This window comes from Hemitrygon akajei, chromosome 10, assembly GCF_048418815.1.
Source record: "Hemitrygon akajei chromosome 10, sHemAka1.3, whole genome shotgun sequence".
In the NCBI taxonomy this organism is placed as follows: domain Eukaryota; kingdom Metazoa; phylum Chordata; class Chondrichthyes; order Myliobatiformes; family Dasyatidae; genus Hemitrygon; species Hemitrygon akajei.
In genome coordinates, this window is record NC_133133.1 from 39179516 (window position 1) to 39467873 (window position 288358).

The 288358-nt window shown below is 41.3% G+C and overlaps 2 protein-coding genes and 1 pseudogene across 5 annotated transcripts; 1 reads left to right on the top strand and 2 right to left on the bottom strand.

Moving 5' to 3' along the window:
* The first annotated feature begins 12186 nt into the window (after nt 1-12186).
* fdx1b (ferredoxin 1b) lies at nt 12187-36006 on the top strand. The gene is made up of 4 exons (XM_073057640.1): nt 12187-12399; nt 25820-25941; nt 33261-33390; nt 35585-36006. Exons 1-4 carry the CDS (start codon nt 12236-12238, stop codon nt 35685-35687), a joined length of 519 nt encoding a protein of 172 aa, XP_072913741.1. The 5' UTR covers nt 12187-12235; the 3' UTR covers nt 35688-36006.
* An 18983-nt stretch (nt 36007-54989) lies between these two features.
* arhgap20b (Rho GTPase activating protein 20b) lies at nt 54990-159729 on the bottom strand. 4 transcript variants are annotated; one of them, XM_073058059.1, is made up of 15 exons: nt 159017-159729; nt 108216-108301; nt 99299-99469; nt 97032-97181; nt 96895-96936; nt 94276-94360; nt 91655-91732; nt 84976-85042; nt 82697-82885; nt 76428-76606; nt 75786-75947; nt 74156-74265; nt 67002-67191; nt 64150-64267; nt 54990-59961 (listed from the first exon to the last, which is right to left on the bottom strand). In XM_073058059.1, the coding sequence occupies exons 1-15, from the start codon at nt 159098-159100 to the stop codon at nt 58232-58234; spliced, it is 3441 nt and encodes a 1146-aa protein (XP_072914160.1). In that variant the 5' UTR covers nt 159101-159729; the 3' UTR covers nt 54990-58231. The 4 variants fall into 4 exon arrangements, with proteins under 4 accessions (XP_072914160.1, XP_072914162.1, XP_072914163.1 ...); XM_073058061.1 differs by having other exon boundaries at nt 158984-159729; XM_073058062.1 differs by lacking the exon at nt 108216-108301.
* A 9050-nt stretch (nt 159730-168779) lies between these two features.
* On the bottom strand, nt 168780-169353 carry LOC140734062 (transcription initiation factor IIA subunit 2 pseudogene; annotated as a pseudogene).
* Nucleotides 169354-288358: the final 119005 nt, after the last annotated feature.

Sequence of the window (288358 nt, forward strand, 5' to 3'; positions counted from 1 at the left end):
GTATAATTCCTTTAGTGCAGTAAATGGTGAGTAGGGAACACAATTTACACTCTTCCTCTGCCTTCCCTCTCCTGTGTTTAAGATGGTCACTGCCTTTAACAACGTACAGTCATTTCAGGTAGCCAGTGGGATCTTTCTACAGCAAAGTTCATGCATGCCTCGAGTAATTTGGCCTTGTGGCGAAGTCAAGTTAATTTGAAACTGGATAAGTAGGAAGGCAGTTTATAACTTCCTAAAATATATCATGTAATCAGTGATGCCTACAGAATGTCCATTTTGCTGTTAAGCAACCGCACTTCATTCTTCCTGCTGCCTGGGTAATCAATGGGGTCATGTTAGGCTCCAGCATGCATTTTCCTCCCTATCAACTTGTAGTTTGGCACAGTTCCCTTCACAGAAGTGTATCAAAAATCTTTTTGAAAGATAGACCTAAATAGCATCAAAGAATTACAAGTTATATGCTTCACTTAAACTAGTTCAATTGAATGGCTTGGCTTGTAGAATCCTTTACACTGGGTGCCTAGAATGAAACTAAGCTGACGTGCCCTCTTAAATTATCTTTTGAGTGTGATCTGGACTCATGGTATTTGAAGAAGTTTCAGCTGTATTTGTCTCATAGTAGAATGGAGCAGAATCGCCCATGACATGCATGCCAGGGTATTGTTTTAAAAGGGTATCTGACATGAACGGAATTAAATATTTTATGAAGAATGTTGCAAAACCTCTTGCATATTTCTCGACTGGCTTCCTAGACTAATTTTGCAGAATTGCTGCTTCCACAGTGAAGGTTCTACCACAGTGGTAAATCATCATTTGAGCTCATTTTCCCCGTTTAATTGTTTACTGGGACGAAGTCCCAGATGATAGGTGCTTTCTGCAGCAGATTCCGTGGATCAGACAGTGACTTGCAGTGCACAAAGGACTGTTGTGGTGGTGGTTTGGCAAGTGCTGGCAATCTTGAGCAATGCACAAAGTGCTGGAGGGACTCACCTGGTCAGGCAGCACTCATGGCGGGAACTAAACAGAAGCCCTTCGTCCAATCCTGATGCAAAAACAAAAGTGCACTTGTTCCATTGTTGTATATTAGGTAATTACTTGGCAGACAAATATCCAGTCATACATTGGCTATTTTTCATCGAATCATTCCCGTTTTTCTGTAGCACTTTAAATTTGATATTCTTAAGTGTGAGTTAAAATTGGGTTGCTACTGCTGCCTTGTGGTAGAAGGTGAAATTGTAGATCAGTTTTCACTGGTGCTGAATAAATGTGATGGCTACTTTAATCATTTTGAAGCTGAATTATCTGTTGGGAATACAATGGTTAAAACAACTATAAATTCTAACATGTAATGTTTGAAATATTTAACAGCCAGTGAACTTTCAGAAGCAGTTATCATTCTTTGTCCTGGAATGAAGCATTAGTTTTCTTGGTGTTAAACCTTCCTTCAGTGCTATCATGTTTACAATTTAGGCTAAATATTTATCTTTAAGTTTGGACAGGCATCTATAAGATAAATATATTCAATTTTTGCCTAGTGCTACTGCTGTTCAGTAGGCTTTTTTCTCTTGCTTGCAACCATCAAAATCCCGCTCTCTCACTCTCGCTCCCATCAGTTTCCTCTCAGTCACAAAGGCTGTCAAGCTCGAGGACAGCATTTCCTGGATGTGCAGGATTACTGCCTGGAATGGGCACTAGCTGCCTTGCCTTAATACATAGCAGGGTCCTAATGCTTACTATATGACCTCTATCAAAATAGAGCACCAACTCAGGATGTTGGGCTGTAGTGGTTCAGCAGTAGGCTACTCAGTGCTCTTTGGATAATCACTGGAGACCATAGCAAATGAATAGGCACACTGTTTTCTACACATTCTCTTGAAGGTTCCCATCCTGGGATCCACAAACCCTTCAGTTAATGGTATATGGGTCTATGGCATTTAAAAAAAAATTGGAAACCCCTGCTTTGGGAGGAAGAGGAGTGAAACCATCCAGCTCTGGCATTCCTGTTGAACCCTTTACTTCTAAATACTCTGTCTATCAACCAACGTAACATCCTAATTCAAAGCAACACGCACAATATTGTGAAGGGACTCTGCAGGTCAGGCAGCATTTATGGAAATAAATAGATCAGCAATGTTTTGAAAAGGAAGGAGGAAGACACCAGGGTAAAAAGGTGGGGAGAAGGGAAGGATGCTTGTTAAAGGTGATGGTTGAAGCCAAGTGTGTGGGAAAGGTTAAAGGGCTGGAGAAGAAGGGATCTGATAGGAGAGTGGACTGTAGGAGAAGGGGATCTGGGGGAAGTGATGAGAGCTGGAAGTGTGGAATAGATGATGGGAAGGGGAGGGAATTTTTTTTACTGGAAGGAGAAATTGATATGCCATGGAGGCTACCCAGATGGAATATAAGGTGTTGCTCCTCCACCCTTGGCGTGGCCTCACCTTGGCACAAGAGGAAGCCAAGGACTGGCATGTTGGAATGGGAATTGGAATTATAACATTTAGCCATCAGGAAGTTCCAATTTTGGCAGATGGAGCAGAGGCACTTGACGAAGCTTTCCCCCAGTTTATGGCAGGTTTCACCATTGTAGAGGAGATTGTGTGGGAAGCACAGGATGCAACAGGTGACCCCAGCAGGTGAAGAGTTTCCACACCTGGAAATACTGTTTGGGGCCTTAAATGGAGATAAGGGAGGAGGTGAATGGGCAGGTGTAGCACTAGAGCCGCTGGCAGGGATGTGCCAGGAGGGAGATTAGTGGGGAGGGACTAATAGACAAGGGAATTGTAAAGGGAGTGATCCTTGCAGAAAACAGTGGGGGTGGGGGGAGAGGAAGATACGTTTAGGGTTATGATCTCTTTGGAGATGGCGGAGGTTGTGGAGGATGATGTGTTGGGTGCAGTGGCTCATGGGATGGTAGATGATAACATTATTCGAAACTTTACAACAACCTCTGTGGGTTGAATTGGAGCTTGGATATGGATAAAATCTGGAAAATCCATATTAGGCAAAACATTTATATAATGGAATTTTATGTCCTCAAGATGATCCAGTGAAAAGGCACATGCATATTGATAAAGTCTGCTAGATCCAACTTCTTCGTCTTCATGTTTAATGAAGTATCAAGTGTAAGAGGTGACTTATGACAAGCCGTAACTGGATAATTGGGGCAAAAGGAGCCTCAACCAATTACTGGCCATGTTTTTGGTGTCTATTGTATGAGGAGTAGCGTACTTTTACACAAGCATCTTCTCGTATCTGAGATCTTTTGTGCATGTGTTTGGTGAGTTGATTGACAATAGGGGTGACAAAAAGCACCATTACTGGTATCAGATGGGCATTGGAATTAGGAAGGAGAAAATGAGTTGCTAGTTTACCATTGTCCCCTAGTGGTAAGGCTGTGTTTTGATGTGAGGATGAGGTGAGCTGAGTTCTGGGATTGGCTGGGATGCTACACCATGAGAAGAGCCTTGAGGACAGCAGACGAGTCTGGGAGGGTTGCCGCATCTCAGTGCCCTAACTAATCTGCGCCTTCAGGAAAGTACAGAAAAAGAAAAACAAAAGTAATGCACATAGTTACTGTGGTGGACAGAATGGTCTCTCTCAACTGTTTCCTTTTGCTTCTTACACAATATATCACATTAATCCACTCTTATGAATAATGTTTGAAAAAAAAGTTTCTTTTAAATTCAATTTTAAATTGGTTACTCCCAAAACAGGAAATGATACAATGAAGCTTCCCCTAGGCATAGTTCTATGTTACAAAAACAAAGTGGCATCTTTATTAAGTTTGATATCTCAAGGGGACTGCTTGAAAATTTTCCACACAATTATCTTGGATTTTTAAAAAAATTAACTCAAGAATCTCAAAAGAACATTGATCTAGGTATAGAGACACAAATCTCAAACATAGTGAGAGGTTTTGTTTTAATAAAGTCGTAAAATATCAACAGGTTTATTTCTAGTTAAATAAAACAGGAAGCAGAGAATTCACGTTAAACTCTTATAGTATCTTAGTTGGGCCACACCATCTACTTCAACAGTTCAAGCTTAAAATGAACATTATCATATTACAGAAAATTTTATTATTGAGGGTATATCATCAAGAAAGACTGAACAGGCAGAGACATTCCCCCGGGGAAATAAAAATTGGAGTTGAGATAGAAATCCAGTTTGTCAGGGCTGACTTTGAAACTAATTGCACTTCAATTGTCTGAAACCATTGTTCATAAATATTATTTGGTTGCTAATAAAAGCCAGTAGGAATTCAGCAAAAAGAATCACGCATACGTGCAGCTTGAATGGATGCTATTTAATCCATGAGCCACTTCTAACTCCATGCAAGGGAATTCAGTGAATCCCACTTCCCTGACCTCTGCCCATAAACCAAATATTTTTATCTTTCAAGTTTTGTCTGGCACGTTCTTGCAGCCCACCATCAAATTACCCTCTCTTCAACACATCAAGAAATTATTTGGGTAGGTGACGAACAACTTGCTCAGAGAGGTTTTAAGAAAGGTCTTAACAGAACTGCATAGATATCAAAATGGTTATAAAAGATGATGAAAGATTTTGCAGATCCATTTCTTTTAAGTAGTGAAAATTGTTCTAACTATACTTTTTTCTTGAAAGTCTCTATGAGCTCATGCTAAATATTTCAAAGGGAAATCTTGGACTTGCTACCAGATACCTATCACCTTCCTGCCACTTGCCAGCTGTACCATCCTCCGTTCTGCATTCAGCATGTCACATTCATCACTCATATCAATTTTCATCCATATGTTTTTGATAGTGGTACATTTTAGAAAGCTTCTCCTGCTAGGCACAAACTCAGCAAAACCGGTCCTGCGGACTTCAGTAGTTTGGTACACTGACCGTAGAGTCAGTGTAGACTGTATTGAATATCATAATTTCTAAACCTTTAATTCAAGTTCCCTCCAGGTAACTGGGGAATCATTTAATTGAGGCACCACAGTAGTGCAGCATCTAGCATGACGGTATTACAGCTGGTGGTATCAGAATTCAGAATTCCTCTTCTGCATGTGGGTTTCATCTGGGGGCTCCAGTTTCCTCCCACAGTCCAAAGATGAACCAACTAGCAGGCAAATTGGTCATTGTAAATTGCCGTGTGATCCAGCTAGGGATAAATTGGTGGGTCGCTGGGTGGTGTGGCTCATTGGGCCGGTAGGGCCTGTTCTGCACTGTACCTCTGAATAAAAAAAAAAATAAAAATGTGGGGAGCCTGATGTCCACATTTTGGTTTCTGTGGTGTATCACCATCTTGTGGGGAGCAGGAATGGGTTGCCGAGCATTAGTCACATTACAGCAATCAGAATACTGACTTCATTATCCAAATAAATATGCATGAAAATGCTTGTATCATTAAATTCTATAAAACTAGAGGTTAGATTTTCCAGTGATAAAATTGAAAAGAATATTTATAACATCAGTTTTCTGGGCTCCAAAATGGCTGACAAGGCTAATGTGTAATTCACAGTCTCTGCCACAGGAGGGACAGAAGTTGCTTGATGGGATAGGTAGATGAACAGGAAGTGGAAAACTCTGTAGGCTATTTATACTGGGCCTTAATGTTCTCCCAATGATCCTCAAAAGTACATCGCTTCTCCAGTATGAGTGGATATGGTCCAGGGAATATTGGGAGTCAGTGGGCAAGTTCCATTTTTTCATGAAAGCCCAAAGAACCTGGTTGAGTTGTTCCTTCAGTTTACCTGTCAATAGGAGCACCTGTTAGGGAATCTTGTTTTAGAACATAGCACAATACAACAGAGCAACAGGCCAATCATAATCTCATCTGCCTGCTCATGGTCTATAGTCCCTCCAGTCCTTGCCAATTCACTTGCCTGTCTAAATGCAGTTTAAACAGAGCTGTCACATCTGCTTCAAGCACTTCCTCTGGCAGTGTTATTTCCAGGCCTCTAACACACTGCCTGTAAAAAAAACTACCTCATAAATCTCCTTTATACTCTCAGTAAAGAGGAAGAGTTTTATGGAGTCCTGCCTCAATGACTACTGTCCCGTTGCACTTACATCCATCATCATGAAGTGTTTCGAGAGGCTCGTCATGAGGCATATCATGACCCTGCTCCCCCCTCACTGGACCCCCTGCAGTTTGCGTACCGTCCCAACTGTTCAACAGACGACACCATTGCCATCACCCTCCACCTGGCCCTAACCCACCTGGACAAAAAAGACACATACGTTCGGATGCTGTTCATAGACTTCAGTTCAGCATTCAACACAATCATCCCTCAGAAACTGATTGGAAAGCTGAGCCTACTGGGCTTGAACACCTCCCTCTGCAACTGGATACTAGCCTTCCTGACTGGGAAATCTCAGTCAGTCCGGATCGGGAGCAGCATCTCCAACACCATCACATTGAGCACAGGGGCTCCCCAGGGCTGTGTGCTCAGTCCACTGCTGTTCACTCTGCTGACCCATGACTGTGCTGCAACACACAGCTCAAACCATATCATCAAGTTCATGGATGACACGACTGTGGTGGGTCTCATCAGCAAGAACGACGAGTCAGCTTACAGAGAGGAGGTGCAGCGGTTAATAGATTGGTGCAGAGCCAACAACCTGTTTCTTAACGTGAACAAAACAAAAGAGATGGTTGTTGACTTCAGGAGGGCACGGAGCGACCACTCTCCACTGAGCATTGATGGCTCCTCAGTAGAGATCGTTAAGAGCACCAAGTTTCTTGGTGTTCACTTGGCGGAGAATCTCACCTGATCCCTCAGCACCAGCTCCATAGCAAAGAAAGTTCAGCAGCGTCTCTACTTCCTGCGGAGGCTGAGGAAAGTCCATTTCCCATCTCCCATCCTCATCACATTCTACAGGGGTTGTATTGAGAGCATCCTGAGCAGCTGCATCACTGCCTGGTTTGGAAATTGCACCATCTCGGATCGCAAGACCCTGAAGCGGATAGTGAGGTCAGCTGAGAAGATCATTGGGGTCTCTCTTCCCGCCATCATGGACATATACACTACACGCAGCATCCGCAAAGGAAACAGCATTATGAAGGACCCCATGCACCCCTCATACAATCTCTTCTCCCTCCTGCCGTCTCGGAAAAGGCTCCGACGCATTCGGGCTCTCACGACCAGACTATGTAACAGTTTCTTCCCCCAAGCTATCAGACTCCTCAATACCCAGAGCCTGGACTGACACCTTACTACCCTAATGTCCTGTTTATTAATTATTGTAATGCCTGCACTGTTTTTGTGCACTTTACTCAGTCCTGTGTAGGTCTGTAGTTTTAGTGTAGCTTTCTCTGTGTTGTTTTTTTTATGTAGTTCAATCTAGTTTTCGTGCTGTGTCATATAAAACCATGGTCCTGAAAAAACATTGTCTCATTTTTACAATGTACTGTACCAGCAGTTATGGTCAAAATGACAATAAAAGTGACCTGACTTGACTTGACATAAATTGATGATGATTGTATCTCATCAGTGCTCTGAGGTGCTTGCTGAAGGTGATGTACCGAAATGCATAAGAGGGCAAAGATCCCTGCTGCTCAGAGACCGTAAGATTTCTGTAGGGCTAAGGAATCTTCTTCAGGCAAAAAAAGGCACCGTGAAGCTACATTCCCTCTAAGCTGTGCACCTGAGCGCACGCACACACATTTTTCAACCAGCGCACAAAGGAAATTAACGTGTACACAAAAGGCTAGTTACCAGTTAATGAAACCACAGGCATATCTGTCAACAAGCTGTCAATTGGATGAAAGTTCTATTAGTCTAGGTAGTGTTTACAAAGAATGGGTAAATGCCAAAGACCGGGGAGAGAAAAAATAATTGAGTGACTTAAATACGTATGTTATTTTGTTGTTATTCTGTGCAGTTTTATGTCAAATATTTTGTAAACCTACATAAACTGTGCCATGTGTGCATTCAGTGCACACATACAGGAAAAAAAATTGCACAACATAAGATTTTTGCGCACACTGACTACTAAATATTAGAGGGAACATTGCTGTGAAGGCAGGGCTGTGTCCTAAGCCCCCTCCTTTACTCTCTGTACACTGTGACTGTGTCACCGCCCACAGCTCCAATCTGTTAATTAAATTTGCAGATGATGCTACATTGATTGGCCTTACCTCAATAATAACGAGGCAGCCTACAGAGAAGAAGCCTAAAGAGATCGTTTCATATTTCCATTTTTCTCCTTTCTTGAAGACAGTTGTGTTAAAGCATCTATGAGATGGGCTCTTCCAGACGTGCTAAATGAGGTTGTGAATTTGTGACTACTTTCCTCTCCAACTAATTCTGCAGGGATACCGTCTACTAACGATTTTTATTTCAACAGGCATGTGGCCTGTTGAGCTTCTTATCTGTCAGGGGTAGTGGTGGGACTGAACCAGATAGTGTGTCTACAGATGAAATCAAGAACGATCATTTCGAGGGCAGAGTCACGCCTGACTGCTGCTCTCCATCTTGATTTGTTCACCTAGCCTATCAGCATTGCTTGGCACTTAAGCAGCGTTCGGATAGGTTTGCCTTTGGGAGCTTGGGACACAGATGCCTTGTCAGCACCAAAGAATATGCACATGTATTGATTATCAGCAACGTGCTGCAGCTGCTAGGCTGTTCCCACCCACTATTCCTTATTTAGTTCATAGGCCTTCTGTTGGACTTGGGTGCCTGTACAGCTAATTCTTTAGCCTTGAGTCACGATGGAGTTTCCAATTTAAGAATGCCTTGAGTTTGAGTTTATTCAGCTCCTGGGTCACCAGCTTAGCCTTGTCAAACCAGTTTTGATGGGGTTTTTTTTGGCAGAGAAGCCAAGTGACTCCTCATAGGTGCTAATTACGCTGGACTTAAGGGTAGCCCAGGCAATGAGGGCACTCTGCGCCTCTGGGTGGGTGGAGTACTGCCACTGTTATGTAGTGGCCAGTTTGATGGAGATTATCGTGTGGAGTAGGTGATGCTCAGCAGGTGTCACAGCATGGGAGATATGTGGACATCCTACTAATCTTTCACACCAGTGATGACAAAATTTAACTGGTTCCAATGCCTGGATTGACAGTACTGCCATAAACTGCTGCACTTGAATTCTTGGTGGTGCAGGGTGTTGATCATGACAAGTCCATGTTCCAAGCTTTCTGTACACTATCCTAAACACAGATTGCCACAGGATCACATTATTTCTGGCCCTAACTTTAACTGTTGTCATGGTTACTTGAAATGACCAGGAGACACAGACAATTCTTCGAGAAGTTTAAACCTTTGTTTGCAAACAAAGGCTGAGGCAATCAATGAACTTGTCACCGAAAGCCCCCCGAGCTCCGGTGTACAGCATTCTTTATAGTAATTTCTTATCTCAGTTACATTTCGGTTTCATCAGCATACCCAATCAATTTTTAATTGCATATCATCTATATATTAACTAATCAAACGCTCTTGCCTAGCTCTCGGTGCACCACCAGTATTTCTTTCCAGTTCACATCTTGGGCCTCATTCCTGGCCACGGTTGTTTCTCAGTCAGCCTCCCTTAACCTCCCTCACATTACAGTTCCTGTTCATACCATCCTGTCTGCCACCGTTATCTCTTCATAAGCCATTCTATTGTATAATATATGGGGTACATTTCAGCTAATTAGTGCTGCTAAGGATAAACAGATATTCTTTAACTGCCATAGTATGTAGCTAAGAGAATACAAGGTATCTAGTAAAACAATACATAGTAAAATGTGTCTAGTAAAATAATACATAGTAATATTCAGCACATAGGAGTGATTACATAGTGATTACATAATATAGTAAATAGCTAGTACATAGTGATTATATTTCAGATATATATAGTGATTGTGTCAGGCATATTTCTCAATACTGTGTGGATCAACTTTGAGATGTTGACCAGGGATTCTGGTTCAACGTCAAGGAAGTCCTTGATCAAAGTCTTAGCCACTGTGATTAGATTGCATGTGCTGATGACTGTGGGGTGCTGCTGCCCTCCATCTCAGAGGCCTTCATTTATCTCAGAGATTGTTCTGCTAGCTAATTCATTAGGTCATTAAGGTAACATTTCTTTTATGGCTTGTCCCACTTGGTGGCGCAATAATTATCAGTGTTAAGGGCTATTCTTCTTCTTCTTCTTCTTTTATGGCTTGCTTTTCCAGAAGGAATACATACCAGCTGGTTCTTTTATCTGGCCACCCACTTTCCAGTGTGTTTCATTCTCGGTAATAATATCAATATCAAGATGTCCTATTCTGGGCTTGGACAGTGGAGCAGTGTTCTGGTTTGTTTCTATTGGCACTGTCTTGAGAGACTCCTTCTTTATATTAGACCATAAGACCATGAGATATAGGAACAGAAGTAGGCCATGTAGCCCATTCAGTCTGTTCTGCCATTCAATCATGGGCTGATCCAATTCTTCCAGTCATCCCCACTCCCCTGCCTTCTCCCCATTCCCTTTGATGTCCTGGCTATTTAAGAACCTATCTATCTCTGTCTCTGAAAAACTGTGTTTTTCCTTTCAACATTGAATAGATGTTGCACACCAATTACATAAACTTAGCAAAGTGGGTTTTTAAATCCAGTGGCAAGGAGGTTCAAGGTGACAGGGGACAAGGCAGTATTGCATGGATATTGACACACACACAAAGGTGACGTGTGCTTAGCCTATCCAAACAGACAGACAGGCAGACATACTTTATTGATCCGGAGGGAAATTGGGTTTCGTTACAGCCGCATCAACCAAGAAGGCAGGAAGAAACACAAGTAGGTATTGTATCTGCTGTTTTTATACAACTTTTCTTGCCACTTGGTGACTTCGCAAGCATGTGATTTTTTTTTCCAGCTACCTTTTCACACAGATGGTCTAAAAGTTTCTGGCAACATAAATCTCAAACATCCAAAAATGCTGTGAAAGCTAACTCACTAAAGTACACAAATCTCCCAATTATTGATAGATCAGCTAATTGATGTGCTTAACAATAGTATCAGTCTGGTCTGCAAGCTTCCTTGAACTAAATATCTCTGCCAGTTGTTACATCCTGTATATTTCCTGGTCTGTATTTCCTCTTTAAACTGTGCTGCAGTTCTCTGGGACACCTGCAATTACCCTTAAAACTGCCGGCACCTACTGAGGACTGCTTTAAAACAAGTCCACTCCCTCTCTTTATCTCCCATTCTGCATCAAAGGGTTAGAATGAACTTGTAGTAGGTTCAAAGTTCAATATAGCATTGTGGGCTGAAGAGCCTATCCTCTATTGTACTGTTCCATGTTCTATGTTCAGTGGTGGAGGGAGGGGAAACTCAGGGTTGAAAATCAAAGGAGACTGCTTTAAAATGTCCACCAGTCTGACACAGAGACAGAAAACATTTGAAATACAGAGTCAGGCAAAAGGAACATGAAAAGAGAAAAGGCAGAGAAGCTATTTAAGTAGATCTCTTAAAAGGTATTAATCAGGACTGCTCAATGGAAATATTGAGCAAATTTTTCTCATTTCAGTTATTGGTATTTAATGCGTCTTAGAATTTTCCCTACTAAATCCAAATGAAACTTTCTTTCATTTCTAAACAAATCTTCCTTTAAGCCTTGAGATTTTCTTTGTAGCCCATTTAGCAAGATGGGCTGGCACTGGCCCGAGGCCTTGCTTGGCCGTAAACTTGACCCTGAACATTACTTTTGTTATGATGTTGGCTTGACAGAGTGTTAAGTTCTGCTTCACTACCAAAGCTGTGGTTTACCTCTGGAGGCAATGGCAATAAAAATAGTATCCATGGTAACCACTTGTACAATAACTTCATGACTTTTGCACACACATTTTATTCAGTACAAATCTGAACTGAGGAATTGAAAACAAATCAGCCACAAATGTGAAAGGAAAAGGTATATAAATGTTTTAGATACAGATCCCTATTCAGACCACAGACTTTTCAACATGAACGTCTCGGAGCACTACTTGGAGCATTAAGATATATTTTGTTTTCTTTTCAAACTGATCAAGTGCACATGTCCAGCTCTTCAGATTTACAGCGCGCAATTTTTTTTCGTTTAACTGTTTCTGGTGGCAACGCAGAACGACAGTGATAAAAAGAACAAATAAAACTACTACAATTGCAAAACTACCTATAACCTTGAGACAAGTCTGATAGGCCTGCCCCCTTTTTCTTATTTGTCATATAAGCCCACTTGCACTCAAAACAAATCATGAGGGAAAGGATCCATAGCCATCCACTCCCCAGCAGCAAACTTTCCAACACTTGTCAGTACGATGAGCCACAGTGTTTTTGGACTACAATTCCTGCGTGGATTGCTTCGTGGGAGAGCACTATTTCACAGCAAGACACGAGTGGTTAAGCGCCGTGAAGTATTGCAGCCTGCTGTGAGCCAACAGAAAAGACCTGTCAGCTTATCTGCTGTATTCTGGAAACACAGGTGAGGCATCGTTCCAACTGTTCCTTCAGAAAGAATAAACAATATCTAAGATGGTAACATGAAACTGAATTTTATAATTTTAAGATACTCTTCAGTTTTCTCCACACTTTAAAGAGGTTGTAATCTTTCTTTATACTTTTAGTTTTCTACCTAATCCCTCATTTCCCTCAAATTCTAAAACCAATCTTTGCTTAAAGCATGCTTGATGATTCAGCATCCCCAGCACCAAATAAAGATTTCCAAAGATTCATGACTATTAGTGCAGAGATACCTCTTAAATTTAGTCTCAGTCCCAAAGCGGTGCCCTCCAGTCCTAGAGATTTACATCATTCATTTTGACAACCCCTCAAAATCTCCACTTTGCTTTCTTCCCTACATTCTTCTAAATTCCAGAGGATCTTTACAGCCTTTTCTTCCCAGGAATAAATCTGCTGCTGGGGTTTCAATAAAACGCTGTACAATTTTAACAAGACTTTGTAACTGTTGTGCTCCTGATGCACCATCAATAACTCTCGGAGACGTGAGGTAAGAGATAGGCTTTTATTAGCTGCAAGAAACCACCACACAACATCCTGGAGACTGAGGGAGGAGCAGTGCCTCCAATCGCCTTTATACCGGGGTCCATGGGAGGAGCCACGGTCAGTGGGAGGGGCCACAGGAGCAGTCAGCAGGGTGGGCGTGTCTAGACAGGTATATGTAGTTCACCACATTCACCCCCCCCCCTTTGTTTTAAAAGAGAGTCCCCATGGGGCGAAGTTTCTTACAAGTATATTTACAGGTTAAGTCTGTCAGGCGGTCGAGTCTGTCGCTGCGATCTACGTAGCACCGGTGGTGATTGCACAGGTGCCGGTGGTGATTGCACCGGTGACGGTGGTTGTGCTGGTTCCGGCCTGACTTGAGGTGTCAGCCCAATAGGCGTCAGTAATCCCTCATGCGTGCGCGAGGCACCCGGTATGGGAGTGTCGTGAGGGGTCTGTGTAGGGCTTGGTGTGCGCGGTGTCAGGTGGGTATACACCTCGGTGGGTACAGGGTTCATAGTCACCGTGAAGTGTTCGGGGTAGTGGTCTGCTGCTCCTGCGGGCGCCAGGTCGCGGACGGAGACCGTGTCCTCCCGCCCATCAGGTAAGACCACGTAGGCATACTGGGGGTTCGCATGTAGTAGGTGAACCCTCTCGACCAGCGGGGAGTATTTATTGCTCCTCGCATGTTTCCGGAGCAGCACTGGCCCTGGGGACGTCAGCCAAGCTGGTAGGGTGGTCCCAGTGACAGACTTTCTGGGAAAAGAGAATAGGCGCTCGTGAGAGGTGGCATTGGTGGACGTACATAACAGGGAGCAGATGGAGTGGAGTGCCTCGGGGAGGACCTCCTGCCATCGAGAGACCGGCAACCCCTTTGACTTAAGGGCTAAAAGTGTGGCCTTCCACACTGTGGCATTCTCCCTCTCCACCTGTCCATTTCCCCGGAGATTATAGCTCGTGGTCCTACTAGTAGCAATGCCCCTAGCCAGCAGGTACTGGCGCAGCTCGTCACTCACAAAGGAGGACCCTCTATCACTGTGGATATCCGAACAGAGTGAAGAGCTGGCGCAGGGCTTTTATGATGGACGTGGCAGTGGTATCGGGGCAGGGGATGGCAAAGGGGAACCGCGAGTACTCGTCGATTATGTTGAGAAAGTAGACATTGCGGTCGGTGGAGGGAAGGGGGCCCTTAAAGTCAACACTCAGTCGCTCAGAGGGGCGGGTGGCCTTGATAAGTTGTGCCTTTTCAGGACCGTAGAAGTGCGGTTTGCACTCAGCGCAGACTTGGTAGTCCCTAGTCATCGTCCTGATGTCGTCAAGGGAGTAAGGCAGGTTTCGGGCTTTCACAAAATGGTAAAATCGGGTGACCCCCGGTGGCAAAGATCTGCATGGAGGGCGTATAGTTGGTCGAGCTGCGCGCTGGCACACGCTCCCCAGGATAGGGCATCAGGGGGCTCATTGAGCCTTCCAGGCCGGTACAGGATGTCATAGTTGTAGGTGGAGAGTTCTATTCTCCACCGCAAAATTTTATCATTTTTGACTTTGCCCTGCTGTTGGTTGCTGAACATGAACGCAACAGAGCGCTGGTCGGTCAGCAAGGTGAACCGTTTGCCGGCGAGATAGTGCCTCCAGTGCCTAGTAGCTTCCACTATGGCCTGGGCTTCTTTCTCCACCGCAGAGTGCCGAATTTCAGAGGCTTGAAGGGTACGAGAAAAGAATGCTACTGGCCTTCCTGCCTGATTGAAGGTAGCAGACAGCGCGAATTCAGAGGCGTCACTCTCTATTTGGAAGGGAATGGTCTCATCCACTGCATGCATCGTTGCTTTGGCAATGTCCCCTTTAATGCGGCTGAAGGCCGTGCGGGCCTCGGCAGAGAGGGGAAATGTGGTGGACTTGACCAGGGGGCGGGCCTTGTCTGCGTAATGGGGGACCCATTGGGCGTAATAGGAAAAGAAGCCCAGGCACCGTCTGAGGGTGGTGGGAAGAGGGAGTTCAAACAGGGGGCGCATACGGTCGGGATCAGGGCCAATGACCCCGTTCTCCACGACATACCCAAGGATAGCGAGTCAGGTGGTTCCGAACACACACTTGTCCCTGTTATAGGTAAGGTTCAGAGCTTTGGCCACTTGGAAAAATCGTTGGAGATTGGTGTCGTGCCCGCAGATGGTGATGTTATCCAGATATGGAAACGTGGCCTTCAGTTGGCACTGGCCCACCATCCGGTCCATGTCCCTCTGGAAGACAGAGACACCATTCGTGACACCGAAGGGGACACGCAGGAAGTGATAGAGCCTGCCGCCCGCCTCGAAGGCGGTTTAGGGGCGGTCCTCTGGGCGGATGGGGAGCTGGTGATAAGCGGATTTCAGATCTATTGTCGAGTACACCTTGTACTGAGCTATCTGATTGACCATATCCGCGATGCGGGGTAGGGGGTACGCGTCAAGCTGCGTGAACCTATTGATGGTCTGGCTATAGTCCACGACCATCTTATTTTTCTGCCCTGTCCGAACAATGACCACCTGGGCCCTCCAAGTTCTTGTGCTTGGCTCAATGATCCCCTCCCTGAGCAGCCGCTGCACCTCTGACTGAATGAAGGCCCTGTCCCCCGCGCTGTACCTCCTGCTTTTAGTTGCCACAGGTTTACAGTCGGGGGTCAGGTTGACGAACAGTGGTGGGGGAGGGATCTTGAGGGTGGAGAGGCTGCAAGTGGTGTCAGTAGCGCAGCTGTCGGCATGGTGCTGGGTGGGATGTGCGGGTCGGTGTGTGTGTGTGGTCAGTAGCGGGGTATATGACGAAGTCCCACAAAACTGAGGATTCCTGACAGTGAGTGGTGGGAGGGGCCCATCATATGCCATAGTCACACTTTTTAGGTGGCTCTGGAAGTCCAGCCCCAATAGCACAGGCGCACACAGTTGAGGCATGACCAGTAGCGCAAAGTCCCGATATTCTGTGCCCTGCACCACCAATGTCACTATACAAACCCCCGGATGTCTGTGGAATGCGACCCAGAAGCCATGGTGACCCTCTGGCTTACCGGCTGTGTCACGAGTCCGCAGCGTTGCACCGTGTCCAGGTGAATAAAACTCTCAATGCTGCCCATGTCAAACAGACAGCTAGTCCTGTGCCCCTCCACCAGGATGTCCATCATTGACCTCGCAAGCTGGTGTGGAGCGCTTTGGTTGAGGGTTATAGAGGCCAGAGTTGAATCACCGTCTTGGTGGCCAGTAAGCACCCATGGGTTGGAGGCGGGGTGCCAACAAAGATGGCCGCCCCATGCCTCGCACAAGGCGGGCAGGCAAGATGGCGGCGACCAAGATGGCGGCCCCAATGCCTCGCACGCAGCACTGCTCGACCCCACTCGTGGTTTAGACTTACAGACCTTGGTGAAATGGCCCTTCTTCCCGCAGCTGGAGCAGGTTGCTTCTCGGGCTGGGCAGCGTTTTCGGGGGTGCTTTTCGAGTCCGCAGAAGTAACACTGCGCGGACTTGCAACTGGCAGCAGCTGTGGTCGATTGGCCGGGTGGCGGGGTCTGCGGCGTCCACGGGGCCGGCGGGAGATCACGCGGCTGGACAGCATCAGCGTTGTGCAGAGCAGCCTCCAGCATGTCGGCCAGTTCGATCGCCGAGTGTAAGGTAAGATCGGCGTTTTCCAGCAGCCGCTGGTGCACGTACACTGACCTGATCCCCGTAACGAAGGCGTCTCGTACCAGGAGCTCCGCATGTTGTTCCGCCATCAGTCCCCTGCAATCGCAGGCCCGCACGAGTGTCTGTAGGGCCCAGACAAACTCAGTGCTCGTCTCTCCGGCCCACTGCCGCCGCGTCGCTAAGCAATGTCTTGCGAAGACGGTGTTCAGCGGCCGCAGGTACTGTCTTTTGAGGGCGTCCAGTGCCCCTTGGTAGGTTGGCAGGTCCCTGATAAGGGAGTATACCTTTGGACTGACTTTGGAAAGGAGGATTTTGTGCATGATAGCAGGCTCAGTCACGGGAATCTCTTCCAGGTATGATTGGAAGCATGCAAGCCAGAGTTCAAAGGCAATAGCTGCTTCTGGGGCTTGAGGATCAATGTCCAATTTTTCCGGATGTAAAATACTTTCCATGTTTTAAACTTCCAGCTAATAAAATTGATGCACCATCAATAACTCTCTGAGACGTGAGGCGAGAGATAGGCTTTTATTTGCTGGAAGAAAGCACTGTCAGCAGCAAGAGACCATCACACAATATCCTGGAGACTGAGGGAGGAGCAGTGCCTCCAATCGCCTTTATACAGGGGTCTGTGGGAGGAGCCACAGGAGCAGTCAGCGGGGGGGCGTGTCCAGACAGGTATATGTGGTTCACCACAGCTCCATCTTCTTTTCAATAAAAACACGTTAATAGAATCATAGAACCATAGAACATTACAGCACAGAAACAGGCCTTTTGGCCCTCCTTGGCTGTGCCAAACTATTTTTCTGCCTAGTCCCACTGACCTGCACCTGGACCATATCCCCCCATACACCTCTCATCCATGTACCTGTCCCAAGTTTTTCTTAAATGTTAAAAGTGAACTCACATTCACCACTTCATCTGGCAGCTCATGCCACACTCCCACCACTCTCTGTGTGAAGAAGCCCCCTCTAAAGTTCCCATTAAACTTTTCCCCCTTCACCCTTAACCCATGTCCTCTGTTTTTTTTCTCCCCTAGCCTCAGTGGAAAAAGCCTGCTTGCATTCACTCTATCTATACCCATCATAATTTTATATACCTCTATCAAATCTCCCCTCATTCTTCTATGCTCCAGGGAATAAAGTCCTAACCTATTCAACCTTTCTCTGTTACTCAGTTTCTCAAGTCCCGGCAACATCCTTGTAAACGTTCTCTGCACTCTTTCAACCTTATTAATATCCTTCCTGTAATTCGGTGACCAAAACTGCACACAATACTCCAAATTCGGCCTCACCAATGCCTCACCATAACATTCCAACTCTTATCCTCAATACTTTGATTTATAAAGGCCAATGTACCGAAAGCTCTCTTTATGACCCTATCTACCTGTGACACCACTTTTAGGGAATTATGTATCTACTTGTATATTCCCAGATCCCTCTGTTCTACTGCACTCCTCAGTGCCCTACCATTTACCTTGTATGTTCTACCTTGGTTTGTCCTCCCAAAGCGCAATACCTCACACTTGTCTGTATTAAACTCCATCTGCCATTTTTCAGCCCATTTTACCAGCTGGTCCAAATCCCTCTGCAAGCTTTGAAAACCTTCCTCTACACCTCCAATCTTTGTATCATCAGCAAATTTGCTGATCGAATTTACCACATTATCATCCAGATCATTGATATGGATGACAAATAACAATGGACCCAGCACTGATCCCTGTGGCACACCACTAGTCACAGGCCTCCACTCAGAGAAACAATCCTCCACTACCACTCTCTGACTTCTCCCATTGAGCCAATGTCTAACCCAATTTACTACCTCTCCATGTATACCTAGCGACTGAATCTTCCTAACTAACCTCCCATGCGGGACCTTGTCAAAGGCCTTACTGAAGTCCATGTAGACAACATCCACTGCCTTCCCTTCATCCACTTTCCTGGTAACATCCTCGAAAAACTCTAATAGATTTGTTAAACATGACCTACCATGCACAAAGCCATGTTGACTCTCCCTAATAAGTCCCTGTCTATCCAAATACTTGTAGATCCTATCTCTTAGTACTCCTTCCAATAATTTACCTACTACTGACATCAAACTTACTGGCCTATAATTTCCCGGATTACTTTCAGAGCCTTTTTCAAACAACGGAACATGAGCTATCCTATAATGTTTCAAATAAACTCTTCTCAGGCTTCCAGCTGGGTACATGTCTCGATTATAACCAATGTTTTGAAGCCAAGACCTATCATCTTGAAGGTGGCAGAGTTTGTCATCAAAACGTTGGTTATAACTGATACCCATACCCGGCTGGAAGCCCAAAAAGAGTTTACACATCATATGCATCAGGGAAGCATGAGAACCATTTTTACCTTAATGCTTACCGCTAAGTGATTTTTATAAATTTTGTGTAACTTTTTGTGACTCGCACACAAGGAATTTTACATTTCTCTGACCACAACGTTTGCAGTTGATTTTTAAAATATTGTCACATAACCTTACAAGGAAACAGGCCCTTTGGCCCATCAGGTCCTTAGAGATCATGTAGCAGTGATTTACATCAAACCTCCACTCATCCCATTTTATGTTTCCTGTACTCTTATCAACTCCTCCCAGAGTCTGCCCCTCCCTCACACACAAGGATCACTTTACCAACGTGCATGACTGGGATGTGACAGGAAACCGGTGCACCTGGGGGAACACAGAGAGAATGAGCAAACAGAGGATCTAAGAGGTCAAAATTGAACCTTGGTTGCTGGCAAATGAGGCATCAGCCCTACTAGCTTCTCCACAGTGCCTCGCCTGTCTCACTGTGCTGCCCAGTGCATTCTGCTATTCTTTCTTACAAAATAACTAATCTCACATTGGCCTACATTATTTTCCACCTACCGCTATCTACTCACGCCTTTAGCCCCTGCAGCTTCTTTGAGGTGTCCTTACAACTTACCTTCAACAAATAGGCAAGAGGCAACGTGTAAGAAGAGCTACCTTTTGGTCAGGGCCACATGCGAGATTCCAAAAAGCAGAGCTTCGAGCCAGTTTTCTCTGAGTTGGACAATCCACATCAGGGGTGCACTGAAAAAGCTAGAGAAAGGGCCAGTAAGAATAATTTAAGTGCCAGTGGAGTGGCCATTCTTTTAGAGTGTGCCAGTCTTTAGAGTGGCTTTGGCTTACAACATCAGGCTTGGGTGAGATTAAGTATCTTGTAAGTTACTCTCTTTCTGTTCTAATTTGTTCTTCCCCATCTACAGGGCATAGTAGTGTTGTGAGAATGGCTCCAGGGGCAGTGTTTTGCACTCTGTGTGGGATGTGACCTCTACTCTCCCAGATAAGCACATCAGCATCAGATGCACTGAGCTGCAACTCCTGAGAAAATGTGTTAAGGAACTGGAGATCCATGACCTTTGACTTGTATGGGATAACAAGGAGGTGCTAGACAGGAGCTACTGGGAGGTAGCTACCCCTAGGTTGCAGGAGACAGGTAACCGTGTGACTGTCAGGAGGAGGGGAAACGCACAGCCAATGCAGAGTACACTTGTGGCCATTCCCTCAATAATAATTGTAAAACTTTAGATACTATTGAGGGGGACGACCTAGTTGGGGGGCGGAGGGAGACACAATGACCAGGTCGTATGGCTCTGAGTCTGGTGCTGTGGCTCAGAAGAGCAGAGAGGTGAAGAGGAATGCAGTGTTGATAGGTGATTCCTTAGTCAGAGGAACAGAGACAAGGTTCTGTGAGCATGATAGAGACTCCCGGATGGTGTGTTGCCTCCCTGGTGCCAGGATCAGGGATGTCTTGGATCAGGTTCCTCGCATTCTCAAGGGCAAGGGTGAGGAGCCAGGTCTTGGTACATATTGGCACCAATGACATAGGTGGCAAGGTGAGGAGGTCCTCAAGAGAGATTTTAGGGTAGAAAGCTGAGAAACAGGACCTCCAGGGTAGCAATCTCTGGATTGCTGCCTGTGCCACATGCCAGTGAGGGTAAGAATAGTATGATTTAGTAGATGAATGTGTGGCTGAGGAACTGCTACAGGGGTCAGGGGTTCAGATCTATGGATCATTGGGATCTCTTCCAGGTTACACCTGAACCTGAGGTTCTCGCGGGCAGGCTGGCTAGAGCTGTTTGACTGGGCTTAAACTAATTTGGCAGGGGGATGGGAACCAGGGTGTTAGTTCTGAAGATGAGGTAGTTGGTTTACAAACAAAGGCAATCTGTAGTGAGACTCCTAGCAAGGAGAGGCTAATGATAGGGCAAAATTGCAGTCAACATAATGAGTTAAGAAGTAAAAAGGCAGCCAAAATCTAAAAGGGTGAATACAGGACTGAAGGTGTTATATTTGAATGTGCGAAGTATAAGAATAAGGTTGATGAACTTGCAGCACAGTTACAGATTAGCATGTATGATGTTGCAGGCAGCACTGAATCATGGCTGAAAGAAGATTATACCTGGGGTCTTTATGTCCAAAGATACACATTGTATTGAAAGGACAGGAAGGAATGCAGAAGGGATGGTGAGGCTCTGTTGGTAAAAAATGAGTTTAAATCACTAGAAAGAGATGACGTAGGGTCTGTAGGTGTTGAATCATTGTTGTTAGAGCTAAGGAACGACAAGGGTAAAAAGACCCTGATGGGACTTACAGTATATATAGATCCCTGAACAGTAGTAAGAATCTGGTCTATAAGTTACAATGGAAGATAGAAAATACATGTCAAAAGGGCAATGTTACAAGAGTCATGGAGGATTTTAATTGGTTAAAAGAATAAGGATGCAAGGAAGTTATTTCTAATAAATGTGATGTCGTCCATTCTAGACAATCTAATAAGGATGGAAACACAAATCTAACATTAGTGCTTTGGGGATTATTGAGAAACTTGGGACATTGGTACAGTAGTCCAAGGATTATTTGACTAAGTACATGGATAGAAAGCATTTAGAGGGATGTGGACCAAACATGGGCAAATAAGCAACACACACAAAATGCTGGTGGAACACAGCAGGCCAGGCAGCGTCTATAGGAAGAAGCACTGTTGACATTTTGGGCCGAAACCCTTTGTCAAAAAATGGGACTAGCTTAGGTGTATACCCAGATTGGCATGGACAAGATAGACTGAAGGGTCTATTTCTGCGCTATATTACTCTAACTGTTTGACAAGTTGTCAGAATTTTATTACCCAATAATATTTTAAAATTGAAATTATGAATTTCTTCTGCTGTTAATGGTATCTAAGTTATTTAGTTTGAAGTCACCATGGCAAAAACCATTCATTCAGTGCAGCCTGTGTTAGAACTACTAAAGCAATTGAATCAATCTCTAGACCCCTGATTTTGGACATTTCTTAGGTTTAGAGGTTACACTATTTCCAACTACAAACAATACTATGAGTTTTTTAAAGTCCTCATATATTACAAAATGGTATTTATTTTTGATTTCTCAGTCAAAGCATGGCATCGTCCATGCAGGTGACTCAAGAAATAGTCTAAATCGTTCTCTCAAGTTTTACTTGCCAGCTTGGATTTTATGGGTCCATACATGAACAACTTGGGTACTGAGGTGTCTCATACGTCCAATAACATTATTTCAACATGGAGAAATCAGAATCATTAAAAGATTAAAGTTACTACACAACTTATTATTAATTATCTTTATTATTGAAATTTATTTATTGAACCTTGCATTTTTCTCCAAACTGTTTTTCTCAAAGTGTGGATGGTTTATATTTGCAAGACATAATGACCTCACATCTTTCATTGACGGTCTTGCTTTCATACACATTTGACAAAATAATTACAGGTAACCTTGCTGATAAAGAACATTTTGCATTGAAGGCTATGAGTCATGGTTTTGCCATCAAGCTGATCAGGGTACAAACTGATAAATAGCCAAAAGTTGTCCTTATTCCGATGGCTGAATTGAATGTGGTTGAATGGGAACACAACAGCAACCTTTTGCTCAATGTCAACAAGATTTAAAAGCTGAATATTGACTGCAGGAAGGTGAACATGTGCAAGTATGTCTTGGGGGAATCAGTAGTGGAGGGAGTCATTAAAGTTCTGGGTGCTAACATATCAGATGATTTGTCAGAACCCAGCATTTTGGTGCATTCATAAGGAAAGTGTGACAGTGTTTTTACTCTCTGAAGAAATTAAGGAAGTTTGGCTTGTAATCAAACACTCCGGCAATTCAAATGAAGAGGAATGTAAGAACTTGCAGGGAGTTTTGCAGTCAGCATAATACATTGTTGGCGCATTCCCTCGCACCATTGGTAGTGTCTACAGGAAGTGCTGTCCCAAGATGGGCAACACCTATCGTCAAAAATCTCCTCCATCTAGGCCTTTGCCATTTTTCACAGCTGCCATCAGGCAGGAGGTTCAGAAGCCGGAAGTCCCACCTCACTTGGTTCAAGACAGCTACTGCCCTTCAAGCATTCAGCCTTAGAGCCAACTGGCAAAACCCTAATCGCGGCAGCTTGGTGACACTATGACCGTTTTGATCACTTTGCACTACAATAGACTACAATAGACTTCGTTTATTTTCTGTTCGATTTGTGTCCTTTCTTGTAAAAGTTGTGTATAATTTATACTTAATCTATGTTTTTCTTGTGAATGCTGCTATACGATGCTATGTGCCTGTGATGCTGTTGCAGTTAAGTTTTTCATGCCATTTGTGTAGACATGTACTTGTAGATATGACAATAAACTTTTCTTTGACTTTGATAATACTTACCCTTATTGTTAGTCTTCCTCTTGCAAATCTACCTGCCCTTGTTTCCTGATGATGTATAGTGGCTGATGCAGACATTTCCATGTAATCTCCAGATGACTATACTTACTGGTATACGAACACTTCTACATTACTTCCACTTCTATTATTCTGTGTCAGATGGCTGGACTGAATTCAAGAAAATCTATAGCTCTTAGGCAACAAAAACAACAGCGTACTCAACCAGTCTCGCTACCACCACCATGTATCTATCCTGGAATGTCTCCACCGCCATCTTGTTCCACATGGCTTCTCCTATTGGATTCCTTCCTCTCCAGCCCTTCACCTTTCTGATCCACCTAGTTTCACCTATCACCTTCTAGCTGTCCTCCTTCCCCTCCCTCCACCATTTTATTCTGGTGTCTTCCCTCTTCCTTCCCAGTCCTGAAAAAGGGTCTCGGCTCAAAATGTCGATTGTTTGTTCATTTCCATAGACGCTGCCTGACCTGCTGAGTTCCTCCAGCAAATTGTATGAATTGCTCTGGATTTCCAGCACCTGCAAAATCTATTGTGTTTATGGTTTGCTGATCCACTATGAAGTCTCTTCAAAGGATGCCTACCATGAGGAAGTTTAAATCTTCTATTTGCTGGGAGTTCGGTGAGACCTTCTCTCACTGCTCCCTGTCTGTGATCTCCAGTGCCCTCCGACTCTTCGACCATGTACTCAGCCAGACTCGCCACACACAACCACACATCCTTTCTGGGAATTTTTCTTTGCCACCATTTTGTTCCACATGGCTTCTCCTATCAGATTCCTTCCTCTCCAGCCCTTTAACTTTCCAACCAAACTGACTTCACCTAACACCTTCTAGCTATCCTCCATTCCCTCCCCCCACCTTTTTACTCTGACATCTTCCTCCTTACTTTCCAGGCCTGAAGAAGGATCTCGCCCTGAAATGTTGACTGTCTATTCATTTCCCTTGATGCTGCCTGACCTGAGACCCTCCAGCATTTTGTGTGTGCGTAAATTCATTTGCATCACCCTATGTATGACACAAATAAGTTGTAGAATGAACTTTTATTCCAGAAAATGCAGAGTCATTTTGAAATGGAGCAGCTTAGGATAGAAAATTAGCATTGACAAATCCGAGAAAATACATTTGATGCTTAAGGTAGAAGTGGGAATGGGTGATCATTGACCCACAGTAAAAGATTTCATTTCAATTTAGAGCAGCCAAAGTGGATCTATTTTTTTATGCTATATTCCAAATTTGGATAGTTATCCTGAAACTACAGTTAATCTTGAGTGGGACATGACTTCTAGACACTTGCAAATTTGTTAGCAGTAAATCTGATTGGCAAAGAAGCCAAAGCCATAATTTTGTGAATTTATATATCATTTTATTTCACGATACTGTGCGGTAACAGGCCCTTTTGGTCCAATGAGCCCGTGTCACCCAATTACTCACGTGTCACCAATTAACATACTAAGCCATGCGTCTTTGGAAAGTGGGAGGAAACGGAGCACTAGGAGGAAACCCACCCAATCACGGGGAGAATGTACAAACTCCTTACAGGTTTACTGCCGCGGCAGAAGTGAACCTGTGTCACTGGCGCTCTAATGGTATTACGCTACCGTGAAGCCAAAGGAGATTATGTGAGAGAGCTTGATGTAATTAAGGACATTAAGGTTTTCTATTTAATCTCTGAACTCAGAAAAACAAATACTTGCATTCATGTAATATCTTTCACAACTTAAGGTCATTCCAAAGCGGACAGTCATTAACATAGATTCTGAAATGCATCAGCTCATTGAACTCCTACAGCAGTTTAGTTTGGTGAAAGGAGCTGAGGGTTCATTAGTAGACAGAGCATTCAAAACAAAACATTGGAGCTAACCCTCTTCTACGAAGTAGTTAGAAGAAGCAGTGTACGGACCTGAAATGGGACATGGTGAGATCTAGTTGCAGTCAACCTTTTTTTCCTTGACCCTCTTTTCAGCCCATATGAAAATAATTGCTGATGAGACATTTAAGAAGTAACCTATCTGAGTGTAGTGTTGGCAATCTCTCTTTAGGCTGTTAATCTGTGGCCTCTTTTTGATCACCAATGAACCCAGTCTTATCCTCTGCAGCCATAAATACCTTTCACCCTAAAACTGTAAGTGTCTTGACATAACCACATTTTAATTTCTTCTCTCATTGAGTGCAAATGTTCTGACTGGATCCTGTATGATTTAAGAGGCATTGCAGCATTCTCAGAACCTTGACTGCTTAAGGTTTGAAACCCACATGTAAACCACATCAGACTACACTGACGTTAAAGGAAATGAATATATAGAGATGTTCATCAGCATCTTATACTCTCATGAGCTTCATTCCAACAACAAATTTCTCCATTATGTGGGAAGACTAGGACTAGAGGAGAGAACAGCTTCTTTTATATTCCACATGGTATCACATTCCCTACACTTAGAACGTTTAAGTTATTGATGAGTACAACATTTAGTTTTGACTCAACCAGAGATTGATTGCCTTTCCTGTTGTAATGTTCCAACAGGTCAGATGATGAAATCACAGTCCACTTTATCTATGAGAATAAACAGAAATCAACTGCAGTAGGAAAGGAGAATGAAATGCTGCTTGAGGTGGGAAAGAATAACTTAAATATCGATGGATTTGGTGAGTGTCCAAAATGCAGAATGGCGATCGTGTAAAGATCCCATTCCCATTCTGATATGTCTATCCATGGCCTCCTCTACTGTCAAAATGAATCCAAACTCAGGTTGGAGGAACAACACCTTATATACCGGCTGGGTAGCCTCCAACTTGATGGCATGAACATTGACTTCTCTAACTTCTGTTAATGCCTCTCCTCTACTTCTTACCCCATCCCTGACATATTTAGTTGTTTGCCTGTTCTCCATCTCCCTCTGGTGCTCCCTCCCCCTTTCTTTCTCCCTAGGCCTCCCGTCCCATGATCCTTTCCCTTCTCCAGCTCTGTATCACTTTCGCCAATCACCTTCCCAGCTCTTAGCTTCATCCCACCCCCTCCGGTCTTCTCCTATCATTTCGCATTTCCCCCTCCCCCCACTACTTTCAAATCTCTTACTATCTTTCCTTTCAGTTAGTCCTGACGAAGGGTCTCGGCCCGAAACGTCGACAGCGCTTCTCACTATAGATGCTGCCTGGCCTGCTGTGTTCCACCAGCATTTTGTGTGTGTTGCTCATGTAAAGTACTTGTTTTCATATCTCATGCAATCATTGAATTAAATTTAATGTTTATTTAGCTTTCAAAACAGTACTTCATGCCATTTTCTCTTCTTATATTTTGGTATTAGTATGTTAAATGCAGCCTTTCAGAGCTGGGAAACATACTGGGGTATATGCTGCAACCAAAGAGTGTAAACCTAGGAATCAGTCAGCAATGTTTAGAGTAGATATACTGCTTTAAATTGCATCTGTTTCAATGCACACAGTTTAACATCTAATATGGATGAACTAAGGGTGTAGATTGCCTCCGGGGATTGGGCAATTGTGTTAGGGACTGGGATAGCAGCCAGGATGAGGAGTACAAATTAGAACAGCAGACAGAAAAGGCACATAAGAAAGGCAATGTTAAGGTGGTTATGGAGGGAATTTAGTACACCAATGGACTTGGAAAATCAGGTTAGCAATGGATCCCAGGAGAAGGAATTTGTAGAATGCCTAATAGAAGATTTTTAGAGCAGTTTGCTGATGAGCCCTCCAGGGAAAAAGCTATTCTCAATTTGGTGTTGTGCAATGAACCAGATTTGATTAGGGATTTTAAGGTAAAATAGAGGTCTCTAGAAGGAAGTGATTATAATTTAATAGAATTCACCCTGCAGTTTGAGAAGGAGAAGCTAAATTTGGGTGTATTGGTATACTGCTGAATAAAAGGAACTACAGAGGAGCTGGCGAAAGTCTATTGGAAAGGAACCAGAAGACAATAAGACATCGGAGCAGAATGAGGTCATTTGACCTATCAAGTCTATTCCATCATAGCTAATTTATTATCCCTCTCAACCCCATTCTCCTACCTACCCCTAGTAACCTTTGACACCCTGACTATCAATCTCCATTTTAAATATACCCAATGACCTGGCCTCCACAGCTGTCTGTGGCAATGAATTCCCAGATTCCCCATCCTCTGGCTAAAGATATTTCTTTTAATCTCTGTTCTAAAAGAGTGTTCTTCTATTCCGCAGCTATGGCCTCTGATCATAGACGCTCCCACTATAGGAAAAAAAAATCCCCTCCATGCCCATTCTATCTTGTAAACTTCCTCTGGACCCTCTCCAATGCCAGTACATCCTTTCTTAGATAAGGGGGTCAAAACTGTTCTCAATACTCCAAGTGTGGTCTGACCAATGTCTTATAAAGCCTCAGTATTGCTTGCTTGCTTTTATATTCTAGTCCTCTCAGAATGAATGCTAACATTGCATTAACCTTCCTTACCACCAACTTAACCTGCAAGTTAACCTTTAGGGACTCCTGTAAGAAGGACTCCCAAGTCGATTTGCACCTCTGGTTTCTGAAACACACTCCCACCCCCACCCCTTCAGTTTTGGAAATAGTTTACAGCTTTATTGTTTCTACCAATGTGTGTGACCATACATTTCCCTATGCTATATTCCATCTGACACTTCTTTGCCCACTATCCTAATCTGTCTATGTCATTCTACAGACACTCTGCTTCCTCAACACTTCCTGTCCCTCCACCTATCTTCATATCTGTATTCTTGGTAACTAAACAATCAATTGCATCATCCAAATCATTGGCAAATAATGTGAAAAGGAGTGGTGCCAACAGCATTCCCCGCAGTACACCGCTAGTCTCTGGCAGCTAAACTGAAAAGGCCTTTTTATTCTCACTCTTTGCCTCCTGCCCGTCAGTCAATCTTCTATCCGTGCTAGTACCTATTCTGTAATGCTCTTCCCTGCAATGGGGAAAAAAATAAATGGTAGACAAGCTGAATAAGTACCGTAGTTTGGATCAACCTTCACTGTGGAAGGCACCAGCGGCATGCCGGAAACTTGAGAGCTTCAGTTAGCAGAAGTAAGTGTTGTAGCTATTACTAGGAGAAGGTGCTTGGGAAGATAAAGGATCTGAATGTGAATAAGGCAGCTGGACCAGATAGAATACACACAGGGTTCTGAAAGTGGTAGCTGAGAGAGATTGTGGAGGCACTAGCAATGATCATTCAAGAATTACTAGAGTCAGGAATGGTTCCAGAGGACTGGAAAATTGCAAATGTCACTCCACTGTTGAATTGGTATTGACTTTGGTTTATTATCAACATATGTAACAAGATGCAGTGAAAAGCTCGCCTTGCATACTGCTTATAGAGATCACAGTGCACTGAGCTCGAATAAGGTAAAACAATAGCAATGCAGAATAAAGTGTAACAACTATCAAAAGAGTTCAGCGCAGGTAAACATTAAAGTGCAAGGCCATAACGAGGTAGATTGTGAGGACAAAAGTCCATCTTGTCATACAAGGAGTCCACTCAAGGGTCTGATAACCGTGGGATAGAGGCATGTCCATGAGCCTGTGGTACGTGCTTTCTTCTGCTCAATAGGAAAGGGGAGAGGGGAGAATGTCCGGGGTGGGTGGGTCTTTGATTACGTTGGCTGCTTTACTGAGGCAGTGGGAAGTGTAGACAGAGTCCTTGGATGGAAGGCAGGTTCATGTGAAGTGCTGAGCTGTGTCCACAACTCTGCAGTTTTTTTCTGGTCATGTGTAAAGCACTTACCATGCAAAGGCCATGGAAGAAAGGGAAAGGCGAGGAGCACCAGAGAGAGGCAGGTAAGGAGGTAAGGTGAGAGAGGGAAATGGGAATGGTGAATGGTGAAGGGGGAAGGGGTCATTACTGGAAGTTCGAGAACTCAAAGTTTTTTACCTTCAGGTTGGAGGCTACCCAGACAGAATATGAAGTTTTGCTCCTCCAGCTGAGTGTGGCCTCATTGCGGCAATAGGGGACATCATGGACTGACATGTCAAAATAGAAATGGGAATGGGAAGCCGAATTAAAATGGGTGGCCACTGGGAGATCCCACTTTTTCTGGCAGACAGAATGAAGGTGCTCAGTGAAGCAGTCTCCCAATCTACGTCAGGTCTCACTGATATACAGGAGGCCACACTGGGAGCAACAGATACAGAAGATGATCCTAAGTGTCACCTCACGTGGAAAGACTGTTTGGGGCCCTGAATGGTAGTGTGGGAGGAGATATAGGGACAGGTGTAGCACTTGTTCTGCTTGTAAGGATAAGTGCCGGGAGAGAGATCAGTGGGGAGGATCAAATGGACAAGGAAGTCATGTAGGAAGTGATCCCTGCAGAATGCGGAAAGTGGGGGTGGGGTACGGGTGTGCTTGGTGATGGGATCCCATTGGAGACGACAAGAAGAAACCATCTTCATAATAAGAAGGGTATGGTCTCCTTTGTAAGGCAATATTATAGACCCTCCAGTGGTCATCAGGACTTTGAGGACCAGATATGTTGAGAAATCGTGTGTAGTTGTGAGACTGGTAGGATAGTGCTAGTGAAGATTTCATTTTTCCCACCTCTATTGACTGGACCACATACAGTGTAAAGGGCCTGGATGGAGTGAAATATGCACAGTGCATCCTAGACAGCTTGGTCATGTAATATATAGAGGAACCTACTTGGAAAGGAGTGATACTGAACCTTTTAGGGAATGAGGGCTAAGTAACTGAAATGGCCATTGGGGAGCCCTTTGGGTCCAGGGACCACCATTCTATTAGTTTTTAAATAGTTATGGAGAAAGCTAGAACAGGCCCATTGATTAAAGCCCTGAACTGGATCAGGGCCAACTTTGAGGGCATTTGGCAGGATCTGGATTGGGTTGAATGGGTGACTGTATTTAAAGGCAAAGTAACACTTGGAAAGTGTGATGCTTTATAAGGGTCATTTTCACGAGTCCAGGGCAGAATGTCCCTGTTTAGTGGAAGGTAGATGTTTTAAACTCCAGGAACTCTGACTAATTAGAGATATTAAGATTCTGATAAGGAAAAAGAATGAAGTGTACAAGGCATTTAGGCAACTGGGTGAAAATTAAGACCAGGCTGAAAAGGGAAATCAGAAGAGCAAAAAGAGGGTATGAAATCGATTTAGTAGACAAGGCTAAAGATAGTCGGAAAAGGCTGTTTAACTATGTTATCAATAAAAGGGTATCTAGGGAGAGACTAAATTCTTTTAAAGTCCTTCAAGGCTGTCAGTGTGTGGAGTTCCAAGAGACGGCTAAGATTTTTATTGTCTATTACTCTTCAGTGTTTACTAAGGAGAACATCATGGATGCCTAAGCGATGGGTAATAAGTAGTGACATCTTGGGTATTCGCACCCTTGAAGTAGATTGTGGCAAAATTCATAGGGTCTGCCAAAATGCATCTCAAAATCTTATGGGAGGCCAAGGAAGAATCACAGAAGCTCTTTTAGGGATATTTCCTTCATTTTTAGCTGCTAGCGAAGTTCTAGTAGATTGGAGGGTGACTAATGGTGTTACGTTGTTCAAGACGGTAGCAAGGACGGACCATTGAACTACTGGCAGATGAACATGATTTCAGTTATAGCAAAGTTACTGGACAGAATTCTGAGGGACAGGATTTACCAACACTTAGTCAAGGCCTGATCACGAATAGTCAGTATGGTTTTGTGTGTGGGAAGTCATATCTGATGAATCTTTTAAAGCTTTTTGAAGAGGTAACTAAGGTGATAACTGAAGGTAGAGCAGAGGATGGTATTTATATGGACGTTTGTAAGGCCCTTAACAATGTCCCACATGGCAGGCTGACCTGGAAGGTTAAGTCACGTGGGAGTCAAGTAAGCCAGCAAAATGGATTCAGAATTAACTCAATGATAGGCAGCAGAAGGTGATGGCTGAAGGTCGATCTTCTGACTGGAGGCCTGTAATCAGTGGAGTGTCTCAGTCAGAGCTGGGACCTATGTTATTTATGTAAATGATTTGGATATGAATGACACAATTAGCAAGTTTGCTGATGATACGAAATTAGGGGCCTTGTTGATAGCAGACTACAGTAAATAGCAAAGAAATTTTGATCAGTTAGGGAGATGGGCTGAGGAAAGGCAAATGGATTTCAACTTAGATAAGTGTGAGGTGGTACATTTTGGACAGTCAGACCAGCGTAGGATTTATACAATGAATGTCAAATCACTCAAGAGTGTTGTGGAAAATAGGGACTGGGAGTGCAAGTGCACAGCTTGCTGAAAGCAGCTAATCCAGTAGGTGGGGTGGTGAAGAAGGTGTTTAACATGCTGACCTTCATCCGATAGGGCATTAAATTTAGAAAAAGGGATGTTATTTTGTAGTTAAACAAGTTGCTGGAGAGGCCGTACTTTGAGTATTGTGTACAGTTTTGACAATACTGCTGAAGGAATGACATTGTCTAGCTGGAGGAATTGCAGAAGAGAGCTATGATGATGTTCCCTGGACTAGAGGGCCTGGGTTGTAGGGAGAGGTTAACCATGACGGGGTGCCACAGTAACATAGCAGTTAGCATGATGCAATGACAGCTCAGGGCGTCAGAGTTTGGAGTTTAATCCCAGCGTCCCCTCTAAGGGGTCTCTGCGCCTTCCGCATGGAATGCGTGGCTTTCCCTGGGTGCTCCAGTCTTCTCCCACATTCCAAAGACATACCGGGTGCATTAATCAGACATTGCAAATTGTCCCACAATTAGGTTAGGGTTAATTCGGGGTTCTCAGAGGTTGCTAGGCATGGTGCGGCTCAAAGGACTGGAAGTGCCTATTCTGCACTGTATCTCTCAATAAAGAAAGAAAGAAGCTGGATCTTTATTCCCTGCATCATGGCAAAGTGAGAGTTGACCTCAGAGAAGTTTATTAAACCATAAGGGGAATCCATTAGCTGGAAGGTCATAGTCTTTTGGGAGCCCAAAGCTAGAGGGGACAAATAAAAGGAGCGAGGTTTAAGAGAGATCTGAGATGTAACTTCTTTACACAGAGAGTAGTGAAGACCTGGAAGGAGCTGCCAAAGGAAATGGTCAAGGCATGTAAAATTCTAACATTTTAAGACACATTTAGGGGTAGGGGTACATGAAAGGTAGGGGCTTGGAGGTTTTGGGCTGAACATGAACAACTGGTACTAGGAAGGAGGATGTGGTGCTCGGTTTGGTCCAGTTGGGCCAGCTGGGCCACTTCCATGCTGTACTGATCTATAACTCTGTCACCTTGCTTAGTGAAAAATCATCATGGTGAGGACTGGATGTGACTGCCAGCAAGCATTTTAGCATAATGCAGGCCATTCCTGCCTCTGAAGGATTTTGCCAATCACCCTGATCATTCTTTGTGCGACCTGCTCCACTTTCCACAAAGCAGAGCTGTATAATCCAACTTTAGTGAATCTATAGCAATAACAAACTGCCGGACGAACACAGCAGATCGTTCCGCAATGGACGGTCAACATTTCGGGGCGAGCCCCTTCATCTGGACTGGAAGAGTAGTGGGGAGACAGCTGGTAAAGCGGGGGGAGAGGAAGGGATGAGGCAAGAGCTGGCAAGTGATTGGTGGATCCAGCTGAGGAGGGATGAATGGCATATGGATGAGGGAAGGGTAGAAGTAGTTACAGAAGCTGAGAGGTCGTAGGTGGAGGCAATGAAAGGTAGCAGATCGTCTGAGTTCCGCTTGCAGTTTGTATTTTGCTCCGGCTTCCAGCATGTGCAGATTTTTGTGTCTACATTTGTGAAATCTATAGTTAGGCTTAATGGTTTGGCAACCTTTCTGGTACCTGTGGCAACTAGTAAAGTGATAAATCAAATAAGATTGAAAGAACAGGTCCACATAAGAAACAGAGTAATAAAACTGGCTTCATAGCAGCTTATAGACAGCATTCAGTGGTATTTCACTTTATGAATGAACGAAGTCCACTTCTGTTGGAGGACTACCTGGAATACAGAAAGCGAGTTACCATGTGTTATTATCACAGGTGTATGTGGAGGAGTGCTGGCATGTGCAACATGCCACTTAATCTTGGACAAGGATACTTATGAGGCTTTGGATAAGATTACTGATGAAGAATTGGACATGATGGATTTAAGCTTTGAACCGACAAGCACGTAAGAGATATTTTTGCAACCAAAGTATATTCTGTATTATGACTATATTATTGACTGTGACTCTGTTATTTTAAATAGTTCTTTTTCAAGCATGATCACAGAGAACATGGATTAACAGATTACTCAGGCATGGGGAAATTTTAGCCAAATCTGATGCTGTCCTCAATACAATATTTGGAAAACAATTTGATAGCAAGATAATGTTTGATGAGAAAGGTTATTTAGTCCCTTAATTCAGAAAAAGGTGCCCAATTGCATTACTTGATTTGCTTCTAAAATGATTCAACAAGAATTTTTATTCAATCAAGAAAATTGACAAGGATATTACATAGAAGCATGGAAACCCTACATCACAGTACAGGCCCTTCAGCCCACAAAGCTGTGCCGAACTTGTCCTTACCTAGGGTTACCCATAGCCCTCTATTTTTCTAAGCTCTATGTACCTATCCAGGAGTCTCTTAAAAGACCCTATCATTTCTGCCTCCACTACCACCGCCAGCAGCCCATTCCACGCACTCACCACTCTGCATAAAAAACTTATCCCTGACATTTCCGCTGTTCCTGCTTCCAAGCACCTTAAAACTATGTCCTCTCATGCTAGCCATTTCAGCCCTAGGAAAGCCTCTGACTATCCACACGAGCAATGCCTCTCATTATCTTGTATGTAGCGTAGGACTCTGTTAGTCTCAATAGACCATGGATTTGCGCCTTGGAAAGTTTGTATGGAAGACCAGCAGTTGCCCATGCTGCAAGTCTCCCCCCTCCACGCCACCGATGTTGTCCAAGGGAAGGGCATTAGGACCCATACAACTTGGCACCGGTGTCATCACAGAGCAATGTGTGGTTAAGTGCCTTGCTCAAGGACACACACACAGCCTCAGCCCAGGCTCAAACTAGCGACCTTCAGATCACTAGACGAACGCCTTAACCACATGGCCACGTACCAACACCTTTATCCTGTACACCTCTATCAGGTCACCTCTCATCCTCCATCGCTCCAAGGAGAAAAGGTCGAGTTCACTCAACCCATTCTCATAAGGCATGCTCCCCAATCCAGGCAACATCCTTGTAGATCTCCTTTGCACCCTTTCTATGGTTTTGACATCCTTCCTGTAGCGAGGCAACCAGAATTGAACACAGTACTCCAAGTGAGTTCCAACCAGGGTCCTATATAGCTGCAACATTACCATGTTGTTAGGACATGAGGTCGTGAGTTATTGGGAAAGGTTGAATAGGTTTGGACTTTATTCCCCAGAATGTAGAATGAAGGGAGATTCATGAGGGGTAAATATGAGAGGGCTATTTCCACTGACATTGGGTGAGACTAGAACTAGTGTTGATAGATTAATGGTGAAAGGTGAAATATTTAACGGAACCAGAGGGGGAACTACTTCACTCAGAAGTTGGTGCAAGTGTGGAATGAGGGTAAGATGTAGATTCTATTGAAATATTCAAGAGAAGGTTGGAAAAGTCCATGAAGGTGAGGGGCATGGACAGCTATGGTCTACGTGCAGGTCAATGGGACTAGGCAGTATAACAGTTCAGCACAGGCTAGATGGGCTGAAGGGTTCTCTATGAATCTATGACTATTTCTGTGCTGTAGTGCTCCATGAATTGATCATTCTTTTCAAACAATATAAACATTTGGAATTGACAGGGGGAAAATTTATTCTCAGAGTAAGTAGATGATCTTTGGAATTCTCTACCAGCAGAGGGCCATAGAGTCTCAGCTATTCACAATGTTCAAGGCAATAATAATATATTGGGTACTAAAGGAATCAAGTGAAAGGGGAATAATGTGCGAAGATTCAAGATTGTTTAATATCATTTCCAGAGCACAAGTGTAATAGAGAATGAATTAAATGTTACTCTGGTTCTGGTGCAGCACAAAAAAACACAATAATGATAAAAGTAAAACAATAAATATAAATACATAAGACATCTTATATACATAGATTGATTGTATATCTGTAAAGTGACACTAGGCACAAGAGTGTCTGTATGTTGGTAAAATGGAAGTAGTATAACATATAGGTTAAACTCTTAAAGTGTAGAGTCGAGGGACTGAATTGCCAATCTATGCCTTAAATTTCTTAACAGATGATAAAAAAATAACTGAACAGTGAATTCTTGGCCTCAAAGAGGTATAACAACTAAAATAACGTTCTCATAGCAGAATAATCTTCATTTCCAGGTCCCGAATGGGTTGTCAGATTTGTCTGAAGAAGTCTATGGATGGCATTACTGTGAAAGTACCAAGCTGTGTATCTGCTGTCCATGCAAAAGGGCAGTCATAAAAAGGAGCTGTCACAGTCTTGTTACAACTCTTGGCAGCAAGTTTCAATTCCATCCTTCACAAGGTTTATGTGCCAAATATCCACCCATCAAGCCATTTAGTTCAAGTTAGATCCAGATAAAGCTGCTGTATCCCAGCTATCATCCAAGGGGAAATTCTTTACAGCCGTATTATCATTATTTCAGAGTTTTATTTTGGAAAGGAACCAATACTAAGATTCAACCTTGGACTCTTGTTTTTCACTGGTAGTTAATACAGGAAGGTACCTACTCAACCTGGTGTTAAATACACACATGAAAAGTTATGTAAAGACATATTTGTTTGGGGTTTGTGTAAATTAACTTGGTAGAATGATCAGAGAGCACATATTGATTTGCACATGATTAGTTTCTCTTTCAGTTGCATGGATTGTATGCCTCCATCCCCAACAATCGCCTCCTGTGGAACGTCCCTCAGTGATTATGCTGCATCCTTGGCAAACAGATTTCTAACTAGATAATGATTTAAGTGCAGTTAGCATAGGCTGAGATGATCAAAATTAATCTCACAGCTAGTTTCAAAGGAAGCACTTGTTAGACCGAAATAGCCTTGGGCCTGAGGCAGAAGGTGAACGTTTAGTATTGAAACTACTGTATCATAATGTGACTTAAAGAGATATTGTTGCTTATTAACTCACAGCATCACAGGTCCAAATGATTCAACAGTCGCAGTGACTGTAAGTTCTAAACTTGAGCGGCGTTATGCTTGTAACTTATCAATGGCCTGATGGGTCAAGAGCCGAATTCCAGTTCCAATCCACACTTTTCAGAATCAGAATCAGATTTAAAATTACTGGCGTATGTCGTGAAATTTGATGTCTTTGCAGCAGCAGTACATTGCAATACATAATAAGTCAAAAAACTGTGAATTACAGTGTATATATATATATACACACACATACACATAGTTAAATTAACTAAGCAATGAAAACATAAAAATTTTAAAAAAGTAGTGAGGTAATGCTCATGGATTCAATATCCATTCAGAAATTGGATGGCAGAGGGGAAGGAGTGGTTCCTGAATATCTGAGGGTGTGCCCTCAGGCTCCTGTACCTACTTCCTGATGGTAGCAATGAGAACAAGGCATGTCCTGGGTTATGGGGATCCTTAATCATGAAATCCACCTTTCCAGGGCATCACTCCTTGAAGGCACCCTGGATACTACGGAGGCCAGAGCCCACGTCAGAGCTGACTAAGTTTACAACTCTCTACAGCTCACTTTGATCCTTCACAACTCCCTGCAGCTTATCTTGAACCTAAAACATTTAATAAAGTTTGGTAATATTTTTAACAGCTTCCATTCTGAATTGTATTCCAGATTCCAAATTTAAACATAAACTTAATGTAAGAGTTCTGCTCAAGCAAAGGCACAAATATTTCGGGTCATGCAGACATACAACATGGAAAAAGCCCCTCAGCTCAACTGGTCCATGCTGACTAAGATGACCTATTCAAGCTAGTGCCATTTGCCAGCATTCATTCCATAACCTTCTAAACCTTTCTAACCCATGTATATGTCTAACTGCCTTTTAAATGTTATTATTGTATCTGCCTCAACCACTTTCTCCGGCATCTGTTTCCATCTGATTCCAACCTCTATGCAAATAAAGTTGCCCCTCGAGTTCCTCTTAAATCTTCCCCCTCTCACATTAAACCAATGCCCACAGGTTCTCTGTACCCCAACTGGGAGAAAAGACTAAATGTGCAATCTATGATGTTATACTCCTCTGTAAAATTACCTCTCAGCTTCCTACATTTGAAGAAATAGAGTCCCTCAAATCCTGACAGCATCCTTGTAAATCTATCCTGTACTCTTTCCAGTTTAATAACATCTTCACTATAGCAGGATAACCAAATAAAGCACTACTCAAAGTGCGGCCTCACCACCATCCTGTACAATACCACCATGGCTTCCCAACATTTATAGTCAATGGCCTGCCCTTCTGTCAGCCAGCATGTCAATAGCCTTCTTTATTACAATGTCTGTCTGTGACTCCACTTTCAGGGAACCATGTACTTCAACTCCAAGGTCCTCTGTTCTACTACCCTCCCCAGGGCCCTGCAGTTTATTGTGCAAGTCTACCTGGATTTGACTTTCCAAAATGCAACATTATCTGAATAAAACTCCATTAGCCATTCCTTAACTCAGCTGATGAAGGTCTCTCTGTAATTTTTGATCACCATCTTCAGCATCCACTATATCACCCATTTTAGTGTCATCTGCAAGCTTACTAACCATGCCTTGTGCATTCTTAAATAAATCATTCATCTAAATGACAAATAACAAAGGGCCCAGCACTAGTCACAGACCTCCAGTCTGAGAAATAACCTTCCAACATCCTTCCCCTTTCCTTACCAGTCTAGGTAAAGGATCTAAGCCTTAAATGTCAACCATTTATTCCCCTCCATAGATGCTGCCTGGCCTGCAGAGTTCCTCCAGCATTTTGTATGTGTTGCTCAAGATCTCCAGCCTCTGCGGAACCTCTTGCGTGTATCCAATTAGCCAGCTTTCTCTGGATCTCATGTGATCTAATCTTCCAGAGACTATCATGTGGAACCTTGTTCTGAAGTCCATACGAATCCCACATCTACTACCCTGCCCTCATCAACCCTTTTGGTCATATCATCAAAAAACTCAGTAAGTTTGTAAGACATGATCTCCTGTGCACAAAGCCATGCTAATAAATCCTAATCAACCACTGCTTTTCCAGATATGCATATTGTACCCTTTAGAATTCTCTCCAGTAAATTACCCCACCACAAATGTTAGACTTACTGGTCTATAGTTCCAAGGTTTTTCTTTACTGCCTTTCTTTAATAAATACATAACATTCACTACATTCTTGGAGGGATATGGTCTAGGTGCAGGTCAGTGGGACTAGGTAGAAAGATGGTTCGACACAGCCAACGTTTCTGTGCTGTAATGTTCTATGGTTCTATGTTTCTACCCTCCAATCTACTGGCACCTCATCCATGGCTAAAATTGATGCAAATATCTCTCCAAACTATCCAATCCCTTATCACTAAGTCCTTTCTGCCTCCACTCTCTTCCACTGAGCCTCAAAGCAAGTCCTGTTGAAACAGACCTAGTTACTACTGAACAGTCTGAACACCAACACACTTGTTTACAAGGGAATGGTTGCAGGGGAATCTTGCACTACCTTCCTACTCCCTTTTTCTCTCCAAATGGTCACCCAACCACTTACTGCTGATACCTTAGGTGTGTGACTACCTGGCTAAAACTACAATCTACGAGACTCTCGGCATATCGTATGTCCCTGAGGGTGTCCAGCTCCAACTCCATTTCCTTCATGTGGTCGGTCAGGAGCTGCAGCTGCATACACTTCCTATAGGTGAAGTCTTCACAGAATGTTCCCACACTGGACGTCTCCCTGACTTCACACATCATAAAGGAGGGACGCCACTGCCTTATCTGCCATCGGAGTGCTCTAAGCAATGTTCAAGGAACCTTACCTGCACCTCTCACTGATCTTGATAAGTTGCTATGGCAGCTGAATAAGTGAAATCACACACAAAATGCTGGAGGAACTCAGCAGGTCAGGCAGTATCTACAGAGGGGAATAAACAGTCATCATTTGAGGCTGAGACCCTTCTTCAGCACAGGTCTTGGATCAAAACAGTGACCATTTATGCACCTGTATCAATGCTGTTTGACTTGCCGAGTTCATCCAGTGTTTTATGGGTGTTGCTTAAGATTTCCATCATCTGCAGGATCTTTTGTGTTTATGGAGAAGTAAGCATCTGTGTACGGCAGTAACTCTGTTTGCTGAGCCAAGTTTAAAGTCAAGGCTTATACTTCAACAAAAAATATAACAGCATGATAAGCATCTGGATCATTCAGACTCCTTAAAAGAATTATTGCAAAGGATAACTTGTTCAAGATACTCTTCTCATCTGTGTTGGAGCTGCCATTGCTTGAGTTTATCATTACTTGTCCCACTTATATCAGGAGGAGAGGAAATTGCATTGAAGTAACCATGCATTCTACTCTCCCTCTTGTTTCATTATCATCAAGAGTGATGGTGCTTTTGTGCTAGTTGTTCACATCCCAGGATTTCTGGGTTTGTAGAGTGTGGCATTAATTGTCAGGTGGAGCTTTATTGTCATTGCTGAGGACAACGAGACTGCATTGCTACTTCATTCAGTGCAAAGCCTCACACTGGCAGTTCAATTACTAAAAACACAATGACTAAATTTAACATAACTTGTATTGAGAGAAACTCATTGCTACCTCTCACAAAATCAGATAAATAGTGACCTGTGTGGATCAGGCATTTGGGGTGCTTATGGTTTAGATAGTATGGTATTGAAAACCAGTTCAGTATACTAAGGTATTTTTTCCAGAATATAGTTAAACTCAGCATGCCTAGGGGCTATATCTAGTCAATGCCATTTATTCTTGTGACCAGGTTTTGCTAAGTCTTGTTTGTTTATTAGCTCCTTGTCAGAATTGGCAGATTTAGATCAAGTCAAGTCAAGTCAACTTTTATTGTCATTTCGACCATAACTGCTGGTACAGTGCATAGTAAAAATGAGACAACGTTTTTCAGGACCATGGTGTTACATGACACAGTACAAAAAACTAGACTGAACTACGTAATAAAAAAAACAACACAGAGAAAGCTACACTAGACTACAGACCTACACTGGACTGCATAAAGTGCACAAAAACAGTGCAGGCATTACAATAAATAATGAGGAGTCTGATAGCCTGGGGGAAGAAACTGTTACGTAGACTGGTCGTGAGAGCCCGAATGCTTCGGAGCCTTTTCCCAGACGGCAGGAGGGAGGAGAGATTGTATGAGGGGTGCATGGGGTCCTTCATAATGCTGTTTCCTTTGCGGATGCAGCGTGTAGTGTAAATGTCCGTGATGGCGGGAAGAGAGACCCCGATGATCTTCTCAGCTGACCTCACTACCTGCTGCAGGGTCTTGCAATCCAAGATGGTGCAATTTCCGAACCAGGCAGAGATGCAGCTGCTCAGGATGCTCTCAATACAACCCCTTTAGAATATGATGAGGATGGGGGGTGGGTGGGAGATGGACTTTCCTCAGCCTCCGCAGAAAGTAGAGATGCTGCTGGGCTTTTTTTGCTATGGAGCTGGTGTTGAGGGATCAGGTGAGATTCTCTGTCCTGTGAACACCAAGAAATTTGGTGCTGTTTACAATCTCTACCGAGGAGCCGTCGATGTTCAGTGGGGAGTGGTTGCTCCGTGCCCTCCTGAAGTCAACAACCATCTCTTTTGTTTTGTTCACATTCAGAGACAGGTTGTTGGCTCTGCACCAGTCCGTTAGCCGCTGCACCTCCTCTCTGTAAGCTGACTCGTCGTTCTTGTTGATGAGACCCACCACAGTCATGTCATTGGCGAACTTGATGATGTGGTTCAAGCTGTGTGTTGCAGCACAGTCGTGGGTCAGCAGAGTGAACAGCAGTGGACTGAGCACACAGCCCTGGGGGGTCCCCGTGCTCAGTGTGATGGTGTTGGAGATGCTGCTCCCAATCCGAACAGATGCTCTCTGTTCAACTCCTAAGAATGAGTTCTTCGCCCTTTACTAGTGGCACCGACCTTCACTCTGTGCACATTGGGTTGAGTAATTGTGACAGGGTCCTGAATTACCCCTATGAACTGTGTTTTTGAAAAGAGAGAGGGAGTTGTTGTTCAACACCGGACACCTGGTTATTAAGAGAGAGAGAGAGAGGCAAAGACTGCTTGGAGATGGTGTTATGGTTTCTCTGCAAGCTTGTTTTGAATATACAAGGACACTGCCTGCTTGTGAGTTCTTACAGAGCAACGAGCAGCTCATGGGTCACCATGGTGACCGAGGGCAGTGTTATTTGATGGACGGCTGATGTTCAGCATGCTGAGATAAATAGTGGGTCAGCTGATGGACCTACAGACACATGGTTTTGGACACTGAATGAGCTTTGTTGTGCCCACAGAAAAGGTGGGTTTTGGAGGATCGATCAAGAGAATCGATCAGTGGCTCTCACAGTGTGAAAAGTGTGTGACCGATGGGGAGTTAGTCATGTGTCCAACCCTCGCCTGGGTTAATAATTCCATCACAGAAGAACGGTCCCCTTTGTTATGGTCACAGTCGGTTTCGAGGACAAAGGATTTCGGAGGACAGCGGGACGATCGACGGCGTCAGCTTTCCTGAAGACTCAAAACTCTCCCTCTCTCTCTCTCCATCACTACTTGAGTCAATACCACAAACTGAACTGAACTTCACTCATCATCGTAAGACTGTATCCATTTACCCCTAGGCTTGAAGAAGCTTGGTTTTCCTATTTCCGCACTATATATAAAATCATTGCCATCCTGCTTGATATATCTGCATTTATATTACTGTATTGCATAGTTACTAATAAATAGCATTAGTTTATAGCAATACCAGACTCCACAGTGTTTTCTATTTCTGCTAGTTCTTTAACTCGCCACGGGGTACGTGACATAATAGAAGAAATTCAAGTTGATTCATTGCTAGCAACCTTCACAATAATGAAAATCAGAAATAATAAAGACCATATTAAATTTGAAAGTTAAAGACAAATGGTCTGTCTGTTTAAAAAACAGAAACAGCCCAAAGCAAATTGTCAGTTTACACACTTTGTTTCTTTCATGGACATTTCTATGCTCCTACATTAATAAAGCTGAAATATTACTTATTAAAGCTGAAATATTACTTACTAAAGGACTGAGGTCCTTTAACATCTGCCGGACGATGCTGAGGATGTTCTACGAGGCTGTGGTGGCCAGTGCTGTCATGTTTGCTGTTGTGTGCTGGGGCAGCAGGCTGAGGGTAGCAGACACCAACAGAATCAACAAACTCATTCGTAAGGCCAGTGATGTTGCGGGGGTGGAACTGGACTCTCTGACGGTGGTGTCTGAAAAGAGGATGCTGTGCAAGTTGCATGCCATCTTGGACAATGACTCCCATCCACTCCATCATGTACTGGTTAGGCACAGGAGTACATTCAGCCAGAGACTCATTCCACTGAGATGTAACACTGAGCATCATAGGAAGTCATTCCTACCTGTGGCCATCAAACTTTACAACTCCTCCCTCAGAGTGTCAGACACCCTGAGCCAATAGGCTGGTCCTGTACTTCTTTCCATTTGGCATGATTAACTTATTATTATTTAATTATTTATGGTTTTATATTGCTATATTTCTACACTATTCTTGGTTGGTGCAGCTGTAACGAAACCCAATTTCCCTCGGGATCAATAAAGTATATCTGTCTGTCTTTCTGTTATTGTTTCAGCTCACAGTCAAAGAATATAAATATGCATATCATCAATAAATAAAACATGATTTGGAGATCACTTACTTATGAGAAATACGTCATTTAGTTAAAAACGAACATAAAAATTTTGAAGAATACAGACAAGCCGTTTAGTAAAAACACATACTGCTTATTCCCTAACAGATCCGGAAATGTACACAATTATTCTCAAACTTTTCTAAAAATTTTAGGTTCAATGTAAATTTATTATCAAAGTACGTATATGTCATCATTTACTACACCCATATTAATTTTCTTTCAGATATTCACAGCAGAACAAAGAAATAAAATAGAATCGATGAAAGGCTACGTACAAACTAAGACTAACATGCAACCAAAGTGCAAAAGAAAACAAACTACACAAATACAAAAAAATAATAATAAGAAATTAATTCAGGTAGTAGAACTATTTTCAAAAGATATGAACATGAACTTTGGACTGGATAAATGTAGAACATTAAGCAGGAAGGAAGGTGCAATAGAGCTAATAGAACACAGAACAGAGCAGATAAAATACAACCGATGAATGAATATGAAGCATAAAAGGATCTGCGATATCAACAAGGAAAGAAAATAGATCACAGTGTGATAAAGGAAAAACTTTTGACAGAATTTACTTCAAGGCTTAAGAAAATCTGCCAAACAGAGCTCAACAATGAAAATATAACAAAGAAGCTAAACACTTTTGCTATACCTATATTAATGTATTCTTGGTCTGAAACCGATCTGGAAAATTTATAAAGAAAAATAAGAACTGAAATGACAAATTTCAGAAAACATTATGTACATTCCAAGGCACTTAGATTAAGACTACCTAGGACAGAAGGGGAAAGAGGAATAACACACATTAAAAATCTATACAACAGTCAGATAAAACTTCGAAGGATATACCGTAGATTCCGGATTTTAAGCCGCTACTTTTTTCCCACATTTTGAACAGCTTTGAACTTTGCGGCCAATAATCCGAAGCGGCTAATGCAAGGTTTTTTTCATGCCGCCTCGTAAACATTTTGCCTCGTAACAGTAGACCAATAAAATTGATGAGTAGTTCACAGAGGTCCAATGAAATTGTACGATAAATCAAGCGCACTTTCACAATTAAATTATTGTAAATCAGTCATTTGTACTCACCCTCATCAACATGGAAAACACTCGAAGCATTGTGCTACCTACCCTACTTAGTTTAAACTATATTTGTTTTCTGTACTACATCGCGGGATGCTATGACGTCACACCCGGTTTCGCGGCGTCTTGTGGGAAAATGCCGTTTGCGATGAAACGGAAAGGAGGGGGGAGCGGATTACGCGAGCGGCTTTGGATCCGAGCGAAATCTGCTTTTAAATGCCGTTTGCGATGAAACGGAAAGGAGTGGGGAGCGGATTACGCGAGCGGCTTTGGATCCGAGCGAACTCTGCTTTTAAATGCCGTTTGCGATGAAACGGAAAGGAGGGGGGGAGCGGATTACGCGAGCGGCTTTGGATCTGAGCGAACTCTGCTTTTAAGTTAAAGGTATCAATAACTTTTCCTGGTAGGCTGCAGTATATATATTTTTTACCAGTCGTTAGGAGATATTGGAATGTTGTTCAGTAAAGAAGTATACGCAACGTATATTTAAAAGTAGCCGCGTACGGGCACGGTTCGAAAAAAAGCATTTGCAATATGTATTTGTTTTTGTTACCATATGGATTTAATTAAAAGTTAAAAAAATCCTCACGTGTAATATCTTTCTGTGTAAATATCTCATATTACAACGTGGGACACCTGCGGCCGAAAATCCGGTGCGGCCTAAAATCCGGTGCGGCCTTTACATTTAAAAAAATGATTTTATTTCTAAAATTAGTGCCAGCGGCTTAAAATCAGGTGCGCTCTGTAGTCCGGAATCTACGGTACTTTCATCAACAAAGAGGGGAATCAACACTCCACACGAGCATATGCAATTCTGATACAAAGTATACTCCACTAAACTTAAATGAGAGTACGACCCAGAAAAATGAAGATATCATTATTGAAGAAAAAATTAACCAATGAAAGAGCATGACACTCCATGGAAGACATCCGCACAATCTGAGCAGACTAGATGTCGACAAGGAAGCAATTGAATGTCTGGCTCAGAGTGGGAGACCCTTTCCCAGAAACAGAAGGGCTCCTTGTGGCAAGACAGGACCAAAAGGTTAACATAAAATATTATCAAAAATACACAATAGAAACTCATGATAAATGTAGGAAATTAATCCAATATATTATATGATCCTGTAGCAGTTCAACACAATCTGATTACTTACTCAATCAAGTGGCAGAAGTCATTCATCAAAATATTGCTTTAAAATACAAACTCATAAGTGAAATCACACCTATAAATACAAGCTATAGGTACTATAGCCTATAGTACAATAGGCTTTATTTATAATACTATAAATACAAGCCTGATCTCATTTTAGAGTCAAAATATGACAAATTATATTATGACCAATCAGGTATTATAGATAGGACAATCCATAATAACCATAGATATAATAATACAGGATAAACCAGCAAGAACTTAATTAATATATATAGCCATTCCAAACAAACATAATTTACAGAAACCAATAAGTGAAAAACACCAGAAATATGCTGAATTAAAAGAGGAAATTGAAAGACTTTGGAACATGAACAGGGTAAAATAATCTCTTCGTGAGCTTCCAGCCAGATACAGGTATCGATCATAACCAACAATTCAATGACAAACTCTGCCATCTTCTTCAGACATCATCCCTGAAGAAGATGGCAGAGGTTGTCATCCAGATGTTAGTTATAATCGATACCTGTACCCGCCTGGAAGCCTGAGAAGTTTATCCATCATATATGCTGGGAAAGCACTAAATCCTTTTTCACCACAAGAATAGTCTGAAAGTTCCTAGCAAATGACAAGTAAGTATACTTGGCTATGTCCATACCCCAGGCTTTTACCAGCCGAAGCTGAGAGAAAATAAAAAATAATAAATAAACAAGTAAATAAATAAAACTAAGAACCTGAGTTGTAGAGTCTTTGAAAGTGATACCAAAGTTATGGAATCAGTTCAGTTTTGAGGCAAGTGAAGTTTTCCACACTGGTTCAGGAGTCTGATGGTTGAAGGGTAGTATCTGTTCCTGAACCTGGTAGTGAGATCCAAGGCTCCTGTACCTCCATTCCGATGGCAGCAGTGAGAAGAGAGCATGGCCTGGATGGTGGGGTCCTTAATAATGGATGCTGCTTTCCTGTGGCAGTACTCCTTGTAGGTGTGAATGGTAGTGATGGATTTTCCTGTGATCGACTGTGCTGTATCCATTACTTTTTGTAGGCTTTTCCATTCTCGGTCATTGGTGTTTCCATACCAGGCTGTGATGCAACCACTGTGCACCTATAGAAGTTTATCAAAGTTTTAGGTGATGTGCTGAATCTGTGCAAACTTCTAAGAAAATAGAGGCACTGCTGTGCCTTCCTTGAAATGTCACTCATGTTCTGGTCTCAGGACAAATCCTCTGAAATAATACCTCCAAGGAATTATAAGTTACTGAACCACACCACCTCCAATACCCCAAAGAAGACTTATTCATGGACCTCCAACTCCATGTGACCAGCTTTATCAAGGTTCCTTATTTCACAAGTAATACTATTCAGTTTGCAAACTCCTGGCTCCCCTCTCTTTCTTTTCAGCTCTTGCTTCTTCATGGTAGGTTCAAATGACTGGAAATGCAAGTTTAAAAATCACGAAGAACAACTTGAAAAGTTGAATGTTTTCAATTACCTCAAAATCTTGAAAGTTCCAATTAAGTCACTCTGATACCTTGGAATGGTCTGCACAGTGAAGACCAAAAGCCTCCATTTATTTATAAGGCCATTTAATGAAAGGCAATGCAGGGAACATTACATACTTCTTCTTGGATAAATGAGCTAAATTGCATCAGATGATAATTTCTTCTAAAATGTACTTACTCTAAAGGAAATACAGTCTCAACCACACATAATAGAAACTTAAAAACATAGAAAACCTACAGCACAATAGAAGACCTTCGACCCACAAAGCCGTGCTGAACATTTCCTTGCCTTAGAAATTACCTAGAGTTACCCATAGCCCTCTATTTTTCTGAGCTCCATGTACCTGTCTATGAGTCTCTTAAACAACTCTATTGTATCCGCCTCCACCACTGTTGCCGGCAGCCCATTCCATGTACTCACCACTCTCTGCGTAAAAAACTTATCGCTGACATCTCCTCTGTACCTAATTCCAAGCAACTTAAAACTGTGCCCTCTCATGCTAGCCATTTCAGCCCTGGGAACAAGCCTCTGACTACCCACATGATCAACGCCTCTCATCATCTTATACACCTCTATCAGGCCACCTCTCATCCTCCGTCGCTCTAAGGAAAAAAGACCGAGTTCATTCGACCTATTCTCATAAGGCATGCTCCCCAATCCAGGCAACATCCTTGTAAATCTCCTCTGCACCTTTTGCATGGCTTCCACATCCTTCCTGTAGTGAGGCAACCAGAACTGAGCACAGTACTCCAAGTGAGGTCTGGCCAGGGTCTTATATAAATGCAACATTACCTCTCGGCTCCTAAACTCAATCCCACGATTGATGGAGGCCAATACACCATACGCCTTCTTATCCACAGAGTCAACCTGCGTAGCAGCTTTGAGCGCCCTATGGACTCTGACCCCAAGATCCCCCTGATCCTCCACAGTGCCAAGAGTCTTACCATTAATACTATATTCTGCCATCAAATTTGACCTACCAAAATGAATCACTTCACACTTGTCTGGGTTGAACTCCATCTGCGACTTCTCAGCCCAGTTTTGCATCCTATCAATGTCCCGCTGTAATCTCTGACAGCGCTCCACACTATCCACAACACCCCCAACCTTTGTATCATCAGCAAATTTACTAACCCATCCCTCCATTCCCTCATCGAGGTCATTTATAAATATCACAAAGAGTAGGGTCCAAGAACAGATCCCTGAGGCACACCACTAGTCACCAGCCCCCATGCAGAATATGACCCATCTACAATGCACCATAGACTTCTTAGACTTTGGATTAAAGGAAATTGCCAATGAAATTTATTGTTTAAAGACTAGAAAGCCAAGAATAATTCTGAATTACCCTTTCCCATACCTGGATTAGTATTGACGTAAAATATAATGTGAGAGGCAGTGGAGGAACAGAGAGATCTGCCAGAGGGAGGTGTATATGCACACAGCAATTTGAAGTCAGCAGGACAAGTTAAGGAGGGTTTCATGTAAACTTTGTTTTTATAAATCTTTATAATCGCTGGATGAATCTCAGCTGCGCAAGAACATTTAATGTTATGCTTGGAAAAGAATGTCAAGGCCTTAGAGAGAGCACAGAGGGAGTTTACTCAATGGTCATCAGAGATAAGGAATTACAATAATTTTGGGCAATTACCGAGGCTGGGATTAGTCATTTCATAAAAGGAAGAATGGGGAAGGAAAGGAAGGACAGATGTAAAAGTGGTAGTGGAGAACTAACAGGGCACATTGGAAGAAACTGTATCCTTTGACAGTGGGCAACTAGAAAAAGAGCCAGTGTAGAAATGAGGAGGAATTTCTAAATGCATTTCCTGATAGTGTGGAGGAAGGATTCAATTTTATTTTTCAAAAGGGAATCTGATGAATACTTGCAAGATAAAAACTTGGTTATTGAAGAGTGAAGAATAGAGACCATTTAGCCAAATAACAAGCCTATATATAATGAAACCAATTAATCTCCTTCTAAGCTGTATCACTCAATGGCTTTCTGTAGCCAGAATAAGAGGAATATTATTGTATAACTGAATTAAAATATGTTTCTGTTTAGAAATACAACTAGGATTTTCCCAAGAACTTGTATATATAAGAATTGACATGGATTTCAAACAGAATTAATTATCATTCATTTGTTATTATTATTTGGATCTTGTTGTACAGAAAAAAAACCTAGTAATTTGGCTTGGAAGAACATCATTGCTTTTGAAAAAGTTATTCATTCTATGACTCCTGACATGTCTGAACGTTAAAGATACTTATCATTCTAGCACACATGAACTTTGACTTTAAACTTGGACTAGCAGACAAAGCAGCTACATCACAGCTTCAGTGTCCCAGGTTCAATCCTGATCACTGCTGCTTTCTTTGTGGAGTTTGCACACTCTACCTTTGGCAAAGAGATCTTCCCCCAGGTGGGAGAGAATAGGCGTCAGGAAGTAAGTGGAGGAATGGAATTGATGGAGTTGGTCTCAAATCTGGTAGAGACTTGAGAGACTAAGTGGCCTCTGATATCATAAGGAAATAAGAAAATTCTAACACAGTACATGACTACCAGCTTTATACTATATAAACTGTTTCAAATGAAGAGGTACTGTAAGTAGTACAATTTTAAAAAAGTGAAAATACAATTCAACTGATGTCAGAAAACAAAATGCTTAATTCATCTGAATGGCTGAACCTGAAGCAATAATCTATTTTCCTTTCTCAGATGCTAATAGACCCACTCTGCATCTCAAGCATGCTCTGTTATTATTACACTTTGTACTTGAGGAATGTTTAAGGACAAGATGTGCACAAACAAGTAACAGTTCGTTCCCAGCTTCGGAGCGCAATCCTCTCTGAAGTTGTACCATCTATGGAAGAAGTTAGGGCGCAAAGTATGGCTTGTTAAATATCATGACTGTTCACAGCTGCAGATGTTTAAAATAGTAGCACCAGAGCTGACTTTCGGTTCACAGCTCTTTGATAGGAACCAGAGTGGTTATCTCTAACGCAAAGAGAAGGTGTTGCAACAAATAAAGTATAACTAAAGGTGACAAAGGGTTTCAGGGAAGATGAATGGGGAGGGTTGGTGTGAGGTGGAGTGGAATGTGTACTTGGTAATTTTAATCTAAATTGTATATGGGAAAGGAGTGTGTTTGTATTTTACCTGAAATTACTTCGGGCTCCACTGACCCATCTCAGTTCCATCAAGTGATAGGTTAAAGTTACCTTCTTTGGTTTCTCATATGACAGTGACCTTTAAATGAACAGAATAGAACTGTCCATCATAAAGGCCATAGCCAAAATATTTGATTAACTAAAGAGCTCATCACTTCAGCAAATGGCCAAAATTTGCTTATATTATTATGTCACTATTCTACTACTGCTATCCACTCACAACTCCAACTCTATATGCTTTATCACAAATCATTATCCTTTCAGTTAAAGTTTGTGTGCGTTTAATACCTCAGTAATATTTGAGTAATCTTGTAAATCTATTGTTTGATTAAGCATTTTTTTGTGTTTATATAATTTATTCTGGCTACAGTATATGTAAAAATACATGAATTGCATACGTCATGACATTACCACATTGTACGTGCGTGTCTCGCTTTAAGTAAAAACAAACATACACCAGTTATCTCCTGGCTCCCTAGTTTTCTTTTCAATTAGTTTTAATGTTACAAAACATAACGATGGCAAGGAGGAAATTTTAATAAACCCAAGATGACAATCTGCCTGTTGAAGCACTGCAAGATGTTCAAGTTTTTTTTAAAAAGTGCAGCGAGAAATGGTTGAGTAAAAAAAAACAGGGCAACACATACATTTTAGAAAAGGAGTCGCACATAGTCAACTTCTTAAACAAGGCAGAAAACAGACAAATTTACAGGACTATAAACAATAGTGACACTAATCATAAATTTCAAAAAGCAGAAATGGCTGGCTATATTGGGAATTTTGATGTGTTTGATTACACAACAAATAACTGGATTTTGTATACTGAATGGATTGAGCAGTATTTTAAAGCAAATGGAATAGCCAATGAGAAACAAGTGCTAGTTTTGCTGAGTGCATTGGATTTAAAGGCATTAGAAATGCAATTGCTTAAAATGCTTAGAAATTTAACTGCTCCAACCAAACCAGCTAAAATGAACTTTGCTGATACCATTAAAGTAATGCAGGAACATTTACAACAAAACCATTGTTGACTGCAGAATGCTTTCGATTTCATAAGCAGAATCAAAAGGAAGGAAAGTCCGTTTCAGTGGAAGTGGACAAATTGAAGAGATTGTCTGAGCATTGTTGCTTCAATGATGGGCTTAACGATGTACTGAGTGATCATTTAGTTTGTGCAATCTGACAAGAAATCATTCAAAAATAGCTCCTAACTGAAGCACAGTTTACATTTAGAAGAGCAGTTGAAATTGCTGTATCCATGGAAACAGCAGACAGAGATGCAATTGAGTTGCAGTCAGGACTGAAATGTGCGTGAACAAAATTGCAATGTCTAAGCGAAAACTGGCCTGGCTGAACAAATTGCATTACCATTGTGGCAGGGGTTCACGTACACCAGACCAATGCAGGTTTCAAAGTGAAACTTGCAAAAAATGCCACAAAGTAGGGCACATTGAAAGAGCATGTCAGGCAGGTCCAAAATATGGAACATGGAACATGGAAGAGATAAAGATGAAAGTCAAGCTGCTGTTTCAAAAAGAGCACAGATCTGCACGTTGTTGATGGAAAATCTGATATCGATGAGAGTGAGACAGGATTGAAACTTATGATGTGAAAATTAATAATCAATAAGCAAAGTGGACAGTAGTGAACAGCAAATAAATTAAAGTGGAATTTGCCACCAGCTCAGCTGTTTCAGTAATTCCACAAGATTATTTTAAATGGCATTTCAAAGATAATGAACTGAACCTTGCAGATATCCAACTGGGAACTTATATTGGAGAAAAGGTAATTCCTGTGGGAATGACATTTGGAACAATGAAACAGAAGAATCAATAAGCCACATTGAACTTGTACGTGGTAAAAACAGGAGGGTCAGCATTGTGGGGGCATGAGTAGCTGAGACAACTGCAATTTGATTGCAGACTCATCCACTATTTACATGCCACATACTGGATGATGCCAAACTGTCTCCAAGCTGAAGTGTAAACCATGAACCGTGGCCTAACAGCAGGTAAACAGGAGTTGGTTTCAACTTCTGTGCCTCTGGTTGGAAAGCGTAGCAGACTAAGGAAGGAACATGTTGCTCAGAGGAAGTGTTAAAATGAGGAAAGCCGTGGTCTGACTATAACAGTTTTTATCGGGAACATATCTAAGAAAGCTTCTAAGATGGTAATCAGGCAGTTACTTGCAAAATGTGATTTGGTTTTAATTTGGAAGAGAGTTCAAAGAGCTTCAGGAAAGTTGCAAGCATTTGGCATTTGTAGGTATAAAGAACCAGAATCTACTCTGTGTGCATTAAGGTTATTGCATGAACTTTTAAGTGGGAGACAAAAAGCTACTTGTAAAAGTAGATGCAAAGACCAATGCCCAGCTGGATGAATGGAAGATCAAAAAGAAAGGAGTCAATGGAGACACAAAAACAGAGGATTCATCAGATGAGGCTGAGGATGCAGAAATCAAGAGAAAATATCTTGAGGTGCGAAGGTGAACAGCCAGAGGTCGTGCTACAAAGTGGTACCAACGACATAGGTAGGAAAAGGGAGGAGGTCCTGAAAACAGACTACAAAGAGTTAGGAAGTTGAGAAACAGGACCTCAAAGGTGGTAATCTTGGAATTACTGCCTGTGCCACGTGGTAGTGAGTATAAGAATAGAATGAGGTGGAGGATAAGTGCATGGCTGAGTGATTGGAGCAGGGGGCAGGGATTCAGATTTCTGGATCATTGGGACCTCTTTTAGGACAGGTGTGACCTGTACAAAAAGGACGGATTGCACTTGAATCTGAGGGGGACCAACATCCTGGCAGGGACGTTTGCTAAGGATATTGGGGAGAGTTTAAACTAGAATTGCTGGGGAGGGTGAGAACTGAACTGAAGAGATGAAGGGGTGTTTGCTCACAAATAGAGAAAGCTTGGAGACAGTGTAAGAGGGAGAGTTTTGTGGATCCAGAACTGGCTTGCACACTCTTGTAAAGAGTGTTTGTAGACGGGTCATATTCTGCATGGAGGCTGATGACCAGTGGTGTGCCTCAAGGATCTGTTCTGGGACACGCACTCTTTACGATTTTTATAAACGACCTGGATGAGGAAGTGGAGGGATGGGTTAGTAAGTTTGCTGATGACACAAAGGTTGGAGGTGTTGTAGATAGTGTGGAGGACTGTCAGAGGTTACAGCGGAATATCAACAGGATGCAAAACTGGGCTGAGAAGTCGCAGATGGAGTTCAACCCAGATAAGTGTGAGGTGGTTCATTTTGATAGGTTAAATATGATGGTAGAATATAGTATTAATGGTAAGACTCTTGATAGTGTGGAGGATCAGAGGGATTTTGGCGTCCGAGTCCATAGGACACTCAAAGCTGCTGCACAGGTTGACTGTGTGGCTAAAAAGCATATGGTGCATTGGCCTTCATCAACCATGGGATTGAGTTCAAGAGCCGAGAGGTAATGTTACAGCTATATAGGACCCTGATCAGACCCATTTGGAGTACTGTGCTCAATTCTGGTCACCTCACTACAGGAAGGATGTGGAAACTGTAGAAAGAGTACAGAGGAGATTTACAAGGATGTTGCCTGGATTGGGGAGCATGCCTTATGAGACTAGATTGACAGAAGATGAGAGGTGACCTGATAGAGGTGTATAAGATGGTGAGCGGCATTGATCATGTGGATAGTCAGAGGCTTTTCCCCAGGGCTGAAATGGCTAACACGAGAGGACACAGTTTTAAGGTGCTTGGAATTAGGTACAGAGGAGATGTCAGGGATAAGTATTTTTATGCAGAGAGTGGTGAGTGCGTGGAATGGGCTGCCAGCGACGGTGGTGGAGGAGGATACGATAGGGTCTTTTAACAGATTCCTGGACAGGTAAATGGAGCTCAGAAAAATAGAGGGTTATGGGTAACTCTAGATAATTTCTAAAGTAAGTACATGTTTGGCACAGCTTTGTGGTCTGAAGGGCCTGTATTGTGCTGTAGGTTTTCTATGTTTCTTAAGAGACCAAATCATAAAGGGACCAAGAAAAAAATTAATAAGAGAATACTCCAGTGAACTAACAGAACCTTCCCAAGTTCAAGATACACATCATATAAAGAAAAAAACAGATAAAGAGAGGAGGATAACGCAAGTTCTGTGGAAATGGAAGAGGATGAACGAGACCTAATTTCTCAGGAAATTAGCAAATTCAGAGATACTCACAAGAAACTAGAAGTAAAAAGGAAGGTGAGAAAAGGTAAGATCCGAGTAGAAAAGGAGAATAAAGATGGCCAGAACTTCTTTCTGCAGTCTCAGAGTCAACTCCTACAAACACGACCAAGGAGGCTCCAGGATCTGAGGTTGTTCTCACAGCCACAAGTTTCACCTGCCGAGTGGAGTGATTCCCCTTGTCAGGAAAGGCACTATCCCATAAGAGTAAGAAATCCCTCATAGTGATTAAATCTTCAGGCCCGAATGGGACAATTTAAAATTTACTGTGTTGAGGATGTCTGTATAGTAGTTGTATTATATCAGATCCAATGTATACATATGAGATACATTCTATATTGAGTTGGAGTTCATAGTAACATAGAAAACCTACAGCACAATGCAGGCCCTTTGGCCCACAAAGTTGTGCTGAACATGTCCCTACCTTAGAAGTTACTAGGCTTACCTATAGCCCTCTATTTTTCTAAGTCTCTTAAAAGACTCTATCGTATCCACCTCCACCACCATTGCTGCAAGCCCATTCCACGCACTCACCACTCTCTGAGTAAAAAACTTACCCCTGACATCTCCTCTGTACCTACTCCCCAGCACCTTAAATCTGTGTCTTCTTGTGGCAACCATTTCAGCCTTGGGAAAAAGCCTCTGACTATCCACACGATCAATGCCTCTCATCATCTAATAGCTAAGCAGGGAGGAGTTCTGTGAATTTAATACTTCAGTACTATTTGAGCAATCTTGCAAATGTATTGTTTGATTCAGCATTCTTCATTGCTTATTTAATTCATTATGGTTATATGCAAAAATACACAAATTGCTTATGTCTTGACACTACCACGTTATATGTGTGCACCTCGCTTACAGTAAAAACAAACACACACAAGTTATGTCCTGCTCCCTTGTTTTCCTTTACATTGGTTTTTATGTTTTGCTGTTACAAAACATAATCAAAGATTTCACTATACCATAAGTCTAAATTTAAGGACAGCTTCAAAAAAACACTACGGTGTCTGATTTGTTTAGAGAAATTAAGACAAGTCAAAACCTATGATCCAATTTTATTATTGACAATTTTTCCCTTCATGTTAAGAATGTTGTCAATAGATTACAGCTCTATGTAACCAGATATGTATAACAGAAATTAAGTGGGAAGCCATTCAATATCATTCAGAAACTTATCTGCCAACATCTTTCTCCATTTCCATTGTTTGGAATTTCAGGCTGTTTATTGTAGCAGACAGCAAGAGCACTCACCTGAAGCAGCTGGATCCTTCTAGTTGGAATCCAATCATACATTGATCCAGGATTGCAATTTTAACTGCTAGGTTGGAACAATAGCAGTAACTTCCTCATCAGCATGAGGAGAATGCAACACAAAAATAATTATCGTGATGTGAAGTCATTACATAAACATGTCTGACACTTCTTTTCTGTTCCAGTACAGTTTACAATGAAGGTTGATACCAGATGCTTTGAGTTTTCTGATTAGAATGAAAGCTGCAGACAATTAGTGTTTAGAATACATTTGGACTGGCTCATGTATAGAGATTTAGTGAGATATGGGTCAAATGCAGGCCATAGGACTAGCCCAGTAGGCACCTTGATAGGCATAGAAGAGCTGGCCAAGAGGCCTGTTTCCATGCCATTTAATTCGATGACTTTATTGGCAAGTTGGATAGCATAGGTGAAAAATACTTCTTTACTTAATTCCAGAATGAAAAGAAAATTATCATTTTTCTCTTCAAGCATTGTTCCAATTATTCTGACATCCACTGCACCTAGGTGACCATACAAACTCTCACCAGAAACTCAAATCTCTCAATATATTTAGCTATCACTTTTTTCTGCCAATAATTTCTGAAGTGTTTAATCCAAATGAATGTAGAACCCATTCACTATTATCCAGGTTACTGCACCTCTCAAAGTCTTGAGCTGCGCTAAGCATTGCTGTATTATACTTTTCAATCCCGTCCCTCTCCACCCCACTTGCCCCAACTCCTTGCATACCGGCCCCATAGTTTTCTGTCATCTTATTGTGAAGGTTCAAATTATTACTGGGATTAGGTTCCGTTGAGCAACGATATATTGTGGGTAGTCATTCTTTATCTGCAGGTTGAGACAATTAATTCTTGCTCACTATTAAGTGTTATCTTCAATTAACATCCAGACAAATATGTGCTCCTACAATTAGCACACAATAATGTGAGTCTGTTTATTTTTCCTCTCCTTTGCCCACTCTGACTGAGTTCAGCTTGTATTATTCTACTGAGAGTTTGACCTTGTCTCCTTTAACTATAGTCAGGTTACAATGACACATAGAATTAACTAATTTTAATAAAGCTTTATATAATTATAAAAAAAACTTTAGTGTTCATTAGTTATAATAAATATGGTGATCTAAAATATTCCTCAAAATGTGTAACATTCAAGGTAGTTAATAGCTCAAATTAAAATAAATGCAATAGTTTAACATTTGCTTCAGCTCTATACACTATACAATCAGTATTGTTCATGCAGGAACAAAGGGACAGCATTTTGTTTTCAAAACAAAAATTATCAACACCTTATATGACATTGAGAAATGGGTACCATTGTTAACAAGAAACCCAAGTGGAAAACATGTAAAAGGAATGTACCAAAGTTTTGGGTTTGAGCGCCATATTCTCTCAGTCTCACTGCGTGATCTGTATAAAGTCGGGCAAGAAACCAGAGAGGTGAGCAAATAAATATCCAATCTAATGGCATTCTCTGTTGTGTTTTCCAGGACAACCAACGAGAATCATTAAACAGGCTTGTTTTTGCACTTGCCTGATAATTATGTGCACACACTGGATAAACAAACCTTTAACACCTGCACATCTTAATCTCATGAGAAGCCAATTATAATAGTCTCCCCCTTCCTCCTCTCGATTGAGATTATCTGTAACAGACAGTAAATGGCATATCCTGGTGATAGAGATTATGACTATATTTATCAAACCCAGCAATCCGGTGAAGGCGATTGGTGGAATGGTCAACCAAACATTCCAATAATCAAGAAAACCTATACATGTAGAATTTGTTTCCCCTTTAAATAGTGCAGATTTCCTCCCTACAGGCAGATATCTGTTGGGTGACAGGCTGGCACAGCACATAAACCTGCTACCTCACAGATCCAGCTGGTAGCATTCAGTTCTGATATCTGGTGCTGTAGAATTTGCACCTTCTCTCTGTGACTGTGTGGCTTACTCCAGGTTCTTCTGCTTCCTCGGCATTCCCTAAGATGTGGAGGTTAGTGAAGTAGCTGGCCACTGTAAATTGTTTTCAATGTGTAGGTGAGCGGGGGAAATTAAGGGGAAGTTAATGGAATGTGGGGGGACTAAACTCTATTGTGGTAAATGGATGCTTGTAGGTCAGCATGTGGACTTGATGGGCAGATCTGTCTGTTTCTGAGCTGTGTGACTCTATGACCTCAATCATCAATATGCGCAGCACCTGATTTATAGGTCCCAATGTGCTTAGGGCTATAACTGGACTTCAGTCACATGCCTGAAACCTCATGGTAATCTTTCCAATTAGCCTGTTCAGTTAGTGCAATACTCTTGGTAACACAAAGGCAAATTGATTGCTCAATCACAAAGTTTGGATCAGATATCATGGAGGAAAGCCATCAACATCAGCTTGACATCGAAGAAAAAAATTCCAAAAAAAAACAGGATGTGCTTAAGCCAGAGGGAAACAAAAATGAGGAAGTGGTTGTGAGAAACATTGTCATGATATAAATACAGAAAAGGATTCTTTCAATATTAGCAATATAAAAGTAAAAATTGGCCCTCTATCTAGTACTCCAAAAGGCTTTAAGCAATTAGCTTTTCCATTAAAATAATGGATGGAGAATATCCTACAACCATGTAGGAGATTGCTAATGACTGAAACAAAATCCTCTAGGCCACGTTAATGCTGACGGTGCTTAATATACACAAGTACCACCCATGTCGTCTTTTATGTAGGAACTGGTATATCAGTAACAAAATATGAAGAGCTGACCAGGTATAATGAAAACATCTGATAGAATTTTTAGACATAAGATTCATCTGTGTAAACAATATTTTCAAAGTCTTCTAAATATGTCTTGGTGCACTGGCTCCTTTGCCATTCTTGCCTGCTTCTAACTACCTCACTCGCAACTGTTGTAGCGTCTCTGAAGCAGAGTTTAGCCTCATTATGAAAGAAGTAGTCCTTGACAGTACTTTTTACCGAGGGAGGCACTACAATGTGAAGAGTATGTCTTTTGTTACTTGTGCTATTGCTGCATTGCTGAGCACGGTGAGAACGGCTCGAACAGTCCTTGTCGCTCTGCGAGTCTCTGGAAGGACTTCTGGGTAAAAAGTCCTCGGGTGTAATATTCTGCTCAGAGGCTTTGGACCTTTCAACGGTTTGTCTTCGGCCCACTGACTGAAGAACTAAAGGTGAATTCTGTCCATAAAACACAGATTGTGGGATGTGGAGCTTAATAGTCTGTGACGAACATCTTAGAGTCTCTTTTCTAGGTGCTGAAATGGTATAGTGGCTTTTCTCATCTTGTTCAGCATCAGTAACTTCAGGGTTCTGCACATCTTGATCACCCTGGTGCTGTATAGGTAAGATCTTTCCTGGAGTCACATAGAAGGTTATTTTTGTGCGTTTAATAGTACTATTAGTTGGGTCCTCTGATGATTGTGTTGCATTTAGAACAGTCAAACTATTTATTTCCTGGTGACTTTCTCCATTTAACATCTCTGTGTTATTTGGGACAAGATTTTTCTCCGTGTGATCTTTTCCAACGCATGTCACATTCGTAAAACATTCAGCATCTTTCTCAGAATTTCCAGTGTCCAAAGATGCTTGATTTTTGTGCCTCATTGATATTTGGGCAGAATCCTCTCCCTCATTTTCATAATCCATGTTCCTTTCTTTCTCCATGCCATTGTACCTATGCACATCATCAAGGCAGGAAGTCACTGAAGATGGCGATGCCCCAGCTAATTTACCAGAAAACCTATTGGATGTATAAGATGAGGATACCTGGTTTCTTCCAGAATTCCCCAACATTGAGAGAAAAGAGTCATTATGACCAAACATTGAGGATTCAGAATAAGAGAAGGCACTATCTATTGAACTGAGTGATGATTCTGATGGAGAGGTTGTAGGAGAAGACAGACTAGATAAACTTGACCTTGTTGAGAAATTCAGTCTATGGGAGTTAGGCTGCTTCATTTTGGCATTTATCTGAGGAGATCTCCAAAATGCATATTTCATTTTATTAGAAACGAGTTCTCTCCCATCATCTAATAGATTCTGGCTTTCGATCTGAAGCATTTTCAACTGCTGCAGGTAATCAATATGGCCATGAGTCATGGTTGCATCGCAGCTGGATTGGCGGGCCACTGGCTCATGCGACAAAGCAAGATGGTGTGACAGGCAAACACTGGGCTCTGACGAACAACGGTCTCGAGCTGACTCAATGCTCTGAATAGCTGCAAGTGAAGAAACGGAGGAACAAGAATACAAGGACTCATTTTCCGATTGCTCACAGAGGTCTCCACTGTCGCTTTTCTCTAGCAACGTCCTGGATGACACTCCTTCATTGAAGAACCTTTGCTGACTCCACATGTTCTCGGTTTGTTCAGCAGCATACTGCTTGGAGTCATTCAGGGCGATGAAGATGGAGTTTCTTTGCTGCTCTTTTTGAAGATTTTGTTTATTTTGATCAGGTGACACTGACTCTGTATCATCAGAAAAATAGTGTGGCTGTATCGAGTCCACATCTGTAAAAATGACATTGAAAGAAATATATTAAGTTCAAAGTTCAAATTTCAAAGTTCAATGTACATTTATTATCAAACTACTATATGTGCATGATATACAGCCTTAAGATTCATCTTCTTGCAGACAGCCACAGAACACACAATAGAACTTGTTAAAAAACTCACACAACAATCAAGCACCCAATGTGTAAAAGAGAGACCAAATTGTGCAAATGATCAAAAAGAAAACAAATAACACACAGAACATTAACCATGGAGTCCCAGAAAGTGAGTTCACAGCCACAGAGCCAGTTCACCGCTGAGGTGAGTGAACCTCACAGAGTAGTGAGTTGAACAGTGAGTCTGCCAGGGTTCTGAACAGGATTTCAGCCCGGAATGCCATCTGTACTTTTTATCATAGATGCTGCCTGGCCTGCTGAGTTCCTCCAGCATTTTGTGTGTGTTGCTCGGATTTCCAGCATCTGCAGATTTCCTCTTGTTTGTGATTGGATTGCTACTCGGCGAAGTCTTGTCCAGGGATGCCTTCCCTGAAGAACTTTAAATCTTCCCTTCATTGGGATTTCAGTGAAACTATCTCTCACTGCTCCCCAACTCTCTGACCACGGGCCTGCCGAAATGTTTCGGCCCGAAACGTCAACTGTACTTCTTTTCCTAGAAGCTGCCTGACCTGCTGAGTTCCTCCAGCATTTTGTGTGTGTGGCTCAGATTTCTAGCATCTGCAGATTTTCTCTCGTTAGTGGTTCGTCCTTGATCTTTTTAAGCTGGCTCAGCGCTTAAACCAGCCAAACATCAGTTCATTTTTTGCTCTCAGGGCCGGGCACCACTGCTCCGATACAGCCCCAAGTGGCCGCTGTGGCTGCCTGCATTCTCGAAAGTCCAGTTCACTGAATCCATCAGGATATCATAAAAACGCCCGATTGTACTGACGGTTCAAAAGCGTGCTCCCAAAGGGAAATCACGGTCTGTAGATTGCAGTGATCATAGTCCAGAAAGAGTCTATTAATAGAATAGTTAATACTTTGCTTGTTGCCTGTACAGCGTCGCCGTGTCACACTTGCGCCATCTTTCACAAGTTATATTGTTTCCACATGGATTTCATGATTTTGTCTGAACATACCAAACCTTGTTGCAGTGTTTTTCCACAAATGATCAAAGCTACTGTACATATTCATGTAGACGTGGTGGAGACTGTGTTCCAAGGGAAGGTGTTCAATTAGTTATCATAGCCAACCCAAACCTAACTCCTATTATGCACTGTGAGAAAAACTGCTTATTAGACTATAAAACAGAAACTCTAGCAGATTTTGTCCCATCTATATTAGAAGAGCATTCTAACTTTCTATCTGACATCAGCACATAGATTAGTCTGTACTTCAGGTCTACACCAGGCAGTGTATAATTAAATTCCTTAATTTAACTACATGGATGTAATTAATGGAATAAACTGGTTTAGATTATGTTTTAATGTAAAACAGAAGATAATTGGGTAATTTTAAGGCTGGCAGGGTGTAACTATTAGAATGAACACATTGTAACAAGGACAGAATGAGTCTACCAAGGAACGTAAGTGGGTTAACTGTGGATAAAATTTTGGCAGGTGTATTATAATGTAGGGATTATTCTCTTTGGTAAAATAGAGCATATTTTAAATTGAAATAGACTTCAAAAAGCTGCTGTGCTCCATGCACTTGAAACACAGAAAGTCGGCATGTACAAACTTTAATAAGGAAGGAAAACCTTTATTATTGGGTGGGGTTTTGGGAGGGTGGTAGAAGGAAGGTGTACTAGTTTAGATGTTTCCCAGTGTGGGAGAATCTAGAAATATAGAGCATAGTTTCAGAATAATGGCTTGCTCATTTAACATCAGACTCAGGAAGAATTTCTTCCCTGTGAGGGCCACGAATCCTTGGAATTCTCCGAGAGTCCTGGAGACTGAGTCATTGAATGTGTTCAATGCTAAGACAGCAGATTTTTGCACCATAGGGAAATAAGGTTTATTGGAAACAATGAGAAGAAGGTGAGGCCAAGGTCAGTGGGAAAATGGAGCCTGCTTGAGAGGGTGTATGGCTTATTCCTGCTCCTAGTCTTTTTGTTTTCTAATAGCCTTAAAAATTTGCTGTTGCAGTATATCAAAACTAGAGAACATTCAATTTGGCACCACAACTAACTAAAAGGCAAATGTACCCCTATTATAGGCAATACAGACTATAACACTATAACGTGGTATTAAATTAGAATGAGTTCTGGGCAAGAGATTCCTCCGTAACTTCAGGAAGTCCGAAGTACTTTGCAGCTGGTAAAGTACTTTTTAAAGTGCATTCACCAATGCAGTTTGATTAAAGATGACAGTCAGTATGCACTCAACAAGTTTATATAAATAATAATGATCAAATAATCTGTTAAGTGATGTAGGTTGGAACGTTTGGGTTTGAACTGAATTCCCTTGTTCTTCTTCAAATTCCTTCCATCACTTCCTTCCATCCAGTTTAGTTTGACAGTCATTACCTCGTAAAGGTTACCCGTCAAGGATACCCATCACCCTGGCCATTCCCTTTCCTCTCGTCTAACTTCTGTGATACAGGAATCTGAAAGTCTGGCTGTCGGAACAGCTTCTTTTCCCCTACTCTCAGACTTCTGAACCAATCAGCTTTTTCACAACCCCTTCCTCATTATTCAGCCGTGCTCCCAGCCAGTTTAATTCCACATTTCATAGCTAGTCTGCCATTGTCACTTCAGCATTTCTTCCTACACCACTCAGCTTGCTCGAGTACCTTTGCACCATTCTGTTTCACTGCACCTTTTTGCTGTTTCGTCTTTGATGCTGTTCTTATTTAGAATAGACAATGTTTCAGTTTAACCCCACTTCTAAACAATTCATGGATAGCCCAACCTGGACAATGCTTTCAAAGCACAACAAAGAATCTTGACTGTGTGACCTGGTTTAAGAGCTTTATACACTGAGTGAAGACTGATAAGTGCAGGCAATACACTGGTAGAAATTAATTTGCATCGCCGCTGTGTCCACATTCAAGCCTTTGTAACCAGTAATCACCCAAAGCAGGATACTCAAGGACTGTACGAAGCAGAACCACTAGAATATTCTTGGAACAATAATGGACCTAGAAAATTGGCATCCTGCTCCCCATTTTCCAATCTGCTACACACACAAAATGCTGGTAGAACACAGCAGGCCAGGCAGCATCTATAGGGAGAAGCACAGTCGACGTTTCGGGCCGTGACCCTTCGTCAGTACTAACTGAAAGGAAAGATAGTAAGAGATTTGAAAGTAGGAGGGGGAGGGGGAAAATGAAAAATGATAGGAGAAGACCAGAGGGGGTGGGGTGAAGCTAAGAGTTGGAAAGGTGATTGGCAAAAGGGATACAGAGCTGGAGAACGGAAAGGATCATGGGACGGGAGGCCTAGGGAGAAAGAAAGGGGGAGGGGAGCACCAGAGGGAGATGGAGAACAGGCAGAGAGAGAGAAAAAAAAGAGGAGGGGGAAAAAAAACTAAATATATCAGGGATGGGGTAAGAAGGGGAGGAGGGGCATTAACGGAAGTTAGAGAAGTCACTGTTAAGCAACACACACAAAATGCTGGTGGAACCAACCTGCTACTTTACCTTGTGACAGTGTTAAGCAGGAATGATGCAGCAAGATAACACTTGCACAGAGATTTAATATCAGTGAGTATTCCAGTTTTAAAATTCCACCTTCAAGGTTAAACATACGACTTACATTGTGTTATCAGCTAAATCACAACAGAGCTAATATGGGAACCTAGCACATGTTTAATCTTTTGTAAAAGGGCTCTTGACTAATAGATGTTAAGTTATGAAATAGTGATGATAAATCTGTTAAGATTTAAACACATATTTAGAAAATGCCTGCAGAGCTTCAGAGAAAGTTAAGAGAAACTGACAGAACAATTTAGACTGAGTACTGTACATGATCAACATACGCAGCTCTGCTCACCTCATTTCCAAGTACGAACTATAATTTTAACTACTGAGCTTTAACGATCACTGCTCGTCCTGAGCAGATGTCAGATTTCTGTCACTTGGGCTTTTACAACTTACTATTTGTAGATATTTTATGGATAAGAATTCCAGCTGATAAAAAAATTGTTTTAAATCTTGAGAAACAGTCAAGTAAAGTCCACGAAAAAGCAATGAGCAAAACACCACAAACCTAGGCAGTCCTCAGAATTGCCCCGCTGGACAGTTTGCGATCCCACAAAGAGAGTATTCAGCCCACTGCCAAAGATTTGGGAAGACTTTTCAATCATGAACTGTACAAGAATGGCCACCTGGAAGAAAGAAAACAGAATGTAATTCATCACTGCATGCAACGTACACTCAGTGGCCACTTGATTAGGTGCAGAAGGTTCCAAGTAAAGTAGCCACTTGTATATCTCTGTAATAACCTTTGATGTAACAATCTGCTTTATTTTCTTTCCCATAGGCATAGTGTCTTAGGAATGAAGCAGAAGAACAAATAGATACTGATTAATTTGTGGAAGGCAATGATTACTTTGAGAGACAGTATTTAAGTATATTGTTTTGAGAAGTGTATTATAGAAAACATTAAAAAGTTCAACTATGTTAGCAAACAGCAGCTATCACACAATATCGACGTTATAGTTGTGATTAAGTTGTTCCTTAACTAGTGAAATTATAAAGTTGTTTTCAACTTCTGTGTTAATGTCTGAAGTGAGTAATATTATTACAAAACATTGATTTCTCTTTCTTCGACATCCATGGAAGTTTCCTGGACAGCTATCTCTTCTTGAAAGCCATAGGCAAACTGTCTGATTTGAAATAGACAGCTTGTAACTATTATCAGAAGCTCTAGGAAAATTAATCAACTTAAGTAACCATTTAACTTAAAATTGATGGATCAATTCAAAGTGAAAATCCAGCAGAAAATTTAAAATTCTACTTCAATTTTCAATCCAATTTCGAAAGGAATGGCTGACAATACCTCTGCTGGGTTTGCAAGCTCAGGTCCCATGACATAAATTTGAGTCTGCTGACTAAGAACTGATGCATGCTTTGTGCACATTTACTGGGCAACACCACCAAGAAGGATTAAAAATGGCAAGAGGGTAAAGAGTTAGTGGGGGGACAAGAGTGAAGGTGGACAGTGGGGTAAAGAAACCAAGGAGGGTATGGAAGGTGAGGTAGTTGTAGGGATGGGGAATGAGGCAGAAGAGAAGAAAAGGGTGCTTCATGATAATGCTGCAGGGTTTGGCAGAGTAGTATTAGAAGATCACCTCAAGTGGCAGAAATGAGGTGATCAAAGTGCCAAGAATGGAAAGAGGCTGAAAGATCCAGTGGTAAGAATGGTGACACTGACAGAGCCTGTGTGGGTGAGAAAAGGTTTGTGTAACCCGAAATCTTTTGTTGAAAGGGTAAACATCTCTAACCTGGATCTTTGTCTGTTTCAATGCATTGTTCATTAATCAATTTTTTGAAGCTGCTAAGTGACGTAAGAGTTTCTGTGATGTTGAGTCTGCACGGACTTCCCAGATTTGACAGTCGACCTTTCGCTCGTGTCTACCTTGAGCCTAAAGGTAGCATGGTTTCCCATTGAGCAGAAGCAGTGGGGATGCATGATCATATGTGTGCCAGAATTACTGAGTTATATCAAGGAGTTAAAGATGGATGGGTAGTGAAAGAATGCTTTGGCATTCACACTGAGCTACGGGGTAATTTTCTCCCATTTGAGTGTCAGGTTCTCTTAGTTGGCAATGTTCATGTCCCACCATTGATCTGAAAATGTCATCCAAGCTGACGTTATGCACTGATACTTAATGCTAACAGAGTATGAAGTTCTTTCTGGCCGCATATGCCAAACGCATAACTGTAACTGAAAATTGCTGAAATTCCGTTCCATTGTAGTCACCAGAATTATGTTTCAGATGTAGAATACAATGCACAACAGCTGTTGTCGCAAAAGCAACAAAGACGAATTTCCAGTGCAGATATCCATTATTGCCTTGGCTGAATTTGATTAATGTACAACAATAGAATTAGTAAACACAAAGTACTCTGCAGATGCTGGGGTCAAAGCAACACATACAACACGCTGGAGGAACTCAGCAGATCGGAGAGCATCCGTGGAAACGAGCAGTCAATGTTTTGGGCCGAGACCTTTCGTCAGGACTAATAGAATTAGTAAGTAGTGACTCTGTTGCACTAGTCTTCAAGGGTAACAATGACAGGAATTTATCCAATCTGTTTACTTGCCTGTACCCCCAAACATCCAGTATGTAGGAACTACGGGCATGTGGAATCATACTACAAATCCAAGAAGTCCTCTGATTCAGAGTTCAGTCTGTGTCCAATAACATGAATTAACTTGTATTGAACTTTTATCAGACAGTTGGAAGAAAATCTGATTCTAATTATGATAAATGTTATCAAATAATAAATTACAAATTACAAACTAAATTACAGATGATAAATTAATAAATTACAATTTCCTCATGATTAGAATCTACAATTGTGCTTAATGGTCAGGGATTATAGATGAGTGGACAGAGCAAATATAGAGTAAATATTTGATTTAAGAATAACATTAATAAATGGCCATTTCTTTTCAACTATTTGGCAAGAACCTGATTTAGAATGAGTTCATAATTTTCCTCTCTCCCTTCCCTCCTTTTTCTCATCTTACGTCTCATTACTGACAGGGGAAGATAACAGTGATCGGTGAGATAGAGCTGACAAGTCATAACAGTCCTCTACTGCAGCTAATGCACCAAGCAATGAGCTTGAAGTCAATGCATATCCGATAGATATGATAAACTTGTTGAAAGCTGAAACAAATCTTTGTGATAGCAGCCCACAGGAATATAGCTGCAAGGAATCCCAAATATACGCACCGCCCACAAAATAACTGTTATTGTGTCCTTAGATGTCTCCACAGTGGACCTTCCACATGTGTTATTATTGTGGCCTTTAATGAGATTTGAGAACATTGATTAATACAGTATCTTTATTGTAAATTCTGAACTCTTTGCAGAAGTATTTTTTTACCTTTCTTGTGCATTTGCTCTCTTCCTCTGGGCTCATGGGGGTCGGAAGCCACAGCATGTTTGGAGCAATGCAAAGAGCCAGGTTGAAAGCTGTCATCTGGTTCTCTTCTGAGTTTCTCTCGATGCGGTTTAAAACACAAAATAGGTGACGAAGAAGAAGGACATTTGCTTCAGGAAGCTGCTCAATCAGACTGAAACACATCAAAATTATTGATGAGTTAGACCTGAAAATGTCATTCAGTTTCTCTTCCCATAGATGCTGCCAACCTGCAGACTCCTCTGAGAACTTCATGTTTGCATTTCAGATTACCACCACTTCCAGTTTTTTTTTTGGATTTTCTGAAAATTTACAGCTTTGGAACAGTAATTAGAACTTCTCTTTAAATTGGTAAATCAGTTTATTATTGTCACATATATACCAAGGTACAGCAAAAATCTTGTCTTGCATACTGTTCCTAGACCTCAATTTATTACAACAGTGCATTGAGGTAGTACGAGGTAAAACAATAACAGAATGTAGAATGAAGTATTTTCAGTTTTTAAAGTATTTACTTTAAGGCATGATGTCATAACAAAGTAGATTGTGAGGTCAAGTGTCCATCTTATTATACTAGGGAGACATTTAATAGTCTTACAATAGAGGAACAGAAGAGCCTGATGGTATGTGTGTTCAGGCTTTCGTATCGTCTGGCTGATGGAAGGAGAGAGAGAAGCGAATGTCAGGGATGGGTGGGCGCTTTGATTATGCTGGCTACTTCACCGGGAGGGGGAGAAATGTGGACAGAGTCCATGGAGAAGATGCTGGCTTTCATAATGTACTGAGTTAAGTCCACCACTCAGTGCACTTCTTCTGCCGTCATATGCAGAGCTATCACCATTCCAAGCAAGGGCACCTCTAGATAGAATGCTTTCTATGGCACATCAGTAAAATTAGAGAGTGTCAGAGGGGACATGTCAGTTGTTCTTAGCCTCCTGAGGAAGTAGAGGGGTTGGTGTGCTAGGTCCAGGACTGGCTATTGGTGACGTTCACTTGAAGTTCTCAACACCCTTGACCTCAGCACCACTGATGCAAACATGAGTATGTGTACTGCCACCCCCCACCCACCTCCATGCCCGCTCCTGCAATCAATGACCAGCTCTTTCATTTGCTGACATTGAGGGAAAGATTGTGACCATGGCAACATGTCACTAGGACTTCTCCCTCCTGTACTTTGACATTGTTATTTGAAATACAGCCCACTTCAGTGGTGTCATCTACGATTTATGGATGGATGTTAGAGATGAATTTGGCTCTGAGTGTTTAGGGAGTAAAGTAAGGATCTGAGGATGCAGCTCTGTGGTGCACTGATGCTGAGAATAATCGTGGTGGATTTGTTGCTGCCTATCCTCACTGATTACAATCTGTCTTCAGGAAAACCAGTTCCAAATGGAGGTGTCGAGTCACAGCTCTAGGAGCTTAGAGATAGTTTGCTTGGAAGTATAGTATAGAAGGCAGAGCAGTAATCAATAAACAATTGTCTAACACGGGAGTCTTTACTGTCCATTTGCTCCAGAGATGAGCATTGGACCAGAGGCATGGCATCTGCCATTGTCCTGTTTCAGCGGTAGCTGGGTCGAGATCGTCTGGGAGGTAAGACTTAACGCGTGCCATGACCAGCATCTTGAACCACTTCATGATGGCAGATGTAGGTGCCTCTGGGCAATAGCAATTAAGGCACGTTACCTTGTTTTTCTTAGGTACCAGTATGTTAGTGGTCTTCTTAAAGTAAATGGGAACCTCAAATTGAGGCAAGGAGAATATCTGCAAATACCTCAATATAACTAGACCCTTATATCTCCATAAAATACTAGATAGATAGATAGATAGATAGATAGATAGATAGATAGATAGATAGATAGATAGATAGATAGATACTTTATTCATCCCCATGGGGAAATTCAACTTTTTTCCAATGTCCCATACACTTGTTGTAGCAAAACTAATTACATACAATACTTAACTCAGTAAAAAATATGATATGCATCTAAATCACTATCTCAAAAAGCATTAATAATAGCTTTTTAAAAGTTCTTAAGTCCTGGCGGTAGAATTGTAAAGCCTAATGGCATTGGGGAGTATTGACCTCTTCATCCTGTCTGAGGAGCATTGCATCGATAGTAACCTGTCACTGAAACTGCTTCTCTGTCTCTGGATGGTGCTATGTAGAGGATGTTCAGAGTTATCCATAATTGACCGTAGCCTACTCAGCGCCCTTCGCTCAGCTACCGATGTTAAACCCTCCAGTACTTTGCCCACGACAGAGCCCGCCTTCCTTACCAGCTTTACTACATGCTAAAGATGTTTTATCATCAGCTAATATAGTTACACTGATTTTCAAACCAGATCACATTTCCAAAATAGCTGATAAAAGTATTGAATCTATCCTAAAAACTCCAGATTTGATTCCAATAAAAAAATTCTAGGCTGAGGTATTTATGTGGCTGGAGCATTTAGCCTTGAAGTAATTTTCCATGCTTCCTTGTGACAAAGGTACATCAGCTAAGATCTCCACAGGCAGCTGAATCTGGGAACCACCCAGATCGTGTTTTAATGTGACAATCAGACTGCAAACCACCCTAATAATAACTTATGATTCTTAAATTCACAACCTTTCGAAAGAATCTTGATTAGGTTTTAGCTTAATGGGGACCCTGTTTACTACATCGGATGAAATTTCTGATTTCTAGATACTTGGCTGAAAAGTAAGTCTTAATTTCCCCAAGGCCATTCATCAACTATAAGGCACAAGGTACAATTGTGTTGAAATCTCTCTGTCTGGATGTGCTTTTTCATTGGATGGATATACCACTGACAAAGCCAAAATTCAACTCCAAAGTGCCTCCAATGTTACGTACCCCGTAACTGGGTCACCTACCAGCAAAGATAGAGAGGTCCGTTGAAGTCTGATGGTACTATTTTTAACAGTATTTATTGATAAAAATACACAAAAATAATATCAATGCGAACATACAGATAATATACGTCGTCAATACTAAATCTAAAAGTGCCGGTATAATAATAATCAATAAGAAATAACTCTATCTTTGTCTGGGGGATAATGTATTGTCCGATGGAAATATAAAAGTCACTCAAGTTCATTTAGGCTGCAGTTTTTGGTTGGAGAGAGAGGCGGAGTTTAGAACTTGCCCATTTTCCTTTCTATGATGTCGATCCTTCGAAATGTCGTCGGTGTCCTTTTCCTTTTAGCTAAGCCGTCTTCCGTGGTCAGTCCCACCAATTCCGAGGCAAATGGAAAAGGACGCACGTGGGCTTTCCACCGGCTGTCGCTATTAAACGCTGTCACAGGATTTCTATCGTTTCTCCTGGTGCGTCTAAAAGGGGGTTGTTCCCCAGACCCTCTTTTATCCTTACTCACGGGGTCTCAGATGTCAATCAGGTTGGGGAGGATGCCATCCCCCCAACCAGCCCACGTGGCTCATTCCTTGAGGGCATCGATGAATAGCACAGCGCTCAATACACAATTCCGTCTCCAAGAGACAATGGCCGGTTCCCGTGGCTTTGAAATCGCTGAGGGCCAGGACATTCCAAACCCCCTGTGGATTCTGCGTCTCTCTCTCATTTCCTGGGTTTCCTGACCTGAATTAATAGCGATCTTGCGATTCTCAAAAAGGAGGGGGCTACTTTGTACCCTTCGGCCCCTCAGAGTTGGGGCGCAGGCGTAACACCAAAAAGAGGTCACTGTGTTGCTGTCCAAACTGGCCAAGGATGGCATATTTCCATTCTGTGGGATATTCATGAATCGGGTGAGTTGATACAGCCCACCTTTATAGCTCGTGTTACCTTGGCTGCTATTTACCAATGAGCTACTGTATCACCAGGCACAGCTCCAGCAGCACTCAAGCAGTTCATCATCATCATCATCATCATCAGTAATGGTCTTCATCGCCAAGGCTGTACCATCTCCTAAATGCTTTGCAGCAACTCACCAAGGCTCCTTGTTTTAAACATAGAAACATAGAAAATAGGTGCAGGAGTAGGCCATTCGGCCTTTCGAGCCTGCACCGCCATTCAGTATGATCATGGCTGATCATCCAACTCAAAACCCTGTACCTGCTTTCTCTCCATACCCCCTGATACCTTTAGCCACAAGGGCCATATCTAACTTCCTCTTAAATATAGCCAATGAACCGGCCTTAACTGTTTCCTGTGGCAGAGAATTCCACAGATTCACCACTCTCTGTGTGAAGACGTTTTTCCTCATCTCGGTCCTAAAAGGCTTCCCCTTTATCCTTAAACTGTGACCCCTCGTTCTGGACTTCCCCAACATCGGAAACAATCTTCCTGCATCTAGCCTGTCCAATCCCTTTAGAATTTTATACGTTTCAATAAGATCCCCCCTCAATCTTCTAAATTCCTGTGAGTATAAGCCTAGTCGATCCAGTCTTTCTTCATATGAAAGTCCTGCCATCCCAGGAATCAATCTGGTGAACCTTCTTTGTACTCCTTCTATGGCAAGAATGTCTTTCCTCAGATTAGGGGACCAAAACTGCACACAATACTCTAGGTGCGGTCTCACCAAGGCCTTATACAACTGCAGTAGAACCTCCCTGCTCCTGTACTCAAATCCTTTTGCTATGAATGCCAACATACCATTTGCCTTTTTCACCGCCTGCTGTACCTGCATGCCCACTTTCAATGACTGGTGTACCATGACACCCAGGTCTCGTTGCACCTCCCCTTTTCCTAATTGGCCACCATTCAGATAATAATCTGTTTTCCTGTTCTTGCAACCAAACTGGATAACCTCACATTTATCCACATTAAATTGCATCTGCCATGAATTTGCCCACTCACCTAATCTATCCAAGTCACCCTACATCCTCTTAGCATCTTCCTCACAGCTAACACCGCTGCCCAGCTTCGTGTCATCCGCAAACTTGGAGATGCTGCATTTAATTCCCTCGTCTAAATCATTAATATATATTGTAAACAACTGGGGTCCCAGCACTGAGCCTTGCGGTACCCCACTAGTCACTGCCTGCCATTCTGAAAATCTAAATATACCACATCCACTGGCTCTCCCCTATCCACTCTACTAGTTACATCTTCAAAAAATTCTATAAGATTCGTCAGACACGATTTTCCTTTCACAAATCCATGCTGACTTTGTCCGATGATTTCACCTCTTTCCAAATATGCTGTTATCACATCTTTGATAACCGACTCTAGCATTTTCCCCACCACCGATGTCAGACTCACCGGTCTATAATTTCCCGGTTTTTCTCTCCCTCCTTTTTTTAAAAAGTGGGGTTACATTAGCCACCCTCCAATCCTCAGGAACTAATCCAGAATCTAAGGAGTTTTGAAAAATTATCACTAATGCATCCACTATTTCTTGGGCTACTTCCTTAAGCACTCTGGGATGCAGACCATCTGGCCCTGGGGATTTATCTGCCTTTAATCCCTTCAATTTACCTAACACCACTTCCCTACTAACATGTATTTCCCTCAGTTCCTCCATCTCACTAGACCCTCGGTCCCTTACTATTTCCAAAAGATTATTTATGTCCTCCTTAGTGAAGACAGAACCAAAGTACTTATTCAATTGGTCTGCCATGTCTTTGTTCCCTATGATCAATTCACCTGTTTCTGACTGTAAGGGACCTACATTTGTTTTGACCAATCTTTTTCTTTTCACATATCTATAAAAGCTTTTACAGTAAATTTTTATGTTCCCTGCCAGCTTTCTCTCATAATCTCTTTTCCCTTTCCTAATTAAGCCCTTTGTCCTCCTCTGCTGGTCTCTGAATTTCTCCCAGTCCTCAGGTGTGCCACTTTGTTTTGCTAATTTATATGTTTCTTCTTTGGACTTGATACTATCCCTAATTTCCCTTGTCAGCCACGGGTACACTACCTTCCCTGGTTTATTCTTTTGCCAAACTGGGATGAACAATTGTTGTAGTTCATCCATGCGATCTTTAAATGCTTGCCATTGCATATCCACCGTCAACCCTTTAAGTATCGTTCGTCAGTCTATCTTAGCTAATTCACGTCTCATACCTTCAAAGTTACCCTTCTTTAAGTTCAGAACCATTGTTTCTGAATTAACTATGTCACTCTCCATCTTAATGAAGAATTCCACCATATCATGGTCACTCTTACCCAAGGGGCCTCACACGACAAGATTGCTAACTAACCCTTCCTCATTGCTCAATACCCAATCTAGAATGGCCTGCTCTCTAGTTGGTTCCTCAACGTGTTGGTTCAGAAAACCATCCCGCATACGTTCCAAGAAATCCTCTTCCTCAGTACCCTTACCAATTTGGTTCACCCAATCTATATGTAGATTGAAGTCACCCATTATAACTACTGTTCCTTTATTGCACGCATTTCTAATTTCCTGTTTAATGCCATCCCCAACCTCACTACTACTGTTAGGTGGCCTGTACACAACTCCCACCAGCGTTTTCTGCCCCTTAGTGTTATGCAGCTCTACCCATATCGATTCCACATCCTCCAGGCTAATGTCCTTCCTTTCTATTGTGTTAATCTCCTCTCTAACCAGCAATGCTACCCCACCTCCTTTTCTTTCCTGTCTATCCCTCCTGAATATTGAATATCCCTGAATGTTGAGCTCCCATCCTTGGTCACCCTGGAGCCATGTCTCTGTGATCCCAACTATATCATATTCATTCATAACTATCTGCACATTCAATTCATCCACCTTGTTACGAATGCTCCTCGCATTGACACACAAAGCCTTCAGGCTTGTTTTTACAACACTCTTAGCCCTTATACAATTATGTTTTTGCAGCAACACCTCTAAAATCACTTCCCTCCATCAGCTAGAAAGACAAGGACAGCAGGTGCATGGAAATATTACCCGCAAGCTTCTACCTAAGTCCCGCATTATCATCAGGTGAATATATCACCATTCTTCTCATCACAGGAACTCCCTACGTGAGGAACCACCACAAAGACTGCCTCATAATCAGAGCAACTAAAGAAGGCTAATAAAATCTGCAATCTGCAATCTGCAGCCCCTAAGTGATTTGCAAAGTGATTCTTCTGCTGAGATGGGTTCATTCACTTTGAGTTAATTCACCAAAGACTGAACAATAAAATGATAATTGTGGAAAAAATGTTTCACTCACTTCTTTATGGACAGTATCTTTCCCTCTTCATTCTTAATTTCTATTCCTTCCATCCACTTTTCATACAACTCAGATGACAGAACACTGCCCGGGATATTGCGTAGAAAATCCTACACAAAAAAAAAATTCAGATACTTCTCAGTCTTTTGATCACTATTGTTAAAAGTTCAAAAAAACACAAAATATTTTTTAAAATCTGATTTTGATTATCCTAAAGAGGGTGAAAAATTACAACACAATTGTCAGAATGAAACAACTCTTACAAGCACAGAGTGGTACAAATATTAAGAAAATGTCAAAGCTATTCTCTAGACAGCTCCCACTACATGTGATTGGGTAATCACTGAAGTTTGATACAGTGCAGTGAGCAGTAACCCAGCAATAGTGCCTAAGTTCCTCTTTAGGGTAGATTTTTGAAATCCTACCTCTGGTAAAGACATGGAAAAACCTATCCTTCTGTTCCTTTTAAGAAATTTTCCTTAATTTTAATTTTCTTGTAGCTATGTTTACTGTTATGTTTACTATGTTCGATATGTTTGTTATGTTCAATATGTTTACTGTTACTGAAATATATCATTCATATTTAATTTTTTCTTAAAGTCTTAGTCGCTGCTAAGAAAACACATGAGCTCTCATAAATCAATATTTATTCCAAAATATTTTCTTCCACTGTGTATATTATTTGTAATCCTTAATACATTGCTAATGAAAAGTGCTTCAGTAAACATCATGCACAAGTGTGATTTGGTCTTCGCACATTGTGTGCTAATAGAATGCCCTCGGCCCTTTCCTTTCGAATCCTTATGAAGGATCTTGCCCTGAAACATTGACTATATATTTCCCTCCATGGATGCTGCCTGACCTGTCGAGTTCCTTCAGCATTTTGTGTGTGTTGCTCAAGATATGCTCAAGAGTGAGTTTTGGAGTGTTCCCATGAAACTTTGTGACATATCATATTTAGTATGCAATGGATACAAGTTACATGTAAAAATTTAACTGGTGAGTGGTTTTGGAATTACCCACACTCTGTATGCAATAATAAAGATTTTTTATATAGTGGATAGCAAAAAAGTTGGTAATGAGGCCCCTTTGAGGCATTTCACAGCTAAGCTACATCTATACGGTCACAGATGACAAGGCAAAATTCAACTGGAGCTATCGAGAAACCATTATGAAAATCTTAAAAACAATAAGTTATGTTTGTGTGAAGGAACTAGTGCATGCTCACATAAAACTGTGGATAGAAAATTTTCAAATAATTATTATGTTATTGCACAGAAGTATTTAAGAGCTATTCTACAAAAATAGCACAACGTTTGAAAATAATAGGAATAATTTATGTAATTATACTTCTGTTTTTTTAAATTTGAAACATAAGCATGGATCTGCAATCCATGCTTATGTTTCTGATCTGTTCCAAGAAGACAAAGTTCCATGTTGTAAACAGAAGTCTGTTAGATTTCCTCTAATAAAAGAATGCAATACAGTTAGCAAGATTCTGTTATAGTCTGTGCCAGCTTCTCTTTATCCTCTGTGCTTTCAAGACTAAAATCCAAGAGAATATATTTCCATCTTTAAGGCAGAATGAAAATCTTTGCACTTTTGACTGGAAAGGTATAAAAGCTCATACCGTGATGACAGCAGCTGCCACAAACACAGATTCACTGTCCATATGCACCTCATTTCCAGAATTCAGTTTCTCCTTTAGTTCCTTGCAGGTCTTGGCATTTGCCGAACGTCTGAAAATGCCTTTGGTGGAGGGGCCTTCATGGTACAACAAAACAAGCATATCCTGTAGGGAAAAAAAAGCGCCAGACTCAATAACAAAAAAAAGATGAGTTACTTTAATGAAGATATTGTCATTAATTCTCTCTTTAAAGTAAAGCATTAACTAAACCCAAGGAGAAGGTTAACCTTAGTCTTAATATTAAGAATACAAGAAGCAGACTATTTGGCCCCTCACCTCTTCTCCACCTTTTTTTATCCGTGTATTATTCCCTTATCCCATGATATACAATAATCTATTGATCTTAATGTTAAACATTGGCCTGGAACCCTGACAACAAAGAAAGGCATAAAACAAGCTTCTATGAAGCTCAGCAGTACATAAGAACAAAAAAGTTAAAAGAAAAGAATAGGAAAAAAGGAGAAAAGCTAACAGAATGAAAAAGAAAAGAAATTGATATAGTATTTTTGTCCACAGGATGTCCTTCAAGTTTTAAAAGTCAATAAATCACTTCTGGAGTGAGCCATTACCAACCACGTTCCTTACCATGATCGGCTTTGGAAGGTTACCGTTCTTACAGATGGAGGGCAGCGACAGTCCGAAAAGCTTTCGTGGTGTTATTGGAGACTCTGAGGCAAGACTGCTTTCTGACTGGTTGCTGGAACTGCGCCTTAGAGCCCAATCTATTATTGACTTCCTCTTTCTAAGAATTTTTGGAGTTGATTCTGGAACAAAACAGGTTAACAGAAGTGGATTGTAGTGATTTAAACATTTAACAAGCCATAAAAGAAAGGACTTACTAAAGAAATAACTAACAGTAAACAGAAGTGGGAATTGTCACAAAGGATGCAACTAAAGTATTGCATTAGATATTACTGTTTCATTGGTCCTCTAGGCTTTGTGTAGTGAAATACTTAAACTTCCATGTTATATAACATAGGTAGGGTTTAGCTGGCGCAAAATGTAATATGGATGGGATTAACATGTTCAGTCTCTGTTAGCTGCAAGAAGGCCCACATTTAACAGGCTTGATGTTGCTTCAATCTAATTCTATCTAGAAGTGGAGTCCAAGCAGAAATACACAACAATTTGGCACAAAGTTGGTGGTGTGAAAAGAGTTGTGTGGGAAATTTAATTATTTAGGAAACGTTCAGAATTTGTATTGTGGCATGTGATTCGGGTAGGTTATATACTTAACTCAGGTTAACCTGACCTGAGTGCTCTTGATGCTGATGTACCGCCTGAATAAGGATCGTCACACATGCACTCATCAATTTGATGACACCAGAGGGAAAGAATTTTCAACACAATGAGTAACAAATTCTGCCGAAGTGCTTTAAAGTATCATCCCTAACTTTGATGGAAGAATCAAAGGAACTCACAAGAAATAATGTAAATCAAGGTGAATAAAAGGACATTTTGATGGAGATTTAACCTTAGTTTTAATACAATATTCATATTTCTTAAGAAAAAGCAAATTAAAACACTGGATATTGTTCAACTTAAGCCCAGGTGATAGAGTAGCTGATTGCAAACTTCTGAGATGTGAACCCAAGTGTGGGAATGCACAGGGATAGCCTATCTGTAAATAATCTGTAAAAAAATGTATAACTTTATATAACATAAGTTATAGGTCCGTGTGCAGTTCTGGTCACCGCACGGTTAGGAGGATGCGATTCCATTGGGAATGGTGCAGAGAAGAAATGCCAGGTTGGAACTTCTTCTCAATGAAGAGAGACAAAATGTGTTTGGACTAGAGGTGGTTTGGTGGGGGCAGGTGAATGAGGAAGCTGACTGAGGTAATCAAAATTAGGAGAGGAATGAATAGTTTGGATTGTGATAAATTTGTCTCTTTAACATCCAGAGGATAACTTGGAATCCGGGACTCTACCTGAGATGATGGTAAATAGAAATACTCTCTCAAATTTTAAGAAACATTTAGAAGGCCACATGGAACAGATGGGACATTTGTACAGTGCTGGAAATTGGTATTAGTACAGCGAGATACTTGCTGGCCTGTAGAGACACGATGGGCCAAAGGGTCTGTTAGCATGTTGAATGGAGTTTATGGGCCCATTCATATTTAATAGCACACATTTTCCCCATGGTATTACAGATACAAGCTCTCAATGTTAATACAGGTTGAGTACCTCTTATCCAAAATGCCTGGAGCCAGAAGTGTTTCCGATTTCAGATTTCGGAATGTATAATGAGATAGCTTGGAATCGTCATTATTTCTGACCTTATGTGCTACCGGTAAGCAGTTTTTGTCTTACACTTGTTCATCACGCATCCAGTGCATACTGAAGCAGCTGTTCAGCATGTTCCATTTTCATCAGCAAAGATCTTGGCAAATTCATCAATGAATTTATCCGCTGGTTCATGATCTGCAGATGCTTTATCACCACAAATCTTTAATAATTTAATGCTGTGCTTCTTCTTAAATTTCTGCAACCAAGCTGCTGAGTATTCATAATTACCTTCAGTTTTCAGTTCATCGTGATAGATCTTTGCTTGTTTCATGATCAGCCTGCCGTTAAGCAGCACATGTTCACTCCGACACTGATGAATCTGTTCTTTCCATACACAATCGAGGTCTTCACTTTTCACTCTATAAGGTGTCTCTCTATTTCTTATTAACTTCTGTTCATTAGGTATGTGAGGCCACTTCTCAGGACTGTCTGTGGTGTACAGTAACCTGTGCATTGCCTGGGAACCTTCTTAGCGCCTTGTGGAATGTTCCATCGGTGACGTCAAGTCAACACTCAGAAAAGAAAATTGGATTTCGGAGGTTTTCAGATTTTGGAACTTCAGATAAGGGGGTACTAAACCTGCGCACACTAACAAAGCTGCAATAGAGCTATATACACACAGGAGTCGTTTGCATGCCAACATGGCGAAGAAGCTTAACTTCGCTGCAGACAACTACAAAGGAGCCTAAGGGACACTCGCAAACCACTTCAATTAAAACTGTTACAAAGAGTAAACAACCTCTTCGACTAGAGCAACAGGAAGAAATTATCTCCAAACATGCATGTTCTGTTCCAACATTAAAATAGCAATCTTATCTCAAAGGATTTCTCAATTACATGATATTATAATTGTTTTACTTGAACTTAGACCTCTGTTCTAAGATCAGGCGGAACAGAAGGTTCCAGTTTTGATTCCGTGATCTTTGCTAACTTGGATGAAACTGTATTTGGAATACACACAAATGGTCTCTGGGGTAGGCTGGGAAAATCACCAAGAATCCCCAAGTCTGCTTTACTTAAATATATTCTAAATGGAAATTACCTAGTATTTGAATGCTGCAACATTCCGCGACTATGGGAGTTTCTAAACTGAGCTGAGAATTTGAAAGTAGGAATTGATCTTCTTTTATAACTTTATTTCCTTTTCAGAACCCAAGCTTCTGTTTCTCCTGGTGATGCAAGGGTATTGGAACCTGCTGTAGCAGTTAACTGTTACACTACCTGAGACTGTTGATTTTATACTCTACTGCACGTAGTGGCCATGTTATTAGGGGCTCCTGTACCTAATAAAGTGGCCACTGAGTGTATGTTCATGGTCTTCTGCTGCTGTCGTCCACTCACTTCAAGGTTCGTTGTGTTGTGCTTTCAGAGATGGCGCTGTTGTAAAGGGCGGTTATTTGAGTTAATGTTGCTTTCCTGTCAGCTTCAACCAGTCCGGCATTCCTCCTCTGACCTCTCTCATTAACAAGGCACTTTTGCCCATAGTACTGCCACTCTCTGGATATTTTTAGCTTCTCACACCATTCTCTGTAAACTCTAGAGACAGGTGTGTGTGAAAATCCCAGGAAATCAGCAGTTTCTAAGAAACTCAAACCATCCTGCTGGCACCAATAATCATTCCACGGTCAAAGTCACTTAGAACACATTTCCTCACCCATTCTGATCTTTGGTCCGAACAACAATTGAACTTCTTAACCATGTCTGCATGTTTTTATGCATTGAGTTGCTGCCACATAATTGGCTGATTAGCTATTTGCATTAATGAGCAGGTGTACAGATATACATAATAAAGTGGCCTCTGCATGTATATACCTTAACAATGCACTGAAAATTGTCCCAAGGCATTGCAGACCTCTGATTCCAATCATTATATCTGAAGTGAGCAACATCTCAGCAATTCACCATTCTTCCCATAAGCTATTGGCAATGATTGACCACAGGTTTTTCAAACACTGAGCCATATCTGACCTTGCTCTCGTGAAGCTATACATTGCATTCTTTGGCCCCAGATTATGAATATTGTGGATTACTCTCCTAGGACGGAGAAATTAATTTTAACAGTCAAACTGCAGAAGCCATGAGTCTAGTCTATGTTAATTGACCACAGCAATATCTGTTTTAGATACTGGTAAAATAGGATACTGACAGTCAACAGGCTTATAACCAAAATCGTACATGCCCAATAATGGCAATAAATGTGTCAATGCAGACCAAAGTCATTTTCTCAGATATTCTTCCACAATAGAGTATTTGAAAATTGATATTTATTGTTCATTTAAGAAAGCAGATTTCCTCAGACTTTTTGTCAATTTCAAGTTGTGCAATTGTTTGAAGAATCACCTTCTACCAGAGGGTCCTTAACAATGGAGTTCATTTTGTACAACCTCATACATGTCGTAAGTTGAGGGATATGAAAAAAATTGCAAAAGATACGCAAGATGGGACTGTAATCAAGGAGGTAATGTTGGGTGTAATTTTAAATGGAGTTGCTTGCCTACATGACCCTAGTTTGTTATCCATCTGAAATAGAATGGAAATGGCAGCTAACCAAATTATTTTCGGGTGATGGTTAGGCAGAACCTCAGGAACAGAAACCAACACCAGATGAGCTTAAGAGGAATTAATAATAATATTGCAATTGGAAAGTTGTACATTTGGATGGGCAGTGCAGAGAAGGAAAAATAAAATCTACAGCATGAAAAGCCCAAAATTTCCCTATTAGGCTTCACAAAGAATATTTTATACAATTAGAAGCTATAACTATTTGATCTCCATCCAACTAGATTCTTTCCCAACCATCTTCACCTAGTAGGAAAAACATTATGATTTATCTGCTCCAGCCAGAAGTTAAAGCTGCAGTCTGGTTCCATAGACCATCACAAAATGACTAGCATACTTGAAGAAGGGGCCCCATCACTGGCTCAGAATAAGTCAAAATAGCCCGAGATGTTTATTGGCAAGTAAGTGACCCATAACTCTTAACTCATTCCGTGTGTGGGCATGTTAAAATCATCTCCAAGCCCAGAAAATACAGAGACATTAGAAAACTCTTTGTCTTAGCCAGTCTCTTCCATTCCCCAATTAACCTAACTGTCCACTTAACCAAATAATCAGCATCTCCTTGGTATGTGGGTGGAAACCAGAGCATTATGAAGAAAACCTCTAGTCACAGGGGAGAACATGTGGACTCCATTCAGACAGCAGACAAGAATCAGTGAAGCTGTGAGATCGTGGCACTACCTGCAACATCGATGTTTCTATCTATCATAGCTGCTTCTCTGTGTCATTCTTAAATCGACACAGTGTTGGTGTCTGTGCCTGACTCAAGAACCGCTGGCCTTTCAGAATGATCACTCATTCACCCATCTGCAGCTCCTAAACACTTTTCATATGATTCCTGCATTATGTCTTCACCATTCTTTTCATGAAGTCTTTTTTCTAAGTATTAAACAGCATGTGAAAATTGCCTTCTGTCCTCTTCCTTTCCAGACCTGATGAAGGGTCTTAGCCCTAAACGCCTATTGTTGGTTTCCTCCATGGATACTGCCTAATCTGCTGAATTCCTCCAGAATGTTTTTTTGTGTTGCTCAGGATTTCCAGCGTCTGCAGAATCACCTGTGTCACTGAAGGTGAAAATAAACCTCTTGACATCATTCAAAGGTCGTCTTCCACTACAGAGGACCTTTGGCTCTTTATCCTATCCTCTATGTTATTTTAATGTTTTTATTGTGAATTATCTCTTCACTTCATTTACTATCTCACATATCTTGTCAAGGTATTCATCCTTTCCAAGTAAAAATGCCAAATTCTCACTAGTCTGCGCTGATGGTTCAGACCACACACATGAGGGATCAGTCACGCGGCTAATCGTTGCTTCGCCCCCATGCATCTTTTGTTCCTGGTTTCTTAATTGCCCACAATAAAGTATGATCAGAACTTTCATAGCAAACCTTCGACCAGCCTAGCTGATCTCATCTCCTGTCACTTTTTGTAGGGATCCACATTTTGTTGCTACTACTTCCTTTTCCTGATCATTGTCACACCTCCCTCAGACCCATCAATAACATCAGCACTGGAACCATTTCCAGCCATCATATAATCGTAATTTTTATTCTCAAGAGAATTCTTGCCTAAGCTAGATGGAGAATGGAATAATTTCAGCCTGAAAACCCAATCTTGAAGAGCTGGGACACGTTTGCATGGACCAGAGCCTCCAAACACTGACGGGCAGGTTATGTGTTGGTAATCATAATTGTTGTCAATGAATTCAAACCATCTATGCAAAGATGAAGGGGTGCTGCATTGTTTGAACTGTGTTAGTTAAGAGAAGATGGTGAACCAAAAAGGATGAATGTGATCTAATTTGATGTCATTAATACTTAAAGCAGAGAATTCACCTCCCGTCATCCATCAATTAAGAAAAGCTTACCTAGTCATTATTGTAATAACTGCCTCTGCACTTGGACCATTTTTACAGCGAGCCAAGCAGGGGCTCTTTAGTTGAAAACCTATCCCCATTACACAATAAATGTTGCTGATTATTTCATCCTTTATTCTACTCACCTCTGATCATATGAATATCCGGATGGGGTCTTAGCTTCAGAATAAACTGACATTGCTTAGACTTTGGGAGATCTTCGAGGAGGACAACCCTGTTACTACCCTGGGAGTAGACATTACCATCAGATTGCTCCACATGTGCAGTAAAGTCTCTGACACAGTTCATGATAACACTAAATGGTTGCTCGTGACCTGAAACACAAATTGGAAAGCTCAGTCTTTTTGTTTGTTACAACATACATCCTAAAATGAAAGAGTCGTTTGCCCTTAAATTTCTAAGCAACATCAATATTAGAATCTCCCCGGATAATGGATGTAAGATATTCCATGATACATGTCCAAAAAATATTAATGTAGTTCTCCAGTTATCCTAATCTGAATGAACCCTCGATGAACAAAATCTGAACAAATAACTGACCATGCATTTCACTTTTGCTTGTGGAACAAATTATCAATGGTTATCAACAGTAATGTGATACTACTACTTTGTTTAGAGATGTACCCTTGGCGTCCAATCTCATTTCAGAAACATATTGATCATCTATTCAAAGTACAGCTGGGCAAATCTAAAACTGGGCATTGGCAAGTTAGGCAATATTGCACTCAGCCTGACAATGAACATAAATCACCCACCTCTGTGAGAAAAAAAAACAACAGCCATAATATCATTCTAAAGTTTTTGTTTGGAATATCGTTGGGTGAGAGAGAGGGGTAGGGGGATTGTGAAAGGAGCAAAGGCAGATCGAATGGCGATAGAGGTGAGAGGAGCAACATTGGAACCAAAAGTGGTAAAGTACTAACTATAATTCCGGAAAAGAGTGACCTGGTACTGTGAATGGATGAATCCTTAATACAAAATTATGTCCTGGAATGATAATAATAATATTAATCAATGTCATCATCATTCTTTTCTTCCATTTCCTCTTCTTCGTTCATGGTAGCAATGCCAAGGAAGGATTTGGAGCCTCTTATGCAAATGAAGCAGGAAGTTGCTGACCAGACAAGCAGGTGCACACCTGTCACTTACACAGGGCTTCTGTATGAACCCAATGCATACTGTTGATGTTCTTGCTACAATCTCAGATACTCTTCCTCAGCTTTGGGCATCATGGTCCAGAGATTTCAAGGATCAATAAAGATTTCGAACTTCTTTGACTAATCTGTGAGCACATCCTTGAATTATTTTCTCTACCTACTTGATATCTCGTCCTCTGAGAGAACTTGGAACAGAAGGTTAAATCGAGGATTTTAGTGTCAGGCTTGTGAACAAAGTGGCCAGTCCAACACATCATCTGGTAGTAACCAGCATGAGAACACTAACTTTGTTTTAGTTGGCCTTCAAGTAAAGTTGGAGATTTACAGAGGCAGTGTTTTGCCAGTTCCCTGTGATGTCTGCTGTAGATCTCAGGTGTACAGAGGAAGGCAGTGATTACTACTGCCTCTCTTATAATGAGGTTTGTGCCAGGTTTAAGATCTTGATTTTCAAATCCGCATCACCTCGATTAACTAAAGATCGTGCTGGTACATTTGGTGATGATTTTCATTGTCATTAACACCTTTGAGGACAGACAGCTGCTGAGGTTTAGGAACTGGACAGCATTTTCCTGAGTCTTTTTGTGATCCTTTATTCTAAGAAGGTAGATTGAGTTTAAGGCCTGACCTGTTGTGTGCATTGGTGAATGAGTTGACACTGTCTCTTTGATTACTAAGGTCCAGATGATCTTTCTTCTGGAGTGTAATTGCCATAAGTTGAACAGTATTTCATTAGTTGTGAAGATGATCTCTTCTCCAGAGGGAAGCTTGTTGGAAATGAGGTTCAACATTGAACTGAGAACATTGTGAAAAGCGTATGGCAATGATGGAGCCTTTTTTGATATCAGTCTTCACTGTGACCAGTGCCTAGGAGCCAGATGTCAGCAAGCAATCTAATTCAGGGGAATTCTCTGACTCTGATCAAATTCAGATTCAACTCCAACAGTAGCAGCTTTCCGTCAGTAATTGCAGGAAGCCCTGCTGATTTTTATCGTTCATGCTGAAAAAACAAATCACAACATCTCAGCTTCTGTTCTGATATTGTTTAGGTAACTCAATCCAGCAGGATTGACCCTGGTGTGAATAACCCATTACCTCACCAATTTTACCCAGTTGGTAATCAGGTGCCAAAAGATATATTCCACCTCCATATGGAAGTAAAGCTTTTCCTTTTTAACATGCCTTTGCTTTGCTAAACACATCACCTCAATACCTAAAAAGAGGAAAACACTGTTCGGTACAAGACTCACCAATCAGTGGGTAGGGTGCTGCCTCCTTTCCCGAAATCACCCAAAGCTGGTAATTACTTGCACTATCCTGTTTGTTTTTAAAAAGAAAATTAAAAAAAAATTATTACATGTAAATTGTTGCCAGTCCACAGGGATGTAGATTGGCAAACAGTACCTTAAAATGATTGGGAAAAGCCCACAATCAACAGAGAAAATTAAACAAGTAACTTGAAGGAAGTTAACTCATACCCTTCTTTAGGAAGTAATTGCACAGGCAGGACTGGGGTTGGAGAGAGTATATAACGTACCCTTAAAATGTTAGAGGGCAGGTTTCATTTCATAGGGCAAGGTGGCTCTCCGTCAGTTACTTGTACATGAGGAACTGAAAGAAAAGAGTGCTGGACACATGGTTCTTATCAACTGGGAGTTGTATTTTTTCCTCACAGGGACAAGAATTGGCCTGTGTTTGTCCAACTGGGCACAAGTTACAGTTCAGCAGGTAGTGGAAACGTGTTTTTTTTTTAATTGGGAAAAGGAGATAATAAAGCTTGTTGTTAGTGTGGGGAAGGAGATGAGGAGGGTGCCAGGCTCAATGAACCTCAATGAACCAGTTAACCTCAATGAACAAATGTTGGGAGGCCAAGTTCTGAGCTCATTGCGATCTGGGAAATTTAAAGGAACCTCTGTCAAGAAGGAAAGAGAACGATTGTTCAATAACCAGATTTTTATTCATTTAAGATAAAGTTCTTGAACTTCCTTACAAGACCAAAGCCTGACTGTTCTTGAAAGGGGCGAGTTTATGCTATTGGCCTCTTAGTGCAGAGAAGGGGTAGGGTGGGATGGGGAGTATAAAGGGTAATGAGTAGATAGTCTTCCAGTTTGAATTGAATTGAATTGACTTTATTACTTACATCCTTATTTATATCAGGAGTAAAAATATTTATGTTACGTCTCCATCTCAATGTGCAATGTGCAATTACAGTAATTTATTATAAATATTATATACACCAGGACAGTCATTACAACATAGAAATACAGTTGTGTCAGCATGAATTAAGCAGTCTGATGGCCTGGTGGAAGAAGCTGTCCTAGCGCCTGTTGGTCCTGGCTTTTATGCTGCGGTACTGTTTCCCGGATGGTAGCAGCTGGAAAAGTTTGTGGTTGGGGTGACTCAGGTCTCCAATGATCCTTTGAGCCATTTTTACACACCTGTCATTGTAAGTGTCCTGAATAATGGGAAGTTCACATCTACAGATGCGCTGGGCTGTCTACACCACTCTCTGCAGAGTCCTGCAATTTAGGGACGTATAGTTCTCATACCAGGCAGAGATACAGCCAGTCAGGATGCTCTCAATAGTGTCCCTATAGAAAGTTCTTAGAATTTGGGGGCCCATACCAAACTTCTTCAACTGTCTGAGGTGGAAAGAGGCGGGGTTGTGCCTTTTTCACGCCACAGCCAGTATGTACACACCACGTGAAATCCTTGGTGATGTTTATGCTGAGGAACTTAAAGCTGTTCACCCTCTCAACCCTAGATCTATTGATGTCAGTAGGGGTTAGCCTGTCTCCATTCTTCCTGTAATCCACAACCAGCTCCTTTGTTTTTGCGACATTGAGGGAGAGGTTGTTTTCTTGACACCACTGTGTCAGTGTTTCTTACATTTGCTGGTAGAAAATGATTTTATTTGATTATTACAGCCTGAATGAATTTACTTTTAACAGTTTGATACCGAGCCAGGTTTGGCCACCTTTTCCTATGGGTGAAGCCCACACTATTTGAAGAATAGGTTCTTAGTTTAGAAAATTATGAGGGTCCTGTCAATTGTGAATCTCACACCAAATGTCCCCATTTTACTAGTCCAGCAGCTCCAATACCATACCATATCCTGTGAAGTCTACTACATCCCAATCATATTTAGTAATCAGGTTTTGATTTAAAAAGATCAATATATGCTAGAATATCTAGGCATTAAAGTACTTAATACAGAAACAGAAAGGGAAGAGTCACTCTAGTGGTGGTGTTTTATAGATCATCCAATATTCAGCAGGAAATTGAGGAGCAGATGTAGAGAAATTGTTCATAGTTGTAGGAATAAAAGGATTGCATTAATGGGAGATTTTAATTTCCCTTGTATTGACTAGGTCAACTATATTTTTCAAGAACTGGACGAGGTGAAATTTGTGAAATAGGTCCAGAAAAATTTCTTGATTCAATACATAGAGGGTCCTGCTTGGAAGTATGCCATTCTGTAACAAGACCAGCCAAGTAACTGAAGTGGCAGTCGGAGCATTTTGGCTTTAGTGACCATAACTGTATTATATTTAATAATTGAAGGAAAAGCTTAGGTCATCTCCACAGATTAGGGTTCTAAGCTGGAGCAGGGCTAAGTTTGGGATAACTAGACATAATCTAGCAAAGGTCAACTGGGTAAGAAAATAACAAATGGCAAGTGGGAGGCATTTAAGAGTCTAATGCGAAGAATCTAGAAGCAGCATATTCTTACTAGGAAAACAAATGAGTTTAGCGAACCAGAGCCTCACTATCAAGAGATAGGGAGGCTCTGGTCAAGAACAAGAATGAAGCTTACACTGTGATTTGAAGGTCAAGGATGAGTGAATCACTTAATGATTATAAAATGGTTAAGATTATTGTGAAGAGGGAAATCAGGAGGGGAAGGAGAGAATATGAGGTGGATCTGGTAAGTAGGTTAAGGAAAAACCCAAGAGGTTCTATGACAATATTACGAGTAAAAGAGAGGCTAAGGAAAAAGAACATCTGCTCAGAAATCAACCAGACCATCTATGTCGTGAGCCGGAGAAGCTGGGTGGGATTTTTAACCAAAATTTCATGACATTTTTACTGAGGTTTAAATCACGGTTGCTCAAGCAGTAAGAGAAACAAGTGGAGATGCAGGACATTCGTATTACCAGACAGAAGGTAGTTGTGCCCTTCCAGCACATTAAGGGCCTCTGCATCCTCAGCCGTTGTGGAAGGAAAGAGAGGAAATTGTGGAGGTCCCTGTGGAAGTAATTCCTTCATTGCACAGGATTCAATAATCCCTTCTTTTCTTCACAGGAGCCTCAACAATTCGGAAACAGCTTCCTCCCCTCTGCCATCAGGTTTCTGAATTGATGATGAATTCATGAACACTACTTCACTATCTTATTCCTCTTTTTCTGCACTACTCATTTAATTAAATTATGTATAGATATACCTCTGATCGTAATTTATAGTTTTTTATTTTTATCTATTTTAATGTTCTGCTGCTGCAAAACAACGTATTTCATGACATATGACAACCTGATTCTGAATCATTGTTCACCACTGGTGACGTGAAATTCCTGAAGATTGGAAGGTGGCTAATGTAATGCTGTTGTTTAAAAAGCATAGCAAACATAAACTAGGGAACTACAGGCTGGTCATCAGTAACTGGGAAACTCCCAGAGGGCACTCTGAGGGATAGGTTCAAACAGCATTTGGATAGACAGAGTCTGATTAGGAGGAGTCAGTATTGCTTTGTGTGTCGCAAGTCGTACTTGACAACACTTTTGAAGTTTTGTGAAGAAGTTATGAGAGATATAGGTATGCAAGCAGGCTTTTTTCCACTGTGGTTTGGTGAGATTACAACTAGAGGTCACAGGTTAAGGGTGAAAGGGGAACACGAGGGGAAACAACTTCACTCAGAGGGTGCTGAGAGTGTGGAATGAGCTGCCAGCATAAGTGGTGGATGCAATTTCAATGCTTAAAGAGAAGTTTGTATAGAAACATGGATGGGAAGGGTGTGGAGGGCTATGGTCTGAGTGCAGGTTGGTGGGTTTAGGCAATTTAAATGGTTTGGCAAGGACTAGATGGGCCAAATGGCCTTTTTGTGCTGTAGTTTTCTTTGACTCTAAGTAAACAATATGGTAGATGAAGGTAGAGCAGTGGATGTTGTCTATTTGGACTTAAGCAAGACCTTTGACAAGGTCCCACATGGTACACTAGCCTGGAAGGTTAGGTCCCATAGAATCCAAGGAGAGCTGGTGAAATGGATTCAAGACTGGCTCAGAAGTAGGAAGCAGAGGGTGACGTTTGAAATGTGTTAATCGGAATGGAGGCCAGTGGCCAGTGGTGCTACTCTGGGGTCAGTGGGGTCGGACCATTGTTATTCATTACTTACATAAATGATTTGGAGGAGAATACACAAGGCTTGATCAGCAAGTTGGCGGATGACATGAAATTAGGATGTGCTGTTGACAGTGAAGCCCATTATGGTAGATTACAAGGGGACCATTGAGTGGCAAATAAATTTCAATATAGATAATTGTGAGGTGATGCATTTTGGAAATCCAAACTAATGTAGGACATACACTATGAATGGGAGGGCACAAGGGAGTATAATGAAACAGAGGCCTAGGAGCACATTGATCTTTGAAAGCAGGTAAACAGGGTGGTAAATAAAGCATTTAATACACTGACATTGAGTAAAAGAGTTGGTATATGTGTACTTGGGAGCTGTAGAAGGTGTTGGTGAGTCAGCACTTGGAGTACTATATACAGTTTTGGGCATCCTGTTATAGGAAAGATGTTGCTAAACTGGAAAGAGTGCAGAGAAGATGTACAAGGATGTTTCCAGGATTACAGAGCATGACTTATAGGAAGAGGATGGGCAGACTTTGCCTTTATTCCTTGGAATATAGGAGAATGAGGGGCAAATTATGAGAGGTATAGATAAGGTAGATGGTTTTTTCCTATGGTAGGGAGTCCAAAACTAGTGGCATTGATTTAGGGTGAGAGGTGGAACACTTAAAGAGGATTTGAGAGGCACCTTTTTTCACTCAGAGGGTGGTAACTACATCTAATGATTTGACAGCTGAAGAGGTTGAGTCAGGTACATTCTTCTTCTTCATGTGCCTTGCACATTACACGCTTGGGCGATCAAGGCTCTCCACATCGAACGATCCCTCACAGCGTCAATGGCATCTCACACATTTAGATTTGTTAGTTCTTTCACTGTGTCCATATATTTTCTTCTTTGCCTTCCTCTTCTGCGTTTCCCAGGCATACAGCCTTGTAATGTAAGGCATTCTATTTCTCCCTTTCTGATGACATGGCCCAGGAAATTCAGTTTCCTCTCATTTAATGTTCTCATTAAAGATCTTTTTGTATGGGCACGTTGGAGTACTGTCTCATTAGTTACCCTGTCTCAATGTGATATTTTCAGCATTCTTCTAAGAAACCATTTTTCTGTTGCTTCTAAGTTTCTTTGGAGTTCTGGTGTTATAGTCCATGTTTCAGAAGCATACAGCAAGATTGACCAGATGTAATACTTTGGTAGCCTAAGCCTTGTTGTCATTGAAATGTGTCTGTTGGAAAAATGGGTTTCATTTTTTGGAAGTTGGTTTTGGCAATGGCAATTCTTCTTTTTATTTCTATTTTACTTCTAGCATCTTGTGATATAAAGCTACCAAGGTAATCAAAGCTGGTCTTTTGTTCAATCTCTTGGTTACCAACATACAATTAGCAGTTGGGAATATCCTGCTGTTTTGATATTACCACACATTTGGTTTTTTTAATGGTTGATGGTTAGACCAAAATCTGCACTTGTTTGTACTACTTTGTCTAGGAGGATTTGTAGGTCTTCTGCAGCACTTGCTATTAGGATGGTATCGTCTGCATATCTTATATTGTTGATGTTAACACCTCCAATTTTTATCCCATCTAGGTCTTCTATTTCTCTAAGAATCATTTCACTATAGATATTAAATAATTCTGGTGGGGCAACGCATCCCTGTCTAACTCCTCTTTGAATTTTAGTCCAAATGCTTATATTATCAGCAATTTTTACCGCAGCCGTTTGATTCCAATATAAATTTTGAAGGTACATTAAGTATCATTAAAGAAGCATTTAGATAAGTACACAAGGAGCAGGGTCAAACACAGGAATTTGGGACTAGCGAGGTGGACGCTGCGGTTGGCATTGACTCATTGACTTAAGGGCCATGCTGTACTGCTCTATGACTTTATGACTATCATTTAGTTTGCTGTTGCAAGTGCAGATATTTCACACTGATAAATCAAACTTTGCAAGCTTCAACATAAACAACATCTAAACCCTGAGTGTTATCAGGCTCCCTTTACTTAAAGCCATAAAAGAACAGCTTAGAAAGAACACCGTTACTACTGAAGTAGGTTAAAACATTCTGCATTGCATGCTATAAATTCTTATCAGCAGAATCTTCAAGCATGAAATGGAAAGTAAATTTCCAAACATGAAGCACACTAAGTTTAAATCAAAATTGATCAGACAATAGGGGCTGACACTATCAAATCATACAGATCTACTACATTGGAATCTGCTCTGTAAAAATATATGTTATCCGAGTCACAACTTTTTGGTCGAAGCAATGCCAAACATGATCTGCTAATTCATAGGTAATAACTTTGTATCCAGCACACACAGCATCACACATGGCTACAGGTGCAAAGTATTGCTCGCAAAATAACTTCAATTGCTGAGCTGGCTCCTCAAGTTTACAAAGGCCCTTTGACGTTGCTCTGAGCAGCTACAGTTTGTTCAAGATTCAGTCGAGATTAGTGGCTGAACATCACCATTTTCAAAACCACCTGTGAGACGCATGCTTGAGACATCCAGATATACAATGTACAGATTATCAGGTGTATATTATACAAACATAAACAAACAGACATTAGACTTACTTTTGCATTGAGCTGTTGAGCTGCCATTTTAATGACCTTTCTTGCCGTATCTGTGTTACCCACCTTGAGTGTTAATGCCTAAAAAATCAAAAGCAATTTCAAATGTAAGGTTTTGGCAAGCTTAATAATTTTCAAAACAGAAGAGTTTCATTTCAGGAAATTGAATACTTTCCATTTCAAGCAATTCCAAATCACCCGTAAGATTTCCAGTCTGGTAAAAATCCCTCGCCTCTGCCCCAAACAGTATATTTATGCTCAGTTTCAAGAAAGTACCATTTTGGCATTCCTATATGCATCACCTCCAATGGAACGAACATTATTTGATGAAAATAGCCAATTTGAAGGTTAGTGTTATGAAATTCCAATATAGTTTCTTCCTTGGAGACATAAGGGACTGCAGATGACGGAGGAATTCAGCGGGTCAGGTAGCACGCATGGAGGGCAATGGACAGTCAACATTTCAGGTCAGACGCCTTAATCTGGACTGAAATCTAGAGGGCAGATTTCAGGTTTAAAAGGTGGAAGACCCTTCCACTGCTAGAATGAAATTAAACACAAACTAGATGAACTGCACCTTATATTCCACCTGAGTGGTCTAGAGTCCAACAATATCGAATTTTCCAGCTTCTGATAAACTGCTCCCCATTGTCCCTTTTCTCTCTCACCCTGACCTAACCAGTTCTTACACTCTGCCTGCCTGTTCCTTCCACTAACACTTTCTGCCCATCACCCACACAGTCCTCCCATTGGTTACCCTTGTCTACCATTCCACACCTCCCTCACGTGATTCCATGGTTCTCCTCCCTCCCTAATCAGATTTCCTCATCTTCAACCTCTTGCTGCCTCCACCTATCACCTCCCAACTTCTGTCACTATTTCCACTCTCCCTGCCTATCACCTCTCCTCAACTGGGTCCAACTATTGCTTGCTAGCTCCTGCTCCGTCCTTCCCTTACACTTTTTTTTAAACATGCTGGCTGACTGCCCTGTATTTTTCAGTCCAGAAGAAGGAAATCCTGACTGTCCATTTCCCACCACAGATGCTGCCTGACCTGCTGAGTTCTGCCAGCATCCTCCCCAATCTTCCTTGCTTAGGATAACACACTTCCCACCTCCTCCCAAATAGCTCCCATAGATTACATTCATTTCATGAACGTACATTTCTGGGGAGATCATCACAGATCATATGAGTAGGAAGCTATGGTCCTATTAATGCAATGAGCAGATATCCAAGTATGGTGATAAGATCTAAGGTGAGGGATCCTGACTAGCAGATGCTCTGGAAGCCCAGAGTCTAAGAAATTGAAAAGTGTTGGTGTTCAGAACGGCCAAGGTATCCTTGTATAGAAATCACTGCAAGTTAATGCACAGACACCACAAGCATTTCAGAAGGCAAACTGCATATTGGTGCCTATTGCAAGAGAGTATGAACACAAGAGTAAAGGTATCAGACTGCTGTTATAAGGCTAGGCATCCTTTCCCTATCTAAAGCTGTGAATAACTATAAAGAAGAGGACCACAAAAGTTGACTGGACTGATTCCTGAGATGGCATAGGGGTGAGGACGGTTGTCTATCTATGACAGATTGTGTGGACTGGGGGACTCAGCCTTTATCCATTACAGCTTTAAAGAATGAGCGTGTATCTGACTGAAATAGATTTCAATATTATGGAACTTGATGAGATAGAAACAGACATGGTGTTTCACCCAGCTGGCTGCATGGATGCCAGGGGTCAAAATCTCAAAATAAAGGGTTCGCCATTTAGATTGAGGTGAGAAGCTGTGCCTTCGCCCAGAGGAGAGTGAAACTTTGGAATTCTCTACCTAAGAGGGCTGTGGAGATAAAGACCGATACATCCTTGGATGTTAAGGAAATGAAGTGCTGTAAGGGTAATGCAGGAATTAATGCAGGTTCGAAGTTCAAAGTTTGAGTATGATGCTAAGTTTTTAAAAAGTCACTTATTCCATAACAAAGCAGAAAAGAGGGTTTAAATAGGCAGTGCACCATTTATTTTTTATCTTTGTGTTGTTTACATAGACTTCCCAGCTTGCCACACTTTCCACGTTTCTCCCTTTATTCTGTAAGTATTACACTCTATTTCTATTCCATCTGCGAGAGTCTTCGCATATTCAACAATAAGTGGAAAGTGGCTCCTCCTTAGTTTCACTGGATAAACACACTGCCCAGTTAATTACCGTAAAACTTATTTCTTCGCAGAGTTAGCTGATCTCAGGAGAGGTAACTGTGAGAATGCTATAGGTGTTCCCCTCATTCTTGGTTAAGGAATTTTGAAAAAAAATGAAGACACCTTCTGACTGTTAGACCATGTAAAGTGCATCAAATTGGAGTGGGACCCATCCTAGTGTGAAGTCACATGGCCTCAAACCTTTTACTGTTCAGACCCAAGCATTGCCATTGGTAGCTTGGGGAAGCTGCTGATGGCTGTGGAGCTGTGCAACACGAACCAATTCCTCAAACAAATAAGAGGTGACAATTGGCAAATCATATTCCTGGCACTTTTAAAGTTCTTCAGAGCATCACCCTACTGTTATAAAAAAAATTAAAGAAATTGATCTGTTTTTATTTAGTTGTATTTTAAAATAAGTCGCAACTATACGTACCAAGGCACCAGTCTGAGTTGTCATCACTAACACTTTCATCGATATTTTCTTTGGATGTTCTTCTTGTTTCATCTCTTTGATTTGCCTGTATACAAATCAAGCAATCATGATTGGTATCTTGTCACACAAGTTGAAATTTTGAACAATTTCTTTTGATCTGTTACAACTACATTCCACAGGCAAATAACCTCCTTTTCATCTTGGCCACTATTTTTTCTGACTATTATACTTCACTTCCTTTTAAATTCCTCAGGGGTATACATACAGTTTCATAGTTCCACTCCCTTAATGAAGTAACAATTCTTAATGTGTCAGTCTTGTTAGAGGGTGCTAGCAGGCCAGCTGAGTGTGTAAGACATAATAAAAAGAGTTACATGTTCTGATTATCGGATGTTCACAAAAGATTTCCAGCACAATCCTAAAATACAATAATGAATATGCATCCTGTTTTTTTTTCTGAGCTGAAGTCTCCTATCACAAGTGTTAAAATTATTGCACCAGGGATCTAAATGGATCTCCCTGGACCTGGGATTGGTGCAATGTTAGAGCAATATGAAATGTAAACAATGAAGAGTATCTCTATACTGTTACTTTCAGCTTGCCTTTTTGAATTTATATTTACTTCTTTGGCCTTCCATAACTTTACACCGTAGCATTTATCAAAACGGGCTGAAATTAGCTGAGCACAATTTCATTCTTTTACGTAAACGGCACAAATAATTTGTCGGATTTGAATTATTAGAAGTGTTTATGGCACTGATGACTCTGGGCTGTAGCCTTTGAAGGTTTTGATGTACTGCATAAAACTATGATATGAATGAAACTACAAAAGTAATTTGTTTTCTCTGATGAGCTTCGGGATACTCCATACTGTGGAAGTGGATTCCTTTCTTCAGTAGAGTTGACCGAGGTATTTAGGGCCACATTGCTGACATGCTCATTTTAACCAAACTAATTTGGTTGAAATTGGACTGCGTTGAGAAATTCAAAGTGTGCGACTTTAGGTTTTTTCCCCAATAGTTATCCAGGATAGCAATGGCATTTTGCATTTTATAACACAGATTTTGAAGAGAAGGAGAAGTAACAATAAGGAGATGCACACATAATGCTAAACTGTATGAGTGGTGTGTTATATACTACTGCAGGATGCTTTTAATTGGGCAATAAGTAGTAAAAAGTAAATGCAGTAGACAGCCATAACAGAAATATGCAATCGTTGGCAGGAAGGTTCCCACAGTATGCAGCATCTTCATAGTGTGAGCATTGAATGACAGCATGGCATTCAAAATATTTATCCAGGACTATTTTAAGGGCAACACTGAAGATATCATTAGTCATGGCCAGCTTTATGCCTAAGGCTATATCAATGAAATCACTGAAATGCTTTTCAGAAGTAGGAAAACTTTATTATTTTGGCTACTGAACAGTAAGGAGTGATGTAAAAACATCATATTGAAGAGAACTGATGGCTCTCCTAGATGGCCTTTGTTGAAGCCATTTTGCCAATCAGGCTTCTCTATAGAATGAATTAAAGAGTACTTTCTCAGTAACGCATAGTGTGCAACATTTTATTACAGAACTACAGAGCCAACACCTGCTTCTTCTGAAGCTCCCATTACATCTTCCTTGTAACTGCACCACCTAATTTCCAGAGCAATGAAGAAGGAAACCCAGACATCCTCACATAACATGAAAGCGCAGAATAAAAGTGCAACAGATTTCCCTCTACAATTGTATCTCAAATTTTTGTATGCCTGGTATTGCAGAGATTCCCAAACTCCAGATTACCAGACTTTGTCACTTTTATCTCACTCTAAAGATCTGGCAAGGTATAATGGTGGGAATGTCAATAATGTTTAAGTTGCGTTAACAGCTGGTCTGCCAGTTCTAAGTGGATTCTGAATTTTGTCAACTCTGAAATATTCATGAACAGGGCAAATTTCACTTGTCAGGTTAGCATCTAAACTACTTTGACCTGTTCATGTATTACTCTTTAAGTGTATTTTGTTTTCCTCATATTCTCAGGTCCTATGATAAACTTCAAATTAACGCAGACTGTTTTTCCCACATACAGTGGGACATGGGTGTTTCAACTGTTTCAGATGAGTGAAAAATAGACCACTGCTCTTTCCTTTTTTGGATGTTTTAAGCTTGTTGGCAGGCAACATATGACTGAGAACCTCATGGGAAACAAGCAATGATAAATTCTTGTGGGGACTGTGGTTGGGGTGCCAGTGGAGGTGGAGAGATATGGTGTACACATTGAAAACAGCAACATTAGGAGCTATTTCCCTACATGTAACCATTACTTCACTTATGAATGTAACACTAAGAGTCATGCTCAATTCTTGAATTCTTTTCAAGATGTATGGAATTAGAGCCAAGACAGGTCTGTGTCAGGTTATGATGTCCTCTGAAATTGAACATCCAGTAGATATTCACTGATTTGAGTCATAAAGAATGTAGTCACAGCAAGTGGCCAACACCAGTGAATCTATATCCCATTTCAAGAATATAATTAGAAAAATTGTTGCCCACTTTGACATATTTCTGTCATAATCACACCTTGTTTAAAACACAAGATGTGCAATTGCTTAAATAAGATGTTAAACGTCTTACCATTGCAGTGCTGAAAGCCATTTTTCCCTCACATTTGATGAACTGGAAGGTGTTTAGAAAAAAAACAGTAGGTAAGTTTTTGCCAAGTTGCAGCTTTCTAAGAAACTTACACAGAAGAAAGCAAACTGATCTTTTACCTGAAGGTGATCACACAGTTAGTTGTTGGCCATCCGATAACAAATGAATTTTCTGGAGTTGACTTCCTCTCACACACTTCATCAATGCAGAAGGCAGTCCACATCTCACACAATCTGACCTGGTTCTTCAGCTTTAGGCTCGTCGATGACCTGTGAAACATTAAAGAAGGGAAGAAAATTTTCAGAGCAAGTGATAAACCTCCAATGTATACCTGAAGGCCAAGTGAGAGTTAGTCTTGGCTGTAAACCTTACACTGGTGAAAAGCAGGTGGGGTATGTGTCTGAACTCATACATGAAGAAATGCAACCTGTGAATTAAGGAATTTTACCAGGTCCCAAGGAGTGCCTTGGGGAACAAAAGATGAAATCATTTTGGAAACAAATTGGAGGAGTTTTGTTTTCCAGTTTCCAGGACTGTATGCATGTATGTACTGCATTATTCTTGGCAGCTTTAATCTTGAGAGACCCAAACTCTAGTTTTAGTATAATTTGTAGAAACATATGACAAACAAATGTTTGCATCCAGTTTGTAGTAGAAGTAGACAGCCTATCCTAGTGTTGGGCTTGCATCCTCAGCAGCCCAACAATACTCTACCATATTATAAGTTATAATTGTCAGACACAGCAAGACAGCTAATGAGAGCATTGACAGAAAAGATGTTCAACTATTTTCCTTTTCAAATAATCCAATATCCTGCATAGAAGAAGCAGTAGAACAGTGTAACTCAATCTTTTCCTTAGTATTTTCATTTAGACAATGGAATTTTGTCTTCCCAAAAATGATGTTGGTAGTAAGTCAGCTGACCAGCCTAGTGAAAAATAAAGTTACACTTTCAAATACTTTTCTATTTCACAACTCCAGGTTTGGAAACCACTGCACTGGAGGGTTAGGTGGGGAATTAAATTTATGGCATAGTTTTAATACTTTGGGTATTCTAATTGTTTCTTTTATGACTTCAGTTACAAATGATGCCGTGGGTTTTGGGAAGGAAACAAAATCTATTTTACTTTTTTAAATTCTTCATTATGTTTTACAGCCATGACTCAATGCCAATGGAACAATTTGATATATCAAAAAATTATAATTAATCTGATGCATCTGATGGTGCGATTGACCTCTTGTACAGGTAGTACATGAAGTGTAACATGAAGTGCTAAACCTCTGAGATGGCTCACCTACAGTTCATCTCAAAGAGGTTAGCACTTTGTAAATGTAAGTAATTCTTTGCTAAGGATGTACTAAACCAAAACTGTATGAGCATGGTTCCTATTCTGGTTTACTGCAACCTGGATCAGTACATTCTCTATGCTTCCCACACAGTTCAAGTCACCTGCCCATTCCAATACACCAAAGAGCATCAACGCAGCCAAACCATTCAGTAATCATCCACATTGTTGCACACACAGGACATCTAGAATCTAACTATTTGTCAGATCTCATCCCATAGCTTTTTTAAAGCTACTTTATTCACATCAGTGTTGACTGTCTTTGAATGAGCTGTATGTCCTGTGTACTACAGAATCCCGGCTATTAGGACATGTGCTGGACAATGTTGCTACTCTTAATTGCTTCTCCAATGAACTAAAAAAATCTGCAAGAGGACGGTTTCCATTTGTTGCTTCCATTCTTATACAGATAAATATGTTGGATTGGGATGTAAAATTCTTATTTTTCTTGTAGTATAACTTTCCTATGCTTGCTCGTATTTTTACACAATCACGTATATACATGTAATTATTCAATGAATTTTCTAGTAATTACGCCACAGTTACTTTTGTATTTTTCTAGAAGCTTCTTAGTTTTCAATAGTAGGTGTCACACTACTCAACTCTGGCTATCTTCAGGTTAATTTAACTAGATTTTTGTTATCTCTAAATCTGAAAATGAGATGACCATGACTGCTTTATTTCTTTTCTTTGCTCTCTCAGCTCCTCTTTCTTGTTTGTTTTCCTTTTGTAACATTTAATGAAACTACAGTAAGCAATCAGTTTTCTGTCTCACTCTTGAAAGAACCTTTGGATCAGAAAAGTATCAGGATCTAACTTATTCGATGTACTTAAGACTAAATTTCAGAGATCAGTTATCAAAGATTAAGAAGATGCGTGTGCTTTCTTTTTCTGTGTAGTCATTAACAATGTATGAACAGGTGGCTATTTAAACTTGGTAACACAAGGGTACACGTGCGATGTTCATTTACTTTCAGCTGCAAAGGAGTCATCTGAATTGTGGTGTTGTCAAGTAGAAACAATATTTGTGAAACCCTTACTTTAACTTTGTGATCACCAGGACATCGCTGAAGAGGAAGAGGTGACGTTCCTGTGTCTGCAGTCCTGTTGTGAGCTGGACCCGTTCATCCATGATGAAAGCTGTGGTGGGGCTGCTGAAGGCTCGGACCAAGGATTTACTGTCAGGAGACGTGGGTGAAATCAGCTGCTCTCTGCAGAAAAGCACATTTTTAAAAATGGTCTGCAAGCTGGAAAAGACAATCATATTGATTCTAAGTAATACGTTTTTAAGATTTTTTGCCTTCTGCATCAAGAATGTAAACACTTAAAATCATACAACATTTCCCTTCATAAGATAATTTCAGCTGTATTATCAGATTGGAAACGTGTTTGAAATGTAAATTGTTATTCATTGACTGATTCAGTGCTGCTACCCTACCTATGATTTTACCAAAGAGGAATGTTGCAACACAGAGCGATTGCCTGTACGTGAGCTTCTTGATTTTTATCATGATTCTATAGACAGGAACCGTGGAGACTGCAGTTACTTTCCCACAACAATAGGAAAAAAATCCGATGGAAATAATAGAAAACTGGGAGAACGATGTAATGGGAAAAATGTATTCTATGATACAGAGCAGCACACTCAAAATGTTGGAGAACTCAGCAGATCTGGCAGCTTCTATGGAAAGGAGTAAACAGTCAACGTTTTGGGCCTAAACCAGGTCAGGAAAGGAAGGGGAAGAAGCCAGAATAAGAGGTGGGGAAAAGGGACGGAGTGCAAGCTAGAAGGTGATAGGTGAATTCAGGTGGCTGGAGCAGGTAAAGGGATGAATAAGAAGGAATTTGATAGGAGAGGAGTAGACCATGGGAGTAACGGAAGGAGAAGGGGCACCAGGGTTAGGTGATAGGCAGTTAAGGAGAAGAGAACAGGTAAGAAGGGAGCCAGAGTGGGGAACGGGAGAAAAGAGAAGAAGAAAAAGAAGGGGTAAAAAAGATTACAGGAAGTTTGAGGGATCTTAAACAGAATAGGAGAACGGGCAAAGAAGAGTCCGATGGAATACAGTGTCAGGAAATGTATGGCCATGCATTTAGGTAGAAGAAGTAAAAGTGTAAACTGTTTTCTAAATGGCGAGGTACAAAGAGGTCTTGGGAGTTCCCACGCAGGATTCCCTAAAGGTTAGTTTGCAGGTTCAGTTGCTGGTGAGAAAAGCAACTGCAATGTTAGCATTCATTTTGAGAGGATTAGAATATAAAAGCATAAATGTAATGTTGAGGCTTTTTACAGTGCTGGTGAGGCCTCCTTTTGAGCATTGTGAGCAGTTTTGGGCAACTGATCTAGGAAAGGATGTGTTGAATTTAGAGAGGGTTCAAAGGCGTTTCATGGAAATGATTCTGGAATTGAAAGATTTACATGAGGAGTGTCTGATGGCTCTGGGCCTGTGCTCACTCGAATTCAGGCTACATCCACACTACACCGGATAAATCCGTAACCGAAGCTTTTTCTCCGTTTTTACCCTTTGTCCACACTAAAACAGCGTTTTCGTCCCCCTAAACCGGAGTTTTTCAGAAACGCTTTCCAGGCTGGGTATTTTTGAAAACACCACTCAGGCAGATCAGTGTGGACGGGGTAACCAGAGAAATCTGAAAACGTTGTCAGACGGCAGCGCGCCATTTCATTGTTTTCTTGAAAGCAACCTAACAGTTTCAGAACAGACAGCAACGAGACTGAAGCCAGAAGAGTTAGAAATGTACTCACCAAATACTTTGACCCATAACTTACTGAATAAGTAAGTATACTCACTTTGCCCTGTTTTCTGTTCTTGCTCGTATGAAGGTGGTTTACCTATTTATGCAAGTACTTCTCTGACAATAGATGTGTAACAGCCTAATGTAACATTGTATGGAAATACAAGATAACACTGATGCAGAAATTAAAACATTCATACATCTAACAAGGTGCTTTATTAATGCAACAGAGTTAGTCAGTTTTTCAATGTTCGTTGTCAGCCGGTTCATACAGTCCGTGAACTCCCTGTCAGTTGCCTCCGTACACTCCAGTATTTGTTTTTTTTAACTTTTAAGTTCTCCTGCACGAGAGCCAACAGCTGTCCATCGTTTTAAGTTTTTCTAGTCTCAACTGAACAAGCACGCACTTTTACGGCGAGATTCGGTACCAAACATGTCGCTTGTTTTCGGTAGATGTGTCCTGCACATGCGCAGGAGGAGGAGATTCACCGAAATCTCTGTTTCAATGTGGATAGAGATATTTTCAAAAACGCATAGTGTGAACGCCTATCGTTTTTACACGAAACCGGCGTTTTCTAAATTATCCGGTCTAGTGTGGACGTAGCCTCAGAAGACTGGTGAAGGATCTCATTAAAACCTATTGAATATTGAAAGGCTTCGATAGAGTAGATTACAGAGGATGTTTCCGATAGTGTGCGAGTCTAAAACCAGAGGATACAGCCTCAGAATAGAGGGATGTCCTGTTAGAATACAGATGAGGAGGAGTTTCTTTAGCCAGAGAGTGGTGAATCTGTGGAACTCATTGCCACAGCTGGCTCTGGACACCAAGTTATTGGGTATATTTAAGGCAGAGTTTGATAGATCCTTGTTTACTTAGGGCATAAAGAGAAACAGGGCGAAGGCAGGAGATTGGGGCTGGGGGAAATGGAACAGCCATAATGAAATGGCACAGCAAACTTGATTGGCCGAATGTCCAATTCTGCTCCTATGTCTTGTAGTGTTATGGTCTAAATCGATGCTCATGCCATCAGGTTGGCAGCTACCCAGATGGAATTTGAGGTGTTGCTCCTCCAACCTGACAGCAGTCTCATCATTGCAATAGAGGAAGCCATGGACTGACATGTTGGAGTGGGAATGGGAATTGAAATCCTGCTTCTTGCAGAAAGAATGACTTTCCAGTCCTGATGAAAGGTCTCAGCCCAAAATGTTAACTCTTTATTCCTTTCCGTAGATGCTGTTTGACCTGCTGAGCTTCTCCAGCATTTTGAGTGTGTTGCTCTGACAATAATCAAGGAATAAAGTAGATGAGCTTGAGGCTCAGTTGGAAATTGGCAAGTACAATGTTGTGGGAATAACAGAGACATGGCTTCAAGTGGACAGGGCCTGGGAAATGAATATTCAAGGATATACATCTTATCGAAAGGACAGACTGACTGGCAGAGGGGTTGGGGTGGCTCTGTTGGTGAGGAATGATATTCAGTCCTTGCGAGGGGGGACATAGAATCAGGGGATGTAGAGTCAGTATGGATAGAACGGAGAAATTCTAAGGGTAGAAAGACCCTAATGGGAGTTATCTACAGGCACCAAACAGCAGTCTGGATGTAGGGTGTAAGTTGAATGAAGAGTTAAAATTGGCATGTTGCAAAGGTAATGATACAGTTGTCATGGGGGATTTCAACATGCAGGTAGACTGGGAGAATCAGAATGGTACTGGACCCCAAGAAATGGAGTTTGTGGAGTGCCTCCGATATGGATTCTTAGAACAGCTTGTACAGGAGCCTACCAGGGAGAAGGCAATTCTAGATTTAGTGTTGTGCAAAGAACCGGATTTGATCAGGGACCTCGAGGTAAAGGAACCATTACCTCGAGGTAATGGTATTACCTAATATTATGGTATTAGTGACCATAATATGATATGTTTTAACCTACAATTTGAGAAGAAGGGAAAATCGGATGTGTCAGTATTACAGCTGAACAAAGGGAACTATGGAGCTATGAGGGAGGAGCTGGCCAAAGTTCAATGGAACAATACCCTAGTAGGGAAGACAGTGGAACAACAATGGCAGGTATTTCTGGGAATAATGCAGAAGGTGCAGGATCGGTTCATTCCAAAGAGGAAGAAAGATCCTAAGGGGAGTAAGGGGCAGCCACGGCTGATGAGGGAAGTAAAGAGCAGTATAAAAATAAAAGAGAAGAAGTATAACATAGCAAAGATGAGCAGGAAACCGGAGGACTGGGAAGCTTTTAAAAAGCAACAGAAGATAACAAAAAAGGCAATACGCCAAGAAAAAATGAGGTACGAAGGTAAACTAGCCAAGAATATAAAGGAGGATAGTAAAAGCTTCTTTAGGTATGTGAATAGCAAAAAAAATAGTTCAGACCAAGATTGGGCCATTGAAGACAGAAATGGGTGAATTTATTATGGGGAACAAGGAAATGGCAGACGAGTTGAACAGGTACTTTGGATCTGTCTTCACTAGGGAAGACACAAACAATCTCCCAGATATAATAGTGGCCAAAGGAACTAGGGTAAAGGATGAACTGAAGGAAATTTATATTAGGCAAGAAATGGTGTTGGATAGACTGTTGAGTCTGAAGGCTGATAAGTCCCCGGGACCTGATGGTCTGCATCCCAGGGTACTTAAAGAGGTGGCTCTAGAAATCGTGGATGCATTGGTAATCATTTTCCAATGTTCTATAGATTCAGGAACAGTTCCTGCTGATTGGAGGGTGGCTAAATGTCATCCCACTTTTCAAGAAAGGAGGGAGAGAGAAAACAGGGAATTATAGACCGGTTAGCCTGACGTCAGTGGTGGGACAGATGCTGGAGTCAATTATAAAAGAGGAAATTACAACACATTTGGATAGCAGTAGAATGATCAGTCTGAGTCAGCATGGATTTATGAAGGGAAAATCATGCTTGACTAATCTTCTGGAGTTTTTTGAGGATGTAACTATGAAAATGGACAAGGGTGAGACCCCACCTGGAGTATTGTGTGCAGTTTTGGTCTCCAAATTTGAGAAAGGACATTCTTGCTATTGAGGGAGTGCAGCGTAGGTTCACAAGGTTAATTCCCGGAATGGCAGGACTGTCATATGTTGAAAGATTGGAGCGACTGGGCTTGTATACACTGGAATTTAGAAGGATGAGAGGGGATCTGATTGAAACATATAATATTATTAAAGGATTGGACACACTGGAGGCAGGAAGCATGTTCCCGCTGATGGGTGAGTCCAGAACTAGAGGCCACAGTTTAAGAATAAGGGGTAGGCCATTTAGAACAGAGATGCGGAAAAACTTTTTCACCCAGAGAGTGGTGGATATGTGGAATGTTCTGCTCCAGAAGGCAGTGGAGGCCAAGTCTCTGGATGCATTCAAGAGAGAGTTAGATAGAGCTCTTATAGATAGCGGGGTCAAGGGATATGGGGAGAGGACAGGAATGGGGTACTGATTGTGTATGATCAGTCATGATCACAGTGAATGGCGGTGCTGGCTAGAAGGGCCAAATGGCTTACTCCTGCACCCACTGTCTATTGTCTATTGTATTTCAAGCATCTGCAAAATCTCTTGTGTTTATCTTCTGTGATACAGACTAAATTAATACTGATTAAGTAATAACTCAGTGTGTGAAATGAAGAAAATAAGAGAGATGTGTTGTTGGATGCTTCATGAAGGTTTGGAATGTGAATTGTTGAGATGGTTTATTCAAATTATATCTGACTCTTTTAAACGGGAGCTGATTGACATTCATTGAGAGAGGCATTGGAAGGTCATCAGGATATTAATAGCATTGATTGGGCTTTCTTTCAGGGAAAGTGGAAGCATTTAGTACTCCTTAAAATAGGCCATCAACAGATGTTAGTAGTAGAGAATGGGGGAGGGTGGTAGAACTTTTAATAGAATAATTATGTGTAGGTTCTGAAGGGAAAAGTTTGAGCTAAACCACACTTCCACTTCTACAAATTCTCAGTTATTCTCCATGCTTCTATGATCATGCTTGATCCAAAATTTAAAAAAAATCTTTATTCCTTGTCCAGTGAATTCCTTTGTTTTGCAAAACATTTCACCTCATTTTCTTGATTTAGATTCCTGACCTTCAATGAGGTGCCATATCGCAGGTGAAAGAACAGCTGGAGTGCTGCAATGAAACACAAGGCAGAGAAACTTCTTCTAATTCCTCACTCTTGAAAGCTCCCCAGTAAGCTGGATTTATTTTTTATATGTCGGATGACCTTGGACCTCTGAAGATGATGGCCCAAGGACTGAACTGTCTTTGATGAACAGCCTTTGATGAACTGTCTTTGATGAACCGTCTTTGATGAACAGCCTTTGATGAACTGTCTTTAATGAACTGCCTTATTGATCACATTTAACTGCATTTCAGAATTAGGTGCAATTCTGTTTGGGTTGTTATTGTTTCCATCACTGTGTTCAGCACTGCGCTTGGAATCCCAACAGTTCCTGCACAGTTGCCACCAGTTGTACTGCCAGTCATCCTAAGCAATGTCTTCTGATCATGAACCCTTCAGCCATTAGAATCAGTTCCTCCTTTTGGTCCCACAATTGGTTGTGCATAAGTAATTGAGCAAAGCACTGGAAAATTGCTTGTCTGTGGGGAATCATTTCCTATTGGAGTTAACAACGTCACTCCAGGAAAGCAGGGACAGCAACAAAACTACAGAGATTGAATAAATGAACTGACCAGGCAAAATAAAACAAGATTCAAGTTACACGATGCATCGCCAATTCTGTTTCGGTTACATTTATGTGTGAAATTTGAGTTAGTTTTGTTTTTCAGTTGAAGTACTTGGACAATGTGCCAACTCTTGTAAAAGTTGGTGATTACTAATAATGGCTCCTGCAGTATCCCCGTGCGTCAGTACAGCATCAAGTCGTTGACAGGGAAAGGCTGAACCTGCTTTTAGGTAGCATAAATTCTGGTTTCTGTAAACAGATCAGGAGCAAGAAAATTCCACTGATGTTCATAAAGTCTAAGCCAAACTGACAACAGTTAATTAGAGAGCAATATATCAGAGCAGCTGTTTAGACTTTTCAGTCGTATTTTCCAGCATGGAGAGATTGTTTGTGCTGCCATTTGCCAAATAAAGTCAAGAACTTTTGAGAGAAGAGTGAAGACTGAAATCCCACACTGTGTTTCAGCTGTTGAAGACAATACAACTCACTGAGCATATTGGTGGGACTACGCAGATTAATGGTTCAGCACAGACTTGATGGGCCGTAGGGCCTGCTTTTGTGCTATAGCGTTCTATGACTCCATGAGCCTGTGCCAAACATTCCACAGGTTGTAGGGACCTGGAAATGATGTACTTTAATGAGAGTCAATGGTTTAGTGTAAACTTCATCAGGGAGTTCCAGCATTTAATTATGCTACTTTATGGTGGGGTGGAGATATGTCTCTAGCAAAGGAGGTGTAGGGTACTCCTTCCCTCAACTAGCCAACAGGTCATGCACGGGCAAGGTGTAGATCTTTCTTAGCCCCCAGGTCAGGGTCATATGAAGGCACGGGATCAGGTAGTGGATGGTCGTATGAGCAGCTGATGCATATCATAAGTCCTGGTTATGCGACCACTGATACCAGACAGACAATCTCTGAAGAGTATTGAATATGGCTTGTTGAATTGAATTGTATTGAATTGTATTGAATACACATGTCTTGTATAGACACTACCTAGAAGGCATCAAAGGCAAACCATTTCTGTAAAAAAATTGCCAAGAACAATCACGGTCAAAGACCATGATTGCCCATGTCATACAACACGACACATAATGATGGTGATGATGCTTATATACAAGTCATGTTGATAGTTGTACAATGGAAATGGTTTGCAAATATATAACAGATATCGGAGGACAAAAAAAAAGTCATTTAGTTGCTAATAGTGAAAAATTTCTCTAAAGGCTAATAGGAGATGACATAAGGCTAAGGCAGTTAAAAGAGTTATGTACTTTACCTCAAAAGATGATATAGGTCATAATCAAGTGGAATTTACAGCTACCTTTAAAAAAGCACATGCTTACTTTTATCACAAATTGAATAATCAGAATCACAGTAAATAGCTTTTAAATTAATATCCATAAGAATTTCATTTTCCTTAATATTCAGGTGAGGATGGGGGGTGATGGGCAGATGGAGCTGGGTGGGGTTGGAGTTGTAATACAGCGAATGGTACATAATGGTAGAATCAGGTAATGAGAGATAAGAAAAAGCACAGAATGTTGCTAATGCTGATTAACCTGTTTAATATTGCAAGGTCTTTGATGACACAAAGGAAAAGAAAAAAGGATGGCAGGCAAAAAATAGACAGTTCCCTATTCAATAGTTCCATTTAATATCAGAGAATGTATACGATACATCCTGAAGTTCTTGCTCTTCACAGACATCCTTGAAAAGAGAAGGGCACCCCAAAGATTGAGTGACAGTAAAAACATTAGAACCTCAAAGCCCCCTCCTACTCCCCCCACACACAAGCAGCAGCAAAGCATCGCCCCTCCCCCTCCTCCTCCCCTACTTACCACAGCAAAATGCATCAGCACCCACCACTCACCAAGCGAGGAATAGCAAAGGCCCCAAGAGAGACCATGATCTGAACACAACAAAAACTAATTGTTCACCTGACAATTTGACATGCCACAGACTCTCTGCCTCCTTAATAAGGGACAGAGAAGTGTCATACAACAAGAGGGGAGACAAACAGAACAAAAAAAATAAACAACTCATACAACAAAGTGAAAGAGCATTTAAAGTTGAAGAAAGTCCTGTAAGCGACTTTGGAAATACAACACTCTCTTACAGCCGTTGACAGAGTTCTGCTTAATGTGTCATCAGAAAATCATTATAATTAGAGCATTTAGGCCAGGGGTTCCCAACTTTTTTATGCCATGGACCAATACCACTAAGCATGGCACCCATGGACCCCAAGTTGGAACCCCTGATGGACCCAGAATGTCAACATTCCAGTCAGCAACTGGTTTAAGCTATCTCCTCAACATAAAGTGCTTATTTAATAAATAAAAAAGAAAATGTTCTTTCTACTTCTGCATGTTTATCAATTTAACTTTTCTTTTATTCATACTGTTAAACTTGTTACGTGTTTTATCTGGGTAGCCTGTTCTCCTGGCTCAGTTATGTCTTTACAATCAGTCACAGTTTCACCAGTTTTAGATTAGGAAAGTATCTGGGTTCCTACCTGGATGGTAATCTAGATTTGCTGAGTGCTTTACTAAAGACCATGGAGGGTGCAGAGCGTTTCCTCTCCAACACCGGTTTCATTTTCTGTGTAATAAAAGAGAAACCATACCATTTAATTTCTTCAACTTTGATCTAGTGCTACATATTTGACAGCAGTACAAAATCACAGCAAAATGTTTCTGCTCTTTAGTATATCAACTTGACAATTTATAGAAATTCTTGAATTAAAGATGAGATATACAGACAAATATAGAATTCAGAACAGACAAGAATATAGAATTGTTTGAAGACTAAATTGGTACAGCTCATTTCCTTTGAACATTTAATTATTAGATCTGAAGCATTACATTTGGTTCAGTCTCAAGTTCTCTTTTCAGCCCAAAAACAAACTGTGGTGGCACTTCCCTCCTCTTAGTGTTTAGTCCTTTTATTGCTAATTAAGATATGCAGTAAATGTTCAAAGTGAATTTATTATCAAAGTACTTAGATGTCACCATAAACTGGCCTGAGGTTCATTTGCTTGCAGACATTCACAGCGTAACAAAGAAATACAACAGAATCAATGAAAAACTACATACAAAGACTGGCAAACAATAAAGTGCAATAGAAGACAAACTGCAAACAAAAAAACTAAGGAAATAAATACTGAACAAGAGTTGTAGGGTTCTTGAAAGTGGATCCATAGCTTGTTCATAGCAATGAGAAATGTGGTGATTTCTGTCTCCACTGCCCTTCAAACAGTGAATTCCCGACCCCTACATTTCAGCAAGTTAAAGCAATTTTCCTCAGTTCCCAACAATCCTTGAACCAATTGGCATAAATCCATGGTCCCTGGGTTTAGGATTCTCAACTGTGCATTCCCTCCTTGAATCTCCCTTCAGCGTCCTATATTCAAAGAAAGCAACCCCCAACTCAGTTTCTGCTCATTGCTATAATTGTCTTGTAAACATCCCCTTTATCAGAAGGAGTGCAGGTTTAAACCAGTTCCAATGAGCATTACATCAATAGAAAGGAAATTAGTGGAGAAGATCCCAAGGGTTGGGATGGAAAGGTGGGGTTTGAATAGGAATAGTCAGCATGCTTTTGTTAAACCAGCAACTGAACCTGTGGTCCTTCATGTAACTTCCAAAAACAACATTAGAAGCTGCTCTAATGCAAGTTTCCCAGCCCCTGTCTCAGTCTAGTAGCAGTCATCGTATCTCAGTCTGGCATTGCTGTTCAGGGTTTATTTGTGTCCTGGTCCTGTGTTATGCTTCTTCCACTGTCAACCTTTCAACTTGGCAAAGTACCTCCACTAAACCAATCCCAGCACCATCCCTCAGTGTAGTTTGGCATGTTGTGTGTTGATTCAGTGGGTTCTTTCGAGTGTATTTGAATAATCTTGTTCCTTTTATGCTCTTTGATCTGTTTTGACCAAAATATTTAACAGCCATTAGTGATGCAGTTGTTTGTTTAATGGATATTTGTGAGACTTTACTGTGTACTAATGATCCCTCTGCATCCTTCATTACAAAAGTGGCTACATTTCAAAATTGCTTCATTGTATGTAAAGTTCTTTGGAATGTACTTCCTTACTTGCACAATGCTACTTTTTAATTTGTATAATAAACAGAGTTCAAGTGGAAACTCACTGCATATAATATTAATCTATTAGGACTCAGATGTATATCCTTCATGTACACTTTGGTTAAGTGGAATGGACTTTATTGTAAATCATCTGTCTCATTCTACTTCAAAACTGCGAACATCTAACTCCAGTACTAGTAAATGATATACAATGTCTAAACAATAGCCACTAGGCAAGAAGCACAAACCCAGAATCTGGATTGACTCTTCTGCACCAGAAAAGTCAATCCAGAGCTTTCTGGTTAAGAAAGTTATGATGTTCTAATTGATGTTTCAGATCTCCCATCAATTTGGGCTCAAATATTCTGATGCTCCATTGCTTTCTCTCACTTAGAATGAAAGATATTTATGGAACCTGACTGTACACAAATTGGCTGGCCTAAATGATTAGTGGTGATTAACATCCATTCAATCATTGTACCTTTGGGGTCTGGTGGATCATCTAATAATTCCCTGACTGGGTCAAGTGATTCCTTGTCTTTTCTCCCTTTGCTCTCTTCTGGGATATTGGAAAGCAACTGTCTCCTTTGGCTTTTCATGTCTCCAAGTCAATCTGTTTATCTGGCACATAAATAAGATCTTGGTTTCTTTACACAAAGCCTCAGCTATACATACTGTTTATAAAACTGAAAGCAAACCTGTCCAAAAGTGATTCGATTTCAAAATTCCTTGGCTCAAAGTCCTGCGGTAGAGAACTACCCTCTTCTCTCATCATCCCCCTGCCCTTTGGCACTGTCATCTCAAATCATCAAGACTCACACACACCCTGTCAACAACCAGCTCTAACTCATTACAACTGTCTCTGAATGGTCAGATTGCTTATCCACAATTTAACACAAGATAAGAAGAAATATTGTTCCAAAGTAAGAAATAGAAGCAGCATTAGGTAACATACACTACCTCATAGTTGCTCTGCCAATAAATAGATTTATGACTGGTTCCTTTTCTCATGCACACTCTTTTGATTTAGTCCTAAATGAACACAAAGAAGGACCATCCAGAACATTCTATAGTAGAACAAGAAAGGTTTCAACGATCACGCTCACAAGCTAGTGAGTAAACTCTCATCACTGGGTCTCATCTCCTCTCTCTGTAACTGGATCCTGGACTCCTTACTAGAAAGGCCACTGTCAAGTCGGTGTTGGCAGAAGCATCTCTAGCTCCATCGCGGTGAGTGCCAGCACGCTCCAAGACTGTGTGCTCATCCCACTGCTGACACTTGACTGCATTGCTCGATCCAGTTCAAACCAAATCCGCAAGCTTACTGATGACACAACAGTGGCTGGCCCCATCAACAATGACCATGAGACGGAGTACAGAGAGGGGCAGAGCGGTTGGTAAAATGGAGTGAGTACAACAACGTGGAGAAGGTTGAAGAGATTATTCTGGGCTTCAGGAAGGTGCTGACTGACCATTCCCCAATGCACGCACATGGCTGCTCCGTGGACAGAGCTGGGAGCACCAGGTTTCTGGGAGTGCACATAACAAGCAGTTTTAGCTGGTCCCTGAACACCACCTTTATGGTTAAGAAAGCACAGCAGTGTCTCTACTTCCTGAGGAGGTTGAGGCGAGTGAGACCCCCCCCCACCCCACCCCTCCCTCAGGACCATTTTAAACAATTTTTACAGGAGCACCATCAAGAGTGTCCTGACCAGCTGTGTCACTGTCTGGTACGGGAATTGCAAGCTATCTGTCCACAGGTCCCTACAAAGAACTGTGAGGACTACTGAGAAATCATTGGGGTCTCTCTTCCATCCATTAGAGATATTTATCAGGAGCACTCTGTACACAGGGCATTTAGCAATGTCACTGATCCCTCTGATCCATCCAACAATCTCTTTTGACCCTCTACCATCAGGCAGGAGGTACCATAGCATTAGGACAAGAACTTCTAAGGTGGGAACAGCTTCTTCCACCAGACTGCAAGATGACTGAACTCTCTGCCACCACATATGAATCTCATCATAAGGTCTCTTCACATACAAACCACCAGTAGCGTTATACTGTTTACTTTTTAACTTGTAGCATATAAACACCTGATAGGATATTTGATTTACTAGTGGTAATATGACTTTATGTGTTATGCATGTGAGTTATATGTTCTGTGTTGTGCACCTTGGTCTGGAGGAACGTTATTTTGTTTTGTGATGTACATGTATACAGCAGAATGACAATAAACTGAACTTGAATTAATTGGTTGATACTTTATGCAGAGACTACACACATTAGTTCAAAAGAAAACGGGCATGGAGCTATCTACAGAACTCCAGCATTGGTCTTAATTAAGGAGGAGTGCTTTACCCTCCAATCCACTTGTAAATAATGACAACATACTCTATCTCCCAGTGACCACCCATTTAAATTCCATTTCCCATTCCCATTCCAACACATCACTCCATGGCCTCCTCTACTGTCACAATGAGGCCACACCCAGTTTGGAGGAGTAACACCTTATATTCTGTCTGGGTAGCCTCCAACCTGATGGCATCAACTTCGATTTCTTGAATTTCCAATGATGTCACCCCTTCACCATTCCCTTTTCCCTCTCTCACCTTATCTCCTTACTTGCCCATTCCTCTAGAGCTCCTCCCCCATTTCTTTCTTCCATGGCCTTCTGTCCTCTCCTATAAGATTCCCCCTTCTCCAGCCCTGTATATCTTACACCAATCAACTTCCCAGTTCTTTACTTCATCACTTGCCCCCCCATTTAACCTTTCACCTTATTTCTCCCCTCTAACTCTGACTCCTTGTCTTTTTTTCTCCAGTCCTGATGAAGGATCACAGCCCAAAACATCAGCTGTGCTCTTTTCCACAGATGCTGCCTGACCCGCTGAGTTCCTCCAGCATTTTGTGTGTGTTGCTTGGATTTCCAGCATCTGCAGATTTTCTCTTGTTTGTAAACATACTGTATCATTTATCTTCCTAAATGTTCACTGTACCTGTATGTTAATGTCCTGCATTCTACAAATCAGTTATTGCCATGTGTAGCAAGATACAGTGAAAATCTTGTCTTGCACACCATCCATACAGATCAATACACTACACAGTGCATCGAGGTAGTACAAGGTAAAACAATAACAGAATACAGTGCAATACCTACAGAGAAAGTACACTCACCAACCATTTGTTAGTTCAAGCAGATGTAGGATTAATAATAAAATGTGATTTTATGTCACATAAAATCCACCCCCCCCCCCCACCCTCAGGTCTGAGGCATTCTTTGTCGAAGCTTTCCTTTTAAGGGGCCATTGTAATAAACAGATATTATAGAAAGCCCAGATCATCGAGATTGGTGGATTCTGTGAGTATTGTACAAAACTGCGTTGAGTCCCCAGGGTGACGATGGCACAGATTAAAAAGCAGCATGTTCAGAGAAGAATTTGTATAAACTGATGGGCCAAACATTGCAAAGTCATATGGAGTGAAAAAAACAAAGAGAAACATTCAGTCATATGGGTAAGTTCTTCTACGCTGACAACATCACAGAGGAAATGATAGCAAAATTACTTTTGAGAACAAAAACGGAGCTATTATTTCAGTGGGAAAATAGCTAATTCAATGACACCTCACAGCATTGCTAATGCCTTACTTAATGAAGTTGTTAAGATATTACAAGGTCACTTTATTCCAGCACCAGTAGAGATAATCAATCATTAGAAACAGACCCCAGGGAGTCAATTAACAAATGACTATTGAAGGTCTATTGAGCACTGTGTCTGCAAAACATATTTATCCAGAAAGGTTGACTCATTAATAAAGGTCTGCTTCATGCGTAGTTCAAAACACCAGAGTTGAATTTTGAGATTGCATGCAGATTGAAATTAAAGTTCTGATGAGAAACATGAAGGAGTTCAGGAAAAGCAGATGCAGAGGTGCATGCTATGTGTAAGTCAGTGGGTACAGTTCTCGTGTTGTGTAGGCTGAGCAGGTGGGAAGCATTGCTTTCATTGGACAAGCACAATGAAGCCCAATTGTAATGTCTTGCTGCTTCAGATATAATCAAATAGGCCACCTAGTGTTGGTCTACAAACCCCAACAGCTGCAGATGTGAAAAGTCCACATGGGTCCTGATGGCAAGAATGCAGGATCAGGAAGCATTCACAGCAAGATACTTTACATATACTGAACTAATAAGATCAAGAGCCAGGCATTCTAAATGAGGCAGTTAAAAAAAAGTGCTAGGTATTTTAAGACCAGTGTTAATGGCTAAGATGTAAAGATGAAAGTTGATTGTTCAGTTGCAGGTTCAGATCCAAGTCAAAATATTCTGCAGGATCTCATTGACCAGTCGCAAACTAGTTCTGGAGAGTTTTGACAATACTGTGTAAGGTGATATGATTTGGTCTTCACAAGAATTAGGAAGTTGAATTAACAATGATAGCTTTTCACCTGCACATGTAGGTTTATGCCACTGGAGAGATATTAAATGAAATTCCTCAGAAAATCAGAAATTCTATCTATTGTATTGAATTCCTATCCTATCAAAATCCTGGCAGTTACCATAGACCAGAAACTGATTTGAAGTTTCCATATACCCAATGTGACACAAGAATAGAGCAGAAGCTAGAAAAGTTGTGGCAAGTTACTAAACTTTCAGTTCCCTGAAGCCTATCCATCATATACCAGGCTCAAATCAGGAGTGCGATGGACTGCTCTCCGCTCGCTCAGGCGAGTGCTTCTTCAGCAACTCTCAAGAAGTTGACCACACACAGGGCATTGCAGCCTATTTGATAGGCACCCCCATCCACAACCATTCATTCAATCCAGCACTCACACACAGTGGCAGCAGTCTGTGCCATTTACAGGATGCCAAGAATCCCTAGACAGCACTTTTCAATCCCACAACCCCCACCAGCATGAAGGATGAGGGCAACAAAAGCATAGGGCCACCACCCCTGCAAGTTATCTTCCAAACCACAGACCATCCTGATCTGGAAATCTGTTGCTGTACATTAACCGTTACTGGATCAAATTCCTGGAGCTCCAGCCCCAACAGCGTTGTGGGTACACCCAAGCTTCAAGGATGACAGTGGTTAAAGAAGGCAGCTCACCGTCGCCTGCACAAGGGTAAAGTTCTAGATTAGCTTCATTTGTCACACGTATATTAAAACTTCGAGATATACAGCTAAGCTAGTCATTTGCGTCAAAGATCAGCGAGGATTGTGCTGGGAGCAGCCTGCAAGTGCAAATACACTTTAACCAAAATATTATGGTCCACGATTTGCTAATCCCAACCTGACCATATGCCTTTGGAATGTGGGAGGATACCAGAGTATTTGGACAAAACCCACATGGTCAAGGGGAGAACATACAAACCCCTTAAAGACAGCAGTGGGAATCGATCCCCAGTTGGTGCTGTAAAACGATTGCACTAACAACTATGCTACTGTGTTACCCAATTTGGTATGGGCAATTATATGCTGGCTCAGCCTACGAAGCCATGAATGAAAAACCATGCTCACTATTATAGGGTACTAGTTTAGTACATTATGCCTATGGAGGATCTCAGTCACCCTGGTCATTGTATATCAAGCAGTAGTAAATCAAGGCAACTGGACTTGCTGTGTTGTCTAGAAGATGTTTCACCACTCATCTGTGTGGCTTCTTCAGTTCTGATCCATGATGGGTAATTTTCTGGTTTATAAACTCTGCGAATATTCCAGTGAAGCAACCGCATGAGGGTTGTTAAGTCATAGAGGTAATGAGGTGGTCATTAGTTTTACCTTTGCATGCATGGAGATGTGAACTGTTGTGGAGACGCTGATAGTAGCTGATAGTTGGTGTCGTAACCCACCCCCTCTGTTCAGGGATGGGTTTTCCAGTTTGACAAAGGTGGCTTCTTTAACCCCTCATTCAAACCACCTATCCTCCCTTTTCAAAATGCCCATCTTTATAAGCTGGAAAACTATGAATCAGAACTGAAGAGGCCTCTCAGGTGATTGGAGAAATGTCTTCTAGACAACACAGCAAGCCCAGTTGCCTTGATTTACTACTGCTTGATATAGTTTAGTAGATTGCAGTTTTCCATCTGTTCTCTAGTCCTTTGCAGTGCTGGGAGAGGAAGAGGCAATCGACACACCACCAGAACCAAGACAAAAAGTGCAGTGGTGAACAAAGCCTTCTGCTGAAGGGAAGAGTCTGACAACTGTCCATTTTGTTGGAAAGAAGTTTGGAGAACTGAAAAATGCATTAAGTAACTTTGTCACTGAGAAGGAACCTCCAGCTATTGACTTTCAGTTATATACACTCTGCAAAGAGGGAACTGGAGTTCAATGGGAGCAAAATGCTGAGACAAGCAGTAAAAGTTAACGAGGCATCCAACAGAGGAAATGATTCAGGTAACAAAAGACAAAGTTACTGCAGAACATTATTTGTCATGAAGTCCACATGGGTGAGTCGCAAAGAAAGTTTTGAAAATGAGCAGCATAATTCTTAACTCATATGTTTGTTGAGGAATGTGTCTGTTGAATTTGACATAAAAAGTCTGCAGCTTTGAAATGGACATACACTGAGATTGGGGGCAACCATCAGTGTTGATTTCACAAAATGAATTCAATTTAAAGTGGGTTCAAGTGACATAAGCCCCGTATTTAGGTGTTAAATAAACAGCTACATTCCATTGCAAAAGTTAATCAACGATACATGTACAGTGTGACCCCTAACATTCGTGTCTGATACTGGATCTCTGGGGTTCCCTTTGGAGCTCACAGCTGCCACACCATGACCATACTAACCACTGCACAAGTGTGTCAGCATTTGAAGGTCTTGTGTTCATGGCAGCCACAGTCTAGTATAGAAGAGTCTGCCACGGAGATGAAGGAAAATTTGATTCAAATGTTCATTTTATTGTCAAAATATGCATGCTGAATACATCTCTGAGATTTGTCCTCCTGATAACCAAGAAATACAGAAAAACCATGGAGTCATTGAAAGAAAAGACACCAACTGCTGCCCCCCACAGATCTCTTGTCTATACTTGACTCTTGACTATATTTATTCCCACTCTGTAACTTATGAATACACCATTCCCTTTTCTCAGTTCCTTCATCACAAAGCTCAAAGTAAATTTATTATCAAAATACATATGTGTCACCATATACAACTCTGAGATTCATCTTCGTGTGGGAATACTCAATAAATCCAATAACCATATTAGAATCAATGAAACACTACACCAACAGGGCAGAGAACCAGGGTGTAAAAGACAACAAACTGTGCAAATACAAAATGAAAGAAAAAATAAATAATAAAATAATAGTAACAATAAATAGCTATACTTAATAGACATAGCCATTCCAAACCCATATCTCATACAGAGTTCAATCAGTGGAAGAACACCAGAAATATTCTGAATTAAAAGAGGAAATTGAAAGACTATGGAACATGAACAGGGTATACATTGTCCCAATGGTAATATCTACAACTGGTACCACTCCAAAGTTACTACTCAATAGAATTGAACAATCAGACCTACACAGCAATATTTATGTAAATCTTCAGAAAGTTTAGAAATCTAACACCACTAGAATAGTCCAAAAGTTCCTTGCAGTTGAGAAATGAGCATACTTGGCTATGCTTGTACATCAGGTTTTACCAGCTTGAGCTTAGGAAAAATAAATAATAATAATTATGCTGAATTAAAAGAGTAAATTGAAAGTCTTTGGAACATGAAAAGGGTATACATTGTCTTGATAGTTGGATCTTCATCCCAAAGGCACTACACAACAGCATTAAACAACTAGGGCTATACAGCAATATCTATGTAAATCTTCAGAAAGCCACAATACTAAACATCATGAGAATGTTCTAGAAGTTCCCAGAAATTGAGAAATGAGCATGTTTGTCTATACCCATATCTCAGGTTCTACCAGCTTGAGCTGAGAAAAAATAAATAGAAATAGTAAATAAATTGAAAAAGAATAAATGCTGAGTTACTAACATGGTTAGAGCATTGACTGATTGGTAGGAGGGAGCCAGTGGGAATAAAAGGATCCTTTTCTGGTTGGCTGCCAGTGACTAGTGGTGTTCTGCAGGGGTCGGTGTTGGGACAGCTTTTTTTATGCTGTATGTAAGTGATTTAGATGATGGAATAGATGGCTTTGTTGCAGATGATATGAAGGTTGGTGGAGGGGCAGCTAGTGTTGAGGAAACAGGTAGGATGCAGAAGGACTTTGACAGACTAGGAGAATGGGCAAGGAAGTGGCAAATGAAATACAATGTTGGAAAATGCAGGGTCATGCACTTTGGTAGTAGAAATAAATGTGCGGGTTATTTTCTAAATGGGGAGAAAATCCAGAAATCTGAGATGCAAAGTCCTTGTGCAGAACATCCTAAAGCTTAAATTGCAGGTTGAGTTGGTGGTGAGGAAAGAAATGCAATGTTAGCATTCATTTCAAGAGGTCTGGAATACAAGAGCAGGGATGTGATGCTGAGGCACTGGTGAGACCTCACCTTGAGTATTGTGAACAGTTTTGTGCCCCTCATCTTAGAAAAGATGTGCTGGCATTGGAGAGGGTCCAGAGGAGGTTCACAAGGATGATTCCAGGAATGAAAGGGTTATCATACGAGGAACGCTTGATGGCTCTGGGTCTGTACTTGCTGGAATTCAGAAGGATGAGTGGGGGGATCTCATTGAAATCTTTTGAATATTGAAAGGCCTAGGCTGAGTAGATGTGGAAAGGTGGGAGAGTCTACGATAAGAGGATGATTCCAGGAATGAAAGGATGAAAGGGTCATCATGCAAGGTATGTTTGTTGGCTCTGGGTCTGTACTCACTGGAATTCAGAAGGATGAGGGGGAATCTCATTGAAACCTTTCAAATGTTGAAAGGCCTAGACAGAGTAGATGTGGAAAGGATGTTTCCCATGGTGGGAGAGTCTAGAACAAGAGCACACAGCCTCGGGATATAGGAGCACCCTTTCAAAACAGAGATGTGGAGGAATTCCTTTAGCCAAAGGGTGGTGAATTTACAGAATTTGTTGCCACATGCAGCTGTGGAGGCCTGGTTGTTGGGTGTATTTAAGGCAGAGATTGATAGTTTCTTGATTGGACATGGTATCAAAGGTTATGGGGAGAAGGCTGGGAACTGGGTTTGAGAAGAAGATTAAAAAAAAAGGTATCAGCCATGATTGAATGGTGGAGCAGACTCAATGGACCAAATGGCCTAATTGGTCCTATGGTCTAACATGAGATGAAGAGTCCTTGAAAGTGAGTCCATATGTTCTGGGAACAGTTCAGTGATGGGGCAAGTGAAATTAATGAAGTTATCCTCTCTGGTTCAGGAGCCTGATGGTTGAGTAGTAGTTACTGTTCCTGAACCTGGGGGAATGAGTTCTGAGGCTGCTGTCCCTTCTTCCTGATGGAAGCAGTGAGACGAGAGCATGACCTGGAAGGTAGGGGTCCTACAAAAGCTGTCTTCCTGCGACACCACTCCATGCAGAATAGCACCGTGGTGGGGAGAGCTTTACCTGTGGACTGGGCCGTACCCATTACTTTTTGTAGGATTTTCTATTCAAGGGCATTCTTGTTGCATCTGTTCACAGGGTGAGGCTTCTTCCTCTAGAATATCAGAGATGTCCTCTTTCTTCAAAGAATGCGATTTACCTTCCTCCACCATTGAAGCTGCACTCACCCGTATCTCCTCCATTTCCCATTTGCTCTCACTCCATCTTTCCGCCACCTTAACAGGGATAAAGTTCCTCTTGTCCTTACCTACCACCCTTTGAGCCTCCTCATCCAACACATTATTCCCTGCAACTTTTGCCTTCTTCAATAGGATACTTCCACCAAACACATCTTTACCTCACCCCCATTCTCTGCAAATGGAGGAAATGCTATACCTGCCCATTCACCTCCTCCCTCACCTCCATTCAGAGCCCCAAACAGTTCTTCCAAGTGAGGCTACACTTCACCTGCCTATCTGTTGGGGTCATCTACTGTATCCAGTGCTCCCAATGCGGCCAACTCTACATTAGTCAGACCTGACATAGATTGGGAGACCACTTCGTCGGCACCTTCACTCCATCCGCAATCAGCAGGATTTCCCGTTGGCCAACCATTTTAATCCCAATCCCCATTCCTATTCCAACATGTCGGTCCATGGCTCTTTCTATTGCCACAATGAGGCCACTCTCAGGTTGAAGGAACGCACCTCATATTCCATCCAGGTAGTCACCAACTGGTGGCATGAACATCAATACCTCTAACTTCCATAATTTTCCCTCTCCCTGTCCTTTCTTCTTCCAGTCCCCACTCTGGCTCTGCTCTTAACTTTTCTCCTCTCCTCACCTGCCCATCACCTCCCCCTAGTGTGTCTCCTCCTTCCCTTTCTCCCATCGTCCACTCTCCTTTCCTATAGAGTGCCTTTAGACCTTTACTTTCCCCCTATCACCTCCCAGCCTCTCACTCCATCCCCCCCCCCCCCCCCCCCGATTCACAACACCTTCTGGCTTGTACTCCTTCCCCTCCCTCCATCATCTTCTTATTCTGGCTTCTTCGCCCTTCCTTTCCAGTCCTGATGAAGGGTCTCGTCCCGAAACACCGCTTTTCAGATGCTGCCTGAACTGCTGAGTTCCTCCAGCATTTTGTGTGTGTTATGTGCTATGTGCAGGAGTTTGATATGATGAATGTGTTGACCTTAAACTTTTACATGCCATCCCATTCCCAAACCCTATGAAATGTATTCCTGCTTTTTGATGTGTTTTCTCCACTAATTTCTGCTGAAAGTACAAAAAGGAATGAAGCATAGCCTGTAATGTTCTGTAAACAAGATTAAGGCAAATGTCGTCTGAACTGAACTTCATGATAATTGACTGAAAATGATGAGTATCGCTAATTAACATGCAATTGAATAAGATTCTGAGGCATTAATGTTTGACTTACATGTGAATATTCAACATTTTGATAATGTATTTTGATAAAAACCAAGAATAGGGGCTATATCAACAACCAGCATGTTCCAGAAAAGAGGCGAGTGAAAGTGAAGCCCATTATTTTCTTCAACATTCCTGAAGTACGTACACACCCAAACAGACACTTGCACATAGAGAGGGTAAGGTAGCAGAAGAAATGCTGTCAGAACATTTATAGCTGAAAACTAACCTGAGGACTACAATCAATAAAAAATATTTTTCTTTTAGTTAGCTCCAGAAATATTTCCCAAACCTACCTGCCCTGGTTTGATATAGTAGGGCCATTTGCTAGGCTGTATTAAAGGAGAACTAAAGGTTAATATATTGGGGTAGACTGGAGCCACACAAGCGTCCCAAAACATTTTTCAGCCTGAGACTCCTTTGAAGTGTAGACGTTGTTTTGTAGGCAAGTGTGGCAGCCAATTTTAAGCCTCAGTTGAGTTATATTTCAAAATGTGATTATCAAAGATTAAAATCATCTCTCAGACATAACTTTCCTTCTCCAATATCTCATATTTACTCTTAGAGAGAGATGGCTGATTGTACATATATCATGCAAAAATCAAATTGTATTAAGCCTAGGAACAGGTAGAATAAAGGAAAACCCAAAATAAGTTGGCACACAAATATTGTTCTGAGTGACAACGAGCTACAAGCTCAAGACTATCTTTTAAAATGTCAGTATTATCATAACAGCAAAGTAAAGTTTGATTATTGAACAGGCCCTATTTTGTAGCATCAGTTAGGTGGATAAAATATTCCAGCATAATTTGTGTTTGTTAGACAGACAGGAAACCAGGAAGCATTTCATCCATGGTGGGAAAAGTTAAGGATGTGCTCTAAATAAAGTGTCTCGATGTGGGAGAAAACATTTCTTCAGCCTTTGGTAAGTTTGCATTTCAGAATTTTCTAAAGCTATTTAAAGCAGAAAGAACTCAATGGATAGCAAAGTAAGAGTGAAGAAACAGGGCTTAGGAAAAGTCAGTGAGAACCATCGCCCAATCTTTCTGTTTACAGTCTGTTGAGGTGGAATCCATTTCGATATGCTGGTTCCAGGAAGGTAATCTATATGAAACACTACGGTAACTAGTCCTCCTGGAGGTTAGAAATACAATATGCCTGTCAAGAAAAAGATGGCCAGGCCAGCATTTGTCTGCACTCCCTTTAGGCCTCAGAACAGTTGCAAGAAATATTAAAGTGAGGTTACTCAACAGCACCTTACAACCAAACATACACCCATTGCATTGCCATGGTGTTGCCCACTCTACATCCACCCATGCTAAGTGCCTGCAAAATTTTAGAGCCCTTTCCCAACTTGTAAGTGCAGGAAATATGTAGAGGCAGATCAGCCCATTACCCTCCCCCCAACAATGAATGCAAAATGAATTCCCAAAGAAAAGTACATAGGAAAACGAGATTCTGGTCTTGACGGTTATATTAGTCCTTATGCACTGTTGCTTGTATTGGCTCAGTACTGTACAGTGTCATTATCAACATCTTGAAAATGTTAACACTGTGCTGGGAAAAGAAAGAAGTGAAGCAACTGAGTGAAAGTTAGTTCCACCAAATAGCCATTTCTCTGCCAGCTCTCTCCCTTAAAGAGGCCTTGCTGCTAGTTTCTTGACATCAGCAATGATGTCACAATTAAAATTACTTCCCACAAGTCTAACATCTTTTAATGGGGTTGTGCCAAGTACAGAGAAGACATCAAACGGAACCGTATGTGCTAGTGCCCAGAATAAGCAGAATACCTGAATTATCTCACCATATTTTTTCACTTTTTACAATCAATCTCTATAATCCTTGCCAAAGTCATAATGCTCTCGGTTAAACGCTCAGGTATTAAACCGGAAGGCTGTCGATGTCAATAGATGTATGGCCCACAACAGGAGATTCTGTTGTACCATTGTTTGAAGACTAATCTGACTCCAACAGGAATCAGAATCAGAATCAGAATCTAAATCAGGTTTAACATCACGGGTATATGTTATGAAATTTGTTGTTTTACGGCAGCAGTACATTGAAATATATAATATTTTAAAAACTATATATCACACTTAAAAGTTATACAAAAACAGAGGGGCAAATTATTAAGGTCGTGTTCATGGCTTTGTTGTCCATTCCAAAATCTGATGGCAGAAGGGAAGAAGCTGTTCCTAAAATGTCGAATTTGTGTCTTCAGTCACCAGTACCTCCTCCTTGATGGTAGCAATGAGAAGAAGACATGTCCTGGGTGATGGGGATCCTTAATGATGGATCCACGTTTTTGAGGCTGGCGAGGCTAGTGCCCACAATGGAGCTGGCAGAATTTACAACTTTCTGTGGCTTATTCTAATCCTATGCAGTCACCCCTACATACCAGACAGTGATGCAACCAGTTTGAAATCTCTCCATGGTATGTCTGTAGAAATTGACATACCAATTATTCTCAAACTCCGAATGAAATATAGCTGCACTGTTGTTCCCTCTCTGTAGTTGCATCAGTCTGTCAGGCCCAAGATAGATCAAAGGGTCAAAAGTTCAAAGGTTCATTTGTTATCAAAGTAAGTATGCAGAATACAACTCTGAAATTTGTCTTCTCCAGATAGTCATAGAATACAGAAAACCACATACAGGAAAGAAAGACAGCAATCCCCCTGCACGAAAACAAGAACTCATAAACCCCAAACACCCCCAACCCCTCCCTCGCACAGAAACTAAGAGATCACCCCAACCCCCAGCCGCACAATCCACAACAAGAAAGAATGGGCAAGATCTTCAGAGATCTTGACACTCAGGAACTTGAAACTGCTCACCTTTTCCATTTCTGATCCCCTCATGAGGACAGGTATGTGTTCCCTCGACCTCCCCTTCCTAAAGTCCACAATCAATTCCTTGGTCTTACTGATGTTGAGTGCAAGTTTGTTGTTTCAGTATCATTCATCCAGCTGATCTATATCACTTCTGCAAGCCTTCCCGTCACCATCTGAAATTCTGCCAATAATAGTTGTATTGCCAGCAAATTTATGGATAGCATTTGAGCTGTGCCTAGCCACACAGTCAGGGATGTGGAGAGGGTAGAGCAGTGGGCTAAGCACCATCCTTGAGGCGCATCAGTGTTGATTGTCAGTGAGGAGAAGGGGTTATTTTCAATCTGCATAGAACGTGGCCTCCCGGTGAGGAAGTTAAGGATCCAGTTGCAGAGCGAGCTATAGAGGCCCAGGATTTAGAGCTTGTTTATAAGAACTGAAGGGTATCATTGTGTAGATCGCTGAGCTCTAATCAATAAGCAGCAGCCTGATGTAGGTATTACTACTGTCCAAGTGATCCAAGGCCGAGTGGAAAGCCAGTGAGACTGCATCCACCTATTGCAGTAATTGCAGCAAGTCCAGGTCTTTGCTTAGGCAGGAGTTGATTCTAGCCATGGCCAACCTCTCCAAGCTCTTCATCACGGTAGATGTGAGTGCCACTGTGAGACAGCTCAGCCAGCTCTTACTGGCCACTGGTATGATTGTTCCCCTTTTGAAGCAGCTGGGAACTGCATCTGCAGCAGTGAGAGATTGAAGCTGTCCTTGAACTCTCCCGCCAGTTGGTTGGCACAGACTTTCAGAGCCCCACCAGGTTCACCAAGATGCCTTGTGAGGGTTCTCCCTCTTAAAAGAAGTTCTGATGTTGGCCTCTGAGATAGACCATAGGGTCACCAGATGCTCCTGGTATTCATACAGGTGCAGTTTTCTTTTCCCTTTCAAAGCATGTATAAAAGGTGTCGAGCTCAACTGGGAGTGAAGCATCAGAACTATTCATGATGTTACGTTTCTCTTTGTGGGAAGTAAACTGTGCCAGAACTGATGTGCATTAGATTCTGTCTCTAACCTCAATCGGAATTGTTGTTTCACCCCCGAAATAGCCTTCAGTAGATTGCACTTAAACTTCTTGTATACCTCTGGAAGACTGATCTTGAATACCATAGATCAAACCCTCAACAGGCTACGAATCTCCTGACTCACACATGGCTTTTGATTTGGGAATGTCTGGGCTATGTTCTCAAAGACACACTCTCACCAAAAACAGGTCTTGATGAAGTGGATGACAACTGTCACATATTCGTTCAGACTCAAAGATGAATCCCTGAATGTTGTCCAGTCCAGCAATTCAAAACAGTCCTGTAAGCATTCCTCCACCTCCTTGGCCATACCTTCTTATTGAGACCAATACTTCCCGATTTCTACCACGAGGTTGTGATGGCCATGGTAGTTCAGCCATTAATGAGTCTAAAGCAAACTGTTGCTAAAGTTCTAAAAAAAAAATATAATCAAAAAATTCTGTCACTAAGGAAGGTGCTTGGTCTATCATTTCCACACCATCCGAAAACGGCTATGCTAACTAACCCCACATTCCAAGCCATGTATGTACGGACTTCAGACCAAGTCTCTAGAGTAAGCAGTGTGATGTATGCAATGTTGCCAAGTTGAGACTCAGTTGACCAGCCATTACCCCATCTTAATCATCAACAGCTGGTTACACTGAGGAGCATAAATTACCCTCTACCAATGCTATTTAAATGGATTATCAAATACTCCTAGAATGTTATACTTGATGCTGTTATAATTCCTCAAGGATTGGAGTTTTCTGAAATTCTTTAAATTTGTTACAGTAAATCCAAAGGGTGTTTGCCTTGGCTTCATGCTTCTGCACAAATGATTTGCTCTCAGCCATGGCTGCATCAGTAGCGTTACTTTAGAATACTGAATAGCTGAGAATATGGAGCCAACAAGCTGCTGAAGGAATCATAGAATCGAGGATAACAGCTCAGCTGGAGGGTATACCTGGCCTGGGTCTTCAGGGGGCAACCTGGGCCTCAACTAGAAGAGTGTGCAAGACTTCTGCATTCCATAAGGACATTGAGTTCTGCCACTTGTTCTAGTTACAATTCCACCTCAGATCAGGTAATGATTGTTGGCTGTTGAGGTGACTGTGACCATGCTTCAGGCTCTTTCCTGTGTGGAATTAGAAATCTGAAAAGCACGTTGCAGTCTTTTGATCAGTCTCACATATAAGAGTTCGTTAAGTTCCTAATTCCAACACAACTAAGGATATTTCATTCTTTCCTGGCAGAGAGTAATATTTGGAGCTAGCATATGGCTTTGCATGGACCACCGTTTCCCTGTGGTGCAGTAGCTATGTACATTCTTCACTTTGCAGGCATTAAAAGACAATTCGGTTTTTTTTTTGTTATGTTTTGTAACTCCAGAAACGAATCAATAGAGAAACACAGGAGCTGGGAATACTTGTGCACTTAGTTTCTTTGCTTTAGTGAGTGGTGGCATGACATTCACATACTTCGATGTTTACACATTGTGGTGAACTGCATATACCTGTCTGGACATGCCCCCTGCTGACTGCTCCTGTGGCTCCTCCCACAGACCCCGGTATAAAGGCAATTGAGGCCTGAGCCCGGCCCTCAGTCTCCAGGATGTAGTATGGTGGTCAACTACTGCTTGTTCTTTCTTCCAGTCAATAAAAGCCGATATTTCGCCTTCACGTCTCAGAGAGAGTTATTGATGGTGCATCACACATACAGTACTGTGCAAATGTCTCAGGCACATATATGTTGCTAGGGTGCCTAAGACTTTTACACGGTACTATATTAGTCAACATGGAATGGAGAGTGAGTTTGTAAATCTGGCTGGAGCAAAGGATGTCGGGAAGGGCCAGGGCAAGGTTCCGCGGGAGGGGTGTGGGACAAATAGCAGAGAAAGGGTGGGAGGGGTGGTGGGTGGTGTGCGTGCAGACACACCCAGCCTGGAGGCAGTATACAAAGTCATTTATTTCTAAAGAATTGGTTTATTAATCAGAATGACTCTCTGGTTCTTCCTGCTCCCTCCCTTCTCACTTCCCCCTTTCCCAACCATGATTCCCCACTTTCTGCCCACTTGCTTGTATACTTGTAAGTATATATATATATATCCATAATTTGATTCTTTTGCAGGGGATGTGACATAGATCTCTAATCAAGTTGTGGTTGCCTCAGCCAGTCATGACCCCACAATGCTCGTCCTCCTGTTTTCACTACATACAAGCTCCAAGTGGCTTTTTGGTTGTTCTATTTCACTGTTACAAATGTCATTCTCACAGGAGTTATTTTTTCTCCCATATAAATTCTTAGTTGGATATCTGCAGGCTTCAGTTCAGTATTTTTGAAATGCCATTTAAATTTGTTTTGTGGGATGACTGAAACAGCCGAGTCAGTGTCCAATTCTATTTTAATGAATTTGCCATACACTTCTGTTGTAAGCTATATTACTTGCCCCTGTTAATTTTCACATTGTAAATCTCATGATTAGGCAGTCCTATTTCACTTCCATCAGGATCAGATCAGCATTCAGATTAGTGCTCTTCTTGAAACTGCAACTTGACTTTTTATCTTTTTATCTTCCCTGTGCAGTCCATTTATTTTTGTCTGACCGACGTGTTCTTTGTATGTGTCCTACTTTGCTGCATGTTCTGCAAGTTTTGCCTTTAAACCTGCTCTATGTGAGCCCCTGCCACAATGGTAACACAATGTGTTTGGCCAGGCCAGTTTCTGTTTAGACATTGCAATTTTGTTCACGTTCACATTCATATAGCTATTTCAACTGATGTTTTAAATGTAAGTTGGGTTTCAGTTAGGAGCCATTTTTGAATGTTTTCTTGTAAGATTTGACAAACTAAATGATCTCTCAGAGCATCATTAAGCCTATCACTGAACTGACAATACGCAGACAACTTCTTCAATTCAGCCACATAAGCTGAAAGGGACTCCTCTTCCTTTTGATTCCACTTATGAATCCTTTAGTGTTCTGCAATCAGCAATGGTTTCAGTTATAAGTGTTCCTGCATTATGTTCACAATATCAGAAAAGCTCATTTCAGCTGGTTTGGTTGGAGCAGTTCAACTTCTAAGCATACTGTATGCTTTTCCACTTATGCACTTAGTAACACTAGCACTTTCTCTTCATTGGCTATCTAATTTGCTTCAAAATACTGTTCAATTCATTCAATGCACATCGCCCAGTTATCTGTTGTCCAATAGCACATGTATATCTTTCCAAAGTAGCTAGCCAATTCTGCTTTTTAGTTTATTATTATTTTCATCCAGTACTCACTGTTCATGAACACACCAATCCTGTCTGTTTTCTTCCATTTTAATTACTCGAATGTTTCTCTCCCCTTCCAAAGAAAAAAAATGTCCTGCACTTTTTATTTAACTTAAACCTCTCTCTCTCTCCCCCCCCACTGAAGAAAAACACGTGCTTAGCTTCAATAGGTGGGTAGTCATCTTGGGTCCATTTTAACAGTTGCCACTGTTATGTTTTTGTTACTCCAGAGACTATTTGAAAGAAAAACATGGGAGCCAGGGATATTTGTGTATTTAGTTTCTTTTCTTTAGTGAGGCACTCAAATATGACAGGGTGGCATAATGGTGTATTGCATTCACATACATTTATGCATAACCCAAAATGAATTGTGCAAAGAATGCTTAATCAAACAATATATTTACAGTATTACTCAAATATTACTAAACTATTAAATACGCTAGATTCCAAACCAATAGCATTCCACTTCCTCCATCTGTTGTGTGATTGTGCATGATTCATCCACCAAGTCAGGCATTGGGTACCATTCATATGACTTCATTCTGTGGTAGTCTGCTGTGCCATTGGAATTGAATACACAACTAAGCAAATGATGGTGAAAGGGCAACAAAGATAGTTTGGCACATAGACCATCCACTTAGGAGAAAAATGCATCTGGAAGGGAAAAAAGGTATAAGGTATCTGGATGCTTTCAAGAAGGAGCTAGATAGGTATCTTATGGATAGGGAATCAAGGGATATGGGGACAAGGCAGGAACCGGGTATTGATAGTAGATGATCAGCCATGATCTCAAAATGGCGGTGCAGGCTCGAAGGGCCGAATGGTCTACTTCTGCACCTATTGTCTATTGTCTATTGTTAAGGTTGTGGAGGAGGGATGGTAAGAGATAAGTACACTTCTGATTTTCCAGTTTGTAAATATGAAGAGATTTAAGGTAAAATGGGAGCAGACTGTGAGAAGGATTGCTAGCTATGAGTATATTACCATCTTCAGTGATGTCTGCCTTTGACCACCAACTCTCCAATGGTCTCTTCTATGATCGCAATGCTGTGTCCTAAATGGACGTAGAGTAAGTTGCCCATGCTTCTCACTTGCTGGTTAGCTGCTGTTACCTTCATTTGTGTACTATTTTATGCTACAGGAGAGAGAGAGAGAGAGAGAGAGAGAGAGAGAGAGAGAGAGAGAGAGAGAGAGAGAGAGAGAGAGAGAGAGAGAGAGAGAGAGAGAGGAGTGTTTGGATGTTATACCTATCATGAGTAAATAATCAGTTCTGTATGTCAGCTGTGAAGTGTAGACGTGTGTCATGTAAAAGTGAGTGAGTGTGCAGTAAAATCTATTAAAAATTATATGCTGTCGACTTGCATGATAGAGATTGGTGCTGGGCAAGCGATGGTGCATTGGAGAATTGAACAATGTCTGAAGCTAATGAGCTGATAGTAGAGTATAGTTACCTCCTCCCTCTGACCATGCACATGAGGTCAATGCACTTCTTTGAGTGATGCATCCAGATCTTTAGCCATTGACTTCTGGAATTGATATCCATAACTGGCCCATTGTCTTTGTGAAGGTGTGGCTGAAGAACCCTGCCTCTCCTCCATTTCCACCAAAGCCCTTTCTCCCGTACTATGAATCATGGTGGCCTAATTCTGCTCCTTTGTCTTATGGTCTCATAGCAGGATAATAAATCAGACATGTTGGAATGACGGAGCAGATTGAATGAGCCAAATGGCCTAACTCAGCTTCTATGTCTTATGGTCTTAAAACATACTCCACCCTCATGTCATGGTGGGCCACCCCATCAAGAGGTGCAGGCTACCTTGAGGAACAGTGCTGACTTAAACTGGTAGCAGATACAGGCAGAATTGGACCACCTGATGAGGAATTATGAAAATCAACAGTTGTGCTAGCACTGACTGAACACTGAATTCACTATTGTGAGCAGGCAGTCTGAATTCAGCAATCTCCATGCCACCGGTCGAAGGTTTGACTTCTTGCAGCTTTTTTTGGGTGCGGGGTGGCTGCTATCCAATCTAGTCTCCTGGAGCTCCCCATGGAAACTCTGCAACTTTTTTTTGAACTTCGCTGAATTGGAACTGCAAAAACTGAGTTTCAGTCACTTGTTATTACTGCTGGCACAGAGCTCTGGTGATTCCAGGATTCAGTCCCAGTCCATCTGGTCTACATTAACTAAAGCCATTAATTACTCGTGTCAAAAGAATCAGATGAGTATTATAATTCTTCAGACTTGTTAAACAAAAAACCTTCAGCTTGCTGGAAACTACTGATTTATCTGCTACAGTCTGCAATGTTTCCATTTCAATGGCAGGTAGTTATAATGTCAGAACATAGCCAAATGAGTTGGATTAAATTATTTTTATTTCTTTGCTCCTTTGCAGTTTTGTGAGTTGACATTTAAAAATACATTCAGTGGCCATTTCATTAATTACCTCCTATACCTAATAAAGTGGCCACTGACTATATGTTTGATGCCTTCTGCTCCTGTAGTACATCCACTTCAAGGTTCAACATATTGTGCATTCAGAGATGCTGTTTTGCACACTGCTGTTGTAATGCATGGTTATTTGAATTACTGTCAGCTTGAACTAGTCTGGCCATTCTCCTCTGATCTCTCTCATTAACAAGGTGTTTTCAAACAGAACTATCGCTCACTGGATTTTTTGGTTTTGTTTTTTGCACTATTCTCTGTAAATTCTTGAGAATATCGTGAGTGAAAATCACCAGTTTCTGAGATACTCAAATCACCCCATCAGGCACCAATAATCATTCCTCGATCGATGTTACTTGGATCACATTTCTTCCCTATTCTGATGTTGGGTCTGAACAGCCCCGTGACCATGCCTGCACACACTGAGTTGCTGCCACATGATTGGTTGGTTAGATATTTGCATTAACAAGCAGGTGCACAGGTGTACCTAATAAAGTGGCCACTGAGTGTATGTAAAACCAAAGCTGAGAAATATCCAAATAGAGAGTGTACGATGGGTGTAATTAGAAGGTGTGGTGAAAGGTGGGGAAGAGCAAAAAGTGTGGTTGGTAAGCTTAGTAGTAGGGCCTGGACCTCAGTGGTCTGATAAAGCCATCACAAATATAGACAATTTTACTGATGGCTTTGATTTCCCTGATGATTCACAAAATAAGGTTGAACTTGTGATTAGTACCAGTTTAGCCCATTACAATACAAAGTCACTCAATAGGCCAAGTGAAGTATTTGAAGGCAAATATTGACCTACTCATAGCAATAAACTGCTCTCATGAGTGAGCAATCATATAGGTATCCGTTAGTCTCGAGGATTTGCGCCTTGGAAAGTTTCCAGGGTTGTATGGGAGACTGGCAGTTGCCCATGCTACAAGTCTCCCCTCTCCACGCCACCGATGTTGTCCAAAGGAAGGGTAAGGGCCGATACAGCTTGGCACCGGTGTCGTCGCAGAGCAATGTGTGGTTAAGTACCTTGTCAAGGACACACCACACTGCCTTAGCTGAGGCTCAAACTAGCAACCTTCAGATCACTAGACCAACACCTTAACCACTTGGCCATGCACCAACACAGCGAGCAATCAAATCAGTGTTTTTCCCTTGTAGTGAAATCTCTTTCTACCAACTGCACCAAAATAGATTAGGCACATTAATGAGCCACATTTATGACTTTTGATGTCTTTTTTTCCTTGGGTGAGACATAAATCCTCTGTGTACTCTGGACACCTAGCTAACACTCATGTTCACTTCTTGGAGGAATTCTGCAGGGTAAGTGGTCCATTTGTACAGAATGGAGGTGCATTTCCAACTGAGAAGTATGTTCATCTGAAATCTACAATGCAACACAAGTGACAGAAACAATAACAGAAAGAGGACATTTGGCAACAGAATAGTAAGGTGTAGGTAAACTGAAGAGGACATGCTAAATAAGGATTAATGGAGTTAAATCCATCACCTTTTTAAAGCTGATTTGTTGGACAAGATAGAGCACTGGTTTGTACAACACTTTTCACCAGTATGCCTTGCATCTAAATCAAATACAGACAAATCGGGTGAAGCAGAATTAGTTCTTACTCTCAATAATTTCTCCTTTGGCTCCTCCCACTTCCTCCAAACCAAGGGTGTAGCCATGGGCACCCGTATGGGTCCCAGTTATGCCTGCCTTTTTGTTGGCTTTGTGGAACAGTCCATGTTCCAAGTCTATACGGGTATCCGTCCCCCTCTTTTCCTTCGCTACATCGACGACTGCATTGGCGCTGCCTCTTGCACGCGTGCTGAGCTCGTCGACTTCATTAACTTTGCCTCCAACTTTCACCCTGCCCTCAAATTTACCTGGTCCATTTCCGACACCTCCCTCCCCTTTCTTGATCTTTCTGTCTCCATTTCTGGAGATGGCCTATCTACTGATATCTACTATAAGCCTACAGACTCTCACAGCTACCTGGACTATTCCTCTTCCCACCCTCTCTCTTGCAAAAAGGCTATCCCCTTCTCACAATTCCTCCATCTCCACCAAATCTGCTCTCATGATGAGGCTTTTCATTGCAGGACGAAGGAGATGTCTTCCTTTTTTAAACAAAGGGGCTTCCCTTCGTCCACCATCAACTCTGCTCTCAAACGCATCTCTCCCATTTCCCGCACATCTGCCCTCACCCCATCCACCCGCCACCCCACTCGGGATAGGGTTCCCCTTGTCCTTACCTACCACCCCACCAGCCTCCAGGTCCAACATATAATTCTCCGTAACTTCCGCCACCTCCAATGGGATCCCACTACCAAACATATTTTTCCCTCCCCCCCTTTCTGCTTTTCGCAGGGATCACTCCCTACGTGATTCCCTTGTCCACTCGTCCCCCCCCCCCCCCCATCCCTTCCCACCGATCTCCCTCCTGGCACTTATCCTTGTAAACAGAACAAGTGCTACACCTGCCCTTACACTTCCACCCTCACCACCATTCAGGGCCTCAGACTGTCCTTCCAGGTGAGGTGACACTTCACCTGTGAGTCGGCTGGTGTGGTATACTGCGTCCGGTGCTCCCGGTGTGGCCTTTTATATATTGGTGAGACCCGACGCAGACTGGGAGACCGTTTCGCTGAGCACCTACGCTCAGTCCGCCAGAGAAAGCAGGATCTCCCAGTGGCCACACATTTTAATTCCATGTCCCATTCCCATTCTGATATGTCTATCCATGGCCTCCTCTACTGTCAAGATGAAGCCACACTCAGGTTGGAGGAACAACAACTTATATACCGGATGGGTAGCCTCCAACCTGATGGCATGAACATTGACTTCTCTAACTTCCGTTAATGCCCCTCTTCCCCTTCTTACCCCATCCCTGACATATTTAGTTGTTTGCCCTTCTCCATCTCCCTCTGGTGCTCCCCCCTTTCTTTCTCCTGAGGCCTCCCGTCCCATGATCCTTTCCCTTCTCCAGCTCTGTATCACTTTCGCCAATCACCTTTCCAGCTCTTAGCTTCATCCCACCCCCTCCGGTCTTCTCCTATCATTTCGCATTTCCCCCTTCCCCCACTACTTTCAAATCTCTTACTATCTTTCCTTTCAGTTAGTCCTGACAAAGGGTCTCAGCCTGAAACGTCAACAGCGCTTCTCCCTATAGATGCTGCCTGGCCTGCTGTGTTCCACCAGCATTTTGTGTGTGTTGCTGTTTAAATCGGGTGAAGGTTGTTTTCAAGCTGCTGACAGAGAAGATCATATCTGAAATGAAATTGGAATGTTTTATCCAAGTCCCAGTTTGTGGCAAAATGATCTAATAATAGATATTGGCTATGATAGAGCTGTTGTATTTGGAACACTGGTGATTGACCAGAGATTTAATATAGACATATAACATTATGAGGGGCCTCAGCAGAGGGTATATAATGTCCCTTTTGGCTTGGCAGGGAGATTAATTTCCAGGGATTTAACTAAGAACTGGGATTAGAGTACATAGCTCCTTCGTGGTCAGCATAGACATGAGGGGATAAATAGTCTTCATTCCTGTTATTCATGGACTCAGTAGGTGGTGACAATTTCATTCTGACAGGCCAGTGGTTTTGTGAGAGACTTAGAGGGGAACAATGAAAGAGGAGAAGAACGGGTTTTACAATTCATCCAACTTCAGAATAATGTTTGTTCCAAAACTGATGTTTGAAATGGAAAGCTATTCCATTCATCTCTCATTTTGATTAGCACAAAATTCACAGAAGTAATTTTGGAAATAGTTTTGCTGCACTGTAAACAAGAATAGCCATTTTTTTCAGGGCAGGCAGATCTTTTTAATACACTTCTTATTAATATGAATATAGTATTGTAAAATAAAGCTGCAGTGTCCTGAGTAACAGTGGTTAATTTTTGTTTGTTTGTCTGATTCTTTGTAAAGATCTAAAGAAACATGATATTCCTGATATTGAACAAGAAACTGGAGACAGTGGATGTGGATGAGTTCAAAAGGTTCGGAAACATCCATGAGATGTTGAGGAAGAAAGAACAGATGTTTCAATTTTGATTTATAACAAGATCTTCATGTATGACATAAAAACAAAGAAAATGAAAGAAAGAAACATGAGAATAGTTTGGACACACTGCAATCTATTAACCTTTTGTGGGCGTGCACAGTGTTTTACACCACTAAATCATCTAGTTAAGTGTTAAGTAACAAGAAATGTTTGCTTTCCTCCCAAAAGTGTGTGTCAATGCACTGGTTAGTACCAAGCCGTGTGGTTGCAATCTCTAATTTGAAATAAGTAACAGGTCATAAGCCAACGCACAGTGGAGGTCAAGTTAGGGTAAAAGCTTTGGCAGTTTTGAGTTTGAGAGGGGAAGAAAACAGACAGACATTGCTGCCCCATTCCCCTCAAACGCCCATTCCTTCCCCCAACAGTCCTCATTTGGTGAGCTCAGCTACAAACAATCAGGTTATGACTATCCAGCCAGGCCAAGCTGGACCCAGCTGTGCATAGCTTGAGCGCACTCATAGATTTAGATTTACTCATGAAGAATGAAAATGGCTGAGTAGGATATTGGCAATGGTCTAACTATCACATGAAGAAATCAGCATTTAAATTCAAGGAACAGAAGGGTTAGTCAGTCTATTAAAATTCATAATTCCAATACCCAAAATCTTCCAAGCAACGTTCAACTATATTACTGTATTGGCACTACTAAAATGTCAAGTAGATTATTTAAAACATTTATCACTCTATAAATAAAGAACTTCTTCCTAAACTGAAATTTACATACTCCAGTTCTAGATGCCGGGCTTAACATGTCACATAAGTTTCAATTTACTTTATCTGTTTGAGTTTATTTTTAATACATGGATGAAACTTCACTTATGGTATTTTCTACAGAGAATGAGATCTCAAATAGCTTTCTGATAATTCCACTTTCCATCCAGGGTAAGCCTTCTCGCTTTCTAATGCATAAAAAGTTTTCTATGTGGTTGCATACAGAACCAAATCCAATATTCTATTAAAAGTATATGACTTTATAAATATCTTGGAATAACATCTGTAGAGTCAGCTGTCCTGGCTATATATTTTAAATTGTATCCTTACATTATGTTATTATTAGTATCATCTTATTCAAATAGAACTGTTGCAGGAGCACACTTGTCTCTCATCTCTAGTGATCCAAACTGGATTCTGACATTAGATGTTAATTGTGTGGAGCTTGTGAATTCTCCCTGTGACCACATGCTACAATTTTCTCTGATGTGTTGGTTGGGAGTTTGTTAGGCCACCGTATGTTGTTGATAGTGTAGATGGATTACAGGGGATTTGAGGTGAAGTCGATGGGAGGGTGAGAGGAAAACTGAGATGAGTATAGATGAATTCCTTTTTGTTGTTGTGGATGCTGTGGGCCAAAAGATATGTTTCTGTGCTGTAATGCCTGATAGAAAATAGAAGAGGAAATCAAAAGTGAAGGGAAAGGAAAAAGGAGTGTAAATAAGAAAATGTTATTGATATCAAAGGGAAAAATTGATTTGAAGTGAATTATCCTGCAGGAATTACTATAATATACAACATGCAACTTCATTCCATTGTCTATCTGAAAGTTGTCTCTAATGTGCCCCCATTAACCCATCTATCAGATGACCTCTACATCTGATTCCTATAACCACCCGGGTTCAACACTAACAGAGATGTCTTCTTTGTCCTACATACTCTTCCCCCACCTTCCCTGCAACTGAAAGGTAATTGCTCTTTCCCAGTTCTGGCAGAGACTTGTTGACCTGAATCTCTTTTCATAGGTGCTGCTAAGTATTTCCAGCATTTTCTGTTTCCATGTTATATCAGAGTTTATAGAAGCTGGAGGTTGTATACTGGCAAGTAAACAACTGGAGAAATGGAATAAACATGTGACTGAGGATTCCAATTGCAAAGGAGCTTCAGTCAGGGGGGTGGGGAGAGGGAGAGAGAGAGAGAGAGAGAGAGAGAGAGAGAGAGAGATTTGCAAAAATGAGGGTAAACAATCATGGTAGGAAAATGTTCTATATTCTAAGAAATACATGGGGAGTAATTGGGAGTTTTTCAGAGAATGCAAGACAATCGTTTCAATCTTCCTAGTTATTTTTGATTTATCAGTTAGAGTGATGGGGAGCATATGGTTGTATGAAGCGTGCAAAGCTAAGATGAAAGCTGATACAGAGCTTCGAGATGATCAGTGCATGGTCAAGGAAGAGCTCTTTGGTGATATTCCTGAGGTAGGGAAACTAGAACTTTATCTTATAATTTAACCTGAATTATCTTTGATAGGAAGTAATCATGGAGTTTAATTGTGTTATATATCTCAAAAAATTCTTTTTAAAGCTAGAATAAACTTTTAACCTGTTTTACTGTGGTGCTGAAGAAGGTCTTTCAGCCATTGGATTTACTCTGTCTCCCAAAGGAGCAATCCCATTCCAACTCTCCCTATTTTCCTGTACCACGGCAATTTATGGTCTCTGACATATGCCCATTAATATCTTTGATTCTTTTCCCATTAATCTACATCAGCAGTAATCTACAGTAGCCAGTCAAACCTACCAATACTCCTATGGGATGCGGTAAATAGGTAGACTGGCAAATTGCTTTATTATTGTCACAAGTACCAAGGTACAGTGAAAAACTTGTCTTGCATACAGCACATACAGATCAATTCATTACAACAGTGTGTAAGTGTGGTACAAGTTAAAACAATATCAAAATGTAGAATAAATTGCTACAATTACTGAGAAGTTGGAGGTGAACAGTGCAGGTAGAGAGTAAGGTCCAAGGACAAAACAAGGTAGATTGTGCAGGAACCATTCAATAGACTTCTAACAACAGGATAGAAGCTGTACTTGCCTGGTGGTATGTGCTTTCAGGCTTTTCTATCTTCTGCCCAATGGGACAGGAGAAAAGATCTGGAGTCTGTGAGGTCTTTTCTTACGCGGGCTGTTTTACTGAGGCAGCAAAACATGTAGGTGCTGCTGTCTGTGGTGTGCTGAGCGGTGTGTACAACACTCACTCCACAGCTTCTTACAGTCATGGATGGTGCAATTGCCATACCAAGTTGTGATGCATCTGGATAGGATGCTATCTAGGATGCATCTATAAAAGTTGGTAAGGAACAAAGGGAGTATGCCACATTTCTTTAGACCCCTGCGGAACTAGAGATGCTTTCTTAGCCATGGTGTCAACGTGCTTAGACCAGGACAAACCACTGGTGATATTCTCTACTATGAAGTAGAACAGAGAGCTGAAGGCCACAGCCTTGTGGGGCACCAGTGTTGAGAACAACCTTGGCACTGGAGCAACTGCCTATCCTTACTGATTGGGAAGGAAGTCAAGGGTCCAGTTGCAAAGTTGAGTCCCAATGAAGAACCTGGAACAAACCCATGAAGCCATATGGAGAGAACATGCAAACTCCGCACAGACAATACCCAGGGTAAGGGTCAAACCCAGGTGCATAGAGCTGTGACAAAATATTGTACTACAATTTTTCGTGTGTGTGTGTGTGTGTGTGTGTGTGTGTGTGTGTGTGTGTGTGTGTGTGTGTGTGTGTGTGTGTGTGTGTGTGTGTGTGTGTGTTAATACAAGATCCAAAGAGAGCACTAGTTTAGTGAAACTTCTCACACAGGCTGAATTCTACGGCATAATTTAACTGTTCATCAATGAGCTGGACAGTCTGTCTCATATTGATCATCATCGTTATCATGTGCCATGTCGATATTTTATTAACATATTTATAAAAGAGACTTTGATGGGCCAAGATTTCTTCAGTGCATCCAAGAACAGGAGTTCTTGAAACAGTATGCAGGGAGTCCAACTAAAGGAGAAAGCATATTGAATCTGGTTTTAGGCAATGATGACATACCTGCTAGTGGGTAAACATTTTGGGATTAGTGACCATGCCTCATTATGTTTTACGGTAGCTATGAGTATGGATAAAAACCAGATCTGGTGGGAAGGTATTAAGTAGGGGCTGGGCAAGTTGTGACCAGAGGTAAGAGGCATTGATTATGAGCAGCTGCTGTCAGACAAGACCACATCTGCCACGTGGCAGTTGTTTAAAGATGAGCTGAGAAGAGCTCAGGATTGGCGTGCTCTAGTAAAGGGCAAGGATAAGGATGACAGGTAAGGGAACTTTAGATGACCTGAGAGCTCTAAATTCAATCAGGAAGAAAAGAGAAACGTACTCTGCATGAGGTTTAATAAAAACTAGAATCAGGCCATGAGCCCTTGTAGAATATACCAATAGCAGAACATGCTCAAGCAGGCAGTTAGGAAGGCCAAGCAAGGCTGTGAAATGTCCTTGTCGATCAAAGAGAACCCCAAGGCAATTCTTCCCCAGGGAGGAAATGTCAAACACCATCGAACATTTTTGAAGGTTGGTGGGATTTAAAAATTATGTGAAGGGCAAGCTTTTAAATATTCAATGAAAGGTGCCTGGAATCAGACAGTTTGGTGGAGATTAAAGGCTTTTAGGTGTATGAATATTGAAAGGAATGGAGGGATATGGGTGATACTCAGGTGAAGAACATTTCATGTAAATTGGCATCAAGATCAGCACAACATTGTGGGCTGAATGGCCTATCCCGCACTGGCCCATTCTATGATCTAGGCACAAACAGAAAGCAGCTTTAGTTTACCTAGTTAGATTCAGGAGTCACAGTTCCATACTAGTATAGCCACTATCTCATGATGCCAGAGTACTGAGATTAATTTCAATCTTGCGTGTTATCTGTGAAGAGTTTAAATGTACTCGCTTTGACTCCATGGTTTTCCTTCAGCTGGTCTGGTTTCCTCCCACTTCCCAAAGGCATGTGGGTTTGTAAGTTAAATGGGCACTGCAAACTGCCCTCGTGAGTGAGCGATCAAATCTGGGGGAAGGTGATGAGAATGGGGAGAATAACATTTGGGGTCAATGTGGTGATGGATGGGTGATTGGTGGTCAATGTAGGCTCGTTGGGGTGAAGAGCGAGTTTCCATGTTGTACCCTCTATGACTCTAGAACTCCATATCACGGGATGCTGCAGAAATGTGAGAGCAGATGCAGAAGGCTACAATACATTCAGGTAAATTATGATGGCAATTGATTTTAATGTAGAACAATATTGTTTTAACAAATGTAATCATGGGATATTTCTAATGTATCTACAAACTTAATCACATAATGTTCATTTTTTCAACATTACAAAGCTAATATTTCTGGAATGAAGTGAGGTATTACACATTTCTAGGTCATTTAAAGTCACTTCCAAAAAAAAAACACCCAGATTCTTTCAGGCTTGAACCACTACGTGTGCTCTGGCACAACTTCTACTTTGGTGAGAGTGGGTGATGTTCTTCCCTGTGTAAATCTCATTCTCAATGGGCTTGTCTGGAAAAGCTTGTTCTTCTCAGCGAAGTGCTGAACTATCAGTTAAATCTATTTGCCAAACCAAACACTTCAGCAGCACCAACCATCCATCAACCCAGCCCACTAAGGCCCTGATCTCCAGAACTTGACACCTCCAGTTCTCTCGACCAACCAGGAAAATGATTCGCTGATGTAGAGGTCCTGAACCTCCAATCATCTGCTCTCCAAATGCCAATCCTTGTGATCTGCCAAGGCCTTTCCTTCCTGGAGCTCCTGTGTTCTTTCTATCTGCCAGCTGACAAGGCACAGCCTGATATCCTCCCCTTTATTCATATTATAGGCTCTTAATCTGTCACTCACCACACAAGCAACTCTACACATACTCCTCCATCAGTTCCTCCATCTTTCCCCACTAGGCCACAGTCAGAGAACAAACCTAAACAGACATATACTCACAGACCATCCTGAGCTCAGCCTCACAAACTTCTCTACAAATTTTCAATTAAGAAAAAGTGCAGTAGCTGTTCATCATGTGGCTAAAGTTTGCAGGGAAGCAAAGTCTGAGCCAATAGTTGGCAGCCCACTATGATGCACACCCAATTCAATCTTTGAGCACAATGGGCAGTCAATATTTTGGGTCAAAACCCTTCATCTGGGTACTTATAAACCAGATGAAGGCACTTGACCTGAAACTTTAATTTTCCATTTCCCTCCACAGATGTTGGCTGTCCTGCCAAGTTCCTACGGCAATTTTTTTTGCTTCAGATTCCAATGCCTGCAGTCCTTTATCTTTCCAGTTCACATTTTTCGTGTACTAGAAACAGAGTAATGGCTTCAGTGCACATATTACTTGTAACTTGTGTCAAAAAAAAACAAATTTTGAGTGAAATTTGGAGAATTTATTCCACTTACACTTTTGCTTCTCAAGATATGAATTCTGATCTCCTTTGATGTTTACTTCTCAGTAAATCACCACTGTGTGCAGCTTAGCGTCAGCCTGAGCTATTAGGTCAGTTTTAAAACTACATACCTGAGACATTTTACATTCTGATGGGCATCTTGCATCATTTTATGTAATTCCCACCCTCATCTACTTCAATAAAAAGTTAGAGCTTTGCAGCAGGCCTTCTCATCAGTTATATTTTTGCTGCACGTGCCTCTGGAAATAACGATGGATAAAAATCACAGGAGAAATTTTAAGAAGAGCCACTGGCTCTTTTAGGCTTTATTTCTGTAATAAACAACCCTTCAGGAGATTTTCATTTTTGACTTCGAAACCAAAACAAGTAAACACAAGGTTAAGTGCTTGATGGAAACTGGAGCACTTCTGTCACTGTTCATTCTCAGTGAATCTGCTGCCATTTTTCTCATGGTGTTGAGGAAGTAACTGATTAGGAACGAGAATCGACAGGAAGCAGCATTCAAGCTGGAAAGGAAGCACGAGCTTTTGAAAAGATGGAATCCACATCTGTAGTTCGACACAAAGGTGAACAATAGAATAAAAATGACTCAAGGATAAAAATAAACAAATAAAGATAAAATAAATGAAACAAGTATCTGAGATGAAATATAAACACAATTTTTAATGAACATTGATAAAGGTCAACAATGTGTTCCTCATGTGTATATTTTAATCTATGTGCCATATTTCCACATATGGCCATACTGAATTCTGATTGGGTGAGGGAGTAATGCTTAGTACCTAATCTGTAACAATAGAGGTAACGGAAACAGGAAGTCTGAAGTTGGAATCATAGGAATAGTATGTATGTTGCTTAGATGCTAAGGGTTCAGCCTTGTTAAAAAAACAATTATTATTCTTTGATAGCCATTTCATCCACTTGCATTTGCATTTTTCATGAGGAAAGCACTACAATAACCTTACCTCAGATGTAAGAAGAATACAAAGGCAACATAAAATTTAAAACTGTAAGTGAAAATGAAACTCACAGCATGCCCTTTGGAACCCCAAAAGATAACAGATAAATTAATATTTTTACTGGAAGTCTCCAGTGATAGTCTGCTTTTGTTTTGCATTTCTATTATGATACAGAAATGAGGTAACAGAAGCGCCTTCTTTAAACTTATTTATGGAAATGGTGTCAGCTTGCTTCTTTTGACACTGCCATGGGCTCCTGGCCAAAATATTGTGGCTTCAAATCCTAACATTATGCAGGCTGAAGCTCCAGTATAATTCTACCTCATTAGAGTCGATTCCCTTTCAGTTTTCTGTTAAGCCAAGGTCTTATTCAGCTACAGCTGCTTGGCTGTTCTTTTAATTCAGTATCTAGAAGTTACTGTCCAAAGCTTAATCTATTAATCTATTTTTTATGGCCCAGTGATTGACTTGCAGAACCAAATAAAGTAACCTCTGTAAATTTTCCTCTTCCCATTATGGGAAACAGATTGAAGAGTAGAAGTGTTGGAAGCAGAATAATAGATTCTAAATCCCTGGAAATCAAATTACAAGGACAACAATATAAAAGTAGCTAGGGAGCTTTGCTGGAACTCTATCCAACATTTTTTCCCCTCAAAGTGTACTTTCAAAAGCGAATTCCTACTGACTCTTGATGTTATTACTTTTGGTGAGGTGCTGGTATTTTTGGCTCAGTAACTATCATTGTGTGAAGCATTTTGAGTTTATTTGAAGTGCCTACACTTAAAAACATTGTTTATGCTTGAGTACATAGTCACTGCTGAATTAATAGATGGGAATTTAGTAATAAGATTGTTTATGTTACAAAATATAAATTTAAAGAAAGATAAATAATGCAACTCCAAATGCCCACTACCCTGCCTCACAGTCACAATTCATCCCACTAATGTGGTGGAAATCGACCAGCCTATTTAAGTATATAAAATGCCCCTTTGCTAACTGCTGGCAAGGAAGAAAGGAGGGAATAAATAAAATTCTCTACTTGCATGCCAACAGAATTAGTCAGGAGTTCACTTAATTTCAAAGACAGAAGTATGATTGAGTATGATGAGGCCTGCAGTTAAACTGGTTACCAACACAATACACTGGATTTCCAGCTGCTGAATGTTAATCACCGATTCACATATCATGTATTTTAGAAGAGTCTTGCCAATTTTTATAAATGTTAACTTAGCAACAGAAAATAATATGTCCGATGAGGGAAGGTAAATGAAAATGAACAATAATAAGAATTTTCACTCTAAAACAGGGCACTTTTCAGGGTTTTACTTTTGTGCCAATGTGAACTTGATTTAAAAAATGTATGTTTAAACTATGAGAAATTGGCTCATATCCATTTAGAGTTCAGCTATACTCTAGTGATTTTAATCTGTATGGTGAAATAATTACACATTTATTGTGACATAGAAGTTACTTCTTGGGATATGTTTATCATTTTTAAAATCCTTACTTATATATTCATGGAAGGAGACAGGCATATCTAACCTTCTGATATCTAGATGCATATACTGCAGATCTGAAATCTGATAGCAGCCAATGAATTGTCTGTTAAACAACCTGCCTGTTTCACCTTTTCATTTTCATCAATTTGCCATTGGTAGTAAATGCTGAAATCGACCCAATCAAGTTCGGTTTTCCCTGCAATAACGAGCTCAGGTGGAATCATAGATTATTGCTCTCAGTTCAGAAGGCAGGATGAACTGTCAAGGTCCATGTCACAGTACACCATCCAGGGTGAAAGAAAGCAAGGGGAGACTGGGGAATTAACTGGGGAAGCAAATTGTTTGGGACTTCGATCATCCACAATCTACACTGATCCAGGTCAATGAGAGTGCCGTGCCAGTTCTGTTTGGGAGTGGTTGCCCTGCATGTTTCACATTCTCCTGCCTCCTCCTCTCCAGCCCTTCAACCTATGTGTGTCCTGATCCCAATAACCCAGGAGTATTTTTAAAAAACAGCAGCTGAGTTAGAACAGCTTTTAATTTTCCCCCCTTAAGAACGGAAAAGATTTTACATAATTTCTTAGACAAAGTTTCCCAGTTTTTTTATGTATTATGTGTCTATGTCTATAAGACATTGGAGAAGGAATAGGCCATTTGGCCCATCAAGTCTGCTCCACCGTTTCATTGTGGCTAATTTATTTGTTGGAGTATCAGGTGATCCTGTAATTCTACCTTATTGTCGTTGGACATGTGTGGGGCGGAAAAGAAAGAAATACTTTTATTTATTTAGGACCTTTCATAATCTCAATATATCCTAAAGAAGTATGTGCCTATTTACTATTTTTTTAAAATGTAGCCTCTATTGTAATACACACTATAAGGTTTTACAAACAATTGTGGAACTTCTGTTTCGGTTGTTGATTCAGAGATAAAAATCATACAGGGCATCAAGGACAAATGACTGCCTTCTTCAAAAAAATCATGATATCTTAAATTTCTCTCAGACCTTTTGTTTATCATCTCACCAAAAGAAGCATCGCAGCATCTACTTCTCTCAGCAGTGAGCTTAGATTTCACATTCCAGTGACTGTGGAAACGTTGATTTAAACTCGTACACCACTGGCCAATAGTGACATGAAAGTTAGGAAAGAAACAGGAATTCTCCAGGGAAGGGACTCTCACCACCACCTACCGCCTGCCTTGACCAATGCACTGGTGTCAAGAGTTCTAACTTTGATACTGAACCTTAGTGTCCGTCTTCCTACGGTGGCTGCAGTTATTAATTCATTAAAAGTGAATAGTAGTTCAGCATATAGTAAACACATGGTAAGTGGAAGAAAGTGAGAGTGAGTGAGTGTGAGAGAGAGAGAGAGAGAGATTGAGGTTCAAGCAGAGTGAGAAAGACAGACATAAAGAAAGATGTCAATCACATAGTAAACATTAAAAATAGGTTACAATTACAAGTGAAATCATGTTTCTCCCTAAGTTCCAACAGTCTTGATTAATATTGCTGAAAGCCACAATTATGAACAGTGACTTCATTGAAAAGTTCTTGCTATAAAGGATCATAAGAAACTTTTTATTTCTATTTATATTTATTTGTTTTTATCTGATTAAAACTTTGTTCTCCTCTCTGTCTTTTCTTTTTCTGCCCTTCTTCATCTTTCTTATTTATCACCTTCCTTGTACCTCTATCTCCCCACAACTCCCAGTTCCAGCAACATTCCAGAGCTGGCCAGTAGCCAGGAACTAACAAATAAGGGACCAGCAGATGTGCTGATGACCACCGGAAAATGGAAAGTGGCCTTAAACCAGCACATGGAAGTTCATCGGTTATCACATGTTAACAGTTAAGATATCTAGAGCAGAAATTATTTTCTTTAGAGCTGTGCATTTCTCTGTGCATTATAACATTCCTGGGTACAGTTCCAAAAGTACAACTCACTTCGTAATAGTTTACTCTTCCTTCCTTTACAAATTTGGATAGAAATTGCTAGCTGGCTATTTCACAATCAGAGGAAATCTCGTCCCTACTCAACAGAGTCATGAGTTGAGGGGTCGGGGAGATTGGGAAGACACTATATGCCACTCATGAATATCAACCAGCTCTAAACCAGAGATTGAGCTAATTTCTCACATTTTCCACCCTAAATGAGATCAGTAAACTCAGCACAGACTGAGAATAGAACCTGGATCACTGGGGTACCCATTGGAAGAACTGACTAATGATTAGAAAGACAGCAGTGCATTTTATAAAGTGTATTTAAATTTATACCGACATCAAAAATTCAACTGAAGAGCTACCACATCAGAAGCTTTGCACTTCCTGAACCATGACCGTTAAAAGCTGCTCTTGGGATTAATCAACCAATTAGAATTAAGTTTTCTTTAAGAGAAGAAATTATTATTGCCACTGAACATCAAAGTATCTTTAGAAGCTTTGGCACTTTGAAAGACCTTTCTATAAATTAAATAACAAAATGTGGATATGTCACTTGCAATACCATAGCATTTCAATGCTTATTTTTCACAATCTTTTTAATGCATAAGTAGCATAATGTCTTGCATATTCTTTCAGCATGGAGAATGTTTGACCTTTAAAAAAAATATTGCAGCAGAGGGAATATGCTCTACCCAGCCATCAGGTGAATGGGGCAAATTTATTAGCACTTCCTGCCAGAGGAGCTAAGGAAAGAAACTGGGTTCCCTGCTAACATTTAAAGGGCCAGATACACAAACAGAGCAAGAGCAAGCAAGGTAAATTGATTTACTCATTTTAATTTGTCAACAGAAATATAAACATGTCAAATAGGTCAGAGCCCTTCTAATAAAAACCTGATTCCAGCATCCTCTTTCTCTGTCTCTCTGAATGGATTCACTTAAACCTGGCTATCATTTCAGTAAGCAGTAACGTTTCCGTGGTTTCTCTCCCAAGGGCCTCATGCAAGAGCCGAAACAAGTTCTAACAAGGTTTTTGGAACATGGAGTGCTTCAAGAATGAGCTTGATCCTATCCTTAACTGATGCCTATCCATGCATATTTTTAAGCAACTGATCATCAGCAGAGAGAACCTTGTCAGACCATCACCTTACAAAATGTGATGACAACTTATTTGGACCAATTCAACTGTTAACTCATCTACTCTCTGAAAAGAACAAGGAATAATAATGGTGGATATGGTTCAATTGATACGTTTGATTGTGGTGAATATTAATAAAGAAATGTTCCATATTTTGTATATCAAGATTCACACTTCCCTTGAGTACCCCATTCCCCAATTCCTCATAGCTTTCCCCTGCACCTTACAATATAAATTTTCTGGTAAAGGAACCTTTGGACTGATCACAGGGCTATCGTAATGCTGACAAACTAGAACAACTTTCCAACGTGTCCTTTTCCTGCAACAGTTCCATAGCTTCAGATGCCTCAGCAAAAACATTTAATTTACCATATGATTAGTTACAAAAGCAAGTTTATCTTTCCATTCCACATAACAATGCCGATGTAGTGAAGCACATTAATGTCAAAGAAGTAAAACATAACTCATGTTGCACTGAGCCAAGCAGACCAGCTGGGTAGCAAGTTTAATTCCTGGTCTGTTTTGAATTAGATGATTTAGACATTCAGACTGGGATGTTACAGTTGGTCTCGAGGCCCTGGAAAATCCACAGGTATTACCAGCACTAATCCTTGATCAGTGGCTTCCACTAGGAAAGTGTCGACATTAATTAAGAATGTGATCTTTCTTAGTTCTGCTATCTTCCCTCAAACTGGTCCCAATGTATTGATGCCCACTCTAGGATCCCAACTGTTTTTACATGTGAATTCAACCAAGCCAAGAAATGAAATCTGGATTTTCTAGTCTTTTAGCACACAGAGTTTCTACCTATTAAAATTTCAACTTTTTAAGCTTTTAATAAATGAAGATCGAGCCATAGAGTAATACAGCATGAAAACAAGCCCTTTGGCCCCAGTCAGTTGGCCAATCAAGATACCCATCTAGACTAATCCCATTTCCCTGCAATTGGCTGATATCCATCTAAACCTTTCCCATCCATGTACCTGCCCAAATGTTTTTTTTAAGTGTCGTTAATGTATCTGCCTCAAGCACTTCCCCTGAAAACTCATTCCATATAGGCACCACCTTCTGCATGAAGAAGTTGTCCCTCAGGTCCCCCACCCCCACCTTAAACCATTTAGTTTTTGATTCCCTTTTCTTGGGAAAAGTGACTATCTATCCCCCTCATCATTTTTAATTAATATGTTTAAAAGCACATACTTCAAAATAGCTTTGTTTTTGCACAGAGCTGGGATTGATGTCACAGATGATATCTAAATGAAATGTTGAATATATTTCAGTTTTTATTTACAATGTATAGAAATGATTTGGCAGCCAGTGGTGGTAGCTGCATAATAATCTCACCACTGACACCTTACACAAAAGAGGCGATTATGCTCCTTCAAAAGAACTGTTATAGGTTCTGAGAGCTGCTGTCTAAGGAAACAGAAACTTTCAGCCCCATCCCCTTGCAAAACCACAACAAAATCTGGGTTTCACATGAGTAGCCATTCCCCTAGCTATCAGCACAACTCTGTGTCGAACAGTGCTTTGACCCACTGTACCAACTAGTACTCCCAGAGAAGGAAAGGCATGTTTAAATAAATGATTCATCCCATCTGTTCTCACCACTCACTCTAGAATTCAGTGTTATTACAATGAAACCATTTGTCCCTCCCTTGGCACAAAACTGAGAAAACAATGATTTGATGAGCTTTGATTTAGAGCAACAATATTTTACCAAACATTTTCCAGACTCAAAAATCAAATCCAACACATTAATAAAAAGATTATGTTAATATTTTTCCAGTAATGGCCATTGTTAACTCATTCACTATGTACAGCTGGTATTCGATATAACTTTATGCACACTGCTCTTTTCCAATAATAGTGCCTGTACACACTCTATTCTTCTGACATACCATGAATATGGTAATGGTTCAGTAAACTAATAGCTGCATATATAACATGGTCCCTGACCTAATAATCCAGAATATGAGCACAAAATCCAGCCTTGTGTCTGTGGAATTTAACTGTAATGTTTTAATTTAGAATCATCTTTGCTTACATTCTCATAACTACTCTAATCCACAAAGCAAATCAATTGCAGTAAAACCTATATGACCCACTATTGCATTTCAAGGATGAGTCCGACTGAAGCTCCCTACCCCGGGTAGTGTGGTTGACCAGTAAGACATTACTAAGAGCCACATTAAATAAAAGGGCAAAGGATTCATCTGACACTGAATGTAGGCATTGTATAGTTGCTCCCAGTCCAGAAGACCTGGCAAAATTCTCCCCACAAACAGATGAGGACTGGTGTCTAGATCAGAGAAGTTTCCCACAGACTATCCAAACTAAAGCTTGATGTGTTCATACAGAGAATGTGCTGGACTTCACCGTCACAGCCCCTGAGTATATCCTGTCACTCTGGCAGAGCTGGCCGTCTAATGCTATGGGCGAAGTAGTAGTTCTAAGATTACTTGGCTTCAAACCCCATAGCCTCGACGTTTAGGATGTTGGATGGGGAAAGGTGGCTCACCACCATTTTCACAACGGTATTAGTGGTGGACAATTAATGATGGGAAATAGATAAGGTCCCTGATTATCACTGTCCTCTCTCAGTTAACTAATAAGTATTCCTCCCTGTTGAATGACATGGGAAGTAGCAAGAGCACGGATACTCTGGGCAGGGACTTCAATGCCAGGAATGGTTCACTTGTATCATCATTGACTAATGGACCAACGAGCTGAATTTCAGAGATGAGTTGAGAGTCACTGCCCTTGCCTTCAAGGCCCCTGACTATGACAGCAGGGCACCCTGGTAAAACTGAAGTCCACAGACATCGAAGGAGAAACATTCTGATGGTTGAACTAGAACTCGCACAAAGGAAAATTATCCCAGCATCAGGACATCACTGCAGGTGTTCACCAGGACAATATTCAAGGGCTAACATCCATCTGTGATCATCCTACCTTTACAAGGTAGGATGTAACAATGTTTGCTAATGGCTGCACCGCGTTCAAGTCCATTTGTAACTGCTCAGGAAATGAATAATGCATTCAGAAAGACTGAGATAACATTCAGGCAAATGACATTCAGGTCAATGAAATAAAAGGAAATCTGAAAGCCCACCCTTTGCATTCAATGGTATTCCCATTACCAAGTCCCTGATCATCAATGCCTTGTGGATTATTATTGACATACAACCAATTGGAGAAACTAGATACATACCGGGTGGATACCCTGTGGTGAGTGACTCAGCTCCAGAAGCTGAGAAGACTTTCCACCATCCACGAGTTGGAAGTGTGAAGGACTACACGCTACATGCCTAAACAAATGCAGTTTCAACTCAATGTAATTGAGGACAAACCATGCCCCTTGATCGACTCCCAATCCTACACCCCAAATATTCATACTGTCCACTGCTGGGAAACCTAGATTGTGATGTGTTCCAGCTACAAAATGCAATGTAGTTATTCATCAAGACTCCCAAACCTTGAACTGTACACCAAGAACAATGTAGAAGGTGCATGGGAAATCCATGGCCTGCTGTTTCCTCAAAGTTGTGCACCACCCTGACTTGGAAATATGCTGAAGGACTTTTGTTGTCAGTGAGTCTAAGTCCCTATCAAACAGCATTGTGGAAGTGCCTCCACCAGCAATGGAAGTCTCTTTCAAACAGCATTGTGGAAGTGCCTTCACCAGCAATGGAAGTCTCTATCAAACAGCATTGTGGAAGTGCCTTCACCAGCAATGGAAGTCTCTATCAAACAGCATTGTGGAAGTGCCTCCACCAGCAATGGAAGTCCCTATCAAACAGCATTGTGGAAGTACCTTCACCAGCAATGGAAGTCTCTATCAAACAGCATTGTGGAAGTGCCTCCACCAGCAATGGAAGTCTCTATCAAACAGCATTGTGGAAGTGCCTTCACCAGCAATGGAAGTCTCTATCAAACAGCATTGTGGAAGTGCCTCCACCAGCAATGGAAGTCCCTATCAAACAGCATTGTGGAAGTACCTTCACCAGCAATGGAAGTCTCTATCAAACAGCATTGTGGAAGTGCCTCCACCAGCAATGGAAGTCCCTATCAAACAGCATTGTGGAAGTGCCTCCACCAGCAGTGGAAGTCCCTATCAAACAGCATTGTGGAAGTACCTTCACCAGCAATGGAAGACCCTATCAAACAGCATTGTGGAAGTGCCTCCACCAGCAATGGAAGTCTCTATCAAACAGCATTGTGGAAGTGCCTCCACCAGCAGTGGAAGTCCCTATCAAACAGCATTGTGGAAGTACCTTCACCAGCAATGGAAGTCTCTATCAAACAGCATTGTGGAAGTGCCTCCACCAGCAATGGAAGTCCCTATCAAACAGCATTGTGGAAGTGCCTCCACCAGCAGTGGAAGTCCCTATCAAACAGCATTGTGGAAGTGCCTTCACCAGCAATGGAAGTCCCTATCAAACAGCATTGTGGAAGTACCTTCACCAGCAATGGAAGACCCTATCAAACAGCATTGTGGAAGTGCCTTCACCAGCAATGGAAGTCCCTATCAAACAGCATTGTGGAAGTGCCTTCACCAGCAATGGAAGTCCCTATCAAACAGCATTGTGGAAGTGCCTCCACCAGCAATGGAAGTCCCTATCAAACTGCATTGTGGAAGTACCTTCACCAGCAATGGAAGTCCCTATCAAACAGCATTGTAAAAGTGCCTTCACCAGCAGTGGAAGTCTCTTTCAAACAGCATTGTAGAAGTGCCTTCACCAGCAATGGAAGTCTCTTTCAAACAGCATTGTAGAAGTGCCTTCACCAGCAATGGAAGTCTCTATCAAACAGCATTGTGGAAGTGCCTTCACCAGCAGTGGAAGTCTCTATCAAACAGCATTGTGGAAGTACCTTCACCAGCAGTGGAAGTCTCTATCAAACAGCATTGTGGAATTGCCTTCACCAGCAGTGGAAGTCCCTATCAAACAGCATTGTGGAAGTGCCTTCACCAGCAGTGGAAGTCCCTATCAAACAGCATTGTGGAAGTGCCTCCACCAGCAATGGAAGTCCCTATCAAACAGCATTGTGGAAGTGCCTTCACCAGCAATGGAAGTCCCTATCAAACAGCATTGTGGAAGTGCCTTCACCAGCAATGGAAGTCTCTATCAAACAGCATTGTGGAAGTGCCTTCACCAGCAATGGAAGTCCCTATCAAACAGCATTGTGGAAGTGCCTTCACCAGCAATGGTACTGTGGTTTAGAAGGGGACTTGCCACTACTTTCTCAAGGCAAGTTAGGGATGGACTATAAATATTGGACTTGCTCAATAAATAATTAAAAAATAAACAAATAACAATAACATTGAACACTTTTCACATCCAGGCTTGAAGTGACAGCAACAGTGGCAGTGACAATCATATCTTGTACACATTCATGGTTTTGTTTAGTTTGTGCTACCTCTGAGCAATTGTGAGCCAAGTCAAGTTGTCTTGAAAAATCCCCAGTCACTTAACCACAAAACTATAAGCTGATTTGGTAGATCAAGTTAAACATTTCATTGTGCTACTTGAAGAGCAGAGGATTCTGCCTTATTATCTCCCTCAGGTAAAGTGACTATTAAATGACATGGCCTTTCTTGATCATCACTATAATGTTTGACTGCATAACAACTGCTAGATTTCAAAGTCATTTATGATTTTCCTTCATGCTCGAAAGCTTCTCGTACATGAACAAGAAGAATGTAATTATAAAAGCAAAAGTACCTTTCAATCCTGTTATGTCACGTATTAAGATAATGACTGATCTTGCATTGCAATTCCAGTCTACAGGTCCTTTGATTCTGCTACTGTTAAAAAATGATTAGAGTCAGCCTTGGGTATATTCAATTAATGAGTATTCAGAAATCGTTGATAGAATTAAAATAGTTTTCAAGCTCTGAGTGAAGAAATTTGTCCTCATCACAGCCCGAATTGGTCGACAACTTATTTTGAGACCTTGGCCCTCGGTGTGGTCCCTACAGCCCCTTAGCCTGACAAGCCACTTGCCATTTTATATCCAACATGCTGTTGTTCGCTCTCCTTCTCAGTCTTTCTTGTGACATACATCTTTCCTCATGGCTCTTTCCAAACTGCAAATATGCTACTAGCAATAGATTGATAGATAGAATGATAGATACTTTATTGATCCCAAGGGAAATTACAGTGTCACAATAGCATTTCAAGGCCACAGATTTAAATATTAGAAGAAAAGTAGAAAGAATTAAAGAATAAGTTACCACGGTCTAACGGGAGAGGGGGGGTCATTACTTTTCCGGCTATAGGTTAACTCATTATAGATCCTAGTGGCGAAGGATAAGAATAACCTCCTATATTACTCTTTGGAGCAGCGCAGTTGTCTTAGTCTATTACTAAAAGTGCTCCTCTGTTCAACCAAGGTGTCATGCAGAGGGTGAGAAACATTGTTCAGAACTGCCAGGATTTTCCATAGGGTCCTTTGTTCTACCACAGATCAGTGTGTCCAGTTTGACTCCTATGACAGAGCCAGCCTTTCTCATCAGTTTATTGAGCCTGTTGGCATCACTGTGTTAATGTCATTTTCCCAGGACACCTTCGCATAGAAGATTGTACTGGTGACAACAGACTGGTAGGACATGTGAAGGAGAGGCCTGCGTACTCCAAAGGACATCAGTCTCCCCAGGATATAGAGGCCCTTCTTGTACACAGCCTCTGTGTTGGTGCTCCACTCACATCGCTCAACCAAGTGCACCAAGTATGTGTTGTTCTTCTTCATCATTGCATTTTCATTATATTGAATTCAGGACTTTTTCACTTCAACTTATAGATGAGTATCAATTATTCACTATGCTGGATCATATATCTTATTTCAAGATTTTGAAATATTACAAGTATTTCCAAAAATGTTCTGTTGCTGGAAGGAGACAATTAAACATAAATTGAAACACATCATCATTAACATACTTAGTGTTTTACCAGCCAGTAAAAACTGGAGCCTTGGCAAAATCCAAGGACTATGATTTCAAACATTGCCATCTAAACACAGCTATAGTCACTGACACTTTAATTGCAGATGTGCCTCAATTGTAAAATTATAAGATAAATATTGGATTTGGTACAATTGTACATATTGGATCTAGCCCACATATTACATTTCCAAACAAGCAAATGTAATATCAATTTTAGCAATGCTCCTATGACCTTTGCAAATTGATTTTTCCATCTCTCCAATTGCTGAAAATGTTAACTACTTATGAGCAAAATTGAAGGGCTATTCCCATCAGTAGGCTTATTAAGTCATGACAGCTTTAACAAGCAAAGAATCTATTTACTAAGGTACACCAACTTGGCTACTATTCTTAGATTGTAATGATGAACGTGAAATTTAAATGTGTTTTTATACATTTCTTTTTCCAAACATTCAGACTCAAACCTGGAGCTACAAGTATATCTACAGTATGGTTGTGACTACTTTCTTTCTTAGCAGGGTGAAAGATTCTATTAGAGAGAAATAGGACCCTTTCTCCTGTTTAATGAAGGTCACTGCACTGACTGCATGAGGTGTTCAGTGATGTTTTCAGTGAGGTCGGAGAACAGGTTTCTTTGCTTTGTTCTTTCCATGTCCGGCACCCTGGGCCAGTATTAAACACTTTCTCTAAGTGTTGCAGAGATTGCTTTGGACTAAGTGTTCTGTTGATTGTGTCTTAGTCACAACTTCAAAGGAATGTCCCTTCTGTAATGTTTTTTCATCCTGACAGAAATCAGTCTTTGGCAGCTCTTTAGGACTGCTGAATGTTTTTTTTAGAACTGGTATACTATGTCCACAGGGAACTGAATTGACGCTGTTCAAATTTAATTCATTTAAGATACCTACAGCAAACTAGTGGGGAAAAATTATCCTTTATTTCATCATTTAGGCTAGAATTTAAGTTGGATCCCAAAAGATGATATAGCCATTATTTCGCCATTGGTTTAATTTAAATTCAAGCTCCAAACGTGCTTATGCTCTTTATTTTTACAAGTATTTGCCACTGAACAATCTTTCACCATAGCAAATGCATGTAAAGCATTTTTGCACTGTTTAGAAGAATCCCTTGTTGGATACAGTTATATATGATAGACATGCATGAAGTTAGAGTAGATAGTATAACTATAGCTAGAAATATACATTAGTTGTCGATAGGTTTAGTTAAACAAATACAATCTCCTTTTCTGAAGAAAGTAAACATCATCCTGAGAAATATGTTCAGTTTGAAAAGGTATGGCTGTTACAACAAATAAAAAAGATTTCTTTGCATTAATCAATTAACAGTGAATTATTTCACGTTCACAAATAATCTGCCCACACAATCTATTAGTTTTTGGCATTAATACACGTGGCTTAGAAGGAATCCTATCTCAAGTTATTACTTTTAATTCTGATAATATAACTGAATAATATTTTATAACTCATTTGCAAAATCAGTCTTTCCAATGATATATTAAATTGAGGCACCATCTGCCAGTTTAAGTTGGTATAAAAGATTCCATGTTAGTATTCAAATAGTAGTTCATCTGCTCTCCTATCCAATACCAGCACTACAAGAACAGGTTATGTAAGATCAACCTGTTGCTACATTATTATTTGCAATTTGGTTGATGTGTTTGCTTATACTTCAGCAATGATTACATTTCAAATATAATCGATTATGCCTGAAGCACTTGATGAAATCCTGAAGACATGAAAGTTGCCTAAGTATCCAATCATTCTTCTTTCACATACGTACCAGTTATTGCTATATTCAGTCCCCAAGCAAACAGGGATCTCCAATGCCTCCTTAAATGACAATTTGTCTTTTGTACAGTGGTGCGAGAAAGTTTGTGAACTCTGCAGAATTTTCTCTATTTATGCATAAATATGACTGAAAATGTGATCTAATCTTTACGTAAATCCTAAAAGTGGATAAACCAGAACTCAATTAAATAAATAACACAGAAATACATTATACTTGTTCATCCATTTATTGAGAAAAATGATCCAATATTAGATGGGTTTTTTTTGGAAAATGTATGTAAACTTCTGGGGTAATGCTTTCTACAAAAGCTATTTGGAGTCAAGTGTTCCATCAGTGAGAAGAGATTGGAGGTGTGGGTTCTAGAGGTGCCCTGCCCTATAAAAAAGACACATAAAGTCAGGTTACTGACAGAGCCTACTCTTCTCAAGAAAGATCTGTTTATGTGCACCATGCCTCAATCAAAACAACTTTCAGAGGACTTTAGAAGAAGAGTTGTAGAGATGCATGAAGCAGAAAAAGACTGCAAAAGCATTTCTAAAGACCTGAATGTTCATCCATTCACGGTAAGAGAAATTGTCTACAAGTGGAGGAAATTCTGTTGCTACTCTCCCTAGGAGTGGGTATCCTGCAAAGATCACCCCAAGAGCATGATGTGCAATGCTGAAGGAGGTGAAAAAGAACCCAAGAGTCACAGCAAAAGACCTTCAGAAATCTCTAGAACTTGCTAAAGTCTCTGTTCATGTTCCACTGTAAGAAAAACACGGAACAAGAACGGTGGACACCACAGAGGAAATCACTGCTCTCAAAAAAAATTGTTCCACATCTCAAGTTTGCAGAAGACCACCTGGATGTCGTACAATGCTTTGGGGACAATGATCGTTGACAGACGAGACAAAGACCTTTTTGGAGGAAGTGAACATTGCTATGTTTGCAGGAGAAAGGACATTGCACACCAGTGCCAAAACCTCATCCCAACTGTGAACATGGAGTGTTTTCAATCTGCTTAACCCCCACTCAGGATAACAAAAGTAAAGGCTTATGAAAGCTTACAATGATGAGTTTCCTTCGCTCTCCATAGACACTAAAGCATTGACATCTAAGTAATTGCTTTCTTTTGAAGTTATTTTTAAACAAGTGCAACATGTTCAATATGACTCTGGATACATCAATGCGATTAATGGTCAAGAATTCTGATCTATTGATATTTTGTGGGTTCTTCCTAACAAAGCAGACAGGCCCTTGGGTTTGCAGCTCATCTAAGATAAAAGTTTATCCAGAGGTATAACACTGTGATATTTCATCAATAACATGCTGGATTGTGTGTTTGTAGCTTGTACTGAATCTCAAAGCCAGTAACTAAGAGTTATGTATGGCACACAATGCAGAGAGAATGTAAAACTTGAGACTATTGTTCACTATGTGAGGAGGTTGGTTCTGAATTTTTAGAATCAACCTCCTCACGTAGTGAACAATAGTCTCAGGTGCCTCTTATAACATTGACAAAGTCTTGTAGTTTGGGTGAAAATTTAAGACCAAAGGAATTTGAAGACCAAGTATGTTCTGGCTTCTTCATCAATCTGTTGCATTCCTGCATGGAGAAGCCCAACAATGCACAGTAGTATTCAGTAGGGAGCAAGGCACAAGGAAATTCTTCCCTGTCACTGTAAAGCCTGCAGATGGCAAGGGCAACACTTGAGGAAATAGGGCTTTACAAGCATTGTGCAATCTACTTTAGTGCTCCGTACAAGACTGAGCAGGTCACAGCCCATGAGTCCAGTGCTGCTTGGACTGTTTATACTCTTCTTCATACTCCTACCACTCCAGGGTAACAACTTCTATGACCTAGTCCTCAGTTCTGAAACCTTTCCTAATCCCTGATAACCCCCAGTCCTCAGGCATTAGCAGCACAACTGTAATCCCTTCCCACCTTTCCAGTTTACCCAATCATTGGCCTAGTCTCCCCGCCAATCTCCCAGGGTGAGCTCCCCACAAAACTCCCAGTTGGGTCACCTCCCAAACTGATCTGTTCACTCCAGTAACCTCCAAGCATCAACTGACCTCACTAGCCACTTCCCAGCCTGATACTCGTATGAGTCTCTATGGCTGATCTCTCAACAGCCTCCAGACTCAATCTTTCCATCAACCACCTCACTAGATTCCTCCACTCACCAACCTCCATGCCTAACCCCCACAAACCTCTCCACCAATATTCCAGAATGATCCTTCCACCAATTTCCTGGTCCAACTTGATTTCCTTATAAGTCACCATCTGATCCCAACTGTTCACTACTCATTGATCCACAGCCTGAACATCACACCCCCCCCCCCCCCAACAATCCCCTACTCATTCCAGAACCACCTGGGGCCTTTTCTCTCACAGCACACTCAATCAACGCACCCTTACTGAAAATACAGTACTTGGTTCTCTTTGTGTTCTTCATAATGGCAGACTGATAATTTAGTAAATTAATTGGTAAAATGGTTTATTATAGTCACATGTTCGAGGTACAGTGAAAAACTTCTCTTGCTTACCATTCACACAGATACATGTATTCATTACAGCAGTGCATTGAGGTAGTGGAAGGTAAAAGAATAACAGAATACACAATGCAGTTACAGAGGAAGTGCAAGGCAGTGGGGTAATAAACTGCAAGGGCAGAACAAGGTAGATCGTGAGGCCAAAACTCCATCTTATTGTACAGGGAATCAGGAATCGTGCGATAGTCTTAAAACAGTGGGAAATAAGCTGTCCTTCAGCCTGGTGATGTGTGCTTTCAGGCTGCTGTATCTTCTGCCTGATGGGGGCTTGTGCAGGGGGAGAACGGAGAATATCTGGAATGAGTGGGGTCTCTGATTATGCTGGCTGATTTACTGAGGTAGTGAGAAGCTTAAATAGAATCCACGGCTTCTGTGATGTGCTGAGCTGTTTCCACAACTCTCTGCAGTTTCTCGCAGTCACAGGCAAAGCATTTGCCATACCAAGCCACAATGTATCTGGTAAGGATGCTTTCGATGATGCATTGTTAAAAACTGGTGAGGGTCAAAGACGGCACATCTAATTTCTTTAGCCTCCTGAGAAATTAGAGGGGCTGGTGAACTTTCTTGGCAGTTACAGACAAAGTGCAATGCAGGTAGACAATAAGGTGTAAGGTCGTAACGAGGTAGATTGTCCAAAGTTTTGACGTTCCACAAAACCATTCAACTTGTGCACAATACCTGGGCCTTTGACTTTTCCAGCACAAGATCATCAAATATTTGCTGTTCCTCCGCACATCAAAAGCAAGCTTAAAGTACCAAAAGCAAATTTTTGAGCAACGTTTTCAACTTGACTGTAGGATTAAGACCAGGAAAGTTGTAAACTGAAACAAATGGACCAATAGATGGTTTCACGTTCTCCCCACAAAGATCCCAAAGATTCTGGGAAGGTTTCCTGAGCATAACTGGACCCCTTTTCCCACACCCGATGATAAAATTATTCATGAAATATATACTGCAAATACAGTAGTGAACAATATACAGCAACAGTAACTACAGTAAACTGCTCTCTGCAGAATGAAATGCCACAGAGGATGTTTGCAAATGCGGTTTAAAATAATGAATACCATAAGTTACTCATGGGTCAGCCACACTAATAAAACAGTCCATAAGTCAACAGTGGGTTAACCACATTAACTGATTAATATACAAATGGTTTGTAGACTAATGAAGTTACCAGTAAATTATCAATGAGTTGAGCATTGGAAAAGTTTCAGTACTATCGTCACACTGGAAATAGTTCATAAAATATTCATTATTACCATTTATTTTCCTGTAATTTCATTAGTTTAACCTGACTGAACATATTAAAAGTACTGTCCAAAAAATTCAAACGGGTTCTTCCTGCATCTCAATTTACCCGTAACTTGCTGTTGATAGAGAACTGTAGCAGTTTAGCTTCTTAAAACTGACACTCTACATCATTTATATTAAAAAGAATATTTCATGGGATATATAAATATATAAAGGATAAAGATTCATGCTACATCAAACCCTAACTTAATTCCTTATCTAAAAAACTACCTTAACCCTTGATCTTCTTGAAAGTTTACCTCTGTGGCTGGGAATTATCTTTTCAAACCAACCTTTTCTGTCTCTGATTTTCCAAACATTTCACTTCCACGTTCTTTTTGTTTCCTCTCGTCTCCGTTACTCTGTTGAGGAGTCATGATGCTGCCTCGATCCTTAACTGCACATGTTTCTTGCTTCCCATGTCCAACGGGAGGAATGATTTGTGCAGTGTATTTGCTCTCGCAGTCTGCATAAATCCCCTGATAATGATCTGACTGGACTTGCTGTTTGATCTCTGAATGAGAGTTGCACAGTTTTTCTTTCCTCTGAGCTGGGGCAGAGTCCTATTCTGATCCATGGGCTGTTCCTCCTCACTGACTAAATAAGGGCATCCTCATCTAGCTGTGCCTCATTTACTGTAACCCTTTAGTGCTGAAGGCACAGCAGTCTGCATTAACAGTACAGAAGCTACTTTTAAACAGGGAGACTCTGACGAGAGGTTCCTTTTGATTTTCAGTATTAACAATCTTACCCCATTGTATTTTAACACTGAAATGAATTAATAAATTAAATCAGATCCCAGTTGTTAATACATTCTGATCACAGTGCTAGAATACAAAAGTGTTAAACTTTCGAAGCATGGTCTCTGTTGTCTTAGTAGCTCCCAGCTCTATGCTTAGTGAGTTGCTTGCAAAAGGCGTAACAGAAAGATTCCATGGTGAAAAATCAAACTATTGCTTTTGCTATCAGTACAAGGTTGACAAAATGAAGGCATTAGTTGTGTCAGGATTAGGCTGCCGTGCTTTGTCCTCCATGGACAAACAGCCTATTGACACTTTCACTATTGACTCTATCCTATGGCCAAAGCCAAGACTCTGGCTGGCTGGTATCAGTCAGCTGGTTTATCTGCCGATGCACACACCAGTCCCACTTTCTTGAATTTTAAACTGCTCCTCTGAGTGAGCAATGGGCAGCAGGGGCAGCCAGCAAAAGAGAGAGCAGGAAGCGAATTAATTGTGCTTTAAACATAGCTTCTGGTGCTCCCGTTCCAGATCTGAATCATAACCACCCATCAGAGTAAACAATCTACAGGTCGAAAGAAGACTGGTGGCAATGAGTTCTAAACTGCTGAGTAGAATGAATATTTGAACATTCTGCATTTTTGTGGAAGCTGTTATATTATAGAAAACAGGAGTGTATTTATATTGTGCCTTGCATGATATCACTGAGATAGTGCAAGAATTGCAAGACTCACTATGCATGCAGCAAGTTCCTCAAAACATCAATCAGATAAAGGCCAGATTATGTTTGTCAGATGTTGCTTGTGGGATAGTTACTGCGCTAGGCCAACTCAGATCCGCCAGGCTGCCTGGAAGTCCTGACTGCCCAGGTGTAATATTCTGAATATTGAAGGTGGGCCATGCTAAGCTTCTGTACCTGTGAGATATCCTGCAGAGACAAGAGGGGAGGGTCTCAGACCCTGCAGCTTCCCCAACAAACTTTTAAACATATTGTAGATGTTCCTAATAGTTAAGTAGTTAAAAAAAATGAAAACAAATTGAAATGCTGACAGCTAATTAAAACATTAAATAAAAGTAAAATATAATACTATTCTCCACGGGAACATCAATTCCACACTGGCTCACCCTGCGTTACAGCTCGAATAGTTCCCCTATCAGCTTTCTCCATCACATCAGAAAGGGGTTCAGCACCAAAGGAGGAGGCGGTCAGATGCACCTGCATCCAAAGTCCAACACTTGGCTGAACACTCTGCAAAATCCAAGACATGCTGACATCTGAATGGCTGCTGGCTCAGCCCACTGGTCCCAACAGCAGAATATACAAGTGTTAAATTACTATTGCAAATGTTCTGTGTCCAGCTCTGTGCTTCGCGATTTGATTGGGAAATACATAGAGAAGGATTCCATGGTGAGCAATTAAACTATTCCTCTTGACATCAACACAGTTAAGGCAGAGTCTGATGAGGTCAAGATAAGGCCTGTGTGCTATGTTCCCCAATGGATGAACACCCTGTTGACACTTTATGGCCAGCATTAACCTATCCCCATGGCCTAGAGTCGGGACCATTGAAATCAGTGAGCTGGTTTATCCCCTTTCTGGGGTGTTAAGCTCCTCGTCTGTGGGTAATGGGCAACAAGACAGCCAGCTTCTTTGCAGAGGCTGCTTTGTATTAGTAACAGTCACCTGTGAGCAGACAACCCCTTTAGCTTTGCACCACTTCCTTCCACAGTTCAGACCAGACTGTCACGCCAGGCTTTTGTACTCACACGTATGAGGCCAGAGTGAGCCCACAAAGTCATCTAAGTATTGAGTACAGGGGTTGAAGGGGGAGAGGTTATTTTGAATTTGCCTTAGGTGTTGGTGAGGCTTTATTTGTTGTATTGTATGCAGTTCCTGTCACCTGCCTACAGGAAATTTATCAATAAGATTGAAGATTTACAAGGATATTTGCCGGGACATGAAGACCCGAGATATAGTGAAAGGTTGAATAGGTTAGTACTTAGTTCCCTGGAGCACAAGAAAAGTAGAGGAGATTTGATAGAGATATACAAGATTATGAGAAGTATAGATAGGGTATATGAAAGCAGGCTTCTTCCACTGAGATTGGGAGAGACTAGAACTAGAGGGTATATGTTAAAGATGAAAGGTAAAATATTTAAGGGAGAACTCCTTCACTCAGAGAGTGGTGCTAGTGTGGAATGGGAGTCTATGAGAGTGGTGCTAGTGTGGAATGGGAGTCTATGAGAGTGCTAGTGTGGAATGGGAGTCTATGAGAGTGCTAGTGTGGAATGGGAGTCTATGAGAGTGCTAGTGTGGAATGGGAGTCTATGAGAGTGGTGCTAGTGTGGAATGGGAGTCTATGAGGGTGCTAGTGTGGAATGGGAGTCTATGAGAGTGCTAGTGTGGAATGGGAGTCTATGAGGGTGGTGCTAGTGTGGAATGGGAGTCTATGAGAGTGGTGCTAGTGTGGAATGGGAGTCTATGAGAGTGCTAGTGTGGAATGGGAGTCTATGAGAGTGCTAGTGTGGAATGTGAGTCTATGAGGGTGCTAGTGTGGAATGGGAGTCTATGAGAGTGCTAGTGTGGAATGGGAGTCTATGAGGGTGGTGCTAGTGTGGAATGGGAGTCTATGAGAGTGGTGCTAGTGTGGAATGGGAGCCTATGAGAGTGGTGCTAGTGTGGAATGGGAGTCTATGAGAGTGGTGCTAGTGTGGAATGGGAGTCTATGAGGGTGCTAGTGTGGAATGGGAGTCTATGAGAGTGCTAGTGTGGAATGGGAGCCTATGAGAGTGGTGCTAGTGTGGAATGGGAGTCTATGAGAGTGCTAGTGTGGAATGGGAGTCTATGAGAGTGCTAGTGTGGAATGGGAGTCTATGAGGGTGGTGCTAGTGTGGAATGGGAGTCTATGAGAGTGCTAGTGTGGAATGGGAGTCTATGAGAGTGGTGCTAGTGTGGAATGGGAGTCTATGAGGGTGCTAGTGTGGAATGGGAGTCTATGAGAGTGGTGCTAGTGTGGAATGGGAGTCTATGAGAGTGGTGCTAGTGTGGAATGGGAGTCTATGAGGGTGCTAGTGTGGAATGGGAGTCTATGAGAGTGCTAGTGTGGAATGGGAGTCTATGAGAGTGCTAGTGTGGAATGGGAGTCTATGAGGGTGCTAGTGTGGAATGGGAGTCTATGAGAGTGCTAGTGTGGAATGGGAGTCTATGAGAGTGCTAGTGTGGAATGGGAGTCTATGAGGGTGCTAGTGTGGAATGGGAGTCTATGAGAGTGCTAGTGTGGAATGGGAGTCTATGAGAGTGGAGCTAGTGTGGAATGGGAGTCTATGAGAGTGGTGCTAGTGTGGAATGGGAGTCTATGAGAGTGCTAGTGTGGAATGGGAGTCTATGAGGGTGCTAGTGTGGAATGGGAGTCTATGAGAGTGGTGCTAGTGTGGAATGGGAGTCTATGAGAGTGGTGCTAGTGTGGAATGGGAGTCTATGAGAGTGCTAGTGTGGAATGGGAGTCTATGAGGGTGCTAGTGTGGAATGGGAGTCTATGAGAGTGGTGCTAGTGTGGAATGGGAGTCTATGAGAGTGCTAGTGTGGAATGGGAGTCTATGAGAGTGCTAGTGTGGAATGGGAGTCTATGAGGGTGGTGCTAGTGTGGAATGGGAGTCTATGAGAGTGGTGCTAGTGTGGAATGGGAGTCTATGAGGGTGCTAGTGTGGAATGGGAGTCTATGAGAGTGGTGCTAGTGTGGAATGGGAGTCTATGAGAGTGGTGCTAGTGTGGAATGGGAGTCTATGAGAGTGCTAGTGTGGAATGGGAGTCTATGAGGGTGCTAGTGTGGAATGGGAGTCTATGAGAGTGGTGCTAGTGTGGAATGGGAGTCTATGAGAGTGCTAGTGTGGAATGGGAGTCTATGAGAGTGGTGCTAGTGTGGAATGGGAGTCTATGAGAGTGCTAGTGTGGAATGGGAGTCTATGAGAGTGCTAGTGTGGAATGGGAGTCTATGAGAGTGGTGCTAGTGTGGAATGGGAGTCTATGAGAGTGCTAGTGTGGAATGGGAGTCTATGAGAGTGCTAGTGTGGAATGGGAGTCTATGAGAGTGGTGCTAGTGTGGAATGGGAGTCTATGAGGGTGCTAGTGTGGAATGGGAGTCTATGAGAGTGCTAGTGTGGAATGGGAGTCTATGAGAGTGGTGCTAGTGTGGAATGGGAGTCTATGAGAGTGCTAGTGTGGAATGGGAGTCTATGAGGGTGCTAGTGTGGAATGGGAGTCTATGAGGGTGCTAGTGTGGAATGGGAGTCTATGAGGGTGCTAGTGTGGAATGGGAGTCTATGAGAGTGCTAGTGTGGAATGGGAGTCTATGAGGGTGCTAGTGTGGAATGGGAGTCTATGAGGGTGCTAGTGTGGAATGGGAGTCTATGAGAGTGGTGCTAGTGTGGAATGGGAGTCTATGAGGGTGCTAGTGTGGAATGGGAGTCTATGAGGGTGCTAGTGTGGAATGGGAGTCTATGAGGGTGGTGCTAGTGTGGAATGGGAGTCTATGAGAGTGGTGCTAGTGTGGAATGGGAGTCTATGAGGGTGCTAGTGTGGAATGGGAGTCTATGAGAGTGGTGCTAGTGTGGAATGGGAGTCTATGAGGGTGCTAGTGTGGAATGGGAGTCTATGAGAGTGCTAGTGTGGAATGGGAGTCTATGAGGGTGGTGCTAGTGTGGAATGGGAATCTATGAGGGTGCTAGTGTGGAATGGGAGTCTATGAGGGTGCTAGTGTGGAATGGGAGTCTATGAGAGTGGTGCTAGTCTGGAATGGGAGTCTATGAGAGTGCTAGTGTGGAATGGGAGTCTATGAGGGTGGTGCTAGTGTGGAATGGGAGTCTATGAGAGTGCTAGTGTGGAATGGGAGTCTATGAGGGTGCTAGTGTGGAATGGGAGTCTATGAGGGTGCTAGTGTGGAATGGGAGTCTATGAGAGTGGTGCTAGTGTGGAATGGGAGTCTATGAGGGTGCTAGTGTGGAATGGGAGTCTATGAGGGTGCTAGTGTGGAATGGGAGTCTATGAGAGTGGTGCTAGTGTGGAATGGGAGTCTATGAGAGTGCTAGTGTGGAATGGGAGTCTATGAGGGTGCTAGTGTGGAATGGGAGTCTATGAGAGTGCTAGTGTGGAATGGGAGTCTATGAGGGTGCTAGTGTGGAATGGGAGTCTATGAGAGTGCTAGTGTGGAATGGGAGTCTATGAGAGTGGTGCTAGTGTGGAATGGGAGTCTATGAGAGTGCTAGTGTGGAATGGGAGTCTATGAGTGTGCTAGTGTGGAATGGGAGTCTATGAGAGTGCTAGTGTGGAATGGGAGTCTATGAGAGTGCTAGTGTGGAATGGGAGTCTATGAGGGTGCTAGTGTGGAATGGGAGTCTATGAGGGTGCTAGTGTGGAATGGGAGCCTATGAGAGTGGTGCTAGTGTGGAATGGGAGTCTATGAGGTTGCTAGTGTGGAATGGGAGTCTATGAGGGTGCTAGTGTGGAATGGGAGTCTATGAGGGTGCTAGTGTGGAATGGGAGCCTATGAGGGTGCTAGTGTGGAATGGGAGTCTATGAGGGTGCTAGTGTGGAATGGGAGCCTATGAGAGTGGTGCTAGTGTGGAATGGGAGTCTATGAGGTTGCTAGTGTGGAATGGGAGTCTATGAGGGTGCTAGTGTGGAATGGGAGTCTATGAGGGTGCTAGTGTGGAATGGGAGCCTATGAGGGTGCTAGTGTGGAATGGGAGTCTATGAGGGTGCTAGTGTGGAATGGGAGCCTATGAGAGTGGTGCTAGTGTGGAATGGGAGTCTATGAGGGTGCTAGTGTGGAATGGGAGTCTATGAGAGTGCTAGTGTGGAATGGGAGTCTATGAGAGTGCTAGTGTGGAATGGGAGTCTATGAGAGTGGTGCTAGTGTGGAATGGGAGTCTATGAGAGTGGTGCTAGTGTGGAATGGGAGTCTATGAGAGTGGTGCTAGTGTGGAATGGGAGTCTATGAGGGTGCTAGTGTGGAATGGGAGTCTATGAGAGTGCTAGTGTGGAATGGGAGTCTATGAGAGTGGTGCTAGTGTGGAATGGGAGTCTATGAGAGTGCTAGTGTGGAATGGGAGTCTATGAGGGTGCTAGTGTGGAATGGGAGTCTATGAGAGTGCTAGTGTGGAATGGGAGTCTATGAGAGTGCTAGTGTGGAATGGGAGTCTATGAGGGTGCTAGTGTGGAATGGGAGTCTATGAGGGTGCTAGTGTGGAATGGGAGTCTATGAGGGTGCTAGTGTGGAATGGGAGTCTATGAGGGTGCTAGTGTGGAATGGGAGTCTATGAGTGTGCTAGTGTGGAATGGGAGTCTATGAGAGTGCTAGTGTGGAATGGGAGTCTATGAGGGTGCTAGTGTGGAATGGGAGTCTATGAGGGTGCTAGTGTGGAATGGGAGTCTATGAGGGTGCTAGTGTGGAATGGGAGTCTATGAGGGTGCTAGTGTGGAATGGGAGTCTATGAGGGTGCTAGTGTGGAATGGGAGCCTATGGTCAAGGTGCACTTCTCTGCGACCAGGCATCATAACAGCTCGGCATGGCTGAAAGATCTGGTTCTATTATGACTCCAACTAAATGATGAGAGTGCTGCAAACTGAGTCACCACTTACCCAGGTGTTAGTGAGTAGTAACGTTTTATTTTCATGTGACACAGGAATATTAATGTTCCTAAAGCATCGAGCATTACCCCAGTTATCCAGCTTGTGAAAGAGACAGTCACATGGAAAACTCAAGAATGTGAAGACTGACCTTTGAGCCTCATGGTGAACGGGAAAGCTGAACTGGATGACTGGCGTGTTTGGATTTGGCTGTGACTTTTATACCAGAGTATTTAATTACATTTTTCTGAGGCAGTGTGGAAAAGAGTGTCACATTTCAGTTCAAGCTGTGTTGGTTTATTCACATTTCATTATAAAGTTCTGTATCACAATATCTACTTCAAATAGCAATCTGGGGCAGCATTGAAAATATAATAAATGTGGTCAGCAATCATTGTGTTGGAATGAAGTGTGCTTCTTACATTTCTAATTGTACATACCGTTTTACAAATATCAAGTACAGTACCGCTTCAGCCAGCTTTGTGGGTTTTATTTCTTCTTTCTATCCGGGAATCAAAGTTTCCCAGAGCAGGAAAGCAGCTGGGGGCGAAGTTTACAATAAGGAGATGCCAGGCCTATCTCTTATCTTTACTGTATGAAGGAGGACAGGCTTATAAGAAGCATGGTATTGTTCCAATGCTCTTAGTGAATAGTTACCTTTGTGTGCATTACCAGCATCATTAGTAAATACTGTTAGAATACTGAACTTGACCAAGCAATTGGAGATCTATAGGGATATGTTTGGGATACGTTTCTGCCTTAGCTAAATCATAATGGTAATCTTTTGGCACTCTTTCTGTACTCAATGGAGTTTAGAAAAATGAGGAGGCTTCTCATTGAAACCTATTCAATATCGAAAGCCCTAGGTAGAGTGAATGAGGATGGTTCCTTTAGCAGGGATGTCTAGCGCCAGAGGGCACACCCTCAGAGTAGATGGATGTCCCTTTAGAACAGAAATGAGGAGGAATTTCTTTAGCAGAGTGTGGTAAATCCACGGAATCCATTGCCACAATCAATGTGTTTGCCAAGCCTTTGGGTATATTCATAGAAACATACAAAACCTACAGCACAATACAGGCCCTTTGGCCCATAAAGCTGTGCCGAACAAGTCCTTACCTTAGAAATTAACTGGGGTTACCCATAGCCCTCTATTTTTCTAAGCTCCATGGACCTATCCAGGAGTCTATTAAAAGACCCTATCATTTCCGTCTCGACCACTGCCGCCAGCAGCCCATTCCACGCACTCACCACTCTCTGTGTAAAAAACTTACCCCTGACATCTCCTCTGTACCTACGTCCAAACATCTTAAAACTCTGCACTCTTGTGCTAGCCATTTCAGTCCTGGGAAAAAGCCTCTGACTATCCACACGATCGATGCCTCACATTATCTTGTACACCTCTATCGGGTTACCTCTCATTCTCCGTCACTCCAGGGAGAAAAGGCCATGTTCACTCTACCTATTCTCCTAAGGCATGCTCCCCAATCCAAGCAGCATCCTTGTAAACCTCCCCTGCACCATTTCTATGGTTTCCACATCCTTCCTGTAGTGAGGCGACCAGAACTGAGCACAGTACTCCAAGTGGGGTCTGACCAGTATCCTATATAGCTGCTACATTACCTCTCGGCTCTTAAACTCAATCCCACAATTGATGAAGGCCAATGCATTGTATGCCTTCTTAACCACAGAGTCAACCTGCACAGCTACTGCTTTGAGAGTCCTATGGACTTGGTCCCCAAGATCCCTCTGATCCTCTACACTGCCAAGATTCTTGCCATCAATGCTATATTCTGCCATCGTATTTGACCTACCAAAATGAACCACCTCACACTTACCTGGGTTGAACTCCATCTGCCACTTCTCAACCCAGTTTTGCATCCTATCAATGTCCCACTGTAACCTCTGACAGCCCTCCACACTATCCACAACACCCCCAACCTTGGTGTCATCAGCAAACTTATTAACCCATCCCTCCACTTCTTCATCCAGGTCATTTATAAAAATCACTAAGAGTAGGGGACTCAGAACAGATCCCCGAGGCACACCACTGGTCACCGGCCTCCATGCAGAATATGACCTGTCTACAACCACTCTTTTCCTTCTGTGGGCAAGCCAGTTCTGGCTCCACAAAGCAAGGTCCCTTTGGATCCCATGCCTCCTTACTTTCTCAGTAAGCCTTGCATGGGGTACCTTGTCAAATGCCTTGCTAAAATCCATACATCTGCTGCTCTACCTTCATTAATGTGTTTAGTCACATCCTCAAAAAATTCAATCAAGCTGGTAAGGCACGACCTGCCCTTGACAAAGCCATTCTGACTATTCCTATTCAAAGCAGGGGTTGATAGGTTTCTAATTAGTTAGTGTGTTAAAGGTTACTGGAAGATGGCAAGAGAATGGGAATGAGAGGGATAATAAATGATAGAATGTCGGAACAAGACAGCCAAATGGTCTAATGCTGCTCCAACAGTTTGTTTTTTTTGGTCCTATGGCTTTAAAACACTGAATTTTAACAAATCTCGCTTGATTCCTGAAGACAGACTGAACCAGAAACGAAACAAAGGGAGATACACTGATCTTATATTGAAAAGTGAATGCCAATTCAATATGTTACCAACTTCACTAGTTCTAGTATCTCCCAGCGTGAGCTCAGCAGACTTACCCGGCACTAGTTACTGATTATGTACCTTTTTTTTGGAGCAAAGAAAAGTTACATAAAACTTTATTAGAGATTCATCTTTCAAACATAAAAAAGTTACACTGTCTATAAAAAGTAACATTCTCACTGATATTGTACATCCAAGGGATACACTTATACTCCATTATTTGTTCCACGAAGCAGTTAGAGATCAGCCAACTGCTGTCCAAAACATCTGAATCAATCACAATACATCCAGTCTGGATGCTGCTTCAACAAAAGGCCTTCATTGGTGACAAATCACTCTGCAGCATTCGAACCAGTGTTTTTGCCATTGCAAGTTACAATCTTCACTTTATCCACTTTGACGAGTTCAGTAACCTCTCGGAATTCCACATCATTCAGGACAAATGTCCATACATTATCACCGAATCTGCACGTATTCAAAGAGCCCCTGAAGTTGACTCGATTGTGTACTCTCTGTGCCAAGGCGTTGTTGATTGGTTTGTCAAACTGTAACAGGACCTGGAGAGCCATTTGAGGGGTGATCTGCTGGGATTGGATCAGCTCGTCCAGGCTCTCCTGCAGACTGTTTCCCAGCGTCGTGTTCTGGTACAGCTGATACGTCATCACTGCTGCCATGTAGCTTTAGCTGTGGGATTCCTTACTACAGCAGAGCTGAAAACTTTACCAGGTGCTCATTTCGGTGCCTTGTTCTCATTAAATTAATTAACTTCCATGAAAGTGTATGAACTGATGTTTCGGAATGAACACTGATGTTTCTTCTCTTTCGCTGAACTTCCATATTAACCTGGGATTACAGACCGAGCGATGTTACACACAGTCAAAGAATGCAGATGGAAAGAAGTCAATTTATGGTCTTTATGGACACGAGCAGCTCTCGCTCTCAGTATGCAGAATGTTCCACATCTAACATCTGTCATCTGGATTGTAAAATGCTTTCAATGCCAACATTAATTTTGAGCAGTGAAGTTGAAAAGAAACTTGCTGGCAGCAACCTGCTTAGATCAAAAGTTTGATTTTAATTTTCGGCTAAAACTACTAATTGATATAGTTTGTTGCAAATGAGAATTATTTTGGAATTCATTATGTTTCAAACCCATTTTGTCAAAAGCATATTCTTCTGTTTCATATACATTCTTCTACAGTTATGGATTTCACAACATACTGATCCAATTCAGCTTAATTCAGTTTTGCCTAGTGATGGATCCAATTATATTCCTCATTGCTTCATTATCCATTACGTTATGGTAAATTGTTGATAGGAACCATTGTCTCATGCTCGAGGACACAATCAATCCAAAGCTGCTGACTTCATATTTGAAACTTTTCATACCCTAAGCCTGAATAAAATGTTCAAAAACCAGATATTGGTGGACTGAAGCTCTGATTTAAATCACTTTCAGAATCAAAGGCTCATCCACATAATATTCTAGTAATTATAACTATAGAAAAATCTATAGTACAAACTTGTTCTCATAATGAAATTGGTGTTATCAATAATCTGAATGTTGACTGATCAAACAATTTGTTATTAATTAAACCCATGGCAATGTTGTGTATGGAGTATTCTATAATTTATATTATGGGCCAGTACAACCCATTTTAAGGCATGAAGAGATTGGTCAGACGTTAATGCCAAGAAACTTGCCATAAACTCTGGAGATGATGCACAATCAGAAGTTGCAATTTAAGCACATTTATTGCTCCTCCAATGTGTTTTTCTGTGGGCATTGACATTTACTGTGGTTCAACTCCACCACTCAAGCGGGCTTGGATGGTGAATGATAGTAATGAATCATCTATGTGGAAAATTTTACAGCTTGTTTTTATCCATCCCCCGTTTACATATAACATCCAATGAAGTCTAATACACTGCTGAATTTCAGAATTACCAGCTGTCAACCAAATAAAAAGCAATTTTTTGTAATGACTAGATGACAAAGTCAAGCAGGGCCACACTGTTCATTTATTCATTTTGTCTTAAGAATAAAAACAGAATTGCCTTATCTGGAATTTTATCTGCCACGTATATGTGTGTGGCACACACTATGCACGGCAGCATCTAAAGGTGATTAGACTTAATCAGTATCAAATAGTTTTGGTTGATTAATATTCTAGTAAAAAGGAACGAATTTCTTTAAAAAAGAAATGCTAATATCCTGGAATGGATTAGTCATCAGAATTTTAGGATTATATTTCCATTCAGAAAACTGAGCACCATTAAGAACATTGAAGTTGTCTCTCATTATGTAGAGATCCTAAAATTCATAATGCTTCCTTCCAGAATTAGAAAGTTGCAATGTTATACCAGAATGCTTAATTACGATACTGTTTCCTACCACAACAATCTATTGTTTACTGCTGAACAATAAGGGGAAACGGCTGTTTTCACATGACCCTTTACCCAGCCTCCTTCAAAATGCACATCTGCACCGTTTTTTACCAACCCCCAGATTCTGGCACATACTAGGATCCATTAGCAGTGGACAATTAACCAACCAACTAGTATGTATTTTGGATATTGAGGAAACCCATATGGTCACAAGAAGAAGATGCAAACTCCAGACATCAGGTCAGAATTGAACCTGGGTCTCTGGTCCTGTGAGACGAGTTCTCCTAGCTTCACCACAATGCCACTCAATGTCTCCTTAATGAATGAACGTGTCACAAGCACACTACAACTTGACTACTGGTTTTGTTGCCAGAGTGGCGGCAAGGTGAGTTGAACAATTGCCCATTAGCTCTATAGATTAGTTCCACTTTGGTAGAAAACTTTTTGGAGATGAACTACAGCAAGAAGGTTTTAAAAAAGTCCAGAAAACAAGGTTTTGCTTGATACTGATAGTTCTGTTACACACCCATTGATTAGGAACGTGGCTTGCAGGTAATACGGTGTCAGTCAGATTTGAGGGGGGTACTCCAGGGTCTCTCCCAAATGATGGAACCAAAAGTTTTGGAGTGATTGAAAAAGGCAACATTGATGATGCTGCTCCTTACATTTCTCTTGAAGTTGTCAGGTCCACCATACCTCTAGATAGATGGGTTCCACATTGCAACTGCAGCACGATCTCTTAAGCTACTGGGAGGTGATGGCTAAGGTGTCCTTCTACCATATTTGCCTCCTTCCTTAATCATCTCTGAAGTCCCCTGGCCATGCCATCCTCTACCCAGACGCAGAGGATGAGGTTATGGATTTATGACGGAAGTTCCTCAGTGCTAAGTTTATGAACTTCAGAAGGAATATTTGCTGATCCCAATGCCTCGTATTTTTAGTCAGCAAGTTGTCTTTTTGATTATTAAAAAGCCAGTCTGAATAGATTGTTGTGTGATGAAGTCAAGACACTCATATCAAGGACAGAATTGTAGCTGAGAATAATATTGAAATTTTTTCTCTCTCACTAAAACCTCTCCCTTCTTCCTTCTCCATCTCTCCCTCTCTCTCGAACCCTATCAGACAACATTCAGGATGTGTATATTTTAAGATAACCAACAGCAAAACTCTGACAATCCACTATCCAATGGTTCAGCAGCTGGCTCACCAGCTAATATTTGCACCACCTCCTTCACTCCCACATACCTTTTCACACCTTGGTGCTACCTCCTCCGCACTAACCCTCCCTTGTCACTTGGCACTTGGTGGAACTTCCAGTCCTGAAACATTTTGAACTTAAGTCACTTAGCTCCTGATTACCCTGATAATTCTGATCATGGCAATCTGGGTTCTTTTTTGATAGAGAAATCCGAAATCTCTTTACGTGTGCTTAATATGGGTACTTGCGGACAATGCATACATCATGAACACTCCACAACCTTTGTTGGCTGGGAATCGACATATATCAGCATCTCAATCAATGGAAGAATAACAGCATCTTTCCCTTTGGTTATCCAAGTGCTATTGCTCTATTTTCTGACAAGAATCTTGCTTCGAAAGCTATCCTTTTATGTTTGACAGTAAAATTATTTGTCCTTTTGGTATTATCTGTTTCTGGGTCATATTAAGGAGGCAGGTATAATGGCTATTGACTCTTGGGAGTATTACTAGATAGGGTAACTTGCATTGGTTGAATCAGGTACCAACATACTCACTCTTGTATTAACTTACTCCCCTCAGTCGGAGTCACGGGAGGGGTTGTGGGCTAATCATTTTTGGATAAGAGTGTGGATATGGTGGAATGAGGTCTGTAGGCTCTTTAAATATGAGGTAGAGTGGTGGATTTACATAAAACACTCTAGGATGTCACAGGAGATTACAGGCTTTTTGGCCCACATCTTTGTGCCAATTTTTAACCTACTCTAAGATCAATCCATTCCTTCCCTCCTACTGTACATAGCCCTCAATTTTCTATCATTCATATACCTATCTAAGAGTTTCTTAAATGCCCCTAATAGACTTGCTTCTTTCACCACCCCGGTAGGGTGTTCCATTCACTCACCACTCCCTGTGTAAAGAACTTAACCACTGACATACCCGCCCCCCAACATTCTTTCCTCCAATCACCTTAAAAGTATACTGTCTGGTATTAGCCATTTCTGCCCTTGGAAAAGGTTTCTAACTATCCACTCAATCTAAACCTCTTATCATCTTGAACACCTCTATCAAGTCACCTGTCATTCTCCTTTGCTCCAGAGAGAAAAGCCCTATCTCACTTAACCTATCCTCATAAGATATGCTCTCTAATCCAGGCAGCATTCTGGTAAATCTCCAGATTCCTCTGCATCTCTCTATAGCTTTCACATCCTTCTTCTATTAAGGTGACCAGAACTGAAAACAATACTCCAAGTGTGGTCTAATCAGGGTTTTATAGAGCTGCAACATTACCTCGCGGTTCCTGAATTCAATCCCCTAACAAAGGCCGACACATCATAAGTCTTCTTAACCAACCTATCAACATGCAGGCTAACTTTGAGGAATCCATGGATGAGGAACCGAATATCCCTCTGTTCCTCCACACTGCCAAGAATCTTGCCACTAACCCTGTATTCCACCTTCAAATTTGACATTCCAAAGTGAATCATTTCACTGGGTTGAACTCCATCTGCCACTTCTCAGCCCAGTTCTGCTTCCTGTCAAACATGGACAAAAACATACTTGAATTGGTTTATAATTGGCCAGGTCATGCCACAAAATAAACATTTGCAATTCATCCAAAGTAAGCAAACTTCTAAGAAAAGACGAAATAAAATTAATATCAACATTTACTCGTAGACAATCTGCTTGTTCTAGGTACCGTCTTGCTTTCTAGAGGATGGTATGTTTAACAGGAAAGGGGTTTGGATTCCAGTCTGTAGTGTTCACAATCATTATAAAGTTATTCATAAGTGGGCTATAGAATGTGTTGAGGTCGGGTTGAAGTGTAAATCAAGAGAACTGCTTGGAAATCCACTTAAGAAAGCTTCAAAGCAAATTCCAGCAATACGAAATTGAAATTGTGGTTTATTGTGAAATGCTTAAATTGAATATATATATAAAAAAACTCTGATAAATGCATTTTCCTGTTCATTATTCTGATAGATGCCCATGGCTTATTTGCATTAAATAAAAAAAATCTTAATTTAAATTTATTTCAGATTTTCTCAATTTCTCAGGCAGAAGTAATGTTCCAACACAGTGAGACACACTTCAGAGTCTCAACTATGTGCCCATTTGAAGGTAAGATTTGCAGGGTTGTTTGTCAATTGAAATCTATTGAGTAAAGATGTACACTCAGAGGCCTGTACCAAATAAAATGGCCACTCAGTGTATATTTGTTATCTTCTGTTATTGTAGCCCATCCATTTCAAGGTTTGCTGTGTTGTGCATTTAGAGATGCTCTTCTGCACATAATTGTTATAACGTGACTTATTTGAGTTACTATTGCCTTCCTGTCATCTTGAACCAATATGGCATTCTCCTCTGACCGCTCTCATTAACAATGCTTTCTCTCTCCCACAGAACTGCAGCTCACTGGATATTTTTTGTTTCTCGCATGATTCTCTGTAAACTCTAGAAACTGTTGTGCATGGAAATCCCAGGAAATCAATGATTTCTGAGGTACTCAAACCGCCCATTCTGGAACCAACAATCATTCCTTAGTTAAAGCTATTTAGATTACTTTTATTCACCATTCTGATGTTTGGTTTGAACAACAACTGAACCTCTTGACCAGGTCTGTATGCTTTTATTCACTGAGTTGCTGCCACATGATTGGCTGGACCTGCTGCAATTTGGCATTGCCACAATAGGACTATAGCAAATGCAATCTCACTGGCTCTACACTCAGCCTTTGATCACCTGGACAATAGCAAAACCTACAGCAGGTTGATGTTAATTGACTGCACCTCAGCATTCAACACTTCAACATAGCCATACTCTCAATTCTAATCAACAAGCTCCAAAACCAGGGCCTTGCTCCTCCACTTCAACTGGATTCTTGACTTCCTCACCAGGAGAGAACACACAGTGCAGATTGAAAACGTCTTCTCCTTCTTGCTGTCAACACTGGCGCACACTAAGAACGAGTGCTTAACCCACTGCTCAACTCTCTACTCCCACAACTTGACCAGCTCAAACTTCATCTATAAACTTGCCAATGACACAACTATCGTTGGTAGAATTTCAGATGGTGACGAGAAGGCATACAGGAGTGAGATAGATCAGCTGGTTGAGTGGTGTTGCAACAATAACCATGCACTCAACGTCAATAAGACCAAGAAATTAACTGTAGACTTCAAGATGGGGACGTCAAATGAATAGACAATAGACAATAGGTGCAGAAGTAGACCATTCAGCCCTTTGAGCCTGCACTGCCATTCTGAGATCATGGCTGATCATCTACTATCAATACCCAGTTCCTGCCTTGTCCCCATATCTCTTGATTCCCCTATCTATAAGATACCTATCTAGCTCCTTCTTGAAAGCATCCAGAGAATTGGCCTCCACTGCCTTCCGAGGCAGTACATTCCAGACCCCCACAACTCTCTGGGAGAAGAAGTTTTTCCTTAACTCTGTCCTAAATGACCTACCCATTATTCTCAAACCATGCCCTCTGGTACTGGACTCTCCCAGCATCTGGAACATATTTCCTGCCTCTATCTTGTCCAATCCCTTAATAATCTTATATGGTGCAATCAGATCCCCTCTCAATCTCCTTTCCTTTCCTTTCCACACACTATTCCTCATTGAGGGAACAGCAAAGACAAGTATGAGCAATTTTAAGTTCCTGAGTGTTAACATCTCTGAAGTTCTATCCCGGATCTATATTAATGCAACTGCAGAGAAGGAACAACAGTGGCTATATTTCATTAGGAGTTTGAGGAGACTTGGTATGTCACTAAAGACTGTTTCAAATTTCTGCAGGTGTACCATGGAAAGCATTCTAACTGGTTGCATCACCATTTTTTATGGAGGGGCCACTGCACAGCGTCAGAAAGTTGTAAACTCAGTCAGCTCCATCATGGGCATTAGCCTCCCCAGCATTGAGGACTCCTTCAAAACAAGGAAGAAGAAGAAGAAGAAGAAGAAGAAGAAGAAGAAGAAGAAGAAGAAGAAGAAGAAGAAGAAGAAGAAGAAGAAGAAGAAGAAGAAGAAGAAGAAGAAGAAGAAAAATAGTCCTTAACTCCGCAGAGGAGTTATCGGGGCACCGTCATGACAGGGTTTCCGTAGCAAACTATTCTTGTTTTTACGAGGCCGAGTTGCTAGCTCGATACTCAATCCGACTTGGATTCAAACTCGGGAACCTTCACTCTGGAATCCAGCGCTGATATTATTGCACCACCAAGCGGGACCCTTCAAAAGGAGGAGGAACAGAAACCTGAAGACACACACTCAACATTACAGGAACAGCTTCTTCCCCTCTGCCATCAAATTTCTGAATGGACACTGAATCCATGAACACCAGCTCGATCTATTTTTGACTCTCTTTTTGCACAACTTACTTAATTTATTTCTTATTGTAACTTATAGTTTTTGTACTATTGCAATGTACAGATACCACAAAGCAACAAATTTCATGATATATGCCAGTGATATTAAAATTAATTCTGATTCTGATCAGAATCAGGTTTTAATAACTGATATCTGATCTTGACTCTAATGAGCAGGATGTACTGTACACCTAGAGATGATGTAAGTAATTTATTTCCAAGTCAGGACTGTATTTTAGTTCGAGTGAAATTTATAAGTGGTTACAATCTCATTTGCCTGCTGCCTTGCCCTACAAGATGTCAAAGAATAGGAAGTTTGAAAGATGCCATTCGAGAAGTATGGTTGGATTTCTATTGTCCATTTTGCCATAGTGATGGGAGAGTGTTCAGGGTGATGCTATAGACTCCAATCATGTTACTTTGTTCTAGATGTTATTAAGCTCCTTAAGTACTGTTGGATCTGTATGCATCCATGGAGTGAAGAATATTCCATTATAAACGATTCATGCCTTGTAATTACTGGGAAAAGAATATGAAGAAGATTTGCTACAGTAGAAGCCCAGCTTACAATTCCAGTTGTTATATTTCTGACCATAGTTGACTCCTTATGCATTTTTAGCAAGGGGCATTGAAATGATAATACTATTGAGTGCCAAAGATAATTAGACATTCACCTATTATTGAAAGGCACATCTGCGGTGCAAATGTTACTTGTGACTTATCACATCAAGCCTGCATGTTTTCCAGGTCTTGCTGCAAGCAAAAGCAAATGGAGATGTATAAGTATCAACAATTATACCCACACCTGACCTAGTCGCTTTCCGAGAAACAGATGCAACAATGTTCATAGCCTGAGATGACTGGCATTCATAAGCATAGTCACCTTTTCTTGAACTAAATCTGACTCCATTTTTAATTTTCCTAAATATCCTTCATGACACCATTATTTAAATGCCATCTTTAATTCAATTCTGGATGTAAATTAGATCTAGAGGACATCATCATCAGCTAAATTTTCTTTCATTATGAAAGAATGGGAACAACTGGCAAATGGGCAATCCAGCATGAACGTTCCTCCATTTTGCTCCATTGTCCATTAAAAGTGTGATGTGAACAAAGTCAGCAGAGAGACACAGAAGCTGGTGTTTTATTCAGCAAAAGCAAGCCACAAGCATCATAATGAGATACACTTGGACGAAGAGCCCAGCTTGACCCAATATTACATGAGAGGTTTATATGCTAAAGATCAAAGGTGACAGCCAAGACAAATCTATAGTGACAATATACCTACAATGCTTCCTTTGAATTACATATAGTTTTCGAACACCTCCTTCTTCACACCCATACTCTAGTTACTCAAAATGAATGTTAACTCCCACCGACGCTGGGACACATTCATGTATATGCAGGCTTCTGCAGTCAAATGGAAAGCTGTTGTTCAGAGCTACATTTTAAATTCAGTCCACAATCCATGTTCAGGTACGAAGCCCGGCTGCTGTTAAAATTAGTATTTGCTATATACTGTAACTCCAGAATACGCCCTAACAAATCCAAATCTCAGCTAATGTTCTCCTGTTTGGAATTATAAGGCCAGCACAGAAATTAGATTGCTTAGTACAATTTAGTACAACATTACACAATTGATAATACCCTTACAATAAAAAAAATGTGTTAAGGACATGTTTTTTGTGTCACCCCAGAGCACTTCCTGGAATCTCATCTAGTTCTGGAAAAAGGGCTTACCCAGGTAGCTTTTCACTACCAAAGTACTCCAAAAGACTAAAAGAAATAAACTTGAGTCAAAACCAGTGAAAATCAAAGTTCAAAAAATTACTTACAAATCATGGCCAATATTAAAATAAAGAATGGGTTAGTGGTTCATGCACAATCCATGACATGATGTCATCGAGAGGGAAGATTGTGAGGTTTGCTTTCCGGAAAGCTGAGATAAGATTTGCTGTGGCACGCCCACCCTCTTGCTCCTCCACTCCCCACCCCCACCCCACCTTCCAGCCTAAAATTTACCCCAGTTCTTTTTAATCATAAGATTTGGGATTATGCCTAGCTGGGTGGACCTTTAACTCTAATCTTCAGAAGGAATTGAACAGGCTGTGGCGTTGTTCCTTTATGATCAACATTGTTGCTGTGATGAGTGTGTTCAGCCACTATATCAAGAATCTTGAAGTCTTCTTTTAAGTGAGGGATTATCAGCATTACTAAAGATGAAAGAAGGCAATGAACATCAGCATAGTCATCAGAGAAGGGGAAGAGTAAAAACACAATCAAGCTGAGAAAGATGAGAAAGAGATAAAGAGAAATAAAACTGGAGATATGTGTTTGTAATAATACATCCCTGATATCCTGAGAACTGACTACATCAAGCACAATATAAGATGGTTTGGTGCACCGGGCTATTAATTTCATCAGGGCAAACATGAGCATCAGTCTCCTGGAGTGTATGGCAAACCCAAGTACATTGAGCATAAAAACAAACAGGAAGACGGCCTCTTCAAACAGTATCAAAAATCTGATGACCAGTTTAAGTGAATATTGGAAACTTTGAACAATGAAGGAAAATGGTCAAAATACACAATTGCACATATGTTTTATGTGCTAGAAGACTAAATAAAAGTGAAAACAATCAGTAAATATGGTTAGCACTTCAGAGGAGCATAGAACACAATGTGAAATTGAAATGCTGACATCTGCACGAGTGATGTGTGCTTATAGTAACTCATGTTGACATCAATCTGACTGCAGTATATTTTGACATTTTTACAACAAATTGACACAATGAGAGAAGAGGACTGGACTCAACCAGGAAAGTAAGTCTAACAGTAGGAAGGTAGCCTACTCGAATATTCCTTACCAGAGTAATTGTTGGCAAGTCCTGAACAGAAGAAAACCATGAGTTCTTCTCTGACAGACCAGATGGCCCTAGGCACTGAGGAGAGCCTCTCCTCTTTGGTGAGAGTCCTTCAAACACTTCAATTTTCTCTCTCTTTTCCTTCCTTTCCCTTGTAGTTCACATCTTCTTTCAACAATAATCAAGTCAATAAATCAGCAAGAAGAGAAGGTTTCCTCCTTCTGGGACTATCCTGCCACCCTTAGCAACAGCTGATCCAATTCAGTGTCACTAATATAATGGCTATTTTTTTCTGTCTGAGCACTCCTGCCACAGGAGGAAGTTATGCTTCTTATGCGACTCCTGAAATTATGCTGTGCATAACTACACTAAAGACCAAAGAATCAAACCACAGTTCTTTTCATATCAAGTCAGCTTGAGAAACACCCTTCTGGACTTGCAGGTTCAATGGGCAGCATCATTTTAATGCTAGTTACATTTCTTTTCAATTTTACAATCACTAGCCCATGCAATCAGAAACGTTATTATCATTTATCTTTTTGTATATTAATTGCATGTTAATTTTATTCTGTGAGTTATATTAAATGAAGTCTGTACTAAATCTGCATGGCCCTCTCAACATCTTCTTATAAATCACATTTTGGTTTATTTAAGAAAATCAATAATAATAGATTTAATTTTCATATTCAGCAAGCCTGTACATTAAAGGACTATTCTTATATGTTAAAGGCCAATGAGTGTAAGCATCAAATTCTGGTCAAGCAAGTCTATTCAAATAGCATCGTCTGAAGGAACATACAGTTTTGATGGTGGCTGAGCAGTTTCTGAAGTTGGAACTGCTATGATTCCTAACTCCTATGTTTGTTTTTTGTTGTACTCTGAAGAGTAGAGCTAAAAATAGGAAAACGTAGTGACAAAGCCCACTGAGTGACAAGTGAGGGATTTGTATGGAGGAAACGCATGAGTCACAGTCTCAGCATTTCAATTGACAGCACGAGATGAATGCATCAGAGTACAGGTGGAGCCAAGCCTTGCTGCTGGGAATGGGAAGTGTTGCATTAAAAACTATTTGAAGTGGGCTGAAACTACTAGAAACATTATATTTGAAGAGCCAATTAATGTGTAATTGGTACTGGATGTCTGAGGAAGTAGGAACCTCCTGGATTGTTATTGACCTTCAAGATATACAGATTTTTCAAATGCCTCTATTCATTAGGTAAAACAATCTTTCAATAATGAACAATCCTGGTTCCTATTGTTTGGCAAAGTCTAGAAGCAAAGCAATAGATACATTCATACTGACTCATTCTAAAAATACCACAACTGGGATGTCTCGCATTTTATCATCTGGAAAACACCAAGAGAGTTTTCAATTTCTTTTTGAGCACAAACACAAAAAAGCAGCATGATCTCTAAAGGCTGACCATAATTTATATCCTCGGCCTTCAATAGGTAATCAATTCAGAATTTCAAATTAAAAATTAATGTGATAGGTTAGTTGCAATGAAATGGTCCCATTTATGATTTGGAAGGCAAAAGGTAATTGGTCACAGTGAATGCAAAAACTAAAATTTGTTTATTCAAAGCTCCTGCTGTATTCAAAATTACTGCTGCTTGAAAATAAACAGAGGCAATAGAAGGGATGCAGAGTCTGTGAGCCTGACAGAAACAAAGCACTGTTTCATACTAAAAGAAGGCACTGTGTTTTTGCTTGTGGAACAAGATAATATCAAATACAAGGAGTTAACTGGACTCATTTCATTTAAAAGGGACCAGATTTCCAATGGCAGATGCACTTCAAGAAGGGATTCCATTTCTCAGTATATATTTAGTGTGTATCCATTCAGAGCACATCACACAGTCCAGTGCCCAGTGTCCCCCAGCAGCAGCACGCCACCATTTTGCTACAGCCTATTACACTTCCTGGATTTAACTCTTCATAATACAGAGAATGGGACCATGCTTCCTTACTGGCCCAGTGGAGGAACATAACTGAGATCTTTTCATCTCAAGGTTAATTTAGGTGGACAAGAAATGTGCACCGGTAGACCGGCCTGCCCAAATCCGAGAGATGACAAAACCATGAAGAAATCCACCTCCATTCTCTCGTGGGAGGTTGTATGAAATTTCAATCAACCTATCAAATATTGAAAGGGCCAGTTGGAGGAGATGTTTCCTATAGACGAGGAGTCTAGGACCAGAGGGCACAGCCTCAGAATAGAAGCATGTCCCTTTAGAACAAAGATATTTCTTTAGCCAGAGGGTGGGGAAGCCGTGTAATTCATTGCCACAGCTGGCTGAGGAGGCTGTCATTGGATATATTTAAAGCCAAGGTTGATAGTTTCTTAATTAGTAATGGCTTTAAAGGTTACAGGGAGAAGGCAAGAGAATGGGGATCAGAGGGATAATAAATCAGCCATCATGGAATGGCAGAGCAGACTCGATGGGCCAAATGGCCTAAGTATGCTCCTATTATCTTATGGTCTTCTGGAGTTGGCACATTGTGATTTCATACCCACTTCTTTATAATGGCTTAACAATAATCTTCACATGGAACAGGAGACAGCTACAGTGGAGTGATCAATGCCTTTCTGTCCCTATGCTATCGGACATTGACCCATCTAGAAGTCTGATCTCCAGTTGAAGGCCTTCAAAAGTATGAATGTCAGACAGGGGAATAACATTTTCCCTGCATAGCAGCAAGATCCCATTTACAAGCAGATTTCTATTTCTAGTCGTGTCACAAAAATAGCTTGATTTCTCTTTTAACAAAGGGATGTTGTGCATGAGTAGCTGGGAGTTCTCTATGAATAGAGAAATGCTGCCATTCACCAGATTGCTCTGCTGTAAGGGCAGACAGATGCCATGCTTAACCAGATCACGTTCCTAATGGCAAGAAATATTTATTTCTTTAAAGATACAGAACAGTAACAGGGGCTTCCAGCCCAATGTCCCCCACTGCCCAATTACACCTATATGACCAGTTAACATTTTTTTAGTGTAATGTGGGAGGAAACCAGAGCATCCGGAGGAAACACACGTGGTCGCGGGGGAGCCATTATTAACTCCTTACAGGCAGTGGCAGGAATTGAACCCAGGTCGCTGGCACTTTAATAGCATTATGCTAACTGCTAAGCTACCATGCTATCCCAAAAATAATTTGCATGTGGACAATACACGAAGCCTCACCTTCATGCCACTCACAGCAGAAACCCCTGTTTGTGGCATATAGAAATTATCTCCCACTTGTAAGAGCAGAGGCTGCTAGTCTCATCTCTTTTCATCATGAGCAGAGTCCTTTTGCATATACATCTAACTCTGCAGAGGAGAAAAAATTAAGATTTGTGATCTATCTGCAATGTCACATCTAGAAAAGGAGGCAGAAAATACGATTGTCCATAAGTACCATCTGCGTGCAAGCAGATAATAACATCCACAGCATCTGATATGGGAGCCCTGCTTCTTTCATTGATTGGTCCCAACAATTGGGCTTAATTTACTGTAGCCAATTAGGTCTCGTTTCTCTTTGTGCAAAGCGGTCTATTACTTGTTTTTGAGAGAAGCACAATTGTGAAAAAAAGATGCAAGCCAATTTCTAGACTGTTAACGTTATTCCACAGTTTGTTTTGTGTTTTTTTTTTGCCAAGGTTTCAAAGCCATGCAACTCCTTATCTTTCCAAACCTTCCTTGCTTTTGCAGTGTCTAAATACATCCTGTTCATTTGGCCAGCTTATAAAAATGAACAAACACTGCTAGAGCTCTTTTCACCCACTTCCCTGGTGCAGCCACTATTTCCTGCATCTTACTGCTGCTCTGAGTAATTCAAAGCTGTATTTCCGCCATTTTAAGTTCTTTTATCATTACTCAAGTAAAACGGTTGGGGCAGAGCAATAGAATATTGACAACAGCAATGGCTCAGAAACGGATTGAAAGCAGAAGACCACCTTCATAAATGGAGGGGACAAAATGAATGCCAGTATGTCAAGAAAGAAAAAAAATTGATGCAGATTAACTCAGAAGTATGTGAGATATGCTGTCCTGAGCATGGTGTCACTTGAGTGCATCCTGTGGTATCCATGTTAGACAGCCGAGTTGCACAGATGAAAAAGCGAGATCAAATCAGCCTGCCTTTCAAAGCCAAGTTTGGCATCACCTCATTGAAACTTTGTGATTTGTTTCATCTTATCTTTTAAATATTTTCACTCTGGAATCAGGTGTCTAATTATTCATCACAACACACGAAAATGCTCAACAGATTAGGCGGCATCTACAGCATGAAGAAGAAAAAACAGTCAACGTTTCAGGTCAAGACCAATCTTTGCCTCTCAGTAAGAAATAAAATAGGTCAACAAAAATATTGATTGAACAGAAATAAATATAAACCATCATCTGAATCTTAACTTTTTGTTGAAGAAGGTTAAAATCCAAGGAACTTTAATTTGGTATTTCTAGGAGAAAAGCAAACACCTTATTTGAGATTCTGCTGCTGAAAAACCTATAGTGCCCAAAATACCAGATGCTGCGGAACTGTCCTTGAATTTAAAAGCTTTATCTCTTGCATTCTAAAATAGCAGAGTATGCAAATAAGTTCAAGAAAGTTGTGGGTTGGGTCTGGATTCTGGTTGAGATTAGGATTGTCATTCTAGGAAGAGGAGGACATAAAAATGGGATTGAAGAGGAGGGACATTCATGATCAATTGCTGTGTGCAAGAGTCAGGTTTGCATTTGCGGTTGAAAGGAATGGAGAAGGTTTATCCTAGTGATCAGGGAAGGATGGTTGCAAACTTCAGGCTTTTAACAGATCAGGCTCGTGACTGCAGGTTGAGAAGTCACCGAGACCATCATTCAGGAAGGTAAGTATTAAATTTTAAAGAAAAGTTGTTCTTAGTACCTGAACGTAGAATATAAAAAATCTACAGCACATTACAGGTCCTTTGGCCCACAATGTTGTACCAACCATGCAACCTACTCTAGAAACGGCCTAGAATTTCCCTAGCACATAAGCCTCCATTTTTCTAAGCTCCATGTACCTATCTAAGAGGCTCCTATAACACCCAATTGTATTCGCTTTCACCACCACTGCCAGCAGTGCATTCCATGCACCCACCACTCTCTGTGTGAAAATCTTACCCCTGACGTACCCCAGGCACCTACTTCTGAGCACCTTAAAACTATGCCCCTTTGTGTTAGTCATTTCAGCCCTGGGAAAAATCCTCTGACTATCAACACGATCAATGCCCCTCATCATCTTATACACATCTATCAGATTAACTCTCATCCTCCATCTCTCCAAGGAAAAAAGGCCAAGTTCACTCAACCTATTCTCATAAGTTATGCCCTCCAATCCAAGCAACATCCTTGTAAATATCCTCTGCACTCTCTATAGCATCCAGACTCGGACCGATTCAGACAGGACCTCTTTAATGACTATACAAGACTGACAGGAGTTGTGAAGATCCTTTTCTACACCAGTGGACAATCAGTGCATCCACACGTCCCTCGCTTTCAGACCCCAGTCAGTTCAGAGTGGCAATGACCTCCTATGTGCTCAGCCCCCTGCTCTACTTGTTTTACACTAATGACTGTATGGTTAAGCACAGCTCCAGTGCCATATTCAAGTTTGCTGATAACACCACCATCATAGACTGAACCAATCTGCATCCTATATGCTGACTCGTCACCATCTTTGTGATGAATCAGCGTACAGGAGGGAGATTGAAAATCTGGCAGAGTGGTGCGATAGCCACAACCTCTTACAATGTCAGCTAGACCAAGGAGTTGATTATTGACTTCACAAGAGGAAACCAGGGGTCCATGAGCCTGTTTTCATTGGAGCAACAGAGGTGGAGAGGGTCAGCAACTTTAAATTCCGTAGTGTCACTGCTGCCATCAGGAAGAAGGTGCAGGAGCCTCAGAACTCAAAACAGCAGTTTCAGAAACAGTTACTACCCCTCAACAATCAGGCTCTTGAACCAAAGGGGATAACTCCACTCAACTTCACTTGCCCCATCATTGAAATGTTCCCACAACCAATGGACTCACTTTCAAGGACTCTTCATCTCATGTTTTCAATACTTATTGCTTGCTTATTTATTTATGTATCAGTTTATTTATTTATTTATTTATTTGTCTGTCTGTTTATTTATTTATTTATTTATTATTTTATTGTTATTATTATTATTATTTATTTCTTTTTGTATTTGCACAGTTTGTTGTCTTCTGTACTCTGGTTGAATGCCCATGTTGGGTGCTCTTTCATTGACAAACAAGAGAAAATCTGCAGATGCTAGAAATCCAAGCAACACACACAAAATGCAGGAGGAACTCAGCAGGTCAGGCAGCATCTATGGGAAAAAAAAGTACAGTCACCATTTTGGGACGAAACCCTTCGGCAGGACTGGAGTAAAAAAGCTGAGGAGTAGATCTGAAAGGTTGGGGGGGAGGGAAGAGAGAAATGTCATGTGATCAGTAAAACTTGGAGGGGGAAGGATGAAGCAAAGAGCTGGGAAGTTGATTGGTGAAAGGGACAGAAGACCATGGAAGAATGAAGAAAGGGAGGGGTGGGGTGGGTAAGCACCAGAGGAAGACGATGGGTGGACAAGTAGGTAACATGAGAGAGGGAAAAGGTGATGGGAAAGTGTGAAGGGGAGGGAGGTGGTGGAGGCATTACTGTAAGTTTGAGAAATCGATGTTCATGCCATCAGGTTGGAGGCTACCCAAACGGAATACAAGGTGTTCCTCCAACCTAAGTGTGGCTTTATCATGATTGCTGAGGAGCCCATGGATGGACATATCAGAATGGGAATGGGTAAGCGGAATTACAATGGGTAGCCACTGGGAGATCCCCCTTGTTCTGGCGGACAGAGCATAGATGCTTAGCGAAGCGGTCTCCCAATCTACATTGGGTCTCACCGATTAACAAGAGGTCACACTGGGAACACTAAGCACAGTATATGACCCCAACAGACCCACAGGTGATTTGTCACCTCGCCTGAAAGGACTGTTTGGGACCCTGAATGGTAGTGAGGAAGGAAGTGTAGGGGCAGGTGAAGCACTTGTTCAGCTTGCAAGGGTAAGTGCCAGGAGGGAGATCAGTGGGGCGGGATGAACAGATGAGGGAGTCAGGTAGGGAGCGATACCTGCAGAAAGCAGAAGCAGGGCAGAGGGAGAGATGTATTTGGTAGTGGGATCCAGTTGGAGGTAGCGGAAGTTTCGGAGAATTATGTGCTGGACGCGAAGGCTGGTGGAGTGGTAGGTGAGGACAAGAGGAACCCTATCCCTGGCAGCGTGGCAGGAGGATGGGCTAAGAGCAGACGTGTGTGAAATGGAGGAGATGCAGCTGAGGACAACATTGATGCTTGAAGAAGGAAAACCCCTTCTTTGAAAAAGGAGGATACCTCCTTTGTTCTAGAATGAAAAGCCTCATCCTGAGAGTAGATGCAGCAGAGTCAAAGGAAATGAGGGAAGGGGATGGCATTTTTACAAGTAGCAGGGTGGGACGAGGTATAGTCCAGGTAGCTCTGAGAGTCTGTTGATTATTAATAGACATCAGTGGAAAAGCTGTCTCTGAAGACAGAGACAATGAGATCGAGAAAGGAAAGCGAAGTATTCAGACACAAACCACAGCTGAAGTCCAGTGCTATTCATTGCATACTGATGAATGCAACTCTGCACATTGAGTTTTCAATGAGTCATCATGTCAAAGACACAAAGGACACAGAAGAAAAATCATGGGCTCAGTAGGATGTATTAAAACTCTAATTTTCTACATAGGGGCTACTTTATTTGTGACTCCTGTACACCTGTTTATTAATGCTAATAACTAATCAGCCAATCATATGGCAGCAACTCATGCAGATATGGTCAAGAGGGTTAGACCAAACATCAGACTGGGGAAGAAAAATGATCTCAGTGATTTTGACCATGGAATGATTGTTGGTGCCAGATGGTGTGGTTTGAGTACCTCAGAAACTGCCAATCTTCTGGGATTTTCATGCCCAATAGTCACTCGAGTTTATAGATAATGGTGCGAAAACAAAAAACACATTCAGTGAACGGCAGTTCTGTGAGCGAAAACGCCTTGTTAATGAGAGAGGTCAGAGGAGAATGGCCAGACTGGTTCAAGCTGACAGGAAGTGTTAGTACTGTAACTCAAATAACCATATGTTACAATATTGATGTGCAGAAGAGCATCTCGAACAACAAATATAGTAAACCTCGAAGTGGATGGGCTGAAACATCAGAAAACATGAACGTAGACTCAATGGCCACTTTATTGGTTGCAGGAGGTACCTAACAAAGTGGCTACTGAGTTTACACTGAAATGGTGTTGTATCAAATAATTACACTGCATTGCACAATGCAATACGCAGGCTCCTGTGCATCCCAGGAATCTGTTACTGAGAAATTATTTACAGACAGACAGACATACTTTATTGATCCCGAGGGAAATTGGGTTTTGTTACAGTCGCACCAACCAAGATTAGTGTAGAAATATAGCAATATAAACCATAAATAATTAAATAATAATAGGTAAATTATGCCAAGTGGAAATAAGTCCAGGACCAGCCTATTGGCTCAGAGTGTCTGACACTCCGAGGGAGGAGTTGTAAAGTTTGATGGCCACAGGCAGGAATGACTTCCTATGACGCTCAGTGTTGCATCTCGGTGGAATGAGTCTCTGGCTGAATGTACTCCTGTGCTTAACCAGTACATTATGGAGTGGATGGGAGACATTGTCCAAGATGGCATGCAACTTGGACAGCATCCTCTTTTCAGACACCACCATCAGAGAGTCCAGTTCCACCCCCACAACATCACTGGCCTTACAAATGAGTTTGTTGATTCTGTTGGTGTCTGCTACCCTCAGCCTGCTGCCCCAGCACACAACAGCAAACATGATAGCACTGGCCACCACAGCCTCGTAGAACATCCTCAGCATCGTCCGGCAGATGTTAAGGGACCTCAGTCTCCTCAGGAAGTAGAGATGGCTCTGACCCTTCTTGTAGACAGCCTCAGTGCCCAGTGCATAAGTTATGCAATTTATGCCATATTTAATGAGGAATGTTTCCAATATTGACAGGTAGTAAAGGGGAACTGAGAAGAACCAATGACTTATGGCAACAATCTGAGGCAAAAAAACTCAGCTGCCTGACATGGATACCATGTTCCCATTATACTCAACTGATTGATATCTGTGAGCATTGATAAGGTGCAGTTGATCTAAAATTGTGTATCATAAACCTGCTTAATATGTCAATGATTTCCTTCAGAAATTCAGGAAGGGGTGTGCATGGTATGGGTTCAGTTTCTGCTTTTAACTAAATCTGTTTCTTACATTTAAATGGATGAACCACATTCCAAAGGAGTTTGTTTTTTTCTGAATAAATTCGGATAAAATTTCTTTGTGCAGATTTCTAGTACAACTGATTGCACTGTTATAATATTGTTCAAAAATTTCTGAAAGCTGTTAAAGTAAATGTGTGAACCGATGTGTCAACAGAAGAAATAAAACTCCAATGTCTTGCCAAACTTATCAGCTTCAATTTCTGTAACTGTCAACAGGATATATGAATATGGGAGTTATCACAGCTGAATGCAAGTCCTCAAGCTATATCCACACTTTGTCAATGTTATCATGGCTCTATGAATAGCAAAAGGCGTGAGAATTCCTGTCTGGTTTTTCCCCTTTATCCCTATCATTCCAAGAAAACGGAGGTCGGATGTAATGTTTGATCTGCCTCAGTTACAAAATTAATTGATGTAATGAACATGTTAATGTCATCTGTGGCAATTAGCTGCCTACAACTGAGCTGTATGATTAAACAAAGCCTTGAATTTCACTTAACCACCTTTTGTCACATCAGGGAGAAGATTAGGAAAAGAAGATTTCAGTACTGTAGACCAAACAATACAACACCTTGTAAACTATCTTCTCATGTTTTCCACTGATGCTTTAATGTAACTCACTTTTATGGTTAGTTGTACTTTAAACACACGAACAGAAAGAAATAGGAACAGATTTTAACAACCTGTCCCCCCAAAGCTTGCCCACTGTTCAATATGATCATAAATGATCCACCCAGCGTTCATCCTCTTTCTATGCCAGTTACCCATAACTCACAATTCCCCGAAGGTGTCCAGTGCCTCTGTCACCATTTCTTTTTGTATTGTTCACAATAATAATATAATATAAAATGATGTTTAAAATACAATGTACTGTTTATCATTTGGAAGCCTGTAAGTAATTTTGCTTAATCTGACTTTTTGTGACAGGCCTGGTCACTGCTTTTTGCCTCCTTCAACCCTTTCCTGATCCTTTAACCCCTAAGGCCTAAGCTGATAAAGTACTACAAGCATCATTTTGTCTTTTTCTCGTATTCCAACTGAGGATAATTTTTTTGCTTGAGTTGTGAAACAATTTGCTGCAGTATTATCTCAGGACATGATAAAATGTTTCCCAATTTAAAAAAAAACCATTTAAAATATAGAGTTTGTTGTAATGTGCACATAAAGATACCTCAAACACCACTGAGGTAATAATGAGGTAATTTTGTTCTGAATGAACTAATGGAGGATAAATATGGGCCAGGATACTGTAGAACATTCCCTATATATTCATGGGATTTCTTTTCAATTCCTCGTGAGCATCAGAACATTGGTTCAATGTTACTCCTGGAAGTTACCATTTCAAACAGCTTCGTTCTTCCTGAATACTGCTCTGATGGGTTTGCTGAGAGCAGTGGAGTTGTACAGCACAGAAGCAGGCCCAACTCATTTGTGTCAATCGTGATGCCTATCTACACTAATCCCACTTGCCTGCATTCAGCCTAGTGTCACTCCACTCCTTTCCTATCCAAGTACCCGTCCAAATTCTTTTTAAGCATTGCTACTGCTACTACTTCAGCTGGAAGCTTATTCATGTAACCACCATCCTCTGTGTGAAAGACTCCTCGCCTCTCATTTAAAATTCTTCCCTCACGCCTTAAACCTACTGCGTGTCCTCCAGTTTTGGACTCCCATGCACTAGAAAAAAAGACTCTGAATATCTTAGTTTGTATTTCATAATTTTGTAAACCTCTTTCAGGTTATCTATCAGCTTCCCGAGTTCCAGTGAGAATAAATACAGCCTATCCAGTCTTGGATTCCTCATGTCCTAACCTTTGAACTAACCTACCAAACAGGACCTGGTCAAAAAACTTGCTAAAGTCGGTATAAATCTAATCTGCTGCCCTGCCTTCATTGATTTTCTTGGTTATCTCATTAATTATGCACTTCACTGACAGATCATTCGGCCTGTCAGAGAGCATGTTACACTTCAGCCCAGTCGTTTCCTTATCCCACGTAAACTTTCCAGTCTAGGTTGAGAGATTATGTCAGGACTGGGAGGCGTGACTAATGGCAGGTAATCCTCTGCCCCATCCACCACAGCTGATCGAAAATTGCTGGCAGTGAAGCATGCTGCTACTCTTCGTGTGATCCCCCAAACAAACTGAATTAGGGAGATTTGTAAGGCTGGTTCGTATCATAAAGGGTTAATTAGAAATGAGTAACAGATTTTAAAAGGCAATTAAAGATACTGCCCTTTGGGACATCGAGATAGTAAATTTTTAGTTACTATAAAACAAGTCAAATAATTATTGGGAATATGAAATGGAAACAAATCTTCTGACTTGCTATTTGAGGGAAATGGAAAACAGTCCCACCCATCTCCCATTCATCTGGGAATTCAGGATTTTCAATTGTTTTCTCCAACTCTTGTAAATATGTGCCATAGAAAACAGTGGACAAAAGCCCAGCGTCAATCTCTCATCAGTTTTATCCACACTCTACCGACAATTCAGATCAACACTCTGAACTGTTATAAATAGAAAAAAGGTAGTGTGCCTTTGTTTAAGGCACAGGAAGTAAAACAGTAAAATACTTTCAGATTAATTGCATCTTTGGAAGGGATATATTTTTCTACACATTTTTATTTGCTTGATCAACATTTGAATTATGTTGGTTCTGATTTGTCTGCTTCTGAAAAGATTCCTACACCAACATTTGAGAACATAGTCACTACTGACGTTTTGGTCCAGTACTGACAGAATATCAGCTGTGCTGTCTTTTGGATGGCATCTGAAACTAAAGCAATGTTTATACAACATGTCATAACACTATTCAAAGGATTTTATTCATCCATACACTACCATAGAGTCATAGATTCATCCAGCACAGAAACAGGCTGTTCGGCCTACCAAGTCAGGCTTGTTATCAACCACCCATTTACAAGAAGCTATATTAATCCCATTTGTTTTGTTCCCCCCACATTTGCACCAATTCATCTAAATACTAGGTGCAACTTACAATAACCAATTAACCTACCAATCCACACATGTTTATGATTTGAGAAGAAACCTGAGCACCCAGAAAAAACACAGTTGGGAAAACATCCAGACTCCACACAGACACTACCTGAAGACAGATTTCAGCCCATCTCCCCGGCACTGCTTCAGTAGGCCATAGTACCACCCTGCTGGCCTCTGTGTCTCAAGCATCACCATGGAAGAAAGTTCTCTGGATATTTATCTTGTTCATTGTGTGTGAGGTTGGATCATTTTGTTTCTTCAAAACCAACAGTGACTAAATAACAACAATAATAATAATTACTATAATAATAATAAAATACTTTATTGATCCTAAGTGAGAAATGCTTTCATTACAGCAGCAACATTTAAAAACGCACTTAGCAGTGTGCAGACTTAACTAATAATGAAGTACAGAATGATAATATACTCAATGATAATGTACCAATGTGCAATAATAAAACAGAAACTACTGCCAAAGGGTGTAATCCTGAAAGGTCGGCTGTACTTTTCTCCATAGATGCTACCTTGCCCTGCTGAGTTCCTCCAGCATTTTGTGTGCCTTGCTTGGATTTCCGGCATCTGCAGATCTTCTCTTGTTTGTTATTGTACTGTGACGTGTGTTCCCCTGTCACACAGAGATGAACTGTTGTATATGCTTATTGCACTCGGTAGGAAAGATTTTCTGTAACAATCCTTGTGACAGCGGAACTGAATGAGTCTGTTTGAAAGAGTAGATCATGGAGAGGATTGTCCATTATGGATAACAGTTTGTTTAGCGACCTCCTCTCCGCCACTAACTCAAAAGAGTCCAGGTTGTAGCCAAGGATGGATCCAGCCTTTATTTAGTCTTTTTGCATCACCAGCACCGATACTGCTCCCCCAACATACAGCTGCAAAGAAGATTGTACTCGCTACAACAGATCTCCAACATCCTGCTGCACACGTTGAATGATTACTTACAGAGTAATGAAGACTGTGAGATGTATAAGGAAGTGAAGTATGATGCGTGTACCACTTTTATCCTGTTTCAAAATAAGCTCCATTCATTTCTGGCCCAGTGGAAGTAAAAAGATGTTATCAAGATGGGGAGAATCTGTGGTTTTTTTTTCAACTTTTGTTCATCATTGCTATTTGCTAGTTGACAGTTGGAAAGAAATTGTGGCCCAGAAAATGAGTCACCTCCCACCTCTGTGCTGGAGGAGGACCCATGTTTGTCAGAAGTCAGACTGTCCTGGCCAACTAGCTCCTCCATGCTGGTTAGAGGAGAATTGATTTTAAGGGGCCAACAAGGTCAAAAGCAAGAAAACTAATAGTGATAAAACACCAAGTACAGCCAAGTTTTTATTACTTTGGGCAAGAAAACTGCTGAAGAAGATGTCATTGATGCCATCATTGTGTTAGTACTTGTGGTCCTGTTGCGTTTCCAGTCCAACAGATAATTATTCACTCTCTGACCTTAAGCACTAAAATATCCACAGATACTTAAATTTGATTGTATGTTTCCTCACTAAAGATCGTGGTTGTTCAGGTTTAGATTCATTTATTTATCACACAGATGCAGAAACAGAGTAAAATGAGTCGTTTGCGTTCACAGATAATGCAACCGAAGGATATGATGGAGCAGCCTGCGGATGTTGCCACACATTCTGGTCCCAAAGTAGCATGTCTGGAACGTCTAGCAGAGCAACACAAGCAACAACAAGAACAACCAAACACAGGAATAACAGCAAAATAAGTGCCTTTCCAACCCTCCCTGACACCCACTCACACAAACAGGCCTCCAATCCCAAGGTAGGCCATCTCTAGGCCTCTGACTCCAATCCTTGATCCTGAATTCTCAGACTCATAGTCATTTGGTTCCCAACCTGCATTTTCTGGCTAGGACTCACAGATTCGCAGGCAACAGGCCTCTGACGTCTGGTTATGCTATCTCAGAGCCTTCGTCCTTCATGCATACTTCGGTCTTCAACTTTAGGCTTCAACCTCTGATATCAACCCCAGGACGCGCCGATCACAGGATTTTGAACTCCAGACCTCGCCCTCTGGATTCCCACAGAGCTCAGACCCTGAGACTCACCTACCTGAAGGGTCACTGGTTCTTCATCATTGTGGACAGCTGAACATAGTCCTTAACTGGTCTACATCCTCATCACCTGCTGACCCAACACAAGTCTTTGACCTGGACTCCAATCATCAGCTCCTGCACCTGACTCTTCACTTACTGCCTCTGACCTCTAATCCCTTCACATTTCTGTCCCTAAACTCCCTGGACTATTCCCAAAACCATCCCGTTGAATCTAAGAGTCTAAGTCTGAGCCGCAACCCTGACAGACATTGCAGCTCGGCGCCATCTTCTCCAGAAGTTTTCTCATTGTGAAAGTATTTGAGTAAAGTATTACTCTAGTAACTAAAAATTCTATTAGGTGCAATAGCTTAGATCTGCTTTCAAATCTTCATTGGAGAACAAGTTCCTTTCAGCTTTATACATGGCCTGCTCGGGACGGACTGGATGATTGAATATTAGGATTGGGTCACTGCCTTCCGAAGGATGCATCAGCAATGGCTGCTTGTTCGGTCCTTGAGGAGTTGAGCTGTTCCCGTTCCTCTCTTAATCAAGCCTGCTTTGAAAATGTTCAACTCCGTCTTCAATTCCTCCAAATCAAAATTGCTTAATCCCCTCTGCAAATGTTCTTGCAAATCTGAGTGACATCTACAAAAGGATTAACAGAGCTCACTAACAGCTGGCTTCTGCAACCCCATCACAAACTCAGCCCCACCCACCCAACCCCAGCCCTATCATTGATCTGGTCAGAGATCTACTCAGATCTCTTGGTAATATTAGGAACTCAATTCTGGTCTCTCAAGTATTCTTAGTCATTTTGCTTTTAACTGAATAGACGTTATTTTTACCTCTCACCCCCATTCCACCGAAGCACCCTCCCTCCCCAACTCACTAACCCAATGGCTAATGGCTTTCTTAATAAAACAAGGTGGATTCCTGATAGAATTCAATTCTGACACAAACTTTGCCTCACGCAATGCATCCATTCTGCACACTACAACTTAACTATTGAAACCATTTCATTCCTTGACAAGTTGTGCAAAAGAAGTGTGCTTGTTCACTCCATGCTCCATGCCTGTTTTGAAGCCTAATTAATTGCACTGCTTCTCCCTTCACTGGTTCTTTGCTTTGAGCTAAAATAGCAGAAACAACTTTACAATTTGCCTTACAACATACTAGCTTGTGAGATCATGTCAAAGATGGCTAGACTGACCACGGCCTAATCTGGTCTGTTCTCATTATCAAACTGTCCCTGAACGGTGATGGAATAGAAACACTCTAACCATTGGAAAATCAATATTGAGGGTTTCAAGGATCCTGAAAAGAAAGCTCTACTCAGTCAGAAACTCACTGATAACCTGGCCATTTCCAGTCAACATTGTCCACAGAGTGTCCACTGGCCTGAAGTCACCATCATTAACACTTGCAAAGAATCTCCTGGTTTCTCTACCTGGAGGGATTGGATAACTTGGATGACAAGGATCAGGAGATAGAACAACTAATTAATCACAGGCAAAAGCCATTCTTAGACTAGAAATGTCATATTTGTCAAAAAGGGGAAAAAAACCCTGAAGGTTTCTGAAGATCATCAAAATCTCCATGATTTAAAAATGATGATGATAAGTGTAAAGGAAAGGGAATTGGTTTATTTTTGTCACATCTACTGTGATACAGTGAAAAGATTATCTTGCATACTCTTCTAACAGATCAAATTATTACACAATGCATTGATGTAGAAGAAGGTAAAACAACAACAAAAATGCAGAATGAAGTGTACCAACCAGAGAGAAACTGCACTGGAGGTAAACAATAATTCCAAGCTCTTAATGAGGTAAATTGTGAGGTTCATCTTATCAAATTAGGGATAACAGTGGGGTAGAAGCTGTCCTTTGCCTGGTGGTAAATGCTTCTGCCTGATGAAAGGGGGAGAAGAGAAAATGTCTACTGTTGATGGGATATTTGATTATGTTAGCTGTTTTACTAACCCAGTGAGAAGTATAGACAAAAGACCATAGGAGATCCAACAACTAAACAACATACTTCTGCAACGTCAATAGCAAAGGACCCACTATGCTGAGAGCTAAGAACAGAAAAAAGCTTAACAAGATAGAGAGGGAGTTGGTGTCCTCTGAATGGTTCATATCAAGATCTTCTCAATCAATACTGACAAGATTGTTTTTGTTTCCATTATGCAGTATAGTATCCACAAAAATCCCAGCATTTGGAACTTAGAAAAATAGAGGGCTATGTGCTAGGGAAATTCTAGGCAGCCTCCAGAGTAGGTTACATGATCAACACAACATTGTGGGCTGAAGGGCCTGAAATGTGCTGTAAATTTCTATGTTCACTAGATGAAAAAGCCACCTGAACGTTAAGGAAGACCAAGAACTTTGAAACCAACAAAATCTATGCTGAAGTACTAAAATATAGTAAAGAAATACTTCCATCAGTCAATCATAGAAATATTTTAATCATGACCATTTCCTGATTAAGATCATTGCAAAGGAGTCTCCCTGCTATCAGTTGTAGGGAAACCTGTTGCAAGATCCTCCTCAACTACCATTCTCCCAGTGGCCAAGAGCTTCTCCCATATTCCCAATGCAAATACAGCCCATCAGAAGACACAGTGGACATGGGCTCTACACTGGAAGAGAAAACACCAGGGAACAACACTCACCATCAGAGATGTCACTTCTTAACCTCATAAAAGCCTTCTACAGTGAGGGATGATGGCAAATACCTTTCAAATTCAGCTGTCCTCAAAAATTTGTTGTATGCTGACATAGACCTCAACCAACTGGTCCACCAGAGACTGAGCAAGAAAGTCTAATCGCTCAAATCCTCTCCTCAATCTTCCTTGCCCTAATACTGCATATCACCTCCTTGTTAGCTTCCAGCATTGATTTATTGAAAAAAAAGGGTAAGTCCACTCCAGAACCTAGATCAACCAAGTACGTATTTGATGTTTTCTTATGTGTGTGCTTGGGGGACAAGCTCCAAATCACTGTAATGTATGAAAGGATAAACCTTATGCTGAATGCCCAGGTCCTCTACCAACTGCTGTCACATACAGTATCTCAACCCCCACGTCCTAAAGATCATGATGCGCAAATAGACCCTGAAAGACCTGAATCTCTTTTCATATCTTGGGAACCTCCACAGAGGTGAGCATTGATGATGAATTTTACCAGTGTCTCTAGTGTGTCAGCACATACCTTGGCCAACTGGGAAAAGAACACTGGAAGACCTGAGTCATGGCAACCATAGTGATCCCACTCTGCAACGTGCTTCAGACGAAGTGCCACCAATTTCACCTCCAGCAAACTCATGTCAGGCTCCTTCCTAGACCAGATCCCCAGCATCAAGGCTCAAGCTCACTCAGCATCAATGTGTGGGCCATTTTGTTTCCACGTTAGCTTCTAGATTCCTGAAACTTGCACTTCAAGTTCCATTATGGCAAAAGATTTTCAGGAGGAAAAAGAAAACACTTCAAAGACATTTGCAATGCCTGCTTAAAAACTGCAATGTCCTCCTTGTCTCATGAAAATTCCTAGCCAGGCACACACAAAATAAGGAAGCAGTATTAGATTCCTTCTTCTTCAGCACTTTACCTTTTCCACCTGTCACCTCCCAGTTTCCACTTTATTCCTCACCTCCTCCTCCCACCTACTTACCCCAGCTGGCTTCACCTATCAGTCTGATGAAGAGTCTCAGCCTGAAACATTGCCTGTTTATTCATTTCCATAGATGCTGTCTGAACTGCTGAGTTTCTCCAGTATTCTGTGTAATGTTCAGGATTTCCAGCATCTAGAGAATTTCTTGGTATTGCCTACCACCTTCCAGCTTGTACTCCTTCCCCTCCCCTACCTTCTTATTCTGGCTTCTCCCCCATCCTTTCCAGTCCTGAGAAGCTCTTTATTCCTGATGCACCATCAATAACTCTCGGAGACGTGAGGCGAGATAGGCTTTTATTAGCTGGAAGAGAGCAGTCAGCAGCAAAGAGACCATCATACAACATCCTGGAGACTGAGGGAGGAGCAGTGCCTCCAATCGCCTTTATACAGGGGTCTGTGGGAGGGGCCACAGGAGCAGTCAGCGGGGGGGGGGGGGGGGGGGTGTCCAGACAGGTATGTGTAGTTCACCACAATTCCTCTCCATAGATCCTGCCTGACCTGATGAGTTCCTCTAGCATTTTGTGTGAGGATCTGGTAAGGCAGAGTGCGCACCAAATCTCTACAACAAGAGCATGTGGAGCCCATTTGCAGCAACTGGAAGCAACATCATAATCCATCCACTATCAAGCTCCACTTGTTGCAGTCATCAGAAACTGCATCTTCCCATGGTCACATCAGAGCCCACGAACTGGTTTCGATGTGAGTCATGCTGAGCCCCAAGAAGAATGGGTATGTACTCCTTTTAACATCTTCCCTTATGTTGTTTGGGCCTATTGGTTTAGAATAAGATAATGAAATGTCACACTGAAAGGATTAGATATGAATTCTGACTTTTTAAAAGATTAAATCCAATATACAATACATGCTAGTTTTCACCCCTGCTCTATATCTCACTTCCTGTGTTTGCCAGTTGTTGCATAAACTCTTCATTCCAAAGCCACATGCAACTTCTTTCCCATGTAAGTTTACCTGTCTATCTAGAATTATAAGATTAAGAATGTCTTATGTAAAATCTTTGTAACATCTTTATTCTTCTCCAGTCCCAAAAGAAGAAAAATGTCTTGGAGTTAAGGCAGAATAGCTACATTTGCCCTTCATTATAATGTTTTCGTATGCGTTGCAGCTCTAAGCAGTATGTTATGCATTCTTATCTCTAAGCCAAAGAGCACTTTGGCTACAAGCTGTCACCACATTTTCCTGGCTGCATGTTGATACCAACAATGAAAGAATTCTCTGTCCACAGATGACTGATTCCCCAGCGTAGTATCCTGAAGCTTGACAGTCACCTTTTTTTTAACCTTTCCTGAAAGAGTCACATAGTTGGAACCTTCAGCTGGCTGTTGCCATCCAGTGGAAAGATGACATCATTCAGCGGTAGATCTGATGGAAGACAATAGGAGGAAAAAGTGGCCAGGCAAAACAACCCTCGAACACTGGCAAACAACTTGTTGAATGGCAACCAGATCCAAGAAAGACAAAAATAAAAATCATTCCACTATTTATAATGGTCAGAGCTAAGAAGTCCTTCCAAAAGTTTATCACTTAACACATAATTACTATTGTATTAAACAAGTAGCAGATTTATATTAGTTAACAGACATGACCTAATTGATATCCTTCCAAAGTGTCCAGGAAATGAAATGTTGTTACATTGGTGCTATAGGTGTCCAGCCTTTTAGCTTAGGACTGTTGCCCGTGGATAGAAAACATTAATCCACGTGTAAAAGAAATATTTGCATAGATAAGGTGCCTTGAACTACCTCAGCACTTTACATTCACTGTTGTAGTATAGTACTCAACCTTCACACAAACTTCCTCAAATAACTATGAGTGAAGAGCATGCAATCTGCTTTCCTGAGGTTAGATGTGGCACAAGTCTTAATCGGAACATATTAAATGTAAATTGAAGACCGATAGTCTTTAAAATATGGCATGGAGTCATAGAGTCATAAAGCACTTCAAAACAGAAACAAACCCTTCAGCCCATTTAGTCCATGCCGAGCTGTTATTCTGCCGAGTTCTATTGACCCTGACCTGGACCATACCCCTCCTATTCATGTGCCCATTCAAATCTCTCTCAAATGTTGAGATCAAACTTGCATCCATGTCAGGAGATCTTTTTGTGCACATCAGGGAACAAAGGAGACCTCATTCCAATGTTCCATTCAAAATCCTTCTAACAAGGGCCTAGAATTATTGGCTCAAATCTTTTGAGATGAACTTGACCTCAAGACCTTCTGGTTTAAAGGTTACCAATAGATTCTAAGCTATATTCCCCTGTTGGCTCAAGTGGGGAACCTTTAGTTCTGACTGGTGCTGAAAATGTAACATTCCTTTTCTCCTAACTTCAATATCATTTGTTCGTTATGTGCCATGTTGTATGATGTGGCCGATCATGGTCTTTCCACAACAGTGATTGTTCTAGGGAAATTTTTCTACAGAAGTGGTCTGCCATCGGCCTTCTTCTGGACAGTGTTACTAGTCGCATAACCAGGACGTGTGATATGCACCACTACTCACATGACCATCCACCACTGGCTCCCATGGCTTCACATGACCCTGATTGGTGGGGGTGGGGGAGGGGAATAAGCAGGTGCTACACCTTTCTCAAGGGTGACCTACAGGCTAGTGGTGGGAAAGAGTGCCTTAGCAATTGGTACAGATTTCTCACACATGATTACCCTTTTGCTGTTTTGGAACAAGTATCTTACTTAGATCCCTCTAATCTGCACCTCTGTAATTTCTTGGAGGGTAGTTGAAATTGAAGCAATTAGGCTTGTATTAAACTATATGTGGAGAAACTTTGGGCTACAGATGCTATTGAAGAAACATTCAAATTTTACCCAGCTAATTAGAGTATATCAATAATGGTCTTAATACCCAGTGTGGTGTGCAGTTGAGATTTATGTAAATAATTAACAGATGTGGTCTCTAACTGCCATTTGTTGAGAATATGTCCATTTGATGGGCCACAGGGCAGGTATGAGCTTCCATTTCTCACAAAAAATGGGATATCAGAACATCTCTTCACCTTCAAACACCCCCTTCCTTGTTCTAAACAGACTGATGAATAAGAAGAAATGAACTGAAATAGATTGTGTAAATAATCCCATGCATCAGCATAGAAGGTATTTTGAAAGTCCGTCTTTAAAACTAATTGAAATATAAACCATTGTTCCTGGATCTGAAAGTATTAACTAAAATGTGGGCATAATCAATACAGCAATCAGTGCTTTACAGGAAAAAAAATCCATTTCCTTTTTTATTTTGAAGTTTTATTACATTTGGCATAGCTTTGTGGGCCAAAGAGCCTGTATTGTGCTGTGGGTTTTCTATGTTTCTATGTTACATCTCCTTTGGTATAGACACATCTCCATCCTACCATCCCACCACCCATAACTTCAATATATCTGTAAAAATAAAGATAAATGGAACAGTAAAGAGGCTGTATTTTTAAACATTGGACTATGATAGAGAATTAATTGGGAGACCAAATCTGAGACCTGGACACACTTCCTCTACCCTCCCAATTTTCCATGTCACAAAGGAACCTTACAGCATGGTCAGATATTGCACACGTTAACTCCATTGACCTAATGCAGTGATTTAGAAGTACTCGCATGCTCATAGTTTGTAGAGCTTATTGCATGTAAATATAAACTACATATCTTAATCCTGCTTCATTTCAGTAGGAAGAACAAAGCCGTCCTCTCCCAGAAAAGTAGAATTCCAACTGGGCCTGGAGCAATGACACAGATGAGGTGCATTAAATATCAAACGGGGCATGGGAATACAATCATAGAGAGACAGAAACAAAGAATATGTTAAACATAGACAGTGTTTAATGTTCAATGACATTCAGAACAGCCTGAACAGTTCTTATCTCCATATTATAGAAAAATATGTGAGATACTTAAAAGAAATCAGAGGTGATGGAGATTATAATAAAATTGAGGGATTATGCCTGGCAGGAAATATTCAGACCAAAGTCTAATGAAAGTCCTTAAGACTATGAAAGTTTTTGAGAGAGAAGATGTAAATTGAAAGTGTTTCCTTTTGACAGAGTGGCTATAACTAAGGATCAACTAACGTAGCATTAAAGAACTATGTATTGCTTTGGATGTTCCTGATTCAGAAATATATTTCTTTATTGTTTTCTTTGAATCTTCTCCCTTACTTTAGCAGACGTTTGAGAAGATTGCATATGGCAGACTGCTCACTAAAATTAAAAGCACATGGGGTCCCAGGGAAAGTGGCAAATTTGATCTAAAACTGGATCAGTGATGAGAAAGAAAGAGTAATGTTTGGTGGAAAGAGTAATTTTGTTTTGGACTGGTAAGCTAGTGTTGCACAGGGTTCAGTGCTCAGGCTTTTATTTTTGTATTGTAGGTTAGTGATTCAGAACTTCATGTAGGAAGTCATTTGCAGATGTTTCAAAAGTTGGCTGTGTAGTTGACTGTGAGAAGGAAAGTTTTAGACTGCAGGCCAGTCTCGTCAGTTGGGAAGGAAAATGACAAATGGAACTTTATCCAGCATAGTATGAAGTAATGTACGTGGGACATGCAACAAGACAAGGAGCTGATAAGCAAACAGGAAAAGGAGATGGGGTAGCTCTGTTGATAAAAGATGAGATCACAGCATTACTGAGGAATGAAATTGGCTCAATAGGTCAGATCAGTTTCTGAGTATCAGGGACGCAAAGTGGCATGGATAAAAGTCTACTCTACCATTCAATCATAGCTAATTTATTCCCCCTCTCCTGCTCCATTCTGTTGCTTTCACCCCATAACCTTTGAGGCCCTCACTAATCAAGAACCTATCAATCTCCACTTTAAGTATACTCAATGACTTAGCCACTACAGCCATCTGTGGCAATGAATTCCACAGATTCATCTCATTCTGTATAAAGAAATTTCTTCTCACCCTTGTTTTAAAGAGATGACTATCTATTCTGAGAATGTGCCCTCTGATCCTAGACTCCCTTACTACTGAAAACATTCTCTCCACATCCACACTTCCTAGCCCTTTCAATATTTGATAGGTTTCAATGAGATCTCTCCTCATTTTTCTAAACTTGTGAGTAAAGGCCCAGAGCCATCAAACGATCTGCATGAGTTACCCCTTTTATTCCCAGGATTATTGTTGTGAATCTCCTAATGGACCCTCTCCAAAGCCAGCACACCATTTCTTAGATGTGGGAACCAAAACTGCTCACAGTACTCCAAATAAGTTCTGACTAATGTCTATAAAACCTCAGTATTACATCCTTTTTTTTTAATAGAAGATTGGTTAAATTTGATAAAGTATGAGACACTTAAAAGAGTAAATAGTATGGACCTAGTTCATGAATAGGTCTAAAATTAAGTAATTGGCATGAGGTGAATTGAGAAAAAAATTATCCTGAAGGTGGTAATGGCCTAGGACTCACCGTCTCAATGGGCAGTAGAGGCACCCCTGCAGTGTTATGGACCAGGTGTTGGAAATTAGCATCAGATAGGGTCTCTTTTATAATCAGCACAGGGGCAATGGGATAATAACCTCCTCTCTGATAGCACTTATTGTATATACAGTATGTTCTTGTTTGCCTATTCTCCTCCTTTGCCAAGATGCTATTCTGAGTTTGATTCTGGCCAATTTCATTTTTTAACTACTGGTCTGAAGTAATGTGATGCAAATGGCAGGTGTTGGAAAGATATTTCATCATGGAGAATATTGTTGAGGAAACAATTGTGTCTTCATCATTGAAGCACCCACTGTCCAACAAGTGTGATTGTTCAGCTTTTCCCCTCTCCAATTCAGTGACAGCATCACTGAAGATCTGAACTTGCACAGAACAGTGTTTCTAATAGGAATTATGTACGTTAATATCACAGTGATAAGTGATACATTTAACAATAAGAAGTCAGAGCTGCCTAGACCTAATCCTTATTAATATCTCTAAAACTGAAATAATAAAGCCTCCTCTTTCCTCCAAGATGATGTTATAAAACGATCAATGGCAACTAAGTGTGGTTCTCAAATTGCCAAACAGCTATTTCTTTCCAAAACCAACTATCAAGATTGATCAGCAATAGGACTATTGTATATTAGGGAAAAGTTCAGCAAAATTACTTCCATGAGAAATTTATGGTGTTTCCTTTTATGTAAGATGATGCTATATATAGTACTGTGCAAAACTGTTACATACCCAAATGTTTTTAATATGGTTTCAGATGGTATGACTTCCACAGGTCCTTGATCTCAATATCATCAAGGCTGTCTGGGATTATTCGGAGAGACAGAAGCAAGCGAGACAGCCAAAGTCTGCAGAAGAACTGTGGCAAGTTCTTCCCAATGCTTGGAACAACATACCTGCTGATTTTCTTATAAAACTGCACAACAGTGTGCCAAAGGAAATTGATGCAGTTTTAAAAGTTTCAGTAGTCACAACAAATATTGATTTGGTTTAGCTTTTTTATTGTTTGCTGTTCATTATATTAATTTTTGATATTTAGAAACTTTTCATTTCCTCAATTTTGAAAGCATCTTCACCTGACAGGAAGAAGTGCTACACCTGCCCCCACACTTCTTCCCTCACCATCATCCCAGGCCCCAGACAGTCCTTTCAGGTGAGGCACCACATCACCTGCGAGTCAACTGGGGTGATATATTGTATCCAGTGTTCCCGATGTGGCCATTTATACATTGGGGAGACCCGCCGCAGACTGGGAGACCGTTTCGCTGAACACCGGCGCTCAGTCCTCCAGCAGTGGCGGGATCTCCCTGTGGCCACACACTTCAATTCCACAGACCACTCCCACTCTGGCATGTCTGTCCACGGCCTCCTCTACCGTCAAGATGAGGCCACACGCAGGTCGATGGAGCAATACCTTATCTCCTGCCTAGGTAGCCTCCTTCCTGCCGGCATGAACATCCAACTCACTGACCTCCGTTGATACCCCTGCCCCCCACCCTTACCCCCATCCCTATCTATTATTTTAGTCTGGTTCCCTTTCTCTCTCTTTTCCCCCCTCACTATAATCTCTCCCCCTCAGCCCTACCTTTCTTTCTCTTTTATTTCCCATAATTCTCCACCTTCCCCTAGCCCATTTCCCTCCAGCCTATCACTTCCCAGCTCTCTACTTTATCCCTCCCCCCACTTCTTATCCCCCCTCGACCATCCCATGTTACTTCACTCCTGATGAAGGGTTTCAGCCCAAAACGTCGTTATTACCTCCTCCCATAGATGCTGTCTGGCCTGCTGAGTTCTGCCAGCATTTTGTGTTTTTTATTCACCTGACAGAATTTATTTTACGTGTGTCTGACTTTTGCATAGTACCATATATAATAACCTGTTTAACTAATGAAAAAACTTCAACTGTTTATTAATTTATGGAATTTGTAAGACAGCAATGAGTCATCATCAATCCGGGCTATATTCAAACCCATTTTCATACAAAACTATCTAAGTGAAGAAACATTCACCTACTGCATGATATTAATTTTAAAATCTATTCATTATTTTCTAGCAATCAAATTCCCTCTCCTTTCTAAGGATTATATAGCACGTAATATTTACCTATTATTCAAATGGAACTTTTGGCTTCTCCGCTTTCTTTTCCAGTCCTGATGAAGTGACTTGGCCCAGAACATCAACTGTTCCTCTCCATGGACTCTGCTTGACCTGCTGAGCTCCCCCAGCATTTTGTGTGCACTGCAGTCCAATATCTTGATTGACATTTTCAAGCTAGTGTTTCTAATTTAAGCTCATTTATTTTATTCCCTGAATTCAAACCATTCCCAGCAGTGAATGCTAACCAACTATATCATCTGAGACTTAAGAGTAACACACACAAAATGCTGGAGGAACTCAGCAGGTCAGGCAGCGTCTGTGGAAAAAGTACAGTCAACGTTTTGGGCTGAAACCCTTCAGCAGGACTGGAGAAATAAAAGCTGAGGAATAGATTTTAAAGGTGGGGGAGGGGAGAGAGAACCAGCAGGTGATAGGTGAAACCTGGAGGAGGAGGGATGAAGTAAAGAGCTGGGTAATTGATTGGTCCCTTGTCTATTTGACCCTCACTGATCTCCCTCCTGGCACTCATCCCTGCAAGTGGAACAAGTGCTACACCTGTCCCTACAGCTCCTCCCTCACTACCATTCATGACCCCAAACAGTCCTTCCAGGTGAGGCGACACTTCACCTGTGAATCTGCTGGGATCTTATACTGTGTCGGTGCTCCTGATGTGGCCTCCTGTATATCGGTGAGACCCGACGTGCATTGGGAGACTGCTTTGCCGAGCACCTACGCTCCGACCGCCAGAAGAAGCAGGATCTCCCAGTAGCCACCATTTTAATTCCACTTCCCATTCCCATTCCAACATGTCGGTCCATGGCTTCCTCTACTGTTGTGATGAGACCACACTTAGGTTGGAGGAACAACACCTTATATTCCGTTTGGGTAGCTTCCAACCTAATGGCATAAACATCGATTTCTCGAACTTCCGGTAATGCCAACCTCCCCCCTTCTCCTTATCCATTTCCCATCCCCTTTTCCCTGTCTCACCTCATCTCCTCGTCCGCCCATCACCTCCCTCTAGTGCTCTTTCCCCCTTTTTCTTTCTTCCATGACCTCTGTCTCTTCCACCAATCAACTTCCTAGCTCTTTACTTCATCCCTCCCCCTCCAGGTTTCACCTGTCGCCTGGTGATCCTCCCTCCCCTCCCCGCACCTTTTAAATCTACTCCTCAGCTTTCTCTTCTCCAGTCCTGCCAACGGGTTTCAGCCTGAAACATTGACTGTACTTTTTCCATAGATGCTGCCTGGCCTGCAGAGCTCCTCCAGCATTTTGTGTGTGTCGCTGGGATTTCCAGCATCTGCAGATTTTCTCTTTGTCATCTGAGTCACAAGATACTGCAGATGCTGGAAACTGGAGAAGCAAACAGTGGGTTATGCAGCAATTTTGGGAGAAAAGAAATTGTCAACGTTTCAGGCTGAAACTGTGCGCAATCTGGTAGATATCTCCTAATCTACATTATATAATAAATTACTTTCAGGCTGATTTCTCTGTTGATTTTGTCCTGAAAATGTTAACTGCAATTTTATTTGCACCAAAGTGACACCTGTATAGGCTCCAGCTATCCCTGCGTTTTTGTTGGTTACATAGAACAGTCCATGTTCAAAGTCTTCCCCGGTTATACTCCCCATTTCCTCCTCCACTACATCGACGACTGCAATGAAAGCTCATCAGTTTTATCAACTTTGCCTCCAACTCCCAGCCTGCCATTAATTCAATCGGTCCATTTCTGACACCTCCCTCTCCTTTCTCAATCTCTCTGTCTCCATCTCTGGAGACAAACTGTTAACCGACATCTTTTATAAACCTACCGATTCCCATGGTTATCTTGACTATACTTCTTCCCACCCTATCTCCTGTAAGAATGCTATTCCCTTTTCTCAGTTCCTTTGTTCCACGACATCTGTTCCCAGGATGTGGTCTTCCTTTCCAGGACCTCCTTTTTCAAGTAACAGTGTTTCCTTTCCTCCACAATTGATGCTGTCCTCACCCACATCTTCTCTGTTTCCTGAACGTTTGCATTCACACCATCTTCCCGCTGCTTTAACAGCAGTAGAGTTCCTCTTGTCCTCAACTACCATAACATCAGCCTCCGCATCCAACACATCATCCTCTGCAACTTCCGCCATCTCCAAAGGGATCCTACCACCAAACATATTTTTACCTTTCCCCCACCCCTTCCCGCCTGCCTCTCCACTTTCCAGAGAGATCGTTCTATCCACAATTCCCTTGTCCATTCGTCCCTCCCGGCACCTATCCCTGCAAGCAGCCAAAGTGCTACACCTGCCCTTCACCTCCTCCCTCACCTCTATCCAGGGCCCCTTCCAGGTGAGACAACACCTCACCTGCAAAATTGGGAGGACACATCGCCAAGCTCCTCTGCTCCATCGGCCATAAGCTGAACTTCCCAGTGGCCAAACATTTTAATTCCCACTCCCATTCCTGTTCTGACAAGTCAGTCCATATTCTGTCTGGGTAGCCCCCAAATGATGGCATGAACATCGATTTCTCCTTCTAATAATTTTCCCTTTCCCCTCCCCTCCTCTTCTATTCAGTATTTTGTCCTTTTACCTCTTCTCACCTGCCTATCACTTCCCCTGTGTCCCCTCCTTTCCTTCTGTGATCCACTCTCCTCTCCCATCAGATTCATTCTTCTCCAGCCCTTTACCTTTCCCATTCTCTTGGCTTCACCTATCACTTTCTAGCTAGCCTCCTTCCCCAACCCCTACCTTTTTATTCTGGCATCTTCCCACTTCCATTTCAGTCCTAAAGGAGGGTCCGAATATTAATTTCCATAGACGCTGTCCGGCCTGCTGAGTTCCTCCAGCATTTTATCTGTGTTACTTTGTACCAAGTTTGGTCTGCAATCTCATGCAAGTACTTTATTTCAATGGAGTCTCACCAGAATGGGATTTCCCAACCTGATCTTTCGTGTTTACTAAATGAAATCCACATAAGATGGCTAAGCAACGTACAGATAACCATTTCCTCTCTGCATGACATTAGCAGTGACTCACTCGTGGCATTCCTCGCTCAAAGCTGTAGTTGTGGGCTTAAGTCCAGAGTTTTGAGCACAGAACACAATGCTTTCATAGGTGTTATCTCTCAGATGAGATATTTAACTGAGCCCCTGGCTATCATTCAGCTATTCAGCTATATATAATAGTTTCCAGGGAAATATCTGAAGATGAATTCCTGACCAATAGTTACCCATTACCGTTCCTGGAAGATTGCTGTGTATATACCTAATAGCTTGTTTCTCGTTCTAATTGTTATTACACTTCAGAATGATATTGTTTGCTGTCATGTTGTGAGATTGTGAGAGATATAATAAAAACACAAAGCTTGCCCTTTCATGCCCCAGGATCACTGCAGCCCAACTTGGAATTCCTTAGTAAGAAAGAAGCCGAATAATTGTGAGGACATTTCTGCCTGCAGTAAGGAAAAAGCAGGCTGTATCTTTCTGCACTCATAACCATGCTCAGCGAAGATCTTCAATAGTGAGTTCTTGCCAGCCCAAAGTAGTAGAGTTAGGTTTGAATAACATCTAATCTGAAACTAGAATCCTTTCCAATCAACACAGTTGATTTATAAAAACTAGAATAGCAAAAATACATTTTTGAGAATATGTTAAAAATAATAATCTGTCCCATTTTATTGAACTCTCTATTTATTTTAAGAACACTGCTTGGAAAGTTGTTAAGTGGAGTTTCCCAAGCCTATCATTTACTCAGCACCCTGATTCTATTATTTAACTATCTTGTTTTCAAGAAGATCAAGTCTTGGTATAATGTTTTTGTAAATTGATATAAAAGGATTTGAATAAGGCTGTAACAGGTAAGATCATGAAACCAGTAATTATAAATTTCCCAAAACTGGAGATATTTTAGAACAAACTCAAGTTTATTGAACTTGTCATATGAACAAGTACAGGTGTGAACAGATGCAGTGAAAAACTTATTGCAGTGGCATCACAGGCACATAACATCATATTGGCAGCATTCACAAGAAAAGCATAAATTAGACACAAATTATACACAATTTTTTGCAAGAGGAAACAAAAATAAAGACCATTTTAGTGCAAAGTAAACAGAGTGGCCATAGTGTTGCTAAACTGTAGTAGTGAATTGGGTTTTGCCATTTGGTTTAAGAACAGTTATTTCCTTTCAAACCATTCTGCTCTTGGTTGAAGAGAAGTAGCTGTTCTTGAACCTGGAAATGTGGGACTTTAGGCCTCCTTACATCCTTCTCAGCGGCAATAGCTCATCAAGGTGAAGTCTATTATAGAACACAAAATCTGCCCGTTACAGGATTCCGATAGCAGTACCGGTCAGTTCAATACAAGGTTTCAGAGCCCTAATCTAGCTCATGAATGTTTTGCAGTGTTAGTCTGAAAGGGGCAAGCAATGCTGCAGCGATGAACCGGCTTTGCGGCTATGGACTCAGTTTTGAGAACTTTAGCTTTTTTTTTAAATTTTTTATTAGTTTTTCAAAACATTTTACAAAATTAAAAACCCCAAATCCCAATGAGGAGCATTAATACAGTGCAAGATTAAGCATACAATAACAATATGCTACAAAGGAAGAGAATTTAACAAAAAAGCACCTAAATTAAAGACAAGTGAGCTTAGCGTCCTCCCCAAGCCCCACAACACAAGAAAAAAACAACAACTCCAGACCAAGCACCACACAGTATAAAGAGTATAAGTCCAGACAGTCAAACTCCCAGACTGTGAATACACTTAGCAACAGAGGATAATAATGCCTACTACCAGAAAAAAAAAGGGAACTGAAAGCAAGGGACCGAAAAGAAGAAGAAAAAAAAACCCTAGTCAAGAGGAAGGTTATGAAAGTACTCGATAAAAGGTCCCCAGACCTTATGGAACTTTAGATCCGAATTAAGAACCGATTGAATAGCTAAGGCAGATTTAGTAGGTGATCTGGTAACAGAGGACGATCGGTCCAGTTTAGGATCCAACCAACAGTTGAAGTCACCACCCAATATAAGAGAGTATGAGTTTAAGTCTGGTAGTGAGGAAAAAAAACGTTCAAAAAAGTTAACATCATCAAAGTTGGGGGCATACAGATTTGCTAGTGCAACTTTAGTGTTATATAGTTTACCAGAAACAATAATAAAACGGCCATTTGTATCAGATATTTTATTATGGAGTTCAAAAGGAATATTTGAGTTAATAAGAATGGAAACTCCCCTAGCTTTAGCGGCAAAGGATGAATGAAAATGCTAACCCGCCCACTTTGATAGAAGCCGGGAGTTATCAAAACAACAAATATGAGTTTCTTGAAGGAAAGCAATGTCAGCTTTGAGTTGTTTGATATGTGAGCATACCTTAGAACTTTAGCTTTGAGTGTTATTTGTTCACTTTTTATTGGTTGCACGATTTGTTCCCTTTTTCGCACTTTGGGTGTTTGACGGTCTTTTTTTATTGGGCTTTATTAGGCTTCTTTGTTCTGTGGCTGCCTGTAAGAAGATGAGTCACAAGGTGGTATATAGTATACATACCTTTAATAATAAATGCACTTTGAACTTTGAAATAAAAAGCAGGTCAGACCACATCTGTTGGAAAAGGATCAAACATTCCTGGTCAAAGACTCTGCATCAGAACTAGGAAAAAAACAAAGAGCAGCTTGTTGAACTGCAGAGAGAGTTGGGCAGGAGAGATTTCTTTGAGAGAGTAAAGCCAGGGTGACCATCGACCTAAATTGTCAACAAGATTATCTGGCCAATGATTGAATGGCAGCAGATGGAGTCTGTAAGCAGACATTTTGCATTCATCCTAGTCCTGACAAAGGGTCTTTGAACTGGAATGTTAGCTTTGTTTCACTTGTCACAGATGTGGCCTGACCTATTGTGTAATTGCCCCATTTTCTATGTTCATTTTGGACTTCTAGCATCCGCAGTTTTACTTTTAACTTTTAGTCTCCAAAGGGAAGCTGCTTCTTCACCTCCAGTGATTTTGATACTGGGTAAGATATATCCTGAACACATATGCTCGTACGGTAATCTTGGGGAATCAGACTAAACCAAGAAGGAGTACCTGGTCTAAAACATTACAAAGGAAGTAGCAAGTGCTCATAGCTGCATTAAAGCAGGACAAACCAAAAATGCAAGACCATGTCTGGATATTTCGCTATTGAAGGGATCGTGGGTTCTTATCTCTTAAGAGCTGCCTGCAGAGTTGTACTCAATGCCGTTACCATGTATGATGTTTGGGGAATGTTCTGACATTCCTCAAAGCTATGTGGGAGACTTCACAGAAGTGCCGCTGCAGTCCTCCAGACAGAAGGTCACTACAAACAGCTGCAGGATCCTGTTGCGCATCTGCAGCCAGGCTGATAGAAGAATCTAAAGTGCAGAGTCTGTTTATCACCAACACTGTTTCTACAGTAAGTGGGATCTGGGTCTTCAATGTATAAGGATGGGAGAATCAAGGGGATCATCTTGGGCATATCTATCAGGAGCTATCAGAGCCCTAAATGATGGCATGTACTTCTTCCTAAGTGCGTCTTGTCCCTGTGTGGAAGCCAGCTTTTTGCAAGGGATATCAATTAGCCAATCAGGCAGGAAGGGACATGGACAGGGTCTCAACATGTCACAAACCATCATCACCCTTAGAATATTGCACAGGTAGACCAGACTTGATAGACTGAAGAAAATGTCAGATCAGAGACACTTTGATGTGGTTCCTGTCATAGTTTAGGAATTATTCATGATCCAGGACGATTATGGGACCATAACTATGTTAAGAGGCTGATTTAGAGTGACAGAAAATTGCTAGCTTGTCTGCTCTTCCTACCGAGGTAGCACAAGCTGTAGTATAATTTACACAGAAGATGCCAAATTTCCAACATCATCTGCAAAGGTAAGTCCAAATGAATAAAATGGTAAGAGCTGTTCAAAAGAAAAAGATTTATTTATGAAACTTCTTTGGAACGTGAGACAGAGAGTTTGCCAAAAGAATGTAGCAAGCTATGAGCTGATGTTTTCTAATAGAAGCAATTTTGATTAGGCACAGCTTTCTATTTATTGGAGCATCACCAGCAATCCAGTAAGATTCCACCAAGGTTAGATAATTTAACAACAGCCTACACTTTCTCAGAAAACAATCCAAGATGCTTCATTGAAACAGTCTGAGGAGAATCAACAATCCACAGTTCTCGAAGAAGGGCCAATCTTTCTTGACTCCAATTAGACATACTCAGCAGATAACAAGGCATTGGTTTAAGGAAATATTTCTTGTAAGATAAAATCTATACCATCACAGAGGACTCTGAATCATTAGCAATAACAAAAGAAGTGAGATTATGATGATGTAGCTGTTGGCACTCAGACTATCTTAGTTGCCCTGATATTGGACACACCTGAGCAGTTAGCCACTCCGCCTCAGGGAATAATTAAAAATTAGTCAGGTTTGGAGTGGACTGGAGTCACTTATAGGGCAAGTCAAATACAGTTGGCCAATCTCTTTCACCTATATGTTAATTGTGATCTTTTAAATACCCTGAGAGCATATTTTTGATCATTTATCAGAAGTACAGCCAGTTTTATTGACATCAGTTTTTGTGTTATTGTTAGCCTGACCTCAGTGGTTGGGAAGATGTTGGAGACAATTGTCAAGGATGAGGTGATGGACTATTTGGTGACACAAGACAAGATAGGACAAAGTCAGCATGGCTTCCTTCAGGGGAAATCCTGCCTGACGAACCTGTTGGAATTCTTTGAGGAGATTACAAGCAGGATAGATGAAGGGGGTGCATTGGATGTTGAATATTTGGACTTTCAAAAGGCCTTTGATAAGGTGCCATGCATGAGGCTGCTTACCAAGTTAAGAGCCCATGGTATTACAGGAAAGTTACTAACATGGTTAGACCATTAGGTGATTGGTAGGAGGCAGCGAGTAGGAATAAAAGGATCCTTTTCTGGTTGGCTGCCAGAGACTAGTGATGTTCCACAGGGGTCGGTGTTGGGACCATTTCTTTTTATTGCTATATATAAATGATACAGATGATAGAATAGATGGCTTTGTTGCCAAGTTTGCAGATGATACGAAGATTGGTGGAGGGGCAGGTAGTGTTGAGGAAACAGGTAGGATGCAGAAGGACTTAGACAGATTAGGAGAATGGGCAAGAAAGTGACAAATGAAATACAATGTTGGAAAATGCATGGTTATGCACTTTTGGTAGTAGAAATACATGTGTGGTCTATTTTCTAAATGGGGAGAAAATCCAGGAATCTGAGATGCAGAGGGACTTGGAAGTCCTTGTGCAGAACACCCTAAAGGTTAACTTACAGGTTGAGTTGGTGGTGAGGAAGGAAATTGCCATGTTAGCATTAATTTCAATGGGTCTAGAATACAAGAGCAAAGATGTATTGCTGAGGCTTTATAAGGCACTGGTGAGGCCTCACCTTCAGCATTGTGAACAGTTTTGGGCCCTCCATCTTAGAAAAGCTGTGCTAGCATTGGAGAGGGTCTAAGGAGGTTCACAAGGATGATTCCAGGAATGAAAGGGTTATCTTACGACAGATGTTTGATGGCTCTGGGTCTGTACTCACTGGAATGCAAAAGGATGAGGAGGGATCTCATTGAAACCTTTCGAATGCTGAAAGGCCTAGGCAGAGTAGATGTGGGAAGGTGGGAGAGTGTAGGACAAGAGGGCACAGCCTCAAGTTAGAGGGGCACCCTTTCAAAACAGAGATGCAGAGAAATTTCTTTAGCCAAAGGGTGGTGAGTTTGTGGAAGTTATTGCCACATGCAGCTGTGGAGGCCAGGAAGTTTGGGTGTATTTAAGGCAGAGATTGATAGGTTCTTGATTGGACATGGTATCAAAGGTTACGTGGAGAAAGCTAGGAACTGGCGTTGAGGAGGAGATAGGAAAAAAGGATCAGCCATGATTGAATGGCGGAGCAGACTCGATGGGCCAGATGGCCTAATTCTGCTCCTATGTCTTATGGTCTTATGGATATTCAAATCATTGCTTCACATGCTCAGCAAACAAGGATTTCAAATATAAAGCACAATTTATGACAGTTTACTTTTACAATGCAAAATAAACATTTGTGATTTCACATTTTGTCTGCCCAACATCAAAGCTCTAAATCAGGAGCGTGTGTTCAGGAATGAGTCCATGGAGAATTAATTTGTCACCAAAAGTGGCCCTGTGTACAGTGACTTCAAGTAATATTTTCAGCACTGTTCAAGCCTGCCTCAACAACAGGATACAACCATCACTAAGGTCTTACTCACAGCAGCTGTGTACGAGATTGTGTGAACTTTGAATGCATCCTGTAGCCTTCCACATGGTGTTCCAAGAAACAGAGAGCTCCTACATAAAGGTTCACAAAGAACAGATTTATCTTTGTCTGTTGTACAAAAACAGAACCAGATGGTATAGCATCACAGTATGTTGCAAACAGGTACATTGACTGTGTCTTTGGGTGTTAACAGGACACTATAGACATCTCAAGCAGAAGAAATTTGTATTTACAATATTTTGTAGAATGCATACTAAGGCAATTCTTTCCCACAAATAACCTGCTTTGAGTAATATTCTAATCTAGTGATGTATTTATTTAAAGATTAAGAAGTGGAAATGGAAATACAGCTGCTTCCTGGCTACAGCACATGGTCTGCATTATAAATTTTCAGTTCCTCTGTACTAACAAACATTGACTCTGCCTCTGTGTATGTAGAAAAGAAGTCTTAAGGATAGCTTTTATCCACATTGAGTATTCTGGAGAAGATGTACTCTGAAAGGGTAACACATGTTTCAATGCCCAGCCTAAGATACAACTCATGCCCTCTAATTTGACATAAAATGGACTAAAATGGATAGAGAAGAGCAGCATGACAGAACTTGGAGAGCCTCCTTCAGCAGTCTGATGTCAAGCATGCACACAAAGTGCCATTCCCACCAGAACCATTAGAGAGTAATTAGGAGATCTTGTCTTGTCCTTGGTTCACTTATCTTGCTATTCAATTTGGAGGATTTTGGGGGACACCATTGTTGGTACTTCTCTAGTGTTTTCTGATATGTACTGCACATCTCCAGAAGCATATACAAAGGCTGGTATCACTCCTGTCTACTTATTCCTTATGCTCTATGATAATTTTGTAGTCTTTATCTTCAAGAACTATTTTTTTCAAGCAACTAAATGCTGTGCAGACACTCGAGAGGCACTAACGAACTTTATCTCTGCCATCTGCCTTTGCTGAGAGATATCTTCTGAGGTATGGTAAGCCATCCAAGTTTTCCAAGCTCCTACTGTGAGTCATTATTGCTAGGGGTGGTGTTGTGTAGCAGTGGCATTTATTTTGTGGTTGGTTCATCAAAGAGAATTTTTCAAGGAGAAATAAAATGAATTGAAGTAAGGACAGGAACAAATTTGTCCATCAAACCTAAAACCAATTTAATCTTCAAATGATGTCTAGGAGTTCACAAACATGACTACACTGTGATAGAGAGAATCAAACCTCTGACTGATTATACCTCTCCTGAAATTTGCCTTCCTCTCCTGAGAAGGGATATGTTCCATCTTTAACCATTTATGTGGGACGAGAGGTGCTCTGTTCCTTTAAGAGAATATTAAAAATTCCTTGGGTGTGGTTCTCCTACAATCACAATAGAGTGAGAAAGAAGGTTGAACTCTGAGAAACCATAGAGCTGCTCTCCTTCAGATTAAAAGAACCTCTTTTATAGACTCCATATTACTGTAACTAGGTAATTGATGGTCATTGCAGATTTGCTGCGCTGAAGGGTCAATCAGTTTGACTCCATTTATCATTCATATCTAGACTGTTGAGATAGTGGACAAACTGAGAGCATGCATTGGTTCTGAGGATTGGCATGTTCGAGTTATAATGGAAACATGACTGAGAGAAGGGTAGCGCTGGCAACTTATTATTCCAGGATATAGGTACTACAGACATGACAGAGGTACGGGTAAGCAAGGAAGCCTTTTTGATAAGAAAGGACATTACACCAGTTCTTAGAAATGACATTCTTGGGGGAATCATTCATTGGGGCCAGATGGTTAGAACTTAAAAACGAAAAGGGGAGAGCCTATTTAATGGCATTGATTATAGACATCCCCCCACTCCACCAATAATCAGCTAGAACTTGAAGAGCTGTTGAGCAGAGAAGTTGCTCTTAGTTGTAAGAATAATAGGATTGCATTAAAAGGAGATTTTAATTTCCTCAGTATTGCCACCCAGAACATTAAGGGCCTGGACAGGGTAGAAATTGTGAAATGTGTTTAGAGAAGTTTCCTGAGTCAATACGTAGTGCACAGCATTGGACTTCTTAGGGGAGAGAGGAGGTCGGTAACTGAAGTGGCAGTAAGGGAGTGCTTTGGTTTTAGTGACCACAGTTCAATTAGTGTTGGTATGAAGTGGAATAGGATACGACAAGCCCATAAATTAGGGTCTTATACTGGAGTAGGGCTAATTTTGGGGGAATTTGCCAGAACTAACAAACAATGACTGGGTGAGCCCATTTGAAAGGAAATGAATGAATGACAAGGAGGCTTTTAAGAGTGTGATAGCAGTTGTTCAAGAGTAGCACGTTCCTGTTAGAGAAAAGGGTAACCCTGCAAGTTTAGGAATCCTTGACTGATGACAGATATTGAGGGTCTCGGCAAGAAAAAGAAGGGAGGATAGAAACATAGAAAATAGGTGCAGGAGTAGGCCATTCGGCCCTTCGAGCCTGCACCACCATTCAGTATGATCATGGCTGATCATCCAATTCAGAACCCTGTACCTGCTTTCTCTCCATACCCCCCGATCCCTTTAGCCACAAGGGCCATATGTTGGGTTTAACAGATGGGTTCAACAGAATCCCTTGATGACTATAAAAAGATTAAAAATGCTCTTAAAAGGGAATCAAGAGGGCAAAGGAAGGTATGAGATGGATCTAGATGGTAATGTTAAGTAAAATCTCAAAGCTCTGTAGCTATATTAAGAGTAAAATGACGGTCAGAGAGAGAGTAGGTCCCCTTAGAGATCTGCAGGGCTGCCTTGAGCTATGTGAGATGAGTCAGATTTTTAACAAATGCTTCTGCTCAGTGCTTACTAAGGAGAAAATCATGTTTGCTCAAGAGATGGGGAAAGCATATGAGATATTCTGAAGGATATTACCATTATTAAAGAAGAGATATTGGTAGCCTTACAGTGTGTTAAGGCGGATAATTCCCCACAGCCTGACTTTAGTTCATCCTTCAGTTTTGTGGGAGGCTAGAGAGGAAATTACAGAAGACCTTGCAGAAATCTTTGCTTCATAGTCAGCCATTGGCAAAGTTCCCAAAGACTAGAATATGGCTGGAAGATCAGTTGTTTAAGAAAGATAGAAAGGACAAGTCTGAGAACTACAGAGCAGTCACCCTGACCTAAGTAGTGCAGAAGTTACTGTAGACAATTCTGAGGGTCAGAATGTATCAGTATTTGGATAGACAGAATCTGATTAGGAGCAGTCAGCATGGTTTTGTGGGTGGGAATTCATTCTTGATTAACATTGTAGAGTTTTGTGAAGAGGTTAATCAAAAAGAGTAGATGAGGGCAGAATAGTGGATGCCGTCTATTTGGACTTTAACAAGGTCTTCAACAAGGTCCCACATAGTAGGCTGTTCTGGAAGGTTAGATCTAATAGGATCTAGAGACAGCAAGATAGGTGGATTCAAAATTGGCTTGCAAGTGGAAAGCAGAGAGTGGAAGTTAAAGGTTGTTTCTATGAATGGAGACTGGTTCCATAAATAAATTAGATGCAAAATACACAAGAGTCGATCAGTAAATTTGTGGATGACACAAAATTAGGAAGTGTTGTTGATTGTGAAGACAGTTGTCATACATTATAAGAGGATCTTGAACAGTTATGGAAGTGGGCCAAAGAATATCAAATTGATTTCAGCACAGATAAGTGCGAGATGATGCATTTTGGATAGCCAAATTGGTGCAGGATTTACACTATGAGTGGTAGAGCACTAGAAAGTGTAATGGAACATAGGGACTGAGGGGTACAAGAGCATAGTTTGCTGAAAGCAACATCACAGGTGGACATGCTGGCCATAAACTGACTGGGAAATGAGTATTGGAGTTAGGACACTCTATTGCAGTTGTATAAGTCATTGGTGAGGCCACACTTGGAGTATTGAGTACGGTTGCGGTCACCCTTTTATGGGAAAGGTGTGGTTCAACTGGAAAGAGTCCAGAAAATTCTTACAAGGATGTGGCCAGGACTAGAAAGCTTGAGTTATAAGGAGCAGTTGGCCAGGCAAGGTGTTTATTCATTGGAACGTAGGAGAATGAGAGGTGACAATGCTTAAAATTATAAGAAACATTAATAAGGTGGATGATATGAGGTTTTTCCCCAGGACTGACAGTTCAAAACTAGGGGTTATAGATTTAGGGCAAGAGGAAAAAGATTTAAAAGGAAACAGAGTTTGGTGACTATGTGGAACGCATTGAGGCAGGTACAATAGTAGCATTTAAGCAGCACCAGGAGAGGAACATGGAGAGGCAGGATTTAGAGGGATAAAGGCTGACTGCAGGAAGTTGTGACCAGCTGGGTGGGTACCATGGTTGGCTTCGACTTGTTAGGCTGGAAGGAGCGTATCGGTGCCGTGCTGCACTATCACTCTATGGATCTGTGGCCTCTCCCTGGCTTCTGCTAAGACACTAAATGAATTTCCAGTTTCCAGTATGCAATCACTCGACCAACTCATACGTGCAGAATGAACTCATAATAATTCATAATAACTCATAATAATTTTATTATTACATGAATAATAAAATGAGCTTCTTTAACCTCGGATGTCCACAGTTGCACTTGAAGGCATGTAATTAATTACAGATTAAGCTGTTAACCAGGGGTTCCCATCCTGGGGTCCATGGACTCCTTGCTTAATGGTATTGGTCCATCGCATGAAAAAGATTGGGAACCTCTGAGAGTGAACAATAAACTGTCCAAATGTAATTATAAATAAGTAGCCATAAATAACGAGTATAAAACAACATCCTATTGCTTGAACTATGCCATGGATAAATAATTGGCTTTTATCCTGGCATCTGGTCTATTAATTATGCCAAAGACCTTTCCCAATATTCAATAACATGCTCAGATTTAGACTATATATCTAAGGAACTGGTTAGATTAATATGAAGCAACTTGCTTGGTTTCAGAAAGAAACACAGCATAAAATCATGCCATCTAAACCCTTGAGCCTGTGATTTTGGACAGGACACTTCTGGATGATTTTATAGAGCATAACAAACAACTAAAGCAATGATAAGAATGTGATAAGAATTACACAAGAGGAACAGGAAGATAAAAAAAATCAAAGTTAATCAAAACAGTTCAAAAATATGTTAAGAATAAGGTAGTCAAAAACAGGAATGAATTACACACAGATGCTATCAGAAAAGGGAAGACATGGTAGACAACAATTTTGTAGGTGCTTTCATGGTGGAAGAGAAGAAAACAAAAAAAACGTAAAACATAAAAACAGAATTAGGCCATTTGGGCCATTGAGTCCGCTTGGCCATTCCATCATGGCTGATTTATTATCCCTCTCAACCCCATTCTCCTGCCTTTTCTCTATAGCCTTTGAGGCCCTCATAAATCAAGAACATATCAACCTCTGCTTTACATTTACCCAATGATTTAGCCTCCACAGCCATCTGTAGCAGTGATTTCCACATGTTCGCCACCCTCTGGCTAAAGGCATTCCTCCTCATTTCTGTTTTAAAGGGACGTACCTCTATTCTGAGGCTATGTCCTCTAGTCCTAGACTCTCCCAAGATAGGAAACCTCCTCTCCACATCTACATACTCCATCTAGGCCATTCAATATTTGATAGGTTTCAATGACATCCTCCTCATTCTTTTTAACTCCAGCAAGTACAGTCCCAGAGCCATCAAATGCTCTCATAGGCTAACCCTTTCATTCCTGGCATCATTCTCATGACTCTCTGGACCCTATCCAATGCCATCACATCCTTTCTTAGACAAAGGGTCCAAAGCTCCAAGTGCAGTCTGACCAATGCCTTATAAATGAATGCAAACATTGCATTTGCCTTCCTTACCACCGACTCATCCTGCAAGTTAACCTTTAGGGAATCCTGCAGAAGGACTCCCTAATCCCTTTGCACCTCTGATTTCTGAATTTGCTTCCCACTGAGAAAATAGTTTACTTCTTTATTCCTTCCACCAAAGTGCAAGACCACGCACTTCCCTACACTGTATTCCATCTGCTGCTTCTTTGCCCATTTTCTTAATCTGTCTATGTCCTTCTGCAAACTTCCTGCTTCCTCAACACTACCTGCCCCTCCACCTTTTAAGAAAAGCCAAAAGAAAGTGAAAATTATCATATTTAATATGTGTAGAATGCTAAAATCTAACAATCTGCGAGAGTGTCATGCCAGGGTCTTTTGGATTGACTTCTACCCTGAGAAATGAGGAGCTGCTCCTGGAATTGTAGTATGTATTCCATCCATTGAGAGTCATGGTCACACCATAATCAGAATTAGGCTTATTTTCACTAACATATGATTTGTTTTTTTTTTGTTTTGTGGCAGCAGAACAGTGCAAAGATATAAAATAATCATAAATTACAAAAATAAATAGTGTAAAAGAAAGGGACAAGGTAGTGTTCATGGTTTCATGGACCATTCAGAAATCTGAAGGTGGAGGGGAAGGAGTTGTTCCTGAATCACTTATGTTGGGTCTTCAGTCTCCTATACCCAGTGTTGCATTGGGAAGGAGAATGTCCCAGATGGTGAGGGTCCTTGGTAACCATTGAGCGCATCTATATGAAATATTGCCATAGAAAAGATGCATCCGTCAGCAAAGATCCTCACCACCCAGGCCATACTCTGTTCTCACTGCTGCTATCAGCCACTTACATGCCTCAGGACTCTCACCACCAGGTTCAAGAACAGTTACTAACCATCAACCATCAGGCCCTTGAACAAAATGGGATAACTACATTCATTCTATTTCTGGTGTTTGCACAACCAATGGTCTCACTTTAAGAACTCTTTATCTTGCTATTTCATGTTATTTTATACTTTTTATTTATGGCTAATTATTTATAATTACATTTGCACAGTTTGTTGTTCACTGATCCTATTCACACTTCACAAAGAACTTTGAACTTTGAACTTTTGAACTTTAATGGATGCCACGTTCTTGAAAATTTCCTTGATGGTGCAAGTATTATGCCCATGATGGAGCTGGTTGAGTCTATAACCCTCTGCATCCTCTTGTGATTCTGTGCATTGGAAGCTCCAAACCAGGCTGTGATACAACCAGTTACAATATTATCCACTGTTTATCTATAGAAATTTGTAATAATCCTTTGTAGTGTACTGAATCTCCTCCAACTCCTAATGAGATAGAGCCACTTACATGTTTTCTTCGCGATTGCACTGATGTGTTGACCATGATCACTGAACATAAAATGAAAAATGTAGGGAACAGCACCAATACATGAATTTTATCAATTACAGAAAAGTTCTTAACGTCATCAATTAGGACAGACCATGAATCACTCTTTGCATATTCAACTACCCAAAGAAATCCATTTCAGAGGCCTGTCCTGGAGTTGTGTGTGGACTGTCCATGGGAGAGAAGGAATTTGTTTTCCTGTTGTTGTTCTGCTGCTTGTTATGTTCCGTGTTGTTCTGCTGAACATGGTGGACCTGCTATGTTGGCGTCAGGATCTGTGGTGCCACATTTGGGCTGCCCCCAGCACAACTTCAGATATGTTGTTTACACAAACAACACATTTCACTGAATGTCCATGTACACATGATAAATAAATCTGGAAGTGAATCTGGAAGTCCTCAGCATGTTTTCTCTTAACAGCCTCTCCATCATGACTATCCTCCATCTTCTTCACATCCTGTTGACATTCTGGCACTTGCCAGGATATATCCAGGGTACTTTGTAATTGATCTCAGCATTAGGTAATAAGCAGTCAACTTCAACCAACTGTTATCAAACTTCTCCGATTCATGTGCCACATGAACTTCTGTGTACTTCCTGTATTTTCTGGGGTTTTATTTCTGATTTTGCTTTGCTTTCGGCTTTTATTAATTTCTCAAGGAAGGAACACTGCAACTAATACCACGTAGTTCTTACTTGATGCATTTACAATCTCTTATTTGTTTCTCCAAGTTCAAATCATTCTGAGTTGACCTCAATAAAGCCAAGTGTTCAGCAAAATAAAGCTTAAAGCAGTCAGCTCCATTTAGATTAAAGCTGATAAAGTCAGCTCAGTAAAATATTGCAATATCAAGCATTTAAAATGCTGATTAGTAACTTCCTTTATATGTGTACTGGAGCGGCTAGTATTTCTGATTCATAGTACTTTATTTCCAAAATTTGTAAGCTTATAAACATTGACAAGTCAAGGGTTGATGGGGCAAGACAGCTGCTGAAGCATTCTTTAAGTCTCTTGAGTCTTAACATGTCATGTTAGCTATTGAAGTAATTAAAATTTGAGCTGATGCAAGGATAAAATATGTACCCCCTCCCTGTAAAGGAAATGGTCAACTTGAGGAATAATGAATAAACTATAGCATGGAATTGTACACTGCCTGCTCAGTTCCTAAACCATGAGTATTCATTTCCCCTGGGGGAGGTGGGGTGAGGAGGAGGAAGGGAGAGATAAAGAGAACAAGAGAGAGAGGGAGGAAATAGGGGAGAACAAAGGTGAAAAGAAGAGATTGTGGAAGAAGCTAGAGAAGGTGAATGTGAAAATGAAAGAGAGCATGGAAGGATAAAAAAAAGACAACAGAGGATCTATTTGCTTGATCATAGTAGTTGGCAGCTCTAGCTAACTCAGCCTTTGATATTCATTGCCCCTGAACTGGCTGATTTGCTAAAACATTCCAAAGGGTTGATAAAGGGACCAAGCTGTGATGTCCATCAATGCTGTGGCTCAGACTTAGTTATTTTTAGGATTGTAGGGATGGTTTTGGGGACGAGAGGGGAGTTAGGGGTCAGGTTAGTGTTTAGGGGCAGGGGTGTAGGGAGTTAGAAGTCAGGGGCAGTAAATGCAGAGTCTGGCATGAGTTTGAGTCCAGGTCAAAGCACTCCATGATTGAACATCTGAGATCTCGGAAGTTACATCACAGGCGCTGAGAAGATCAGCAATTCCCAGTTTGGAGACCAGTCCCAGATTAGAGGACTGTAAGAGCTGAGAGTCCCAAGTACGGGCAGGAGTCACTAGAGCTGATGGTACCCCAGGTCACTGGGGTCAGAGGTCTGTGAAAGTCGAGATCTGTGCGAGTCCGGAAGTAGAAGGTCAAATCTTGTGAGGTCCGAAGGGCAAAGACAAAGGTCAAAGTCCGGAGCATGATGAGACTGGAGGTGGAAGCCTGAAGGTTGAGCCCTGAAGGAGTCACAAAGGCCTGGGTCTCTGGGGTCAGAGGGCCAAGTGAGTCTGGAGGTCAAAGACCAAAGGTCAAGCCCATGATCAGCCTTTCTGCAGTGATAAATCTGAATCTGAATACTAAACTAAAGAATAATAGTCTTCCTGTCCTGAAGGACATTAGCAAACAAGATAAGGTTTTACATCAGTCCAGAGATTTTGTGTTCACTATTATGGAAATTAGTTTAGTTACTTGAATTTAAGTATGTATGCTATCATAATAGAATTCCTAATAATGTTTTGCAGATCAATGTAGGCCTCAGATTATCACTCCAAATGTAACTATCACCTCCAAAGACTGGAATAGATGATGCTGAGTTGGAATGATAGAAGTAGAAAGGAAGTTGGAAAGGGTGGGGCAGCATTTAATTTTATTACGATGTTATGAGGGTAGAAAAAGCTGGAGAATTTGGAATGGTGAGAGACACGGAATGGTATAGGTGAACTTTTACTAATATTTATTATAACACAATCTAAAGGTAGGCAATTATAACTCCCTTTACCACTGTATATATCCTCATAATGTCTAATTCATCTCTCATGGCATGAAGGTATGTATTCGGCCACGTTCAGCCAGACTCAGTCACATTGGAGCAGGTGTAGGCCATATGGCCATTCAAGAATGCCCCATCATTCAAAATCAGATCATTGACTTTAACAACATCTGCCCAATCCCAATGTGTTTTCAATCTTCCATCATCCAAAAACATGCTTCAGTTTTGAAATACTTACAAACCATAATCCTAAAGTAAAGAATTCCAAAGAATACAGAGCAGACCAGCCCTGACTCTCCAGAGCAGGGTATCCCAACCTTTTTTTTAATGCCATGGGCTCCTACCATTAACCAAGGGATCCGTGGACCACAGGTTGGGAACTCATGGTTTAGAGTAAAGATCTGCAACTTGTTGAGAGAGGAAATTCCTCCTCACTTCAGTCCTAAAAGGGTAACACTTTCAAGACTATGGCTTCTAATTCCAGGTTCCTCTATGAGAAGTAAAAAGTTCACTTTCAAGCCCTTCGTATACATATTGCTTTCCTCGAAATTCTAGATTATGGTCCTAGTTTAGTTAATCATTCCTTAAGACTCCCAAGAACTAATCTTGTGAATTTTTTCTTTTCTTCAAGGTAAACATATTCTCCCTTAAGTATGTGTAATAAAAGGATATACGGTCTAAAGTTATCCCAAAAGGTGTAGTAGGATTTATTTACTCTTTCACCCCATCCCTCTTGCAAAATTTAATACATCACATATATTCTTCAGCAGAAGGTGTCATCGAGATCTTAAGCAATCCCTTGGATTCAGATCTACAGAAGGAATCATTCTCTTCTAATCACAACTTAATTTCTAATTCTGAGCAACAACTGTTAAAAATGTCATTATACAGTTTTGTTTTAACTGCAAGTCCTAACCAATTCGTACAGCCTCTTGAAGCTCTTAGCTTCATCCCACCCCCTCCGGTCTTCTCCTATCATTTCGCATTTCCCCCTCCCCCCACTACTTTCAAATCTCTTACTATCTTTCCTTTCAGTTAGTCCTGACAAAGGGTCTCGGCCCGAAATGTCAACAGTGCTTCTCCTTATAGATGCTGCCTGGCCTGCTGCGTTCCACCAGCATTTTGTGTGTGTTGTTGTTTGAGTTTCCAGCATCTGCAGATTTCCTCGTGTTTGTAGCCTCTTGAGATGCTCAGTTGAGTGTACCAGGTATGTCCTTGGTAAATGCTCAGTTCTGCAGAAAGCATTTAATAATTATTTAATCCAGTTAAGCCTGAAACTTCACAAGAGAAATGTTGCAAAAATCGACAGATGGAATTTATTAATAATAGAAAAGCCTGCCCTGCATGAGCTTTATAAGGTTTGGCCTGATTATAATGTTTGCTGTGTAAGCCCATTTTGAATTATCATGAGGGATATGTTATCATTGAACAAAGAAATAATGGAAAAAGGATTTCTAAGCATAGTTTTTTCTTCCTTCTTTGCATTTTGGAATTAATAGTTCTGTGCCTTTATGATTTTAATTTGAATGCCCTGTCAATTTTTCTCGTATCATTAACTTTCAGGTGAAGTCTTTGGACATAGTCCAGGTAATATATGGTCAGAGAAACAGTCATCTAAATGGAAATAAAAATAGTACCGTGATTATATCTTTCATAGACTAATCTAAATATCACCAGAAAGCTATATCTATGTGTTGCTTATAGGAGATGAACTGAAGTAAAGTTATTCACATAAAAATTTAGTTCTACTAGTATTATGGGAGCTCAAGGGGTTACGTACCGACTTAATAAGAGTTGCAAAATTTTTTGGTCATTTTCAAGTCAAAATGTTGGCTCCTCCAGCTGTTCACTAAGTACATTAGACAATAAACTGGACTGTATAATGCTGTTGTATTTGGCACACTAAGCACCAATTTGATTCCAATTTCATTTGCCAATAGCAAGTGCCCTCAACAAATTGGAAAGTGTGGGGTTGAATGTGAATGGACAAAATATGCAGAGTAGCCAAGTGCTGAAGACAATCTTTGTGATGCTGATTTAATAGCAGAGCTACAACGATTAAGCCAATTCACAAATATGGAAAACAATTTATCAAGAAGGCTGCTCTTTAAAGGATCCTCATTGAATTTGCAGATCCTTTGTTGACTGAGTTCTTTGGGGGAAAGTGTGCTTAGTCATATAGGTGAAGAGATAATACTCTACATATGAAATTGAGAATCTTAAGTTATACACTTCGCCATCTCTTTCAGTTTCTGTCTGCAGTGATTCCAGGCCTCCTTAAACGTAGAATGAAAAATATCCTGAAATACTCTCTATTTCTTCTATATTGTTTTTTATTTTTTACATATTTGATGACTATGCTAAGGGAGTTAAATAATCTCTCATTATCAATTTCACCCTACCCATTGTCTAATTATTTTGTATATCTCTGATGAATTTACTTCCAGGCACCTCTTCCAAAGGAAACAACCCAGGCCCCAAATTCTTTAGCCAGGGGCATTTAGATAGTTATATGAACAGGCAGGGGATGGAGGAATATTGACCATGTTCAGACAGATGGAATTAGTTAGAATTGACAACATGGTCAGCACAAATATGATGGGCTGAATTGCCTGTTTCAGTGCTGTACTTCTCTATGCTCATTGTAGTAACACCCTCACAAATCTCTTCTGTATCTTTTGTAGTGCCATCATATGCAAGCGGTAGTGGATATGGCTGAGACCATCACAAGTAAAGCCCTCCCCACCATTGAGCACATCTACAGAGCGTTGTTGCAGGAAAGCAGCATCCATCATCAGGGGCCCCCATCACCCAGGTCATGCTCTCTTCTTGCTGCTGCCATCAGGAAGAAGGTACAGGAGCTCCATCACCCAAATGTTCCCACAACCCATGGATTCACTTTCAAGTACTTTTCATCCATGTTCTCGGTATTTATTGTTTATTTGTGTGTTGTTATTATTATTATTTTTATAATAATAATAATTATTATTATTATTATTTCTTTCCATTGTATTTGCACAGTTTGTTGTCTTTTGCATACTGGTTGTCTGCCCAGTTGGTGCAGTCTTTCATTAATTCTGTAATGGTTCTGGACTTATTGAGTATGCCTGCAAGAAAATGAATCTCAGGGTTGTATATGGTGACATATATGTACTTTGATAATAAATTTACTTTGGCCTTTGAACTTTTGTATCCTTCCTATGTTGACCAGAAGCTCAGTTGTGATCTATAGATTGTCAGCAACACCTCTGTGCTTCACTGATCTTTTATTCTCTTGATGTGGACCAATAAAGGAAAGGTTTTCATTTATTTTCTTACTATCATATCCAGCCACTTCAAGAACCTTTGAACATGCATTTAGAGGTCTCCCTTTTTCCACATTTATCAGTCCCACCATCACTCAATTTGCAATTTGCTCCCCAGATGTATTGTATCTTGTTACTCTGGTTTGAATTCTATTTGCTACTTACCTGACCACATTGACATATTTTGTACGGCTCTCTTCCCCTTTATCAGTATAAGACCATAGGATGGCACTCTGGTGCAGCAGGTAGTGCTGCTAACTCACATGTCCAGAGACCTCTGTTTGATCCTGATATCTAATGCTATTTGTGTGGCGTTTGCACGTTCTCCCAGGTCTTCCCCAGGATGCTCTGCTTCATCCTACATCCCAAAGGTGTGCCGGTTGCCAAGTCAGCTGGCTTTGGTAAATTACCCCTCGGTGTAGTTGTATGAGGATGCGAGGGAGAATGGGTTACAGGTTGAGGGAATGAGATTAATGGGAGTGCTCGCAGAGCTGACATAGATTTTAATAGAATCAGAATCAGGTTTATTATCACTGCATGTGACATGAAATTTGTTAACTTAGCAGCAGCAGTTCAATACATAAACTAGCAGAGAGAGAAAAAATAATAAATAAAACAAAACATAATAATAAATAAACAAGTAAATCAATTATGTATATTGAATAGATTTTTTTAAATGTGCAAAAACAGAAATACTGTATATTTTAAAAAAGTGAGATAGAGTCCAATGCTTCAATGTCCTTTTAGGAATCAGATGGCAGAGGGGAAAATGCTGTTTCTGAATCGCTGAGTGTGTGCCTTCAGGCTTCTGTACCTCCCACCCGATGGTAACGGTGAGAAAAGGGCATGCCCTGGGTGCCAGAGGTCCTTAATAATGGACACTGCCTTTCTGAGACACCACTCCCTAAAGATGTCCTTGGGTACTTTGTAGGCTAGTGCCCAAAATGGAGCTGACTAGATTTACAACCTTCTGCAGCTTCTTTTGGTCCTGTGCAGCAGCCCCTCCATACCAGACAGTGATGCAGCCTGTCAGAATGCTCTCCACGGTACAACTACAGAATATTTTGAGTGTATTTGTTGGCATGCCAAATCTCTTCAAGCTCCTAATAAAGTATAGTCACAAATGCTGTCCTTTTATTTTGTAAGGAAATGTAAGAAATGCCCAGTTCTTGTATAAACACATCCATGGTGACAATCCAGGGTTATTTTCTTTTTTCAAATGATGATTTATTAGAGCCTGAATAATATTATCAATAATTTACCCACTACCAGCATTAGGCTGAATGGCTTGTAGTAATTTCATCTATCGCTTTTAAAATAATGATATTGCATTGGTGACTTTCCAGCCATCTGGCATCCTATCTGTTGGCAAAGAGCATTAGAAAATATTGGTCAGAATGTCAACTATTTCCTCCGTTGTTTCTTTTAAGATATATTTTATCCAGATAGGGCTATAATCTATTTTTACAGATGCTGAACCCTTAATGTTTCCTCTTCCTCTGCATGTTTACCAAATGTAATCTCACTCTTTTCTTCTTTAATAAAGTGGCTATTGACTGAAATGGACTTTCATTAGATTCTGTAGGAAAATTCAACAAAAGAAGCAAAATGCATAAAATAGAGGCCTTTCAAAGTCAACTGGCAGAATGTCTTGAAGGCATAAGGATAAAATAAGAGACTGGTCTTTATCAACCCTGGGTGTGCTGTGCATTTGATTATATGACAGCTCCAGGCTGAGCTAAAGGCTAGCTCAAGGCATAAAAATCAGGGAGATCTTGCAGATCTTATCATCCTGCTAACCACGCAATATTATAGCTTTATGAAAAAATACTTGAGCCTCACAGAACCTTCGCAAATGGTTTTGGGTTGTGGTAGAAAGGTAGAATGGCAAAAAAATAGGTCTAAAGGATTGTATTTCAGATTCAGATTCAACTTCACTTTATCTATCTCATGTACATCAAAACATACAGTGAAATGTGTCATTTGAGTTTACAACCTAAGGATGCACTGGGGGCAGCCCACAGGTGTCACCACACATTCCAACACCAACATAGCATGCTCACATTGCTTGGATGAACAACATCGAACACAACCAAAGCCAAAACAACAACCGTAAAACAACCTTTCCACCTTCCCTCCCATCCACCAACTCTCTCACACACACACACAGATAGGCATCCGACCCTAAGGCACTCACCTGTACTCCCTTTACCTCTGACGTAAACTGGGGCAAACAGTTATATCCCATTTAGGTTTTCATTTTATGGTTTTCAACAATTCATTCGTTTTCACTTGACCTGACTCCCAGACTCGAAAAATCAGGAGGTCCTTACAGTCAGTAAGTTCAGTTGCTTTGAACTTATGAAATGTAGGTTATCATTTGCAAAATTTTTAAACCAGTAAATGATCCGAAAGCGGTTCAAAGAATAACATTGTGAAATAATTGGAAACATTCTTTGTTTTTATGTCAAGTTGTGTTAATGCCAGGATAAATAGCAGCAGATTATGATTTGTTCAGGATTAAATAAACAGAACCCATGTGTAAATCTGAACAGCTAACGGCAGTAGTAACAGCTGAACTTGAAAATGTAACTCTGAAACCCATAGCCGGGGTGAATTAGTTCCATGCTAAGTCAGGTATTTAGCTTGAAGATGCTGGGAATGATTGTTATAACGAGAATCACTTTCATACCGACTGTTTGTTTTATGTAATTCATTTTGTTCACCCTTCTGAAGGTTTTCCCTCCTGCTATATTAGAGTTTCACAGGTCTTGGCAGCTATCCAGTACCTCCCTTGACTCATTATCCATCATGCACAGCCTTAGGCTACCCAAAGAAAAGAGTGTTTGTAGATCAAATCTTCACCACTGGTATGAGGTCTACCAGACAACAGTGATACCTGCCCTCCTGTACTTTGATGAGACATGACCACTATGAGCACGAGGAGAGGTACCACGAACAAATCTCTCCAAACCAGTAGTCAGAATAAGTGAGTCAACACCCCTAGCATTAAGTTACACTTCACCAGCATCAATGATGGGGTCAGGGGTATATCATTTGTATGTGTGACAGCAGCTCTTTAAACCAGACACTCCATTCCAATTTCAGTCTTGGCAAGAGATTAGCAGGAGGACAGCGGAAACAAAACCCTTCACAAAAAATTGTAGCATCCCCCCCCCCCTGCCGAAATTAAGTGAATCATTAGTTCAGTACTGCTCAAAATGGAGAAGTAGTACTCTGAGTGAAACTAAGAACTGTGAGTTTCTTCGTCACTGAAATAGAAACAGTTCTTTCACTGCATAAAAAAATCCCAGAATGGTCTGGAGGAGCAAGGGGGTCAGGGATCAATGATAATCTAATAAAAAAGTGGTCTGTAAAACCCTATGTATTCCGTACATCTGGTGCTTGCCTACATTGGGGAGGTGGGGTGGAGGATTTATATGAGAAAGTGGAAGAAGTGTGCCTCTTCCTATAACTTAATTGTCCACTTCATAAGGCACTTCCTGCAACCTCTGTAGCAATGTTTCAATCATACATTGATCTCATTACCCATGATCCATCATGCGTGACCCCAGGGTGGACAATAAGAACGTGGATATGAGGATTTCACACAAAGTCTCATAGGGTGCTCACCCAGTTTACCCACATAACACAGTCAGGTGAGGGTGTGAGTGGCTAATAGGCTATTAGCAGCAAGCAGGATTAAAAGTACTGTTTAAATTTTGTTTTTCCATCTTCTCTTTCAGACACAGCAAATAAGTTACTACTGTGGGTGAAATCAAACTAATCACACCAGTTCCATTCACAGTATCACTGAGTGGTTACAGTACAGACAGCCATTCGACCTATCAAACCTTTGTCAGCTCAGAGTAAGAGTAAACAAGCTAGCCCTGCCATGTCTCCCTTGCCTCATTACTGTGAGTTTTTTTCCTCTCTTTCAGATACTGATGTAGTTACCTTTTGAAACCTAGAATTAAGTCTGCCTTATTACTATTGCTGGGAATAGATTCCAAATCCCAACCATTCGATGTTTTACAAAATCCTCCTGTTATCTTTTTGATCCCTTTTTGATTTCCAGTCTATGTGTTCTAATAGGAGCAGTTTCCCTCCCTGCAATTTGAATACTTCTCATGAGCAAGACTTCACAACGATCCCGGGCACAGAATTCCAAAGATTTATCTTCTTCTGCATTCCCTGGTTATAACTCTTCATTCTTATCCTGCTTGAGACTCTCCAACTAACAAAAGAATCCCAACATTGACTCTGTCATCCCCCTTAGGATCGCACATGACTCAATCCCTTCGTCCTTCTAAACTCTATAGAATAGAGACACAACCTGCTTAGCCTCCCTTGAAAGGATGACCCTCTAATCCCAGGGATTAGCCTGAGAATCATTTTTAGACTACCTCCAATACTGCTATGTCCTTTCTTAGGTAAGGAGACCAAAACTGTGTCCAGCACCCCAAATGTAACCTCACTAACTCTCTGTACAACTGGAACAACATTTTGAGACGGTATCAAAGAAATATCATCAGGAACTTTAATGATGTGCAAAAACTGGAGAAATTAGGGTTATTCTTCTTGGAACAGAGGTGGTTGTAGAACATATGATGAAGGTTTTAGAAAGAGTAGTTGGAGAGAAACTGGGAATATAGCATTATAATGTATATATACATATAAATGTACTGTTACCTGCTATGTGTATGTGCACATGGAGTATTTTGTTGGACAAAAGAGTTATGTGGTGCATCTACTGTCTGGAACACACAGTTTATAATAAGAGTTTAACAACCTATCATTTACAGTATATTTTTCATAATCCAGTGCCCTTAGGATTTTGGAGATGCTGACTTTCCAGATATTTCTCCTATCAATAACACAAATAATTTTAATCTATAATTAGATGTTACATAGTTGTTCAATAAATTATCCCACAATCCAGGTGTTTAAACAGTCTGTGGGAACAGAGCCCCAATGAGTTTTAAAGAGTGTTGGACAGAGGTCCCCATTGTGTTTAAAATAACTGTGAGGACAGGGCCCAGGTATGTTTATGTGAGTGTAGGAAAGGGCCTACTATGTTTGGTAACTCCAAAACATGAAACTAATTGGAAGAAAAACAAGGCAGTCCAGAATGCGAGTCTAACTTTGTGTTTTCACTTTAAGCAAGGTGCACACATATCACATGGTGGCATGTTGACGTATGCTATTCACATACTTTTACATATAACCCATGATGAGTTATTTAAATGAACAAGAATGCTTAATCAAACGATACAGAATCCTAAGGGAGTAAAAAGAATGCAGTCCTAACCAATTCAATCTTTCCTTATAACTCAGATCCTCCAGACCCGGCAACATCCTTGTAAATTTTTATCTGCACTCTTTCAACTTTGCTTACATCTGTCTTGTAGATAGGTGACCAAAACTGCATGTAATACTCCAAATTAGCCTCCAATGTCTTATACAACTTCAACATTACATCCCACCTCCTGTACATTGATTTATGAAAGCCAATGTGCCAAAAGCTTTCTGTACGACCCTATCTACCTGCAAAATTGCTTTCAATGAATTATAGACCTGTATTCCCAGATTCCATTCATTCTACCACACTCCACCGTTCACTGTGTAAAATCTACCCAGGCAGGTCCTATCAAAGTGCAAAACCTCGCACTTGTCTGCATTAAATTCCATTTGCCATTTATTAGCCCATTTTTCCAGCTGATACAGATCCCTCTGCAAGCCATGATAGCCTTCCTCACTATGCACTACACCTCAATCTTGGTGTCATCCGCAAATTTGCTGATCCAGTTTACCACATTGTCATCCAGATCATTGATATAGATGATAAACAGCAATAGTCCCAGCACAGATTCCTGCGGCACATCACTAGTCACAGGCCTCCAGTTAGAGAGGCAACCATCTACTACCTTTCTCTGGCTTCTCCCACAAAGACAAATTTGAATTCAATTTACTACCTTATCCTGAATGCCGAGCAATTGAACCTTCTTGGCCAGCCTCCCATGTGGGACCTTGTCAAATGCCTTACTAAAGTCTATGTAGACCACATCCACTGCCTTGCCTTCATCCACTTTCCTGGTAACTTCCTTGAAAAACTATATAAGTTTGGTTAGACATGACCTACTACGCATAAAGTCATATTGAATATCCTTGATCAGTTCATATCTATCCAAATACTTATGTATCCAATCCCTTAGAATATCTTCCAATAACTTTCTCACAAATGATGTCAGACTCACTGGCTTTTAATTTCCTGGTTAATGTTTAGAACCTTTTTAAAGCAGCGGAACAATATTGGCTCTCCTCCAATCCTCTGGTACCTCACCTGTTGCTAAGGAAGACTTAAATATCTCTGCTCAGGCCCCGTCAGCTTCTGCACTTGCCTCCCATAGGGTCTGAGGAAAAACCTTTTCAAGGCCCTGGAGAAGACATCTCTTCCTCCATAATCTATACAAGGTCAATGAAGTCAATGCAACTTGGCCTCACTTCTATAGACTCCTGAGTTAATACAGATGCAAAGAATTCATTTAAAATCTCCACATCCACTTTGGCTCCATTACCATTGTATTCTTCCAGAGGACCAATTTTGTCCCTTGCAATCCTTTTGTCCTTAACACATCTGTAGAGTCCCTGGGGATTCTCCTTCGCCTTGTCTGCTAGAACAAGTTCATGCCTTCTTGTAGCCTTCATGATTTCTTTCGTGTTCTCTTGTATTTCCTATACTCTATAAACACCTCATTTGTTCCTGCTTGCTAATACCTCTTAAGCGCCTCCTTTTTTCTCTTTACCAGGCCTCAATATCGCTTGAAAACCAAGGACCCTTACACTCGTTGTCTTTACCTTTTATTCTGACAGGCACATACAAGGTTTGTACTCACAAAATTTCACTTTTGAAAGCCTCTAACTTACTAAGTACACTTTTGCCAGAGAACAGCCTGTCCCAGTCCACACTTGCCAGATCATTTCTGATACCATCAGAATTGGCCTTTCTCCAATTTAGAATCTCAACTCACAGATCAGCCTTATCTCTTTGCAATGTACTTTGAAACTAATGGCACTGTGGTCACTGGATGCAAAGTGTTCTCCTACACAAACTTCTGTCACCTGGTCTGCATCATTCCCTAATAGCAGATTCAGTATTGCACGCTCTCTCATTTAGACTGCTACAGACTGATGAAGGAAGCTCTATCCCATCTAGTCCTTTTATAGAATGGGATCCCCAGTCAATATGCCGAAAATTAAAAACACCTTCTATAACAACCTTATGTTTATTGCAACACTCTGTGATCTCTTCACAAATTTGTTCCTATTAATCTCTGGGACTGCTGGGTGGTGTGCAATATAGCCCATTAATGTGGTCATCCCTTTCTTACTTCTCAGCTCCACCCATAATGCCTCACTAGTAGAGTTCTCCAGTCAGCCCTGACTGAGCACTGCCGTGACATTTTCCCTGACTAGTAACGTCACCCCTCCTCCTTTAACCCCTCCCACTCTGTCACATCTAAAACAATGGAGCCCCACAATATAGAGCTGACAGTCCTGCCCCTCCTGCAACCAAGTCTCGCTAATGGCGGCAACATCATCATAATTCCAGGTGTTGATCCATGCCCTGAGCTCACCTACCCAGGTGAGTCAGATGCCAAACCATTGCTATGTCCAGACAGAGAGAACTGTGATAATTTTACTGTGCAAAGTTTTTCCAATTTTACACTAATTTTCTGCAATGATGGGGGTGAGGGGAATGTGTCATATAACTTATTTTTATAATAATTAAAGTGATTATCTACAATAAAATTTTAACTAATTGGTAAAGTACTGTAATAAGTTAGCTTTCAGACAACTGGAAAGGGAGATAGCACATAAAAACAAACACAGAGCGAAGAACAGTACCCGACACAATGTTGTGTCAAGCTAATTAAACTAGTAATTAAATTTCTAACTAAAGTATAGCTTACTGCTTACACACAATGTCCATACCCCTCTATTCTCCACACATTTATATACCTATCTAGGAGCCTCTTACCTACATCTATCGTATTTGCCTCCTCCACCACCTCTTGCCAATGGATTCCAGACAGCCACCAGTCTCTGTGTAAAAACCTGTTTTATATATCTCCTTTACACCTACCCCTTCTTGCCTTAAATACATGTACTCTAGTATTACATAATTCATCTCTGAGATATAGATACCAGCTGTCTGCCCTAACTATCCACTTCTAGAGGAGAAAGAGGCAATTTATGCACTCTCCTTTAGCAGAGTGCCCTGACTAGATGAATCACGGTCTAGTACGGGAATTGCAAGGCCGCTATCTGCAAGTCCCTGCAAAAGATTGTGAGTATTGCTGAGAGGATCATCAGAGTCTCTCTTTCATTCATCAAAAATATTTATCAGGAGCACGGCGTACTCTCCCATCCATCCAACAAACTCTTTGACCCTCGATCTTCAGGCAGTAGGACTGTAGCATTAGGACAAGAACTATTAGAATGGGCAACAGCTTCTTCCACCAGGTTGTCAGACTACTAAACTCCCTACCACCACCTAGGTCTCACCATGTATGAAGTGCCAGCAGCATTACACTGTTTACTTTTTAACTTGCATCATAAATATACCTTATTATTTGTTAAGTTATAATATTACTTGATGTGTTATGTGCGTGAGTTTTGCACTCTGTACTGTACACCTTGGACTGGAGGACTGTTGTTTCAGTTGGTGGTATACATGTGTACAGCTGAATGACAATGAATTGAACTTGAATGTGAATTTGATAAGCTTATAAATCTCTACCAGATCTCCTCTCAGCCTCTGCCACTTCAGCGAAAATAACCAAAGTTCATCCAAACTTTCCTTATGGTACATGCCCTCTGATCCAGGCAGCATTCTGGAAATCTCCTTGGCGCCTTCGCCAAAGCCTCTACATCTTTCCTACAAAGGGATGTCCAGAACTGAATGCAATACTCTAGATAATTCGTAACAAAATCCTGATGCAATTTTACAGTTTTTTATCATAAACATTTAAATGGTTTCCGGTTTCATCAGAAGGAGATGTAACAGTTTATCTAAATTGTGAATTCCACTTTTTTCAGTCTAACAACAATTTATTCCGTATTGGGATCCAGGTTCAGAACTGGTGCATACCATAGTGTCGAAGACCCCAGAAGAGGCCCAAATTAAAGCTACAAAGAAACTTCAAAATCACAGATCCAGAATTCCATTAGTTTGCAAATACCCAAGTCATTTTACAGATTATGCATTCTCTTTAATACAAGTATTTATTTTAATAAGTAATAAATAATTGCAAAGAAAGGGCTGCCAAACACAAAAATAATGTAGCAGTTTTATTATTTAAATAAATTGAGTTGAACCACAATATGGAACTCAAAAAATTGAGTTCCACATAAATAGATTTCTTAACAGAGACTACCCAGTGGATTTTTTAAAAAAGCATCTGTCCCTTCAGTAGACAGGTAGATAGATAAATAGATAGATGAACAAATGTATAATTAATTAACTAACTAACTAACTAACTAACTAACAAGCAATAAATATCAAGAATGTGAAATGAAGAGCCCTTGAAAGTGAGTCCATAAGTTGTGGGAATAGTTCAGTGACCGGGCAAGTGAAGTTGAGTGAAATTATCTCCAGTGGTTGAGGGGTATTAACTGTTCCTGAACCTGGTGGAGGGAGTCCTGAGGCTCCTGTACCTTCTTTCTCTTGGCAGCAGCGAGAAGAGAGCATGATCTAGGAGGTGGGGGTCCTTATTGATGCTGCTTTCCTGCTACAGCGCTCCATGTAAACAGCTCTTCCGTGGTGGGGAGGATTTTACCCTCTACATTTCTACAGGAAAGGAATGTCAAGGCATCCATTGTAGTTCTTGCATGCTCCACCCACTGAATTTTACTTCTTAATTGGTAAAACTTTGATTCTGTTTGGCATAAGAAATTAATGTCATTTCCTCCTTTGAGTTTCTGAGCAGTTTTCTTTAAATGTTACTTCTGACAATTCCCTTATTTGAGATATATTTCAGAATTAACCAGTGGGACTAAGGGTTTAATGCTGGTGTTTACAAAAATGATCAGACAGCTTCAAACATGATTCACAGATTGCAAAACCTTTTAGTTCCAAATGTCCAGATAGCGTGAGATGCCTGCAGTTTTTGTTATTGTTTGTGCAAGTAATGTAATTATGATTTAGAAGTCCCATTGCTGAGGCTGCTCCCAAACCAAACCGTCTAAGGCTAACTCTATCAGGCTGATAATGTGCCTTGCTGGATTACACATGTGCAATGCATCTACAAGCAGGAAATAATTAAACTCCTTTCATCTTTGTACAAACAACATCTACTTGATTTACCAATCCACTTCCACTTTGGAGAGAGGATAATTTCTACTACTGAGTGACTGCAAATTAAATGGGGACATCTTCTAATTTGAGATTTATAAACTGCCTTAATAAAAAGGCACATTAAGATCTTCATTCACTTCTTAATCTTAATATAGCACAGTAATTTCATTACCTGCTATTTATATTAAAGCTGTCTTTTTTTTCATTATCGGGCTAACTTTTTAACCAATGTAAACCATTTAAATTATACAAAAATGAAACAAGTTTGAAGCACTCAGCAGGCCAGGCAGCATCTGTGGAATGAGAGACAGAGTCCAAGGCCCTTCATCAGAATTGAGGAACGGAGAAAACAAGTAGGTTTCAGTAGTAGAGAAGGTGGGGAAGGGATGGAGAGAATCTCTGATAGAGTGAGACCAAATGAGTTAATATGGCAGTTAGAATAAGATTATACTGTATTTCTTTGACCATGTAATTTATTGACTGTGAGAGATGCCCAGCAGACCAGGTTACCTTAAGGGAAGAGAGTGACGCAGCCAGAACCACAGATGGATTCTGCTAGAACTGGCCAGTTCGAACGAAGACAGGCAGAACAAAAGCTGAAGCTGGATAATTTGATATTAAATATAGAAGGCTATAACATGCCCAGAAAGAAAGTGAATTGTCACTTCACAAGTCTGCATTGGGTGTCATTGCCACAGTGAATGAGGAATTACTCTGGCAGGGAACCGAAAGCTTGAGGTCACTCCTGCAGAATAAACACTGGATCGCTGCAAAGAACTCACACAATTTGCATTTGGTTTCTCCCGGACTGAGGAGACCACTTATGAACAGCAGATATAATATATTGGGCTGGAAGACATTTAAGTGGATCTATGCTTCAGCTGCAGAGACTGTTTGGGTCCAAGGGTGGCTGGAAGAGAGGAGGTGAAAGGAGTTGCTTTGCACATCCTGCTGTTGCAAGGGGAAGTATTATATTCGAGTTATTGTCAGGACTGCACAGGCAGGCACCTCCCAGTCTCCACCCAGCTGGAGTCACCTGCCACTCGTTTCCAACTCACCACCTGCAGCCTACTTAAACCCATCTCTCAGCCACAATCCTTGTTCACTCACCAAACCAGTCAGCCTCAAACAGTTGTCTGCAGTGTTTAGTATCTGTTCTCTCTTGTTTTGTGGCCCCTCATGGTTGTTGTTTTCACAGTCTACTATTAATTGCTCATTGCTGAATTGCATCTGCTGCTCTGCTTCTGGGTGGAGGTCCATCAGCCAGGACCTTGGTTCGCCACTGCTGGAAAGCTTGGAAGAGGTTTAAAGAGCCATCCTGGTTCCCAACCATGCCTACTGCCACCAGGCCAAGAACCCGACTACTCCAGCCTGGGGACCATGTCTGGCTGACAAGCTCTCACCCCAGTTCATTGGTCCCTTCAAGATTACCCATCACATCAACCCAGTCACTTACCGTCTCCAGTTGGGAAAGTGTTGATTCTTTCTGAGATATTCTATATCAGTACTGCAAATCTCCAGCGGGATTCTTGGTAATGATTATTGACAAACCATGTTTTCACTGATGGTATCGAACACAAGCACATTGACAGTTGAATTTATTGGATAACAGTCGTGTGATATTTTCCCAGTTTGTCCCTCTGCTATCTGAATTCAACATATCTTTATTTTTGTGCCTTAATCCATATCTGGTTTGTAGATTTTGATTGTTTTTTTCTGGCGTGTAATGATTATTAATACCTGTAAATAATCCCTTGAAGCTACAATGTTAATAAATCTGTTTTAATTTTATTATGTATGAATAAATTATGAAATAGTGTACAAATGATATGTATTTAATACCCATATATAATATTTCCTCTTTAGAACCCACCTAGCAGGACTCAATCCAATTTCCAGAATTTAAATGTCTGAGATTTCCTTGTCTCTCTCCATCTTCAAAAAACCTTTCAAAATTCAGCCTTTATGTCAATGGTTAACCTTATCTCCTTGCTCATTTTTTGTCTTATACTGCCTAATATTTTTAGTTTTACTAAAAAAACCTCATCATGCCCTAGCTCTTCACATATACTGTATTTTAAAAATAATATATTATTAGCTTAAATGCTAATGCAAAATTTTAATATGCCAGTATTAAATTATTTTATTAGATTAAAGGGAATATTAGGAGGTAGTTATTTCTTCTTTTCATAATGTGTGCATTAAGATACAACAGTCATTTCTAAAGTCTGCTTAACCATATCAAATTGTCATCATATGAAATATCATCTCATATTGGACTCAGGCCATATAAACATGATCTAGGACTTCAAACTATGCATTATTTAATAACAATGGCTTAATTCAAACTGAAGAATGGTTGCAATAAGTCATTTCCTAGAAACCAACCATTTGTAATGCACTTGTTTATAGCCAAACAAATTGAACTCAGATTGATAAACTTATTACTTCCACAGAGCATTTAATAAAATAATTAATTTTTGCAATTATTACATTCCACAAGATCAGTGTAGAACTGTATAGTTTATTTTTAATACCACAATTTTTCAATCCCCATGTTTATCACTAGTGAAACTTTAATAAAATAATTCAAATCAGATATGTTATATTAATTTAATTTAATATTTGATGTTCCCCTAATGTAGACCAGACCCCTTGCTGAAAAACTTACCTAATTTATAGTTTGGTCAATTAGACAATAGTGAATTAACTGTGCCTTGGTCACATCTATACATGCCAAAATAAAACACAACAGATGCTGGAAATCCGAAATAAAAATCAAAACATGATCCAAGGCTACCAACCTGAAACATTATGCAGTTTCTCTCTTCACAGATGCTGCTGAGTTTGCAGCTTATTTCCATCAATTTTCCTTTTTTTGCATATATAAACTTTATCTTAATGGAAATTAAAATAAAGAGTGAATATCCATAATGGGAAATCAATAAAGTTCAAAGTAAATTTATTATCAAAGTACTCATATGTCACCATATACAACCCTGAGATTCATGTTGTTGCATGCAATTGCAATAACTCCATAGAATAATAACCAAAATAGAACCAATGAAAGACTGCACCTACTTGGGTTTTCCACCAGTGTGCAGAATACAACACACAGAAAAAATACAAAAAGAAAGTACAATAATAAACAAAAAAGTAATAAATATGGAGAACGTGACATGAAGAGCCCTTGAAAGTGAGTCTACAGGTTATGGGAACATTTCAATGATGGATCAAGTGAAGTTAAATGAAGCTATCCCTCTGTTTCAAGAGACCAGGCTGAAGGGTAATAACTGTTCCTGAACCTGGTGGTGTGAGTCTTGAGGCTCCTATACCTTCTGCCTGATGGCAGCAGTGAGAAGAGAAGATATCCTGGGTGGTGGAGGGAGGGTGTCCCTGATCATGGATGCTGCTCTTCAGTGACAATGTTTCGTGTATATGAGCTCAGAGGCTAGAGGGCTTTACCCGTGAAACAATGGGCCATATACACTATTTTTATAGGAGTTTGTAAGTTGTGAAGATGTGGTAAATTGGAATCTAATTTTTGCTATTAAAAGATGGAGAAGGAATGACAGAAAAAGTACTTTAGTCAGAGGATGGTAAATCTGTGGAACTTGTTGCCACGAGCGGCTGTAGAGGCCAAGTCATTGGGTGTATTTAAGGCAGAGATAGATAAGTTCTTGATTAGCCAGGGCATCAGAGGGTATGCGGTGAAAGCAGGGGAGTGGGGATGACTGGATGAAGTGGATCAGCCTATGATTGAACGGCGGAGAAGACTCGATAGGGCGAATGGCCTACTTCTGTTCCTATATCTTATGGTCTTATGGTCTAAAAATAAATGGCTTCAAGGTCTGGTGGAGGGAAAGAGTGAAGATCAGATATCAAAGCTGGGATTTCACATCTACATGATTCACACTACACTGAACAATCTCCTTTTCACAATGGAAACTCTTCCAAGTATCACTGGCAAAATCAAACTTCAAAGTTCCAAATAAATTTTATTGTCAAAGTATCACCACATACAACCCTGAGGTTAAATTTTCTGCTGGCATAGTCATCAAATCTATGGAATAGTAACTTTAACAGGATCAGTGAAAGATCAGCTAAAGTGCAAAAGACAACAAACTGTGCAAATGCAAAAATACTCAGTTTCTCTCTTCACAGATAAATAGCAATAAATAACGAGAACATGAAATAACAAGAGAAAGAGTCTTTAAAGTGAGATCATTGGTTGTGGGTACATCTCAATGGATAGGCAAGTGAGTGTCGTTACCCCTTTTCTTCAAGAGCCTGATGGTTGTGGAGCAGAAACTGTTCTTGAACGTGGTAGTGCAAATCCTAAAGTTTTGGTAACTTCTACTTGATGGCAGCAGTGAGAAAACTGCATGCCCTGGATGGTGAGGACCTTTGAAGATGGATGCTACTTTCCTAAGTTGGTGTTTCATGTAGATGTGCTCAATGGTTGGGAGGGTTTTACTCATGATGGACTGGACCAAATCCACTACCTTTTGTAGAAATTTGCATGACAAAATCATCTTCTGATAAAAATAGCCTTACAGTGCTCATCAAAACATATATTTTGAGCATAAGGATCATTACAATACATGTATAGGTGATATTCGCTTAAAGATGATTCACTGTTCGTGATGAAATCTTTATTCTGAGGCACTGCTGGTCCCAATTCATTCAGAACACACTGAAAAATGTGGTCAGTTTTCTGGTTTTGTAAGAATGATACTGTCTTAGGTATGCATTTTTTTTTGTAGTTCACTTTGCGTGCCAGTCTCAGAAGCAGAAATCTTATCTCATCAGCAAATGTCGATAAAATCAACAGATCTCATAAACAGTCGGCTGGAACAAAAGCTTTTTACTCTTGCTACAGTGTAGGGCTCAAAGACCTGGATAACAATTATTGTTTTTTAAATGACAACGAGCAGTCCATTACCAAAGGCTTGGCTATCTTGTCTGCTTGTCAAATCAAAAGCGCTGGTGAAGTTAAGTAAAGTTACAGAAAAACAAGATGAAAATACTTCCCTTCACACTCATTTCCTTTTCCAAACTTCCTCCAGGCATGCTGCATTTTAAAATCTCGTCTACTGTAAATCTATAGTTGCCAGAATGTTTAACCCTGATATCTACGGTACTCAAGAATTACCATCCAAACAACTGAGCAGAAATTGTTGGCTGGTGAAGGCACAGACTAGGGAATAAGTTAGCAGCTCATTTGCTGAGTTCCTTTTCCATTAAGACCTTAAAACTAACGAGCAGCTCAATGTGAATGTCAAGTACTGTACTCATGATTCAAACATGGGGAAATGTACTCCTGCACCTGTCATGTCAAATTCAATTGAGAACAAAACTATGCTAAACAGGTTTCTGGAAGGAATTCCTTCTGCTTTTCTAGGTGCGGGTGTGAGCTAACATCACAGCTATCAGATCAGCAACGGCCTTTGAAATACGGCATATGAAGTCATGGGTCCTTTATAGGGCAAAAGATATTTGACTTTGTTGATTCCTGGCAGATGAACGGCAAAGTACGCAAGCTTTTGAAAGCTAGCGCAAATCCTAAGGGATGAAAAAGTAAACATTAACAAATAACAGCAGAAAAATGTTCTGGTAATCAAGCAGATGAGAGGAAAGGGTATGGCAGCTAAACATTCATTTACATTGGACATTGCCTGTTGAGAAAGGATAAGGGCATCTTCAAAGAGACTTGCTGACGATCTTTTCTTTAGAGCAACGAGGAGCTAAATGATCAGTAGCCTTAGTTTTCCAGCCCAGTCATTCACATATTTTATTGAAGGGGAATGGCATGGACTTATATAAAAGAACAAGGTTGAAAGAAAGCTAACTGGTTTGATTGAACCTCAAAAATTGAGCTAAGCAGTGTATTGTTACTGTCTCCCACAAATGCATATTTTTCGTTCTCATAATGCAGCTTCACCTGAAACCATAATGACCATATGTCATAGGAGAAGAATTAGGCCATTTGGCCCATTGAGTCTGCTCCGCCACTTCTTCATGGCTGATCTATTTCCCCCTCAGCCCCATTCTCCTGCCTTCTCTCCATAACCTTTCATGCCCTGATTAGTCAAGAACCTATCAAACTCCACCTTAAATACACCCGGTGACCTGGCCTCTACAGCCACCTGAGGCAACAAATCCCAAAGATTTACAACTCTTAGATGAAGGAAATTCCTCCTCATCTCCATTCTAAATGGACGTGCCTCTATTCTGAGACCATGCCCTCTGGTCCTAGATTCCCCCACTATAGGAAACGTCCTCTCTACATCCACTCTGTTTAAGGCTTTCAACATTCAATAGTCTTCAATGAGATCCTCCCCCCCCCCCCAACATTCTCATAAGTTCCAGCAAATACAGGCCCAGAACCATCAAAATCTCCTCAAACAATAACCCTTTCATCCCCAGGGGCATTCTCGTGAACCTCCTCTGGACCCTCCCCAATATCAACACATCCTTTCTTAGATAAAAGGCCCAAAACTGCTCACAATACTCTGTGAGGCCTCGCCAATGCCTTATAAAGCCTCAGGAGTGGATCCAATCTAGAGAACTAATGAGAAACTGTTTAATACATTACAAACACGAGAAAATATGCAGATGCTGGAAATCCAAAGCAATGCACACAAAATGCTGGGGGATCTCAGCAGGCCAGGCAGCATCTATGGAAAAGAGTAAATGGTTAACATTTCGGGCTGAGGCCCTTCATCAGGTCTGTTTAATATATAGCAACTACAATACATTCCTGAAACTAACTATGCATTTGGCCAATACCTCCAACTGAATAGATAGATAGATAGATATTAATATGTCCGGAGGTTGAGCTCAAAGCTACTCTTGACTAATTCTTACACAGTCCTTACACATGGCATTCACTAAACAAAGTTCCTTTACCAACCTGCCACCACATTATCCTCCATGTGACAAGACACTGGAAAATTTGGACCACCTCCCGTATCAAAGGAGCCACCACTCGGCAAAGACAGACACAGTGCCACAGATTCATGCAACCATGAAATAGACCGTGGACCGTGGACCCATCCTGACCAGTTGGCACCTGTTTGTATTAATGCCACCTTTCAGCAATTGGTCTAAAACCATTTATACCTGAGCAATTCACGAGTTTATCTACATACCTAACGGCTGTAGGTGACCCTTCTTCCTCCACTCTCTCCACACCGGAAATTCCAGATAAATTCCACCTTCACTCAGTCTATTGTACTAAGGCAATCCCTGTTAATATCTGAGGAATTGAAATCCCCAAGTACTTTAACCTATTTTAACTCACATCTCTCTGCTAGATATATCTGCCTACGTACCTACTTCCGCCATCTCCTATTGGCTGTCAGATGGTCACCACACAAAGGGATAAATCCATTTTTGTCCCTTTCTTCCCTTTTTTATCCAAATGGCCTCACTTGAGGAGCATTCCGGACATCTTCCTTCAGTACTGAAGTAATCTGTTCCTTGACTAACAGGGCAATGTCTCTCCTCTTTTACATCCCCTCTGTCTCACCCGAAAATTCTGTGCCTGAGGATATTAAATTGCCTCACAAACAAAGAGAAAATCCATAGATGCTGGAAATCCAAGCAACACACACAAAATGCTGGAGGAGCTCAGCAGGCCAGACAGCATCTATGGAAAAGAGTAGAGTCGACATTTCAGGCCTTCATCAGGACTGGAGAGAAAACGATGAGGAGTCAGAATTAGAAGACAGGCTTCATCTTCTGTATCCACCTTCTAACTCGGACTCCTCATCTTTTTTCTCCAGTCCTGATGAAGGGTCTCAGCCCGAAACATTGACTGCACTCTTTCCCATAGATGCTGCCTGGCATATTAAGTTGCCTGCCCTGTCTGTCTTTCAATCAAGTCTCAATGATGACAAAATTATTATAGTCCCGCATGTTAATTAAAGCTTTGAGTTCATCCGCCTTTCTAGTTAAGACTCCTTGCATTTTAGGCACAATTTTGCTTTTCATTTCCTTCATGTGCCTTTATTCTCTTCCTCTGCCTGCAGGATTCATGAACAACTTCTCAATGTGATTCTACCTCCCCTTCTGAACAACTCTGGGTCTCATTTCCCTGTGAACTCGAGCCACATCTTTTTTTGTGTTCACATCAGTTTTGTGAACTCGAGGAACAACTCGAGGCAAAGCTGCTCAAGATTCATGCCATCTCACAGTTTACATGCATTGGGAATTACTGAGTGATAGCGGTCACCTCACCCAAGAACATTAAACTCACTCCCTGATACACTAAGATGATAAGGCAGTGCATAATCCCTGTAGAGCCCTGACCGCTTTTGGAACAGTTTCAGGGACCACAGCCAATGAGGCAAAAGCATTAAAAAAGACGGTGATATGCTCATATCTAATCCTCTTTCTCATACATTAAGTGCAGAATTCACATCCGGTGAAAGATTGCTAAATTCATGGTGGAACTAATTTTCATGCCAATTTGCCATCGGCTTTGCTGTGTTCACATTGTTTTTTCAGAGATTTGAGCACATAAGCTAGACTGATAGTAAAGTGCACAATGAATGAATTACAGATAAACAGAAGTGTTAACTGAGGACCTAACCTCTCTTTACGGAAGAAGCCATTGTGTTATTTAAAGACGACAAGGAGTGGCACAATGGGGCAACTAGCAGAGCCGCTACATTTCAATGCCAGAAATCCAGGTTCAATCCTGACCTCGGGTGCTGTCTATGTGGAGCTGCACCTTCTTTGAGTGACTGTGTGGGTCTCTGTATGCTGGTCTATCTGTTAATTGGCCTCTATAGATTGTCCTTAGTGTGTGAGTGTACAGTAGAATCTAAGGGGAAATTGTTAAGAATGTGGGGAACAGCAATAATGAATGATTCGTTTAAAAGTTTGGCTAATGGCTGGTGTGGACCCAATGTCTGAAAGGCCTATTTCTGTGCTAAATGCCTCTGACTCTATGGCTTTGTCATGGCCAACACTTATCACTCAAACAAACTAAGCGGTCACTATTTGATCGCTGATTTTCAAACATTTGTATAAGTCAGCCGATAAGTTATTTGCATTGCATTAGTGACTGCACTTCAAAAGTACTTCAGCTTCTAAGCACTTCAGAAAATCCCAAGATTGTCAAAGACTCGATAAAAATGGAAATCCTCCCTTTCTTTCATTGGGAAATTGTAAGCACTAGATTTAGTAATCTCAGTATTTCATTTTTAATGAAAATGTTGGCATAACCAAAGGTTATTCCACACTAACATTCAACAATATCCTGTCTAGAGCGGTCCTGTTTATCAGTGTTCCAGATGCGTCCAGCTGAATGCTGCTTCACAGATTCAGAAATGTTCATCATTAAGACCGCGCTGATGTTTTCTTTCATGTGAGCCACATCAACGATGTTCAAAGTGCTTTTACTTCCTGCTCATGTCACTGAAAACCTTCAAGCAATTATTGAATTCCCTTTCTTAAAATCTGGGCCTTCTTCTCTGACAATGCATTTGGCTATTAATGTAACATACATGAAGTTGTATTTAAAAATTTTACCACTTGACTTCCATTGCTTTTCCTTACTCCTACTTTTAAAAATGCCTTAATTCACATTTCCTGTCCCGTACACCAGAACCTATCCTTTTGAGCCCCACCACATTAAACACATTCAGGACTAATTACTGCCTTAAAAGCAAGTGCTGAGTAATTTAATTTCTTATCTGACTTTTACAAGTTGAAGCAACAACAGGCAAGCTGACAACTATGCTCCCAACCCATCCCTTACTATGTGTAAGTATCAGTAATGCATTGCCAATTCTGTTACATGAAGCCTTTATGAATATGTGTCAAAGAATTCAATTTGAGCAGCAGTCTTCCAGTGTTTTGTAGGTGCACAAAAGCTGTAAAAGATGAGAATTAACATGGAGTTCAGTTTAGCTAACATATGCATGATGGGCTGAATGGCCTCCTTCCAAGCCATAAACTGCTATGCCACAATGATTTCTATGATCTGAAGACTCTACAAAGGTTTAGCAGCCTTTGCAATAAAGGAGCAACACTTTCTCAAGAACATTATTGGGCTTTATACATAAAATTTATATTTTTGTTGATATTGACTACTTTCTTATGTCATATTCTCACATACCCATTCCCAGGTCCTGTGACTATGTTACACAATGACCCACACTGTCAAGTCCTGAATCTTCCTCTAAGTACCAAGCATATAAACTCAATGACCTGCATCATTGGTACTTGATGTCGTTCAACAAAAGGTTCAAATGAATCTGTTTCTCACTTCAAAAATCAAACTGCATGAGGAACTGGTTGAACAGGATCTGCAGAGGCAAAGGGATAGTCCACAATTCGGGTCATGATTGCATTAGGACTACTGCAAGGCCTTCATCCAAAAAGGTGACTGTCCATATTCCTCCACAATTGCTGCTTGACCTGTTAAGGTCCTCCAGCTGTTTAATTTTGCTCTACATTCCAGCAATCTTTGCATCTCCTAACTTTTACTTGCCCACATGTCTATTTCCTGTTCAAAGTAACTTTATTATCAATGTACATATACGTCACCAAACAAACATTCATTTTTTGTGGGCATTTACAGTCGATGCAAAGAGATAAAATGGAATCAATGAAAAACTATACACAAAGATGGACAGTCAACCGATGTGCAAAAGAAGACAAACTGTGCAATTACAAAAAACCCTAATAATAATAATAAACAAACAAATAGATAGATAGATAGATAGATAATGTTGAGAACATGAGTTGTAGAGTCCTTGAAAGTGAGTTGATAGGTTGAGGAATGAGTTCAGGGTCAAGGTGAGTGAAGTTATATATGAAGGCTCCAAGGTATTGTTAAGGATCCCTTTCATCCATTACAATCATGAAAGAGGTACAGGAGCATCGGGACTACGTCTGCCAGACTGGGTAACAGCTTCTTCCCCCAGGCTGTGAGACTAATGAATGCCCTGCCACCACCGAGGTCTCGTCAGTAGGACAGTGAGCTGCTTACTGTTAACCTGTGCTGCACCTTTCACATACATTTTGAATTATATTTTATCACCATTTGTGGCAATATTTTGTTTAATTGTGCTGTGTGTGACGTATGTATTGTGGGTGCACCATCGTCCAGAGGAATGTTGTTTCGTATATATGCACTGTACAGTCAGATGATAAGAAAACTGAACTTGAACTTACCTGAATCTGGTTTAGGAGCCTGATGGCTGAAGGGTAATGACTGTTCCTGAACCTAGTGGTGTGTAGCTCTTTCCTGATGAGTGGCCTGGATAGCGGGAGTCCTTGCTGACAGATGCTTCTTTCTTGTGACAGCGCTCCTTGTAAATGTGCTCAATAATGGAGAGGGCTTTTCCTCTGATGAACTGGGCTGCATCCATTACTTTCTGTTACCTTTTCTGCCCATGTTCATTAGGTTTTACAAATACCTAATTCTGTATTTGATTCACCTTGAATACTAACAAGAAGTTAATTCTGAAAGTTCTGATCATATTTGCCATTCCTGTTAGAAACATAGAAAGCCTACAGCACAATACAGGCCCTTCGGCCCACAAAGCTGTGCCGAACGTGTCCTTAGCTTAGAAATTACCTAGGGTTACCCATAACTCTCTATTTTTCTGAGCTCTATGTACCCGTTCAGGAGTCTCTTAAAAGACCCTATCGTATCTGTTTCCACCACCGTCACCAGCAGCTCATTCCACGCACTCACCACTCTCTGCGTAAAAAACTTACCCCTGACATCTCCTCTGTACTTACTTCCAAGCACCTTATTTATAGGAACAAATTAATCCAGTTGCAACACACCAATACCATGATGGAAACGTATATCCAATGGTGTCAGCATAAAATGATTTGTTTTATGATATGTTATACCTATGAAACAGAGCCCTGCTTCACAATGATATACAGAAATATTATTCTAGGCCTCAACAGTTCTACATTTTCATGTTGGGTTTTTGCAGCTGTGTTATGTTTGTGACACTGAATGTATGAAATATTTTGGGTAACTGCAGTGTCTATAAGCCTTGGCCAAATATTTTATAACCCTTCTGCAAAGGTTAACGTAATTAAAGTTAAAAAAAGATACTGGTTACAATCTGCAGTGAATTAACATGTTATTTCTTATCCCAGAGATCTCCGCTAATCCATCAAACGCATTCTTGTTGAAGATAATCAAAATAAATGTCTCCCCTCCGTTACTATGATTGCAACAAAACAAATTACTAGTGGAAAAATTCTTCAGCATTGGCTTTGTTGAGGTACCTTGCAATTTAAATATATTTTCCTTTATGATTTTTTTGTTCTCTAAAGTGAGAAATGTTAATGTAGTTAAGTTGATCTGTTTCGAGTTACTGCATTAGTTGTTAGTATAAAGGGCTCCTCAGTCATAATTGAATTTCAAATAAAACTGCCTTTACTCTGCACCAGACTCCGATCAACCCTTTCTAACTCAGTTTAGCATTTTTGATTCCAATGCTTGCTACTCTGTGTCCTTCCGGCACAAGAGTGATGATATTATGTCAATTTGTGGACAGTTTTGTGCATAGTAGGTCACCAGGTTGCTGTGTCGGTCAGCGGTCGGGAAGGAGACTGACAGAAATTGAAAGGAGACCCAAGAGACTGAACATGAGGAAATCTGTAGATGCTGGAAAAATAGATGCTGCCTGACCTGTTGCATTTTGCGTGTGTTACAAGAAACTGAAGGTGCTAGGATCTAGAACAACAAGCAAAATTCAGGAGGAATCCAGCAAGTCAGCAACATCTGTAGAAGGAAATAGTTGTCAACTGTCCATTTCCCTCGATAGATGCTGCCTGACATGTTGAGGCCCACCTGCATCTTGTTTGGTAACAGAAATAGGACAGTTCCCAATTAGCAATCCAATAATGCACTGAAATAACCAATGACAGAATCAGAATCAGGTTTAATATCACCGGCATATGTCATGACGTTTGTAGACTTTGCAACAGCAGTACATTCCAATACATAATAATAGAGAAAAAACTGTGAATTACAGTCAATAAATATGTGATAATTAAATTAAATAAGTAGTGCAAAAATAGAAATTTTAAAAAGTAGTGAGGTAGTGTTTATGGATTCAACGACAATTCAGAAATCAGATGGCAGAGGGGAAGAAGCTGTTCCTGGGTTGTCGAATGTATGACTTCAAGCTCCTGTACCTCCTCCTTGATGGTAGCAATGAGAAGGGGGCATGTCCTGGGTGATGGGTGTCCTTAGTGATGGGCACCGCCTTTTTGAGGCACTACTTCCTTGAAGATATCTTGGATACTATGGAGGTAAGTGTTCATGATGGAGCTGACTAAGTTTATACATCTCTCTGCGTCCTCCTTCAATCCTGTGCAGTAGCCCCCTCCCACTAGACAGCGATGCAGCCAGTCTATGCTCTCCACGGTACATCCATGGAAATTAGTGAGTGTTTTTGGAGACATACCAATCTTCTCAAACTCTTAATGAATATAGCCACCATCTTGCCTTCTTTATAACTGCATTGATATGTTGTGTCCAGGTTAGATCCTCAGAGATATTGACACCCTGGAATTTGAAATTACTCACTGTCTCCACTTCTGATCCCCCTTTGAGGACTGGTTTATGTTCTCTTGTCTTACCCTTTCTGAAGCCCCCAATCTGCACTTTGGTCTTACTGACGTCAAGTACAAGGTTGTTGCTATGACACCACTCAACTCACTGATATATCTCACTCCTGTACGCCCTCTTGTCGCCATCTGAAATTCTGCCAACTAGGGTTGTGACATCAACAAATTTATAGACGGCATTTGAGCTGTGCCTAGCCACACAGTCATGTGTGTAGAGATAGAGAGCAGAGCAGTGGGCTAAGCACACATCCCTGAGGTGCACCAGTATTGATTATCAGTGAGATGGAGGTGTCATCTGCGATCTACACAGACTGTGGTCTACCGGTTAGCAAGTTGAGGATCCAGTTACAGGAGGTACAGAGACCCTGGTTCCGGAGCTTTTTGACAGGACTGCAAAAATGATGGTATTAAATGCTGAGCTGTAGTCAATAAACAACATCTTGACAGAGGTATTTGTATTGTCCAGGTGATCCAAGACTGCGTGAGGAGCCAATGAGATCACATCACTTTGTCACCATTTAGATCCATGTATACCAAAAGCTGACTTAGAACAAGGTATTTTTTCACGTCACTTCTGTCCTACCCCATCACCAAGCAGAGGCTGTTAAAGGTAAATTTGTAATTTTCTCTTCCTAAATGAGCAAGGATTAAGACTTCCCTAATCTAACGCTTTTGATTTTCACCAGTTACTTGCTCAGATGTGTGTCTCAGAGTGGAAGAGTCGAGCAGAGTGACAGGGCAGGAGATGAATGCACAGGTGGGTAATGGATAGACCTGGAGTTCCAAGTCCCGGCATCAGCCAGTCCAGGGCTCAATGCAGAACATCGGAGCCTGAAGTCTGGATGTTCCCGATGGCCGAAGCCTGGAGTCTGGACACTGGAGGCCCGAAGGCCTGCCCTGGGGTTGGTGGACTGTCCGTGTGTCAGTGTGTGGGGGCAGGAGTAAAGGGGCTTGTTCTGCTGTTCTTGTTATATTTACGCTTTGTTATGCTCTGCGTTGTCCTGCTGAGCATTGTGGGAATTCTACATTGGTGTCAGAATGTGTGCAACACTTGTGGGCTGTCCCCAACACCCTCAGGGTGAGCTGGCTGTTAGCGCAAATGAGACATTTCACTGTATGTTTCCATGTACGTGTGATAAATAAATGAATCTGAGTCGGATGGGATAGGAGCTGCGCAGAGCCAAGATAGGTGAGTGATAGGGAGTGGGAGTCACAGTCCTGAGAGGGATGGGTAAAGTGACAGGGGTAGAAAGTGTTCAGAGGGAGAGTGAGTGGTGACAGAGAGTCAGGGCAACGTGAGACAGGGTAGGTGAATGACATGTTGGATGGGGACAGGGTGCGAGAGAGGGACAGAGGGCATGAATGACACCATTGCTATCAAATAATGGGGCTGAATATTTTATCCTTGAGTAATCAACAACTGCTTAGGGATATTTAACATAATTGTGTTGTTGATCAGCATCAGTGGGTTCCTTAAGAGGAGATATTAACTGGTGAACTGTTGAAGAAAACATTAAGACATTGATATCTTTAACTGGGAATAAATGCCAAGACTTAAAGAGCCATGTACAGTACATGCCACCCATGAGAAGTCTTCTGGACTGTTGTCAGCTTTTCCCTTTCCTTCTGCAAATGTCTTCTCACTTAAATAATACTGTTGCCTCAGTGTTACATCTCATCCACTTCACAGGGGTCAGCCTAGTTCAGAATTAAGCACTTGCAGATGCAGTGAAGATGGCAAGCCAGCACCCTACAGCAAGCCAGCACTATTGGCCTCCATTACAGAATCGTTGAATCATAGGCATTGAGTAACCCATTCAGTCCACTGTGTTTGTATCAGGCGGAAAAGCTGCTTGACCTAATTCCACCTTCAGCATTAGGTTTGAGGCTGATAGGTCATGGATCCTCAAGTCACGTCTATTGCTTACATGCGACGTTCGCATCTTCCAATACAGACTTCAAACAATTCTGGACTCCCACCAGCCTCCAAGTGAAAAAATGTTTTCCTCATCTTCCCTATCCTCCTTTTACCAAGTGCTTCAAAGATTATGAGACCAAGATATTGACAATCTGCTAAGAGAAATACATCTTTCCCATTAACTCTACCAAGGCCAGTCAGAACATTATGCAACTTCAGCATCTTCTGTTTCAAAAGAAAAAGGGCTGGCCTGTCCAATGTCCCTTCACAACTGAAATTTCCCCACTCCTTGGAACATCCTTGTAAGTCTCCCCTGCAATTTTATCTTGTACTCCTGTTGTGTGGTGACTACAATACAATCACTTTAGCACCGCTGTATACAATTCCAGTAGAATCACCCAGCTCTTGTATTTAACACAGGAAGGAATCCAGGATGCCATTTTAATCATCCTTTTATACTGACCTGTTATCTTAAGGATTAGTAAAAGTAGAGACCTCAGGAGAGTTGATGTAAAGGGGGACCTTGGGGCACAAGTTCAAAGCTTCTTGGAAATGGCCGCACAGTTCAATGAGGTAGCGAGGAATGCGAGAAAACATTAAGTATAAGAGTTGGTATGTCAGATCTGTGACAAGAGTCCTTAGTGAGGATAGCTTGGACCCAAATACTAGAGTATCTGGGCAAGGATCGATTCATGGTATCAAACTGGATCGAGAAGTGAGCACCAAACAAACATTAGACAAGATCACTAGTAGGCTTATGATTAAGCACCGAACGTCAGTTCAGGTGCTCCTTAAATACTCAGTTCTTGACACCCAAAACACGATTGCCAATTAGCAGGATGGTCCTGAATCTTTAAAAGGGCCACTCCAGCTATCCATACTCCGGGGAGTTAGAGCGTCTAAACATCGGAAGCTGCCGCAGTCAGGTGCTTGAAGTAATAATATCGCATTTACACAGATCATTGGTAAGACCATACAAAGGAGTACTGCATATGGATCTGTATGCCACAGGACTTAGTGTGGTGGTCTAAACCTTCAGCTTAAGGTAAGAGGGGAGAAATTTAAAGACCATCCAATGGGAAAGTTTATCCACACAGATGGTGCTAGCTTTATGGAACAAGCTGGAGGGAGATTAGTGGCGAGGGATGAATGGACAAGGAAATTGTGGAGGGAGCGATCCCTGCAGAAAGCTGGGGGGACAGTGGGGGAGGTAAAGATGTGTTTAGTGGTAAGCTCCCTTCGGAGGTGGTGGAAGCTGGATTGTGGTGGATGAAGAGGCTGATAGGGTGGTAAGCAAGGACAAAAGGAACTTCATCACTATTATGGCAGCGGGACAATGGGGTCAGTGTGGATGTACGGGAAATGGAGGAGATGCAGACGAGGGCAACATCAATAGTAGAGGGAGGGAAACCCAGGGGCTTTAAAGAAAGAGGACAAAAGGAAAGCTGCATCCTGGGAACAGATATGGTGGAGGCGAAGAAACCGAGAAAAGGTGACAGGGTGGGAAGAGGTAACGGTGAGAATTGGTAGGTTTAAAAAAGGATGTCGGTTGACAGTTTGGCTCCAGAGATGGAGACAGAGAGATTGAGAAAGGGGGAAAGAGGTGTCAGAGATGGACCAAGTGAATTTAAGGGCCGGGAGGAAGTTAGAGGCAAAGTTGATGGGTGCATGAAACAGCTTGCAGGCATCACGGCTGGTGTGGACAAGTTGTACTGAAGAGCTCATTTCTGTGCTATATGACTACTTGTGACATGATATATTCCTCTACATTATATCTATGAGTGTTGCTGTGGTCTCCTTTGCATTAATACAACATATAAAATCATCTGTGTATACGATCACTGTTTATTGTAAGTATTCAGTTCTTGCCATTAACAAGACTCAGCTGTTTCCATTTAATTTAAAGAATGCTATTCATTGAGTAACATAGATTACATTTATTATCATTGGCTTACACTTGCGAGGTCTAAACATCAGGTGGAGGTCAGTTTTTTTTGCCGGGTCTGTTCTCTTTGGGTGGTTGGGCTGCTAACTGTCTACTCCAGTTCACCCAGTTCTGTATCAATGAACCCACAACCTTTCGGACAGCAAGTCTCACTTACTCTGCCCAGCCTTAGCCAACAAGGGCTTGTACTGCTTTGTTAATACCATTTTCAGCCAATTATTATCCATGAGCGAAGAAATCAATTAGCTCAGCAGATTTTGGATACAAAAGTAAGAGAGGTATGATGCTGTCAGAAGCAAGTTAGGAGTCAGGTGAGATATACAGGCTTTGAAAATGGTGCTTTGTTCCTTAGTCATTTCTATCCTGAAGACAGGTACAACTGCATGGTCACTGCTAGTAAGCTGTTCAGTCAAACAGAATATCACGGCAGATCCAGACCTCAGCTCAATGTGCACTCGCTCCATCAAGGGTCAGTTGGTGGTAATGAAGAACAGATGGTTCAGCCTAGTGGCATAAGAGCTAATTTTATCACCTAACCCGTGATCAGAACTCCGCTGTGCATAGTCCCAAGCCTGGCTGAGAAAGGGGGAAGGTTGGCCATGGAGCTAGCAGCCCCTCCCGTAAAAACACAGTGCTACAGGAATGGCAACAGGAGCTCCGAAGTCACATCCCTGGGAGAGGAAGGATCTTCGACGATGGGCTACACCTGGAGACAACGTGCAAGACTGGCCCAGGATAGAGGACTGTGTCAGGCTGCTGTTGGCAGCCCAAGTTAGTAAGCTATGATCAACAACCAAACCAGAAACCAGGGGGGTCACGCTGCAACTGTACAGGGTACTGGTGAGGCCGCATCTTGAGTACTGCTTGCAGTTCCGGTCTCCCTACTTGAGGAAGGATATACTGGCATTGGTGGCGGTGCAGAGGAGGTTCACCAAGTTGATTTCAGAGACAGGGGGAGTTAGACTATGAGGAGAGATTGAGTCGCCTGGGACTGTACTCACTGGAATTCAGATGGATGAGAGGAAATCTTATAAAAACGTATAAAATTATGAAAGGGATAAGTAAGATAGAGGCAGGAACGTTGTTTCCACTGGAAGATGAGAGTAGAACTAGGGGACATGGCCTCAAAAATTGGGACACTAAATTCAGGACGGAGATGAGAAGGAACTGCTTTTCCCAAAGTGCGGTGAATCTGTGGAATTCGCTGCCCAATGAAGCAGTGGAGACTACCTCAGTAAATATATTTAAAACAAGGCTGGATAGATTTTTGCATAGTAGGGTTATGGGGAAAAGGCAGGTAGGTGGAGATGAGTCCATGGTCAGATCTGCCATGATTGTACTGAATGGTGGAGCAGGCTCAGTGGGCCAGATGGCCTACTCCTGTTTCTATTTTTATGTTCTTATATTCTTAAACCTTTCCATAGCCCATGATTATAACAACCAGTACTTCTACAGTCCACAAAGGGAGCCAATTTCTCACTTGTTTAGTTTGATGCCTAATAAAAGCAGTCAATAACTTCATGTGTGTTTGTAATAAACTTGAGATATTGTGCGAGAAATTCAACTCACATTTTAATTTTTGCATCAGAACATAAATTAGACTCAGGCCTCTAAATTTCATTTCACAATGCACTGTAGCTACTATGGACTGGAAGTCCAGTGAATGCCAATGAATACAGCACTGAAGAAGGTGATTCAATCCATCCTATTTGTGCTATCTCTTGGAAAGAGCCATTGAATTGAACTCCTTCCTTTGTTTCTTTCCCGCTGCTCTGTGATACTTTCTCTTCTCCATTTGAGCGTCATTTTTTACCTCCTTTGACCACTCTTTCAGGCAAAGTATTGCAGATCATAAAAAATAAATGTGTCAAATATCTAGTTCGTTTTTCAATTACCTTAAATCCATGTCAGGTAGTCTAACTCTTCTCCCATTTGATCCTGACACCATCCTGGACCAAGCAACCGGTTTTAATGGCACCCTAGCACCACCCTAACTATTCATTCACTCCACTACCTATCCACAGTGACTGCAGTGTGTATTTTTATAGAGATACAGCTCAACCCGATGAGCCCATGCCTCCAATTAACCTACTAACTAGCTAATCTTCTATCACCTCTGTCTCCAAGCCCACTTCTTTAGCAAGAGTTCCCAACCATGCACTGATGACCCCTTCTTCAACCCTCCTCCTCTTCTTGGACACCCCTCTCCGGTTCTCTGCCTGATTTGGATCTTCTCATCTCAAACTGCCAACTCAACTATCTCGACTTCAGCACTCCTCTCTCCTCCTCGAACCTTACCCCCTCTGAATTCACTGCCCTCCACTCTCTCCACACCAATCCCAACCGTACCATCAAATTTGCAGACAAAGGGGTGCTGTTGTAGTGCAACGCACTGACCTCTACCTTTCTGAGGCCAGGAGGCAACTCTCAGACACTTCCTCATACTTAACCATTCCTGACCTCATCAACTCTGCAGAACTCCCATCCATTACCACCATACTCATAGCTCCCTTACCCCACTCTGCTTGTTTCAACCTCCTACCCAAGATCCACAAACTTGTGCATCTGGGTAGGCCTATTACCTCTGTCTGCTCCTACCCCACTGATATTTTGTCTTCATAACTCAATTCCATTCTATCTCCTTAGGCCCAGTCCATTCCAACCTACATTCGCAACACTTACATGCTCTCGATCTCCTCAGTAGCTTTGACTCTGAACGCCTCATTTTCACATTGAATGTTGTCCCTATTTACTTCTATCTCCCCCATCAAAGCTCTCTGCTTCCTTCTTCACAATTCCCCTCGTCCACCACTCTCCTCCGAACTGTTCCTCATCCTCAACAACTTTTCCTTCAGCTCCTTCAACTCTTCTCAGACTTGAGGGGTAGCCATGGGCACCCGCTTGGGCCCCAGCTCTGCCTGCCTCCTCATTGACTACATAGAATAGTCCATGTTCAAAGCCTTTCCTGGTTATACAGCTGTACTCTTCCTCCGCTACATGGACGACAGCATTGGTGCCGCTTCATGCACCCATGCTGAGATCAACGACTTCATCAAATTTGCCTCTAAGCTCACTTGGTCCATCTCTGACAACTCTCTCCCCTTTCTCAGTCTCTCTGTTTCCATTTCCAGAGAAAAACGGTCAACCAACATCTTTTATAACCAGTTCCTATAGTTACCTTGACTATACCTCTTCCCACCCTATCTCCTGTAAAAAAGCTTTTCCCTTCACTCAGTTCCTTCGCCTCCACTGCACCTGTTCCTAGGATGCAGATTTCCATTCCATGACATCAGAAATGTCCTCCTTCTTCGAAGAGTGGAGTTTCCCTTCCTCCACTATTGATGCTGCCAACATCAGGGTGGAGAAGCATCTAGGTAGCCTTCAACCAGATGCATTCATTTTGATTTTGCCTTCTGATATTTTCCCCTCCCCTCCTGTCTTCTATTCCCCACTCCGGCTTTTTACCTCTTCTTACCAGCCTATTTATTCCTCCTGGGTCCACTCCTCCTTCTGCTTCTCCTACGGTTCACTCCCCTCTCCTATCAGATTCCTTCTTCTTTAGCCCTTTACCTTTCCCATCGACTTGGCTTTGAGCTCCTTCTCATGCCCCCCCCCCCATTTTTTTTATTCTGGCATCTTCCCCCGTCCTTTCCAGTCCCAGGATTCTCTGACGGAAACACCAACTGTTTATTCATTTCCATACATGCTGATTGATCTGCTGAGCTCCCCCTGCATTTTGCACGTGCTGCTTTGGATTTCCAGCATTTGCAGATTTTCTCGTGTTTATAACCTTCTTAGCTGTACAGCTTTGGAATATGGGGGGAAACTGGAGTACAGGGAGGGGAGGGGGGAGAAAGAAACACTTGCTGTCAAGGGAAGAGCATACAAAGGGAGTGGTGGGAATTAAGTCCAGATCAGTGGCACTATAATAGCATTGCACTAGCTGCTATAATTCTACGCCACCCAAAACTATTAACTAAACACTCAAAAGGTACTCCTCTATGCTATCACAAAATTGCAGCCAGCAGGGTGAGTATCAGTGCATTAGGGATACAGAATCAAAAAGGGTAGCAATTACAGTACTCTCAATACCCAGAGTATAAGAAATAAGGTGGATGATCTTGTTCCACTATTACAACTTGTCAAGGATGATGTGGTGGTCATCACTCAATCGTGGCTGAAGGATGGTTGTAGTTTGGAGGTGAATGTCCAACGTATGTCCATTGTATCGGAGGGAGAGGAAGGTAGGCAGAGGGGGTGGCGTGGCTCTGCTGGTAAAGAATGGCATCAAATCAGTAGAAAGATGTGACATGAGATTGGAAGATATTGAACCCTTGTGGGTTGTGTTAAGAAACTGCAAGGGAAAAGGGACCCTTATGGCAGTTATACAGAGGCCTCCAAACAGTAGCTGGGATGTAGACTACAGATTACAATGGCAAATAGAAAAGGTGTGTCAAAAAGGCAAAGTTACGATAGTCATGGGACATTTTAACGTGCAGGTAAGTTGGGAAAATCAGGTTGGTAATGGATCGCAAGAGAGTGAATTTGTTGAATGGCTACGAGATACCTTTTGAGAGCAGTTTGACATTGAGCCTACTAGGGTATCAGCTATACTGGATTGGGTGTTATGTAATGAACCAGATGCAGTTAGGGAGCTCAGGGTAAAGGAACCCTTAGGAGGTAGTGATCACAATATGATAAGAGTTCACCTTGAAATTTGAAAGGGTAAAAATAAAGTTTGGTGTAGCAGTATTTCAATGGAGTAAAGGAAATTACAATGGTATGTGAGACGAGTTCACCAAAGTAAATTGGAAGGAGATGCTGGCAGGAATGACAGCAGAGCAGCAATAGCTTTGAGTTTCTGGGGGAAATGAGGAAGGTGTTAGATTGATGCATTCCAAAAACAAAGACATACCCAAATATCAAAATAGTGCAAGCATGACTGACAAGGGAAGTCAAAGCTAACATAAAAGCAAAAGAAGGCCTACAACAAAGTAAAAATTAGTGGGAAGATAGAGGATAGGGAAGCTTTAAAAATATACAAAAAGCAACTAAACGAATCATTAGGAGGGAAAAGATGAAATATGAAAGCAAGCTAGCAAACAATATCAACATGAATAGAAAAATCTTTTTGAAGTACAGGGTATATAAAAAATAAAAGAGAGATGAGAGTGTTTATAGGACCAGTAGAAAATAAGGCTGGAGAAATAATAACGGGGGCCAAGGAGATGGCAGATGAACTAAATGAGTATTTTGCATCAGTCTTCAGGGTGTGAGGGAAGAGAAATGAGTGCAGTTACTACTACAAGGGAGATGGTGCTCAAAAAACTGACAGACCTAAAGGTGCCTAAGTCACCCAGACAAGATGAACTGCACCACAGGGTTCTGAAAGAGATAGCGGTAGAGATTGTGGAGGCATTAGTAATGATCTTTCAAAAGTCATTGGACTTTGGCATGGTGCCAGAGGACTGGAAAATTGCAGAAGTCACTCCACTGTTTAAGAAAGGAGAGAGACAGCAGAAAGGAAATTCTTCAGAAAGGAGGGAGACAGCAGAAAGGAAATTCTAGATCAATTAACCTGGCCTCAGTGGCTGGGAAGATGTTGGAGTCCATTGTTAAGAATGAAGTTATGAAGTACTTGGTAACACAGGACAAAACAGGACAAAATCAGCATGTTTTTCCCAAGGGAAAATCTTGCCTGATGAACCTGTTGGAATTCTTTGAAGAGATTACAAGTAGGATAGATAAAAGGGATGCAGAGAATGTTGTATATTTGGATTTTCAAAAGGTCTTTGACAAGGTGCCACACATGAGGCTGCTTACCAAGTTGAGGAGCCCATGGTATTACAGGAAAGTTACAGGCATGGCTGGAACATTGGCTGCATGGTAGGAGACAGTGAGTGGGAATAAAAGGATCCTTTTCTGGTTGGCTGCCAGTAAGTAGTGGTGTTTTGCAGGAGTCAGTGTTGGGTACACTTTTTTTAATGCTGTATATCAATGATTTAGATGATGGAACAGATGGCTTTGTTGCCACATTTGCAGATCATAAGAAGGTTGATGGAGAGGCAGGTAGGAACCAGGAAGGATGCAGAAGGACTGGAACAAATTAGGAGAATGGGCAAAAATGTGGCAGATGAAATATGATGTTGGAAAATGCATGGTCATGCACTTTCATAGAAGAAATAAATAAGCAGACTATTTTCTAAATAGAGGGAAAAATCCAAAAATCGGAGATGCAAGTGGACTTGGGAGTCCTTGTACAGAACACTCTAAAGGTTGACACAGGTTGAGTTGGTGTTGAAGAAGGTAAATCCAATGTTAGCATTCATTTCAACAGGTCTAGAATAGAGGAGCAGGGATGTGATGCTGAGGCTTTATAAGGCACTGGTGAGGCCTCACCTTGAGTATTGTGAACAGTTTTGTGCACCCTATTTTTAAAAAAAAGATGTGCTGACATTGGAGAGGATTTAGAGAAAGTTCACAAGAACTTTCAGTAACAAAAGGGTTATCATATGAGGAATGTTTGATGGCTCTGGGCCTGTACTCACTGGAATTTAGAAGGTCGGGGGAGGGGACCTCAATGAAACCTTTTAAATGTTGAAAGGCCAAAACAGAGTGGATGTGGAAAGGATGGTTACCATGATGGGGGAGTCTAGGATAAGAGGCCATAGCCTCAGGATAGAGGGGTGTCCATTTAACACAGAGATGCGGAGAAATTTCTTCAGCCAGAGGGTGGTGGATTTGTCAAGTTTATTAACCACAGGCAGCCATGGAGGCCAGGTTGTTGGGTGTATTTGAGGCAGAGCTTGATAGGTTCTTGATTGGACATGGCAGCAAAGGTTACTGTGAGAAGGCCAGGGAATGGGGCTGAGGAGGGAAAAAAGGATCAGCCATGACTGAATGATAGAACAGACTTGATGGGCCAAATGGCCTAATTCTGCTCCTCTGCTTTATGGTGTAATAGCCCTGAACCTACAATCAAAAAGGACAAAAGCTCCACATGCATTGGAACATCACAAGCAGAAGACAACTACCAAGTTGTGCATCATCATTCATCACAGCTGAGTCTAAATCCTGGAATTCTACACCCAACATTATTAGAGTAGTACCTTCATCAAAAACTGCTATGCTTCAGGAAGATGGCCTACCACCACTTTCTCAACGGCCATTTGGAATAGGTACTGGACTTACCGTCAATATCCAGATCACTGAAACTTTTAAATCTCTGCACTTCCTGAGGAGTGAGACACTTCTTTGATAAATGTGTCCTTAGTATACATACACTTTCCTCTGAGCTGTAGCCAGGTCCTTGGGATTATAATCTTTGGATTGACCTTGTCATCAATTTGTATCCATTGTAAATTTTGGCAATCAACTGAACAAGTCAGTTCTTTCACCTCTTGGGTAGGTCACTGTAAGCCGATTCAAAGGTGGTGTGATTGTTGTGTATTTAATATTTCAGTAACATTTGAGTAATTTTGTAAATATTTTGCTGATTCTTTATTTGTTTAAATAATTCATTATGAGTTCTGCGTAAAAATAAGTGAATTGCACACGTCATGATGCCACCGCCTAATATGTGCGCGTTTTTGTTAGACTGAAACACAAAGTCAGACTTGCATTCCCAGCTCCCTTGTTTTCCTTTTAGTTAGTTTAACATTTTGGGGTTACACAACATAAGTGATGAATCAGAGCTTGAATGTCTGTTCCCACATGAACTAGCATTGTTGCTGCCTCAGCTTTCACTTACCCCACCACTCCTCTGATCCCATCTAGCAATGAACAGCACAAGCAGCGCTCTCAGGTCTCCATCCAGTCAAAAAAAAATCAAACACGCACTTATCTCAAGTTTGTTCCCCACAGCAACCATTTCACAAAGCAAACCAAAAATAGTGATGCTTGAAATCTGAAATAAGATCAGAAAGTGCTGGACGTGTTCAGCAGTCAGGCACCATCTAGAGCAGGGGTTCCCAAACTTCTTTTATGCCATGGACCAATACCATTTAGCAAGGGGTCTGTGGAACCCAGGCTGGGAACCCCTGAGCTAGAGAAACAAAAACACTTCCAAGTTAATGACGTTTCGCTGAGTGTTTCCAGCTTTTTCTGGGTTTATTTTAATTCACATAGTTGCTGTTTTTGGTGCAACCCAATATCCAGCCAATCTGCATGAGACATTAAGTTTGATTTCCATGGCAGATATAAACGTTTTCATGGCACTATCAGAGAGAGCTGGAAATATTCTCAAATGTCCTGATCAGTTCTGAGATTTTATGCACCCTTGCCCTTCCTACATCGCAACAGAGAGTGAACTGCAAAATTGCTTCATTGCTTCTGATGTCATTAAAAATTGCTATAAAATGCAAAATGTTTCTTTCTTAAAGCTGTTTGTTTATTTTCAGCATTGTTACAGAATACTCCTCTTCCTTTAAGATAAAACATGGCTCTATGTGACCATGGCTGGTTTTTTACAGAAGCCAATGTACATTTTTCTTCCCTTAATTTCAATACAACAATGTAAACTATGTGAATGTTTTGAATATGGTACCAGAATGCAAGTTTTCAAAGCAACAATTGCATTCTTGTGCTCCACACTGTGGTTTAACTGTAATATTACACCCTTAATTCGTCCTGTCCTGAATATGCTTTCCCTAATATGAGCAATACCTAGAGGAGGCCTTCTGTTGGCCAAGGTCGACCATGGATTTTGCATCCTAGCTGTCTGTGTGACACACCAGCCAGGACAGTACGATATAGAGAGCAAACCTGCTCATGCAGCTGATGAACCCAGAGGAACAGCAGAGCCTGACACGGTTTGGCACCAGCGGCGTTGCAGGAGTTGCCAGTCGGTGTTGAACTCAACATAGGACTCCAGCTTCGGATTTTGCCTCGGGGTTTACTCCCTAAGCCTTCGCCGCGCATGGATATGGCCGCAAGGCAGTGGAGGCCTGATGTCAGAGTTTTCTTTTCCCTAGATGAGCTGCCAAACCACAGCGGAAAAGCCCCATCTGCCCAAAGCAACTACTTTTTAAGGTGCCAGTAACCCGCCTTTGCCCCTTCTCCTGTCAGTAGAAACGGTTCCGCCGGGCTTGGTAGCTAAGCCTCACGTGAAGGCCGTGAGCCCGAACTTGGTCATTAGAAGCTATATGAGGCACAGGCAATTGATTGCATTTAATAGGTAGTGGGAACTTATTCCCACTTATTACTTAAGGCTATAACACCTTAAGCAACCTGAGTATTTTGAATATAAAACATCTGAAACTTGTTTAAATGTTTTCTTCACCATACAAGTGACTACACTCCAGAAGTACTGCTTTGGCTGTAAAGGGCATTAAGTTGCATCAAGCTTATGGAAAGGCAAATATTTCGTTCCATTTCTATATTAACTAAGGTTGGGTAGACATCATTTAATAGTTGATAGTTGTTTTTAAATTACTTTTCACTAAAAGGGCTTAAAGTGGCACAACAGGAACAGTTCATTGTAAAGTTTTTAAGTTCAGACTGGAGGTGAGAAGGGGAATTGCATTTGAAAGATTCAAGTGCCTGTCACTTTACACTGAAATTTATTCAAAGCTAATGTAACAACAGGGAATAAATACGTGTTACTTTGGAACAATTAGCAAAAGTGCATTGAATTTTACATCTCTTGACCCGCTTCTGTAAAAACCCACATAGTTCCTTACTCCATTCTACCAATCACATTGGTTGCTTGTCCTTGCTGTGTGTGCTGTCTCCAAACAGTACATTCCCATGACTGGTGTCAAAAACTCCTGCATGGGAACATTCCTTAAGAGCAAAACATGTTTCCCAGAGGAGCAAAAGACGGTCTCCCAAACTTCAAACTGATTTCACATAGAAGAAAGAGCAGAAAATAGAACCGAAAACAGAAGGGCTAATATATAAAAAACGAATGCTCTTGAGATTGATGGCACTAAAATTTGTAAAAATATTTCTTTGGGCTTTCGGGGAAATCAGAGCCTATTTCTGTTCCCACCTCAAGTATCTTACATCATTGGGAGTCACTGCTATTTTGGTTGTTGTATACATACTGCCCCCCAAATATATATATATATATATATATATACACACACACACACACACACACACACACACACACACACACACACACACACACACACACACACACACACACACACACACACACACACACACACACACACACACACACACACACACACACACACCCCTTGTTCTAATGCTGGGGAGGCACTGTGTGAGCTCTACATCACCATCAGTGACTTGCAAACCACACACCCCAATGTTTTCTTTATTGTTGTTGGCAACTCAACAACTTAAAAGCAACCAGTCCTGCCTCAATTCTATCAGCATGTTGACTTTGCTACTAGAGGTGAGAACACATTAGACCTGTTTCATACCAACTTCCCTGATGCATAGAAACTGCCACATGGGATTCTTTGATCACTTATCTGTTATGCTAATTCCTGTTAACCAACCGCTGATCAAACATGTCAAACCAGTTCAAAGACCTGACAAGAGGAAGCAATCTCAGAATACAGGACTGTTTTGAAAACATGGACTGGAATATATTCAGGGAGGCAGCTGCCTATGACCATCACCTTAACATTGACGTGAGATCTGTGATAGGATATATAGAGAAGTGCTTTGAGGCTGACACCATAATTAGACATGAGGGCAAATCAGAAGCACTGCTGAGAGATTGGGGTGCTGCTTGAGACAGCTCTCAGATCAGCAAGAGCTGTGCTTTCCCATGCCGTTAGGAAGGCAATGCAGGATTATCCGCAGAGAATATGCAGCCATTTCTGTGACACCAGAGACCCAAGGTGCATGTGGCTGGGCAATCAGACCATAACCGACTATAGATCTGTCCCGTGTGCCAGCGACACTTCTCTTCCTAGTTAGGCTGAATGTCTTTTACGCTCGGTTTGATGCACGGAACAACATACCGACGAAGAAGGCTCCCCTTCCCCTCCTCTCACCAACAGAGGCAGGCACTCCGTCAGGTGCAGCTGATGTGAGGAAGACCCTACATCATGCTGCAGGACCGGATAATGTAGCTGGCCTGAGGAAATGTGCAGCTGAGTTCATTGAGGTTCTAACAGAAATCAACATCTCCCTGGAGCAATCCACTGTCCCCCTTAGGCTTCAAGGCAGTCACAAGAGGGTGCCAGTAACCTGCCTCAATAGCTACCATCCAGTGGCACTGACCTCAACAGTAATAAAGTGCTTTGTGCAGCTGGTTATGGATCACATTAAATCCCATCTCCTGCTACTTTGGACCCTTTCTAGTTCAGTTATCACTCAAGCTGGTCCACTGATGATGCCATAGGCTCTGCACTCCACTCCGTCCTGTCCCACCAGCAAAACGATGCCCCATACACCAGGTTGCTGCCTATTGACCAGCTCAGTGTTTGATACCATTATCCCTCAGAAGATGGTGGATAAACTGTCTTCGCTAGGTCTCAACACCTCTCTCTGATCTGTAACTGGATCTTGCACATCTTGACAGAAAGGCTACAGTCAGCGACTTTTGACAGAAACATGAACACTGGTGCTCCGCAGGGCCGTGTGCTCAGTCCACTCCTGTTCACACTGCTGACACATGACTGCAATGTTGGATCCAGTTCAAACTGAATCATCAAGTTCGCTGATAACACAACAGTGGACGGCCTTATCAACAACAACTATGAGATGGCGTACAAAAGAGGCTGGTAAAATGGTGCAAGCACAGCAACTCGAGTCTCAATGAGGACAAGACCAAAGAGGTGATTGTGGGCTTCAGGAAGGTGCAGGTTGACCACTCCTGACTGCACATACATGGCCGCTCCGTGGAGAGAGTTAGGAGCACCAAGTCTCCGGGAGTGCACATGCTAGATGATCTCACCTGGTCCCTCAACACCACCTGTTTGGTCAGGAAAGCACAGCAGCATCTCCACTTCCTGAGGGGATTGAGGCTAGTGAGGTTCCCCCGACCCCATTTTTTACAGGAGCACCATTGAGAGTGCCCTGACTAGCTGTATCACCATCTGGTATGGGAATTGCAAAGCATCTGACGGCAAGTCCCCACAAAGGATTGTGAGGACTGCTGAGAGGATCCTTGGAGATCCTCCTCCACCCATTAGAGATATTATCAGGAATGTTGTGTACTCAAGGCCCTTAGCATTGTCAGTGTTCTCCCATCCATTCAACAATCTCTTTGACCCCCTCACATAAGGCAGGAGTTATGATGTGAAACAGCTTCATCCCCCAAGCCGAAAGACTACTGAACCCCCTGCCACCACCCAGTTCTCATCACATATGAAGTGCCAGTAGCATTATACTGTTTACTTTTTAATTAGTATCATATATATTAGTATCATATAGTTTATTAATTTATTTGTAATAATATTATTTTATGTGTTATGTGTGTGAGTTATATGTATTATGTTGCGCACTTTGGCCTGGAGGAACGTTGTCTTGTTTGAAAGACAATAAACTTGAACTTCAATGTGTTATTGTCTTAAGGATTATAAATAGATTTTTTCCCTCGATTTCTGGTGCAATGCAAATAAAATAATGTGTAACATGTTGATCTAAATTGTTAATTCCATTGAAAGCATCGGTTACATTGAAGTTTGCTCCCACATCATATCTATCTGAGTATTTTTGGTTTCAGGCTTTACCAAGTAAGGCTAAACTGCTCAGTGCCTGGTCTGTCTGAAAAGAATGAAAAGTTCAATGAATATGTCCAGTGAGTTTAGCATTCCATTGTCTCTGGAGCAGTGACATCACTGTCCTTCAGTATAGTTCATTTTCCTGCTATTGTTCATGACCTTGTCTTTCAAGAAAGGAGACAGAATACAGCTGAGTGAAATCCTTTGAGAATTGCAAGATTATGTTTTTGACATTTGAAGGATGTTGGGGGCCAAAGGTGAAGAGGAGAATAATGAGGAGAATAGGAGGTGCAGAATGTGGTTATCAGGAGGAATCTCAGTGATGAGTAATAAAAACAGAAACAGTCAGCAGGTCAGCCAGATTGCGAAAATTGACATAATTAACATTATAGTTTCCGACTCTTTGGCCAAGTGACAGGACTCAGACCTGAAACTTCAGTGCTACTCTTTTCACTGATGCTACCTGACCAGCATTTTCAAAGTCAAAGCTGAGCTCTCCACGGAAACAGGTACATGTATACACAAATGCAATAAAAACCCTCCTTGAAGCAGCATCACAGGCACATAGAAGTATAGATGAAGCATTCACAAGAAAAACAAATTAAACAAAATTATACAAAAAAAATACAATTAGAATTTTTAAAAAGTCTATTTTCTATTTGCTTTCAGATTTTCATCCTAGTTGTGGGTACTGCACTGATCAGAGTGATGGGGTAAGTTTTGTCTCGGTGACCCCCATCATTAAAAACCATTCTGCACTGCAGCATGTCCTTGAGCTGATGGTCAGGCATTCTTTTACATGTGCCTCCCCCAGCAACCCACCTCATTACATCAGTGGAAAAAGATTGTCCTTCTTTCAACGAGACTGCATCAGAGAAATGGGAATGGGGCGGGGTCCCCTAAAATTCATCTGCCTGTCAATTGCCTGAAACCAAAATGTATCTTCATTTTAGGAAGTGACAGGATCATTGAAAGCATGAAATGTAACAGACATTCAGAATCCTGTTGTCTAATAGCTGCATATACAGTATACCTTTAAGGACCATTAGGGCCGAGACCCTTCGAAACGTCATCACTACCTCCTCCCATAGATGCTGTCTGGCCTGCTGAGTTCTGCCAGCATTTTGTGTTTTTATTTATTTCCAGCATCTGCAGATTCACTCATGTTGCCTATTATTCACTATGTTTGCTTATAGCTCTCTTCTGTTTAATTGATTTGTAAAAAGCAATGTAAAAAGCCCACAGACAGTACATTGTCAAAAAGGCAGGGATATTGATGCAGGGTTTCTATCAAGGCAGTAGTCAAGTGCGACAGAAAAGAGAATGAAGTTCTCCAAATAATGATGGTGAGGTGATAATGAAGGCAGGCTGTGGTTGTGACAGATATCTTGGTGAGATAACAAGTGTGAGAGATCACAGCCTACACGGGTGGCAGGGTGTGTTCCTGAGAGAAAATAATATTGTCCAGGTCCCAGGAGAAAACAGAGAAATGCTCAATGTGACATTAGGCTAAAGGACGAGGATAATACCTTTACTGGTAGTAGGGTCTGAAATCTATGAAATCCCAGAAGCATGAGATAAAAACACCAGTATCCTCTGGAGATATATTTATCTCCACCAAGAGTCAGATTGTCACAACACCAGTGCTGACCTCCTGGTTGTTGCTAAGGTAATCAAGATTCTGGGATAGGACAAAGATATAGTCAAGTTTGATCATGCGACCTCAGACCCGTAGAAGAAAAAAGGTCATCTCATGAGACAATCATGAAGTGGCTGTTTGTGACTGATGATGCATTTTCAGATACCAATTTAGTTCAATGATAATAAAGCTTTTACACATCAGTGATGTTGTGCTATCTTGTCTCAATTTGTGTAGAATAACGACTTCTGTACCATCAAAGAGATTGGCTGAATGGCAGAAGTCAGAGGCTGGGGACGAAAGATTCATCAGGGTGGCTGCCAGAGGCTAGTGGAGTTTTGCAGGAGTTATTGTTGGGACTGCAAATAATCACTTTCTTTATTAACAATCTGGTTGAAGAGACTGATGGTGTTGTGGCCAGGCTTGCAGGCAATACCAAGATAGATGGAGGAACAGAGGCAGAAGAACACAGAATGGTTGGGAGAGTGGCAGATGGAATACAGTGTAGGAAAATGTGGGCTCGTGTACTTTGAAGAGTAAAGAATAAAGGTCTAGACTATTTTCTAAATGGGGAGAAAATACAGAAAGCGGTGGTGCAGAGAGACAAGGCAATCCCAGTTAAGGTTAACAGTAGTAAAAAAGGTAAATCTAATATTAGCATCAGTTCACAAGGAAGGATGTATTGCTGAGGCTACACAAGGCATTAGTCAGACTGCAGCTGGAATATTTTGAGCAATTTCAGGCCTTGTATCCAAGGAAGGGTGAGTTGACACTGGAGAGGGTTCAGAGGAGGTTCACAAAAATGATACCAGGAATGCAAGGCTTCACATATGAGAAACATTTGACATCTCTGGGCTTGTATTTGACACAGTTCAGAAGGATGAAGGGGATCTCATTGAAACCTACCAGACACTGAAAGGCCTGATTAGAGCGAACATGGAGAGGCTGCTTCCATTGCAAGGGACGAAACTGGTTCTCTGGAAGATCAGAATGGTAATCCATGTGTGGAGCCAAACGAGGTGGGTGAGATCTTAAATGAGTTTTTGCATCTGGTTTTACTCAGGAGATGGACACAGAGTCTATAGAAGTGAGGCAAAGCAGAATCAATTTCATGGACTCTATACAGATTACAGAGGAGGTGTTTGCTGTCTTGAGGCAAAGTAGGGTGGATAAATCCCCAGGGCTTGACAAGGCATTCCCTCGGATACTACTCTGGGAGGCAAGTGCCCTAGCAGGGATATTTAAATCATCCTTAGCAATAAGTGAGGTACCAGAGGATTGGCGTTCAGCCAGTGTTGTTCCACTGTTTAAGCAAGACTCTAAACATAAATCAGGAAATAATAGCCAGTGAGCCAGACATCAGTAGTGAGAAAGTGATTGGAAGGCATTCTAAGGGACCGGATATATGAGTATTTGGATAGATATGGACTGATTAGAGATAGTCAGCATGGCCTTGTGCATGGTAGGTCATGTCTAATCAATCATAGTGTTTTTTGAGTAAGTTACCAGGAAACAGATGAAGCTAAGGCCATAGACATTGTCTACATGGACTTTAGCAAGGCATTTGACAAGGTCCCGCATGGAGGCCGGTCAAGAAGGTTCAGTGGCTCAGTATTCAGGATGAAGCAGTAAATTGGATTGGAGGTGGACTTTGTGGGAGAAACCAGAGAGTGGTAGTAGGTGGTTGCCGCTCTTACTGAAGTCCTGTGACAGTGGAGTGCCAGAGGGATCGGTGCTGGGCACTTATCGTTTGTCATCTATATCAATGATCAAGATGATAATGTGGTTAACTGGATCAGCAAATTTGCAGATGACACCAAAACCTACAAAGATGTTGCTGGGTCTGGAGGAGCTCGGTATAAAGAAAGATTGAATAGGTTAGGACTTCGTTCTTTGGAACATAGAAGATTAAGAGGAGATTTGATAGAGGTAAGATAGTTAAATGCAAGAAGGCCTTTTTCCACTGAGATTCAGTGGGACTACAACTGGATGGCATGAGTTAAGAGTGAAAGGTGAAAAGTCCAAGGGGAACAAGAGGGGAAAGTTCTTCACTCAGAGTCATAAGAGTCACAAGTGGGGCATGTGAGCTCGATTTCAAAATTTAAAAGAAATTTGGATATGTATGTGGATGGTAGGGGTATGGAGGACTATGGTCCTGGTGCAGGTTGATGGAAGTAGGCAGTTTAAATGGTTGGGCAAGGACTAGATGGGCTCAAGGGCCTGTTTCTGTGCAGTACTTTTCTATGACTCTATGACTAGTAGAAGAGTCTAGGATACAAGGGCACAGCCTCAGAATAAAGGGGCATCCCTTTAAAACTGAAGTGTGGCAGAATTTCTTTAGCCAGAGAGTAGTGAATCTGTGAAATTTATAACCATAAAGGGTTGTGGAGACCATGTGCTTGATAGGTGGGGGAGGGGGGATGAAAGGTTACGAGAAGAAAGTGGGAGAATAGTGTTGAAAGCTGTCAGTGATGCAGTTCAGAAGGATGAGGGGGATCTCATTGAAAACTACCAGATACTGAAAGGCCTAATGAGAGTGGACATGGAGAGGATGCCTTATAATTTTCTGATCTGTGTATGAAAGATGACTGGAACTGTTGTATATTTAATATTTCAGTAATATTTGAGTAATTTTGTAAATATATTGTTTGATTAAGCATTCTTGTTCATTTAAATAATTTATTAAGAGTTCTATGTAAAAATAAGTGAATTGCATATATCGTGATGCTACTATGAGATATGTGCGCACCTCTATTAAAGTAAGAAACAAAGTTAGTCTCACATTTTGGACTCCCATCATTTTCTTTCAATTACTCGTATGTTTTGGAGTTTAAAAACATAACAGTGTCAATAAAGCAATTCTTAAATGAGCTGAAGGTGACTAGCTGTTGAAGCACAGTGAGACATCCGAGATTTTAAAAAAATGTAGTGAGGCATTCGAGTTAAAAAAATGGCACAGTGCAGCATGTGTCTTTTCAGAAGGTGGAGAAAGCGAAATGTCGAGTTTTTTAAAAAAGGCAGAAAACGGAAGAATTCACTGGTTTATAAACAGAGATAATAATCATAATAATCATTGATAATAATCATAACGAATAGAACAAAACTGGCTGGCTACATCAGAAAGATTGACAGGTTTGATTACACAAAACATAACTAGAATACATAAACTGAACAGATTGAGCTGTATTTTAATGAAAATGAAATAGCCAATAAGAAACAAGTACCAGTTTTTCTGAATGCATGGTGCTACCAGTTTGCTTAGGACTTTAACTGCTCCAACCAAACCAGCCGAAATGAGCTTTGCTGATATTGTGAAAGTAATGCAGGAACATTTATAACCAAAACTATTGTTGATTGCAGAATGCTTTAGGTTCCATAAGCGGCATCAAAAGAAAGGGGAATCCACTTTAGCTTATGTAGTTGAATTGAAGAGATTATTGTCAGTTTAGTTTGTGGAATTTTACAAGAAAGCATTCAAAATGGGTCCTAACTGAAGCACGACTTACATTTAAAGGAACAGTTGAAATAGCTGTATGAATGGAAACAGTGGACAGAGACAAAACTGAATTGCAGTCAGGAATGAAAGTGAGCATGAACAAAATTGAAACATCTAAACAGAATGGCTGAATGAATTGTGGCACTGTGGCAGGGACTTGAGTACATGAGATGAATGCAAAGTTAAAGGCAAAACTTGCAAAAAATGCAACAATGCTGGACACATACAAAGAGCATGTCAGGCAGACAAAAATAAATGGACTGCACAGGGTAGAGAAAAAGATAAGAAGTCAAGCTGCAGTTCCAAAAAAGCTGCACATTACTGATGAAAATCTGTACTATACTGTGTACATAGTTGAGATGCATTCTCTATTATTGAGTTGGAGTTTATAGCTAAGCAAGGAGGAGTGTTGTCTATTTAATATTTCAGTAGTGTTTGAGTAATATTGCAAGTGGATTGTTTGACTAAGAATTCTTGTTTATTTAAATAATTAGTTATGGATTATATGTTAAAGAAGTGATTTGCATACATCATGACACTGCCACGTGATAGGCACATGGCTCAATTAAAGTCAAAAACTAAGTTATACTCACATTTCAGACTTGCATTTTTTTTCTTGCAATTAGTTGTATGCTTTGGAGTTACAAGGCAGAAAAGGAACCTCTAGCAATGGAGTATGTTTGAAAGTAGCAGAAGTTACAGAGATTGATCCTTTGAATGTGGAAGCTAATGACGTGAAACGTGAAGGCAAGAGGAACTTTGTCCTTGTTCAGTCCCAGAGGAGAGAAAGTGAAAACAGAGGCACAGGAAAGCAATGAGATGCAGTCAAGGGTTTTGTTAACACTGCTGGCGGGGAAATCCATGCTTTAGAAAGAAGGGACCTATGTGGAAATTCTCATCATCAGAGTAGATATGGCAGAGATGGAGCAAGTGGACAATAGATAAGAGTCCTTATTGGAGACAGAATGAGATAGAGAGTACCTGACGTAGTTGTAGGCTTGGAATAGATGGAGAACAATATATGTGGACCAGCCTTTTTAGGCCACTCCCCCAGCTTTACTTTTGGTATATCAATAACTACATTGGTACTGTGTCCTATACTAATGTCTTGAAGAAGAGCCTTGGCCTGAAACGTCGACTGTTTATTCATTTCCATAGATGCAACCTGACCCGCTGAGTTCCTCCAGCATTTTGTGTGTTTTGCTTTGGATTTCCAGCGTCTGCACGATTTCTCGTGTCCGTATATAACATAATAGGCTGGGTGCATGCAAGTGGCGACAGACACACCTTGGTCTCGAAGAAATGAGTGGAGTTGAAGGAGAGGTTTCACAATGTGAGAACAAGCTCAATCAGTGTTTTGACTGAAGGAAACTGGTTGGATTTTGCTCCTAGTAGACGACACTAAGAGCATCTGATTTGAGATGGAGGTGAACAGTGAGTTGGAAACATTGAAAATGATCAAGGGCATCATGGATATAAGTGGTAAAGGAAGAGATGAGAGAAGAAAGGAGATAGTAAGGATAGGAAGAACTTAGTGATTTGACAGGATTAGGAACTCATGTAGCGGTTAGCATGGCATTGTTACAGTTCAAGGCGTTCCAGAATCTGTTCCGTTGTGGAATGTGAGGGTTGTCTGCACATGCTGTGGTTCCCTCCAAGGTCCAAAGGATAGGTTCATTGGGCATTGTATATTGTCCAGTGATAATTTTAGTGTTAATTGGATTTGTCATTGGTTGCTGGGGTGGTGTGGCTCAAAGACTAGAAGGGTCTACTCCACGCTATGTCACTAAATAAATAAATCATAAGTAAAATCAAATCTTTGCCCTGTTGAAGGAGTTCAGAAAATACTCTTTTCTCAAATTTACTCAAATTAATGCAAACATTTTCTTTACTTCTGGGTGCCACGGTAGTGTAGCGGTTAGCACGATGCTATTACAGCACAGAGTTTTGAAGTCAGGAGTTCAATTCCGGCATCCTCCGTAAGAAGTTTGCACGTGGAATGTATGGGTTTTCTCCAGGGGCTCCGGTTTCCTCCCACAGTCCAAAGACGTACCAGTTAGTAGACTAATTGGTCATTCTAAATTGTCCTGTGATTGGGCTAGGGTTTAACTGGGGGTTGATGGATGATACTGCTCATAAGGCCAGAAGGGTCTGGTCCACATTGTATCTCTAAATAAAATAAAAATAATTCTTCAGTTCAATCCCTAAAGTTCCAGCTAACAATTAAAGAAGCAAGTAATTCAAAAAGTCAATTTGAAAGGAATTGGGAAATGTAACAAATTTCATATGTAAAAAAGCTGAACTTGAGTCAAAAATGTCTCCTTCATTTTCTTCTGCATCATAGGTTACTCTTCAATCACTTAGGGCAGGGGTGGCCGACCTTTTACATTCCATGCGTCAATTTTTTTCACACACGAGTTCAGATGCGCCAAACAACTCTTGTACCCCCACAATTCTTGTAAAAATATGTTAATATAGAACTCGTGCGTGAAAAAGAAATCGCATCTGAACTCGTGCGTGAAAAAATTGACACATGGAATGTAAAGGGTCGGCCACCCCTGACTTCGGGTGTTGGTTGTTTCTCTCTTCCTACTTCTTGATCATCAAACACTTTCTGTGCCCAATTTCCAAATTGGTGCTGTAACCTCAACAAAGTGAAGTCTGTCTCCAATGGAATACTATGACAGCAGTCGTGCTGAAACCATGACTTTGTTCTATTCTGGAAAAGTAACATACCCTTGTTGTCTCCAGTAAACTGCAACAGCCAGAACTAACACCTTAAAAGCCAAACCTGACCTTCACAAAATTTTCTAAGTTTAACTTTAAACCAAAATCTTCAGCAGAAAAGCAAACGAACAGAGGCAGAAAACCATGATTCAAATCCCTCTCCAAACTTTTGGTCAGTTAGTAATTGCAATGTGACTGACTCTTACAGTCTCCCTCTCCCTCTCTCTCATTCACAGTCTCCCTTTCCCTCTCTCAGTTTCCCTCTCCCTCCCTCTCCCTCTCACAGTCTCCCTCTCCCTCTCAGTCTCCACACACACACACACACACTCCCTCTCTCACTCCCTCTCTCTCACAGACTTCCTCTCTCCCTCTACCGCTCACAGTCTCTCTCTCACAGTCTCCCTCTCTCGCACAGTCTCCCTCTCCCTCTACCATTCACAGTCTCCCTCTCTCTCCCTCTCTCTCATTCACAGTCTCCCTCTCTCCCTCTCACAGTCTCACTCTCTCTCAGTCTCCCTCTCTCTCACTCAGTTTCCCTCTTTCTCTCTCTCAGTCTCCCTCTCTCTCACTCAGTTTCCCTCTCCCTCCCTCTCCTTCACAGTCTCCCTCTCCCTCTCAGTCTCTACACACACACACACACTTCCTCTCTCCCTCTACTGCTCACAGTCTCCCTCTACTGCTCACAGTCTCCCTCTCTCTCTCTGTTTCCCTCTTTCTCTCTCTCACAGTCTCCCTCTCTCTCTCACAGTTTCCCTCTCCCTCTCACAGTCTCCCTCTCTCTCACAGTCTCCTTCTCCCTCTCACAGTCTCCCCCTCTCTCACAGTCTCCCTCTCCCTCTCAGTCTCTACACACACACACACACTCTCTCTCTCACACAGACTTCCTCTCTCCCTCTACTGTTCACAGTCTCCCTCTCTCTCATTCACAGTCTCCCTTTCCCTCTCTCACAGTCTCCCTCTCCCTCTCTCAGTTTCCCTCTCTCTCTCTCTCTCTCTCTCTCTCTTTCTCTCTCTCTCTCTGTCTCCCTCTCCCTCTCAGTCTCCACACATACACACACACACACACACACACACACACACACACATACACACACAGACTTCCTCTCTCCCTCTACTGCTCACAGTCTCCCTCTCTCTCTCTCTCAGTTTCCCTTTCTCTCTCTCAGTCTCCCTCTCTCTCACTCACAGTTTCCCTCTCCCTCTCACAGTCTCCCTCTCTCTCACAGTCTCCCTCTCTTCCTCTCACAGTCTCCCTCTCTCTCACAGTCTCCCTCTCCCTCTCAGTCTCCACACACACACACACACACACACACACTCTCTCTCTCTCACACACAGACTTCCTCTCTCCCTCTGCCGTTCACAGTCTCCCTTTCCCTCTCTCACACAGTTTCACTCTCTCTCTCAGTCTCCCTTTCCCTCTCTCTCACAGTCTCCTTCTCCCTCTCTCAGTTTCCCTCTCCCTCTCTGTCTCCCTCTCAGTCTCCTCACACACACACACACACACTCCCTCTCTCTCACTCCCTCTCTCACACAGTCTTCCTCTCTCCCTCTACCACTGTCTCCCTCTCCCTCTTAATCTCCTCTCTCACACACACACTCCCTCTCTCTCCCACTCTCACACAAACTTCCTCTCTCCCTCTACCGTTCACAGTCTCCCAGTCCCCTTTCTAATCCCACTGCTTCTTGGGGTTCAATCCAGGCTTGGAGGAACCATGGCAGTTATTCCCCCTGGATTTGTTTGTCTCGTGGCCAGTCAGACCCACGGGGTTCAGAGAAAGAAGGCAAACCATTAGATTTAAGCGAACACTTGCCATTGTGTGGTGTGATTGCTCTCCTATTTTCCTGGGCCAGTGTGAAGACCATGCTGCCTATCCCTCAGCATTTCCTTCAACTCACAGTTCAGACAAGTGATTTGGTTCCGTGTAGAATGCTGAGTTGTGAAGCTTTGTTTTGTAGCCTTCACACATTAAGAAAAGACTATCTTTATAGCTCAACCACCTAATATTTTTACTGTTGGTTGATTTTAAATGGAACACATCCTGAATGAGGATCTGACTACAAACACCACTACTCCATTTTGTTCTTGCCTATGCCGAGCTTTTGTAAATCTCCAAGCTCTGAGCCTGCCTATAACTCAGCACTCATTTGTTTCCTACAAACTAGACAATGGCCGCTGGCGAGTGAAGGCTAGAATCTGGAGGTCTTGTCTTCTTCACTTCTGTAATGACCTGGGTATGCTGTGAGGTATTTTTATATTAGCCATTTATGCAAAAACGGAGTGTCCTGTTAGTAAAAGTGCTTTGGCTTTGACTAAAATGAGGAGCCATGTTGCCCAACTTATGAATGTTGTGTCAGTCAGACAGAATGTCTGGGTATGTGCTGCAACTTTCTGCCCAGTGGGGTGAGATTTCTGAAGGACAGTAGTCTGGATTGGGGTCTTTTTGACGGGAGGTGCAGAGAGAGGAGCACCGGGAAAGAGGCTTGGAGGATCCCATCTGAAGGGGAGACCCTAATGCAAAGAGTGCTTTTGAAGACAAAGGAATCCAAGAAGGAAATTTGGTCATGGGAATTTGGCACCATGAGTAAAGTGATACACCCAGCTACTACAGAAACAACTCCAACATTTTTATGCACATTTAGACTGGTTGACTGTGACCGACCCTTTCAGTTTTATCTTTCTTCTCATATTAATTGTCCAATGAAGTTGCAAATTGGTAAATATACTTTTATACTGCTGTACGATCTGTCATTTCTTGGCGACCAATAATTGTGTGTGGGCAGCATTTACACAGCAGTTGCAACAATCAACATTCCTTAATTGGAACATCCCATCCTTACGGGCTGGTTGACCCCAAACCATACCGACCCTGGACATATTTTCCTTGTGAAAGCTGGCCTTCTCACCGCTGAGTCACCTGCAGAATTAGCTAACAAGCGAGAATTGGCATATGAGCCCAGTGAGAGAGTTCCACTATTGTTACCTTCTGTTCTTCTCTCACAACACTCTCTACAAGGGGAAGAATAAAATGGTGATAAAATGAAATACAAATAACAGCTTATTCTCTTGACTCATGTACTGTAACACTTTGTTATGTTTTGGGACCTCTCCAAACACACATTCACAGCTCTGAACTGCAGGCTTTGTGGCTAGCATAAAGATTATTACTGATTTCACAGAAGTTAAGAATCTCACTAAAAGGAAGGTTAATTTTAGATTTGTCTTAACATCTAACATATTAACATGAATGTTATTAACAAATTACATCAGTCGTAGCTACTACAGTATACTTTCTGTCTCTCATCGACCTCCAGTTAAAGACCAGGAATTAAAAATATCTCCATGATTCTCTCCGAAGTTGAAGAGGATAAATAAAAAGGAAGATGGGGAGATCACACAGACCAAAAGGTCAGAACAACAGCAACAGTTCAACACAAAGCAACAGGCAGAGGGCAGAGATTTTATCTATTATACGCAGCCAACAGAAGGAACTCTTGTGCATATAGACAGACTCAGCTGGAACCTGTGCAAAGACTCACTGATCACATGGACGTAGTCGATGGCTCCATTTTGAGGCATGTGGAGTGAATTATGGTCACACAGCAAGAACAAGAGTAGAGACGAACAGATGGGATCTTGGCAGAAGGGTGTGAAAGAAATGAAAATATAGATCAGAGTTCTCCAAAGAACACTGGTACTAATGCAGCAAAGGAAAGCAAGACAACTGTGGAAACAAATAGCAGTCCAAAAGGGAGCATTAAGCCACCACAGAGATGGATTGAGTATGAATGAGCAAATAAAAGACTGTATTTGCTTATTACAATTGAAGTTAAGTATCTTTGTTGGAAAGCATTATTGTGTCTTGTAGATTTATGAGGACATATTATTGTGTTTGTTTTCTTTAAAGGGAGAAGATGTGTTCTTATGGGTGCGCATAAGAAAGAGCTTCAGTTCCCAGTGTGCAATGTGGGTGGTTCACCTGGAACTGGAGGTGATGCACCATCAATAACTCTCGGAGATGGGAGGCAAACAACAGGCTTTTATTAGCTGCAAGAAACGACCACACAACATCCTGGAGACTGAGGAGGGAGCAGTGCCTCCAACCGCCTTTATACAGGGGTCTGTGGGAGGAGCCACAGGAGCAGTCAGCAGAGGGGCGTGCCCAGACAGGTATATGTAGTTCACCACAGGAGGTGACGTTGGTAAACAGGATGCTCACATGCTCTTGGTGGGCTGAAAGTCCTGAGTAAACTACGGTCAAGTTGAAGCCATTCTGTAAATATGTAAATAAAATAGTTCTAGCATTTTTACCTACGCAAGTTTGTCTTTGTTAAAGAACAAACATAATAAGTTCAATTTCGTAGCAAATATGTTTTTTTTTTAATCACCCAAGGCCTGCAAGGCACCAAAGTTACTCAGGATCAGAGGCTTCAATTTTCATCATCAAGACTGGCTCAAAAGCATTAAATTGGGTAACCACTAAATTCATACAACTGACTAGTTAGATTTACAGCAGTTAAAATCAGAAAAAGGGGAGAGATAGGCCTAATTGATATGTGCACACCCGTCTAGCTGCACTCCAGTACTGACCAAACAGAAATGAGCAGCATGTGGTCTTTGTGAAGGCCAAGCCAGAGACAACCTCCATCATCTTGTGTGTCACTACTGCCATAATGCTAAATCTAAAGGCTTCAGAATTGGTCTCACGAGTGAAAACTGGCAACCAAAAAGTCACCAATAACCATCAGTATAACAGAAATACATTCCAATGCAAATCCGCGACCTTAGTATCCAGAATTTCCCTTACCCTACATTTTATTAATCATTGAAGCAGGGGAGCAGCCCTCATACGATGCAACAAGCATATCAGAAATAACCCCTGGGATAAATTAAAATGGATACCAGCCTGGCGAAGTGAAAACATGTTTTGTGGACAAGGTTAAATGGTCACATAACCAGTGTAATAGGTTAATTCTGAATTGTGTTAGACAATTAAACAGCTGAATACACTAATTTAGCTTACTGCAGCAGTAGGAGGAGTCTCCATTAACACCCTCATCCTCAGTGTTGGCAGGGCCCAGTTTCTGAGTTCAAAAGGCACATTTGGAACATTTACAAATATCTTAGCCAGTGATGCAGAAAGAATGATTTGGACATCCTCCTGAGATTCCATCAATAGGGTAGCCCAATTCAATTTACTTCATATTATCTCAATACATAGTTACATACGCTGGCTGCTATAACAGTTCTGACAGCATCCCAGCTGCAGTGCTCAAAAACTAAACTTATTTATAGTCAAGCTATATCATTACTGATACGACACTGGTATCAAGCCAACAAAGTGCAAAATAATTAACATTATTTGGTCGCATAAAAACCAAAGTGGCTACTACTGCCCAGCAAATTGTGAACTCATCTACCCCCAATCAACAGCAAATTGCCCAAGAGCACTACGGTTGGCATTTCTTAACTAGTAAGCTAATCAGTAATGCATGGGCAAATGTGGACAAAACAGATCAACTGCTGAGGTGGCTGCCTTTGAAATCAAAGCATCGTTTAACTGTGTGTGGTGTCGAGAAGTCGTAGCAAAACTGAGTCTCAGTACTGGATGGTGTCATGTAGGTAATCATCTCTATTGGAGGTGAATTATCCTGTCTAAAAAATATCATTTAACAGACCTTGAATCTTCAAATGTTCCACTAGTGGACCATTTTTTTCTTATTAGGCAAAATGGAGCTATTTGCTGCTGACTGTAAAGTACCTAATTCTCACAAACAAAACTATCAATTACTTTATTATTCACACTTTTTCTGGAAAACCACCACCCCAATCAAAGGCCTGTGACTTCCCTTTCAAAGTTGACCTTTGAACCGCCTGTGCGACTTGGCGTTTTTGCAGTGTGAACTTAGGTCTCTGTGCAGTTCAGTTGCCGCGTGCCGTGTACAGGCTGTTTTGGGGTGGCAGGGCCCAAACCCAAGGGCAGGGAAGGAGCCAATGTTTGGACTTGGAGGTGATTCGAAGCGGTGGAGCTGAGGCGAGTTGAGGGGCTGGGGCCTGGGCCTGAGGGCAAGGAACAAGCTGATGTTTGACCTGTTTAAGCGCCAGGCTAGATTGGAAAGGTTGGGTGTGGGCCAAATCAAGGCTGCAGACCCCAGGCCCGAGAGCGTAGTGCAGCAGCGGAGCCCAGGTCCGAGAGCGAGGAACCATCTGGCCGATTTAAGTGCAAGGCCAGATCCAAAAGGTCAGGGTGTTGGGACCAGAGGAGAGGGATGGGCTGGTGTTCAGCCTGCTGCTCACAAGGATTTTCGATCTCTACATTGCACTGAGCTGTGACCCACAACAAACTGGCTCCTGGATCTTTGAACTTTGAACTTTGAGCTTTGGATCGGCTGTGACCGGCTTACGTGGCTGCGAACTCACTTTCGTGAACTTCACTGCTGAACATTATTTGCTTACTTTTGTTGTTTATGTGATTTGTTTCCTCTGCATGATATGCTTTTGGCTGCCTGTAAGGAGACAATTGTAAAGGTTGTATATAGCATACGTATTTGATAATTAATGTACTTTGAGCTTTTAATTCAAGAAATGGAATACTGAGTACACAAATGCCTAGAGCTTCATAGGTAGAGCTTCAGTCAGACATCACAGGCAAATTATTTGGGTTGTCCTTTTTCTCAAAGCAGGCTTATTGTAGAAAATGATAGCAAAAAAAAGAAGTAAAGATCCAAAAATGAAATTGAATTTAATTACCATGATTAGTCATGTTTTAAGTAGGTTTTCTTCAGATTTGAATAATTTAATTTTGTGCTCAGTGGTGACTAAATAATGTTAAGTCTATAAATCCATGGTAGAGATATGCTCTATCTTGCATGTACAGAATGGACAAACATTAACGGCTGATCTTGAGCAACATCGTGTATCAACATGCAAGAAGTGCTCGGTAGTGGTTAGATTCCTGCTGTTACTTCCCCTTGACTATGACTTTGCAACCCACGGCAGAGTGTTGAAATAACCCTTTTTCTAATGCATCGTTAACTCTCATAGTTCAAGTTCATTTCTAAGACATTTTCCAAAGAAAATAATTTATCATAAATGTAGTGTACATATAAGTAAAAATATAGAAATATGAATACAATTATTAGAACTATGTTTCTAGAGTTATATACATAGTTATGTTTCTCTGATCTGGTCTGTATTATTTCATGTCTGATCTTCCTGACACTGGGTGGGTCCATAACAGCCTAAAATTCAAAGACTTATCCAGTAAACTATACAAGCTTCTGAGTTTAATTTCTTGTCTGTTTTATTAGCTGACTGCAGCAGATAACACAAAATATGGCAACAATCTAGTGAAGAATATTCTCCCATGCAGATCCAAAGCCAGAAACTAAAATGTGGCTCACGAAGTTAACTCCTTTGGGGGGAATGAAAGGGGATTAGTGTAGGATTATTGTGAATGGCTGCCTACGATCAGTGCAGATCTGTGTGATGAAGGGCTTGCTTCAATGCTGTATGAATCTATAACATAAACCAGTAACATCGAACTGTACCTTGTGGCACCAATGGTAAGACCGATACTGTGCATTTAATTAGCATTATGAGTCTTCTCAACATGCAAAATTATCAAGGTAACCTTCTTTACTTAATTGGGTCTTTTTGCTTTGTTGGATGATTTTGTAGTAAACTGGATCAGCAAATTTGCTGATCACACCAAGATTGGGGATTATCAAAACTTGCAGCAGATCTGGACCAGCTGGAAAAATGGGCTGAAAAGTGGGAAATAGTCATGAGATAATGTCATAAATAAAGCTTTTAGAACATAAATCAAAGTATTGCGTACAGGATTTGGGATGTCATGTTGAAGGAGTAAAAGATGTGGATGAGGCCTAAATTGGAATATTGTGTGCAGCTTTGGTCATCTGCCCACTGGATAAGTGACAATAAGATTGAAAGAGTGCAGAGAAAATTTACAAAGTCATTGCCATGAATTGAGGGCCTGAGTTATCGGAAAGCTTGGATATGTTAGGACTTTATTCCCTAGTGTGTAGGAGAATGAGGGGAGATTTGATAGATAAATACAACATTATGAGGAGTAAATTCAAATAGGGTTTTTCCACTGAGGTTGGGTGAGACTAGAACTAGAGGTCATGGGTTAAGGGTGAAAGTTAAACTGCTGAAGGGGAACGTGAGAGGGAACTTCTTTCACTCAGAGGGTGGTGACAGTGTGTACGAGCTGCCAGCAGAAGTGGTGGATGTGGGCTCGATTTCAACATTTAAGAGAAATTTGGACAGGTACCTGGATGGCAATGACTAGATGGGCTGAAAGGCTTGTTTCTTTGCTGTGGTGTTCAATGACTCTATGGCTCTAGTTTGTCTTCTTTTGCACACTAGTTAGTTAGTGCTTTATTGTCATTCCTGAGGACAAGATTGCAGTATTGCTGCGTTCAGTGCAAAACCTCACACTGGCAGTTCAATTACTGAAAACACAATGACTAAATTTAAAATAAAGTCTGAGTTATTTAGAGTGACACCTAAGTAAAAACTGAATTAAAAACAAACAACTCTGAAATGGGCCGTTGTTCAGTTGCACGGCCCTGGGAGAAAAGGTGTTTTTCCGTCTGGATGTCCATGCAGAGATGATTCTGTATCTCCTGCAGGATGGTAGGAGATTGAACAGGTGATTACTGGGGTGGGATGAGTCCAGCATGATTCTACGAGCCCATAGTAGACATTATGAGTTGAAAGTGGTTTCCATATCTGGCAGTTGTGCCTCAATGGCGTTCTGTGCAGTCCTGATCATTTCTGAGGTGCTCTTTGGTCAATCTTGTTGTACCATACTGTCATGCCGCAGGTCAGAATGTTCTCAGTTACACATTGATAAAGGCTTACCAACAGCTTTTGGGACAGATTTGCTCTCTTTAAACTCCTAAGTTAGTATAGGCCCTGATGGGCCTTCCCTATACCAAGGAGGTGTTGGTGGTCCAAGAGAGCTCCTTTGTGACATTCACTCCCAGGACCTTAGAGCTGGAGATCCTTTGCACTGCTTCACCGTTTGAGTAGTGGTGGCTGACCACGCCTTTTTTGATTTCCTGAAATCAATAATCATTTTTTGGGGTTTTTCGATGTTGGGTAAAAGGTTATGGTTTATTGCCCCACTCAGACGGTTTTAGCACCTCCTCTCTGTATGTGGTTTCGTTGTTGTTTGTAATTAAACCAATCTCTGTGTTATTGTCTGCAAATTTGATGATGGAATTGGTGGCATAGGCAGGGGTACAGTAATGAGTGAAAGGAGTGGGCTCAGTACCCATCCCTGGGGTGCGTCAGAGTCCAAGGTCAGGGAGATTGATGCATACTTGCCTAGTCTGACTGTCTGGGTGTGATTGGTATGGAAGTCCAAAATCCAGCTGCAAAATGATATATTGAGTCCCAGATTGTGTAGTTAAATGATCAGCTTGTTGGGGAGTATGGTGTTGAAGGCAGACTGTATTCAATAAAAAGCATTCTGTTGTCAGTGTCCTTAAGCTCCAGGTGTTCCAACATGATGCGGAGAGCGATGGAGATGGTATCCTCGGTTGATCTGTTTGCCTCACAGGCAAACTAGTGTTGGTTAGAGTAGCAAGGATGGTGTTCTTAATGTGGTCTCTCCAGGCATTTAGCGGCTATGGGGGTGAGTACACCTGATCTGTAGTCATTGAGGCATGTTACCGCTGACTGCTTTGGGATTGGTGTGATGGTTGATGTTTTGAAGCGTGAAGGGGCAGAGGGAGGTTATAGATTTCAGGAAAAGCCTCTGGCAGCTGGTCAGCGCAGTCCCTGAGGACCCACAGACGTATGCCGTCTGGCCCAGCTGCTCTGCCTGCGTTGACCCTGTGGATTTGGTTGTTAATCTGTCTTTGTCTCTTTATATCAAGTTTCTCAAAAATTTATCGCATTTCTTTTTTTTTACCTGGAAGTGCCTGCAAGAAAATGAATCTCAAGGTTACGTGTGGTAAAATTCATGTACTTTGACAGTAAGATTGCATTGTTGTGTGTTGTGTTGCACGTTCACCTGTCGGTAATTGCCTGGCCTTGGCTCTCTAGAGCACATTATTTTCAGACTCGAGTTTCCTTTCATTCATTCCTTGAATATTTCCAATTTATACTCAAACTGTTGCCTTTGCTCCAAAGCAACCGTGAATACATTCACTCACAGCCTCAGGAACTGTTGGCATTCATCTCACCAGCAAAAATACTTGCCGAGAGGGAGAGTAACAAGTAGTGGCCCCTTTCAAAATCTGGAAACTGGATAACGATTAAGAAATTATCATCTTCTGTCCATTGAAGGACTATGTTAGAAATCTTAAAAATGGAATATTGTGTGAAGATCTTGCCTGAGAATCTCTACTTTTATCAGTCATTCCGTCAGTCGGTACAAGGTCACCTGGATAATCCTATTTCCTTCTGCATACCTCCAGTGTTGTAGAGGTGCATCAGTGAGGCCTCTATGTCTATAGATCCATGTGAAAGATATCTATAAGAAGGAAGGCAATGGTTCTAGAGGTGTCTAGGCCTCACGTTACCTTCTTCCCTTTTTCTGACCCTCCTCTTTAAAATAAAGATATTTTTATTATGATCTACTTGTCTGGGATGCAATAACAGTAGCATGGTAATCACTTTGAATATACGCACAGTGGCCACTTCATTAGGTACAGCTGTATACCTCCTAAATGGCAGATAACTGATCAACCAATCAATTGGTAGCAACAAATCACGTGATGACACAAAGGTTGGGGGTGTTGTGGATAGTGTGGAGGGCTGTCAGAGGTTACAGCGGGACACCGATAGGATGCAAAACTGGGCTAAGAAGTGGCAGATGGAGTTCAAACCAGATAAGTGTGAAGTGGTTCATTTTGATTGATCAAGTATGATGGCAGAATATAGTATTAATGGTAAGACTCTTGGCAGTGTGGAGGTTCAGAGGGATCCTGGGGTCCGAGTCCATAGGACGCTCAAAGCAGCTGTGCAGGTTGACTCTGTGGTTAAGAAGGCGTACAGTGTATTGGTCTTCATCAATCATGGAATTGAGTTTAGGAGCCGAGAGGTAATGTTGCAGCTATATAGGACCCTGGTCAGACCCCACTTGAAGTGCTGTGCTCAGTTCTGGTCGCCTCACTACAGGAAGGATGTGGAAGCCATAGAAAGGGTACAGAGGAGATTTACAAGGATGTTGCCTGGATTGGAGAGCATGTCTTATGAGAATAGGTTGAGTGAACTCAGCCTTTTCTCCTTAGAGCAATGGAGGATGAGAGGTGACCTGACAGAGGTGTACAAGATAATGAGAGGCATTGATCGTGTGGATAGTCAAAGGCTTTTTCCCAGGGCTGAAAAGCATGTAGACATGGCCAAGAGGTTTAATTGTTGTTCAGGCCAAGCATCAGAAAGGGGACAAAATGTGGTCTAAGTGACTTTGACTGTGGAATGATTGGTGGTGCCAGATGGGTTGGTTTGAGTATCTCAGGAACTACTGATCTCTTAGGTTTTGCACAGACAAAACTCTCCAGAGGTCCCCAAGAATGGGTAGAAAAGCAAACAAAAAAAACCCATCCAGTCAGTAGGAGCTCTGTGGGCAAAAATGCCTTGTTAATGAGAGAGATCAGAGGAGACCTCAGAGAGAGGTCAGACTGCATGAAGCGGACAGGAAGGTGACAGTAACTCAAATAACCACATGTTCCAACAGTGGTGTGCAGAAAAGCATCTCTGAGCAGAACACATCGAATCTTGAAGTGGATGGACTACAACAGCAGAAGACCATGAACTTACACTTAGTGGCCGCATTATTAGGTACCCAATGAAGTAACCACTGAGTGTATCATTTGGAAGCCAATTTGGCCCAACCAATCCACACAGTTATTTATGTTCCATTCATCATTCTTTAGCTAAAGATATAAGTATTTCCCTCTGTTCCCCCTCCCTTAAATGCTTGGCAAGCCCTTTTTAAATGCTGCTTCGTCAATGCACCATCAAATATGCTTATTCAGCTCTCAAAGTACTGAAGAGGTTATTACATAAGCATACACAATAACTTCCTCCTCTGTAGCTGTGTTAAACATTTGAAGCAGAGGTAGAAGGAATGGGGTAGTGGGATAAGTCCTGCCTATTTAGTCCTTTTTCGAACAAGCTTTTGGAATCCCTTAGAAGTGTTATGAAAGTGGAGGAGTATTTCAGTTCTTTTACAGAGTACATAGAAACAGTCTTTAATCTACTCACTGCCCAAATCCACCCCCATAGTGTGCAGCACTTAGAGAAAGAAGTTATAATGACATAGATCTTTTAAGATTACAAGTGCACTGTATCAGAGTCGGGTTTATTGTTACTGACATATACCATGAAATTTGTTGTTTCGTGCAGCAATATATTGCAAGATATTAAATTACTATAAGCTACAAAAAGTAGTGAGGTCGTGTTCATGGGTTCCTGGACCATACAGAAATCTGATGGCAGTTGGTAGAAGGTGTTCCTAAAATGTTGAGAGTGGGTCTTCGGGCTCCTATATCTCCTCTCTGATATTAGTAATTAGGATAAGGACATATATTCTATGGAACAGAACACTCTGTATTACAGGAACCC

What these genes read in the sequence shown, in the direction of transcription:
- arhgap20b (XM_073058059.1), bottom strand. Translation starts at nt 159,100, where the DNA reads ATGACTCCTCAACAGAGTAACGGAGACGAGAGGAAACAAAAAGAACGT. An exon ending in CTGGTGATCACAAAGTTAAA is followed by an intron (nt 97,182 to 99,298) that starts GTAAGGGTTTCA and finishes AATGTTTCACAG; the next exon opens with GTCATCGACGAGCCTAAAGC. An exon ending in CTCAACAGCTCAATGCAAAA is followed by an intron (nt 85,043 to 91,654) that starts GTAAGTCTAATG and finishes AAAAACAAACAG; the next exon opens with GATAGTGCAAGTAATTACCA.
- fdx1b (XM_073057640.1), top strand. Translation starts at nt 12,236, where the DNA reads ATGAGCCACAGTGTTTTTGGACTACAATTCCTGCGTGGATTGCTTCGT. An exon ending in GCTGTATTCTGGAAACACAG is followed by an intron (nt 12,400 to 25,819) that starts GTGAGGCATCGT and finishes ATGTTCCAACAG; the next exon opens with GTCAGATGATGAAATCACAG. An exon ending in AGCTTTGAACCGACAAGCAC is followed by an intron (nt 33,391 to 35,584) that starts GTAAGAGATATT and finishes CTTCATTTCCAG; the next exon opens with GTCCCGAATGGGTTGTCAGA.